The 288,358-nt window shown below is 44.5% G+C and overlaps 1 long non-coding RNA gene across 1 annotated transcript; it reads left to right on the plus strand.

Annotated features, from left to right (window-relative positions):
• Positions 1-16,491: 16,491 nt before the first annotated feature.
• Positions 16,492-210,560, plus strand: LOC144821742 (uncharacterized). The gene is made up of 4 exons (XR_013608416.1): positions 16,492-16,616; positions 57,153-57,215; positions 62,007-62,071; positions 209,972-210,560. It is a non-coding gene; the product is annotated as an uncharacterized LOC144821742 (long non-coding RNA).
• The last annotated feature ends 77,798 nt before the right edge of the window (positions 210,561-288,358 follow it).

Raw genomic sequence — 288,358 nt, forward strand, 5'->3', positions numbered from 1 at the left:
TGAAACTGCCGTGGATGTCGATGATCTTGCGGTGGAAGAAGGTGGCCAGTGAGTCGCACAGTTCTTGCGAGGGCGGGATGTCGTTGGTGCCAGAGCTGGGGTTGGAGAGTTCCTTGACGATGCTGAAGAGCACTTTGCAATCGTGTGCGTTGTTGTCCAGGCGGGCTTTGAAGGAGGATCTCTTGGTTGTTCTGATGAGTTGGTGGTGTTTGCGAATGGTGTCCTTGTGGGCAGCGTGGTTGTCTGACGTGCGGTCTTGGAGCCATTTTCTCTCTAGCATCCGGCATGTGTGTTTGGAGGTCTCGAGTTCTTCGGTGAACCAGGCGGCTTTCTTGCTGGAGTGGTTGATGGAGGGCTTCTTTAGCGGGGCGAGGATGTTGACGTAGTCTTCGATCCACTGTCTGAGGTTTTGGGTGGCAGTGTCTGGGTCGGTGGGGTCGGTTGGAAGGTCCAGGGTGAGGGTGGAGGTCAGTTGGTTCTCGGTGATTTTGTCCCAGCAGCGGCGAGGTAGCTGTTGAGTGTGGTGGTGCGTGGTTGCTTTCTTGAATGTGAAGTGGATGCAGTGGTGGTCGGTCCAGTGGAGTTTGGAGGTGTGGTTGAAGGTGACGTGGGTGCTTGTGGAGAAGAGAGGGTCGAGCGTGTGGCCGGCGACGTGGGTGGGTTCGGTGACGAGTGGTCGGAGGCCGAGGTTGGCGAGGTTGGCGATCAGGGTGGCGGAGTTGGTGTCGTTATTGTTCTCGAGGTGGTAGTTCAGGTCCCCGAGGAGGATGTAGTCCATGGAGGCGAGTGCGTGGGTGCTGGCGAGGTCGGCGATGGAGTCGCTGAACAGGGCCCGGGGTCCCGGAGGTCTGTAGATGAGTATTCCTCTGAGAGTGGTGTTGGGGTCGGTGTGGATCTGGAAGTGAAGGTGTTCGGCGGAGTTGAGAGAGACGTCTGCGAGGGTGTGGACCTGGAGTGTGGACTTGTGGACGATGGCTATTCCTCCTCCGATTCCGTTGATGCGATCCCTGCGGGTGATCATGTAGCCGTCTGGGATGGCTATGGCGATGTCTGGTGCCGAGGATTTATTCCACCAGGTCTCGGTCAGGAATGCTACGTCTGGGGCCGTTGTGTCGAGTAGGTCCCGGCGTGTTTGCGTGCGGAGCGGGTGTTAAGGATTATGCAGCGGAGGTGGTTGGGTCCGGTCCTTGGAGGCTTGGTGGTTCTGTCACAGGAGAAGCTGCAGTTGTGGCAGGAGAAGGGTCAGTGGGTGCGTTTCGGGGCAGCCTGGAAGCAGCGGCAGTCCCGGCCGGTGTTGAGAGCGAGGAGGGCGTTGGCATCGTATCAGAGTCTAGCGTTGTGCGGGGCGTGGGGTCCAGGGGTTCTGGCGCTGGGCACGGTCCAGGCGCAGACTGGCTTGCCTTTGGCTTTCCTTTGGCGCGCCCGCTGGGCGCGTCCACTGCGCTTCCGCGCGGCATCCTCCATAAAAGGAAGAAGTGGGAGGGAGGAGCAGCTGGGAAGCGGGAGCGCGGTGGCCTATGGGCGTTAAGGGACGGGACACAGAAGGCAAAGGGGGCAAGGCCGCAGGGGTGCAGCGGCAGGAAGCAGGGAGCGGGAGGTACAGAGGGCAAGGGGCGCTTAAGGGTCCAGAACCGAATAAAATACAAAAATAATAAAATAAGAGTACAGAAAATAAGTACAAAACAGTCACTAGACCACAAGCCCAAGAGCACACCAGCGGCGAACTCCCGGCTGCGGCAGCAGTGGGGCAGGAGTCACGGGTGCACATGAGGAGCCGTGCGGCGTGGGGAGCGACCTGACCTGCGAGCAGGGTCGAGGGTCACACGCACTGCCGCGCGACGTCCTCCATAAAAGGCCAAGTGAGAGGGAGGAGCAGGGCGGCCAATGGGCGTTGAGGGACGGAACGGGACACAGTAGGCAAAGGGGGCAGGGCCGCAGGAGTGCAGTGGCGGGAAGCGGGGAGCGGGGGGGGTACAGAGGGCAAGGGGCGCTTAAGGGTCCAGAACCGAATACAATACAAAAATAATAAAATAAGAGTATAGAAAATAAGTACAAAACAGTCACCAGGCCACAAGCACAGGAGCACAGGAGCACACCAGCGACGAACTCCCGGCAGTGGCAGCAGTGGGGCAGGAGTCTCGGGTGCACAGGAGGAGCCGTGCGGCCTGGGGAGCAACCTGACCTGCGAGCAGGGTCAAGGGTCATCTCCTTTACCATGGTATTTCTGCTTAACCGTGGTGTGAACCCATTTGTCTGCCTTCTTTCAAAATTCTTGGGGAGAGGTCGGATCAGAGTCCACCAGGTACTGGTGCAAAAGCTGGTTCTGACAAATATTAAGAATCTGCTCCCTTATAATAAAATTGTACAGTCATTGGTAGTCCTGTACCTTGCTTTCATGAAGCCAGCATTCCAGCGCCTTAATAGCACTGTCTACAACATCTACCCAGTCCTGGGTGTGTGCCTTCTGGGTGTCTCTGTACTTAATCCTATACTGCTCAGTAGTTAAATCAAACCCATCTATGAGAACACTCTGCAGAACTGAGTAATTGTCAGCATCCTCTTCTTTAACAGTGAGGAGCTTATGTCTTCCTTTGTTAGCAAAGGAGAGCCACCGGATAGCTGCCCACTGCTCTTGAGGGACTCTCTGAACTTTACAGGCCCTCTCCAAAGCAGTGATCCATTTATGGATGTCATCCTCCTCCTGGTAAGGAGGGACTATCTTATTCAGGTTCCTATGGTCAAAAGAGTTTCTCTAACCCCAGGGACACTGTTGCTGCCACCATGGGACTATAGTCCCAGTTTCTTCCTAGTTCTCTGGACTTCTAGGGACTCTTTGTCAAGTACAAAGTGATCTTGCCTGAGCCTAAGACTTGCTTTCTCAAGTTCAAGCAGTTGGTACTTCCTGTCAAAAGAGTTGTCCCACCTACTAGAAATGGAGGTCTCTATAGAATGCCCTGAAACACTGGATTCTTTAGAGGAGGCTCTAGACCTCCTTGGTCTACTCTGGACCCACCCAGGAGAAACAAAGGTAGACTCACTTCTCGGGGCACCCTCTGTGCCATTTGCACTATCCACAGGGGGGTCTTAGTACTCCAGGTAGGGGTTATGAGACTCCTCCTGGTCACGGTTAGAATTAGGATAAACAAGGGGTTCTCCTCCTGACCAATCTTCTGCCCTCTGCCTATCCACTCTGTCCTGTTCATCTAACCCACTAGCTTCCTGTAGGTCATCCAACAGTAAGAGCTCAAGGAGGCATTGAGTATTATGACCTTTCCCTGTCTTAAGCTTCCTAGAGGAACACAGGGCCCACAGTTCCTGGAACGTGAGGTCACTTTATGTGGATGGCAGAGACGCACTGGCATTTCCTTTACCAGACATACTAGGTGTAGTGAGGTGTGGCACCTACCTAACCTAGTGGAAGCTAAACTCTCCGAGGTTGGAGAAAGGGTAGTGCTAGACCCTTAACTACTCAACGCTAAGATCAGTAGAACTTATCTTGAATGTATATGTGCCTAGTATTAGTGATGGTTTTTCAATTAATCCACACCATGATTATCTGGTAAAACAATGCAGGCTTGAATCCCAACTGCTGCACACCAATGTGAGAGGCTGGCCTGGTATATGATGCCCAATTATGTAAATGGGAGCCCTGCACCAGTTCAGACAACTCTTATGGTGATTTTAGTGGTCTTAGACAACCTTAGAAAGCTCTCTAAGTGGTAGCTGTGGAGAGCAGCTTTCAGGCCTAGTCACAAAGGAGTGTAAAGCAGCTTGTTGTTTTACCAGAACATAATCTTATAGGTATAGATTAAATGAAAAAGTGTATTTATAAAAATATGTATTTATTATAAGACTCTCACTAACACATCCAGATACCTCCTACCCAGAGATATACACAATACACAGAAAACTTAACAATCAAAACAGGTAAGTAGCACAGAATACACAATGGTCACCAGCGGGGGACCAAACCATATATTAAATAGTGGTCTGCGAACCACAACTTAAGCCAAGACAATACTCAGAGGACATAGAAGTGCTTGGGACCCAAGGAACCACCAAAGGTCAGTATCTAGGAGCCCCATGGATGTCTTGTGCATTGTAGGAAGACTACCTTGTTCTCTGTACGAAACAATGCGGAAGTAACGGTTACAATTTTAAGGAAAGAGGACCCTTCCAAGTTGACTCAGAAGAAACCCCATGGAGGACAATAGGTTGGAGTGCAACCCTACCCATGGATACCCTAGGAACAAGGGTTTTCTGCACCAGGGAAGCCGGGTGCATAGGTGTGAACTGGCGTCAGAAACCGCTGTCAAACCCAATGGAGGACTTCAAGAAGATGCTGCTGCTGGGGAAGGTGAAAGTGTCAGTGAAACCCAAAGGGCTATGCAAGATGTGAAGAACCTTCAAGCAGAAGGGACAGAGTCTATGCCACTCAGGAGTGACCAGGAGGCACTGGAGACGACTACCCACTGATGTCTGGTGTTGCAGGAGAGCTGACCGTGACCTTGAAACTGCAGCTGTGTGGACCAGGTGATGCTGTGAGCCCTACATGAGCGGTCCCATGTCGAATGTCGAATGTTGAGAGGTCGGTGTCCGGCACGAGCACCATCAAGCCTTGGCAACTGCAACCAACAAGGAAGTTGAAGAACGTGTAATGTCGGGATCAGCAAGGTCCAGGAGACTTACCATAAGCAGGGGAGTCAGGGCAGGCCCCGAGAAATCAGGCGAGCCCAAAACAACTCAAAAGTGACCCACAAGAGGACCCAAAGGCCGGAGCCAATGGAGTCACAGAGGACCACGAGCAGCTAACCAAAGATGCAGGCCAACGGTGCAAGTGATGCAGTGAGGACAAAGACCTTGGTCACTGGAGATGCTTGAGGTTGGGGCTACTTGGAGCCCAAAGACCTTGGTGGATGGTAGCCAACAAGCTTTTGTAACTGTGATTAAATGTGGTGCACAGGGGTTTAGTTCCTGCGGCTCCAACAAGGGATACTGGCCTCAAACCAAGTGAGAGGACAGGCGTCAAAAGATGTGAAGAACCATGCCCTGTGTTGCTGAGCCTTTCAGAGTCAGTGGGAGCCCAGGATCAGTAGACCGGTCAGCTTAGTTGCGGTGCCTGCAAATGCAGAGAAGTGACTCCTTCACTTCAAGGGAGATTCCTTCAGGTGTCTTGGATGCCCACAGGCCTTGGAAGGGTTTCTATATGTATCATAGGCATGGGTGTTGGAGAAGACAAATAGGGTGAAGAGATCAGGAGCATTAGGAGCCTTCGCGGTTGCAGCCTTGATGCCCAGAGCAAAGTCCAGCAAAGTCCAGAGTGCCCAGATGGTCGAAGTTGAAGTGGTGACTGAATTGAATCAGGTCCCATGACGAATTTGGGGACCCACCCTCAGGAAGGCCCTAAAATACCCTAAGGAAAGGGTTGGGACGATTCAGGGGTCCCTCCCTCAGATGGGAGTGGACAAACGGGAGCATACTTCCCTGTCCTTTGTCCATTTGTATGCCAGAGCAGGTGCCAACGGCTCCCTGAACTGGTTTGAACTGGACTATGGATGGAGGGCACCAAATGTGCCCTGCACGCAGACTATGTGGCACTGGCAAGCCCTCCCATCCGGCCCCAATACACTAAACCCTGTCTGGGAGGTGGTCACACATCCCTGTGACAGGATGCCTACTGTTCTGCCTTCCCTGCTTGAGCTTGGCTCAGCAGGAGGAGGGCAGAATCATGTCTCTAGTCAGCAGCAGCCATGTTGTGCTGTCTGGGTGTAGAAGACTGGTACCTGGAGCAAGGAGGGCTTAACAGAGGGCCTTTACAGTGTTCATTACAACCAGTTCCAAGCTGGTCATTGTGTGATGACGCGGTGCCCCTCTATATGTTATATGGCTATTTCACTGACAACCCGGGAGAATGGACTGCGAAGGCTGTAGGGGTATCTTGCTCATGCAGGTGCACCCTCAGACTTAGAAATGACCACCCTGCCTTTAGGATTGTAAATATAGAAAACAATTGGTTCTGTTAGGTGATACAATTGCTGTGATTGCTGTATTCAATACACAGATTCCTTATTTTCAATAAAAGGAAAATAATTTTAGATAAAAACAGGTTTTAAGTGCAGTGACCCTAGATATGGGGAAACCTATATCTTTTGTATGTGGCGCTGGCACCAGCTTACACAGGCTGCAATGGCAGGCCAGTAGTGATAGTTTGTATGGTCTTCAATAGGTAGAATAATACATGCTTCAGCCTTTTTTTTTCAGTCCCTTAACGTAAAGCACCCCTGTAACATCCTCCCTAATGTTTGCCCCTCTATTGTGTAAATTGCTCCTTCCCCTCCCTCCCTTGCACTTTCCCCTTTTGACTCCCCGCCTACCATATGACCCTTGATTCTGTATAACCCTCTGATGTATTGTTTTTCCCATTTGACAACCATCTTTCTTGTATTACTCTATGAACCTGTAAAGCACTCTGATACCCTCACGGGTCAAGTTTGCATTCTATAAAACATTAAAATAAAATAAAATTAAATAAATGATGGACCCCTGGGGTACCTATGTCCTGGGTACCTTAGTATCATATACTAGGGACTGATATGTGTACTCCAGGATCCAATCTGGGATGCACCTAAGTACTTACATAGCAATTTAGGGAAGAAGCAGAGAGACTGGGGTCCTGATTAGCAAAAGTCCAGCCGACGAGTCAGAAACAGCATTACATCAAGCAAAAAGTGGGGGTAACCATAGAAACAGATCCTACTTTCCTACATCACCAAAGCACTTAAAAAAATATGATATATAAGCTTTACTGCGAATTTTCATGCCTCCTTCCCTGAGTAGCCAGCAGTAATTATCTGCCATTGTGGTTTTCTATTTCGGTAATGCATCTTTTCGCTACACATTTCGGAAGGTACAAATTCCAACAACCCACAGAGGAGGGGTATTGCATTGTCACCTTGCTAATAGTATTTTCACCATGCATCGCTAATATGAATTTGCCTCCTGATCACTAATAAAACACTCAGACAACATCCACAGCAAATTGACTATCAGACTTACCACCCCTAATCCTATCCACATGCAGTTCAACTCCTGACATGTACAACAAGCTGTTTTAGGAAAAGAGGCCCATCACCCTTCATCGAGCGGGAAAACATTTGCAGGAGATCCCTCCATTAAGCGCAAAAGCAGCAAACCCCACTGTTCTTGTGCTCTTCAAAAAGGGTCACGACTGATTTGCATATTGCTGGGTCTAAACTGGAGTGATATGGTGAACAATGGAACAATGGATTTAACCCGGATCGCTTGACTGGGGGTGAATGTTTGATTTATTCAGCATTCCATCCATCATTTGTTTGTGCAGCGTTTGTCTCCCTAAGTGGCATGGCTTAACCAGCCATGGGACCCCTGCTCGATGTGCCACTCAATTCAAGCTAGCCTGGCTGATGAGGAGTAATATTCCAAAACCGGATCCAGGATGCTTATTTCTGGTCCAGGGAGGACCTAGCCTGACAGTTCGGGGTGGACTGTTCCCATGGCGAGCAAGGTCAAGACTGATTTGTGTATGGCTGGGCGTAAATTGGAGTGGCATGGTGAGCAAAAGGACAATGAATTTAATCTAGATCTATTGACAGGGGGTAAATGATTGATTTATTCAGAATTTTGCCCATCATTTGGTTAGCATTTTTCACCCAAAGTGGAATAGGTATGCCTAGACGTGAGTCTCTTGCTCTCTGTGCCACTGAATTCAAGCTAGCCTGGCTGATGAGGGATGGAACTGCAAAACCTGTCCTAGGTTGCTTGTTTCTGGTCCAGGGAAGACCTGACCTGGCAGTTCGGGTTGTACTGCTCCCATGGGGAGCAATATCAGGACAGATTTGCACATGGCAGGGTGTCAGCTGGAGTGGAATGTGGTTGTGTAGCATTCTTCTGACCTATACCAATACGAAAGGGCATGAATGCACCATATTTACAAGATATAGGGCCAGATGTAGGTAGCCTAATACCGGTCGGTAACGGCCGAAAATCGGTAATTTTGGCCGTTACCGACCGGTATTTGGACATTGAGATGTAGCTTGCCCAAAATTCACAGATTCAGAAAAAATACTGAATCGGTAGATTACCGGCTCGGTAAATAATCCAATTCGGTAATATTACCGAATCGGTAAAATTACCGAATCAGAAAATATACTGAGTCGGTAAATGTTCCGAATCGGTAAAATTACCGAATCGGAAATTAAGAAACGGAAAAACCAACACCATCGAGATGTAGGTGAGCCATAAATTACCGAATTTCACCAAAATTCTGTATTTATGAATCGGTATTTAACATGGATTGAAAGCAGGTGGTAATCAGGTGCAGCCTATAAAAAAGGGCCCCAAAATGCAACACTGGAACCAGAATGGCGGCTTTCTACATCATAGCAAGATGGCTAAGGCTACAGGCAGCAGGTGAGAGGGAATGGATATGGGAGGAGCAGGTCTTCAGGCAGAGGATTACCCTCTTCCAATTGACAGAGCCAGAGATACTGCACCCCCAAACCATCATGGACCTGATCAGGGACCTGCACCCACTCCTGGACCACCCAAGACCAAGGGCCCACGCCATCCCACCCCATGTCCAGGTGCTCTGTAGCATACACCTCCTTGCATCTGGGAGCTACCAGAGTGTTGTTGCTCTGGTAGGTGGGGTGTCCCAGAGCTGCCTGTTGCGTTTTTTCAGAAAGTTCCTGGATGCCAGAATGGAGCATTACATCCACTTCCGAGACACTGATGCGGACTTGCTCAGGACCAAGACTGACTTTTACCTCATGGCAAATTTCCCACACGTGATTGGCTGCATTGATGGGACTCACATCCCCATTTGCCCCCCAGCTGCCACTGAGCACATATGCAGGAACAGGAAGTCATCACACACAATGAATGTACAAGCAATCTGTGATGCCAAGTACATTATCACCGATATAGTGGCCAGATACCCAGGAAGCACCCACGACTCATACATATTCCTAAACAGTGGGATCTATACACGCCTGACAGCGGGTGAATTCGGGGAAGGATACCTGCTAGGTAAATAAATGGGTGACACTCCCTTGATAGATAAAGCAGACGTATGTTAATGTGTGCCTCTGAGTAATATATCTTTTTTCTTTCACATTAGGGGATAGTGCATATGCACTCCGTTCCTTCGTCCTGACACCCTACCTCAACCCCACAACCCCCAGCCAGAGACGTTACAATGTGGCACATAAATCCACCCGGAACATCATTGAGGGCACCTTTGGGCTCCTGAAGAGCCGGTTCCGCTGCCTCCACAAAAGTGCGGGGGTACGGCAGTACTCACCTGTAACATGCTGTAAGATCATTGCAACCTGTGCAATGTTGCACAACCTCGCAACTAAGAGGGGCACATATGTGGAATTGGAGGACTAAGAAGACCATGACGATGAGCAGGCACTACCAGCAGCCAACACAGTAGGAGTACCAACACCCACAGACGGAAGACAGAGATGGGCAGAAATCACACACAACTACTTCTGAGTAAGTATAGAGACAAAGCACGTGTTGTACTTCAATGCATGTCGTTTATTTTGCACTACGTTGAAATGACATAAGCCACAAATGACACATACTAGTGTGCCTAGCACTACTGGGTGGACGGGGGTTACCTCACCCTCACATGTCCATCTGAATATGGCAGGCTCACTGCTTGCGCCCATGAACAGCCCCGCGTGATGCCTGAGGTTGGCTTAGTTCCAAGTCTGCTGTGCCAGCGCCGGCACTCTGGCGTCTGCTGCTCCTCCTTACTTCAGGGACAGGGGTGCTGCACCTGCTACTAGTGGTATCTGTGTCCCCGACACCTTCTGCTCCTGTGGTGGCTGACTGGTTTGTCAGCAGCACTTCCATTGCTGTAGTGACCATCCCCATCCCCCGTGTGAGATCAGTACAGCAGTGCACCAGCCCCTCCTGCATCGCAACTGAACGGCGACACATCAGTGAAGTCGCAAGTTGGCACATGCCCCTTGTCTGCTGGTGCGTTCGATGGCTCTCCCTGCACCTTTGTGCACGGTCCTCACGTAGATTCTCACAGAGTGTCATCACACACTGAGACATGTCCCTGACTCCATCTGCCATGTCCCTCATGCTGTCTGCCATTGATGCTATTCCCTTGTTCATGTCTGTGAAATTTGTGTTCAAAAGGCGCATTTGTCTGTGCACTGCACTTATACCTTTTGCCTGCAGGTGCTGCACCTTGACCATTGTGGTCTCAAGGCCTCGGAAGACATCCTCATCACGGCCACTGACGCTTGACTCCCGGACCCTACGACGTCTTGTTCCTCCGGATCGGCTGACAGGAGTGGATGTATGACCTGGTGCATTTCCTGCCATTGACTGTATTGACAATTGCAAAAAACACAGTTGATGGACAGAATGTAGAACAATGTCATACATTCACCCCAGTACAAGGATCTGGGCCTAAATCCATCTTTTTTTGCACTCCACACCACCCTGGGTTAGACACTGGCTATATGCAAATCAGCTCTGACCCTGTGCCTCATGGGAACAGTCCAGTCCGAACTACCAAGCCATGTCTTTCCCAGACCGGAATCAAGCATCCAAGGACCGGTTTCTGGCTATCAGCCTTCATCAGCCTGGATAGCTTGACTCCAGTGGTGTGGAGAGCCTGGGACTCACGTCTGAGCATACCCAGCCCACTCGGGGTGAACATTGCAAAAATCACAGTTGATGGACAGAATGTAGAACAATGTCAAACATTCACCCCAGTACAAGGATCTGGGCCTAAATCCATCTTTTTTTGCACTCCACACCACCCTGGGTTAGACACTGGCTATATGCAAATCAGCTCTGACCCTGTGCCTCATGGGAACAGTCCAGTCCGAACTACCAAGCCATGTCTTTCCCAGACCGGAATCAAGCATCCAAGGACCGGTTTCTGGCTATCAGCCTTCATCAGCCTGGATAGCTTGACTCCAGTGGTGTGGAGAGCCTGGGACTCACGTCTGAGCATACCCAGCCCACTCGGGGTGAAAATTGCAAAAAACACAGTTGATGGACAGAATGTAGAACAATGTCATACATTCACCCCAGTACAAGGATCTGGGCCTAAATCCATCGTTTCTTTGACTGTATTGACTCCTCACACTCCCTTTCCTCATCGGAGGATGTTTGTAGGATCCTTTGCGGGGGACCCTCATGCCTCACGGGCCTGCAGATGTCTGACACCTCTGTGTCTGCTGGTGTGTCTGGTTGTTGTGACTCATGTTGTGGTGAGTCAAGGAGCACTGGAGATGCTTCAAGTTGCATGGTGTCGTCTGCCTCTGGTGTGTCAGCTGCTTGTGTGCACGGTGCTGTAGGTCTTGCAGTGCTGGGCCCTGCATCCCTGCCTTCTTGCTCACTCCTATCCCTTTGGGGATTTGTCTTCTCCCTCACCTGCAGTGACTTGCGTGATGTCTCTCCTGTGGACAGATATGGACAGTGTCTTAGTGGTGCTTTCGCCGTGTAATTCACTATTAAATCACATTATTATATCACTATTTCCTGCTCTCCCATGTCTCTGATTGTATGGTGTGGCATGCCTGACAACATTTCATGTTGACTGCTCATATGGGTATTCTTATGACTACCACTCCCATAATGCATTGCAGGTGAATACTGAAGTAAGTACTGGATTTCCTCAACACATAGCCACATTGGGGGAGGGACACAGGCAGGGGGTGTGGGATGATGGACATGTCCCTTACCTTTCTTAGCTGCAGCTCGGGCTGAGCTGTCTGCATCACCAATCCCCACAACGCACTCTGGCTCCAGTGTGGATTCCACAAGCTCTTCCAGGTCCGTGAGAGCAGGTGCCTTGTTCTTCCCTCCACCTGTAGCATTGGCCTCCTTACTTCTTGCTGCCAGTTTTTTCTTAGTAATGATCCTTAGATCGTACCATCTCTTCTTGAGATCGTCCACTTCCCTGGTGGTAACTCCTATTGCGTTTACTTTGGTCTGGATCCCCAGCCAGGCGTTCCTCTTGACAGCCACTGGTACCTGCAGGGACTGCTTTCCAAAGATTTTTGGGTAGTGCTTGACGACCTCCTCCACCAGCACCTGAAGTTCACCAGTGCTGAACTTAATCTTCCTTTTCCTCTCTGCACCTTCCCTCTGAGAGTCTTGGGGATCGATTTGTTTGTCCTGCAGGGCTCTGCTTCACAACAGCCTGCCTCTGTGTAACTGCTCTCCCTTGTGATCAGGGTGGTTGTGGGGTGGTGTGGATGGACAGGATTGGTCAATTGCTCTGTTGGTTGGCTGAGGGGCGGGGTGGAGGCACGTGGCTGTTTGATACTTCAACTGCCTGATATTTTGTATCCCCGACTTGGTATTTACCGAATGTGTCACATTCTACAGCACACATGGACTGAGGAAAACGCCTCTCATGATTGTTTGTGTGCAGGAAGGTGTTACCTTCCTGCACAAAAACAATCATGCTAACAACACAGACACCCTTGCATCATGGTGGAAGAGTGCCTGCAGTGGCGCTCAGCTGCAAGCTGTGCCCCGGCACAGGCAAATAGGACAGGAATGCACTATGGGCCAGATGTAGGTAACTCATTTTTACCGACTCTAAAATACCGATTTTTACCGAATCGGTATTTTAGAAGAGGGAAATGAGATGTAGCTCAAAAATCGGTAAAAAATACCGATTCGGTAAAATTCGGAAACCCCGACTCGGTATGTACCGAATCGGTAAATACCGATTCGGTAGATTCAATGCATTCCTATGGGCCTCCGGGCCCATAGGATTGCATGTGAATTACCGAATCGGTATTTGCCGTATCGGTACATACCGAGTCGGGGTTTCCGAATTTTACCGAATCGGTATTTTTTACCGATTTTTGAGCTACATCTCATTTCCCTCTTCTAAAATACCGATTCGGTAAAAATCGGTATTTTAGAGTCTGTAAAAATGAGTTACCTACATCTGGCCCATAGTGCATTCCTGTCCTATTTGCCTGTGCCGGGGCACAGCTTGCAGCTGAGCGCCACTGCAGGCACTCTTCCACCATGATGCAAGGGTGTCTGTGTTGTTAGCATGATTGTTTTTGTGCAGGAAGGTAACACCTTCCTGCACACAAACAATCATGAGAGGCGTTTTCCTCAGTCCATGTGTGCTGTAGAATGTGACACATATGGAAAATGAAAAAATATGGAGAAATGTAAACATTTCTCCTCATTACACCTGCTCTAGGGAGGCAAAAGGTTTAGGCGCTGCCCTATGTTTACGAGATATTGTAAATCTGGGACAGCTTCAAAGTCCATGGGTGTTGTGTGGTTACACCGTCAGCAACACCCATGGAACATCTCGTTGACGCAGTGTAAGGCAAGGCAGAAACTTGCACTGCCTTGACTTACTCCATATCTACAAGCCCATGAAAAGCCAGTTAGGGTACCTTTATGTGGCCTTGTAGATATGGCTAAGCCCTGTGCGCCACCTGAGCGGCACAAAATGTGACGTGAGGCAAAAAGGGCATGCAAATAAGCCCCTTAATTGTCACATGTTTACTTTAGCACCTATTGTGCCATTCACAATGCTGACAAGGAAAACATGGATTCAGGCCTAGATGTGTAGTATGACATCTACAGCTCTTAAACCGAGAGACATATCAATTAAAATAAACCTTTTGACAGAGAGAAACCCTGCTTCTAAATATTAAGTAAGTGTTGGACGTGTCCCTTTTTGCAGGGTCATTCCATAACTTTTTGCCTTCCTCGTGTATTTTTTCTCACCTTTTGTTGCTGGTTTTGTGACTCTGGGCACATTACCACTGCTGATCAGTGCTAAAGTGCATGTGTTCTCTCATGTAAACTAGGTAAGATTGGTCTACACCTGTTTGGTATATTTAATTTACCTGTAAGTCTCTTGCACAGTGTGATCCCATAAATCCAGGGCCTGTAAATTAAATGCTACTAGTTGACTTGCAGTGCTGCTTGCGCCACCCACCCAAGTAGCCCTTCAAACTTCTCTCAGGCCTCTGCTAATGCATGACCTGCGTGCGCCATTTACTACTGCAGTGCCGTGGCATGCAAAGTGGTTGTCATCTCTGAAACTCCCCTTTTATTACATATAAGTCACCCCTAAGGTAGGCCCTAGCTAGCCCTATGATCAGGGTGCTCTGTAGGTAAAAGGTTGGACATGTGCCATAACTGTGTGGCATGTCCTGGTAGTGACAAACAGCCTATTTGGTTTCTCACTGCTATGAGACTGCCCTCACATAGGTTTGCATTGGGGATTAGTCAGAGAGAAATCCCTGGGTAAAACACTGTCGTGGAGATGCGCTGTGTTTTCGAACCCTATCAGTCTAGGCATTCATACATTCTATCTCCTGTAGATACAGGCCAATCACTCCCAATATTCGTAAATAGTTAATTTCCACACTAAAATTGAACGTTCACAATCTTTTTAATAAAAATTATAGAGTATACATAAAATGAGTTAAAATTTCAAAGAATGTTCTTTGAACAAATACAATAGAAAAACAGAATTTCATGAAAATTAATAAGTGATTGTTGTAAGCAAATAGACAAATACTGTACCATTTATCAAACTTAATACATCAAAAACACAAACATATTAAAAAACTAATATACAAGACAAAAGTATAAAAAACAACCCCCTATACACTATGGCCTTCAAATTCCTTCGCCACACTAGTTGTTTAGATCCAATGGTCCTCTCCTTGTATATCAATGGTACAGTCAATAGTATCATACATGTATGAATATCTATCGCTCCCCAGACCCTACTTGGATTCTACATATGAACATAAATGCGTCGACGCGTTTCGGTGCTGTGGACACTTGATGTTGTAGCACCTTCTTCAAGACTGCCGTTTCTTTGGGGTCACCGGCTTCAAAGACTAATGCTTTACACCCTCTCCATTCTGTGTAGGTAGACGCACACCCGCTGGTGTATATTTGGTCTATCTCCTCAGTTAGATGTTTTTCTCTTGGGGTGGAGTTCTTCCTTTTTTTTTAACTCTACCGCTTGAGGTTATGAGGGCCTTTCCAATTCCCTGTGTGTGTATGGAGACGTTTCCGCTCTTCTTTCCAAATCTGTATGTAAATCTTAAAATTACGTAAAATTTCTTATAGACGGGCATATATCAGCATAATTCCGTGCCGTAAGTGAACTTGATATGTTCTCAATTCCTTTGAAACCGCGATTCTGCCTCGTCCTTGTTCCTTCATTCCCTGAAATGTGCTTTAATGGTTATTTCTGACATGAGAGGGGTAGCGTGAGCATGTTTGGTGTGTTTGGAATAGTAGTGATAAATCCTGTGTTGTATATTTGTACTTCCTTCAATATGGCTATTGGTGTCAGTAGTCCCTTATTTCTGTTTTTTACCTTCCCAACCTCCTATAGTATCTGAGAGTGTTCTATCTTGTATTTGAAGGTTCCAGCCTTGGCAGTTGATGGTCTGGTCAGCTGTGAGGTTTACTGTTCTGCTGTACTAGCTTAATAAATCTAACTTAATAACCTGAAGACTTGTCCTGCTGCCTATTTAATCTACTTACAGCATTTTGGCGACATTCTGCGCTGACCAGACCAGAGGAGCAGACCAGAGAAGAAGAGCTGAAGAACAGCGCAGCATGAGCAAGACCTCACAACCAAGAACCCACCTGAATGCGGCCAGAAACAAGAAGGTAATCAACTGTAATCTTCAAAACGCAAGCAAGAAGTAACCAGCCGCAAGAAAAAAATCTATATGATAATGTGTCACCCTTCTGCTGCAAGAAATAAGGAATAAGAGAGTAGGAACTTGCTATATTTCAGAAACTAGAAACTTGCTGCATGAAAGAAGTTTTCAACCGCAATTGGAAGTAGAAACCAATAGAATCACAAAGTTAAAAAAAGAAGAAATCAGCCGCAAGTTATTAAAGCAAAATATATATAAATATACTGACAGAAAAGATAAGGAATAGAAAAGAAAGCTGTATCCATAGTAACGCGGCAATCAAGTTAAAGAAAAAAGAAACCTGCCAAATAATGCCACGAAGAAGAGATGCAAGTCTCTAAGCAAGCCTCTGGCATGAACAAGAGAAACGCTAATAAATCATCTCAGCAAATTGAAGGTCATTGAAGAGACAAGAGCTTCACTGCACTTAGCCCAGTCACTATCATCCAGAAGTCCCGATTTCCTGTTTTTAATCGCCAATAAGAACAGACCAGGTGAGCGATCTTACTTTACATCAACTTCCAACTGCCTTGCCATTTGTATGCAGAAAGATCCTTCTGCTGAGAGGTCATCTGTGCTCTGATAAAGTCTGAGAATCTTCGTGGGTCCTAGTGGAGAGACTGTGTCTTCTGTGTTCTAGCGTCTGTACTTTGTCAATATTACCAGCTTCTAGTTGGAGCTGAGAGTAACGTAAAAGCTTACGACATGAGGGCAACGTGAAACGTCACGACGCAACGCCAGTCAGCAGGAACAACGCAACACTGCCGACTGCCCAACACGAACGCGTAGTCCATCCCGCATCACCTTGGTGCTACACATAGTGCTCTACATTATTATTTAAGACTGCAGTTGGTAGACACTTTGCCAGGCAATATCGAGGTAAGAGAAGCGCAAGCGTTAACTATGGGATACACTACCAGCCGTTTTTATGACAGTTTGGAATGCGTGTGTATTTTGGGACAGATGCAGTTTTAGAAATGGTGTTAATGAGAAACTGTCAATCCAGCAATGCTGGCGACTCTCTGAGATAAAGAGCCTCCCTGTACACTCATCCACTAACTTTGTAATCTATGACTTGTCCCTGAAGGTGAAAACGTGAGGCATACACGATTTCGTTTTCATGGTATGCACTCAATAAAATGATTTTATGAGGAAAGGATCACATTTAATCATCAGAGAAGCTGAGTGCTGCATTCTCACCTGCAACGTAGTTTGCAACTTGTCTCTAAACTGGCATGTATACCAACTCAAAGTAAGCGTGCCTTCTCTTTCGCCATACTGCTGCCTTATGCCCAAGAAGATGTGCATTTGTGAGTTAGTTCTGGCTTGACAGTGAAGGAGCAATAATTAAACCGAGTCTTCATACGTTTTTCGCATACCAATGTATTCAGCTACAGTGCCACCTATTGGATTTTTGTAATTACAACAGAGACTGTGATTCCATAATTTAAGTGTTGTATTTAAGTGTTTATTCTGATTAGGGAAGTCGCATCAGTGTTATTCACAAGTTTCGCACACTGCGAGGGAAAGACTGAGAGCCACGTACATAGGTTATGTAAACACAGTGTCATTTTTACGGAATCACCACCTACTGTGCAAAAGGCATGTCAAAAGGCAATCCAAAGTGGTTATGAAAGACTTGCTGTCAACAGTGAAGCAGCAGCAGTGCAGTGTTGTGGAGCCAGTGCAACTCAGTACCACAACAGAGTCCTAAGACCTAGATGGAAAGTCCTGTGGTCTAAGGGGACAAAGGGCCCATATTGGTCAGTGGGTAAAGGTCGCGGTGGGCAAAAGTGCCAGAACCACGATGGAGAGCTGGAACAGAAAGTCCATAAAGGAGACAAAGGTCCCAGAGGAAAAAAGGAGCCCACAAAGGAGATAGGTCCCTGAAGAAGAAAGTGAACAAAGGTTCCAACCTGTCCAGAAGGAGACAACGGATGTCCCAGAATCAGTACGGGTAGTGGACAAAGGGAGTCACAGAACCAGAAGAACAAGGAACCGGGAGAGGACAATGGAAGTCCCAGGACCGGCAGAACTAGAAGGGGACAACGGATGTCCCAGAATCAGCAACGGGAGTGGACAAGGTGTGTCCCAGGACCGGGAGAGTTCACGACCAAGATTCGTGACGGACAAGAGCTCCAGAACAAGGAAACAAAGTTGCGACAACGTGGTTTTGAACCGGGATCAATGTTCCGCGATTTGAACCGGGCTTTATAGCCCACAGTACTGAGACCGTTTGTCCACAAAAGAAATAACATTTAAAGGTAACTCAGAGGCCTGAATCACAACTAGAGACCCACAACCAGAGAAAAAGAACCAGAACCGAGTCACCTGGTTCAGAATTTCATCTTGGACTGTAAGAGAAATGGCTTCAAACTTTTTCTACGGGAACATCCTTCCAGAACTTTTTGAGCTTTGGAGGCACTTGTTGAACTGTTCTATCTTCAACAATGAGCGGGAAGCCGCGAGGGACAAACACTGATCGGAGAAAGTAAACTATATATTTCCGTTTTTGCTGGCCACAATGACAGATTGTAGAGAGTAGACTGGGTCTGCATGTTTTGTCAATCGAAGGGGAGAAGGTGGTCATCATGATCTTCATCATCATTCTCATCGTGATCCTGTTCCTCTGCCTTCGTGATCTGGAAGTCCATGAGGTCGCTGACCTCCTACGTGTTATATGTTTTCTTCTTCGTGTTTTTCCATACCTTAACACTTACTATGTGTTTGAGTCTTCCATTTTTGTTTTATCTGTAAAGGGAGAAGATATGTTGTATATTTGTACTTCCTTCAATATGGCTACTTGGTGTCAGTAGTCCTTTATTTGTGTTTCTACCTTCCCAACCTCCCATAGTACCTGAGAGTGTTCTATCTTGTATGTGAAGGTTCCAGCCTTGGCAGTTGATGGTCTGGTCAGCTGTGAGGTTTACTGCTCTGCTGTACTAACTTAATAAATCTAACTTAATAACCTCAAGGCATGTCCTGCTGCCTACTTAATTTACTTACAACATCCTGCTTATTGGTGAAGCAGATTTGTCATTATTATTTGAGAAATGCTACTTGGGCATTTCTGTGTGATTATGTGTCTTTGTGCACTGCATAGATGTGCATTCACCGTCTGGTTTTGACTGACAGGAGAGAGGGGATGTGCATTCACTTTAGACAGTCAAAGGGGGGGGGGGGTAGAGGCATGTCCTGCCTTTCCTGGGTGACTCAGCCCTAGACTGAATAGATCATGGCTGAATTTAGAGTTGTGGGAGGAGTTTCCCTTGCACCTGAATAGACCTGTTCTGCATTTGGGGTGGTGGGAGGATTGTTCCTGCACCTGAATAGGGCTGTGCCTGCCTTCTACAATGCTGTCTCTGCCCCCGCTACTGTGCCTAGGGCCAGGGCTTGGAATTTAAATGGCGGTGTTGTGCACTTCTATACCATGTTTAAAATGCCACCCTGTCAGTGCTCTTCCTAATATCAGCTCCTTAATAGCAAAGGTATGAAAGTTAACCAAGATTTTCCTGGGAGCTTTCCTGTCAGGATGCTGCCTGAAGTGATCTCTATCCGCCCTCTGAATTTCCTTTTCGAGATCTATATCCAAACAGACGGGGGTGTTGGAAAAGGAGGTGGCCACACTCTCAGAAATAACACAAATACATACTACAGACATAGCAGCTCTCAAAGCCCAGAACAGAACGCTTCAGATGGATATCGAAAGATTGGAGATCCAGTCCAGAAGAAATAACTTAAAATTTCTGAAGATCCCAGAGGGCGCTGAGAAGGGGGATATCAAATCACTTGTATGTAAACTTCTTAGAGAAGGAGTATTAAAGGACAGACTGGATAGAGATCTCGAAAAAGAATTGTATCCTGCTTTTTTTTTTTTTTAAGATGCTTTCTCTTGCACTTCGTAAATTGAGAGGTGGGGGAGTCAGGGGCGTTTGGTGGTGGCATTTTCAGCAGTATGTGGCGACTTGAGAGCTGTATTAGATTGCCTGCTTACATATGTGTTTAGCTGGGGTTTCAGCGCATAATCGTTATCTGATGTTTCAAAATGTGGGGGGATTGGGTGGACTCTCACTGTAAGTTCCACTGCATTATTCAAGGCTGGCATTGGTTGAAGTGGCATCGTAGTTGCCTGCATTTGTGTTGGTGCAACTGGGTGTGGGTTGTGTGTAAGTGACACAGCCAGTTGGGAACCACTATACTATTGAAAATGGTATTAAAAACACCAACAGTATTGAAAACAATATTTCTTATGCTCAGAAATTATATTTTTGTCAATAACATTTGTGCATCATGATGTTTATGTGTCACAATATTTAATTTCTGATATTTCTGTCTCATGATATTTTTAACTCAATATTTTGTACAAACACCGATTACTAGTCCACACCACCTCCGCTAAGTAGGCCTTAGACTGCTCTGTTTCGCTACCCTGAGAGCGTCAAGTGCTACAATGGGGTGCTTGGATCCCAGTGATGAAGTAATATTGCACCTATTAATTGTGCAGGCTGTAAATAGCCGGGTTTCCTTACAGTAACACACTGTTGTGATGTTACCTTTGTGCTTCTCTCAGTCTCATATTTATGGCCTGAGTCACTAATGTAAAATTACACTTCTGTGTAGGTTTACTCTTTTTCACAAACTTTGATATAATACTAACTTTTTGACTGCTGAAATCCCGCAGTCGGGGCAGAGAACTCCACCCATAAAAGGATAGGCCTCTCTTATTAAATCAGAGCCTGTGAATAAAGAGTAAATTAACACAAAAGTGTAAGGTCACCTTTGTGAATCAGGCCCAGAAATATGAGACTCTGAATCCTGCCACTATGTTTAGTTCTGGGAGGTGTTTACTGTCAATATTTCAACTTCTTGTTATGTATTTTATTTGGCTTTCTCACACTTCTCCATCCTTACTTTCTTCCAAATTACTTGCTCTCATAGTTCTCTGCTGTTTCTCTTTTCTTATATTCTCTATCTTTGCTCAATTCCATAACTTTTGACCTCACCAGCCCCTTTTCTCTACAATCACTTTCCCAAAACTCATCTCTGTCTCATCTTGTTTCTTTCTTTCAATGCATTCTCCCTAGCTACCTCTCTCAACCAATACCTCGTTGCTCATTGGACAGAAAAGGTTTTTTTGTCAGCCAGAACACAGCTAATTTGGAATATAAGGAAGTCGCAAGTGCGATATTAGTCACACCGAAATATTATGTTGTATAACTTTTATAGCACATGAATACCCGTGGGTGTCTTGGAGCTAAGTTGGGTATTGTCGCGTAGCAGGAACAGGAAAAGGCTAGGCATTAAAAAGCCAAGTTTTAAAAAGTTTCCTAAAACTCAATAAAGTGGGAGCTGCTTTCATATTTACCCCTCATTTGAGGCACTTAAATCTGGGGCGAGGGATTATCAACATATTTTTTGATCGTGGGTCTCGATTGGGTATGTACCAGGAGAAGGAATGTTTAAGGTAGGTGGGACCTGAGTCATGTAAGTTAACAGGATGTAATTTGGGAAGATCAAGAATAAGTCTTGCTGCTGCATTTTGAAAGCTCTGTAATTCCCTTACGTACTCTTTTTGGAGCTTAACATACAGTCCCTCAAAGTTACAGTTATAGAGTTATATTCATCACAAGATCTATGTGAGCCAAATATTCTCTAAAAGTGAGTGCCGATTTTTAGAATGACTGCACAGGGTTAGCTTGGTCCATTTTATCTTGCAACACAGAATTTAAAATGGGTCCATGGTGGATGCGCACTGGGCATGCTGTTGGCACTCCAGTGGTGACTGTCTGCACCGTCAGTATCCCAGAAGCGGCCAGCACCAGCCACTATGCTCCTCTTTTGCAAAATTCCACAGTAAGCTTAAAATTCTTCCAGAGGAGCTTCTTGCCCGTAAAAAAACTACTCTTTATTCTTGCATACTCCCCCAGGGGCAAATACTCCTCTGGGAGTCTATTGTATCCCTCGCTGGTATTATAAATGTCAACATCTTTACCAATCATATTAAACCCCCCTTCAAAGGCCTTTTTGGGAATATACAGTTTCTACCAAAGCATGCAGTCTGCCTTCATGACCTGGATGTCAGCCCCCTCTAAACATCTCTTGGAAACCACTAATCCAGCAGGGTACAAGATTCAGAATCGTGACCATACCTCTGGCAGAGGTGGAGGTGTAGCACAACATTTTTGGTAGATGACCTAGTTGAGGCGAAAGCCAACTCCTAATGCCCAACAGTTCCTCGGGCCCTATTGACTTTTCGTCCCCCTGACCCAGCTAGGATTTTTTATATCTCTCTCAATGAAGCAGCACTGCATGTCTTAGTACTCTTTTCTCTTTGTATTATTCTCAGAGAATTTTAATATACATTGGGATTCCCCCTCTGATAGGGGCACTCTGAGCCTCATTGATATCATGGGCCCTCTTGGTTTCTTTCAATCAGCTACCTACCCCATGCATACATAGGGGTGCACTACTGGCCTGATTCTTTCCAATAACATTCTAAGCTTGTCCAACCCCATCCCTCTCCCATGGACTGATTATTATCTAATCCATTTTGGTTGGGATGTAATTTCACATGGAAGTCAGAAAACATCTGGTCTCATTAACAAACCTGGGGGCATATTAGCAAGGGTGATATTGCCTCTTTAGCAGGACTTTTTCCCGCGAAAGCGACAATATTTTTATCGCCCTATTAGCAAGCTGTTGCTAACAGAAGTTAGCGACAGCTTGTAGATGATAGCTGCAGGTTTGGGGCCCGCTTTGCATGTCAGCAATATTTATCACTAATGACATGCAAAGTGGGCGTACCCAACCTGTTAGCGACTGAAAGCAGTCGCTAACACAGCTATCGCCTAGTAGCACGGCAGGCGAATCAATAAAAAAACTCGCCAAACCCTAACGCCTGCTCAGACCATTTCTTAACCTATATATCCAATGGGAGGTGGATATTCAGGTTAAGTCCCCATTGGAGATGATGCCTGAATATCTCTGGATTTCCAGCGATATTCACGCATTGAGCCGCTATCGCCAGATATTTTATCGCTTTGGAGATAAATGTTAATAGCACGTTATCTCTGCGATAATAACCGGCGATAAAAAAAAATGTGCTAAGCACATTTAGCGATAATTATCGCTATTTGTTACTAATATGCCCCCTAGTCCCTTCTCCAGGATTTATCAGGATAGTCTGTTAACTTTGGAAGACAAAGCACCTAACTTGTTCAGCCCACTTGATTCAAACATTCAGGTCTTTGACAACTGGAATCATTCATCAGTGGAACAGCTAGATCCCCTCCCTAGACACACATCAGGCAAGGCAAACTCTTCCTGCCCTTGGTTTCATGAACCCCTCAGACAGGAAAAAAAAATCTGCTGAAGGCAGAAAGAACCTGGCACCGGCGCTTTAGGTTGGAAGACAAAATTGAATACAAGTTAGCACTCAAAATCTACAATACCTTAATCTTGACAAAAATCTGTATTCGGTTTATAAAACGATAAAAAATACAGATCAGTAACATGTCAAATATCAAATATCCATAGTTACATCAATCAGAACATTTTTCATTAAATTTGATACCATTAACTCAATAAAACTGTTAACATACAATAAAAACATTCAATTTTCAATATATACAATTTAAAGAGGGTAATATAAATTCCAAGGGAGGAATAGAGTACATTGGATGATGTACATTCCTACATGGGCTCGAGTACATAATGCAGTGCAAATTCTAAAGTGCAACATGCGTAAAATTCCTGAGCAATCAATCAATCAAGGCATTTATATAGCGCGCTACTCACCCGGAGGGTCTCAAGACGCTTGGGGGAGGTGGGGGGGTCTGTTACTGCTCGAACAGCCAGGTCTTGAGTTGCTTCCTGAAGGAGAGGTGATCTTGGGTCAGGCGTAGGTGGATGGGGAGGGAGTTCCACGTCTTGGTTGCCAGGTAGGAAAAGGATCTTCCTCCCATGGTGGTTCTTCGGATGCGTGGAACGGCGGCAAGGGCGTGGCTGGTTGATCGTAGCTGGCGGGTGGGGGTGTAGAAGGTCAGGCGGTTGTTGAGGTACCTGGGGCCCAGGTCGTGGAGGGCCATGTATGCGTGGATGAGGAGTCGGAATGTGATTCTCTTGTTGACGGGGAGCCAGTGCAGGTCTCTCAGATGTCTGGAGATGTGGCCGTGTCGGGGGATGTCCAGGATGAGACGTGCGGAGACGTTCTGTATGCGTTGGAGTCTTTTCTGTAGTTTGGCTGTGGTTCCGGTGTAGAGGGTGTTTCCATAGTCCAGTTGGCTGGTGACTAGTGCCTGGGTCACCGTCTTCCTGGTTTTGGTGGGGTTCCATCGGAAGATCTTTCGGAGCATGCGTAGGATGTTGAAACATGAAGAGGAGACGGCGTTGAGTTGTCTGGTCATCGAGAGGGAGGAGTCCAGGAGGAAACCCAGGTTGCGTGAGTGGTCCGTTGGTTTGGGTGCGCTACCTAGGGCGGGGGGCCACCAGGAGTCGTCCCAGGCAGAGGGTGATGATCCGAGGATGAGGACTTCCGTCTTGTCCGAGTTCAGCGGTTCAAACAAGCTCTATTTCCGAAGAAATGGTGAATAACTGCTCCTAAAGTTCATGTAATGATTAAAAAGGCCTCAAAACTAAATACTTTGTTACATTTAAAAACCATTTTTTGTTCTTACAAAGTTCACAGCAAACAAAAATCTACTAACACTAAACACAATTTTCTGAGCAGTGTCAGTTTTTAAGATTATTAACGCATCAATGTATGATCTGATTTCCAAGTCCTGGCATATGGGCTTAATCCATTTACTCCTCGGTTTATCGTACGCTGGACAAAAGAACAATATATGAAGGTCGTTCCCTGGTGTATTGTGTTGGCATAGACAGAAGTAATCATCATTGAGCTGCCCTTTGTCAAGGCCCCATTTCACTGTATTGGTAGACACTTGCAAAACACCATAGCGGAATTTCATGTATAAGGATTTCGCAAGTTGAGGATGGATTTCGTCCAAATATATCTCAAACAGTGGAAGGGGCTTTACCAAAAGAAATTGCTGTGTCAACCTACCAGTTGCCAAGCTATGGGAGCTAGTATTTCGAATGCAAGCCCACAATGAAACTTTTAATATTTCTTCGAATAGGGTGTCAATAGGGCTGGTGCTTCCCAAAAGTGATTAAACACTAATTTACAGAACCATTTACAGAACCTGTGGGCATATTACCAACGATTAGCGATATTAATTGCTAACTAGGCTTACCAACAAATGTTTTATCGCTAAGCATCGCCGGTAATTATTGCTGAGATAACGTGCTATTAGCAACGTTTATCTCCAAAGTGATACATTTTCCGGCGATAGTGTGAATATCACTGAGAATACAGCGATATTCACGCATTAGTGACAAAATGTTCTTAGCCATGTTATCCACCTCCCATTGGATAACATGGCTAAGAACTGGTCTGAGCAGGCGTTTTTGGAGATATTCGCGCTTAGCGCGATGATTTCCAACGCTACGCCTGCCTTGTTAATAGGCAATAGCGACGTTATCGACTGCTTTCAGTCGCTAACCGGTTGGGTACGCCCACTTTGCATGTCATTAGCGATAAACATCGCTGCCATGCAAAGCGGGCCCCAAACCGCTCGCTATCGCCTAAGAGCTGTCGCTAACATCAGTTAGCGACAGCTTGCTAATAGGGCGATAGAATTATCGCCGCTTGGCGGCCGAAAATGGCCCCCTTGGTAATATGCCCCCATGTTCGAACATGATTTACCCATTGAAAGCTGGTGGATTGGTCAAAACTTAGAATCTCCTCTAGGCTTTCTTTATATTTCGAGAGCTCTGGAGTGCTCCATAACTACACCCAGATTAGCAACGGTCTTAGGATGTCAATAAGCTTTAAGTTTAAATCAATGATAATTGGAATTATAGGTGTTCTTACAGGAAGGTGTAGTGGCATCCTAATAAACTTATTTTCATCCCCTGCAAACCTGTTCCTGGAAGTGACCCCCCAGAGCTCTGCACCATACAGAGCGGCCGCTTGTGCCCTATATTGTATACTTTGAGTGCAGGAGGTACTGCCTTACTAATGCTATTCTGGTGTTTTTTTTAATATGGGTGCAGAATTTTGAATTAGAGTAGACCTACATTTTTGTAAATGCAGGAACCAAGTCAATTTCATATCTATTGTGATCCCCCAGGAAATTACAATTTAGAACATATTCTAATCTCTGATCTAAAATAGTGATATTTTTCTTAAATGATTTGTGAAGTTTGACTGCCATGTATTTATTTTTGTTTAGAGTTAATTTCCTAGCCCTTTGTGGCACAAAAACTGCTAAATGAATCTAATAAATTTTGGAAGCCCTTTGGTGTTTGTGATAATAAAATGGTTTAATCTGCGAATAAAAGGGCTGGTATTGGCACCCCACCTTCCTTCGGAGAGTCATGCCTACATTCCAAAAAATAGTGGGTGCCAGTACACAGCCCTTTCCTACACCCAGCCTTATGGGGATTGCGGTAGTAAGTTCTCTCCTTGGTCCCCATCTAACCCTTGCATGATTGTCTTCATGTAATCTTATTAATTGCACGAGTAGTTCGTCGGGGACCCCTTGCTTTTTTAAAGTGCTCCATTGCGGGTCTCTAGGGATAAGGTCGAAGGGATATGTGGAAGGCGGCCTTCAAATAAAAAAAAGCTATATACAAGTGGCCTTTGTTTAAAATAGTGTATTTCCAACCAATGCAGAGAAGTCTAAAAACCTGATCAATTGTGCTCGTTTTAGATCTAAACCCAGCCTGGTATGGCTTTCCTAAAATTTACCTAGCAAAAATTTTTTGTAAGGTGTCGATGAGACTTATGGGGCGATAATTTGCCGGGTCTAAACAATCCCCCTTTTTAAAGTGGGAATAATTGCAGCGCCTTTCCACGGCTCTGGTAATGGGGCAACAGTCACCACAGCATTACAAAGGAGGTTAATATATGGCCCCCAAACAGTGTTTTCATGTTTCAGCAGATATTGGTATTTTGTTGTTCCCAGAGCCTTCCCAGGTTTGACCCCATTTATAGCTACCGTTGTCTCCTCAAGACTAAAATATCGGATAAGACTTTGACCTGGATTGGGAAAGACAGTTATGATTGGTGTGATTTCTTGTTGACTATTTGATGGGTCAGTGATAACCTCTGCATAGAATTTTGTGAAGTGGTTTATCCAAGTATCTGGATCGAAATAAAGGTCCAGGTTTCTTCTCCCCATTTTGATACCCTTGGCTACTAGTCTCCAAAAACCCACGTGGTCCTTAATTCTAGCTGCCAAAATCAATTCAGACCAGATGTTATCATCCCATTCCCTCTTTGTTTGGATGAGTAATCTTTTATAATTTCGCCTTTTAGCTCTTAGTGCCTCTATATTATTGGATTTTGCGGTCTGTGCTAGTCCCCTCTTTACTCTACGACACTCGCTGTTATACCACTGGTTGGTTGAAGTTGTGGTCTCAGTATTCCCTGCCTCATTTGCTCTAGGGGCTTTAGTCATTATCAATTTTAGTTTATCTGAGACAATTTGCTGAATGTACGTTACAGGGATCTCAAGTGGCCAGATCAACATAGAGATGCTTAACTTTAGAGAAGGTGTTATAAATTGAATTAAATTAACGGAAGCACGGAACAGCCACAGGAGCGCCCTAAAGGAACACCACCAGTGCATAAGAGACACAAAACGGACCTTCATAAGAGACAAAGTCCAGACCAACGCGACCAATGCCAAGGAACTGTTCAACATCATACAGCAGTTCGCCAAACCCCCCCAGTGAGACAATAGACATCACACCTTCCCAGGAACTCTGCGACATACTCAGCTCCCACTTCCATCTTAAGATAAAGGCCCTCTATGACAACTTCAGCGAACAGTCACCAGACGCCAGACACCACCCCCCTTGACACCGCCGCCAACAAGCCTATAATCATGACATGTAATCAGGCCACCGTCGAACTCACCACCTCTACGATGATGAAAACCTACTCAGGAACCCCAACGGACCCCTGTCCACCGCACATATTCCACAGGGCTGCCATCGCACCCAAACTAGGACGGACCCTTAACGCCTCCTTTAGATCTGGCGTCTTGCCAGACTACTGGAAGCAGGCGGAGGAAAGACCCCTCCTCAAGAAACCTACGGCCGACCCTATGGACCTAAAAAACGACTGGCCCATCTCTCTCCTCCCCTTCATAGCCAAAGTTACTGAGAGACTCGTAAACACCCAACTGACCACCTTCATCGAAGAGTAAACACCCAACTGACCACCTTCATTGAAGAGAATTCCATCCTGGGCACCTCCCAGTCTGTATTCCGCAGCAACCACAGCACGAGACCTCTCTTCTCGCAGCCACTGACGACATCCGCATGCTACTCGACCAGGGACACACCGTGGCCCTCATCCTACTAGATCTATCTGCAGCTTTCCAACACCATTTCACATCGCACGCTCACAGCCAGACTTCATGACGCAGGAATTCAAAGAACCGCCCTCAACTGGATCCAATCCTTCTTCTGTGGTCAAACCCAGAGGATCAAACTCCTTCATTTCTTCTCCAAACCCAACATCATCAACTGCAGTGTGCCCCGAGGTTCATCGCTCAGCCCCATGTTCTTCAAAATCTACATAGCCCCCCTCGCCGCCATAGTCATACAGAATGGGCTCAGCATAGTATCCTTCTCCCACAACACCCGGCTCATCCTCTCACTCACGAACAATCCCGAAGATACCAGACTCTGCTTCCATGAAGGAATGAAGAACGTTGCAGCATGGATGAAAGACAGCTGTCTGAAGCTCAACAAAGAGAAGACCGAGGTCCTCATCCTCAGACCCTGCAACTCCGCCAGGCACAACACCTGGTGGCACTCCTCCCTCGGGAACCCACCCATCCCGACAGACCATGCTCGAAACCTCGGCCTCATCCTCGACTCCTCCCTCTCCATGAACCGCCAGATCAATACCGCTTCAACTGCCTGCGCATCTGCCGCAAAACCTTCAAATGGACCCCCCGACAGCAGAAGGCCTGTTACCCACATGCTCATAACCAGCAGACTGGACTATGGCAACACCCTTTACACTGGAATCAACAGAACTCTTCTACACAAGCTGCAAACTATCCAAAACGCCACAGCGAGATTCTGGCTCCCCGTCGAGAAGAGGCTCACCGTCAACCTCCTCACCCATTCCTACAAATCCCTCAACAACATCAGACCTAAATACCTCAATGAGAGAGTTGCTTTCCATGTACCCAAGAGCAACCTCCGCTCTACCAACCTTGCCCTAGCAGAAGTCCCCCGCATCCGCAGAAATAGAGCAGGTGGGACAGCTTTCTCCTACATCGCAGCCAAGACCTGGAACAAGCTCCCTGTGAACATAAGATGCACACGTTCAGAAAGGACATCAAGACCTTGCTCTTCAACTGATCCAGAGCTGCTCCCCCCCAGTTCCTTGAGACCCTCACGTGTGAGCAGCTCGCTCTACAAACCCCCTGACTGATTGATTGATTGAATGTCATAGCCTCCAGTTTGCCCACTATTGATGGCCATTTCAGGGATCTAGGATTATTGCTAACTATTGGTTGTGTTGGGGTTGGCACATTATCTTTGGTTCTATTATTATTAAATTCAAAATGAGTGCCTATTACAGTTAGGGACAATGGAAGGTGATCACTATCAACTCTGATTTCAATTTCTAAATCACAGATATTTGGCCAGCTGTTAGTGGATACTAGTACATAATCGATGTTACTCTTGATGGACCCCCTTTTAAAAGTTGGGGCACTCAGTCCATTGGATGGCAGCCTGCCATTACATGGCCTTCGTCCCTGCCCAGCTATTAATCTAGTGAAATGAGATACTGCAACTGTGCAGGTGACAGGAGGACCGGCCTCCAGAGAAGGAATGTTATTTGCCATGTCCAAATCTGCAAAAATGCTATCCAGTTCCAGTTCTGGTTCAATTTTACGGTTGAAGTCTCCACCTACAATTACCATTGCCTTTGGATTCATTGTACTTAGAAACTCTTCAATCTGTTCAATCACTAGCAATTCTTTGCTGGTGGGACCTGGTCCGTTATAGGTGTTGAATATATATATTTCCTTCCTATCATAGGTTAATACCTTCATCCCAGGATAAAGATGGGATATCCAGCCTTGACGTTTTTGCATTTAAGGAATTTTTTATCCATGTTACTAATCCACCTGATGGTCTGCCTCCAAGTGAATGCTTGATTCCGGTCTGGGAAAGATATGGCTGTTGTAGTTCGGACTGGACTGTTCCCATGGGGGAACAGGGTCAGAGCTGATTTGCATAAAGCCATTATCTGACCCAGGGTGGTGTGGAGTGCAAAAAAACGATGGATTTGGGCCCAGATCCTTTGACTGGGGGAGTGTGTGACATTGATCCACATTCAGTCCATCACTTGTTGTTTTTTGCAATTGCCGCCCTAAGTGCGCTGGGGATGCCCAGACGTGGGTCCCAGGCACTCCACACCACTTGGAGTCAAGCTAGCCGGGCTGAAGAGAGGTGTTACCTCGAAACCGGTCCGGTCCTCGGATGCTTGATTCCGGTCTGGGAAAGATATGGCTGTTGTAGTTCGGACTGGACTGTTCCCATGGGGCAACAGGGTCAGAGCTGATTTGCATAAAGCCATTATCTGACCCAGGGTGGTGTGGAGTGCAAAAAAACGATGGATTTGGGCCCAGATCTTTTGACTGGGGGAGTGTGTGACATTGATCCACATTCAGTCCATCACTTGTTGTTTTTTCCAAGTGAAGGTATGGCATTAATACTGAAGGTTTTATAGTCGAGTTTGTGGGGGGGTTTGAGTAGCCAGGTCTCATGCAACAGGGAGATTTCGCTCAGGTTTTTTTTTTTTTTTTTTATAAATTTGTTTTATTGTTGCATCAAAGTAAACAGATACAGTAAAGATTATCAGCCGACTTGGCCTCAACATTCGGCCATGTGTGCAACATTTTTTGGGTTTATATAACTGGTGCAAATATACAGTTCCTCAATCAAGCCATGCCGGTCGTATAGCCATGTCTATTGGTCGGGAGACAGTGAACCAGCATAGCCAAGAGAACAGTGGACGGTAACATGTATGTAAGTCCCGGTCTCAAAGACGTTGGATCGGGGCCTGTACTGTCCATGAGCGGTGCTACCAGAGAACAGGGGGGAACAAAACCGTGGGAGGGAAGCGTGTGGGCGCTAGCAAGGTCAAAGTAGGGGGACACTAGTGACGGGCGTCAGGGGGGGGGGACCCAGTGGGTCAATCAGCCTGCGTTCCAGAGGGGCGAGCAGGTAGTCAGGAGCATGTCCTGGGGGGGGGTGGGAGACATCAGGCGGATACTATCGAACTTCACGGACTGGGAGGGGAAGGGGAGGGGTAGGTGGTTCACTCACTGTCAAGGACTGTCGGAAGCTGTGGAGGAGCATGGCCCATTCCATGGATATGGGAAATTTACGCGCACCCCTGGCTTCTTCCTCTCTGAGGGCATCCTCTTCCGCCGCCGCCCATTTACTGACCGCCCCCGTCCAGGCTGCTATAGGGGGACTCTCCGGGGATCGCCAGCGCATGGTGATGCATCTGTTCGCCAACAGGAGCGCTAAGGACACGAAGCGTCTATGCACTGGAACCTGCTTAGGGACATGAAAGATGCCTAGTGCGCTAGACTCCCAGGTGGATAACGTGGTGAGGCCTGTCAGTTCCGACAAGGTGTCATGTATCGCCCGCCAAAAGGAATGGAGGTCGGGGCAGCTCCAAAGCATATGGCGAAAATCCGCAGCAGGGGCGCAGCATCTGGGGCATAGGAAGGACGTGGAGGGATAGAATTTCTGTAAGCGCGCTGGGGTGAGGTATGCCCTGTGTAGGATATAGTATTGGATATTCTTAAAGCGGGCATTCCTAGAGACGCGTTTGGGGGCCTCCAGCGCCTTAGTCCACTCAGAGTCGTGCAGCGCGCGGCCTATGTCCTCCTCCCATGTAGTGCGCAAGGTCGTCAGGGGGGCTTGTGAGAGTTCTCGGATGGATTTGTACAACCAGGTGACCAAATGACGTCCCACCCCCATGCGTAGGATAGTGTGTATGACTGGATGCGTGTCTGGCTCGCCCGTACGAAGGTCGAAATGGGGTCGGAATCCATCAATCAGCTGTCGATATCTGAGGAATTGGCCCGGGGGGAGCCCATACTCAGCGGTCAGACGGTCAAGTGTTTTTAGCTGGCCTTCCTCAAAGAGCGACTCCAGATCCGTGATGCCACAGAGCGACCATCCGGCGAAGAACGGAGCCGTGAAGTAGGAGTCTTGCCTGGGGCTGCCTATCAGTGGTAAGAGCGGAGAGTACGGAGGTCTAGCGGGGGACATGCGGTGGATCCGCATCATGCACCGGCGCGCTATCGTCACTTGGAGGGGGTAAGTGCGCCGTGGCTTGGTGCCTGGGAGCAGTAGACGGGTGAGTTCCGGGGTCGCAATTCTATCGGTCGAAGTGACAGTTTCCTGAAGGTAACGGTCCGCCGTCCAGTACGACAGCCACTGGAGCTGCGCTGCAAGGAAATATGACTCGAAGGATGGAGCTCCGAGCCCGCCCAGCGTCGTGGGAAGTTGGAGGGTTTGCAGGGCGACCCGGTGTCGGCCCTCGCCCCAGATAAGGGTCCCTAGGAGGGAGTCAACGTCGCGGAAAAAAGATCTAGGCGGCACCACTGGCAAATTCGTAAAGTGGTATAGGAGCCGGGGAAGCATTATCATTTTAGCCAGTGCAATCCGACCTATTGGGGCTAGTGGGAGTTTATTCCAGAAGGCAACCGCCGGGCGTAGACTGGCGAGTGCTTTGCAGTGATTCCCTGCGAAGAGGTCCGCTGGGGAATGATACATGCGGACACCAAGGTATCGGGGGGCTTCCGTGGACCACGAGAGTTTATGTGTTCCGAGCTCGACCTCCCGGGGGGGCAGGCTCGGGTGTAAGGGGTAGACCGTGGATTTGTCCCAGTTCACCTGTAGTCCGGAGGCATTCGCGAATTCCTCCAGTGCTGCCCCAATAGCGGTCAGGTCCGCATCAATGTCTCGGACATATATGAGGAGATCATCCGCGTACATGGAGACACTGTGGGTGCTGTCCGCTAGCGGGATGCCCCATTCCGCGCCCTCCAGGCGTAGTCTTACCGCCAGCGGTTCGACCGCCAGTGCAAATAAAAGAGGCGACAGGGGGCACCCCTGCCGCGTGCCTCGCCGAACCTCGAACGCTGGTGATATACGTTTCCCGATGCGGACACGCGTAGTCAAATCAGTGTACAAGAGGCGCGTGTATGCTATAAGCGTCGGGCCAACATTAAGGCGTTGCAAGACCGAAAAGAGATAGGGCCAGGTGAGGGTATCAAATGCCTTCTCCAGGTCCATAATGAGACAGGCGGCGCGAGGAAATCTGCCACGCACTTGATCTTGTACATGGAAAACTCGGCGAAGGTTCTGGGAGGTGTTCCTTCCCGGAACAAAGCCGCATTGGTCGGGGTGGACCAGTGGGCGTATGACCTGTGCATAACGATCAGCTAGAATTTTCCCCAGAATTTTACAGTCGGCCGATAGGAGCGTGATGGGGCGGTACGATCCCATGTGGAGTGGATCTCTGTGGGGCTTAGGAAAGGTGACGATCACGGATTCCCGCAATGACTGGGGCAATCTCCCCAGATGAAGGGACGCCCCGAACACCCGCGACAAATGGGGGACCACTAGGGAAGAGAATGTCGAGTAATATTCCAGCGGGAAGCCATCCAGTCCTGGCGCTTTATTCCGGGACATGGCACGAATCGCCTGGGTAATGTCAGGGGGTTTGATCTTGGTGTCGAGGGTGCGCCTATCTGCATCCGATATTGTAGGTAGCGTCAGTGGGTTCAAAAAACCATCCACGGAAAATGGGGAACAGTGGGTCGGAGTCCCGTATACTTGTGTATAATGTCGCTGGAACGCCAGGAGGATCTCGGCTTGGGAGCGCACCAGCACTCCGTCTGGATTGATGATATCCGTGATCGGCTTGATTACGGTATCTTGCCTTGCCATCCAAGCCAGGAGCGCGCCAGTTTTGTCTCTGTCCTTATGCACCCTAGAGGCATAAGCTCTAAAATTGTACTTCCGGAGGTCAGCGCAGGCCGTCTGATATTCCGCCTTAGCCTTGGCAGTGAGCATGGCGTGCTCCTCTGAGTCGTCAGGCTGCCTAGTGAGTGCGGCCAGAGACCGCTCTGAGGTCTGGAGCATCCGTTCCAGGGTGCGGCGAACCCCGACTACCTGTTTGATGCATTCGCCCCTTGCCACCACTTTAAAAGCGTCCCATTCCACCAGTACTGACGATGCCGTGTCTGTGTTGTGTGTGAAGTAGTCTTGGATGCTGGACTTGTGTGCATCTCTGAACACTGGGTCCGTGAGGCAGTCTCTAGGGAGGCGCCAGGTAGGGACTGGCGGGCGCGGGGGGCGCCAGTTCAGCCGAATGACGTGGGCATCATGATCCGATAGGATCCGACCCAAGTACTCTGTAGATGCGATCTTAGGGAGGATCGGTGCAGAGCAAAGGAAACGGTCCAGACGGACCCTGAGGTTATGCGGGATCGAGTGGAAGGAGTAAACGCGGGCCAGCGGGTGTAAGTGTCGCCAAGCGTCGGTGAGTGTCCAGTGCGTGGTCCATGCCCTGAAGAGGTCTGCCTGTCGAGGGGCCGGGGAGTGTGTGGGGGGGGGATGCGAGCGATCCAGGGTGGGGTCTAGTGTACAGTTAAAGTCGCCTCCCAACACCCATGGAACTGTAGTGAACTGGGCTAGAACGCCTGTGAGGTGGTCCCAGAATTTGTCCTGATCTGTGTTGGGGGCATATATGCTTCCAAGGAGTATACCCTGGCCATCGAGCACCCCTTCTAAAAGTGCATACCTGCCCTCTCGATCTACCACCCGTCGAAGTTCCCGGAAGGGAGTGCCAGGCCTTACCCAAATTAAAGCGCCGCGCGCAAATGCTGAATAGTGTGTGGCACAGAGGATACCTCGCCATTTGACTTGTAGGCGGGCGAGTTCGGTGGCATTAATATGTGTCTCCTGTAGAAACGCTATATTGGCTGACATGCGCCTAATATATGAGTAAACCGAGTAGCGTTTACTGGGTGTGTGAAGGCCTCGTACATTCAGTGTAAGGACGTTAACGTCTGTGCATGAGACTGCCATACTTAGGGTGTCGTGAGTGGGAGAGGGAACCCCCTGCAGCCCCCGACGGCCGCCGGTGTGTATGTGACATACGTGTTCCTACGCGCCGAGCTTCCACAATCGTAGGGGAGGAACTAAGGGGAGTAACGATAAACAGAACTGTAGGTGGGAAACAGTCCCAATACTGAGGATATCTCACCGGGGGTGGCATATCCAAACTAGTGTCCCACTTGGGGAGAAATACAACGAATAACTGCGGGGGTGGCAGCGTGTGTCGCTGCTGGGCTTGTGCGCGGGCCAGGCTCTTGTAGGAGAAGCGTCTATCGCACGTTAGCGCTTACAAGCAAATGACAGACAGTCTAGGCTCCTAGACGTCGCGCAGCACAACAGAACACCTTGAGAAGGATATAACAGTAGGTAGTCCTTTCCTCAGGAGGAGGTGCCAAATCAGCTGGGCAGGGCAGCTCCCAAGGCGTGAGCCGCTACAAGGGGGGAGGAGATCGGTCCGATCCCGGACATAGTTCCATCACTGTCCCGGTCCTTCTCAGGGGTGAACAGGTGCGGTTGGCCTTCCAGATCTGATGTCGTGGGCGACGTATGTAGGCCGGTCACCGCTTTCAAGGCATCTCGTCGTTCTTGCATGATTTGTGCGAGGTCGGGTGAGCCCTTGGGGGGTGACTCCTGGTCTCTGGGGCGGCCCGATCGAGCACGGCTCGCACCTCGCCGTCTGGAACGCCGGAAGTCGTTATTGCGTGCTCTCTGGGGTCCGGGATTAGGGATGATTGGGCAGTGAAGCTCAGTCCAATCCAGCGCTTCCTCCGCCGTATTGAAGAAGAGGGCTTTCCCTTTGTGCAGCACTTTCAGGCGGGCCGGGAACAGTAGGGAGTACTGAAGGTCGTTGGCACGAAGGCGTCTTTTGACATCGAGATAGGTGGAGCGCTGATGCTGTACTTCTCGGGCGTAGTCCGGGAATACCATAACATGCTGGTCCTCCACCTGTAGGGGACCCACTGTCCGGGCCGCACGGAGCACCGCGTCGCGGTCTCGGAAGTGCAAAAATTTTGCCAGCATGGGTCGTGGTGGGAGGCCTGGTTTAGGTGCTCGGGCCGGGACCCTATGGGCCCTTTCAATGGAGAAGTACGCCGTCCTGTCTGCCTCCGGCGTGAAAGATTTGGTCCAGGATTCCATGTACGTCAGAGGGTCCGAGTTCTCAATCCCCTCCGGGAGACCTAGGACGCGAATGTTACATCTCCTTGAGCGTCCTTCTAAGTCCACCGTGCGTTCCTCAAGGGCCGCCACACGGTGTAGGACCTCCTTCAGTTCCGCCGTCTGTGATTTCACCGCAGGCTGTAGCTCGGTCGCGATCCGTTCTCCCTCCTTCACTCGATCCGCCAACTTGCGGTGGTCGTCGCGGATTAGACTAATGTCCGTCGTCAAAGCTCCCAGCCGCTCCTCCATCGATAGGCGGGATAACTCAATTGCCGCCAACACCTGATCTAATTTCGCCGACAGTGTAGGGTCGGTTTGCGACGCATGGGCCTGCGTCCACGTCCTCGTTTGCGGCATCCTCTCGGGGGCCGTCTCGGGGACCGCCGAGCATTTCGCGGCATTCGTTTTCCCCATGACAGATATGGGGGGGGGGCCCCGGCTCCTGTGTATATCGCGTTCAGCAGGCCGCCTCCCTTTGGTATGTTCAGATAGAAACTCAGCAGAGGATGAATACACGGGGGCGGTCACTGGGGGGCCCCACAGTTGGTCAGGACGTCCTTAGGAGCTCGCAGCCGCAGGGGGCAACTTTTCGGGTGCTGGGAGATGGGCAGGAAAAGGGGCACTGCCACCACAGTTCAGAGGCCAGAGGTCCTTCGGAGAGTAGGCGCCCCTGTTAGGGCCGGGTCCAATGCTCCCTCCTCTCCGGCGTGCAGCCCCGCTCCCCAGGCAACCCCGGGGGCCAAGGAACAGACGACCCGGGCCCAGGGAAGGTCTCAGACTAAGTGTCTACGCCTCAGGGTCAGTAGAGCTCCGCGTCCCTAGGGTGGTTCTCACTCCAGTCACGGTGCCACGACACCCATGGGCGCCATGTTAGAGTCAGGCACCTGGGTCCACCAGGCCACTCGAGGATTTAGGCGTGTTCCAGCACCCCCCCCCCCGAGCAGGGGCCAACATGGATCGCGACCGGACCCCAGAGGGGACAGGGGGGCCGCCGGATCACCGGCACCGCGGCTCGCGAGGGAAGGGGGGGAGGGGGGGTGCACACCTACCGCCTTCAGGAGGGATCGTGGTCAGCGGAGGGTCCAGCGCCACACAGGTGGGATCTCCGTTGGTGCTCCGCGGCGATGAGGTGGACAGATTAGGCTCCTGGACACGAAGAGGCGCCGACGCCATGGAACTGCGTGAATGCGGCCGCCATCTTGTGTGTCGAGATGGTGCAGATAAGAGCACCGGACCGAAAGTCCGAGGTCCAGCTGCTGCGCTCCCCACCGGGCACCGGCAATAGTCCTGTCTCGCGATGGTCGTCACTTCAGCGACAGAGTCTCAGAGGCGCTCCCGGTGGGCAAAGGGAGTTGCGCCCGCCATCTTGTGCGCTCAGCTCCGGGTGTAGAGAGGGACGGAGCAGTGGTTGCCGTGCGTCTGCAGATTCCCAGACGAAGGCAGAAGACGCCTCACTGCGGGTGAGTCGTTTAGTATTCGGTATAGGAAGGCTGAGGCTCCCGGCGATCATGGGAAATGGGCAAGATGCTAGCCCGATCGCGGAGCCTCAGCAGGACACAGCCGCCATCGTGGCTTGCCAAGCCACGCCCCCCCGAGATTTCGCTCAGGTTAATGTATTCCTGCCATTCTAGGTTTTTTAATTTTTGTTTCAGAGCTGCTGTGTCCATTGACAACAGTCTCAATTCAGATGGTTGAGTCGATGCACTTTGCGATTGAGGGTTTACTTGATCTAAATCCATCACTTTATCTCTTTCGTCTATATGACTATTGTTAGGGGAAGATTTTAGTGAAAATACTTTACAGATGGTAGAAGGTTCCTGACTTTGAAGCCAAAGATGCCATTCCCACCCAATCAATCGACTGCCTCTAGGTAGTTATCTGGAGTATTGAGGTTGCAAAGTAGTCTTTGGTTAGCAGAGTTAGGGTTACCCCCTCTTTGAGTGTTACTCGGGTTTTGTAATCTGAATCTTACTGGGCTACTGAAAATGTGGCCCTGTTCTCATACCAAGAGCAATTAGCCCATCTGCTATATCTTGTGTTTTTAGTGTAATGAGTATGGTATCATGGGGTGAGTTCCTGGTGGATAAACGCTCGACCTCTAGTAGGTCTGAGCGTATTACCGATAGTCAGTCGCATCTATGGCGAATCAAATGTATGACTTTATTTTTTAGCGACTCTTCATACTCCCTATAGGAGGAGAGATTAAGCTTAAGGATGTTGGTCATAAAGACTCTCCAACCAGTTTTTCAATAAATAGCTCTATTATGGCTACTCTCCACCTGGCTAATCGATGGGTCTCTAAAGTATGGTGCAGTATAAAGATCCTGCTCTCTGGTTCTGCTATCTCTTCCCATGTTATGCCAGTTAGGGACTCCATGTTCATTTGTTTTATTTTGAATATTTTGATGGACGGTGTCCCTGTGTGCTCCCCCTCTCCAATTGGTCCCGCACTCCGATCTGGTTCTACTAAAATTTTAAATTGTTCTATCTGTTCTATTTTCTTGTCTCTGACTTTCCTCATTGATCTTAAACAATGGGCCTGTTTTAATACCTTCTGCTTGTTTGGCGGCTCTTGGTTCCATCTGTTTTCCACCTACAGATCTTGGATCATTACATCTCTCCTTACTTATGGCTACAGGGTGGGTTGTGTTCAGTCCCTTTTCACAGTTTATATAGGGGATATGTGACATAACTGCCTTGGCTATTCCCTTTTGGCCGGTTAGATGTCCTATTATGTCTTTGAGATTGGCCACACTTTTAGATAGTGCATCTATTTTACATACCAGGTCGATTATCAATTGTGAATAACCATTAGTTGAGGGGCAATTAGCCAGAATTACATTCCCTTTTGACAAAGCATCTGTCTCACTGACTGGTTCATAGCTAGAGACAGAGTGAGGTGTTTGCATATTTGTTACAGAAGGTGGTGACGGGAGGTATGTAATCTCAGTATCTGTCCTGGATACACTACCTTAATCCATTCTACAAAGAACAGATTTTATCTCAGTTAACAAGTCAACTCAGATATTCAAGACTGCAAAAATAATTATTTACCCGCTGCATGTCATCATAGCATAGTGACCTCAGCCGAGTGGTGCAAACAGCTAGCTCTCTTCTTTAGGAAAAATATTGCAGATATTCAAAGTAGGTTGACCACAATAAATCTACCAGACATCTGCTCTCCCCCTCCTGATGACAACTACCGTGCACTCTCCTTCATTATTCCAATTTCGATAGAGGATTCAGGACTTTCCATTCTTAAACCGAAATCAGGCTCTGTGTCTGACCCGTGCCCCCAAAGCTATCTTTGCAAAGGAAGTTGATACCATCAATCCTGTATTGAGCCCCATTCTTAATAGATCTTTGATGTCTGGGATTGTGCCCTCCAGCTGGAAACATACCAACATTCTGCCTCTTTTGAAGAACCCAATGCAGACCCAAAGATTAATTACAGACCCATTAACCCTGTTGCCAAGTGTGTAAAAAATTGTGTAGAAGTTTGCAAGTCGGCAGCTTTCCAACTACCTTGAGTCCAATAGGCTCCTCCACCCTAGCCAGTCAGTATTCAGACCTAAATTTAGCATGGAAACTGCGCTCCTGGAAGGGTTTCAAGAGATAACATACACTTTAGATGCTGGCGGTAAGGCAGTTCGGGTCTTGTTAGAACTTTATGATGTTTTTGATATGGTACCACAATCTAGACTGCTTGCTTGTCTTTATGACATAGACTTTAGGGGCCGGCTCTAAAGTTTCCGGGATCCTTCCTTGAGGATAGATATCAAGAGGTCTGGCTGCAGCCTGTGTTGTCAAGTAAGAGTAGGGTCTCGGTGGGAGTGCCCCATGGCTCTTCTCTCAGCCCAAATATCTTAAATATCTACTTGACTCTTTTAGGTACACTAATTGAATCTTTCAGGGCCAAGATAGTCTCCTTCACCAATGACTCCCAGTTACTCTTCTCTTTTAAGAAGGATGAGCCAATCAAACAACTCAAATGCAACCCCAATAAGACTGAGATTTTCAGCTTAGGGAATAACTTTCTTTTTAAATTAAATGTCCACTGTCCAGACGAGGCTCCTCCACCTAATGCCCAGATAGCACTAGTAAAAAACCTGGGTGTGAAGATTGACAAAGAGCTGATCCTACACAGTCAAATTAACACAATGGTCAGGACATGCTTGGGTCTATTGCGTACTGCCAAAACATTCTTGAAAAACGTCTCCCTCTCTACAAGGATCACTGTTATTCTGGCCTTGGTGGTGTCTAGATTAAACTATGCCAATGTCCTCTATTCTGGACTTCCAAAAATATCTGCTGCAGAAATTACAAACGGTTCAGAACGCGGCAGTCCATCTGGCTGTTCGATTACCCAGGTGAGCTTCGATCTTGCCTCATCTGAAGAACCGATTTTGGAAAAGGGGGGTGGTGATGGACAGAGTTTCTGAATGATGCAGAATACTCTTACCAAGTCAAGAGATCATGGTTTTAATCCATCACCGTTTTTTAGCTCAATGCACCATCCCAGCTCAGAACCTGGCTATATGCAAATTAGTCTGTTCCTGTCCCAGTGCATGATGGGAACAGGGCAAACCAAACTACCAAGCCAATTCTTATACTGGTAAGGAAACAAGCTTCCGGGGACCGGTTTCTGGCATCACAGCCTTCTTCGGCCCGGCTTGCTTGAATCCTGATGGTGCAATGAGCAAGGGACTCACGTCTGAGCATACCCTCCCACACATAGTGTGGATAAACCGATTTTGGAAAAGGGGGGTGGTGATGGACAGAGTTTCTGAATGATGCAGAATACTCTTACCAAGTCAAGAGATCATGGTTTTAATCCATCACCGTTTTTTAGCTCAATGCACCATCCCAGCTCAGAACCTGGCTATATGCAAATTAGTCTGTTCCTGTCCCAGTGCATGATGGGAACAGGGCAAACCAAACTACCAAGCCAATTCTTATACTGGTAAGGAAACAAGCTTCCGGGGACCGGTTTCTGGCATCACAGCCTTCTTCGGCCCGGCTTGCTTGAATCCTGATGGTGCAATGAGCAAGGGACTCACGTCTGAGCATACCCTCCCACACATAGGGGCTCATTAGGATGGCGGACGGAAGAGCCACCGCGGCCCTGGAGTAGGCGGAAAAAGCCCTTTCCGTGTCCGCCAGCCGCGGATACTCCGTCCGCCATATCAGGATAGGAAAACGTGTCAAGTTTCCGTCCGCGACGGAAAAGGACGCACCGCCGCCGAACTACACACGACCACGTGGCGGACGGAACAATCCCGGAGGCCCCGCCGTACGTACTGACGTCTAAGACCGTCCCCCAAATCAAGATGGCGGAAACTCCACATAAAACCGCAGCGGAAAAACAACCTGACTGAACACGGCGGAATCCACACAGCGAACACAGGTGACATAGCAGAGATACCCACCGCAAGCTGACCACCACCATGGACCCAGCGCTACACGCTTTCCCGATGCTCTTCGCGATCCACCACGTCCTAGTCATGGCCCACTATGGACGACGACGCAGGTAAGGCACAAACCATTGGCTGTCTGGAGGGGAATACCAGCAAGGGACGTGACGTAGGGAGGGGGAGTGTCATGTTACCGAAACCACTGATGAGAAGCATATACGAATACACATTTGTAGTACGCAAGCAGGAATGACAACGACAGACCACGAGACTTGATAGACTACCTTTATTGTACAAAATAGGGGAATAATCACAGTGTATGCGTGAGCATGGGCAAAGTGGGCACCAGAGCAGCGACATCATAGGCAGGTAACGAGAGGGCAGTATGCAGTATCAGAGCATCAACAGGGCAATGCGCAGTACAGAGCAGGTACATCATAGGCAGGTAACGAGAGGGCAGTATGCAGTATCAGAGCATCAACAGGGCATTGTAGAGTACAGAGCAGGTACATCATAGGCAGGTAACGAGAGGGCAGAATGCAGTATCAGAGCATCAACAGGGCATTGTAGAGTACAGAGCAGGTACATCATAGGCAGGTAACGAGAGGGCAGTATGCAGTATCAGAGCATCAACAGGGCATTGTAGAGTACAGAGCAGGTACATCATAGGCAGGTAACGAGAGGGCAGAATGCAGTATCAGAGCACCAACAGGGCAGTGTGGCCAACAGAGCAGGTACATCAGAGGCAGGTAACGAGAGGGCAGAATGCAGTATCAGAGCATCAACAGGGCATTGTAGAGTACAGAGCAGGTACATCATAGGCAGGTAACGAGAGGGCAGTATGCAGTATCAGAGCATCAACAGGGCATTGTAGAGTACAGAGCAGGTACATCATAGGCAGGTAACGAGAGGGCAGAATGCAGTATCAGAGCACCAACAGGGCAGTGTGGCCAACAGAGCAGGTACATCAGAGGCAACATATGAGAGGGGCAAAGTGCATTAACAGTCCATTGCACAGAACAGCTCCATCAGAGGCAGCACGTGAGAGGGGCCAAGTGCATCAACAGTCCATTGCACAGAACAGCTCCATCAGAGGCAGCACGTGAGAGGGGCCAAGTGCATCAACAGTCCATTGCACAGAACAGCTCCATCAGAGGCAGCACGTGAGAGGGGCCAAGTGCATCAACAGTCCATTGCACAGAACAGCTCCATCAGAGGCAGCACGTGAGAGGGGCCAAGTGCATCAACAGTCCATTGCACAGAACAGCTCCATCAGAGGCAGCACGTGAGAGGGGCCAAGTGCATCAACAGTCCATTGCACAGAACAGCTCCATCAGAGGCAGCACGTGAGAGGGGCCAAGTGCATCAACAGTCCATTGCACAGAACAGCTCCATCAGAGGCAGCACGTGAGAGTGCAGAATGCAGTAACAGAGCATCAACAGGGCAATGCGCAGTACAGAGCAGGTACATCATAGGCAGGTAACGAGAGGGCAGTATGCAGTATCAGAGCATCAACAGGGCATTGTAGAGTACAGAGCAGGTACATCATAGGCTGCACAAGTACGTGTCCCTACCAACCCGTCACAGGAACCACAAGAGTGCCACGCAGTTCTCAATGGACACACCATGTGAAATAACATTTGAGTGAAGTGTTCAGCACCTCACATCACAGAATCAGGGGGACTGCGTGAACTACCTGCCTCGGACACACTGGCAGCACCAGCAACAGGAGTGTGAGACACAGCCACAGCCCGAGTGACACACACATGGGCCACGGACCCAGACACACTGGCAGCACCAGCAACAGGAGTGTGAGACACAGCCACAGCCCGAGTGACACACACATGGGCCACGGACCCAGACACACTGGCAGCACCAGCAACAGGAGTGTGAGACACAGCCACAGCCCGAGTGACACACACATGGGCCACGGACCCAGACACACTGGCAGCACCAGCAACAGGAGTGTGAGACACAGCCACAGCCCGAGTGACACACACATGGGCCACGGACCCAGACACACTGGCAGCACCAGCAACAGGAGTGTGAGACACAGCCACAGATGTAGTCACTGACACATGAGCCACTGACCCAGACAGACTGCCAGCACCAGAAACAGGAGTGTGCAACACAGCCACAGATCTTCTAACTGACACGTGAGCCATAGACCCAGATACACTGCCAGGACCTGCAACAGGAGAGGGCACAACTGACACTGTGCCACCATCTGATACATGAGAGTCAACTGCACCAGCGCCACTGTGACAACTGAAATGATGAGCCACAGGGCTGTATGGGCCTGGAGGCAGGGTGGGCCTGGGAGCTGGGGATAGCTGACCTAGAGCCAAATCGGGGTTGGCAGGTGTCAATGGTGTGTGTCTGCGTTTCTTAGGGATGTGTGTGTGCACCCTGGACAGGACAGGACTGCCAAGTGGTGGGGACGCCAAACAATCACCACCCACCATAGGTGGAGCATCTGCTGCCGGGGATCTGGTTTCTGGGGACGTGCTGGAGCCTGCTTGTCGTTTGCTCTGTGCCTGCCGCCTGGACTCGGAATCATGTGTAATGGGGGATGCAACAACAGGGGACACCCTCCTCTGCTTCTGACTGGCCTGGATGGGAGTGGAGGTATGGGGGGACTCCGCGGCGGAGACATCAGTTTGGCGTTTAGTAGAAAACATCAGCCTCAGTGCAGCCAGGGGTGAAGTATGCCTGTCCTTGATTGCGCCATTGTCCATGCTAGATGCCTTGTCCGTAGGATGTGCCTGATCCTTAGGTGGAGTGTTGTCTCTGGATGTAGCCTGTGCCCTGGTCGCCGCCCTGTTCCTGCCAGCAGACTTGTCGTCTGTGGTGCACCTGTCTCCAGTAGACACCGGCTCTCTGTGTGTGTCCCTGCCCTTGGGAGATGGACCTTGCTTTGCTGTGGGCCTGCCCTTGGGAGTCTCCCTGCTCTTAGGAGGTGCCTTTGTCTTGTCACTGTCCCTGGGAGTGTCCCTTTCCTCTGCTGTGGGCCTGCCCTTGGGAGTCTCCCTGCTCTTAGGAGGTGCCTTTGTCTTGTCACTGTCCCTGGGAGTGTCCCTTTCCTCTGCTGTGGGCCTGCCCTTGGGAGTCTCCCTGCTCTTAGGAGGTGCCTTTGTCTTGTCACTGTCCCTGGGAGTGTCCCTTTCCTCTGCTGTGGGCCTGCCCTTGGGAGTCTCCCTGCTCTTAGGAGGTGCCTTTGTCTTGTCACTGTCCCTGGGAGTGTCCCTTTCCTCTGCTGTGGGCCTGCCCTTGGGAGTCTCCCTGCTCTTAGGAGGTGCCTTTGTCTTGTCACTGTCCCTGGGAGTGTCCCTTTCCTCTGCTGTGGGCCTGCCCTTGGGAGTCTCCCTGCTCCTAGTAGGTGCCTTTGTCTTCTGACTGGCCTTGTCCAAGGTACAGTCCATGGACATGTGAGTATCCCTTGCCTTGGGAGTACCTTTTGTGTTGAATGCCTGTGTAGCTCCTGAAGGCATGTCCCCCAACAACACTTGCGGATCCTGTGTGTGTACTCCAGTGTATCTGACGTTGTCTAATTGAACAGATTTAGCTGATCTAGGGGATGGGGTCTGTGCCCTGCGTGCCCTGACGTGCTGTCTGACGCTGCTTCTAGTGCAATGACCTGTATTTGAGTCCTGCTCAGAATAATCACTACCCCCTGAGACATCCAGTGGTGTAGATGGGGAAACCGAAGTAGCACCCTGTTCATGCGACTGTACTATTGCAGACGACACACTGCTTGCCAATGACTGCACTGTCCTGTGTAGACCTGCAAGATCGCCATGCATCCCTTCCATGAAAGCCACCACCTGCCCCAACTTCCTATCATGGTCCTGGAAAGCATTTGTCATATTGGTCTGCCCCACACACAGCTGTCGCAGCAGATCAACGGCCTCAGCACACAGTGCATTTTGGCTCACCGTGGCAGGGGCAGCGGTGCCTGCACCGAACGCCACTCTGCTCCCCCTACTCCTCCGGCCACGAACAGTACATGGTGCAGTTTGTGGAAGTGTGGGCCCTGTGTGCTTACTTCCGACAGAAGGTGAAGAGTGCCCACTCCCAGTCTGTGACAACAGTGCAGGCTCACCAAGAGTGTCCGACGAGGAGGACGATGGTGTCTCCACATGCGAGTCCTCAGGGACGGTCCTGTCCCCCTCTCCGGCGCTGGCCTCCTCTGTGTCAGTCTGCGTGTGTGCGTAGTCTGAGCCGGACTCATTTCCTCGACTACTCTCTGCCGTCTGTGGCTGAGTGTCCTCTGTCATACCTGAAATGCACATAAAAGATGTGTGAGTCATGGGCAGACTGACGTACAGAAGGAACAGGATTGGCAAATTACATAGCTGACAAAGATTTTGTAGCCCTCATCCCGCACATGGCCCACCTCTACCAGTCATCCTCACATTTCCTGCCATGGGGCCATGGACCACTAGGGGATGTGCCTCAACACTCAACTACTAAGCAAGTGGCGTGTCAACATGGCGGACCTGGATGTCAAATGAGAACCACCCAATGGGACCAAAATGGCATCACAGACATACATACGCAACACGGAACTCAATAGTGTGTCTGTGCACCAATACATGCATAGCACTCACAGGTTTCCTACACAGACAGTTTGCTCACCGCTAGTTTGCTGTTGATCGGCACTCAGACGTTCGGCCAGTTCAGGATGCGTCACTGCAATGATACGGTGCATGAGAGGGGTCATGGAGCGTCGGGCCAGACGGGGCGTCCTTGGAATCAGGCCCAGTGTTACTTCCGCTACATTCTTGCTTAGCCTGGAAATGTCGTCCCAGCGTTTGTGGCAGTGTGTATGTCGTCTGTTGCACACCCCCAATGCCCGTACTTCCCGTGCTATGCTCCTCCACAGGTCCTTGCGAAGGTGCAGCTTGACCTACCATGATGGGAGACAAAAGGGTTTCAGTCAGTGGACAGGTGGTCTGTCACACACATGGGGGCAAGACGTAACTGTCAGCAGCCATGCACAATCAGGAACATATGTCTAGCCCACACTACACAGCTAAGATAGAAATAGGCCTGATTATTTGGCCCCCTCATGCACACCAACATGTCCCACACTGCACTTACCACCCGTCCTGGTGCGCCGTAGAGGCGTCCATAGTTGCGGAGTACACCGTCCACGAGGACATCAAGCTCCGCGGCGGTGAAGGGTCGAGACCGGATCTCTTTGCCTCTCGACATGGCAAGATCACGGAGTATGGCACTACAGCAGCAGTCGGTGGTCAGCTCAGCAGCAGCAGCAGGTCGAGGTGATGGTCACAGGCAGCAGTCGGTGGTCAGCTCAGCAGCAGCAGCAGGTCGAGGTGATGGTCACAGGCAGCAGGAGGTGGTCAGCTCAGCAGCAGCAGCAGGTCGAGGTGATGGTCACAGGCAGCAGTCGGTGGTCAGCTCAGCAGCAGCAGCAGGTCGAGGTGAACAGGCAGCACTGGTCCCCAGGGTAGGGAGTGTCATTTTGCCCAACACACATATATAGGGCCCTCAGCACGTGTCAGTGGCATACGTCGCCAGCAATTGGTCAGCCCTGGAAGCGTGATCGTGAGATGGGCCAATTACTGGCCCTGTTGTTGCGGTGCCCAGCTTCCGCTACTTGCGATTGGCCATATGCGGCCAGCGTCCCTCTTCCCATTGGCTGCATGTGCGGGGACCGTCACGGGCACACATCGGCAACCGCACGTGCAAGCCTCAGGCACGGATGCTTCAGTTGCAACAATGTTCTATCACTGGCGCCTCCATGGCGGTGCACGTACTCAGCGGGGGAGGTGCAGGCCTATACACCCTTTAGATGTACTCAATGGACATGCCAGTTCATGACCCCCCTTACAGTCACATTGCATCATCCACCGTACACCGGCCGGAGCGGCCGGGCCTAGGACGGCCGTGCCCGGCCATGTCCACACCCGCCGTGCCCGGCCATGTACACAACCGCCGTGCCCGGCCATGTACACAACCGCCCTGGCCGGCCATGAACACAACCGCCGTGCCCGGCCATGAACACAACCGCCGTGCCCGGCCATGTACACAACCGCCGTGCCCGCCATGCGGTTGTGTTCATGGCCGGGCACAGCGGTTGTGTTCATGGCCGGGCACGGCGGTTGTGTACATGGCCGGGCACGGCGGTTGTGTTCATGGCCGGGCACGGCGGTTGTGTACATGGCCGGGCACGGCGGTTGTGTACATGGCCGGGCACGGCGGTTGTGTTCATGGCCGGGCACGGCGGTTGTGTTCATGGCCGGCCACGGCGGTTGTGTACATGGCCGGGCACGGCGGGTGTGTTCATGGCCGGGCACGGCGGTTGTGTTCATGGCCGGCCACGGCGGTTGTGTACATGGCCGGGCACGGCGGTTGTGTTCATGGCCGGCCATGGCGGTTGTGTACATGGCCGGGCACGGCGGGTGTGGACATGGCCGGGCACGGCCGTCCTAGGCCCGGCCGCTCCGGCCGGTGTACGGTGGATGGTGCAATGTGACTGTAAGGGGGGTCATGAACTGGCATGTCCATTGAGTACATCTAAAGGGTGTATAGGCCTGCACCTCCCCCGCTGAGTACGTGCACCGCCATGGAGGCGCCAGTGATAGAACATTGTTGCAACTGAAGCATCCGTGCCTGAGGCTTGCACGTGCGGTTGCCGATGTGTACCCGTGACGGTCCCCGCACATGCAGCCAATGGGAAGAGGGACGCTGGCCGCGTCTGGCCTTTGGGAAGTAGCGGAAGTTGAGCACCGCCATGGCGGCGCCAATTATGTTATCTTGTCAGACGCTGCACCGTGATGTGTTGTGTGCAGTTGCGTCATGAGGGATGTGAGCGTGATAGGGAAAGGTCATATGTCATACAATGTAGCATGTGTGTCCATGCAATGCCCATCGTTGGGCACACAATGGGCAACAGATGTGCATTTGTACGTGTTGACGTCGGGTGTGACCCTACATACGTTCTTACATCTTCACAACTACACAGTACATCACGGCTGTGTGCCCAAATTATGCATCTGTTGTCTGTGTCTTGTTCTGGCGAGGTGACTACAGTGGTGGTGGTACACATGCATTCCGTGTATGTGTTTTGTACGTTGTGTCACCATGCATGTAATTACCGTATGTACATCATTCTTGGTGTTGGCATGTGTGCTTGATGACATGGCGTGTGTATAATTATCGTTTGTGTGCATGCAGTTGCATGTGTGTCTGTGATGTGGCTACTAAACATTAGGGTGCAGACTGAAGTATTGTCAGTAAGGTTCACATGTGATGGAGTTGTACACGTATGCGTCGTTTGCAAGTTGACCTAAGTTACATCTCTCTCCCACACAGGAGGGCTACAAATGTGCATCGGCCATACACTGTGCTGGAGGATATGGTTGACGAGGAGGTGATTCGGAAATTCCGGCTGGATCGACGTCGGTTGCTGGAGCTTGTGGCTCAATTGTCTCCTCATCTGCAGCCACGTAGGACGTATCCTGGGTCGATTACACCCACTGCAAAGGTCATGGCGGTACTCCATTTCTTTGCTACTGGCACATTTCAGTATACAGTTGGACATGCCGGGGGGATGTCACAGGCCATGTTCAGCACGGTTCTTCGGGATGTCTTAACAGCTATGATGCTGTACAAGGATGACTACATCCATTTCCCACGTCCGGAAGAGTTGCCAGCTGTCAAAGCTGATTTCTATGCCCTGGGCCACATACCTCACGTTGTGGGCTCAATTGATGGCACACACATCGCAATCATTCCACCACGGGCACGGGAACAAGTGTTCAGGAATCGCAAACATTTCCATTCGCTGAACGTGCAGGTGGTGTGCCTGGCAAACAACATCATCTCACATGTGTGTGCAAGATTTCCTGGATCTGCACATGACGCCCACATCATGCGGAGCAGCAATGTCCCACGACTCATGGCAAATCTGCGACCCGGTCAAGCGTGGCTTGTTGGTGAGTGTGCAGTGGGGACTCTTGTGATCTCTGTGTTGCATGGGGTACCCACCATATCTTGTTGTGATGTTTGTCTCTGTCATCCCCCTACATAGGCGACTCGGCTTACCCAAACCGGCCCTGGCTCCTCAGTCCCCTACGTAATCCGAGAACAGCGGGTGAAATGCGGTACAATGATGCACATGGAAGGACACGGAGAGTCATCGAACGTACCTTTGGACTGCTAAAGTCTCGGTTTCGGTGCCTCGATAAGACCGGAGGGGCCCTGCCTTACTCGCCAGGAAAAGTATGCAGGATCGTGATTGCCTGCTGCATGCTCCACAACCTGGCAGTACGCAATGACATAGAACTGCTGTTGGACCCTGAAGACGAAGGAGTTCCTCGGCCTCCCATCCCACCCATGTCGACTGATGAGGATAGTGGTGAGGAGGAAGGTGTGGACCAGAGGCGCCAGCTCATAGATCGCTACTTCCCTTGAATGTGAGTTACTACCTCTAGTGGCGGTTGACAATGCCTCATGTATGTTTGCTGGTGTTGTGTGGATGTGGGGTTAATCAGCTGGGTGTTCTTGTTTGTGATGGTTGCTTATGTGTGTCTTCATTTCTTTGGACATACAAGTCTCCATGATGTGTGTGCTCTCATCCCATGCTTTTGTGATGGTTGTCGTTTGTGTAATGTTGCTGTGCATTGTGTTGTGATGTGTGTGAATCTGTTTCCTGACGTGTGTTTGCTGTCTCTGATTTTCTCTAGGTCACTCCCGCAGCGCCATGATCATGTACGACTGTCATCCCTGAACCTGTTTACGTCTGTTTCTGAAGGCAATCATGTGAATAAACATGGAGGCAAAACATCATTGTGTGAGTAAGTGCTATTTATTTACAGGTTGTGCTTCTGTGCTGGTGAATATTTACAAGTAAGTGGGGTGGAGGGAGTTGGAGTTGAAGGTAATGGCAGATGAAATGTCCGTGCTGACACCACATTGGGGGGTGTCAGGGTAGTCCAGCAGACCAGTTGGAATGATGGTCTGTGGGACAGGATACTTAGCTGGGTGTATGTCTGGCACAGGCGGTGACATTGTCATGGTCGTCCCCTCTTGGAGCGTGTGGATGGCGCTCCAACACTGCTCTCAGCCACTTCCTGCCTCGGCCGGCCCCTCCGTCTCTGAGGTGGTACAGAGTCAGCTGGGAGGGCAGGTTGTTGAAGGGCCACATCCGTCGCCAGGGGCACAGGTGGTGGTGGCGGCGGTGGAGGCGGAGGTGACGGTGGCGGTGGAGGCGGAGGTGGCGGTGGAGGCGGAGGTGACGGTGGCGGTGGCGCTACGACACTTGGTGGAGGGGGGGGGGTTGTTCCGGGCAACCCATTCCCTCCACATCGTTGCCTGCTGGCCCATGATCTGCAACATCTGGCCAAGGATGCCACAGATTTCGCGCTGGATGTTGTTGTTGTCCACCGAGTCCTGGTGCGCACGATCTGCGTTTGCCTGGGACCGGTCGTATGACGCCTGGCACCTGGCAAGGGCTTGTAGGGACTGTGCCACTGGCTGGGGTAGCTGTCCTTCCTCTGCACGGCGGTGTGTGGCTCGCCTGATTGGCTGATGTCCCGTTGCCTGTGGCCCACTCACCCTGCTTGTGTGTGGGGCCGATGGACCAGCGTTGTGTGCTGGGTTATGCTGGGTGGCACCGGCAGGAGTGGTGGTGCTGGTGGTGCTGGTGGTACTGGTGGTACTGGTGGTACTGGTGGTGGTGGGGACTGTGCAGATCACAGAGACAGGTGTCGCTGGTGTGACACTTGCGACGTTGGTCGGTCCCGGGAGTCCCTGTGAGCCAGATGGCCCTGGCTGCGTGCTTGGTCCCGCTCCATCCTCCGCACCGGAGCTGCCTGTGTCCTCGTCAGCAGAGAGTCCTGTAGGTGTGGGAGGCGAGGCTGGCGGCCGGGTACTGGTTTCCCCAGTCAGTTGAGGATCACCTGAGGGACAAGATAGAGCTGGTCAGTGATGTGGACATTACATGGTTATGTAGATTTTTTGACATTTCTGTTTCCTGTCGCACACACCCCACCCTCCACCACCACCACCACCACCACCACCCTCCCCGTGAGCATGGGGGCCTGTTGGGAGTTGTAGTTTGGGCCTCTCACACACCCCAACCTCTACCACCACCACCACCCTCCCCGTGAGCATGGGGGCCTGTTGGGAGTTGTAGTTTGGGCCTCTCACACACCCCGCCCTCCACCACCACCACCACCACCTTCCCCGTGTGCATGGGGGCCTGTTGGGAGTTGTAGTTTGGGCCTCTCACACACCCCGCCCTCCACCACCACCACCACCACCCTCCCCGTGTGCATGGGGGCCTGTTGGGAGTTGTTGTTTGGGCCTCTCACACACCCCAACCTCCACCACCACCACCACCCTCCCCGTGAGCATGGGGGCCTGTTGGGAGTTGTAGTTTGGGCCTCTCACACACCCCGCCCTCCACCACCACCACCACCACCCTCCCCGTGTGCATGGGGGCCTGTTGGGAGTTGTAGTTTGGGCCTCTCACACACCCCGCCCTCCACCACCACCACCACCCACCCCGTGAGCATGGGGGCCTGTTGGGAGCCATGGACATGTTAGTGAGTTGGTGTCCAACCTGCATGGGTTGGGGCATAGGAGATGTTTCTTCTCAGTTGTGTTAGCCTGACCATGTCGTGCTGATCGTGGTGCTTGGTTTGTACTCACCAGTCTCTTCTCCTTCGTCAAGTCCGTCTAGGCTCTCTGGGTGTAGTATCACCAGCACCTTCTCCTCCCAATCGGTGTAGGGAATGGGCTCCGGGGGTGTGCCACCGCCAGTATGATTGGCTCGGGCAAAGTTTTTGGCTCGGATGCCCTTGACCCTGGTCTTCAGGTCATGCCACCGCCTCTGGATGTCATGCTTCGTCCTCGGCACAGTCCCCGAGGCATTCACCCGAGTGACGATCCTGTCCCACATGTGGTTCTTTTGCGCCACGGACGTCTGCTGGACTTGGGCCCCGAAGATGTGGGGCTCAACACGGAGTATTTCATCTACCATTACCCTCAACTCTGTCTCCGTGAATTTGTTTTTTTTTTTGGGTGCCATGGTGTGTGGTGCTCAGTGTGTGAGTTGAGTGAGTTGGGGGGTGCAGGTGTGTGGTGTGTGATGTGTAGGATTTGTGTGGTGGGTGTTTGTGTGGTGGGTGTGGTAGGGTGGTGGTTGTGTGTCTTCTATGTGAGTTTGCAGTATCTGGATTTTGGCCTCTTGCTAGCAGCAATGCTGTGATGCAAAGGATTGTGGTAGCGTGTGTGTCATTTTATAGTCGTGTCTCAATGGTTGTTGGCAGTCGGTGGTAGGTGGGCGTGTTGACTAGTGTGCATTATTGGATAATTGGGACGTGTCATGGCGGCTTGTGCTTGATGTTGGGGGGGGGGCCTTGTCAATGTTGGTATGTTTGCTTTGGACTAGCGGTAGGCTTCCTGACATTTGTTTGCCGCTAGGGATGTTGTGCGTGTTGGCCTTCCGCAGTGATGCTGTGGTTATCGTAGCATTCTTTCCGCCGCGGACGTGGATGGCTGTGAGTTCCGTGGACCGGGCGGATTAATCCTAATTGCGGCCACGGAGTATTCACAGGTATGGCGGTACATGTGTTATTTTCCGCGGTCATTTCCGTCCGCGGCAGTGGTTGTTCATTGGACTCCGTCTGCCGCGGACGGAGTTGGATGTGTTCTGTCCACCGCGGACGGTGTTGGTTATGATCCGTCCGCCGCGGTCGGAGTTTCGTGACATGAATATCCTAATCCCAAACGCGGAATCTCCACGGCGCGGCCGGGAGTAAAATTTCCCCCACCATGGCGGACAGTAGCCATTTCCGTCCGCCATCCTAATCGACCCCATAGTGTGGATAAACCGATTTTGGAAAAGGGGGGTGGTGATGGACAGAGTTTCTGAATGATGCAGAATACTCTTACCAAGTCAAGAGATCATGGTTTTAATCCATCACCGTTTTTTAGCTCAATGCACCATCCCAGCTCAGAACCTGGCTATATGCAAATTAGTCTGTTCCTGTCCCAGTGCATGATGGGAACAGGGCAAACCAAACTACCAAGCCAATTCTTATACTGGTAAGGAAACAAGCTTCCGGGGACCGGTTTCTGGCATCACAGCCTTCTTCGGCCCGGCTTGCTTGAATCCTGATGGTGCAATGAGCAAGGGACTCACGTCTGAGCATACCCTCCCACACATAGTGTGGATAAACCGATTTTGGAAAAGGGGGGTGGTGATGGACAGAGTTTCTGAATGATGCAGAATACTCTTACCAAGTCAAGAGATCATGGTTTTAATCCATCACCGTTTTTTAGCTCAATGCACCATCCCAGCTCAGAACCTGGCTATATGCAAATTAGTCTGTTCCTGTCCCAGTGCATGATGGGAACAGGGCAAACCAAACTACCAAGCCAATTCTTATACTGGTAAGGAAACAAGCTTCCGGGGACCGGTTTCTGGCATCACAGCCTTCTTCGGCCCGGCTTGCTTGAATCCTGATGGTGCAATGAGCAAGGGACTCACGTCTGAGCATACCCTCCCACACATAGTGTGGATAAACCGATTTTGGAAAAGGGGGGTGGTGATGGACAGAGTTTCTGAATGATGCAGAATACTCTTACCAAGTCAAGAGATCATGGTTTTAATCCATCACCGTTTTTTAGCTCAATGCACCATCCCAGCTCAGAACCTGGCTATATGCAAATTAGTCTGTTCCTGTCCCAGTGCATGATGGGAACAGGGCAAACCAAACTACCAAGCCAATTCTTATACTGGTAAGGAAACAAGCTTCCGGGGACCGGTTTCTGGCATCACAGCCTTCTTCGGCCCGGCTTGCTTGAATCCTGATGGTGCAATGAGCAAGGGACTCACGTCTGAGCATACCCTCCCACACATAGTGTGGATAAACCGATTTTGGAAAAGGGGGGTGGTGATGGACAGAGTTTCTGAATGATGCAGAATACTCTTACCAAGTCAAGAGATCATGGTTTTAATCCATCACCGTTTTTTAGCTCAATGCACCATCCCAGCTCAGAACCTGGCTATATGCAAATTAGTCTGTTCCTGTCCCAGTGCATGATGGGAACAGGGCAAACCAAACTACCAAGCCAATTCTTATACTGGTAAGGAAACAAGCTTCCGGGGACCGGTTTCTGGCATCACAGCCTTCTTCGGCCCGGCTTGCTTGAATCCTGATGGTGCAATGAGCAAGGGACTCACGTCTGAGCATACCCTCCCACACATAGTGTGGATAAACCGATTTTGGAAAAGGGGGGTGGTGATGGACAGAGTTTCTGACTGATGCAGAATACTCTTACCAAGTCAAGAGATCATGGTTTTAATCCATCACCGTTTTTTAGCTCAATGCACCATCCCAGCTCAGAACCTGGCTATATGCAAATTAGTCTGTTCCTGTCCCAGTGCATGATGGGAACAGGGCAAACCAAACTACCAAGCCAATTCTTATACTGGTAAGGAAACAAGCTTCCGGGGACCGGTTTCTGGCATCACAGCCTTCTTCGGCCCGGCTTGCTTGAATCCTGATGGTGCAATGAGCAAGGGACTCACGTCTGAGCATACCCTCCCACACATAGTGTGGATAAACCGATTTTGGAAAAGGGGGGTGGTGATGGACAGAGTTTCTGAATGATGCAGAATACTCTTACCAAGTCAAGAGATCATGGTTTTAATCCATCACCGTTTTTTAGCTCAATGCACCATCCCAGATCAGAACCTGGCTATATGCAAATTAGTCTGTTCCTGTCCCAGTGCATGATGGGAACAGGGCAAACCAAACTACCAAGCCAATTCTTATACTGGTAAGGAAACAAGCTTCCGGGGACCGGTTTCTGGCATCACAGCCTTCTTCGGCCCGGCTTGCTTGAATCCTGATGGTGCAATGAGCAAGGGACTCACGTCTGAGCATACCCTCCCACACATAGTGTGGATAAACCGATTTTGGAAAAGGGGGGTGGTGATGGACAGAGTTTCTGAATGATGCAGAATACTCTTACCAAGTCAAGAGATCATGGTTTTAATCCATCACCGTTTTTTAGCTCAATGCACCATCCCAGCTCAGAACCTGGCTATATGCAAATTAGTCTGTTCCTGTCCCAGTGCATGATGGGAACAGGGCAAACCAAACTACCAAGCCAATTCTTATACTGGTAAGGAAACAAGCTTCCGGGGACCGGTTTCTGGCATCACAGCCTTCTTCGGCCCGGCTTGCTTGAATCCTGATGGTGCAATGAGCAAGGGACTCACGTCTGAGCATACCCTCCCACACATAGTGTGGATAAACCGATTTTGGAAAAGGGGGGTGGTGTCTACATTAAACTATGCCAATGTCCTCTATTCTGGACTTCCAAAAATATCTGCTGCAGAAATTACAAACGGTTCAGAACGCGGCAGTCCATCTGGCTGTTCGATTACCCAGGTGAGCTTCGATCTTGCCTCATCTGAAGAACCTACACTGGCTTCCTGTTAAACAAAGAATCCAGTTTAAGATCTTGACTCTTATGCACAAGGCTTTGTACCAGTCCTGACCTGCATCTCTGTCCTCTAGGATTCAATTCTACTACCCCCTAAGAACTTTGTGCTCATCTTTTGCCCATTTTGCCAAAGTCCCAAGGGTTAAACAAACAAAAACAAGAGGCAGATCCTTCTCTCTCTAGGGTACTCAAGCTTAGAACAGCATGCCAGCTAAGATGTGCCAAATGGACACTGAATGACCCATCAGAAAGCAACTTAAAACCTGGCATTTTACGCTCTAATTCTGTCCTTTCGCATTCTCTTATTTTCTAAACTACTGCTGGGACACTCCCTGGAGTAGCGGTGCGCTCTAGAAACCCTGATATTCATTCATTCATTCAACTTTCTCCCAAAAGATGACTACCGAGGCTGATTAAGATTGTCGGAGTTCTGAATCATACTTAGTTTCTTGATTTCTGATGCAAGAAGAAGTATGTTCCTCTTTGCACCAGTATGTGGGGTCTACTGGATGAACAGGTGATGTTGGGGCAATTTTCCAATTTATCCATGAAACCAGCAGGATCATTTCCTATGTCATTACCCTGCCTGTCTGCTGTGGGAGATACATATTTCGGGAGGACCGTGTGATTTGGTAGCTTTGGGACCCAAAGAGACTAGAGAAGCTAGAGACGTGAACTAATCGGTTAGCAGAGGGCCTGCTTTCTTCTAATCTCTGTCTTGCAATGTACAGCAGAAGTACAAGAGACAAGTTATGTACCCAAGTAATGCAGTAGCCAGATGTCAAGCCACTATTACCTGGACACAAAAAAATCACTAAAGCAGAGGAAGCTCAATTGGCAGCCAGTATATATGAAAGTCTTCAAGTCCACTACTGAAAATGTGTGTACATTTATCAAAAGAATTTACTTTGCCTGCATGCACTCTCTTGGCCATTAAGGGGATGTAAGCTAGTGGCTGATCTGTAACTAGGTGTCAGTCTTTGTCTTCTAGGAACGAATCACAACTGTATATTGGTTATATTGCTGAATGTCTTTGTAAAGATAATATCTGTTTTGCCAACATTTTCAAACTTATATAGTCTTTTTAACTTCCATTTTTAGGCTTTGGATCTATGAATCAAAGGTTTCCCACCAAGGAATTCAGAACAAACTAAACAAGTGCTGGTAAGTCACTGGCATCTTTCTTTGTATAAGTGTCCGTCACCAATTTCCCTCAGGAGTGGCTGTCTATAGGTTTTGTGGCTTTCCATGCTAATACTGCCTCACAAAGGAATAACCTGATGCACTGATGAAAATTGATTTAACAGCTTTCCCAAACTACCCTAACACTCAGTGATGGGTTGGGTGAAATAAAAGACCAAAACATAAAATATATAACTTGCTAATGTTGTATCCTCCATACTCTTAATTATTATGCGAGGATTCTATCGGCCCGCCCCCCCCCACATTAAAAACTTTTCATGCACCTGGTCTAGCCATGTCTTTCCTGGAACGTGGCTGGTATGTCGGGCACTTCGACGTGGACCTCCATCATCTGGGCTCTCTTTAGCCTTGTTTGGTGCCACTCATCTTGGATCCAGCAGTTCTGGAAGATCTCTGGCAATCATTGATGTCTATAGGTCTTGCAAACTCACTAGCCCCCAAACTCTGCGCCCTCCTGTCTCCTCCTCCCATGGCGTCCCTAACACTTCCTCTTTAACTCCTATGACCACGGATTCCGGTTCAGGACAAAGGAAGATATCAGGATTTATTTTGTCCAGGACACGATTAAGTTCTGCCCGTTCCTTTTCCAAGCAAAGCAGTTTAGAAAAGACTGCATTCCTGATCCTGTGAGAAAACAAGATATAAGTCACTTGTGTTGGCAACCGATCAAGGAGACCACATTATACAGTCAGGTAAGGCCTTGGTATGCTCATATACCCCCTTCTTAGAATTTTCCGATTGGGGAAAAGGGGGAAACCGGAAAGGTAGTTTGTGTTACCTTGATCCTTGCTCTTCCTGTAGTTGACCTCAAAATGGTAAGGGTGAAGGGTAAGAAACCATCTCAATATCCTATCATTGTTTCCCTTTATCCGATACAACCAGGTAGGAGGGGCATGGTCAGTATACAATATGAAAGGTCTTCTTCCAATAATAGCATAGTTTTCCAACAGCTCCCTTGAGGGGAAGACATTCTTTTTCAATTGTGAAGTGGGCTTGTTCTTGAGAGAATCATTTCCTACTAATTCAGCAAACGGACCTCTCACAGCCCTCAGAATCCTTTAGGAAAAGAACAACTCAGATTCCAATGGCTGAAGCGTCAGTCTGCAATATAAAGGTTTTCTTTAAGTTGAGGGAAACCAGGACAGGGCCAGTGGTGAGCATTTCTGGAAAGTGGTAACGGCAGAATCGGAAGGATGTTTAAAGGCTTTAGGGGAGACATTTTTTTAGGAGATTAGTGAGTGCGGCTGACATTTCAGACTACTGGGGAATAGATCTCTGATAATACCCTAGGAGCCCCAAGAATTGCTCTCATATCTCTCTTCATCGTTGGACAGGGTGTATTTGCTATAGTTTTTACTTTTTCGCTCTGATTTTCAATTATATCTTTACCTAGAAGGTAGCCAAAGTATATCACTTTCTAGTGGGCTAATATGGGCTTCTTGGCATTTATATGCAGTAGAGCATGTTGTAGTTCAAAGAGAATGGCCTGCAGATGCTGTAAATTTTCTGTCCAGCTTTTATTGTAAACCACAATATAATCCAGATAGGCAGAAGATTACCCTTGATGATGTTGAAGCATGGTATTCATGATCCTCGGAAATTATGTAGCTGTTGCCCCATGAAGTCCTAAAGGTAATACGGTAAACTGATAGAATCCATCAGGAGAAACAAATTCTATCTTCTTTTGGTCCTTTTGTTCAAACGGAACTTGCCAATAACCTTTCATTACGTCAATTGTTGAAATAAATTGGACTTCTCCTTATTGTCCAATTAGTTTGTCTATCCTCGATAATGGATAGCTGTCTAGGTTGGAGACCTGGTTAACAGCCCTGAAATCTATGCAAAAACCAAAATTGAAGTCAGGTTTTAGCACCAGTGCGATTGGAGAACATCAATTGCTGGTTGAAAGTACTATTACACCCAGCTTCAGCATTTGTTGAATCTCAACTTGAAGGGCAGCTGAAATGCTAGAGTCTCTTTGTTTTATAACTATTCCTTCTTGAGTGGGAATTGAATGAACTGCAAGATAGGTTCATCCTGGTAAATTGGAAAAGATATTGGAAAATGACAAACTACCACAAGATTGTATTCAGGTTTCTTTTTTCTAATTCTGAAAGGGTCTGATTTGATATATAATTCCATTACTGGAATAATGATTTGTACTGTTCTGGGAGGAGAAACTAACAATTTTTATGAGGTTGATTTGATGTTTGTGGGATATCTGTAAGCGATAGCTAACATGAGCTTTTTCTGATTTTATAAAGGCTTTGCCAATCTGCTTTTATTTTAGCAGGTGAAGTGGGTAAGAGGACCAAAAGCGAATCACCTACATTATATACCCTCCATTTCTCACCCTTATCATAAAAATATTTCTGTTGACATTTCTCAAGGTTTTCTTGAGCCAAGGCCATAGGTTTCCCCAACCAGGACTTGAGCTGTTTGCAGAATCCAACAAGGTGTCAGCTTTTGTTTTCTGCATCCTTCTCCCACGCCTCTTTTGTGATTTCTAAAAGTGTGCGGTGAATGTCCGAAAAGGAGTTCAAATGGAGATGTCCCTAAACTGCTCTGTACTTGAACTCTGAGAACAAAAAAGGCGAGGGGCGGCAGTTGTTCCCAGTCCTTACTATTTACAAACAGCCTTTTTTAACATCAGTTTCAGATACCCATTATACCTTTCCACTAGGCCATCATTCTGAGGGTGGTATACTGAAGTTTTCAGATGTTTGATGTTACGTTGTTCACAAACTTCTTTTATCAAATCGGAAACAAAGTGTGCTCCCTGATTGGTAATTATTGCCTTTGAGAATCCCATAGGAGAAAAGACTTCTATGATATGTTGAGCAATAACTTTGGGGTTTGTGGCTTTTAGTGGTGTGGCTTCTAGAAATCGAGTAGCATAGTCTACAATGACTAAGACATATTGGAAGCCTTTTCTTGAATGTGGCAAAGGATGCGTTAAGTCCATCCCTATTCTCTTGATGGGTTTTCTAACTATAGGAAGAGGTTCTAGAGGAACCACTGGAGGTCCTTATGGGTTTTTTCTGGTAGATTTCAAAGGTCAGACAATATTGTTTGACTTGAGCGCATATGCCTGGCCAGTAAAAATGCAGCTAAATAGCCTGGCTGGTCTTTTCTGCCCCACAGTGACCGGCCAATAAATGAGGGTGGGCAAAAAATAGAACCTGGTCCCGGAATTCTAAAGGTACCAATAAATGTGGTTTGTCCTTTGCCAGGCTAATTGTATACAGTAATCACTTTTTGTTTATACATTCGAGATAAAGAGTATTGGGGTTATCCTAATTCATTTAGCTGCCTGTCAAGAATTTTGTAGGGAGCTGTCATTTAATTGGGCTGTTCAAAACCATTTGTCTAAACCCCTGGGTTCGGAAAAGGATAATCTGTTCTGAGGATAAACTCTTCAGGAAGGGTAGGAAGCATGCCGACTTCAACAAGCTTTTTTGACATGTGGGGTGGGTTAGAGTTAAATGGGTTACTGGATAGGTTTGCATATCTCCATGTCTTTATAGTTGTCTGGTATGATCTGGGAAAGGTGGAATAGATTAGCTCGGATATCTGAATGTTTACAACCTGAATCTAATAGAGCCTTTATCCAGTGGTCATTAACACATAAACGTATATAGTAAACAGTTCCCTTTTTTGTGTATATAAAATAGAAAGGGGGCATAGCAGATATCCATTGGTTCCTCTCCATTCTTTTCCATTCTATGTTAAATGGGTGCTATGGCCCCAGTCCTCACACTAGTAGCATTGTGGGCCTGGTGTAACCACACAGTCTGGTTGTCGATCCTATTCTTGGAGGTCTCTTAGGTTGTATGTGGTTTCTTCTCTCCTCTATAACTTGAAGGTGATGTCATCTCACTGGGTTCTCAATCTTAGAAGGGCCACTCCACGCATCAACATAGGAAAATGTGGTGGCCATCTTGACCAACTGTTTGAGGGTTAGACCAGCATGTTGTATTACCCACTTTAGTGAATTGAATGGTGAAGCTTCCAGATATTGTTCAGGATATATTTCCTCTTTGCTGGATTCCTGAAGTTTTTGTCACCTATCTGCAGCATCTTTCATTTTGTAGAACAAACATTTAGGGTGTGGGTCCGGTGCTTTCCTTTCTCTACGAAATTTGAGACTGTGAGTTTTGTCATCCTCCCCTAAGTGGTCCAAAATAATTTAATTTCATTACATAACTCGATGTACCATCCTTGATGGCTACCTGATAGGCCACCTACACTTTTCCTGTTAGTAAAGGGGCAAGATAAGTGTCATAGTTTAGCTGCCATTACACTGGCCCTTGTGGCACATTCAAAATTGGGAAAAGAGGATACAGTATCCGAACCAGATACAAATCTTTGTAAGAGGATTGTGGTTCATAGGGTAGATCGGTGACTGCCTTGAGTGACTCCAGTAGCCAGCTGCATTTGTCCTTCCGTCAATTTAGTTAGGATTTCCCCTAGGGCTCTACTGGCATTCGTAAAGATGGTGCGGTCAATTTCAATTTGGCTCATGTGCCTCTTGAGAGACCATTCTAATTTACTCTGTACTTCTTGCAACTGTTGGATGACATTTTCTATCTTGGCCAGTTGAGCCTATGCCCCCTATCTCCACCACTTTTCAGTCTCTGTCTAAAGGATCACAACTAAATATTGGTTATATTATTGAATTAATTTGTGAATATAATATTCAAGTTGACAAAATATGCAAGCTTATATAGTCTCTTTATCTTCTGCTTTTAGGCTTTGGATGCAGGAATCGGAGGTTCACTGCCAAGGACCTCAGAAGAAACAAAACAAAAGTGCTGGTAAGCCACTAGCCTCTTTTGATGTAAAAGTGTCCATCACCAATTTCCCCAGGAATGACTGTGCATAGTGTTTTGTGGCTTTGCATGCTAATACTGCCCCAAAAAGGAATAAGCTAAAGCTCCGGTTAAACTTGATTTAACAGCTAACCTAAACTCCCCTGACACTCAGTGATAGGTTGGGTAAAATAAAAGGGCAAAAAAGAAATATATAATTTGTTAACTTTGTATCATTAATACTCTTAAATATTGTGCTAGACTTATTCATGCACCTGGTCTAGTCATTTCCCTCCTGGAACATGTCTGGCACTTTGGGCACTTAGATGGAGACCTCCATCATTGGGTCTCTCTGTAGCCTCGTAAGGTGCCACTCACCTCGGTTCCAGCGGTTCGGGAAGACTCCATTCGTTCTTTGATGTCTCTTCATTATACAAGCTCTCAAGCCACCAGACTTCACGTCCTCCTGTCTCCTCATCTCGCAACGGCCCTGACGCTTACTATTTAACTTCTATGACCACGTCTTCTGGGTCAAGAGCCAGGATGATATTAGGATTTCTTTTGTTCAGGCTGTGGTTAGATTCTGCTCATCCCTTTTACAAGTAAAGCAGTTCAAAAGACCGCATTTGTGATCCTGCGAGGAAACAAGATGCATGTCACTCATGTTGGCAGCCGATCAAGGAGACTACGTCAGGTAAGTCATCGTTCTCCTCACACAGGGTTACAATTTTGACAGTTGCTATTTGCACAAAATGTATTTATTTCTGGGACTACCACTTTACATTCTTGTGCCTAAACCTAATTTATTAGGCATTGGCAAAGGCAATAGGTCTTACCTTTCATGCTGGACTCTACCACATCACATTTGCAAATGCTTCTTTTCCCCTAGATGGATGCCACGCATGTGTGTACATACATCAAGACCATTGTATAAAAGCATTTCCATTTTTTTTAATTCCAGAAAGTCCACTGTGCATGTTTGTGATGCCATTCAACAAGCACTGGCAAAGCCAAAATTATTTGTGGTGGAGGCAGCCAGTATCAAGCAGTATCAATATTCTATCAACAGTAGAGAAGTTACCACTGGGGGTTACCAAGACCCCTACAAAACCATTAAGGGCTACTGTTGTGTTTTGATATAGCCAGTGTAAGAAAGATTGTTATCAAATGGGGTGGATTTGAGCACACCATATGGAATAAGGCCACCAACATGTTAGGGTAAAACACAGTTTCAATCATTCAAAGCTGGGTTCATCTACTTGTGGCTATGACACAGACAGACAGGAATAACTTAGGAAAATTAGTAAAGAATCTAGCAGTAACAAAATGCGTTACATGACATGCTTGGCATAGTATTCACCCAAATATTTTGCCATAACCACTCCTTTTTGCTGAATTCATATTTTTTACTTTACGACTCTATGTACTTTGCTAAATAGTGCTAAAGTGCTTGTGATCTATCCCTAAAACATGTCAAAAATGGACTACACCTAATAGCACATTTAATTTACTAGTAATTAGTGCTTGAATTGGTTGGGATCTGAGGTGTACGATGTGCAAGCAATTTTTTGATTTTAGGAAAACAATTCCCATACTTTTGTGAAAAGATTACCATACCGGGAAGGTTAATTCAGAGAGATCAAATGCTTCAGCTGAAGTGTAAGGTAGGGAGTCTCTTGTGTTGTGAAACCGAGGGAGGGGCAGACAGCTAAACAAGCCTGCTTGCCAGGGTGCCTGTTGCCTGAAAGAAATGTAAATGTGCACAACTGGTTAGCCTGTTAATGCAAAGGCTACTTGGAAGCCGGTATTGGCTATAAATGAGAGAACCACTTGAAGCTTCCTGATAACAGATATATTCTTTTTGTAAGGAAGCTACCAGCTAAGCTGTGAAGTGGGTGCTCTTAAAAGGCAGTTATATAAAGAATTGCACTATGCACAGTCTGGGTTTTACTAAAATCTATATTTTTGAAGCACTTTTTTATCTTAAAATTGTTTGCTCATTGTGTAGTATCACACCTTATGCTGTGTGGGTAATGCAAGTATAAAATAGTGACTTGCATGTTTACAGTGCTTTCTCTCATAGACTGGGACCTCGTAGCACTAAATATATACAAGTCACTATACTCCACTGCACCAACCAGGATTCGACTCTGTAACTCTCTGATGCAGTGCAGGTTTTATAATGTTCAATAGTGCATCTCGCACTGATTAACATAACTTGCTGTATAATATTTTATATGTGGTTACTTGAAGGTGAAAGACCGACAAAAAGTTACAGAATATTTTGTATTTTATCCATGCCTTTGACCACACTCCTCACTTACCCCATCCCCATTGCATCACAGCATCATGGTTCCCTTACCTTTTTGAATGCACTTCGACTACTGCTTGTAGTCCATAGTAAAGGGGTACTATATGTATCCATGGCCTGTAAAGTACATGCTACTAGCAGGCCTGAAGCACTCATTGCCACTGTAGTCTGTACTGAAGTAATAAACTACCATTTCAACCTGGGAAATTAACTCCTTTGTGAGTCATAAACCGTCCTTTTTAAAAGTCCTTTTTAAAATTTTAAAATCAGCCCTGGAGTGGGCCATAAAAGCCCACAGGGCAGGGTATGTTGTATTGAAAAAGAAGGACATGTGGGTTTAAGTTTTACATGTCCTAGCAGTAAATAGCTCATAAAGTTATTTTTCACTGCTATAATGTCCATCTCTTACGCAGACTAACATTGGGTTACCTTATTACATTTAATAACTGATAGTTTTGGAATGGGAGCAGATAGAAATATGCTGTTTACAATCAAATGAATTGTAATTTAAAATCATCCTTGATGGTAAAGTCAGATTTTGAGTCACAGTTGTGAAAAGTCCCACTTTTCGAAAGTTGACATTTTCTTGTCGTAACCGTTTATGCCTTCTCCCAGTGTCCTAGGCCACATGACTGTGAATGGCTCTGCTGGTGGGGTTGGTCTTTTCCTTACAGACAGTAACATAAAAGATGACTAGGTGTGGGCAGGATGGGCCAACCTGCCATGATGGCTGAGGGCAGAGCTGTGCCTTGCAGCACTTACACTTCAAAGCGCTTGCTGCCAGAATTCACAAATTAACATGACACTAGTCTTTTGCCCCTCCCAGACGTCTCAAACCTTGACAGTGGAAAGGAATTAATACCAGAAGCAGATGTAGGGGTAGTATAGGGAATACCCCCACTTGAAAGGTTGGCACCATGTATAAATACTGGACTTCCAGAAACACTCTTCAGTACACTCCTGAACCTGTGGACAATACAGAAGAAGTACAGCATGCACCGCTACCCACAGAGTACTGCCCTTCTGCTACCAGAGGGCTGCATCAGCATGAGGAATGCCTTGCTGTCGGAGAAGGAAGACAGTACCTACTCTCTCTCTCCCAGGCTAACCTGAGTGACTACAATGGCCAATTTGCCAAACTATAGGGACACAACAAGCTCCAGAGGCCTCCTTTCAATTGCTCGGCAGACCTTTTGCATTGGACCTGCAAGTGGACCTGCCTGAGTCCAGCTGGGTCTGTTGGAGTGAGTTCCTTATTGTCAAGGGGTGCTGCTCCAAGTCCTGGAATCTTTGCTTGCATCAGTAGGGCTCCTGTGAAGTTATGGTCTCTTTTCAACCGCAAAAAGGGTGGTTCGAGCTCAGACTCTGCTGTCCATGACGACCGTCAATGTGATGCTCCATTAAACAAAACCCTTTGTGCTGCAGCAACCATCAGCAACAACTGGCAACACAAGATCTGCACCTCAAGCTACAGCAATCACAACCCGCAGTGGTAGTTATGTGAGCTCCAGCAGTAATTGTCTGCAATGCCTGACCGGATCTTCTGACTACAGTGAAGACTGTCCAGGACACCAGGCCTGCTCTTCACACTACAGCGACGACCGTCTGCAACACCACTCTCACTGCTCTTCATGGTTGTCTCCACCGTGAACTGAACCTACTGGAGGTACATTCAGACAAAGTATTCAGACAAAGTATAACTTTTTAAAAGTCACATTTCCTAATATTTATCAAAAATCCCCCTTCACAACTGAAATGAATTTGTGATAAACATTAAGAATAGTGTTTGAGTTATTCTAGTATCTTTCCCAAACCACAGATTGCAGAGTTAGGATTTTATGATAAACTCTGGATTTCCACATAGGACAGCTACTGCTCTTTTATAGTGAAAATAGCTTTTGGAGGATAGTCACCGTTGGTACATGCTAACACTGAAGTCTTGCATGCAACACTTTTAAATATAGATACCCTACTGTGTGGGTTACATAGAATACTTAGGAGTGACGTATTTCATATTTAAGATAAGGGTCTCTTCTTGTGGAAAAAAAGACTGTTTTGACAGGTTTTTCCACAGGTTTCAGAGCTTCAGAAGTTAGGCTATACAGGAATGCAGGGACACATGTTTTCCTTGTCATCCTAGTGGGTGGCATGACACAGGCTACAGTCCACATGAAACTTTTAACTTCCCATACCATTGGTGTACATATATTCGGGTCTTACTGTGAAGTTAAATAGGCCAATTAGGAGTTAGGCAATTTTACAATGGATCAGAGCACATACACAGGAGTCTGGACAGCAGTGCCGCAGTGTGCAAAGTTCAAATTCCAGAAGCATTGGCCCAAAAACATTTGGGGTGACTTTCTCAAAGCCAGACAAATTTTTGAATATATTTGGGTTCTTTTATGGTTCTTTGGAAGATGGTGAACATGCATTGCCATTGAACTCAATCAAAAACCTTATTGGAATGGAAAGAAACGGACAAGGTTTCACTCTATTGTTATCTTTCTTGTCATATTACATGCATAAGAACCCATAGATGAGTTCTTGAATATCTTCTGGGAAGGAAAACAACTTGATTCTTGTGAATAAGCTGCAGTGCATATTTCCTCAATGTGTTGTTTAGAACTTTCACCAGAACCTTTGCAGCATTATCTGTCTCTGCTTCTATGAAGACTTTGTGGAGTAGAGAGAGTTCAAGCAGAGCGTTTATTTAATAGAATTAAATTGGTAGCCCATCATCTCCTGGGTCTTTGTTATTAATTTACATTAATTTACTGGCTTCAGACATTTCATTCTCCTTAATGTTGTCTTTAAATGTATCCCTCATTAATGTATTTTATTTTGGAAGATGAAGGTCGGCTAAGAATTCCTGTTTCTGGTACAATGATTCACTAGGGTCTGAAGTGTAAGCAATAGAAAAGAAAGTTTAAAACTCTCAGTGGGCTGGTTCAGTGGTAAGGCTAGCAGACGGCCTGATTTTTACCCTTTCCGTGCCCATTTAGCATACTGACTAAATGCAAAACTAATTTCATGTTTTGTTGTTGCTCTTAGTCATCAAAGGAATGTTTCTGTTGGTATTCTGCTAAAAAACACTTGGTTTATATTTTCAGGGCATGTTGTTGTGTGGTAGTTAATTTCACTGCTGGGAAATCTTTCATTGGTGGACCCCTTATTCATGCATCACCAACTGCCCGAAGAGATGTCAGTGATGAGAATGCGTTTGAGTTTAGGTTGATGTGGTTTTTCAAGTAACCTTGGAGGTTCTTTTTTTGTTACGGGGTCCCTCATATTTCCAGGTAGACAGTATACATCTGTATGATGTGGAGTATATAGCTGAAGATCAAGGTCCATTTGAATCAGTGAATGATTGGATATACCATGATTAATAATAGGCCAGGGAAATAGTTTGGGGAGTATTGAACTTCAGTAATTAATGTGGGATTCTTTCCTGTGGATGAATGACGAGTAGGTGCATTGCCACTCAGTCGAATGTATCAAAAGCCATGTGTTTATGAGGGCACGGTCTGTCATGTTGGGGCCTATTATGATCTTGGGCGGACTTACTTCTGCCCAACACGATCTCAGAAATGGGACCGACTGACCTCCTGTCAGCGATCCCGGCCACCTCACTATGATGGGATCAAACACTGTTCGGTCACATACTCCCATTCCTCTATGGGAGCTTTTGTTACAGCCAGTTTTCGGCCATAACACAAGCTTCTATAGAGGACCAAACAGTGGGGTAACTGTACAAGCTCGTATCACCAGGGGAATGTCACTTTTTGTGACTTTTCTGTGGCGATAGGGGCTTAGCCTTATTTACAAGGCAGCTTTAAGCCACTTAACATTGCTTAACTTTGCCTTGTAAATAAGGCCCTCTTTCACGCTATGAAAGGGGAGGGCAATGGATGTTGCGGTGGCCGTTCCATTGCAACACCCATTGAGTTTTATGCTGCCCCCTATTTACAAGGGCAGCGTAAATAGGGGCAGAGCCAAAATTCAGACCAGAGAAAACCTGGTCTTAAGTTGGCGAAACGAGGAGAAGTTATGTATTTCTCCTCATCATTGCTTTTTCTATGTGTGCTGCCTTGTGCAGCTCACATGGAAAAAGCAAAAAGCCCTTTATTGTTTATGTTCAGGAAAGTCCCCCTTCCTGCACTCAAACAATCTTAGAAAAAAAAATGGTGACTTCCATGTGTGGTGCGTTAAGCAGCACACATAGAAATGACAAAATGGCATTTCAAAATTGTTTATGTACAGGAAGTGGGGCCTTCCTGTACATAACCAATCTTTCCCCTGCACGCAGACACCCTTGCTCTATGGGGCAAGGGTGCCTGTGTTGGTGCTACACTGCTAAGTGTAGTGCCAGCTCCGGGGGAAAGACAAGGTGGCACCATATTGTAAATATGGTGCAGCTTTGCTTTTCTGAAGTTGTGGAGTGAGGCATTAAGCCATGACGGCTGATGCCTCACTCTGCCACTTCTGTTGTACATATTCCCCAGTTTTTGGTCCCATCATAATGAGGCGGTTAGGATCGCCGTGTGGTAAATAAATAAATAATACCCTATTTTTGAATGAATAAATGAATAACAGATAGCTCAATAAATAAGAGTCAAGATTCGAGGTAGTAGGAGTTTTGCAGGTTTAATACAGCATAAGGACAGGAACAGGATGACCTGCACGGGAATAGGATGGCAGCTGCCGGGGACAGGATCGGGAATGACGGCGTCCAACTTTTAATAACAATACATGAGCATATATACATAACGCAAACACATAGCATTACATTGCAATAGGCGTAGCAGTGGGTGGAGCAATAGGCGTGACGCATAGCAGTCGTGAAAGATAAGGGTGAAAAGAGGTGTAACAGGGCGTATACATAGACATGTGATGCAAACGTAACAGATTATGTCATGAATGGGGCGGAAACCATGGAGGGGGCTACCTGAGGAGCCGGGACCTCTAACCTGATGGTGCGCGCAAACTGGCAATGACGTGTCACTAGGAGAAGCTGGGGGCTATGAACTCTGTGCTAGGAGCAGAGACTGAAGTCTGGAGAGTCAGGGCGACATGTACCTAAGCAGTATCTAGTATCTGATGTTTAGAGAACATGTTGATATAAACTAGAAGTCAGGAGGGGAAAGGCTAACTTGATTCTAAGACTGGACCATGCATTATTCTACATGTAGTGCGTGATGAAGAATATTAAATGACCATTAAATGCAGTATTTCTCTAACGTGGAGACGTGAAGGCTAGACAATGACGGAAACTATCGATGCGATTCAGTAGCTTTAGGAATGCAGAGAAGGAGGACTGAACTGATAACTGGAATCATAACATATTCTTGGCAGACTCAGAGGCAGAGCCAGGGTGAGCCGGGCACTGCGAGGCAGGAAGTAAGTGAAGGGTCGAGGATACAGGTGGGGGCTTTATCGCTCCTCAGCGAGGGTTCAGGAGACAGAAGCCGGATCTGGTGTCCGGGCCCTTTTGAGGCCTAGAAACGGGGACTTTTCAATAGAATAACGTGCACACTGAGAAGCGTGGCAACGTAGTTTTACATAGGCCTGATATTCGTAGTATTCACGAGAACTGGAACTGACATACTAGAGGTGGACACTACTGTAATTGCGTCTTGAATCGAACATGGGGAATACATATGCATATTTAATCATGCACACATAACATATGATGGATGACACGTAGGGACACAGAACATGGCAAAATTTACTTTTCCACATTCCCTCCTTGTCACTACGTTTCCATCAGGAAACATCAATATTCATGATACCATCTATCATTTCATACAGTATCATTTGTTCGTCTCGAATTATCCTGGAACGGGATTTAGAACGGGGCTTGGGACTAGGAATACATGATGTAGCACAAATGCCGCAAATCGCAGGGCCACATTGTATACAGAGGCAGCAGCTGAATATGATCGCTACTGCAATACCTAGAAAGGACAAGACTTTCCACCCCCAGGCGGAAATTATATTCCAGAACCAACCGGACCATGTCCAGGTGCCTGGATCTTGGTGTAACAGATGGGCAATTTTATGGAGTCTGGTTATAGCTGACGAGACGAGACGATTCTGTAAAACGACAAATCTCATAGCAGATTGCTCTTCGGTTAAGTTACCTAGAGCAGAGGCAGTCTCATTGACTACAGCTTCAAGGGTTCTGGTTAACCTACGGATTAGTTTACTATTCTGGATAGGTCCTATAAAGAAAAAGAAACCTCTGTTGAAATCTGTATACTGTTCTAGGGCAGTTTCAGTATAATCGACAATTAGGGACTCCCTTCTATGTCTAATGTGTACTAGATGTGTGTTTCTATGGTAATCAGGTGGGGCTAGGAAAACTGGTGGCAGTAGGAAGGCAATGTAACAGGTTCCCTCCCAATCGAGGGGCAGACGAACATATGCAGTTTGACCACAAATAAAATAAGAATGACGTGAAGCTTTGAAAACAGATTTCCCACTGTCACTATACTTGACAATAGTAGTACAATCACTATGTCCTACATGTACGGAACCATTATTTCGGACACATAATTCGCCTTTAACTGGTAGTACTGAAATAGCAGGTAAGTCTGGAGTAGTATCAGACTGAACATTCAGGACCATGAAATTCGAAGAATAATTACCTAAATTATACACTTCATTTTCTAGATCTAACCCGGTTCTGTGGGGGAGACCTTGCTTGTCTGGAAAACATGTGCTGTTAAGAAAAGACATATCTGTTGAGGATGACGTTAACGTGGACCATGCTCCACACGAACCATTATGTGAAAACGGATAAGGAAAGAGTGGCAGAACTCCCTTCGGTGTCTGGAAAGGGGGGAGTCGACCACATACCCAACAATTAGTGGCATTGCTGGTCTGGTGTGAATAATGTAACATGCGGATAAAAGAATTATTTCGCATAGCGAGGCGGTAAGAGAGTTCATGAGGAGGCAGATCACTAAACATATGCTCTACTGTAGCATTAGCAGACTTATTTACATGAAGAACTGGGAAATACAAGAAAAATGCATAACTGGTGCAGGAAATCATAATGCTGAGAAATAATATGAAACATAGAAAAACGATACATCGAATAGAGTTTTGACTAACTCTCTCACTATGGGGGTCTATTTTATACATGTCAGAAACAGTCTAACCGTTTCACCTAGGGGAGGACTTAGACAATCAAACTGGCTGACTTATTTTACTAGACCGGAGTTTCAACTTATACTCCTGCTGCGGAGTTTTCTCTAACAGGGGAGGGTTTGTAGCAATGTCTTTTGCGGGACAGTCCTTGAGGACAATATTTTGGCAATCCGTCAAATCCTGGGAAATGTTCTTTGAGACGGGTTTCAGTCCATAAAACTTTTTCACGTGCGAAAGGTGCACCCAGCCTTTGCGACCTTCCAACTTCACGGCTGTACGGGTGGCGAGGAGGACCTGTCGGGGCTCCTTCCAGCGTGGCTCCAGCGGACTTGAGCGGTCAAAATTGCGGACAAGGACCATGGATCCTGGAACGATTTCATGCGGTGCCACCTCGGTATTGTCTGGAAATGCGGCGGCAACCTGTGAACGACAAGAGTTGAGGGCAGACATCAAGGAAGCTAGGTAATCTGTCAGCATATTACTTGAAACATCGGTAATACTTCGGGGTCTAGGAGTACCCCACATGTTAGGGGGGCGGCCGAAAAACGACCTCATACGGGGACAGACCTGATCTGGAATGTGCGACCATGCGCATATAGAACAAGGCAACTGGCAGAGCTACTAGCCAGTCCACACCTTTCTCTTTACACACTTTAGCGATGCGGATTTTCAGGGTCTGGTTATGTCTCTCTACGAGACCGGCTGCTTCAGGATGGCGTACACAATGGAACTTCCACTGGTACCCTAACAAAAGGGAAACATGCTTCATCAACTCAGATGAGAATGGCTGGCCGTTGTCAGAATATACGACTCTAGGGAGTCCATAACGGGGGAAGAACTCACGAACCAACTGCTTGGCAGTGGTCGCGGCTGTGTAATCTGGAACTGGATATGCTTCTGTCCACCTGGACAAAGCGCATACAACTACAAGGACATACTTGAAACCTCGACATCGCTCCATCTGAATATAATCCATCTGGAGGACTTCAAAAGGGTGGTCAGGAGGCTGGAATCCACCTTGTTCCACCGGGACACTTTTACCTGGATTAAACTGACAACATATCATACAGGTACGGACTTTTTGCTTGGCTGCAGCTCGTAAATGCTTGTTGAACCAAATGTTCTGGATACTGTCTAACATAGCTTTTTCTCCTAAATGTGCTGGACTATGTGCGGTATTGATAATGACTTGAACCATAGAGTCGGGGAGAAACCATGTGGCTCTACCCTTCGTTAACCATCCTTGATCTGTCTGGACCCCTCCTTGTTCGGACCATTTCTTGATTTCATCGGGAGTAGCGTGTAACTGGATATCTATGACATCTTGAGTAGGGTCCTTAACTGTCATGCATGTAGTCGGATCTGGAGTGTGTGTTATGTTAACTGGAATGTCTGGAGTCTGTGCTGTAAGCTTGGCTGTGCGATCTGCTAGATCGTTACCTTGAGAAATAATGTCAGTAACTTTCGTATGTGCTTTGCGCTTCATGATAGCGATAGATGTCGGTAAATGTATGGCATCTAACAGAGCTTGAATAAGGAGACCATGCTGAATCTTGGTTCCATGAGAAGTCATGAAACCTCTCTCCTGCCAGAGCACTCCAAAGTCGTGTACGACTCCGAATGCGTAGCGTGAATCTGTGTAAACATTAACTTTCCGGTTCTTAGCGTGTAGGCAGGCTTGTGTCAGAGCAACTAGCTCTGCTGCTTGAGCGGACAGGGTGTCAATACGGTGTGTTTCAATAACTTCAGTGTCAGTAGTCACTGCATACGCGGCGACTAGTTCTCCTGTACTTGTTCTCATACATGAACCATCCACATAAAGTGTCAGGTCGGGGTCTGGTAACGGAGTATCTGTCAGATCTTGTCTTGGCTTTGTCGTAATGTTAACTACTTCCACACAGTCATGTGTGGCAGAATTCGAAGTAACTGATGGTAACAATGTAGCAGGATTTAAAATGTTGCAGCGTCTGATTTGTATGTGTGGCTGGAACAGTGTCAATTCATAACCTGTTAAACGTGCAATTGTCAAGTGCTGAGTCTGTGTTCGGTTTAAAAGAACTTCCACGGAGTGTGGAACTTGTACTGTCAAGGAATGTCCTAATACTATGGAATCACTTTGTCTGATAGCTAGTGCTGTGGCTGCAACTGACTTGAGGCACGCAGGCAGAGCCTGGGCTACAGGATCTAATGTGCTCGAAAAATAAGCACATGGCTTGTATTGTCCTGCTTGATCTTGTGTGAGAACAGATAATGCTGTACCTTCCCGTTCAGTTACGAAAAGTGTAAAAGGCTTACTGTAGTCCGGTGTAGCTAGGACTGGAGCTTGGCATAGGGCTTTCTTTAACTCATTGAAACTGAGTGTATGTTCAGATGTCCAAGGGAGGACAGTCGATACGGCTGCCTCCTGTGTCGTTAACTGTATCAATGGCTTGGCTAGAAATGCATACTGAGGAATCCATTGTCGGCAGTAAGAAGTGAGGCCGATAAAAGCACGTACCTCCTTCTGGGTCTTGGGCTGAGGAAGACTCGCTATTAACTGGATACGGTCTGGTGTCAACTGCCTACCCCTCTTGGACAGTAAGTGTCCTAAGTAGACCACTTGCTGGACACAGAATTGAAGCTTAGAAGGGGACACCTTGTGCCCCATCTCGGCTAGGAAATACAAGACTGTAAGGGATGCTCGCTCGCAAGCACGTTCAGAACGGGCTGTGACCAGTAGATCATCGACATACTGGAGCAGGGCAGTGTCAGTTGGCATGTGAATGTTGTCTAGTTGTCTCTTGAGTGCTTGACTGTAAATACTAGGACTTTCTGTGAAACCTTGAGGAGCTCGTGTGAACATATAGCTCCTTCCATGTAAACAGAATCCGAAAAGAAACTGGCTGTCTGGATGAATGGGGACACTGAAAAACGCGTTCTTGAGGTCTATGACAGTGAAAAATGAGGCTTCGGAATCAATGGCTGTCAACAGGGAAGAGATATCTGGGACAACTGGATACTGAGGAATAATACATTTATTAAGTTCTCGTAGGTCAATCACTAATCGATATACTGGGGGTGCATTTGGATCAGTACGTTTCATGACTGGAATGATCGGAGAATTGCATACATTGGAGTCAGTTTCTACAACTACTCCTTGAGCCATGAGCTCGTCAATAATTTTGGATAAGGCTGCTACAGCCTCAGGTGGCAATCTGTACTGTCTGATTCGTGGTAACACTACACCTGGCTTGAGAGTCACACGATGGGGTGTGATTTGCATGTAACCTACATCAGTTGGACCTTGCGCCCATAAATGCTGCGGAACATTAGACAATCTGGGATCAAAATCTCGTAATACATAGTGACCCTTAAAGTCACGTAGAAACAATCGTATTCCCTCTGGGGAACAGCATATAACTGCACCTAACTCTTTCAGTGTTTTAATGCCTAATAGGTTTTCTGGACATGACTTAGTAAGTAACAGATCAGTGGTACGGGACAATGGACCTACTTCTAGAGTAACTGGCTTTGAAATTTCATTTACGATAGGTTTTCCTGAAAATCCAAGGGAAACATTTCTTGAGCCTGAGAGCGGAGCCCCTGGAACTTCGGCGTGACTAATTGTGGTCCTACTTGCCCCTGTATCAATCAAAAACTTTCTGTCTTTCCCTAATACTTGACTGTGAACATAGGGACCTTCTTGATCTACAGGTATCTCGATGAGGGGCAAGCCTACCTCCCTCTCTAGGCTGTTTCATGAATACTGTTGGTACTCTGGATACTCAGACTGTGCATACTGGTACATCTGCTGTGTGACGTGCTGTGTTGCAGCGATAGGCTGCGGAGCTGTAACTGTCTGTGGCGCATTCTGTGGCTGAGGAATCTGTGAAACTTGTTCTTGTCTAGGCGGACGTGGTCTTTCTTTAGTCTTACCGGTAGCTATATTATGTTTCAGAACTGCACACTCATTTATAAAATGACCTGGCTGTTTACAATAATTGCAGTTCCCTTTAACGGGAGCTGCAGGATGACTGGCTTGATTTGGACCCCTCTTCTGACTGTCTTGAGGAACAGATTGTGCAACTAGTACTTTCATTTTCGTGTCTTTCATACGTTTTCTCTCGTGTTCTTGTTCTTCCCTGATTCTATTCTGGTGGTATTGGAGCATCTGCAACATCTGGGACGGGGTATTAGCTTGCCAGGTACTTTCGACTTTCAAAACTCGATTTTTAATTTGTGGGCTTGAATTCTCGACTAATTTAGTAACAAAAAGGTGAGGGTATGACTCACTACTTGTCTTGAGGCCACTGTTGATGCTAAAACATTTCTCAAATCTGGAATAAAAATCACTAATATCTTCGTCTTGTTTCTGTTTACAGGCTGAGATTGCATCCCAGTCTTCTTTTCTAGTTGTCAATAATCTAGGTAAAACTTGTATTAATAATTCTGGTAATTCTTTACATTTCGCTCCAAGACCGGTACCTGGTACTCGTGCCTTATCTTCAGCTTCTAGAACTGCCCAATCGATCTTTTTCTCTCCCACCTCCCATTCTTTTTCCTTGAGCTTTTCATACACCCCTGCGGGCAGCAGAACTTTTAACATTTTAATTATATCTGGATACGTGTATTCTCCCATACGGAGCATGTCTTTTAATTCTCGATGGAACCCTGCTGGATCTTTATCATGACAGGGGATTAATTTCTTCATCTCTAGGAGTTCCATCTTTGTAATCGGAGTGTAAACAAACACTCGTTCTAGTTCGCCACCCGTTCCTCTAACTGGGTGGACTTCTCGTAACGGATTCTGTCTCTCCATGTAAAATGGTTTACTTTCTGGGGGTGAGACATGAACAAAATGCGGGTTCAAAAACGTTCTATATTTGTGACGCTGTTCTAGAATGACACTAATTAAATCGGTACCCAAACCTTTCCATCTATACTGGAGTAACTCGTTCAGGATATCATGTAACGGGCCTGGATCAGAGTGCTGACCCTCATACAATGTAATGAGGTGCTGAATCATATACATACCCGCCAGTCGTTGCTCGGCTGGGGGCATTTTCAGAAACATTTGTGCCACTATTTCGTCTGGAAAAGTGGTAGAATCAGTAATCCATCGGACTGCTGATCGGACTAGTTCTTGTTCATGCATGGTACTCAAATCACTGTAACCGATTCGTGATTTCAGAATGTGATCGGTAGCTTGAAACACTTGTTCTAGAGAACCTTGTTCTGGTGCTGGATGATGAAAAATAGACTTGTGTTCTAGGCGTAAATGGCGATCTGGAAATCTAGATTTTCCTACATACGCTATTCTGTCGGGATTCTCGTCCTCTACCTCTTCAGTATCAGAGTTACTTTCTTTCTCGCTTACTTGTGCTGCTTTACGTTGATCGTGTAACCTTATTATTTCTTTACGAATTTTCTTGTACATACTGTCCATAGCACTGATAGTCTTGTGCTTACCCTCGGCTATACTATTACTCCACTTTGTCAGGGTTCTCATTTCGGCTTGATCTTTGGACGGGTAATCTTGTTCTCTTATTAGACAATTGATCAGAAACTTTAATATCATGAGCTGGGTCTCAGCTTTCCTTTGAGACATGGCATCACTAATACTTTCTGGATCTTCCCCTGTACGGATGAAACGATATATTCTGTCTAGATCTTCTTTCATATTCGGTAGGGTGACTAGATACTCGGCCACATTTCTTACGCGTAATGAATATAAAACCATATCATCCTCGCCTGGGACTGGGTCATAGCAGCATTCGGCAAGGGATTTTCTTATTTCTGCAACAGACTGATGTCTGGGCGTACGTTGTGACGCCTGCATATGTAATTCGGCTGTCGTTAAACGCTTATGTGGCGGCGGGGTTCGAGGAGGACCTCCTCCTGCGGCCCCTAAACTAGAATCATCAACTGATGCTTTTCGTCTTTGCACGGCAGGAAGTTGAAATGCGGGCTGGACCTGTATGGCGGGCTGGACCGGGGGTACCGTAACAGGTACTCCGGTGTCTGGAGGAGCGGGAAGTGCCTGATTTACAGGGACTGGCGGAGCGCGAACAGGATTTGCATATTCTGGGACTGTGTCGTCCAAATAGGACGAAATAAAAATATCAGCTGCGGTCTGTTTGTGACGTAACTTGGTCGGAACTAATGGTGGCGGGAAATTACTGGATGCCTCTGGGGTCGCTTTTGGCAAGCCCTCGGCAAGAAGAGGATACATACCCTTAATGAGGGCATTCCTCTGTCTGTCTGATTGTTCAGTTCTAACTCGTTCACCTATCTCGATTAATTCTTTTTCTTGTGCTCGTTCCAAGGATTCTCTACTTAATTCTGACTTTCTGATTTCTTTTTCGGTTCTTTTATGAGCTTCTTTGCGCCATAACTCGATGGCATCTTTCTGTGACTGTCTGGCTTTCTTTTTCCATAATGCCTCTTCTACTCGCATGATGCACTCGGCATCCCATGTACCCGATACGGGCCATCTATACTTTTCTTCTAACTGTTTGGTATACTCTACCCATAAATCTAGATACAGTATGGCGCTTATGCCATGCTTCTGATACATAAAATGACCTGGACTGTCCCTAGGCGGGACAGGAACTGCTGCTTCCAGCAGACCCTTTCTAGTTTTTAACTGGCGTAACTTAGAAAACAAGGGCATGACTGGACTGTAATCTAGACACAATACAATACACAATAAACACGATACTTATTCCCCATTCATACCACGACATTAAAATACATGAAGAACATTTAAAAATAATAGTTCGAACAGAATACTACCTGGAATACGGAACACAGAATACATGAATTTCCTCGAGAACAGAACTGACTGGAACAGAAACTAGGTGCACTGCTGAAACAGTACGAAACTTACCGGTCTCATAAAGAGACATGTCAGGACCCGCATCCACCGAAGTGGACACTTCGTTTGTGGGTCTGTGTACCACCAACCCACGGACCAGAGTCAATTAAATTGACCCTGTCTAGATACTACCCCAGTAATGGTACTCACCGGGCAGCAAGAACGGAAGGCCTCAGACTGGACTGGACCGCTTCGACGACGGACGACGAACTTCGGACTTCAGTTACGGGTGGACCTCCGGATACCTCGGACCTTGGACTCTCGGCTTGGGCTCTGGTCGGGACTCGCCGCGTTCCTCCACCGTCTCGTTTGGATGCTGGACCGCCTCCTCCGTCTCCTCCGTGGGCCTGAGGGATACTTGAAGCAGAAATATCTGCCGGTGCGCAGAAGAGTTCCGTCACGACTGCAGAGGGTCAGGGGGTCGGCGTGGCTTCACCGACGCGTGGGGAAAGGGCAAGTGCCTATTCGGGCGCCATTATGTGGTAAATAAATAAATAATACCCTATTTTTGAATGAATAAATGAATAACAGATAGCTCAATAAATAAGAGTCAAGATTCGAGGTAGTAGGAGTTTTGCAGGTTTAATACAGCATAAGGACAGGAACAGGATGACCTGCACGGGAATAGGATGGCAGCTGCCGGGGACAGGATCGGGAATGACGGCGTCCAACTTTTAATAACAATACATGAGCATATATACATAACGCAAACACATAGCATTACATTGCAATAGGCGTAGCAGTGGGTGGAGCAATAGGCGTGACGCATAGCAGTCGTGAAAGATAAGGGTGAAAAGAGGTGTAACAGGGCGTATACATAGACATGTGATGCAAACGTAACAGATTATGTCATGAATGGGGCGGAAACCATGGAGGGGGCTACCTGAGGAGCCGGGACCTCTAACCTGATGGTGCGCGCAAACTGGCAATGACGTGTCACTAGGAGAAGCTGGGGGCTATGAACTCTGTGCTAGGAGCAGAGACTGAAGTCTGGAGAGTCAGGGCGACATGTACCTAAGCAGTATCTAGTATCTGATGTTTAGAGAACATGTTGATATAAACTAGAAGTCAGGAGGGGAAAGGCTAACTTGATTCTAAGACTGGACCATGCATTATTCTACATGTAGTGCGTGATGAAGAATATTAAATGACCATTAAATGCAGTATTTCTCTAACGTGGAGACGTGAAGGCTAGACAATGACGGAAACTATCGATGCGATTCAGTAGCTTTAGGAATGCAGAGAAGGAGGACTGAACTGATAACTGGAATCATAACATATTCTTGGCAGACTCAGAGGCAGAGCCAGGGTGAGCCGGGCACTGCGAGGCAGGAAGTAAGTGAAGGGTCGAGGATACAGGTGGGGGCTTTATCGCTCCTCAGCGAGGGTTCAGGAGACAGAAGCCGGATCTGGTGTCCGGGCCCTTTTGAGGCCTAGAAACGGGGACTTTTCAATAGAATAACGTGCACACTGAGAAGCGTGGCAACGTAGTTTTACATAGGCCTGATATTCGTAGTATTCACGAGAACTGGAACTGACATACTAGAGGTGGACACTACTGTAATTGCGTCTTGAATCGAACATGGGGAATACATATGCATATTTAATCATGCACACATAACATATGATGGATGACACGTAGGGACACAGAAAATGGCAAAATTTACTTTTCCACAGCCGACTGGAGGTTGGTCGGTCCCGTTTCCTAGACCTCCACCCCAGATCGTAATAGGCCCCAAAAGGTCTATAAGCAAGCATCTTTCCACGTTGCGGAATTTATCATATACAGCCTGGTATTGGTCAGGAGTTACATTCCAATTACCTCTGTGCAAAGTTCATTGTGGTCAATGCATGGAATGGGTGTGAACAAGACAGAGAAAAATTACAGTTTATTCCTATTTGGGGCATATAAAGACCCTATTGCAATATGTGAAGTTTTTGTAGATAGGTTCCTAAGAACAAATTGTCCTGCTGGACACAAACACATTTTTATGCCAGAGTATGACCAGTCTTCATTTTCTGTATTTTGGACCGTGGCTCGAAAAAACCCTGCCACACAGTCTTCTTGGGGAACTGGTGGCAAAAAATATCTTTCTTTTTTGTTGCAAGATAAGTGAAATGATCTTTCTTTTTACAAAGCTGGTCAATTCAGTGAAATCTTTATTTGTGTCTGATGATCATCTTTATCTACTTCAAATCATTCATCAATGTCTCAAGCGTTTTTGTAGACATTTCTGTAAGACTTGGACCTGTGCTACATGACATGTGCCCTGTCAAGTCCTCTGAGAACTACATTTAGCATCTGGCATGTAGAAATGTCTGGCTTCATGAACTAAGCAGAATATGATTCACCTAGGCGATAGAAAAGGCTGAATTATTGTCAGGGCCAATTGAGTCTCATGTGTTCAGTAGGGCTACACATTCCCAGGGATTATGGGGCACATGCATCGTTGTAAATTGCATTCGCAAATGGTGTGAATCGCAAAATTCGGCCGTTTGCGAATGCAATTTCAACTTTTGAGATGCATCATCATTTTTGTACTTTTCGCAATTTAAGAAATAGCAAAATTGCGATTTCTTAAATTGCGAATGCATTTAAGGAATCTCAAATTGAGAATCCTTAACTGCAATGCATCAAACTTAAAAAATTATCCATTTCGCTAATAAGGGGAGCAAATTACCATGAAGTTGACCTTCATCGTAATTTGCGAAAACTTTGAAAAATGCACTAAAGTGCATTTTTTAAAGTTCCATTTTACACACACAAGCCCTTGGGGCATGTGTGTGTGCAAGATGTACTTATACGCAGATTTCAGGGGTGCAACAGGGTGTCCTCTGGACACCCCTGCACACTTGAAATTGCATTCTCAATTTGCGATTCTTTAATGGAGAATCGCGAATTGAGAATGTCTTCCCATTCATTCCTATGGGCCTCCAGGCCCATAGGAATGAATGGGGAGGTATTCCTTAATTGTGATTCTCAATTAGAGAATCGCAATTAAGGAATTTTAAGAAATCGCTATTTTTTTGCGATTTCTTGATGCATTGCAGATTGTAATTCCTTAATTGCGATTCCTTATTTTTCGCAATTAAGGAATCGCAAAAAGCAATATTGATGCATGTGCCCTATGTTTCTGAGGGGTTATATGGCCTTCTGCTGTTTATAATATGTTTAATGTGTTGTGTAGCACAGCTTTCAATCTTTCACAAAATGCTTCACTTTAAGTCAATTGTACTCTTCTTTGGAATCAAAGTTAATTCACCTGCATAGGTAGCGATTTTCATGGTCTGAATCGAGCGGGAGGAGCAATATAATATATACACAAGTTTGCCTCATTAAGAAAAAAAGATACCCTTCCAGAGGTGAAATGTATTTCAAGCCACAACAACACAAGAGAGGAAGATAACGGTGTCCTCAGCACAAAATGACATCAAGAACGGGCGCCGTTTCCAATTTAAGATGACTACCTGCCATGTTCAAGTAGACCAGCCTGACCATTAAGCTCTCATCTCTGTATATGTATATTTTTCAGAGCTGCAGGCAATTCTGCAGTTGGTAGTAATGTGTTAACACTGCTATGTTAGTCTCTCCATTTCTCTAGTTTGGAAAATAAGCAAGGCGCATCGTGGAGCGCATTCCAGTCATGGCCAAACTTCATCTCCTCTCCAGGATGTTTGCAAGATTTCACCCTAACTCAAATCACTGCATCCTTTCAATTTCCCTAGTCCATCTCTCTTTGGGATATTCTAATACTATCTGGAGGTTTTAATAACTATGCCCCCGAGAGTGCTTGGGCATGTTCTCCGCTACCAGCGACAGAACTAATCTGAAGGAGGTCAACCGTGTTTGCCTGCTCACCTGATAATGCCCATTTGCACGGAGAATAAAAAAATGGGTTAATTAAACATTGCCTGCATTTACATATGGTATTTTATGCATGACAAATGCAAGCAAGCATCGGCAAAGCAAACATTTTTTGGGTCTAAATGGCAGCGCCATTAGCTTTGCCAATGGTTTTAACTGAGTGCAAGCGAAAATGGTGTTTGGATAAAATATCTGATAAAAAATATTGTGCTGCAGAAATATCTAGACAAGAATATCTGGATTTCAAATATATCATGGCCAGGAATATTGAAGGTGAAAATGTTGTTTAAAATGTTATTTAAAATATCGATGTAAACATAGTGATGTAGTAAATATTGCTGGATATAATACAATTTTTTTGTGTTCAACGGTATACTATGTATTGTATTTTTATTCTATGTGTTTATATTTTTTTATATGTTTTCATTTTAGAATTGTTTTAATTTACTAAATGTTTGTAATTTGTAATTTTTAATTGTTTACATTTGTTTTTTTCTTTTTGAAATAAAAAATTGTAGTGGTATGTTGGGTTAATAGGAGATAAAAGGTGGGGAGATTTTTAAAAAAAATTTATTTTATTTTTTTATTTTAAGTTTATAATTTTCAAGATATGCAAGATTTTATATTAAGTGTAAAATGTATTTTATTATAATACATTTTTATTATAATTCTAAATTTAATGTGAAATATGATTTATTGTACAGTTTTTTGAAAGATAAATATTTATAGACATTTAACATATTTTTGTAAATTTTTATAAAGTATTATATTTTTCTTTGTTTTCATGTTTAAAATATAATTATTAAATTGTGTATATTAAATTATTATAATTGTATAAAAAATCAGTAAAATAACATTTTGGAAGAAAAACACAAAATATTCATTGTGATAGTGTAATAAAATAAAATAAAATGTAGTCCCTATTATGATGACAGTGGGACAGCCACCGACAAACCGCCAGTGGCGATCCCACTGTCTTAGGAATGAGGATTAGCGCCCGCCACATTAGGATAATTACAAAAAGGGGGTGGTGATGGACAGAGTATCTGAGTTAATCAGAACACTCCTACCCAGTCAACAGATCAGGGCTTGATCCATCACCGTTTTTTAGCTCACTGCACCATCCCAGTTCAGAACCTGGCTATATGCAAATTAGTCTGTCCCTGGCCCAGTGCATCATGGGAACAGGGCAGACCAAACTACCAAGCCAATTCTTCACTGGAAAGGAAACAAGCTTCTGGGGACCGGTTTCTGGCATTACAGCCGTCTTCGGCCCGGCTTGCTTGAATCCTGATGGTGCAATGAGCAAGGGACTCATGTCTGAGCATACCCTTCCACACTCATGGTGGCCAAAATAATTACAAAAAGGGGGTGGTGATGGACAGAGTATCTGAGTTAATCAGAACACTCCTACCCAGTCGACAGATCAGGGCTTGATCCATCACCGTTTTTTAGCTCACTGCACCATCCCAGTTCAGAACCTGGCTATATGCAAATTAGTCTGTCCCTGGCCCAGTGCATCATGGGAACAGGGCAGACCAAACTACCAAGCCAATTCTTCACTGGAAAGGAAACAAGCTTCCGGGGACCGGTTTCTGGCATTACAGCCGTCTTCGGCCCGGCTTGCTTGAATCCTGATGGTGCAATGAGCAAGGGACTCATGTCTGAGCATACCCTTCCACACTAATGGTGGCCAAAATAATTACAAAAAGGGGGTGGTGATGGACAGAGTATCTGAGTTAATCAGAACACTCCTACCCAGTCAACAGATCAGGGCTTGATCCATCACCGTTTTTTAGCTCACTGCACCATCCCAGTTCAGAACCTGGCTATATGCAAATTAGTCTGTCCCTGGCCCAGTGCATCATGGGAACAGGGCAGACCAAACTACCAAGCCAATTCTTCACTGGAAAGGAAACAAGCTTCCGGGGACCGGTTTCTGGCATTACAGCCGTCTTCGGCCCGGCTTGCTTGAATCCTGATGGTGAAATGAGCAAGGGACTCATGTCTGAGCATACCCTTCCACACTCATGGTGGCCAAAATAATTACAAAAAGGGGGTGGTGATGGACAGAGTATCTGAGTTAATCAGAACACTCCTACCCAGTCGACAGATCAGGGCTTGATCTATCACCGTTTTTTAGCTCACTGCACCATCCCAGTTCAGAACCTGGCTATATGCAAATTAGTCTGTCCCTGGCCCAGTGCATCATGGGAACAGGGCAGACCAAACTACCAAGCCAATTCTTCAATGGAAAGGAAACAAGCTTCCGGGGACCGGTTTCTGGCATTACAGCCGTCTTCGGCCCGGCTTGCTTGAATCCTGATGGTGCAATGAGCAAGGGACTCATGTCTGAGCATACCCTTCCACACTAATGGTGGCCAAAATAATTACAAAAAGGGGGTGGTGATGGACAGAGTATCTGTGTTAATCAGAACACTCCTACCCAGTCAACAGATCAGGGCTTGATCCATCACCGTTTTTTAGCTCACTGCACCATCCCAGTTCAGAACCTGGCTATATGCAAATTAGTCTGTCCCTGGCCCAGTGCATCATGGGAACAGGGCAGACCAAACTACCAAGCCAATTCTTCACTGGAAAGGAAACAAGCTTCCGGGGACCGGTTTCTGGCATTACAGCCGTCTTCGGCCCGGCTTGCTTGAATCCTGATGGTGCAATGAGCAAGGGACTCATGTCTGAGCATACCCTTCCACACTCATGGTGGCCAAAATAATTACAAAAAGGGGGTGGTGATGGACAGAGTATCTGAGTTAATCAGAACACTCCTACCCAGTCAACAGATCAGGGCTTGATCCATCACCGTTTTTTAGCTCACTGCACCATCCCAGTTCAGAACCTGACTATATGCAAATTAGTCTGTCCCTGGTCCACATTAGGATGGCGGGTGGATGGGTGGCAGCCGGAAAACACAACAGTTTCAGATCTGACTGACCGCTGTAGGCTCCACAATCCCTACAATGGTGGCTGCGGGTTGACGATGTTCCTACCCACCAGCTGTTTCATGGCACCTTACCCGCCATGAAAAGGCTGATGGAATGGGACATTTGGGGGCCCATAGCGGGCCCCCCTTTACCTCTGGCCATCAGCTTTGGGTGTTGGGGGGCACCTATGCTGCCCCCCTCTACATACTCCTGCAACATGTCTGATGTGTATTTTTTTACTGCAGCGTGTGCTGTCGTCCACCTGGAAGGCAGTCACATTGTAATACCTATGGTGGGACAGTCAACACCAAGTCAGGTGGTCCCATCCCTGATGTGATGGCAGTCAGACAAAAGTCCGACCACCATCATAATCCGGCCCTTAGTTATTTGAAACAAATGTAATTGTAGTTTTTTATAAATTCATGAATGGTATAAAATATTAATTGCAATTTTGGAAATGTTATCACTGAATATAAAATCTATTTTTTTAATTTTATATATAATTGTATTTTAAATGATTGTGTGATAATTAGTGCTCCCAGTTTTATGGTAGATTTTTTTACATTTCCATTTGAATTTATCCATATATATTTTTTGCTGGATTTATCTGCATTTATCCATATATTTTTGGGGTTTTTGTGAAAATATGAATCTGACACCTGTATATTTCCACATTTATTTAACTGATAAATATACACCCATTCTTAAATCTCTGCTAGGTTCCAATGATATGAACACCAACAGAAGATTTATTAATACACTCATATCAAAATATACAAATTTCTGTATCAACCTTCTAATGTTATTTTAACCATTTGTACTAAAATTCCTTTCTTTTTTATCACCTTCCCTGTCAATCCAAACTCTTTTAGACTGACAGTAATGGCAGACAATATTTAAAATCAGTCATAAAGCAACCCAATTTCCATTTTTATCCACAATTAAACATAAATACAGTCAGGAAAATAAATTATTTTCTGGCTATATTTAGCTGTAAAAATCCATAAAAGCAGAAAACAGGCAGGCTTAGTTATAATATATACATTTTGTCAAATTTATAGTTTATTAAAGTGTGATGATGTGTAGTATCAATTGTATTTTGTATTTTTAAAATATAATATTTTAGGTGAAAAGTTTTATTTTTAATTAGATTTTATAAATGTTCATTTTTATGTTTTTCACACCTTCCACAAGTTTATTTAGATTGGAGTGGGAATAGTAAATATTATCCCATTCGTGTCCACCACTTTCCCCAAGTTGGTTGAATTTGGTGTCGGAATAGTAGATGCCACCCCTTTAGAGCCAAACCCCTTCCTTGAGTTGGTTTATATTGGAGTGGAATAGTAAGTTTCACCCTTTTAGTGTCCAATACTTTCCCCAAATTGATTATGATTGGAGTGGAAATGGCAAATGCCATGACTGTAATGCTCAACACCTTTACTATGCTGGTTTCGATTGGATTGGGTTTGGTAAATATCATCCGTTCGTGTCAAACACCTTCCCTTAGTTGGTTTATAATGTAGTGAAAATAGTTTCACCCTTTTAGTTTCCAACACTTTCCCCAAACTGGTTTAGATTGGAGTGGAAATATTAAATGATACTCCTTTAGTGCCCAACATCTCCCCCAAGTTGGTTTCGAATTGAGTGGGAATAGTAAGTATCACCCTGTTAGAGCCAAACACCTTTCTTGAGTTAATTTATATTGGAGTGAAAATAGTAAGTTTCACCATTTTATTTCCCAACACTTTCCCCATATATGTTTAGATTGCAGTGTGAATATTAAATGATACTCCTTTAGTGCCCAACATCTTCCCCAAGTTGGTTTCAATTGGAGTAGGAATTGTAAATATCACCCCTGTAGTGTACAACAACTACCCCAAATTGCTTAAGATTGGAGTGGGAATGGTAAATGCCATGCCTTTAAAGCTCAACACCTTCCCCAGGCTTGTTTTGAATGGAGTGGGAATAGTAAATATCACCCTGTTAGAGTGTTAGAGCCAAACACCTTTCCTGAGTTGGTTTATATTGGAGAGGAAATAGTAAGTTTCACCCTTTTAGTGTCCAACACCTTCCCCAACGTGGGTCAGATAAGAGTGGGAATACCAAATGCCACCTGTTTAGTGTCCACTAAATTGGGAATAGTAAATGTCACCCCTTTAGTGTCAAAACACCTTTCCCAAGCGGGTTTAGATTGGAGTGGAAATAGTAAAGGTCACCATTTAAGGGCTACTTTTTGATGTCGGTCAGACATCTTCAGTTTTACTTTTGTACAATTGTAAATGTCACCTCTTCAGTGTCTAGTTTTCCCCAAATTTAGTAAAATAAAGTAACACATATTTTTGACACTTTATTTGTTGGCAATTTTAATTTATTGTATACTTTTATTTTTTGTGCAATAGATTTTTAAAATAGAAATATTAGCACTTATAAAGTGAAGTAAATAAAAAAAAATCCTTTTTTAATAAAATAAAACAAGAAATAAATCAGATTGTATACGTTATGTTACATTCACTATCATTTTTAAACATTTTGTAAAACATTTTTACTTACATTTTTCAAACATCATTTAACATATTTATAATTAGTATCTATTCAATATTTTACACTAATTTCATTTATACTTTACCATTTTTGGATCATTGTTTGACATGTTTACTATCTATAATCTGAGAGTGCGAGGGAGGGTGCCTGCACTGATATTTGCAGACGACACCTTGTTATTCTCAAAAACATCAATGGGCATACAGCGCACGCTCGATGGCTTTGCTAATTTTTGTAAGCTGCTAGGGCTGGAGATCAATCTAACTAAAACTAAATATATGGTCTTCAACCCCCCAAGCATGACTGGACCAAACCCTTCTCTAAATAGTACTCCTCTAGAAAGAGTAAAGATATTTGATTATCTGGGAATTACTCTGTCAGAGCATTTTGAATGGGGGCCCCAGCTGGCCAAAGCAAGACTCCGGCTAAGCCAGATAGAAGGTGGTATAATGAAGATGTACAGAAGTTCAGTTTATAAACCAGCAGCCCCCGTGATGGAAATTTATAAAACTCAAGCAAGGGGCTCCACATTATACAGGGTGGAGTTGTGAGGGCAATGCTCCACCTCTAACCTAACGAAGGTCGAGAACAATTTTGTGCGGCAGCTCATGGGCCTACTTCGTAGTACTCCTCTCATTTCCCTCCGTATGGACATGGGCATCAGGCCCCTTGACCAAGAGATTGCCCTGAGACCGCTAACATTTTGGAGGAGGCTATGGGTGACTCCGGAGTTGTCCATTTACAGGGCTGAGTTAAAGGAGCTCCTGACCTCATGTACTATTAAAAAAATCCCGTGGCTCCGTCACATAAGGGACCTAGCCACTAGGCTAGGTAAACCTGGCCTTTGGAGAACTCCTGAAGCTTCATGTGCCATGACATCTAGGCCAGAACAAGTCAAATGTTTCGGACAAATTAATTTAATGTCCCTAGAAGAAAGTGCCTCATGTGGTCGCACAACAGCGGAGCTTCTGTTAGTTAAAAATACATACAGCAAGGAACAGTTTCTGGACTTTATTCAACCCACACTGGCCAGGAAACTTTACGTACAATTTAGACTAGGGACACTCCTGTTACTAGCAATTACCAGCAAGTGGGTCAAAGAACAAAAGGGGGATTGCCCTGCATGTAATTATGAGATGGAGTCTGAAATACACGTCTTGTTCCTCTGCCCAGCCTATCGGTTGCCACGCAAGCGTTGGTTAATAGGACTCTGTAAGAACCTGGGCTTTGTGCGCTGTACAGAGGCCTACAGGGTTTTAACGTATGACACCCATCCAGAAATAGTCTTTATTGTATCCCGACTTTTAAATAGCATGTGGCACATCTGACGAGCTTTCCTAACACAGAACCACTGGGCAGTAGAAAAGGACTGAATTTAGATGGGTTCACTAATTATATGCATGCTTTGGGTGTAGTGCCGTAGTCCCATATTTTTTGTTGTGTATTAATCCTTGAGTGCACCTCCCCCCTAGTTGGCTGCTTTTATCTTTTTATAATCGGCTGATGATTGTATCATGAAGCGTTTTAACTTTCCTGTAGATTTTTAATTCATGTATGTCCACCGGATGACTTTTTTAATATATGAATTTGAGAAATCTGTAATTTTCATAACTACATATGTATTATACTTGTTTTATTGTGAACTGTACTTTGATGGTCCTATGGATCTGTTGATTTCTATGGAAGATAGCCATTTATTGGCCATTTTCTTTTTTACTGCTAGCTTCTATTTTGCAGTCAATTTGTGTTATTTTGGGTCTTATTTCCAGGAGTCAAGTCACGGTTAGGTGCTACTGTACGTCGGAACGGGTAAGTAATTTTTTAGGGATATTTTAAGGGTTTTGAGGGTAGGGGGATCTAGGATGGATGTTTAAAAATGGGTGTAGTGTTACTTAAGAATTTTTGGTATGTTTGTATGTTTTCCTTTTAGTGTTTTGCACTATGTTATTGTGTCACATATCTAAAATTGTATTATTAATGTATGATTATGTTGTTTTAAAATATGTTTAATGATTAAATGTTATATCTGTGCGCATTTCGAATTATAATGTTTTATACGAATGAGTGGTTAATGTTTCTTTGACAGGTTTATGTATACAAAGGATTTCGATGGGAATTTGGACTTTATATTTTTTTTAAAGGAAATCTGTTTATTATAAACCAATTGTTTTTAATTAGATTGGAGTGTTTTCTGTTTTTTAAAATGTTTTTGTGTTTTTTCAATGAAACCTACAGACTTTTTATTGTTTCGAGGGATTTTGAATATAATATTAATATTTTAGTGCTTTTGGGGGAGCATTTTGCTTTTGGTTTCTTCATTTTTTTAGTGAATAACTATTTTTGTTATGTGGCGATGATGGGAGATCTGCAGCTACAAAACAATGTTTTATATAATTTTTTGTTGTGGGTGGGAAAAGTGATATTGCATTTCTTCTTTATTATTATGTTGCATTTATTTTATAAATTGAATTCATTTTTCAGTTGCTTAGTATTAAATATAGTTTTTTAATGGTCAATATCTATATTTTGTTATACCATTGATCATTAATTTTTTGATTTTATATAATTCTTTCACTGATATAATAAAATATTCATATTATTAATAACAAAGTGTTCTTTGTTATGTTAGAGTTTATAGTAGTTTTTTGAGGTTTTTTATAGGTTAATATGTAATTTAGAGGATATATTTGACGTTTATTTTTAAGTAGTTTAGTTCTTTGTTATTTATGAAGATTGTGACTTAACATTATAGCATGTCGTACATTATTTTAGTTTGTTTGTTAATTTGAAGTCCAATTTGGGTAATAGATCACTCAATTCTCAGTTCTTTGTAGCTTTGTTCTTTTTGTAATGCTTCATCAAATTTGTGTAATGTCGGTTGAGTTATACTTGGTATGGATTGGAAGTCATGGTTCCATCTTTCCACTGTATTGTTTGTTTAGGCTTCCTGTGCCAGGGTGCTGTCAGAGACATTCCACCATGGTATCTTTAATTTGGGTTGGCGTCCGTGTCCTGACTGATGCAGTCTGCAAACCCAATTGTCTTTGAAAAAGTCCATTTGGGGACTAAGGGCCTCATTGTATTGGGGGTCGGGCTTATGTCCGAAAGCCATCATATCGGAGATGTGACTGCCCGACTGTCAGCAGTCCCGCCAATGGTATTATGATGCGACCACTTTCAAGGTGGTTGCAAAGTATATCTTTCGTATTGTGGTGTGCGCTTTGGGCAGCAACACACGCCGCAATACAAAAAATACACTTTTAGCCACACGGTGCAGAGAAATGGGGACCCCCTAAATTGACTGCCAGGAGAGAAGGGGGGCCCACTACAGGCCCCAAATATCCATTTCTGCCAGGTATACTGCCATGAAACAGCCGGCAGGGAGGGACATCATAATCCCTAAGGCAGGTAGGCACTATCACCATTGTAGGGATTCAAGTTCCCTCCGACAGTCCGACCCATCTACCCGCCATCCTAATGTGGCTTGCGGAAAACATGGTTACGATGGTGGTCTCACCATCATCTGAATTAGGACCTTAGTTTGCCTTCATTTTGTTGGTAGAAAGGGCTTTCTATTAGTAAGTTATAATGGTTGATTACCTCTTTGACAGGAAGGAAGTCTAGTGCTTTAATTGTTTTGGCTTTGAAGACAAATTGTATGTTACTGGATTATTCTACACCTAAGGTTTTCTTTATTACCTTGGTTGTCAGACCACTAGGCCGCAGCATCTGTGGTCGACAGAATGCCGCCAAATGCAGCATTTGGAGTTTATCACAGGGATGGCGGTGTGCTGGTGGTGGTCCTGTGGGGGCGGCATGCTTTGGATCACAGACAGAAGCTGAAGGAAATACCACCGCACTGCAGCACCTGCACTGTCGTGGGTACACAGTTGCTATGCACCATGTAGAGCATGGCACACAGTGCACACACAACAGTGCAGGCAAAGGGGGGCCCCAGCCTCAATGCCCAATGGGCTATTATAGCCAGGGGCCCCTTTCCTGCCTTACCGGCGACCTTTTCATGGTTGAGTCTCCGCAACGAAAATGTTGTCAGAAATGCAGGTCATGATTAGCATGGCGTAGCCAGCATCAGCACCACCACCATTCCTTGCCGCTTTCCCTACCGCTGCCACTGTGGGATCCAGGATCTTGGTGGCAGCGGCGGTAGTGTGGCGGGCCTAGTGCCATGGTCATATTCAGGTAGTCGTACCGCCACCGCCGGTACAGCAGTTTTGGTACCGCTGTAATCAGGCCCTTAGTGAAGATTTTTTGGAGGTGTCGCCATATACTTTGTGATTGTACCAGCCTTGTACGCCTGTGTGGGTGTATATTTTTAGTATTGTTTGAACCATTGCTTGTTCGAAGACTATAATTGTTTTTTGTGAGTAGTAGTTATTTTTTTGTTGTTTATATAGTTTAGAAGTTCGTAATAGGTACTGCTTTGTTTATTTGATAGAAACGCGTATATGAAAGGGATATTGGTTTTTGATACTCACCATCTATGGTATATATCAGAGTGAATTGCTTGGTACCCATTTTGAAAGTCTCATCCATCATCCATGTTTGGCATTGGGTAAGACTCATTAAGGGCCCGAATACGATGCAGGCAGGAAGGGCTCCGACAGTCGGTCAGAGCCCTCCTGCCCACATTGTAATCATCGATTGAGATTCCCTTCCCACTCAGCCATTTCGATGGGCTCGGTCAGAAAGGAATCCAAATTGTTATGTTTCATATAGGTACTCCAACATAGGCTCAGTTAGTCACCTAACCTCTTACCTATATTCTCACCTACCATAACACTACATAACGGATCTTGGGACTGACCTTTTACCTAGTCACGGTTCTGCTTACAGGACGTAGGGTTTTCCCTGAAAACAAGCCTCATTCATTATGCATCAGGATTCTTGCAAACTCAGCAGGACTACCATCTCCTGCATAATAACTATGTATAAGGGTCATTCCTTCTGTCATCCTAAGTCCGACATAACATAGCAAGGTAGAACCCCTGAGGGTACCATTTTAGGTATATAAACACCATATCATGCTGAGTTAGTCAGAGTAGAAAAGGACTTCCATGCTTACACACTTACGCGAGACGCTGAGGTTCCTGCAGGCAAACACTCCAGCTCACAGTGGTCTGTCCATCAAACAGACCAAGACGAGGTACCACAGTCTCTCACTTCAGGTAATGGGGTTAACTTTATCCTAGAAGGATTCTTGGCTTTACACCTACATCCATGTTATGTACCCTTAGGTACATCTAGTTAGGGTCGCATCGTAGAAGTACACATTTTACTGTCATGTATTTTATATTCCTTCCTGTATTCATTGTTTTAGCATGATGGTCGAAATCTACCATCCTTTTACTTTGTTACTGCTTTTAATCATTTATATCTGTTTCTGTCTAATTCTTGTTTCAGCACGCTTATTTTACACTAGAATGATGGTGGTTGAATAAATGCTTATTGGAAAACGTCCCTACCGTTTAATCTGTGTATCTCTCTGAGACAAAGTGAGCATGAGTGACTGAGCGAAAGGTGTTGCACTGTTTCCACAATCCTGAGGGATCAGGGTTATCATGTTCGATAACTGCCAAGAACTATTCTCTCCTTGGTAAGTGGGGATTTTAGTTTAGTTTAGTTTAGTTTATTTTTCGTAGTTAATTAAAACTATTCCAATAGTAACACTACAAAATCCATAAAACATCGTTGTTAAAATCAATTAAAAGCCAAAGATGGAATATTCATTACAGTTAAAAACACAGTTAGGTTGTGCTCGTTTAGAAAAATCAATAGATCGCTGGATGTTGAAATTTGTTTGTCTCAGATTATTTGTGTTCCAGCCCTGCTTGCCCATTTAACCGAGCAAATTGTCTCTGCTTATTACAAAAAAATATCCCTCTGCTGCTGCTAGACATTCTTGATGAGGTTCTCCTAAAGCCTTGTACCCATCTGGCAGTCTGCTTCGTGGTGGTGGACTTTGCCAAGCATTCTTTAATATTAGTGCCATTTTTTGTTCAGCCATCATAAGGAATTTTACCAGTCTGCAGTTTAGTTGAGTATTTACTGGGTTTAAGCAGGCAGCACTGCTTCCCTTCTAGTGTGGATTCCTTTCTGTTTGAAAGGTTCTTTTAGAAATTGTTTCCTTGCTTGGTGCAGTTCTTTTAATAGGCAAATTAAGTGAAGAATATTGTCATTCTTGATGTTGTACAGCCTGCAAGTATCTTGCCCTTTTATCCTCAGCCATGGTGGTAGATGCTGGGTGCATGGAAGGATCCCCAGTCTGTACCCCGGGAAATTCATTTTCATGACCCTGATTAAAGTATAGTTGTGGGGCGAGTGATTTATAGGAACTGAGGGTCATCCAGGCATGAGATCTTTTCGAGAAGCTTGCCTTGTCCTCCAATAAGGAGAATAGTTTTATGTTTTTCCAGACTAATTTTTTTTAATTGAGGTAGCCGAGTTGCACAACCCAAAGTACAGAGAGTTTGGTAGAGTCCAAGGCTAGCTGAAGATGGTTTCTTGCCTGGGAGAACTCCCTGTGTTGTATATCGTGCCACAACAAATAGTTAAGCGTGTTTGTAGTGGCACTTCTTATCTTGTACCAACAGATGATATATGCACCATACCTGACTAAGACTTGTTGTTGAAGGCCAAACTCCAGCCTTATTTGAGCAGGTGATGTATAGGATGTAAGACAGAACATTGTTCTGTAAGCTTTGACCAGTGTACTGTCCAACTCCTTAGCGTCTCTTCACTGCATTGCCTCGCTGGCGCTGCCATGAGTGATCAAGGGGAGAAGTTTGGCCTGAACTACCTTCAATAGCGGGGTCAAAGTTGGTCCCATCAATTGGTTTGCGAGATTTTTTATCGTCAGGGCAGTCAACAGACCTTTCCTTCTTATTTCCTCTTTTTGGGGCTAAAACGACCCTTCCTTGTCAAATATGACTCCTAGGTACTTATACTAACAAGCATGGTCAATTTTGGTGTCGCCAAGGAACCAGTTCTTCTGTGTGTTCTTTTTGCTATTTATTGACATTGTCTTTGTCTTGCTCAGGTTTATTTTTAAGTTATTTTCTGTTGTGTATTTCTGCATTTCAGTTAATAGGTGTCGAAGACCGACATAAGTATGACTGAGCAGAACTACATCGTCTGCGTACATGAGATTGGTTAAAGTTCTCCCTCTCATCCTTGGAGCGTGGGAGTTACAGGCGTCAAGCACATTTGGAAGGTCAGCCATTAATAAATTGAACAGGGTTGGCGCAAGCACACACCCCGTTTCAGTTCTTTTGTAGTTGGTACTTTCGAGGAAAGGTGGGTGCCACCGCCTAGTTTCACCTGCACCCAGGTGTTCGTGTGTAGAAGCATCAGCATGTTTAAGATGGTCTGTGGGATGCCCCATCGCGCCAGTTTCCCCCATAGTCTGCCTCTCTCCACATTGTCAAAGGTAGCACTGAAATCAATATAACACAGGTGTAAAGGTTACTTGGAGGCTTTTGCTGCATCAATTATTAATGAACTTGCAAGGATATGTGTAGATGAACTAGTCATTTTGCGGAAACCGGTCTGATTCAGCGGTATTATATGGTTCGTCTTGGCCCAGAGTGTGAGCTCCTCTAGTATGGTGCCTGCAAAATATTTTGCTTTGTAATCAATTAGAGCTGCTAGATGATAGTTGTTGGGCTCATCCTTGTCCCCTTTTTTGTGAATTGGGACTATTGTCGAGCCCTTCCAGGCTTTTGGTATTCTTTTTAGCAGCCTAATTTCCAGAAAGAGAGGTTGTAGGATATCCGCCCAATCGTTATTCTTCGCTTTGAACAGGGCAGGTGGTATGCCATTCAGTCCCGGGGCTCCTTCTTCCCTCCCTTTGGTGATCTGCTTTTGAATTAGAAGTGACAGCGGACGGTTCGCTACGCCCGATGGTTTGATTCCTGTGGCTGAATACTCCTGCTCCCTTATCTTGGATACGCTTGCTTCAGCTTGTCCCTCTGGAAGCCGCCTGTTTACCGTTTGTGCTCCTTCATTTTCTGTATGGTTGTTACAGTGGCTCGTAAGATATTTTATCCAGTTTGCTTCTGAGATGTGAGACCAATGCCCTTAAATTGTGGGCGCATAATCCAGTTCACAGTTTCCCAGAAACAGGCACTGTTGTTATGATTTGTGTTGTATAGGAGTTTTGCCCAGGTTTCGTTCTCGCAATCTCTCTTGATGTTCCATTTTAGTCTTTTTAGCGCTGCCCTTTGATAATTCAGGGGTGCTTGTGCATTGATGTTCCCTGGGGATCTTCTCAGCCTACACAGAATCAAGTTTATTGATCTTTTGAGTGACTTGAGCTGTACTCTCTGCTCTTTCTGTATTTTATTTTTTCCACATTTTTCCCAAAATTTGACTTTTGTGGCAGAATAGCTGTAAAATGTCCCCAGTGAGTGATTTGATCATCTGTGCTCAGAGTTTGCGAATTGAAGAGATTTATTGCAGCTTCAGCCTGCAAGTATGAGTTGTTCATTGTGCATTTGATCCTTTTTAGATCTAAGGTGTGAATAGGCCCCAGAGATATGTCTGGCCTGATTGAGATAGGTGCAGTAGCTATTAGTTGAGTTTCCTGAGGGCAGTGCTCACTGTCACCCTTGTCCCCCATTCTGAACCCGAAGATGTAAGGGAACAGCGCAAGGCTTGCAAAGGTGTAATCCAAAATAGAGCTTGTTGGTGTGGAATAGAAGGATTCGACTTGGGGAGAGTCTTCTGGAAATCTTCCGTTCAGTACGCGAAGATTATGATGTTCTAAGTCATCGAGGAAGCGGCTATTGTGGCTTTTCTTCTTTCCCTGCGATGGAGCGGATTGTGTAGGAATATTAAAGATTCACGTTAGAGCTGATACCTCCTCCTTTTCTGCCGAGCCGATGAGATTATAGTTTAAATCCCCTGTCAGGATGAACATTGGATTTTCCATCTCTGCTGCATACTCAGACAATAGGTTGGTGATTTTACTCGAGTCCTTTGCTTTACGTTTAGGATGAGTTGATTATACAAACCTCCATTTCTTCTTCGTCAAGGGTGATTCTGATTCTGGTTGCTAGTGTTGCACTTGGCATCGAGTCCATGAGGGTTGCTGAGGCTATGCTTGTTGTAGAAACATAGGTGATCAGCCCTCCTGAGCAATGGCCATTCCTACCGATCCTTGTTGCTGGTACGGCGAAACATGTGTACCCTCAATATGCTGTGGGTCCATGAGCCAAGTTTGTTGCAGCATGATTATATCGAAGGTGGTAACGTAGTTGAAAATTTCAGGGTCCTCTATTTTTGTTGCTAAGCCACTGATATTCCACGAGCATAAACTAAGGGAAGATTCCATTGCCCTGCTCTGAGCTCTATCTCGTAGGTTGCGTCAAACCTCCACTGTGTTCACAGTTATTGTGCGGGATAGTGTTTCCCTATTGGGACCTTGGTTGAGTAGGTGACTGCCTTAAACCATGTGTCTGGTCGGTCCCACTGGCTGCTGGTCTTCCCTGCATGACTCTAAGTACGCTGTTTGCGTTTACTTTATGTTTTGTTGATACAGGGCTTGCGGTGCACAGTAATGGAAATGGGTAGGTTGGTTTTTGTAGAAAGGCAATATCAATGCCCCAGTTTTGGAATACCCCCAGCTCAGCTAGGATTGTATCTGCAATTTTGCTTGTGGACCATGTTATCCTTGGTGCCTCTGGATTTTTTGGATTATTATAGGTATGAATTCCTGGCCTGGCAGTTCGGTCTTGACTATATCCATGGGGCACAGGGTCAAGACTGATTTGCATATGGCTGGGTCCAAACTGGGGTGGCATAGTGGGCAAAAGAACGATGGATTGAACCCAGATCGTTTGACTGGTGGAGAATGTTTGCATTGCCACCATTCCGTCCAACATTTATGTGCTGTAACACTTTTCGCCCTAAGTGGGATGGGTATGCCCAGATGTGGGTCCCTTGCTCACTGTGCCACTGGATTCAGGCTAGCCTGGCTGAAGAAGGAAGACATACGCTGAAACCGGTCCCAGGATGCTTGTTTCTGGTCCAGGGAGGTCCTGGCCTGGCAGTTCGGTCTGGACTGTTCCCATGGGGCACAGGGTCAAGACTGATTTGCATATGGCTGGGTCCAAACTGGGTTGGCAAACTGGGCAAAAAAACGATGGATTTAACCCATATCTTTTGACTGGGGGAGAATGTTTGCATTGTCAGCATTCCCAGACATGGGTCGCTTGCTCACTGTGCCACTAGATTCAAGCTTGCCTGGCTGAAGAAGCGTGAGATACCCTGAAACCTGTCCCAGGATGCTTGTTTCCGGTCCAGGGATGTCCTGGCCTGGCAGTTCGGTCTTGACTGTATCCATGAGGCACAGGGTCAAGACTGATTTGCATATGGCTGGGTCCAAACTGGGGTGGCGTAGTGGGCAAAAGAACGATGGATTGAATCCAGATCTTTTGACTGGGGGAACATGTTTGTTCATTGTCAGCATTCCGTCCATCATTTGTTTGCTGTAACACTTTTCGCCCTAAGTGGGATTGGTATGCCCAGACGTGGGTCCCTTGCTCACTGTGCCACAGTATTCTAGCTAGCCTGGCTGAAGAAGGGTGACATACCCTGAAACCGTTCCCAGGATGCTTGTTTCCGTCCAGGGAGGTCCAGGCCTGGCAGTTCGGTCTGGACTGTTCTCATGGGGTACTGGGTCAAGACTGATTTGCATATGGCTGGGTCCAAACTGGGGGGCGTAGTGGGCAAAAGAACGATGGATTTTACCCAGATCTATTGACTGCGGGAGAATGTTTCCATTGTCAGCATTCCGTCCATCATTTGTTTGCTGTAACACGTAAGAAATAGGAGAGCAATCAAAATAACGTATTTTTATACTGTGCTACAGATCACATTTCTATCATTTCTGAGCACTGTAAATTTCAAGTAGTAATAGTACACAATGTAAGGGTAGTAAGGCCAAAATTAAAGATAGTTTCGTAATGCAGTCCCAAGGTTTGAACTAAGGGATGAGACAACTAGGGCTGTGATTGAAAAAGGCTTTTTTATTAGTCTCTAGTCCTCCATAGGATTTAATCATCCTGAATCAGCTCTATGCTGCTAAAACTGATATATTCGCAAAGTGCATATTTGTTACGTCCTGAACAGAATTCATAAGTTATGCATGGCCCGTGGTTATGAAGCAGTACTCCGAGATTAGGGAGTCACTCACCACCATAATCTTTGTGTTCTCAGCATTTTATTTCAATTCATTGCAGACAATTGAGTAACTGATTTCATCATTCTCGGCCACATGCATCAAAGTGCCCATTTGCGATTTCTTAGTTGCGAAAATTAAGGAATCGCAATTAAGAAATCGCAAATTGGTATGCATTAAGAAATCGCAATTTTATTTGCGATTTCTTAATTTTCCTTAATTGCTATTCACAATTTGCGAATCGCAATTAAGGAATCCCTTCCCATTGATTCCTATGGGCCAAAAGGCCCATAGGAATGAATGGGAAGACAATCTCAATTTGCGATTAAAATTGCGATTTCAAGGGTGCACAGAGTGTCCAAAGGACACTCTGTTGCACCCCTGAAATCAATCTATGCACAACATGACAGTTTGAAAAATGCACAAAATTGCATTTTTCAAATTTTTCGCAAATTACCATGAGGTCCAACCTCATGGTAATTTTTTCCTCCTAATTGCGAATTCGCAATTTTTTTAAGTGTCATGCATTGCATTTAATGAATCGCAAATTGCGATTCCTTAAATGCAATTGCATTTTTAGAAATCGCAAAAAAATAGCGATTTCTTGTATTTTTTGTTAATGCATCCCAAATAGTGATTTAGGAATCGCAAACGGCCGAATTTTACGATTCGCACCGTTTGCGATTCCTAAATCACTTGATGCATGTGGCCGTCAGTCCTTTGATCTGAACACCCAGATGCGCTTGTCATTATCGTACCTTTAGGACTGAAATCTTTGAAACCAGGGTAGCTGTGACAGAGGCTGTATAATGATGAAGTGGCAGGATGAAAACACGGACCTCAGATTTAAATCACGACCGCCCTCTGAAACATTAACATGTAAGTATGGTAGGAAACTACCTCCTTAAGATGGGCTTTGGAAAAGGCTGCTGTTTCTGCTCTTACTACTTACTACTTACTACTTCAGTTTGTTGAAGGTGGACAGATAGGATTTCATGGACAGGGCAGCTGTACCAAATGCCTCTCATTGAAAAAGCAAAACTGTGCTTGATTTGTTGAATGAATTATGGTACTTATTGTATTGTTTAGTGTTTGAGACTCTAAATGTGTCCAGTTACAGAATTTGTTGATATTTTTTGATCATATATAATTAGTCAGGAAGACATTTTTCTTTAAAATGCAAATAGTATTTTACATGTACATCTAATTGTGTTGATGCATTCACGAAATCATAAATCTGTGGAACTGAAAGGCGTCTGTTGGATCATGTTGTTCAAACCTCCTTGGTGAGCTTTTATTATGATGATTTTATTTATACCGTTTGGGCTTGGAAGAGAAGTGAAATCGGTTTCCTAACTGGTTTTTTTTTTTTTTATTGCATTGAATACTTGCGTTGAAACCTTCAATGATAATCAAAGCAATGATAAAGAAACATGCATTATACGATTCCTAGGCAATGCCCAGAAATTTTCATTACCAGTTGCAAATCATCTGACCCTGTTTTAAAATACATGGTGCCAAATGTACTATTTACTGGTCGAAAAATAGTGGTCCCAATTTGCAACCAGTATTTTAACGTATTAGGTAGGTTGCAAATTGCAAAAATTATGTATCAACCCTCCTGGCCACAATCACAGGGATTGTGGCCTACAAGGGTCTGGAGGCATCGTGTCTGTAATTGATTTTCAATAGTGTATTCGTTTTTAAATGTAGCCCTTTAAGCAAACAGAACTGATTTCAAACAGAAAGTTTACTTTTTTTTAAAGTTTGTTTGAGAGTTGTCAGTAGTACCATTTTTATACATTCACAAAGGGGAAGGGAGCCCGAAGGAAAGACTCTGACAGCCCTTAGGATCAGGAGGTCATACATTAGTAGAAGGGACAGAAGCAGGGATGCCCTATTACTTACCAGTAATCTTTTTTTTCTTAAACCTTTTTATTAGTATCAATTGGTACATGACTTACAACTGAGTTCTTGTCGAGCAATAAGGTCCTACACTTAATTGTAGCGTAGTGCAGCATTACAACCATCATTATACATTTTTATTACATGTGTATCGTTATAAATTGTGTTTTCCCCCACTTTTTTCCTTTTAACTGTCTTTCACTGAGAAGTATCTTACCAGTAATCTTAATTAGTTCTAGTCCTGTTGTCCTTGTCCCATTGATGACATATGGAGAGAACCATCTCCCAGACAGAAAAAGAATCAAAGTAATCCTGGGACCCTATACCCCACCCCCTCCCAGAGGAAGTACATAACCAGTACTTACCCAAAATCTGTTCTGAACTACTAAGGCAGGAAGGCCAGTCATTTGGGAGGGAGGAGCATCATGAATGGGATGAGGACAAGGGGACCAGGAGTAATGAAGGCTGCCAATAAGTAATAGAGCATCACCTCCAGGTCGCACCTGTCCTCGTCCCAATCATGACATGTGTAGTGTACCAAAGCTAGAAACCCAGCCTTCAAAACTCCCAAATGACACCCAGGAAACCACACAGAAAGCAGCACCCAAAGTGCATTAAATGGAAGAAAAAAAACAGGGAGCAGCACACAGCCAGCAACACTCCCAACAAAAAGCGGCCCCATCACCCAAAACAAGCATGAGCTGAGAAAGGCGAACAAAAAAACTATGACAGGAAGCCCACACACCACCATATAACCACAGCGAAGGACACCCCATGCCACACAGCCCCAGAGGCAGCCATCCCTCTCAGGGAATGCCCTGCACCTCTGCCGGAGAATTAGCACCAGCCAGGGAATAAGCCAAAGTAAGCACCAGCAACCAACAGAAGGACAGCGAGAAGGCCCAGTCCATCACAGAAGAAGATCCAAAGAAACAAACTTGGCCACAGATGTAAGAAAGACCCAGAGCGGACAGAAAAACAGTAATGCCCTACAGGGACAAAACCACAGCACTGGAAGACCCAGGACCCAACACTTGAGCCAATAACACCAGCCCCTGAGACAAATGGAAATGAGAAGCCACCTATGGCACAAAGGAAGCATTCAACCAAGAACCACGCCATCCACAGAAAAATGACAAGTAGGGCACCCTGGCCACCAGAGCCCTCAACCCCCCAACCCACTGAGTGAAAGAGAGCGCCTCCAGAAAACCACCATGAAGGTGTCAAAAATAATGTTAACCAACACCAAAGGCTCGAAAGGAGGAAGATATCAGAGACGACAAGCTCAAAGGCTAATTCCCAAAAGTGAAACAGCAGCACCACCACCGAATGGGAAAGAGAGAAAATGTGAAATAACGATACCACCAGAACAGCCACAACTGCCCGAGCACCCCAACGGGCACGATAAGCCTGAAAGGCCTCCCACAGGGCCATCAAGGCTGGCATTGCCCAGCGCTCTTCAACTCTTCCCAGAGACACTACAGCAGAACTGACAGAGGGCAATCCAAAGGGACAACTGAAGAAACCCACACTAATGCTGAAAGTTCTCTTAAGAAAGCCCAGACCAGAGCAGATGGGAAGCAGGGAACCCAAAAAAGCCACACGCACCAACCAGGAAACTAAGATCAACATGACCAACATTGGGACCAACACCACAACCACTGGGCAGTCCCACAGCCGACTAGCCCAAAAAGGTGGTAAGGTCTCACTGCCTGGGCCAAGGCAAAGACCAAGAGGACCAGCCAAGGAATGGACAACAGAGCCACATTCCATATGCCTTCACAAGAACAGTGCTTAGAAAATCAGTTAACATGCGCACAAGGAGAAAAAACAACAAATTCCAAAAATGACAAATCCAGGTAGGGAGGAAGCACCGACCAAGTAGCAAACCCCCACCAACCTGATGTGTATAGCCACGAGAGACTGCAGATGTCTCCACCGCCACTGAAAAGACCCAGGGGAGTATCAGGCCCCAAAAATCACACAGTGTACACCAAATGGTCCATGACAAGAATGTGCAGCACAGACCATCAGCGCACACACAAAATGATTGCCAACGTATCAGACCTGGAGAATGAGATCCAGAACAGTTGAACCCAAGATGGAGGCACTCACAAAGATTTCAGGTGAAACAACCGGAAAAATCATCTGACGAATCCACAGACGCCTCCACCTCGGCCCCAGAAAGGAAGTATTCCCAATGAGCGCTTTAACCCCAGCAGCCTGAAGACCCACAAGTAGTCCCAGGCAGCCAGAAGCCGACACCCCCACCTAGACAGGAAAAGAGACTGGGACTGCCAGTGGCCAGAACACAGCGAAGTACAAAACCTCACAAGAAAAAACCCAAACCAAGACTAGGCAATGTCACCCTCAAGGGACACACCACAAGCCCCTGAACTGAACTGGACCGGGACCCAAAAACCAGAGAGGACTAAGGGCAGAGTGAGGCAAATCTCAAGTCCACGAGATCAGGGGAACACAAAGACCAAACCGGATCTGCAGGAAAGACCCAGCACACAAATACCACCCACCAAGGACAACACCCCATCCACTACCCTGGGAGTTGACGCAATGTAGATAAGCAGCCTCTCGAGAAAGACAGTGTCAGAGCTGGTAAAATATCGTTAAGTTCCTCAGGAGCAGTACCTTCAAGAAGTCCACCTTCCAGCAGCTTTGACTGAAGCTTAATTGCACTGAATATCAAAGTGTCTAGATGGGGGAAAGGAATTTGGGAATGCTACTGCAGGGAGGGAGACCTGGAATGAGACGTTGTCTTCAATTAGTCTTTTCCTGATCTACCATAAAACTGGAACTCTACCAACATGAGTTACATAACAAAAGCGGACCTGTAAAGGAAAGCAAGTTACATATGGAACAGTAGTCACTCTCATAAACTTCTCCACGAAGGCATGGAATTGCTTTTCCTAATAAACCTAAAAAAATATAATAATACCAAGTATATGGGTATCATTTGCATTTGACAATGTTAAGAATCACATTATTAATTCCAACACACGTTTTATAAAGCACAATAAGTTTCTTATGCGAATACCACAAAAGAGCATTTCAACCTGGAATGCGAAAGTCAACTATGCACCTACTCAAAAAAGCGCTACAGCGCTATGTGTCAATTTTCGATATTCAAAAGCTCAAGAAAGTGCTTCAGCGCGATAACTCAATGTTTAAATGTTCAAATGCTCAAGATAGCGCTTCAGTGCGATGTGTCAATGTTCAAATATTCAAATGCTGAAGAAAGCACTTCAGCACTATGTGCCACTGTTTATATTCAGATGCTCAAGAAAGTGCTTCAGCGTTATGTGCCAATGTTCCAATATTCAAATACTCAAAAAGCTCTTCAGTGCGATGTGCCCATGTTCAAATATAATATTCAAATGCTCAAGGTAGCACTGCCTTACATCGTTACGAAACTCCTTACTGCAACCGGGGATCTGCTGCTGCTCATGATCAGAGTTCTCAATAACCAGCAAGGAGAACAGGGAGTGACCCCCATTTAAAGGGCTTCTTCAGAAGTTTCTAGCAGTCAGTTCTCAGATAAACTACTGGAACTGAGAAGGGACAATAAACTCTGGGCAGCAACCTTGGCAACAAGCATTGGCACAAACAAGGGATGGGGCAAACAACAAGCACAGGTAAAAACAATAAACAGGCACTGGCAAAAACAAATAGGAAATTATAAAAGACACATCAGAGGAAGGCAGAGTGGCAGAATCATGACAATCCACCCCATCAAAAACGCTTACACTCCCTTTCACGTAGGAGCCTCCAGATGCTGTCTGTGAAATTGTTGTATCAAACGTGGCGCATGAATAGCATCACTTGGTTCCCAAGAGTCTTCAACCGGACCATAGCCTTTCCAAGAAAGAAGATACCACAGTTTTCCTTTTATGTGCTTACTCTCTTTTATGCTGTTTACTTCATATTCCTCATGATCTCCTATAAGGAGAGGCGGCGGACGTGTTCTTTGTTTGGTCTTAGCTGGTTTCAACAGTGTAGAATGAAACAGGATAGATTTTCATGGACCTTGGTAGTTTCAGTTTAAATGTTACTGGATTAATGCCTTTTTCAATCTCAAAAGGACCAATACATTGTGGATGAAATGTATATCTCTTTTTAAATTGAAAATGTCTTGTAGAAAGCCAGACAAAATCTCCAGTCTTGTATTGTGGTCCTGGTTTTCTCTTTTTGTCAGCAAATCTTGTATATTATGCTTTTGCTTTTCATTGTAAATGTTTCATGATGTTAACCATTTCTTGTAACCTAGAATTATTAGTATTAGTTTGAGGCTGTGCTGACAGTAGTGGAGTGTAATGTGGGTGACAGCCATGATTTGCGAAGAATGGTGACATATTGGTTGAAGCATGTTTTAAAATATTGTACACAAATTCTGCCTCCCAGCGGAGATTCACCCAAGGGCCTTGGGTTTAAATAAATAGCATCGTAAATATTGCTTAAGGGTCTGGTTCACCCGCTCTGTTTGGCCATCCAATTTGGGATTTCAACTTGTGGATAGATTTATTTTTATTTGTAACTGGCTGTACCCGGCCATACGTTGTTGTGGCTCAGACTGGGTAAATGGAAGAGAAAGAAAAGTGTAAGCGCACATATCTAATATGTTTAATTAAACAATGCTTGTGGGTATACATTATATTAATGTGACTATGCTTGTGGGTATACAATATGTTTTTGTGACTATTGTCTCTATACGTCCCTTGTAGTTGTTGTGCAGCAAGCAATTCAATAGGGTATGTTCGGCCTTTTGTTTAAAAACACGCACGTATTCGAATACTACATTGTGTATATATAAACACGCGCTAATGTTGCAAAGTGAACGAACCCCTCCCCCCTCCCTTCACCCACTTCCCGGTCTGCCTTCCCGGTCTGCCATCCTGACACCAAAATCCATCCTAATGTATGTAGATTATTGTCTCGATGCGTCCATTCTTAATGTTGCAAAGTGACCCAACTCCTCCCCCCTCCCTCCACCCACTTACCGGTCTGCCATCCTGATACCAACTGCCCATCTTAATATATGTAGACTATTGTCTCTAAGCGTCCCTTGTAGTTGTTGCGCAGCAAGCAAATCAATAGAGTCTGTTCAACCTTTCTATTTAAAACGCACATGTATTGGACACACGCGTATTCGAATCCAATGTTGTGTAGATATAAACGTGCGCTAATGTTGCAAAGTGAACCAACTCCTCCCCCCTCCCTCTACCCACTTCCCGGTCTGCCATCCTGGTCTGTCATCCTGACATCAACTGTCCATCCTAATATATGTAGACTATTGTCTCTATGCGTCCTTTGTTAATGTTGCAAAGTGACCCAACTCCTCCTTCCCCCCTCCCTCCCTCCACCCACTTCCGGGTCTGCTATCCTGACACCAACTGTCCATCCTAGTATATGTAGGCTATTGTCTCAATGCGTCCATTGTAGTTGATGCACAGCAACCAAATCGATGGGGTCTGTTCGGCCTTTCTATTAAAAACACGCACGTATTGGACACAGTCATATTCAAATCCAACGTTGTGTATATATAAACACGTGTTTAATCGAATCCCATGTTGTGTAAAAATTTCAAAGCAATCGGTGAAGAACTTTCGGAGATTTAAGATTTTGAACAAACGAACATTGACATTTTTATGTGTCTGTTCGGGCTTTCGGTTAAAAACACTCGCGTATTCGAATCCAACATTGTGTCAAAATTTCAAAGCAATTGGTGAAGAACTTTCGGAGATTTGAACAAACAAAAATTTACATTTTTATTTATATAGATGATTCGCACCAATATTTCCTAACTTTTGATGTAAATTGTGCACCTCGAACAGAGGTTATAGATCGAGGCAAGCCATGTAATCTTACAACATTTTGAGCAAGTCAGTAATGAAGTCCATGGATATATCTTATAGACGCATTTGGAGTAGGAAGAGGCTGAAGTAATCCATTTTTGGCACCATGATCTACTTTAGCTTGAGCACAAACATCACAGAGGTTTACATATTGGATAACACCTTGTCTCCATGTAGGCCTCCAGAAATGTCTTTGGACAAGCTCTTGAGTCTTTGCTACCCCTGGATGTCCTGTTAATGGTTTTGTGTGACACCATTGCAGGACTTGCCTTTGTAATGGGTTTGATGGAATGTATAAGAATGTCTTTTGGAATGGAAAACCTTGAATGATTGTTCTATTATCCTTTTTGTGGCCACAATAGAACCTGGGTTACCGGCATACTGTTTCGTATGTTTTGGAAAAATTGCTCAGACATTGTAACTCCAATAAGTAGGAATTATGGATGGTGGAGTAATTACCTGTTTTGCTTTTTCCTCTGATGCTTCACATTGAGATAAGGCATCTGCTTTATTTTTATGTTGCGAGGTCTGAAAGTTATAATAAAGTTGAATTCTGCAAAGAATCAAGTCCAATGCTACTGGCGAGGCATCAAAGCTCTTTAAAGGCGAGACAAATACCTAATGATTCTTTCTCTGCCACTGCATTGTTGGTATCAGCAAACAAAAATTTATAGAAATGCTATGGGATTTAGTTGTGTATCCCGTTCATCTTTTTGAGAAAGGATTTCTCCAATGGCACTATTAGAAGCATCTACTTCAATAAAAAAGGCTGATTGATGTCTGGATGGCTTAAAACAGGGGCCGTAGTGAATGCTGTTTTTAGATTTTGAAAGTCCATTGAAATGAAACATGCTTTATTAACAGTTTTGTTAACACCTAAATATTGTTGGATATCCTTTACCGAAGTTGGTTCTGGCCAATCTAAAATTGCATGCACTTTTTTGGGTTTCATTGTGATTCAGTGAGGTGATAGTATAAAACCTAAAAATTCTACTTTGTAAGTGTGAAATTCGCACTTTGATAATTTGCAAAAAAGGCCATGTTGGCACAGGGTGTTTAATGCAAGTTTTACATGTTTTTCATGTTCCGAGATAGATTGGGAATATAACAAATCATCAATGTAGGCAATGACAAACCTGTCAAGAAATTCTCGTCAGACATCATTAATGAAAAATTGAAAAAGCCGCAGGGGCGTTGCATAAACCGGATTGCATTACGCAATATTCAAACAAGTCAAACGAGTTCAAAAAGCGGTCTTCCACTCGTCTCCAGCTCGAACACCTACAAGGTGGTATGCTACTCTTAGATCCAACTTGGTGTAAATAGTTGCAGGTCTCACTTGGTCCAAAAGAACGGGAATAAGGGGAAGATACCTATTTTTAATTGTGATGTTATTCAACACACAATAATCTATGCACACGCATAATTCCCCATTACTTTTGGGCACAAAGAACAGAGGAGAAGCTGCTGGAGACTTCGAGGGTCGTATGAAACCATTCTTTAAAGATTTGTCTAAGATGTTGCTTTTCCTGCTTGGTAAGTGCGTAGATTCTAATACAGGGATATTTGGCACCTGGTACGAGATCTATTTCACAATCATAAGCTCTGTGAGGTGGAAGGATATCAGCACTTTGTTCGCAGAACACGTCTTGGAGATCTTCATATATTGAAGGTAATTATATATCTTGCTCTGCTCTGCAGCTGTAGCAATATAATGAGCAGTTGTTTTACTATGTTCTTGCAATGAGGTTTTGGACATAGTTTCTTGTGAATGTAAACATTCCTGTTGACACCAATCTGATTGGAAAGTAATACTTCTTTTAGCCCAGTCTATAGTAGGTTTATGATCTGTCAACCAAGGCACCCCGAGGATGACACCAAATTGAGGGGCATTTATGATATCAAAAGATAATTCTTCCACATGAATTTGGTCTTGAATAAAACATGTCATGGTTGTTTTAAGGGTAGAATGCGTAATTAATCCAGATGTTTATTGTTTGTCATCTACCGCATAAACCATTTCTGGTTTCTGTTTTGCTAAACTTGGTATTCCAAGTTCTACTACGACAATTACGTTTTTTGAATCTTGATACTAAATGAGGAACAGAAATTTGTAATGTGTTAGCAACTGATTGTTCAGGAGATAGGGATTTGTTACTCGAGGAAGTCTCCTGACTATTCCTCGAGTAGTCTAGTTTCCCAACTTGACCATTTTTGTGTTTGGTTTTGCTAGGCAGTCTTAGATGAAATGTCCTTTTTTATCGCAGTATAGACATAAACCTTGTTTCCTACAAGGCTCTTTTTCTTCAGATGTCATAGGTTTTCGTGTTCCCCTGAATTCCATAGGTTCACTAGTATCTTGTGATACAACAGGTGTTTTTGCTCTGAATTGAATTGAAGGTCTAAATTCTAAACGTTTCTTGTCTCCTTTACGATCTGATACTCAATGATCTAACCGAAGACTATTAAGTCTTCGCATGTTCTTGGTTGAGGATCTATTGGGGCTATTAAATCCTTTAGTTCATCTTGTAGACCTTGATAACATAAAGCGTCTCTTTTATCTTCAGGCCAATTTGTTTCCACTATTAAACAATTAAATTGAGTTCAATAATTGACCAAATCTTTATTTCCTTGTTTTAGTTCTAAAAGTTCACGATCAGCTGAACCTGTAATTGTTTGTTGGTCAAACACTTTTTCAAATTCCGATTTAAAACAAGACCAACTGTAAAGCAATGGGTCATCCAGTTGTAAAAGAGGAACGTCCCACATTGCAGCATTCTCGCTTAAATAAGAAATCAAGGCAATTCTAGATTGAGCATCAGGGTAAGAAGTAGGCTTTACTATAACATGTAATTGTACTTGAGTTAAGAAGGTTTTAAATGTATGTGGTTCCCCTGCAAATATCTCCGGAGGTGCCAAAGGGACTGTCTTTGGAACCGTCACAGATACTGTAGATGTAGTAGAACCAATAGCAGCAGCTACATCTGGGGAACGAGATGGCACTATTTGTGTTTGTAACTGAGTTTCCCAACATGGAACACAAGTCCTCCAAGGTGGCCATCCTGAAGATACTACTCAGGAGGAACCTAAGTCATGGGCTGGTTATTCTGTCAGAACTGTTAAATTTCATTGGGTTCCTCAGGAGCAGTACCTTCAAGAAGCCCACCTTCCAGCAGCCTTGACTCAAGCTTAATTGCTCTGAGTATCAAAGAGGCTAGAAGTGGGGAAGGGATTTGGGAAAGGTACTGCGGGGAGGGAGACCTGGAATGAGACATTGTGTACGCCTTTTCCTTATATACCATGTGAACTCTGGAACTCTAGCTACATGGGTTACATAACAAAAGCATACCTGTACAGGAAAGCAGGTTACATATAGAACAGTAGTCACTCTCATAAACTTCTCCACAAAGGATTGGAATTGCTGTTCCTAATAAACGTCAACAAATATAATGATACCAAGTATATGAGTATGATGTGCATTTGACACTGTTAAGAATCACAGTGTTAATTCCAACACACGTTTTATAAAGCATATTAAGTTTCTTTTGCGAATACCACAAAATAGCATTTCAACCTGTAATGCGAAAGTCAACTATGCACATACTCAAAAAAGCGCTACAGCACTATGTGCCAATGTTTGTTATTCAAAAGCTCAAGAAAGCGCTTCAGCACGATGTGTCAATGTTCACATTTTCAAATGCTCAAGAAACCGATTCAGCGCTATATACCACTGTTCATATTCAAATGCTAAAGAAAGCGCTTCAGCGTGATGTGCCACTGTTGAAATATTCAAATGCTCAAGAAAGCGATTCAGCATTATGTGCCACTGTTCAAATGTTCAAATGCTCAAGAAAGCGCTTCAGCGTGACTTGCCAATTTTCAAATATTCAAATGCTCCGAAAAATGAGTGCTCAAATTAAATTACACATGAGAGTCAATTAAATAGCCAAAAGTAGCATGTTGCTCCTATCACGCTGCTATCGTGTAAAATAGAAAGACCCTACCTGATTGTAGTTAGCAAAGGATCAGCAAGATCAGCAACCTGCATCAGCAACCTGCCTTACGTCGTCAAAGAACTCCTCACTGCAACCGGAGATCTGCTGCTGCTCACGATCAGAGTTCTCAATAACCAGCAAAGAGAACAGGGTGTGGCCCCTTTTTAAAGGGCTTCTCCAGAAGTTTCAAGAAGTCAATCCTCAGATAAACTACTGGAACTGAGAAGGGACATTAAACGCTGGGCAGCAGCCGTGGCAATAAGCATTGGCACACACAAGGGATAGTGCAAACAACAAGCACTGGTAAAACAGTAAATAAGCACTGGCAAAAACAAGTAGGGAATTATAAAAGACACATTATAGGAAGGCAGAGTGGCAGAATCATGACAGACAAACCCAGAGGTGGACGGAGATGAGTCACACACTGAAAACAGCGACCATCCACAGCACACCATTGACCTATCAGCAAGGACAAGGGCAATGGGTTACAGGTCCATCCAGCCCAAACCTTAAAGGATGAAACCTCCCAAACAAACAACAAGCTGACCAAAGGGCCTGTAGGGCAAAGAGAAACACAAAGGAACCACCTCAATCGAGTTCTAGCGCCAGCCTCAGAAGGGCCAGCAACAAAATGACACAGCCGGCGCAGAGCAAATGGAGACTCTGCCTACCACAGGCCCCAGAGCCCCAGGCCAAACACTGACAAGAAAACTGCTACCACACAACTAGCCATCCATAAGAAGGCACCATGAAGGACAATCAAAGCGGCCAAGAAGTGAAGAACCAAGACCCCACCCATCCACCCCAAACAATGTACTCGACCACAAGGACAGGGGTGCCAGAAAGCACAAAAGACAAGTGTGTGGGCAACAACCCAATGCTGCTGATGTCCATAGAGTTACCCAAAAACCAAGCTGACTAAGCCAATGACCAGCCATTAGAAACAGGAGGATGAACCCTTAGCCAGCCACCAAAAAGCTCGCCACCAAGACAGGAAGGTCAAAATTCAGCCCAGGAGAACAAGCAACAGCACGCAGCACCCAGGTCAGCAACGCAAGAAAAAGAAAAATCAGGGAACCACAGGATGGTGCTCAGCAGACAACACTCAACCCAGCAGCAGGGCCACAATCAACCATCTCAGTAAATAAAGGAACAGCAGTAGATGGCCCCGGCTATTCCCAAAAGGCCGGAAGGATAAGAACCTCCACCAAATGGCTGACACAACTCCCCCCAGAAATGGTAGCAAGTAGGCCCCTTACATGACAGCCCCCAGTCATGGAAGCGAGCGGCACATGGGCACCAGACAACCACTCCCCAGTAATTCTTCAACCTCTAGAGGGAGAGAGAAACTCACACCATAACCAGCCTCAACCAAGGCCACATAGGTAACATGCCTCAGAAAGCAGACTGGAAACCTGGGCTGAAGCTGGGCATGACGTCATGAAGAAGAAGGGAAGCATGAACACACAAGTGGCAAACACCCAAAAGGTAATCCTCAAGGTACAAATGCCCACAAAGGCCAGGACCATATGACCCCTGGGAGGCAAGCCCCCCCCAATTAAGGATGCACCTATAACCTGGTGACGTGCAGAGAATGGACAGGCAACTTGGAAGGCTCAGCATATCCCAAAAAGAGTACAAACATGTACAGTGAGACAACAGAAAACAGAGGCAGGAGACAAAGCCCCTTGAACCAGATTGGAATCCCAGCTCAACCCATTGAGCAAATAGAGGATCTGTTAGAGAGACATCCCATAAACCGTACCCACTCTGTCACAGCAACTGCTGGGCAACTGAAGCCCCTATGGGAAAAAGGCACCAAAGCAAAAAGTGACCCCAAGCCCTGAACTCAGCCTGTGACCCATCCCCCAGTAGACACGATGACTCGGTACCCTACTGGCCGACACCCTTGCCCACTGGAATGCCAGCCAGGCAGTGAAAGAATGGCCCCTCAAACAAATACAAGAAAACAGAACCTAAACGGAGCAGACACCAGTCCTGCATCATAGACAAAGTGAAGGTCCCCAATGTGAGAGTAAAAACACCGCAATGCGGTACTTACCCCAGAGCCCAGCAGACTCACAAACACTTGAAAATGACCCCTCAAGCCAGCCGAGGCCTGGGACCCAGTCTTCCATCTTCACAGGCAGCCAGGCACCTCATGAGCACACCCAGGGTCCGCTCCACTGGACCAAAACATGGCAACGCAACGCATCTTCCACCTGGCCCAGCCACCAGGAAGATGCACGTCTGGAACTGTCCTGCAGACACACTCACCAGCCGCAAAGGCCATCTGTCAACAGGGAGGCTGGGAGGCATACAGAAGCACCGTCGTGGGGATCCTAGCAGTCAGACGGGCACAACATGGGGAAAAGAATACCATGGACAATCACCACTCCTGCTCATTAGGGGCAGCTCCCAGTACACCCTGTCTCATTCTGTCAGCAGACAGAAAAAAGAACAGAACATATGCTGGGTGAGTATTCATTAAGTACTCCCGGTGGGAGGGGGTATAATATAGGTTCCCAACATGCCTTTTGTTCTTTGTGCTATTTGGGAGATGGTTTTCTCCATATGTCATAAGTGGGACAAGGACAGGAGGGACCTGGAGGTAACAACTCTTCTTCTCGTTGATCATCACAAGAAGAGGCAGGAGCTTTAAATGGAGTCAAATACGTTTGTTTAGAGGATGTTTCACTGATTCTGGACCATATCTGGCGGAAATCTGGGTTTCCTTCTGGTAGAACTACTGGAGGATTCAGCCAGAATATTTAATGCAACAGACCTTTGAGGCCATCCACTCGCGTATTTGGGAAAATCAAGATTCTTATTTGGAAGAATGAAAAGGCATATTCACACTTTGAAAACTGATTCCATGTTTGACGCTTTTAAGGCTTATTCCATAGGATTGTACCTCAAAAGACTCAGTGGTTAAGAAATTCAAAAGTTAGAGGCCATACAAGAGTAATAAACTATCAATATGATAAGAGTATGTACATAAGCAGCATGTGCTGTCCATGTCCTGGCCATATACTACTCAGTCCCTGTGATCCAGCGGTAATTTTCACAGTAATTTCACAAGGCAAAACCTCATTACCTCTAGTTTACCGCTTAAAGGAGATGGACATTGGCCACCGTTTATCACCTTCAGGAGACTTTACATTAACATAAACAAATCAAATTCAAATAATATTTAAGCCAATAAACAGAGTTGTGAGTGTTTTTAAAGGGTTTTATTTTCTAGTCAAAAGTTAAGTTTATCTGATTCTTTATTCATTAATCAATTTTCAATCAGGTTACAGAATTAAAAATAGGATAAATCAAATTAATACAGAACATGTTACAGATTGAATACAAGGCATTCCATAAAGAAAGGGAATGAGGCATCAAATGTCAGTCAGAATTATTTAAAGAGTTCAGGAAAATATAATTCAAGAGTGAGTTTTGCAAGGCTAATCAATAATTAATAATTGTCAAAATGTGGGTCAGGTGAGCCTTCTTCAGGACCTAGAGTGAAAAAGAATGTAAAAGTGATAGAAACCCAGAACTATTAAAATATTGAATCTGGTTATTTAAGATAATTTTAAGTTTTCTTTATCACAACAACAACCCCTTTATTACTGATCACTCCTGTTCTAACCAGGGATACACCTCCGGGTGGAGGAAGCATTAGCACTAACCTAATGATGATGCAGTCAAGTTTTTAAAGAGTAAGGCGGAGAACCAAGATATACAGCCACCACCAGCCTCTGTACGTGAGTGAGGGTTTTTTATCGGTACACAGTACGAAAACTCCATAAAACCCTGGTTATGCAGGACAAGTTATCCATTCCCCATTTGATTTTTTCTTATATGACTAAGGAAGCTGAATGGATCACAGTTTCTTCTTTCTCCCTCCATTGATTTAACATAGCTTAATGCTTAGAACAATATACATAACATGTATCAGTGTGTCAGTTCATGTAGTTTGTTCTGCGCATGCGTCTTTCATTCAGCATACTGATAACAATTGTCAGCCATGCTGGATTCATATCTATCACCAGGGGGACACAGTTCCTAACGGGCAGGTGCAAAAAGTCACCAAGCCCTCAAAGAAGAAAAAACAGAGAGTAAAAGAAATCCTAGATTGGGGACCCACTCAGGTGACTGGAAGACCACTCTTTGTCCTCTGTTGCCCTCACACACCCCGAAGGGTGTCATGCTTCATCATCGGGCGGTTGCTCCTCGTAGGGCCGGCGCTGCAATTCCCTATGGGCCCCCCGAAGGGTCACTTTAGCAGAGATCTTTTCAGGACCGCCGGATGGTGCATGTGGGTGTGTGGGGAGTGGGTTCTTTACGGAGGGTTAGAAAAGTGTGTGCTAGTTAGTGAAAAAATATATATAGTGGGTCATCACGCAGCTAATTTTATTAGATGTACCCTTAGCAAGATTTGGACTGCTAAAAACTGTAACCCTGGAGGCACACTATGCCCTGGGGTCATGGGTCATAGGTCAACATGTTTCGCGCCTCTTTCGCCTATAAGAGGTCGTTGGCGTTTCATCAGGACCAAATTGTTCAAATTTAAGTGCACGTGAAAGTTGGTGAAACAAAATAAAAACCCTCAATGTCGATCTGGGCAAAAGCCTGTGCCCCTCTCAATGTGGTCACAGGTCAATGATGAAAAGGTAGCTCCAGGTCTTGTATCTAGGAGAAAGAAAAAGGAGAGTAAACGAAATCCTAGATTGGTGACCCACTCAGGTGACTGGAAGACCACTCTTTGTCCTCTGTTGCCCTCACACACCCCGAAGGGTGTCATGCTTCATCATCGGGCGGTTGCTCCTCGTAGGGCCGGCGCTGCAAATCCCTATGGGCCCCCCGAAGGGTCACTTTAGCGGAGATCTTTTCAGGACCGCCGGATGGTGCATGTGGGTGTGTGGGGAGTGGGGGAGTAAAAGAAATCCTAGATTGGGGACCCACTCAGGTGATTGGAAGACCACTCTTTGTCCTCTGTTGCCCTCACACACCCCGAAGGGTGTCATGCTTCATCATCGGGCGGTTGCTCCTCGTAGGGCCGGCGCTGCAATTCCCTACGGGCCCCCCGAAGGGTCACTTTAGCGGAGATCTTTTCAGGACCGCCGGATGGTGCATGTGGGTGTGTGGGGAGTGCTGGATTCATAGGCAGCCATTTTGTTGTGGGCCCAAAATGTATACTAAGGTAAAACAAACAGAATAGAATATAAATTTATGAAGTAAAACCCATTATGTTCACCTCTCACATACTAATACCCTATATTAATTTTTACCTAGCGAAAACTATTCATTTAAAGCAGCTTTTCTATTATTAGTGCACAACATGCAAAATGTGCAATGCACAACAAAGCATAAACTAGTGCAAATTTCCAAGCGCAAACAGTTCATACATGCTCATAGGAAATGCTCTAATGTTTTAGATGGCTTTTCATGCAAAATGCATTGCCCCACATGTAGTGTTGGTGCATGGTTGATTAATTAATACATATTATATATGAAAGATGTGTGCTTTGCACTTTTCACTCCATTTTATTAAATGAAGCAAGCTTTGTGTTATAGCCCAAGTATTACATTTATATGTAATCAGCTTAGGTCCTTCTAGCTGCTCAACCAGAGTGAGAGATGGTAACGGAATGCTGGTGTGACAGTGATGAATGGAATGCCTGGGTCCCTGTGTGGATGAGTGGTGACAGTTGAGATGGGCTGAGCAGCTACGCAGGCTGCTCCTGCTGGGGCTGGTGTAGGAGATGTAGGAGCTGGTACATGACTAGTACCTGACTAGAGCTGGCTGGACAGAGATTGATACTACCCTGACCTGGAACCAATAAAGAAGACTTGAAATGTACAACATGGTTTCCGGTGTCTCTATGTGCAGGGTACAACATTTATTTTGGCGACGAGGATGGGATGCAACTAAATTAAATAGACGTGTGCAGCAGGTGCCAGTTGACAGGAACCACCATCGCTTGCCACAAGAGTAAAATCAATACTTCCTTAAAAAGTGAGATGTGTGAATGTGAACTCCCATACCAAATGAGCAAAACTCCAAAGTAGTGCTGGCATTCACCACAGCTGCCAATTAAACCAATCCTAATTGTGAACAGCCCCAAGCACATTCTCGTTCTGTACGTGAATTAGGCTTGCTTAATTTGAATTACATTTTAACTTCTCAATTTGAACAGAAACTGCAGCAGATAGTGGTGATTTCCAGAACAATGGCAAACACAGTACTTGTGCACGAATACATTGTTTGTGACTTAATAATTTATTTCTCATTTTGAAATGTCTTAATAATTTTTATGAGGGAGGATAGGGGATATTGATGCACATTTTATGTGTTGTGTTTTGCCCATCATTTCTTGATTTGCATTGTTCACACTCTTGTGATGTTTTGCTTTTAGTTGCATCCCTGAGTTATGAACATTACCGACTTCTTGTGTTTAGTTTTATCATTTGGTATTGTTAATTTCTGTTTCTATTTAAAGGAAAGGGATAATGTTATATCCTAAGTATTAAATGTATATGTAATCAGCCTAGGTCCTCCTAACTTCTCAGCCAGAGTGAGAGATGGTAACGGAATGCTGGTGTGACTGTGTTGAATGGAATGCCTGGGTGCCTGTGTGGATGAGTGGTGACAGTTGGAGATGGGCTGAGCAACTAGGCAGGTTGCTCCTGGTGGGGCTGGTGTAGGAGATGAAGGAGCTGGTACATGGCTAGTACCTGACTAGAGCTGGCTGAACAGAGATTGATACTACCCTGACCTGGAACCAATAAAGAAGACTTGAAATGTACAAAATGGTTTCCAGTGTCTCTATGTGCAGGGTACAACACTTTGTTTAAACCGAACTGTAACTGATAAAAGCTTGCAACATGCCTTCATGAAGGGATGGAAACAGATGAATACAGGTCTTTTCATTGAAAGGAAATGGGAGGAACCGGAGAGCAAACATTCCTCTGTTATCTCCAAGGCTAAAGGCCGCAGTAGGCCTGTCACTGAGCTGTGTATGTCAGCCTTTTCTACACTGTGAAATGCATGTTAATTCAGCACAATTATAACTTTCAAAATCCCAAACACATTTCCTAAATTAGATGTACATTCTATAGTGAGGTGCAATATTATATATATATATATATATATATATATCTATATATATTTATATATATATATATATATATAGATAGATAGATAGATAGATAGATAGATAGATAGAGATATATATATATATATATATATATATATATATATATATATATATATATATATATATCTCTATCTCTCTATTACCTACTGGCGGTCGCCAGTTGGTATATATAGTTAGGATTGTTTTCCATAGGGAAATCGCAACATTCTATTTGGAATAACTTTGCTGCCGGTTGAGCAATCAGGCTGAATTGTTCAGCAACTTTGCCTCGCGGCTCTCCGCTCCTTCCCTGAAAGTGTGAGGGGAATTCGTCAAGCGGGGACTGAGATAAAAGGGGGGTCCCAAAATGTGTTTTCCCCATGTTAATTTCCATAGGGCGGTCTGTCGCAGTTTTAGCTCGAACGGCTGAATGGATTTGCATCAAACTTGGCAAAATTGTAGGGACTGGTAGCCCGATGTGCCTTTGCTATGTCTCAAGATATGTGCTCCAGTGGATTTTGAGTAATTTAGATTCAAAAAAATTTATATATCTGTAAGCGCGCCCCGGTACGCGTACCGGGGAGCGCTCCGGGCGCGCCACGCGACTTGCGCACGGCAAGCTGATTGGTTCTCGGGTGTCTGTAAACATTCGAAACAGTCAGCAGCGGCCGCCATCTTGTGTCTCGGTTGGATTGAGATACAAGAGGTGGCAAAAATCAAAGGGGGAAATGAGCAAAAGGGGGCAGGGTACACCCCCCCGACCCCCTAGGTTTGATGTGGGGGCCATAAAAGGGTCCCGTGGGACAAAAAAAAAAAGAAATTTCGATTTTCGCGGGGGGAGCGCCCGGTACAGGCACCGGGGAGCGTACCAGGGAGCGTACTTAGGTGAAAAATAGTGAAAATATTAGTGTAAAAGAATCATTTTGAGTGATTACAGGTAGGGTAGCTCTGAAAAGAGCTTTTGGGTTCTGTGGCTGTTTTAGGTACCTACAAGTGTGTCCCACACACACCCACATGCACACAACCCCCCACCCACACACCCACACACTCCCCACACACACTTCACACATGCACACTTCCACCCACACCCCCACATCGACACCTTACACATCCACAGCCACACCCACATCCCACACACCCACACTCAAACACACACCTCACCCCCTTTCCACCACACACACACACACATGCACATACACACAAATATCCCACAGACACACCCCACACATCCCACACACACATCTCCCCCCAACACACACAGAGACAACTCACAGACATATCCACACATTTCATACATACATACACACCCTAAACACATAAATCCCACACCCACACACACCCCACACACCCACACCCACACACACACCTTACATACCAATATCCCCACCCACATCCATATACCCCACACACCTATACACCTCATCCCCCCTAGACACACAGACACACACATACACACCTCACAGACACCCCCTGCACATCCCCCACACACACCTCCCCCACGTCTATACATGGGGAAAACTAAGTGAAACACTAAAATAATAATTTAAAGTGCTTAGAGGTAGGGTATCTCTGAATAGAGTTGTTGTGTTGTAAGTACCAACATGTAGGTACCAATGCTGAGTCTTAAAGTCAATGTACACTGTCTCCTCTGTAGATAATGTGCATGTTGTTACAGAAGTTATTGTGGTATATGGAATCCATACCATAGTCTGTCAGGAAAGCAGAAACAGATCCTTTAAGTACTCCCTGAGAAGACATACGGGATCATGGGTAGTCTACCCTGCTCCCTTATGATGTTTTAAAATTGCACAGTATATTGTAAGTTTTACTTTATACTATAATATAAACATAATTATTTTGGTAGTACTTCATGAATTAGATATAAAAATGAATAATGTCTCAAACAATTTTTAATTATTAAATAAAAATGTATTGGTCAGAATTTTCATAGTTCAATAAAACTTCCAGCATTACATCATCTGGAATCTCCTCAAACATGCATGTTTCTATGTCTTGTAAACATTCAATAAATTGTTCATCCAAAGACTGATCCATAAAATCTTCATCCAAAAAATCTTCATTTAGAATCTCCTCAGATGTAATCTCGAAGGAAATATTGATATTTTCTTGCTTCCCTTCCATTTTTTTGCTGTAAATTGCATAAAAAATAACTATATCAGTAGATTTAGGGCAGTGTTGTGTTTAAGTTAAGACAGGTAGTTCTGTTTTTTTAACAGTTAAGTTAACTTTGGGTAGTGTATGGTAACAGGCAGGAAGTAGAAATAAAAAAAAGTGCCTGTGAAGAAGCGTAAGTAAATTCATATTTATAGCAGAGAAGCCTAAGTCAATCAATAAATATAACAGAGGAGCCTATCTCTATCTACAACTATAGCAGAGGGACAGTAAATAATTATCAGAAAACGTTTTTACAAATTAACTTAAAGTGCCCCTTACAAATTATCAACTTACTTTAGAGAGAGGTGGAGAAGAAAAAATGCGAAAATCCTTTCAAGATGTACCTCAGGTAGTTGTAGTCAAAATGGCCGTGTTTCCCTCTCATTTTTCATTTATATTCATGTACATAACCAATCAAATGTCAGGAAAAAAAAATAGAAAATGAAAGTAACATTGTCAATTCTAACACTTCAGATGTGTTTTTGTTATGTAATTTACCTCAGGATATTTAGACAGGGCTACAGGCCAAATGGCTGAATTGAATGTCTATTCTATATTTGGTGAACTTTTCTACAGAGGTTTTTATGTAAATTAACTTTTAAAAAATGTTGGGAGCGCTCACCGGTGCGCGCCCCGGTACGTGCCCCGGTACGCGTACCTGCAGCGCTACGGGAGTCCTCCATTTTGTGTTTCGGTAGATTTCAGACAGAAAATGGAGGACAAACAACATTGGGAATGGGTATAAGGGGGCATCGTAGGCACTGCTTGACCCTCTAGGTTTTCTGAGGGGGTCTTAGGAGGCCGAAATAGGCAAACAAGAAAAAAAAGGTTTTTATTTTTAGCGGGGGGAGCGCCCGGTACGCGCACCGGTGCGCGTACCGGGGAGCGTACTATAGTGAAAAATAGTGAAAAACGTTAGAAAAAGATAATCATTTGGAGTGATCAGAGATAGGGTAGCCCTGAAAAGGGCTTTTGGGTTCTGTGGCTGATTTAGTTACCTTCAAGTAGGTACCAATGCACAGTCTTAAATTCAGGAGGAATATTCTATTCCCTTCATCTGAGAAGTGCACACCATCTTCTCTGTAAATATCTTGCATGTTGTAACGCAAGTTGTTGTTGTATATTGAACCCATTCCATAGTCTCTCATGTAAGCAGAAACAGATTTATTCACATGTTTCCGTGCTTTTTCAAATGTGGACAAAATTGGTTGGACCACTTCCATTTCTGCCTTTGGCATATATTGGAATATACCAAGGCAGTTTGTGGAAAAAGTGCCATCAATTGCTCAAAGGTGTCCTTTAAAAGCATTTCCAGACCTACCCCAGTCAAAGTGCCCAAGTCATTTCCTCCACAGTGCACAATTAACAGGTCAGGGTGTGGCAAATGCAAAAAGGTTTTCACCAATGGAATCAATTGGTGACATTTTAATCCTCTGTGGCCAATCCATTTTATGTTCACGTTTTGATAAATCAAGGTTGTGTAAATTTCTGGTACTAGCATACCTTTGAGCCCAGTGGATATAGCTATGTCCAATAATCCAGACAGAATACATGGTCAGAGGAGATTCTGGTGCAGTTAGATGAAGTGTGGAAAAGAAATGGCAGTTGGAATAATAGGAGTTTGCAAAAAAAAAACCTGTGGAGTTTCAGTGCTCTTGAATTACAAGCAATGATTGGTAGAATGAGATAGGTGAAAACTGAAAGTTAGGGTGCATGGTTGTGTTCTGTGTAAGAAGTAATTTGAATGGTTAAAAAAAAGTTAAAGTCCACTGCACTCTTAGACACAAGCTTCACCAACTACGCTCCCCAGGAAAACCCAAAAAAGTACCTTTTTGCTCCATATTTAAAAATTGATGCATGTAGGTAGATGCGTCACTTTTTAAACCTCTGCGCCACATTATAATCAAAAATGTAAAAACCAATCATTTTCTCCAAAATCGTTTTTGACATCACATTTAGGAAACACAGCACAGATCCTATTTACAATCATCTGCGTCACAGCAGGGATAAGACTGAGGCAAAATCTTGCACGTGCCTCACAACAGGAATAAGACTGAGGCAAACGCTTTCTCATGGAGCTTCACAATTTTATAAAATACAATTTTATATAACTATATAACTCAATATTTTCTTGGGAAGTATAGGTGGTGAAGCCTGTGTATAAGAGTGCAGTGGAGTTAGACATAGGTCTGATCTTCTTTGTAGTTGTGGACAGAGCGGTCTTCCACTATATTTTTCAATACAGTCCTCACCTTTTGTGCACCACTGGAGAATCCTCACCTGATCTGAAACCCTGTATTGATCGTTTGCTTTTTGTCATTGCTTTGTTGTTTGGTAATAGTGGACTATAATGTGCTACTGTTTTTCTTTAACACAGATTGAAATCGTTATTTGAAGAAAAAGCAAAGATGCCCACAAAGGAAAGGACAAAGAAACAACGTAACCGGGAAAAATCAAAAACAGCAACGGAATTACAGCATTCTTCCACAACAGATACTTCAAAAAACAGGAACAAAGCTTCTGGTAAGACAACTAAGTCTTTTTTACGCAACATATGTACATTCAGAAAAAATAATGGACACCATGTAGAAAAAGAAAATGAGAGAGTAAAATTGAAAAGGAAGGAGAGAACTTCAAAGAATCCTAAAACTGGAGCAGGAGAGAATAATATGTATAGGAATAGAAGGCAGAATCAGTTTAGAGACATTCGTAGACGAATGTTTCGCAATAGGGTGGTTTTAAATTTGTTAAAAAACATTAGGAAAGGTAAACAGAGAGCTGCTTTTTATAAGAAAAAGAAAAGTGTAGAGAAGATTGTTGATCAGGCTTTTGAAGTTAAGAAACAATTATTTATTTTAATAATCAATAGAATTAGGACACTTAACAAGACAATTGATGTTTTCAAATCAAACAGTAGATGGAAAAGAGTAATTAATCGGACTAATTTTTGTAAAGTTTTTTCTGGAGAATGGATGCACAGTTCAGTTGTGAGCCATTTTTTAATGAGGAGAGTTACTTCCAGGAGAATGATTTAGTGCATGCAGTTGACACCAGTGGTCGAGCGTATGAAGTGAAAGACGGTTGTCCGATTGAAAAAGAGAAACTTGTGCCTAGAGAACCAGAAGAGGTGTTATCTGATGGAGTTTTAGGGAGACGTACTAAGGGTCCAGTGTACACTTGGAAGTGTAGTAGTATTTGTAGTGTGCGACAGGAATCAATTGATTTGTTTTGTAATTTCTTACGTACATATAGTAAGAAAAGTCTAAAGCAGAAAATGAAGTTGTTGCAAGACTTAGATCCTTGCAGAGTGAGAGGAATCACAGGTTTGCAAGGCCATTCACTGGCTTGTCTTTCTAGAAAAGTCTGTCAGTGTTTTTCATCAGTTTAGGATGTTAGCAGTGCATCATACCAAAATGAGGAAATTAGTGAGAATGTTGTATTATGCAAAAAGTCCAGCACTTAAGCTTAAACAATTAAACAGTGCTCTTTTGCATGGAACAGAATTAGATGTGAAGAAGATTTGTGAAGAAATTGAGATTTGTTATTTTCGTGAGCAAGAGGACAGTGTAGAAATTGAGACAGCAATTCAAGGTAATGTGGAAGACAATGTACAGATTTTAAATACAGAAAAGTTTGAGAAGGAAATTACCAGGTTTAAGGTGAAATCAAGTGAAAGGCCGAATTTTACTTGTGTGTGTTGTCGACGGACTCAGATTCAGACTAGGTTAGTTGATTTATATGCAAAAAGTGAAAAGATGGATAATTATGAGTGGAAAGATTTAGCAACTTATTTGTGGGTGGAGAATTCTTTTGATTTGAGTTCTGATCAGCGTATTTGTAAATATTGTTATGACAAATTAAATCAAAACAGAATGCCTGCTAGAGCTGTTCATAATAATCTGGAGTTGATAGACATTCCCCATGAATTGATAGATTTAAATACATATGAGTCTATTTTTATTCAATGTGTCCATCCTTTTCAGGCAATTGTTCGCATGGAGCCTAAGATAGGGAAATTGCCTGCTACAGATTTGCAGAGAGGATTAAAGGGAAGAGTTGTTTATTTGCCCCTAGATTTGAAAAAAAATATTGATACAATTGGTATAGAAAAAGTAGAAGAGGAACCTTTAGGTATTCTAGTTAATGGGGTTCCAACAAAGAGTAAAAAAATCTGTCAAGATTTAGTGGATGTTAGGAAAGTCAAAAAGGCAACGTTGTATTTAGTCAAAAACAATGAGTACTACAAAGATGTATGTGTTGCAGCAGAGGAAACAGCTACAGATGAAGACAGTGATTGTTCAGGCGGCCAAATTGAAAAAGTTAATGTGTCTAGAAGTGAAGAAATATATGAACATTATACTGTTCATCCTTTACATTCCAAAGAAGTAATGGGGAATGCAATTGACTTGTTTCAAATGAAAACAGCAAAAGGAAGTCCCATTAGTGTATGGGAAGAAAGTTTGGAAGCTCATTGTTTTCCACAGCTATTTCCAACAGGTCGAGGTGGACGATATGATGATCGACCACTTCAAATTCCTGCATCTGAATATCGAACTGTAAGATTATATGCTGAAGATGCAAGGTTTCGTCAATGCATTCCCTATTTGTTTCATCTACTGTATGAAACTGACTTGTCTGGGCTTTCTTATGTAGTAAACCATATTCTGAAAAGTGGAGCACATCTACAAAATGTTTCGGCGAGGGACTTTATGGAGAAAGTGAATCTGCAAGATAATATTTTAGAATCTCATGTCAGCGTGGTACAAATGAGTATTGGTACCGTCGCCATGGGGAATTGAAATGTATGCTAAGAAACTTAGGAACTCCTACATGGTTCCTCACTCTTAGCTGTGCCGAGTATGCATGGGAGGACTTACTTCAATTTCTACGAGAGGCCAATGCTAATATACAAAATATAGAATTCAAAACACCTGGAGAACTGTGCTCTTTGGATCCAGTGAATGTATGCAGATATTTTAATCATAGATTTGAAGCTATGATGTCTTTTATTACCAACAAAAAAAATCCTCCCCTTGGAGAGGTTTTGGATTTCTTTTGGAGAAAGGAGTATCAAGCGAGAGGTGCTCCTCACATACATATGTTGTTGTGGATTAAAGATGCACCCAAATTTGGAACAGATTCGGATGAGACAGTGATGAGTTTCATTGAAGAGTATTCAACATGTGCTGTTCCGAAAACTACGGAAGAAAACAGTTTAAGGCAACAAGTTTTACGCTTTCAATCCCATCGTTGTGGAAAGTACTGTCGTCGAAAATTCAGAAACAAGGACAAGTTCTCCACAAAATGTCGTTTCAGCTTTCCACAACCAGTGATTTTTAAAGGAAGGGTAAATAATTTGATGTCTTCTCTGCGACATACTGTGACAAGGAAATCACAAAAAAATACATACAATTTAAAAAGAAACGAAGAGTCCAAGTACATCAACGACTACAACCCAGTGATTTTGTCCATGTGGAATGCTAACATGGATATTCAATTCGTTGCTGACAACTCTATTCCTGTGGCTCGATATGTGACGTCTTACATCACAAAAAAAGAAAAGACAGAACTAAAGGAAATGTGGGAGGACATTTCACATGAAAAGAGTCTAAGCAAGAAATTATACAGTTACAGTCTGAAGATGTTGTCGCATCGAGAAATTGGAGCGTATGAATGTTCTGATCGATTGTCGTCAGCAAGTCTCTATGCCAAATCTAGAACCATCATTTGGGTGAGTCTAGGTCTTGCTGCAACACGAAATCGAGTTTTGAAATCTGTACAAGAAATAGAGTATTTGGCGGAGAAAGAACCAGAAAGTACAGATATTTTTAAGACAAACATGTTGGATACATACTATCGAAATAGAAGTCATCACCTTGAGAACTCGTCTCTATGAAGTGCTGCAGAGATATATTTATAAGAGGAACATCAGAGAAGATATCAATAATGGAATATATGGAGTCATTGGATTTGAAGGATGTCTAGTGAAACAGAAAAAAGGTCATTTGATTAATCATCGCAAATTGAGTTGTGATAATCCAGATAAAAGAGAATATTATTATTTGGCTCTTTTGCAACTGTTTAAACCATGTTGTGAAGAAGAGGAACTTCTTGGAGATTTTCTCTGGTATGAAGACTCCTTTAATGCAACGAAGGATACCATAGAATGTCCTGTTTTTCCAAATTATCTGCAAATGTTGAATGAAGAAATAGAGCAAGAAGCGACAATTGCTGCAGAGATTGCGAGAGACAGTTCTCAAGGTAGTCAGAGTTCTGCTTCATTGAGTCAGGATCCACTAGGAGGACCAATTATCCAAAATGAAGCTGCTACTGCCATGGTTGAGGTGGAAAGAGCTATGGAACAAGGTCAAGATGATGAAGTTAACTTAGAAGATTTGGTGAAACAACTAAACCTTGAGCAGAAACAGATATATGACGAAGTCACAGATCAGATTGAACATGGATTCAGTCATGAGAAAAAAGAGTGCTCATGTACATCATTTAAGCCTGTCCAACTGTACGTGAGTGGAGAAGCGGGAACTGGAAAAAGTTTTCTGATTAAAGCCATTGCAACTTATCTGCAGAAAAGGACTGAATCACCGCTGTCTTGTGTTGTTACTGCTCCAACTGGGCTGGCAGCACATAACATTAAAGGGATTACTTTACATTGTTTACTGATGCTGCCAGTGGAGCATGATAACAAATTGGAGTATCACAAGCTATCAGGAGATGCATGTTCCGAAGTTTCGAGAGTCTTGAAGAAAATGAAACTTCTTATCATTGATGAAGTAAGCATGGTGTCAAATATCATGCTTGCTTTTGTGCATTTGAGAATGCAAGAAATTCTTAGAACAGACTATGATGTCTTATTTGGTGGAAAACATATTATTGTTTTTGGAGATCTTCTGCAGTTGACTCCAGTGAAAGGACAACCTGTGTTCAAAATGCTCACACATGAAGATACCAGGAAGTGCTTAGGGAGCATCGGAAACGTTAATATATGGTTAAACTTTAAATATGCAGAACTGCTTCAAAATATGCGGCAGGCAAATGATGAAGATTATAAAAATATTCTAAAAGATGTAAGGATCGGAAAAGTAAGTCAGCAAGGGAAAGAAGCTTTACATGCACGATTAATTTCAAATTTGTACCCAAATGAAAACATTCTTCCAGAGAACATATTTAAGAAAATTAACGAGAAGAAATCTGGCATATGTTTGTTGCCAACTCTGAAAGAATGTTCCATGTTCAACAACAAAATGTTACAGTTAGAAAATGAAGAGATAGTGAAACTGGAAGCTATTGATAAAATAGAGCATATGGGAGCAACAATTATTTTGTCTGAAAATTTGAAATCAAAATTGGATTCATTAGAGAAGACTATATCTAAAACTGCTGGTTTTGAATAGACTCTGAATGTGTGTTTGAATTGTCGTGTCATTTTAAGAAGGAATTTAAATGTTGAAAGAGGTCTAGTAAATGGAGCAATGGGTTATGTTGTTGGTTTTCTGAATTGCAAAAATAGAGATGGAATTGAAATTTTAAAAATTAAATTTGATGACATTGATGAAATAGAACAAATGTGTCGTTGTTCAGCTAGATTTTTGCTCGTGAAAGACTTATATGTTCGCCGAAAACAGTTTCCTATTTGTTTGGCATATGCGGTGACAATTCATAAGTCTCAAGGTTTAAGTGTAGATAGCGCTTTGGTGAACATTGGAAGTTCTGTGTTTAAAGAGGGTATGGCATATGTGGCATTATCACGAGTCAGAACTTTAGCAGGATTGTACTTGATTGAGTGTGATGAAACAAAGATTTGTGCAGATTTAGATTGTGTAAAAGAATACAATAGGTTAAGAAGAGAGTATGCTCCACATTTGCCTCAATATCCTTTGATTGAAAAACGTGTGGTAGGCCGAAAAAGAAGAAATGAGAGTAATTGCAGTGAGGTATCAGCAAAAAGGCATAAAGTAGATAAAAGTGTAATTGTAAAGAGAAACAAAAAGGATTCTGTTGAAGATGTTGTTGGATTTCAGTTTGAAAACAGTTCTGGTGTCAACTGCTATGCTAATGTAGTAGTTAATGTTGTTTTTTTTCTTCAAAATTTACAAAGACAGATTGTTGAAAATCGGGAACAAACATTGTGCTGTTTATTGAATTCTGTGTTAGAGAAATGTAGTAGTGATAGAGCTAAAATAGAAAGTGTTTCAGAAATTAGAAATCTTCTAGATATATGTTCAGGTCAAAATCAATTTTCACAGAATATTCAGCAGGATTGTCAGGAATTTTTAATGTATATGTTTGATGTATTACAAGATGAAGGAGTAGATATAAAAAATCTATTTGGCCTTTCTTATCAATGGCAACATGACTGTGATAACTGTGCTTCATCAAGTACTACTAGAATAGACTCTGAAAGGTTTATATATTTAACTTTACCAGACTGCAAATCAGTGTCTTTCAATAATCTAGTTAAAGCAGCGGATCACAATATGGTGTGTACCCAATGTAAGTCTGCAATGCTGTCCACATTATTTCTACAAAATTATGGTCACTATGTTATTTTAATGTTCCAACGATGTAGACCTGATGGAACTAAATTGACAACTTCTATTAAAAATGTTGTGGCTTCTCAGTTATCGATATCAGGAAGAACTTTTGCAACTGTAGATATTATTTTTCATGACGGTCCTTCTACAACATCAGGGCATTAAACATGCTATTTAAAAACTTCTAAAGGTTGGACCCAATGTAACGACAATCGTTTGACTTTCAAACAACGTTTGCCTTTTGGCTTTATAAATTCATATCTAGTGTTTTTACAGCCAAAATTTAGGTAAAGGTAATTGGCCTATGAAGACGGGAGGAGTACTCATATATACTCATACATCTGACACTATTTGGCCAAATGGAAAGGTGCAAGAATGAGTAAAGAGTCATGACTGAAAAAAAGGAGTATATTACAATTTTGAAAATATTTCAGATGTTCTTGGAGCTTTTCTTGTAGAAAGTCGATGAAATGGAGTTCTAAGTGAACAGCAAAATACATGTAACGAGAAAAGGACCTCCATGATATACTATTTGGCCTCAAGGAAAAGTAAGTCAATCAAAGATTAGCGTACATTTGTCGTTTGTCAGTATGTAAGGTTTTTTTTAAAACACAATCTTTTAGATTGTGGTTTTGTTTCCCGCTGTCATATGATGAGTAATTTGAACTCACTGCTTTAAGTGAAATTCAATATATTCTGAGAACAGCAAAAATAAACTATGTAACATGTTGTAGAAATTATTCTATACTTTGGATTGTGTAAATTAAATTGTATTCCCATTCTCTGACATCCACTCTCCCTCGCTTATCTTTGTTTGCTTCTTACTTTTGACCTCTTCTCTCTATTTTTCGTTCACTACTTCTCTGTGCTCAGTGCCTCACTCTACTTGTGTTATTTTCACTTGTGTTTATCTACCTTCTATCACTTCTTTTACAACAACTTCACTGCTCCTCTCTCGTCGTTCTTCATCCCATTTCTTTTACTCTGGTTCCGTTACTATCCATCATTTCCTTTCTTTCAATGTCCTTCTCTTTACTTTCATCACCAAATTATTTTTTCTCAGTAGCATTGTTTTGGTCGTGTTCTCCTCGCTTTCCTTTTTTTTGCTCACTTACTTTTTTTCTTTTCTCACTTATTGTACTCCACCTCACTCTGTTTTTCTCTTAGTGTGTCTACCTTATAACTTCCTCAGTCCATTTCCTTAAATTGTTGTATATTATTCTGTCTCCCTTCATCCTTTCACTCTATGACTGTTCTTCACTTACTCTCAGTTATCTTCTATTCCTCATTCTTCTAAATGCATCATTAATTAGACTGTTTTCTGTCTCAGTCATTATCTTTTTACTTACTTGTGTTTCCTGATTTAGTTTTGCTAACTCACATTGTTTTAGTATCTTTCTTACCTTCAGTTCATTTCTCTGTACTTCTCTCTCTTTTTCTTAGTGAATCTATATGCCTTACTCATTGTAATTTGCTCTCCTTCTATTTCTTTTTCCCTTTTTTTGTCCTTCTACCTTAGTTTATTTCCCTTTCTGTGTTCTTCACTCTCACTTTATTTCTAAATAGAGTATTATGATGATTTTAGCTATTCATTTGTATCTTTTAATTTAAAATACATATTTTACTAATTATAACTTATATTTTTTTCTCTCTTTCACAGATACCAACTGTAGTAAAAAAATTATAGTTACATTTATTATATGGTAAGTATGACTAAAAAAATGTAGTTTGTTATCACCCTTTACTTTAAGGTCACTAACATTTTCTCAATCTACCTCACTCCTGTGTTTTTACTCTGCTTCTCTCACTTATTTTTATTCTCCATGTTTACTCCCCTTTCATTATTTACCCTCTCATATTCAACTTCTTTTGATCCCTATTCTTTACTTCACTTACCCTCTGTTCCCTTCCTTTGCCTATTTACTCATTCTCTTTTTCTTAATTATTTACCTTACTCCTACACATATACCTCATCCCCCTCCCAACACATACCTACACCTGTAATATACACCCCACACACACACCACACCTACACATCATACACACAAAAAAAAACTCCCACACACACTCCTCAAAAACACACACACATTCCATACACACACATACATCGAACACATATACCCCCCACACTCATATACTTCTCACACATATTTCACACACCCTCATCTCTACCCACACCAAAACACTCCACACAACCACAGACACACCTTACACACCCACACTTTGACCTACACCCACTAACTCCCTGTAAGTCACACACACTGCATTACTTATCTTTTTTTGCTGTTGTACTCAAGCCCATTCAGGTACTGTTCCCTTTACTCTCTTTGTCACTCACCATGTGTTATCCTAATTCAATATTTCTCCCTCTATCACCCCTCTTTACTTTTACTATGGGTAGCGCACCGGGGAGCGTAACAAGGGGAAAACAAAGAGAAACAGTAAAATAATATTTTAGAGTGCTTTGAGGTAGGGTAGCTGTTGTGTTGTGTGGGTGATTGACTTACTGCACTCCTTCCACTCCTTTTCTCAGTACCTCTGTTCTCACAGTTCTTCATTCCCGTTCACTCAGTCCGTCTATCTTACTGTAATTGTCTCTGTCTCTTCACTCTTTCACTACTTATTCATTATGCTTTCTCCCTGAAGTTCAAGCACACTACGCTATTTACATTTCTTTGCTGCTTCAATTATTCCCTTTCTGTTACTTCTTCTTTTCTTCTTTTAGTTTTTTCTCTCTGTCAATCCACATGTTTTAACTTTATTCGATGTTATCCATCTTATTTCATCCCTCTTTAGTTATGCACACTACTTTTTTCTCTCTCTCCCTTACCAGTGTTATTTAAATCTGGTTCCGTTATTACCTTTTATTTGTACATCATTTTTTCTCTTTCCTTTTACTCTTTACAGCCACTCACATTCTTCATGTGCCTCTGCTTTAGTATTCTTCTTCTCTCTTTCTTTGTTTCACAGCCTTATATTTTTTACATTTTCTCTCTTACACTTTGTTATATCTTTTACACTGTTTTACTATGTATTACACAGTACATCTGTGTTGCTCTCTCTTGCTGTCTGTCTCTTAACATTACTCTCTCTTTCTCTTTCTCTTATGCTCTCCTTCTCTTGTTTTTTTTTCTTGGTTTTTTTTGCGCTAACGGGGCGCTCACCGGTGCGCGTACCGGGAAGCGCACCCATGAGAAAAATGAAGTCAAGAGTGCTAAAAATTTTAGTAATTTTTTAAAAATGGGAGGTAGTTCTGAAAGGAACTTTTTTTTAATGTTTTTGTTGTTTTATATATTTTTTTATTTTTCTGAACATTTTTTTTTTGTTGTATTTTTTGAACAATTTTATGTTTTTTTGGTTTTTTTGGGGGGAACAACGAAAAACAGGCATTAGAAAGGGCTCAACAGGAGCAAAAAAAAAATTCATTTATTGGGGCGTTTTGAGCAGTTGTGGTTTTCAAATGCTCTATTTATCAAATTGATACTTATATTCGCACATGAAAGTAGGTCACCACAATAAAGGCACACTATCTTCATGTGCACAAAATTCTGTTGGATATTTGGGACCGTCTCCCTCGCCTCTGGTCCCGATAGAGATACCTGTGCCGATGTACTGGCCACAGCAGTTGGTGGGTTATCTCGGAGGTGACGCATCTCTGCAATGCTGTAATTGAGTGGATGCCACCTCTGCATATGGCGGTGCATAGTATAGTTACCATAACTATACTTTTTATCTGTACCTCTAGACAAAACATCTTTACAAATGAGGCATGTCACATGTCGGGCATTAACCTTTTTTTGGCCTTGAGGGTATGAATAAAATTGCCAAATAAAACTGTCTTTGTGGTGGGATTTCCGGGGCTCTTCAGGCAAGAACTGCCTCCGCTCTACTTCCTCTTCCTCTTCCTCTGGGTTTGGAAGGAACTGCGCAGGTTGTCCTTCCTTCCTAGGTGGTTGTGGTGGGGGTGGGGGTCCACCAGCTGCAGCTACTACAGATGCCATTATTTCAACAAGGAGAAACAGGTCTTCCTCTCACAAAGATGAAAGTCAGAGTGAGGAAAGAAGGAGGGGTTTTCATCATTTGGAAAAAAAAAGTTCTAAACCAATGAAAAGTGTTATTTACAGGTCACATGACCTGTTATGCTTACGTTACGCGTCCCGCTCTGCGCCCGGAGCGCTTCCGGTCTGCTGCGCTTCGCGCCTCGTTCGCGCACTGGAGCACTTCCGAGTGCGCGAACGCGGCGCATCAGAAGACGCATTACACGGCAACGCGATACGTCGCGCTTACGCGACGCGTCGCTATGTTGTTCTCGAACGCGGCAGTTGTGCAAACGGTACGTTTCCCAGTACGCGGACCGGGTCGCGGCATAAAAATGAGCTAACGGGAAGCTACCTGGTGCGCGGACCGGTAGCAAAACTAAAAAAACAAAAAAATATATATATATACATAAAAAAATTATATTAAATACATATAAAATATATTTTTCTCTTAAAAGAAGAATACATTTAACAGCTTTTAATATTTGCTATTATAAAACCATTGAAATTCACTGAAAAAACCATAGGTTATAGACCATATATAGTTAGGAATTAGCATTTACAAAACCTTGAAAATTCACTGAAAAAACCATAGGTTATAGACCATATATAGTTAGGAATTAGCATTTATAAAACCTTATTTTACTCACACAAAACCATTGAAATTCGCATATATAGTTAGTTGCACTAACTATATATTTCGCGCACCCGCAATCCACTGCTGATGACGTCACATATTACATCATTCATGACATGGTCAGTGACATCACTGATGACATCACTGATGACATCTCAAATGACATCACTGATGACATCACTGATGACATCTCATTTGACATGACTGATCACATCACTGATGACATCATTCATGTGATAATACGATGAACTTCTTCAGACTCTAATATAACCTTATATACACTCAGTGTAAACAGACACTCACAGACTGTCACTCATCCATGGAGTTACTCACACACCTAGTCAGTCATGCAAAGAATCAATCACACCTCCATTTCCTCAACTATACAGTTATACACACCTTACTTATTCAAACAGATACTAACACATATTTACTCTCTTATACAATCCCTGATACAATTTCATAATGATCCATACAGCCACTCACACATTCACTGGCTCTTATGCACAGTTATTTATATATGTCAACTCTCACATATACTGTGTTTTACATATGTCTTTACTTTGACATGTAGCACTGAGATATCCATTCACTCACCAATACACTCATGCACACAGTCAACCGCCCATACAGCTGTTCCCACATGCACTTTTGAACCCATACATCTAGTGAATCAACTGCTCACACATCTATGCACAGAGTCATACACCTCTCAACCACCCACACACACACTCAGTCTCCCATACAAATACTTGGGCAACTAATCAATAACCCATATAGTTACTCATATAGCTACTGATCAACACATGCAGCAGTTTACAGAACAACAGACATAATGATGCACAAATTAAGACAGTTTAGTCAGTAACCCATGCACTCAGTGAGACATATTTAATCACTCACTCATACAGTCAGTCATGCACCTACTAAATCCTTCATCCAGACACTTCTACATCCACTCATTCTTCAATATGTAAGACATATTTAAATTTTACAGAAACATAAAATCACTGGATGTTGTTTTCAATGATGTCATCAGTGATGTCATTTGAGATGTCATCAGTGATGTCATCAGTGATGTCATCAGTGATGTCACTGACCATGTCATGATTGATGTAATATGTGACGTCATCAGCAGTGGATTGCGGGTGCGTGAAATATATAGTTAGTGCAACTAACTATATATGCGAATTTCAATGGTTTTGTGTGAGTAAAATAAGGTTTTATAAATGCTAATTCCTAACTATATATGGTCTATAACCTATGGTTTTTTCAGTGAATTTTCAAGGTTTTGTAAATGCTAATTCCTAACTATATATGGTCTATAACCTATGGTTTTTTCAGTGAATATATATATAAAACTTACAAATAAACACAATTAAACACCGATGAATAATTAATTAAGCATGGTTTTACATGATTTCTTTTGCAGGCCTCTTTCATGTTTTTCACTTTGCATGCACCAAAAGTGCCACTTTTAAAAAGCATCTCATGTCTCATGTGTTTGCACCTGCGCCGAGCATTTGTCTGAATGAAGGTGAAATCTGAGCTACATCACCTGGATAGGGAACTTGACATTCTAGCGAGCAATGCAAAAAGGCAAAAATTCCTCTGAGCTTTTAGACAAAATGTAACAAGTCAGTTTTTAATTTGATGGAGCATGTGATGGTTTAAAAGCTACTGACATACTTTCCTCTGGGATTGAATGTCATGCCATTTTCAGTGATGAAGGTATTAGGACACCAGCTTTATGAAATGGTAGCAAAAGCATTCAAATACAGAAAACAAGCCTTTGTTTTGATCCATCATCGGCAACTGAGGAGTCCTATAATTATCAGTCAGATCCAAGAAAAATGAGTACCAAAAAGGGTGCAGAGAAGTGTCAGAAAAACATTAACCCTGACCTTTGGATCCAACTGGATTCATGCACTCTCCCACCCATTACCACAACCGCTACTGACCACACAGGATATGTGAAACTGTTAGTAGAAGTGAGGAAAGAAGAATGGGATTAAAGAGAAAATAGAGATACTGGATATCACTCTCTTCCTCTTCACTCTGATGACAGTGGACAGCTCTAAATTAGAATGGATTGGAATGGATAGCAATAGGGAAAGAGTCATAGGCCTCCTCAATAAACTTCAACAGCACAAGGAGATGCCTTTAACACAGCTCACTGTAACCAACTCTCTCTCTTAGTATAAAGCTGGCTTCCTTGAAACAATATATAAAAGACCATTGAAATGCTGACTAAACTCTCTATTTAGCTGAAAGAGAAGTACCTCTGATTTCATATATTGCACACTTTCAGAAATTATTAGGTTGTTTTCTGGGAAACCTTGGTAAAAATGGAACTTAAATTAACATTTGTTAATGCTCTGTAATTCTTGTTTTGATGTCACATATATATCTTTCTTAACATCAATTATTAGTTAGAACATATTATACATTCATAACAATAAGAATGGTCCAGTAGCAATGGACTGCTTTCTATTCCTCTAAAAAACAGATCAGGTTCATAAGACTGATAGGTTCCCAAAGTCTTTGGCTTAAAACCTCAAAAAAGTTCAAAGTTTGTTTTGCTAACAATATTAGTTCAAAATTGATTTTTTTTCTCAAACAAATTAGTTCAATGTTTGCATTCCTACTGAACCTCTCATTTTCACATTTCCCATCTACATTTCCAAAGACTACTTTATCTTCAGAAAACTCAGTAGTAAATGTTCCTCATAAACAAATCACAAAGTCATAAAGGACTACAGCAACATACCAACTCGATAATCTAGCGATGACCGCATGAAGCTGGAGGAAATGTAGTCCCAGTAATGTAGATGAATAAGACATCTGCGAAAAATGGAAGAGGTCGGGATTTCAGGAACTTGGGGGCTTATTTACAAGCTTTTTGCGCCACTTTTGCGTCACTTGTCCCATGTTAAAAGTGACGCAAAAGTGGCGCAAGGGGCTTTTAAATAAGCCCCTTGAAGTTTACAGATGAGATGCAATTGCAAAGCATCCTGCTATATGGTGCTGACACTCTGCATGCACTGCTAGTCTTTCCTTATAATCTGTAAATTCATACAGGTTTTGAGGACAGTACACCTGTATTTGCTGAAACATAAACTGCAAGTCCTGCTTCCTGATCCACTTCCTGATGGGAAGAAGTCAAACGAAAGAGCTCAGGCTCCATGTCAAAAGATGTAAGCCCTCCTAACCAGCAGAGTGAGTGATGGATCTCCAATATCCTTTGCAGGTTGTATACAAAGCATTGTGAAGGCTTGGGAAGAATATGTCACAGTCTTCTGGTGTCTGGATCTGATCTGAAGGGTTTATGGTACAGATGTTTACTCCACTCCTTCAGAGTAGAGTCATGTCCCTACACCATGCACCAAAGAACAAGATCAAAGCAGATGCTTTGAGATCAAGCATTTCATCCATAATGTTAAAGAACCCAGTGGTTTCAGTACCCCTCAAAGAGGAAGGTGTGGTGTTTCTCAACGAAATGAATACAGGGGCCAGTTATGGTTAGGTGGGTTTAATGCACCTCAACCACACACAGACAGCAACCAACTGCCGAGTGTGGAACTTTTACCAAGCGCATAATACAGAAGTTCTAAGAGAGCGTCATAAGGAACGGTATGCAACATTCTACATGTGAAATGAAGGGAAAAGGAGAAAGATGCATATCATGACATAACATCACACATCTCCCCCTTTAACAAAAAGAACAACAAGAAATAAAATAAACATAGTCTTTCATATAGGCAGGAACCAAAAACATAAGAAGCACATATAGGCAGGAACCAAAAACATAAGAAGCATATTAGACATAGCCTTTCATACAGGAACCAAAAACATAAGAAGCATATTAGACATAGCCTTTCATATAAGCAGGAAGTCTGCGCACTCTTGCACTTCTTTTTTTGAGAAGTTCAGAAGTACCAGATGAATAGGATGTAGAGGGTAACATATTCATTAACTCACTTAGTGAGGGGTCTTCTCTTTATCGTGTAACGCAGACTTGTCGCAATTAACCACCACAATGTGACTCTTGTTCCAAATTCTCCCATCACTGGTTTTTATAGCATTTTTGAAATCTTTAACAACAGGTTATACATTGGTATATTTGGACCAAGGTCTAGTGCAAACCGGAGCTCTGACTTTCACCAGATCACCAACATTCACCTTAGGAAACTGAGCATTTTTTTATCATCAAAATAACATTTTCTATCATACTGTTTGTCAATCTCTCTTTTCCTCCAATCTCCTACTTTATTGTCAACAAAACCCTTGTTAAGCTTCATCCAACGAGGGCACAAGACAGAATTGGGAATCCTACCCTTGAACAACTCAAAGGGAGACTTTCCAGTGGTCAAATGAGGCGACAGACGATAAGCAGTGATCCTGTCTTGGAGCATAACTTTCCAATTGAGGCCATTAACCCTCACGAGTTGAATGCTTTCCTTCAAAGTTTTGTTGACTCTCTCTATAGCCCCATTTGTTTCTGGGTGATATACAGCACACCATTTATGAACTATCCCTCTGTCACATAAAAAACTTTGAAAAACACTAGAGCAAAACTGTGGTCCATTATCAGACAGGATACTGTTGGGGAAGCTCTCTCTTTTGAATATATCATCTAAAAATTTGATTTTGCAATCTGTGGATATCTCCCTAACTGCGCCGACTTCTATCCATCTAGAATATAAGTCCAAGACAACAATGAGATACGGGTATCACTGACACCATGCAGGGACCCCACAATACCAATTGAAATTTCATCCCAGGGATGCTTGGGCAGCTTTCTACAGACCATGGGAGATTGTCTTGTCTTAAGGATATTATCACTTGCGCAACACTCCATGCACTCACAAACCATTCTTTCTATGTCCAGATCCATTCCTGGCCACCAGAACTGTTGTCTCAATAATTCTTTTGTTTTGACTATTCCAAGATGACCGCAATGCGCAAAGTCAAGCAGTCTTTTCCATACACCATGAGGAGGAACCAGCTTGTTTCCTCTAGCTAAAAGTCCATCCACAACAGAGAGTTCATTAGAAACAAGAGACCAAGGTTTTTCAAGTTTACACGTGTTGCACAACATCTGTATGGCCTTCTTAAGTTCAGCATCCTTCTCAATTTCACTCTTCCACTCAGTCTCATTCACAGCACCTTCTGTAATTTCACACACTTTGACAACTTCATCATCATTAAGAAGTACATACATTTTCTATGACCAACCTTGACAAACAATCAGCGGACTTGTTGGCTACTCGAGGAACATAATCCACAACAAAATTAAATTCCTGTAAAGAAATTATCCACCTCTTTATTCTGGAAGAAATGGAATCCAGACCTTTCGAGCAAGAGATTCCTTCTCAATAACTGAGTAATTAAACTCAGAACCTCTGAGACATCTGGAAGCACACGCAATCCAACAATCCTTTTGATGCTTTCTCTGAAAAAGAATGGCACCTAGGCCCGTGTCACTGGCATCTGTCATGATGAAAGTTGGATCCAAAGGATCAAACGCCTGAAGAGAAGAGACCATCCCTAATTCAACTTTAAAGTTAACAAACTCCTCTCTACAACCAGCTGACCATTGAATACCACAGTTCTTCACAGTGAGTTTCTGCAAATTGTGAGTCTTCTTGGCATAATCCGGTATGAACTTACTATAAAATTCGACCATGCCACGAAAGGAGAGAAGCTCATCCTTATTAATAGGTTCAGCTATGCTGACTATGGAATCAACAAGTTCTTTCTTAGCAAACACCCCTACACCTGTGATTCTGTGACCCAGATAATTAACCTCCTCTACACCAAATTTGCATTTGTCTTTTCTCAAAGACAAACCTGCATCTCTCAGACGCTCCAAGACCGCAGACACACAGGCATTATGTTTCTTCATGGAGCATCCAAAGATAAGTAGATCTTCTTGGTAACACTTAACACCACAGAGTCCTTTAAGAACTCTAGACATAATACGCTGGAACGCAGAAGCACCTGAAATAAGCCCAAATGGCATTCTGAGAAACTTGTAAGTGCCCATAGGAGTGACAAATGCAGTCAGCTCCTGAGAGGAAACATCCAATTCGACTTGATGGTATGCTGACGCTAAATCAAGGGTCGTAAAGTATTTAGCGCCAACTAACGTGCTAACCATTTCATCTATGTTGGGCAGGGGAAACATCAACTATTATTTCCTTATTTAAAGCGCGCAAGTCAATACATAAGCGAATATCGCCATTGGCCTTTTTAGCGACAACAATGGGAGCCAACCACTGTGTGGCCTCTACAGAATCTATAATCCCCAATTTGATCAACTTATCAATTTCTTTTCCTACATTTGGCTGTTCATTTAAGGGAATCCTTCTAACTTTGGCCACAACAGGCACTGCTCCCTCCCTTAGTTTAATCTTGTGCTTTTAACCCGTGAGACACCCAAGTTTGTCCCTAAACACATCCTCAAATTGTGCTGCAAACATAGAGGGTAAATCCTTCACTTCCTGAACTTCCATTTGTGGGGAGGCATTGGGATTGAGACGTACACCAAGGAGACGTTGGTGTGACCAACTTAGAAGAGCGTCTCCATGTTTTTCCACATACATTTTCTCTCTAATCATTTACCACCTAGAGAAATATTAGCCAAAAAAATCCTGCAATTTCAATGGGAATACCCCCATACCCCAAGGGATTTACTCAAGTTTGACTTGTTCCTTAAAAATGTCTTCACCTAACATAGTTAAATGTGAACAAGAATCAAATTTGAAGTTAATTGAAACTCCCTCAATATCTGCAAGATGTGATGGGTGATCTGTATTACCATTGCTAACTTGAAATGTCACAACTTTCACTTCTGGTTGAGTCTTATCAGACACTTGTTTAGCTCTACTGATTTTGTTCTTACAGCATTTGGCAAAGTGACCCTTGCGCCCACAGAGACTACACACAACACATAGAGCAGGGCAGAAAGAAGCATTAGCTAAATGCCCCAAACGACCACATCTAAAACAAGTTGGTTTACCCACATGAGAAGTGCTGTTAGCATAACTGCTAGAGACAGGACTACTCTTAACTTTCTCTAAAGAGTATTTTTTTTGTACTTGACATACCATTTCTTCAACCTTTTTCTCTTCTGTAGTTGCCTTGCTTTTATCTTCGCTAAGTTCTTCCACGCACTTTGTCATGTGCTCAACTTGTTTCGCAATAGTCAAAACCTCATCTAAAGGATGTTCATCCTAGAACCAGAGTTCTTTCCTAATATCATCATGAGCACACTTAAGAACAAATTGATCCCTGATCCTTTCCTCTAACGCTGGACAAAATTTGCAAGAGGAAGCAAGTTTTCTCAAAGCCGAAACACAAACTCTTCCACTGACTCATCTTTCTTCTGACCTCTCAGACCAAAATGGTACCATTCCATTATGGTGCTTAAGCGAGGAAGATAGTGTTGATCCAATTGGAGAATGCAGATTTCATATTCATTTAAGTTCCTTTGTTCAGACGCACTCAAATCTGGAAGGTGTTCCAGAACTTCCTGACCTTCTCCCCCCAGACAATGTAGTAATAATGAATGCTTACGTTCTGCACTCAGATTAGTCCCACAAACTCTGGCATAATTTATGAAAATCTTTTTCCACTTTTGCCATTTAATATTGGGTTCCCCTGGACTCGATAGAAAGAAAGGTGGTTGTGTTACATTTTGCATGTTGCAATTTTTACCTTAACAATCTTAACCACTCAACCCAAATTTTTAACTTATTTCTCCTTTTTAAAAAAAAATAAACAACCAACCCCTAAATACAATAGGAAGCTGGAATAATGCTTATACACAGTAAAGGAATAAAACTAGCACACATCAGCAAATAACTCTTAACATAAACACAGCCTTTGCCATGCAGAACTGTGCCACATGTGAAATGAAGGACTATTTCACAAAGTAGTGCTGACAGATGGAGGCAAAGGTAATGGAAGATCCAATTAAGTTAAAAAAAACAGTTGCAGAATTCGGATAGCATCAATGACAAATTCCAAAATAAAACAAAACATACATGAAGCGTGAACATCGCTGTAATAATAAACTTTTTTCTAGTTCCTATCTTGAAAGAAGTTTCATGAATGGAAGCCAACAGCAGAGAAACTCACACATCAGAATATAACACCACTTTGTAGGATGAAATCACATCAGGAGCCGTCAGTTGTGCAACCGAAGAGAACGAAACTGACTCTGCGAGTCCATAAATTAGAAGATTCCCGACTCTCAAAATGGAGTCACGCTACAACATGTGATGCTGTCACACAAATTAACCAAGCCTCCTTTTGATGACTGTCACTCTTTGCATTTCTGCGTAGCACGCTGGGAATGCCAGGAATGCACTTGTATTGTTCTTGCTCATCCGGGTCGTTTTGTGACATCACTGACCCACACCAAGTAACGCAAAGATGTTCTGAAAGGGCTGGAAGAGCTGTCGATCACCAACGTATGAATCACGGAGGCACACCGACACACCACGCGCACCCCCCCTTTCCTCTTCACCGTGAGTATAATGTTAGCTTTTCACACAGCCTCTTCTCGCACAACCACTCACAAGTAGAACTGCCGCAGGAGAAATCCAATTTCTCTAAATTCCGTTTCTGCCACTGGAGGGGAATACTGGACATTTTGCCTCTCTGTGTGTTGAGGTGAACTGCCCGCTCGTCACCATGAAAATGTGGTGTTTCTCAACTAAATGAATACAGGAGCCAGTAACGGTTAGGTGGGTTTAATGCACCTCATCCACACACAGACAGCAACCAACTGCCGAGTGTGGAACTTTTACCAAGCACCTAATACAGAAGTTCTAAGAGAGCGTCATAAGGAATGGTATGCAACATTCTACAAGTGAAATGAAGGGAAAAGGAGAAAGATGCATATCATGACATAACATCACAGAAGGTGAACAACTGTACTCCATTTTATTCCTCCTGGAAAAATCTAGTAATGGTTTCTCTCAAGTGTTGGATTTAAACAGAGTGACTTCTTTGCTAAAGAAGGTGCACTTCAAGATGGATTGCCTATAGATAATCATTCCGTTGATTTACCCAGAAGAGTTTCTGGTATGTTTTATCTCCATGATGCTTATGCACAAATTCCAATATACCAGTGTCATCAAAGGTTTCTCAAGTTTGCTAGTAGTAAAATACTTTTTATAATTCTGAACTGCCCCTCACGGCTGGAATTAGCTCCAAGAGTGTTTACCAAGACTCTGTATCTTCTAGTAGTTTTCTTTCACAATCAAGAGTTTCTTCTTTATCGATATTTAGATGACTGGATAATCCAGTTCCAATAAAGAAACCAGAAGTTCTGAAGTTGCAAAAAACGATTTGGTTCCTAGGAAACATGGACTTCTGATCATTTCAATAAAAATCTTGATACAGCAAATCATGTGGAGTTCATTGGCGCCAGAAAGCGGGCAGGATAGGAAATATTCAGAAGAAAGTGTATTCTTTTCTCAAGCAGGACAATTCCAGTGCACTTTCTTGTGACTCTGGCAATAGTTCACTGGTCACATGTCAATAGGGAATGGTGTTTGTCCATGTGCAACATATTTGGAAACTTGTTTCATAAATTTTCAGCAAAACCATTAAGATGAAGTCAATGGCACAAATGGAGCTTAACTGGTGTTTGAAACCCCGTCATCTGTGACCAAGAAAACCTCTTTTATCAGCTTCTCTTCAAATCATTACAACAAATGTCAGTGATGTGAAATGAGGAGCATTTCTGGGGTCCAGATCTCTTCAGGCCTATCTGCCTTCCAGAAACCTAAATCACTCTTCAAATTGAAGGGATTTAGATTTAATCAGGAATTCTTTGCAGGGGTTGCAATCCTAGTGGTGGGGCTCAGCTGTGGTTATCAGAGCATAAAATGTCACTACCAAGTCATATATCAAAATACAGAGGGACTCACTCTACGAGTCTGCCAGACATTTCCAACATGATCTTCCAATTAGCTGAACAGCATTTGTTATCCCTCAGAGAAATTCACATCAATGGGTTTAACAAAGTAACAACAGGCAACCTCAGTTGAGTTTCTCCATCAGTCTAATGCTATTGCTTCAATCAGTAGGTTTTCAGGACAATTTGCAAAACATAGGGAGTTCCATTCTTGAACAGTTTACAGATCAGACTCTCTTACTCCTCGGCTTTGTCGCCAATTTAATGATGTGGGAGTTTGTGGGATATATGCCATGTCCTGTCCCTGGCCAAAAAGTCTCCTTAATGATTCCCTACCTTTTACACAGATTCCGATGGGGAAGAAGAAAGACTCAGTGATACTAATTGTCCAAGCTTCAGCCTACCCATACTGGTTAATGAGGGGACTAGAGTGGGTGTTTCCAACCTTTAGTTATGCCCTACACTTCTTCATCCAGTCTCGTCTGATCATGCTTCACCTCCAATTGTTAGATTTAAGGTTGAAAGAATAGGCTTACAGAATAAAGATGTAACAAGGGAATTAGCAGTTGCAGGTCAGAACTTTTGAATGGAGCTGAAGCGCCCTGAGACCTAACGGTGATTTGTGCGATTCTTTGACTTTGACTTTGACTTAGGGTTCCCTCAGCTATGAGGTCAAATGAAAGAGATAGTCTTGGGCAATTGGAAAGTCTGAAAGAAAGTTGTACACAGGTGTTACATAATTTTCATGTCAGGTTTTGCATTCATTTGCATTCATTGATGCTGACATGTCAATGCTAGCCAGCTACGTCGCGGCTGTTATTTGGGTATTCCTCATTTTAGTAATGACTGGAATGAAAAGCACACGAGGAGTTAAAGTTTTAATTAGCCATCAGTAATTCAATCGCTCCGAGTCTGCTCTTCTTTGTTCCAGTCCTTAGAAATGTGGGCTTGCTACGCTTTCTAGGATGGCTTGGTGAGTGTCAGGATGGCTGTTTAACTCTTTTGCCCATCTATGATAAGGTGAAGCATTTTTAGAAGCAGTTTGAAGTAGAAATAGAGGGGGTGGTACCTGCCCAGGTACCTGTCCATGGAGGAGGTCCAGTCTCATAGTAGTGATAAATGGAATATTGAAGAAAGAATTCAGGGAAATTGAATTTCTGATAAGTAATTATAACAAAAAGTCACAAAATCCTGGCAAATGCCAAAGCAGCCTCAAGAAATATTACAGTAAATACAGAGGAATATTAAATAAGGCAATGTTTACATACTGTATGATTCAATAATTTAAAATCCAGTGTATTATGTTTGTTGGGTGAAGGAACCATGTCTTATTTTGTCTTTAAGAAAATACTTCAAAATGATGCACACATGAAGGGGTGATAAATACTGGTCTAGCGAGAAGGAAGTATGTAAGGGCAGTCGAGCTAGCCAAACGCAATTGGGAAGAAGACCACTGGCAGGAACTCAAAGCCGCCTCTCTATTAAAAGATTCTGCAGTATTCTGGGAATTACCTAATAAAGGTAGCCGAGAGGGTTCTGATCCGATTCCAAACCATATTGCGGAACATGAATGGCATGCCCATTTCCTTGCCCTGTATTGCGATGCCGATAAAACTACGGCAGGGTCTAACGGATCCTTCCCAGTAACAGTCGGGGACCCTAGTCCAGACTACCTGATAGAGGGGGCTAATTTAGACGAGATCTTTGAGCTCAATGAGGTTTCATCTGCCATAACTGGGCTAGCGGCAGGAAAGGCGGCGGGTCCTGATGGCCTTCCTGGCGATCTACTCTTGCGCGAAGTTAAAGTGTGGGCAGACTTTATCCTCCTCATAATGAAGAGGCCACCCCGTCCCGGACTCTTGGAAAGGGGCAGAGGTGGTCACGATATACAAAAAGGGTAACAGGGAGGATCCTGCCAACTACAGGCCCATTAGTCTAATTGACGTAATACAAAAAGTGGTTGGCAGGGTCCTCCTAACAAGAATAAGGTCGTAGATGGACGAAGCTAATGTCCTTTTGCATTTTCAGGCAGGTTTCAGGAAGAAAGTAGGGACGATTGATCAAGTGTTCAGATTCGGCACCCTACACTGGAAAGTGGTATCCATTGGGAAGGGTAGCCTATATCTGGCTTTTATCGATCTTAAGACCGCATTCGATCTGGTCCCTCGGGCCAAGCTATGGCAAGTCTTTCATGACCTAGGGATTCCCCCCATGATTCTTGACTTTACTAAGCGTCTCCATGAGGGGAATTACGCCAGAATTAGGTGGGGTAATCAAGGCCAGTTAACGGGAAGGGTGGCAGTGAATAGGGGGTGCGCCAGGGTTGTGTTTTGGCCTCAACCTTGTTCTCTCTCTTTGTAAATGGGGTGGTGGACCATTTGAGAGAGGTTCCATCTGAAGCCCCAACCCTGGCCGGGGAGAAAACCCCCACCCTCCTATTTGCAGATGATACGTTACTGGTCTCAAAAACACCCCCAGGCCTACAAAAACTGTTAGATAGGTTTAGCCTTTTCTGTAATTTACGGGGCCTAACGATCAATACTGATAAAACGAAATTGATGATACTCCTCCCTTCCAATCGCTTTAAGAATAGTATCAAGCTGAACGGTACCCCCTTGGAAACTGTAGAGTCTTTTGATTATTTGGGGATTAGGATGAATAATCGAATGAAATGGAATACTCATTTAGCCAAAATGCTCCTTAATCATAGAAGGGTAGCGGGAGCCATTTTAAGAGAACAGCAACTCTCATCTAGTAGACCAGTAGGCCCAGCTCTCGTGGTCTATGAGGGCAAGGCACTCCCCTCGGCTCTCTACGGGTCAGAGTTATGGGGATTTGAGGATGTTTGTGAGCTGGAGAGATCTGTGAATACGTTTTTTAGGGGCCTGGTATCTCTGCCTCTCTCCACCCCTTTGACTCCGCTCCGTAGAGACCTGGGAAGGCAGTCCTTTACAAACATTGCTAGATTACGTCCCTTATTGTTCTGGGTGCGCCTAAGAAGAACCCCCAAACTGGCAAACTATGAGGCCACACTGAGCGAGATCATCAATCTAGACTCAGGGAACAAGATCAAGTGGATCTGAAAAATTAAAACAGTTGGTAAAAGAAATTGAGTTCGGAGAAGCTTGGGTAACCCAGACCGCGCCGGCCAAGCAACTCATTAAGAAGGCATACTGGGAATGGGTGAAAGGGGTGGAGGCACGAAAACCCAACTGGGGGACCCTCACTAAACAGTTTTTAGAACATCATCCAGCTGCTAAATTTGAGCACTATCTTGATTTTATACAATCTCCCCGCAATAGATTGTTGTACATGAAGTTCAGGCTAGGAATACTCCCACTCAACGACATGGTAGTGGGTTGGCGGAATCTATGCTTGGCCTCTGTGAGCTGCCCAGGGTGCCAAGCACCATCAGAATCGCTTCCCCATTTCCTCTTCGCATGCCCCGCTTATAGGGCCGCAAGGAGGAAATGGTTGAAACCTACATGTAAAAACCTTGTGTTTACTGACTACAGGGCAGCACTACGCACGTTTAAATCTGATACTTCCTCCCTTAGCACGATCTGTGCGGTAGCAAAATACTTGGGCAACGCCTGGCTGATACATTCAAAGATGGTAAAACATAGTAAGAGCTAGCGTCTTCAGGCCCCAAATGCTGTTTATATGCCAACTGTAAATGAAATCGTTTTTATTGTACATAGTGTAAAAATTTCTTTTAATGGATTTTTAGATGATTTTTATTTTGTTAATTGTTGTATGAATTTATCTGTTAATTGTTGTATGAATTGCTGCATTCCTATTCCAAAAATATCTTGTTCATGCTTTTATGATATTTTATATCGAATAAAGTAAATACAACAAGTAATGGACTTTGTGCAAATTGTGAAATGTGGTTAATGTGTTCGATTACTACATTTTCAGCCACCTCCAATTAATTGAGACACTTGTATTGGAAGTATAAAGAATGATCCTTATTTTCATTGGGGAGCGCAGATATTTGCTGTTTTTAAATGAATCTTTGGATCTACAGGAGTCTTTGAAAAAGGAGTTGACTGTTTTGTTGGTTCTTTAAGTGAAAAACATCAGTTTAACATGGACTAATATCTCACCACTTTGCACAATGGGAAAATAGCACATTAGGGAACTTTAACATTTGTGAAAAAATATACAATCATTTTGTGTTACGACGTAAAAACTGTGCTCCCTGATGTACATGTGCACACACACACACACACACACACACACACACACACACACAAAATCCTGAACAATTATTCTAACTTTCACACCTCTCATTTATAAGGGCAGAGCTCGCATACACCACTAGGACATCTGTGCTGAGGGTGTGCAGGAACTTCACTGAAAACATCAACTTGTTCATGTTGCCCTTTAAAATTACCTATGCTGCGAAGAATGTTGCTTTTATTTTAGCATTTAATTAAGTATTCTTTCTGTATGTTATGATGAGGCTGCTCAGATGCTTCACTGATAGCACATACATCCTCATACGGCCCCTCGAAATTGACCATTGCCTAAATTATTTTGCTTATTGCAAGAACTAGGATTATTAATTGGAGTGGGTGCCTACCCACCTCAAGGAATGATCACTAAATTAGCCCAAGCTCAACCTACTGGTATCTATGGCAAAGAGCAGACAGGCTTAATTATAGGGCAATGTGCAAAGTATTTGTACACTACCAAAACAGTAATGCAGTCATTTTCATTTCATTTCATGAAGCTTTATTCGGTACATATAAAATGACCATAAAAGCACAAAAATACATACATTATATAGCAAATACAGCAGGTTACAGACAGGGAAACAACCAAAGTATAACTAACATAATGATTTAAAAACACATTGATTGGTTAAAAACGTAGCAGTAAAAAAACAGATATCGACGTATTGTAGATTAAAAACTTAACTCATGGCCTGATTTACTGTACATACACCATATTTAAAACAAATTGGTTTTAAATATGCAATACGAAAATTTGTGTACAGTTTACAGATCAAAAGAAAGTGCAGAGTGCTCTATTTGGATACGCCATCACACATACATGGCCCCTGCGGGTGTTTCTTAAGAGTTGGAAGTGCCACTAAGTGATGAGCTATACCAAGCCTCAGTCTGGTCAGCACGTACTTATGGGTTGGCCTAGTCATCAAAACTAAATAGATGGGGAAACCTTCAACAATGGTATAATTATTGTAAAACATGACAGTAGATAAAGATCCGCTGGCAACAGCCCGTTTCCTTGCAGCAAAGGCCAAATAATTAATTTTCATCTCTTGTTTAGATATTAACAATGCTGCACTAGGGTCAACCAAGATGTTTAAGTTAAATATCTCTGAAAAACATCTGACGACATAATTTAACCAGGGAATTTTTAGAAATGTATCCAACGAGAGACAATCCTCGATGATCGATCTAGTAAAGGATTTTTCTTCCTGAGGCCAAATTGAACGCCAGATCATAAGTGGCCTCAGGGATAATTGATCAATCAGAAAATTAATGTCCAATTCTCGGTGGATTAGCTCAGTGGAAGTAGAGGATGGTAACGACAGAAGCTGTTTAAAAAAGGTATTTTCCTCCAGCTGCAAAGTGTGTGCACAATTGTGTCCCCAGACACCCGCCCCATATAGTGCGATACTAACACACCTGGCTTGGTAAATCTTGAGCGTGTCCCTGGTACGTCGGTCCCCAACCTTCGCTGCACACCTAAAAACACCGTGGGCATTTTTTGCCATTTTAATACAGATATTTTTTAATTCGTTAAACCACTTTCCATCTTTAGAGATGGTAATACCTAGGGAGCAAAAAGTCTCTACTTGGTGCACCTTTTCTTTATCAATAAAAAAGGAATTTAAGAATGTACTTTTGGTCCCACATGTCATAGTATAAGTTTTCCCCTTATTAATAATCACTTTCCTGTCCTTAATAAAGGTAGAAAAACTATCAATCCGGCGCTGTAATCCTATCGGTGTTCTAGAGAGCAGGACAACGTCATCGGCGTATAATAATACCCACAGTAATGAAGTCAAAACACAACACAGCACCCAAAAAATCCAAATGGAATGGAATGAGGATTTGTAAAGCGCGATGGCTACCCAAAGGCGTCCCAGCGCTGTAGACAAACTGGGGGGTTGTGCTATAGGGAAGGGAGTGCGGGAGGCAGAGGAGCGGGTTAAGTGTGGGATTTAATAAATAGCCAAGTTTTTAAGAGGGAGGGAGCCGGGGATATGAATCCTTAAAGTTTAAATCAAAAAGAGCTTCAAAAAGCACTAAGCACCAGAGCATATCAACTGGTTGCAGTAGACCTAGGTACAATTTAAGGCCAACCACAATGGAGCATGGATGAGATACACACAGAGGTTTGACGCTGTCAAGGGTTTTACCTTGGGACTTAGTTTCATAAACAGAGGTGGAAGAAGAAATCCAGCGAGAAATAGCCCATCTCTTCAGGACCCTAGGAACAGAAGTTGGGATCAGGACACACTTAGGCAGAGGCAAATATCAGGATCCAAGTCAGGTCCAGTTTCAAATGGCCAGCTGGGAGTTGCAGGAAAGGCCTTTTGTAGCTTGTTGTATCCCGTTAGCCAAACAAAAGGTCAGCAAATTGGCCTAGGAGGCCACTTCATTGCCCTGGGTAAAACAGGGAGGAGATGAAGTCCTTCAGGACTCTTCTCAGGTCACAGACAGAAAGTGTCCACTCCTCTTAATTTCTTCCTCCAGTCCAGTAGGGTTCTGAGGATGGTGCCAATGGATGCCACATTTATTCCTAGCACTAGCCTGTGGGTGGCATTGACTCCTGCCCCCTCTCTAACCAATGGGGTAAAAGTCCCCACATGCAACCCTGCCAACTTTTACAGCAGTTCCTGTCAAGCCATCCCACCGGTCCCCTCACTCAATTTAAAACGGTGAAACTCTTTTTTCCCCTTCTGCTGAACCTGTGTGCCCATCCAGACGGGTATCCATGTAAATGAGCAGCCCCGCCTTTGTGGTCACTCCAAACCACTTCTAGGGACAGCTTTTGTTCAACTTGGTGAACAAAGAAAGGGGGTTGCCCAAGTTTCAGCTAACATTTGCTTTTGACAGGGAAGGCCTCTTTAGAAGTAAATGAAGTTCCTGATTTCATACCAACTGGCCTTCCTGGCAGGGAAAAAAATACCTCCACATACCCAAGCATTTGTCTCTACTATGGGAGCAGTTCCACACCTCATTCAGGGCAATTCACCAGCCGAGTGACAGTTGGATGATCAGTGTAAATTAGCACTTAATTTCAGGTCGGGAAAATGTACCCATCTAAAAATTACTTTTCTTTAATATTTATTAAAAAAATCCAACTTCACCATTGGGTTCAGCTTTCAATATTAAAAAGACTGTTGGATCAGTTTTCTAGATGTCCCTACCCTGCAATAGCCTGTCCCAGTGTTTCTGTGCGGGTTGACCAACCTTCTTATAGTGAAAATACCTTTTGGGTGCTGTAGTGTCTTGCATTTTTGCTTAGCCAGTCTTGTTTTCCTGTGGGATGTTATCATTCATGTGATGTCTTGGAATGCTAGGATACTGGACTCTAGGAGTTGGGAGCTGGGCTGAGCAAGTAACATACTGCTCCTGGTGGGGTCTCGACTTATGATTCTAACTTCATCTTGCAATAAACATCTAAACCTACTACTTCGTCTGATTCCAGATTTATACCCCATCACTACAATTCTGGCAACAATCTGGGTGAACATCCGCCTGCTACATCATGGACCTTCTAACCAAAGTAACTACAAGATAATGAACTTCCTTTTCATCCTTCTACGAATTCATATGCTTAGTGGCACCCTGCGAGCCCCACCAGTGACCATTCCACCGGACGCCCACATCCCTTAAGTGCCAGTCCCTGCTGTAATTTGCCTACACGCTTCTCCTAAAATCCGTGGAGAATTCTTCTGTCTTTCTTCCTGCTGTAACCTGCTTCCTATCTGCTTTGAGGTTTATCTCTCCTGCTGCCTTGAAAGTGATGTCATTGCAGATATGTCTAACATTTTTCCTGCCCTGCTGTCTTAAAAAAAAGAAATCCTGCCTCCTACATGTTCCAGGTCCCTGTTTTACTATAAGACTTCAAAACCAGTGAGAGAGAGCTGAAACCGGAGAAAGAGGACGAGATCCGGTCAGTACTTCACAAGTTTTGACATGACAAGAGGCCATTTGAGAAGCTCTAGAGCCGTATTGTTTTGTCAATTTCACACTTACAATTTAAACGGTGCTCTAGGAATTTCAAGAAACGGAACTGTATGAATATGCTGCCATCTTCTGGTGGTTGGTTTACATTTTTTTGCCTACATTTTCATTTTATAATGAAATACGTTTCGCCGAGCACCTTATCTGCCTTTGTCAATTACCGTTATTTGCATCTGACATTTGAACACGGCGTGAGGCATCCTCTTTCCTCGAGGTGAAGTTGCGTGGTCTACCTGTATCAAAGGATCTCCCCTGTGTGACGTACCTCTTCGGCGTCACCTCAACTCCTTAGTAATTGTAGGATCGTGCTCCTGCCCAGAGCCACACTGCACTACGACCTTCAATGTGCTGCTATTTTGCGTCTACAGGCACCATCTATTCACAATTGTCTCTGGAATACCTTCATAGCGTCCTTTGCCAAACACGGGTTTATTGACAACAATGTTTCTGCCAACCAAGCTCTTCAAGACCAGCAGCCTTCCGGTTCACATCATGAGAAACTTTGAGTTGTTATCTGAGGTATGGTGACTTTCTCCATAACTTCTGCACATATGGGGAAGCCGACTCTTCGTGGTATTCCTTCCTTGCCAATTTACTTTTCTTCCTATCCTAGGTCATTGCAGCATTTTGGCATCTTCCAAAATCGGAAATCTTCAACAAGGTACTTTATTTTTCCGTCTTGCAACCCACTTGTTTCCTAGCTTTTGCTGTTATCAGACTACGGTGTCTACTACATTTATTTTAGTTTTTTGTTTTTGAGACATTTACTTTGTGATACTTCAATTTTATTTCCGGTTGGTGGTAGTAAAATATTTTATTGTGATGACACAAAGAACATACTGTATTTGCAAATTTATTCTCTACAGTTTGCAGTTTTCATTGTTTTCCTATATCCCTGCTGTGAGTTCCTTTGCACTGATTCACACAGCTTTTCCTGTTCTCTTTCTACATTTTTACCTTGATGGACAACGGTGACCACTTTTATTACCTTAATTCAATAATTTTCCTTCTACAGTGCTACACCTTGTGTGAGGATTTACCCACCGAGTTCTGTTTCACTACACTTGATTTGTGTTATGTTGTACAATTCTACCTGAATGTATTTGGTTTATGCTGTTTTACTGTGCCCTTGATTATTTCAAATATTTTTTCCAAACATTTTTCATATTTTCCTTCTTATTTTTCATGATGCACTTCGTTTCCTTTTAAGGTTAAACTGTTCAAACTACTTGATGTCATTTTCCGTTTCTCTATAAATTTGGTGGGCAGCGCTCTTGATTTTTCCAAATGTTTTTTCAAACATTTTTCATATTTTCCTTTGTATTTTTCATGATTCACTTCATTTCCTTTGCAGGTTAAACTGTTCAAACTACTTGATGTAATTTTCCGTGTCTCTACAAATTTTGTGGGTGGATTTCATTATCTGCATTTTTCGTGCTTTATACTTTATGTTGCTGATGTCAGTTTTCATGGTTCTGTGCATGGAACCTGTTCCTATGATTCTTCTTCAAAAGTTCTGTATGATTTTTCTTAAACAGTTCTGTATGATTCTTCTTCCAATTTTCTACCAGTTTCTCTTTCACCTTGCGCAAGGGTTTCTTTCGAGAAATTTCACTGGCAATTGAGGTTTTCCGTTTTTTTCAAATTGTTCGTCCTCCTGTTCGGTGTAGTTTTTTGACCTTTCTTCCTGCTTTCATTCTTGGAGATTCTTGTTGTTTTCTCCTGTTAGGAGTATTTTTTTTGTATTTTGTTGGTGTTTCTCTTCTTTGCCTTCCGTTCGTCGGTTCTCTTCTTCATACCAGTCTGGCCAATTGGTGTGTTTTGCTGTAACCTTGAACGTGTTGTTTAATTCTCTATTGTCCTTGAAAGAGAAGATGTTGTGTCTTCTTTCCTTCATCCTTGTTTTACTTCTCTTACCATTGCTCTGTTTTTCGTATTGTGCGTCACATCTTTTTCACATTTTGTAATTATTCACCTCATGTAATTAGTGTTCTCTTCTCTTCTTATTCTTGCTGTACTTGTTATTGCTCTTCCTATTCATTTCATTCTATTCCATGTATTTATTGTTGTCTTATCATTTTATTTTTGGTGTTCCTGCTTTGTAGTTTTTCTTCATGTTCCTTCCTCATCGTCCACTCTGTTTCTATTGTTATATTATACTTTGCATTTTTGAAAGTGGAAGATGTGTAGTGTCTTGCATTTCTGCTTAGCCAGTCTAGTTATCCTGTGGAATGTTATCATTAATGTGATGTCTTGGAATGTTGGGATACTGGACTCTAGGAGTCAGTTGAGAGCTGGGCTGAGCAAGTGCATACTGCTCCTGGTGGGGTTTCGACTTATTCTTCTAACTTCATCTTGGAATAAACTTCTAAACCTACTACTTTGTCTGATTCCTGATTCTTACCCCATCACTACAGGTGCTAGCCACATTAAGGACATGTTAACATTACATTTCTACATGTCCTACTTTTAAATACCATGCACCCTGTATTGTGGGCTACCAGTCTATATAATAATGTTGTATTAATATTAAAAAGGAAGCTTTTGATTTTTCAAAGGGATTTATATAATAGGTTGAATTGTAGTTCTTACACTGCTACAGCCACGCTACAATTGTAGGCCTAAAGTCATGTTTGGAATGCCACTGTTATTAATTGAACAATAGGTGATAAAGTCTACTACTGGCATTTACCTTCCAGGCTCTGGGTACACTTTGTTCCATATACTGGGGAACTATAGTACATTCAATACACCAATTATGAGTAGGCCAATTTGACCATGTTTAAAGGGGGAGCACAGTCACTTTACTACTTGTTAGCAAAGGTAAAGTGAACAGAGTGATAAAGCGAGCAAAACAGACAGTGCAAAAATCTGTGGTCATTTCTTACACTGGGAATCCCTTCCGTGCTGATTGCAAAATATGTGGCGTTGCCTAGACAAAATTAAAATGCATTAATATTGTCTTTTAAATTCCGGAAAACGTGCCCAAGCACTTTGATTAATGGGGTTGCAGACACCTTAGGGTCTTCATACAATTATTTTACCACATTCATTGTACAATTGCAGAATATCGAGTATTACATTGCTTAATAATTCATTTTGTAAAAGAAAAAAAGTGGGTGGCTCAGGAACCTTTATTGAACTTCTAACTGTGTTGATTGTAGGTGTACTAAGGCCCTGTTGTGGATTTGTCTTTAGCACCTAAAAAGCGTTACTTCCTGCAAATTAAAAACACATGCAATAAAGGTGATGTCATGGCCACTCGAAATTCCTTTCCGCAGATATGACCAGAATAGATGGTGGAGCCCAAATGATAGCCCATCAATCTTTTTTGAAGTTTGAAGGGACTTACATCTAAGAAAACGAAGCACATATCTTTGTGGATTAGAACTCTTACCTAGTAGAAACTGATCTAGTACACACGCCACTTGAATATTTACAAGGGGCGAAATTTATAAAGCATAGCTCGATAACATGAGTCTGTTTTAATCAAATAATCGGAATTAGGAGACTAACTTAGCACTGGGCAGTTTGTAAAGGGTTAAGTCTGCATCCTTGAAAATTAGAAATTGGAAAATATTAAAAGTAAAACTATGTATTTTACCATTTATAGTTTGCTATGAGGCTTTTACTTGCATTTTGTAAACATTTCATAATTTATGTTTCCCAGTGGTTCAGACAGCACTTTCCAACCTATTCTCTATTCTGAAAGTCGTTGCTTTTGATCACGTTAAGAGCCAGAACATTCTTAACAATTTATATTTTACCAAGATTCAAACAGCTGAGTTTGTATTCTAGCCAGCAGCTAATTAAAAAACGTTTGCTTATAAATCCTAGGTGGAGACAGAGATGAAGCACCATTCGTGACTACCTGTGCATTCCTTTTAATGAAAGAGCGTCTTTTTTCGAGATGTTGGTTGCCATTATGCATGTAAATAGTTAACACTTATCACATTAATTATGAATTAATGTGAATTTAAAGATTAACGATGTTATTCGTTGGTGATATGTGGCAATGTGACCAGCATTATTAACACTTGCTTTTAATCTTGGTAAGTTAAACAGTATAATGTTTATGCAACATGTTAAATTTAATTGTATAAAAATAGGAAACGTAATTAGTTTGCTGAATGGTAGATTTAGGATGTTATTCGTCGCTATTAATGACACTATTTAGAATAGGACTTTTATATGTGCAAGACAGCAAAGGGTTGGGAAAGCCAGTTGTAGGATATTTGGGTACCTGGGTACAAAGGCATACCTCTTTTATTCGCATATGTAATAACATCCCAGTAAGGAATGTCAGAAAATACATCACAAAAAATGACATCGTTTACCAGTTCATGCACTTTGTAACACTAACCTGACTTTACAAATATAAACTAGTGATATCAGTAAAGTGGACAACTCAAATATATTAACTATCCTAATTAAAATAATATAAATACATACCTTCCACAACTCAGAGTCTCACACTTTGCTTTCAACATATCACGCTTTATATGATGGTCTGGGGCTTACTGTTAGTCAGCGCAAAGATACCCTTCTGGGTGAACGTGTGCTTTATAAATACACGTTGTCATAAGTGCTGAGGTCCCGAAGCAAATGGGTGGGCACAAATTGACGGCGTGCACCCAGCTACCGTATCATGGTGCCTTCAGTTTTTCGGACTGGTGGAACCAGGCTGTAGCAGAGCTAACACACCATTCTATGAGGATTACAAAGTAATCTGGGACGTACCACGACCTCCTCCACTAAACACTTTGGCTTAGATTTACAGAGCCCTTGTGTGGCCATTGCGTCACTCAAGGCGGCAAAAGGCCAAGCAAGGGCATCAGTGAGATTTACAAAGCTAGTCAAAGCCACCTTGCGAGGCTCTGCGTGACTCATTACATCTGGAGTAACATAAGGCAGCACAAGATGCTGCCTTGTATTATACTGCTCTGCGAAGGTGTTATATGTGTGGAGTGTGGACGTTCCTGTGCAACTATGGATTTGAGGCAATCCCAGATCTACAAAGGTTTGTAAACCTGGACTTTTGTGTGAAATCACAATGCCTCCCATAGGATGGCGTTCATGCCGAAGACGTTTTAAAGCATGGGCAAAGTGGGCAATTGTCCAGGGACACCATTTTCCAAATATTACTGGAAAAGTTAGTTGACCAGTTGAATTTCCTGCCGGAATAATGGTGCTCATGAAACACGCTTCCTTTTTTTAATCTAACATACAAACAAAAACATGGGTACACATGTACTATTACTTCAAGTAACACAGAGCAGCAACCCAAAGTTTCTGTGCTGCACTGCATGAAAAGGAGAACGCAGAGCAGCATCACATCTTCAAAGTTATGGTGCTGCTGTTCTCATACTAAGCCGTGGCACTGGCACAAAATATGGCTGCCTTGAACCATGCACACACCTTTTGATGAGGGACAGTCAAGGAGTCTGCGTGTGTCTTCTATCAGTTTTGTTTTGGCAGGGTAGTCTTCCGGTACTAAACACTATTGTAAGAAGCTGGCTCTCTGTATAGTGTACTAAAACAAAGTACACTGTGCAGAATCTTTTAGGTCCCCAATTGGTTTACAGAGGCTAAAGTATATAATACTAATGCAATCTTTTGTGGTGGTGTAGGCGAGCAGTTAGGCTTTCAAAGGGTATTGCTAACCATTTGTTGTACTTACAGGGGCAATAAATGAGACACACACTCAAAGAATACATTCAAGACCAATTTATAAACATATCACTTCTTTTTGTATATATTTCAAACTTAATAACTTCATTTTAAGGTAAGCACAGTTTTCAACAAATGTATTCCTATGGAATGAAGAAAGATAGGTACAGTTGGTTTTCAGGGATTGACCTTCTGGAATTGGAGTAGTAGTGGGCCAAGGTTAAATAAATCCAAGACCAGGGCTGGAAGGTTCAGTGCAGAGGGGATTGGTTGGCTGGGCTGGGTGCGCTAAGATGCAGCTCGTGGTCAGGGACAAACAGCTGGAAGTGGAGAAATCAAGACAGATGGGCTACTCTCGAAGTGGGTCTCTGAGATGCTGATGTGCCTCGATGGCTGCTTAGTCCTGGTGCTCTGAGAGTCAGGACTGGACACTCATGATCAGTGTTTGGTGCAGGGTGTCTGGTACCTCGGGGGTTGGTGCTGCATGGCTCTGGTTGGTCCTGGTGTCTCACAGTTGGTGGGGCGACAGATCTGACCTTCCAGAGCTTGAGTACTATCTCATGGTCATATGAGGCATCAGTCAGGCCAGGGAGCTGCAAGGCGGTTGACTATACTCTGGTTGTCGTTGCCTGCGGACTGTAGGGGAGTAGCTCTTCTACTTAAAGGGAGACTTCCAGTGTTTGTTGAAGTGCTGGCAGGCTACCCAATGCTTTGGTAGTTCTCCAGCTCGAAGGACTAGTCACTCTGTTGTGACTGTCGAGAGAGGGCTGAGAACAACATGGTTTCTTGACAAAGTCCAAAGTTCTTCTGTAGTTCTCGCCAGGCAGTGCCTCTTCTTCCCCTATTGATCCATCAAATCGGAGTTCTTGGTTTCAGGGGTGCCACCTAAATACTCAATTTAGGGATGTTAAGGGGAGTACCAGGTGGTAGCCACTGGGCTACCTACCTATAGGGTGACTACACCCTCTACATGACCACTTCCTGTGGGAAGTGAGCTTATAACCTTGACCCTGATAGGCTAATTGTCTCTAAAACAAAATGGAGGATTCTGAAAAGTGGGGTCCACATCAACTGGCCCGCCCTAGGTGTGGTGATGGCTCAATGTAGGCAACGTCCTAATCAGCTAATTTTTCTACCTTTCTTGCTGCCAAAAAAGTGGGGTCAGGTCAGGGGGTGGTCACCTCCACTCTCCTGGAGTGTCCATCCTGCATGGATGAGGTGTGAACACCTCTGCCTTTAGCAGGCTTTGTTCCTGGCCTCCAAAAGAGTTGGCTCTAAAATCAGGAGTTCAGAAATCTGTCTATGGTGTCTTGCTGGTTGAGACTAATCATTCAAAACAATAGTGATCAATAGGTTTCAGGGGGCAACTCTAAGGTGCCCCCGGAGTGCATTTATTAATAAATCCAGCACTGGCATCAGTGTGAGTTTTTTAAGATGAGGTGTTTGGTACCAAACACCTTGGGGTACAGTGAAGCCATCGTGTGGCTGGGGAACTCGTAATCACGAGTGTCCAGCCCATGTACTTGTTATAGCTTCCCTGCGCACTCGTAATATCTAAGGGTGAACTTAGATATCATCGCGGCAGACCCACTCAAGCAGATAAGCCCACACGTGGGTATACTGCCCCTGGCCTTTGGGCAGTAAGGCTGGCCATGGTGGTGACTTATCAATACACATGCAGTGCTTGGCTGGCATGGCACATAGGAATGTGTGCCATGTTGACTCTTTGAGTTTATCTGCACCAAGATATACAGGCTGCAGTGGCAGTTAGTGTAAGCTTAGTGAGCATGGTTCGTGTTCGTACTGCAGCCCTCTCTGACCTTTCTTTATGCCCAATGCCCTAGGTACAAGGGGTATCACTTACTAGCGACTTACATGGAGCATAAAGGCTTTGCAAAATTGTGGAACAATTGTACGGTTTAGGGAAAGAACACTGGTGCAGGGGATTTGGTTAGCAGGCACCCAGCACATTTTCAGTCAAAGTTGCACCTGATACCAGGCAAAAAGTGTGTGGGGGGGTCCTGCAACAAAGTTGGCTTGGGCAACTGATGCTTGTCTCCTCCTAGAATATTTATGTAATTTGACATATTTAACCCACTTGACATTCACTCGATGGAATAATGTAAGCCACCACATTTATTTTTCTAATTAGCACTTATGCCTACAGTTGCAAAACGTATCAGAACAAAATATTGTTTGACTGAATTTTTTTCTGGGTCTATAGACCATGATAACTTAAACACCGGGGGCCAGATTCACAAAAGTAATCTGAGACAAAATCCTAACTTTACTACTTTCTGTATTCACAAATGCCCTTTAGCAGTAGTAAAGTTAGATTCACAAAAGTAATATGAGACAAAATCCCAACTTTACGACTTTCGGTGTTGACACAAGGCATTTAGTAGTGGTAAAGTTAGATTCCTAACTTTACTACTACTAAATGACACTTTTGTTGTTGCCACTGCTCTTTGGGGTACGCCAAGCCCCAGAATCCTCAGCTCTCCCTATAGAGAGGAGTTTGCATCCGTGCCCTTTAAAAAGCGCCCACCACCACTGCAGCGCGGGAAGCTGTTTTGTTACTGCCGTTGCTCATTTGGGGAATCCAAGCCCCCGAATCCTCTGTGCTCCCTGGAGGAATGAGCTCACATCTTTGCACTTTAAAAAGCTTCCACCATCACAGCAGCGCGGGATGCTGTTTTGTTGCTGCCACTGCTCGTTGGGGGACTCCAAGCCCCAGAATCCACTGATCTCCCTGGTTTGTCCGATTGCTTTGACGCTCCTGACTTGCTTACATAGTCACTGGGGCAACCAATCGTTGACTTTGGCATCTGGGGATTTGCTGTGGGCCTGTTGGGGTCAACTTTTGTAGCTTTTTGCATTTAAAGTTATATTTATTATATCATCTTACTGAATACAAAAGTAATAAAGTTAGGATTTTTCTCAGTTTAGGAGTAGTAAAGTTAGGAATCCTAACTTTACTACTACTAAATGCCTTTTGTGAATACCGAAAGTTGTAAAGTTAGGATTTTGTCTCAAATTACTTTTTGAATCGGGCCCCAGGATATCAAGATCATATGTCTCCTCCTCTTTTTTTTAGGAGCAAAGCGAAAACTTCTTGATGAAAAAAACCCAATAAAACAGAAAGCATCTTCTTCAAATACACGTGTCAGCCAAAACCCACACAAAGCAGACAACGTCTATTCCATAAGTATGTGCCTCCCCAGGAAGCGCAGCAGACGCAGCGGACGAGCGCAGCGGGCACGCCGATTGCGCGCCGAAGGCGCGCCTAAGGAAAGCCCGTCTGCGCCCGTCCGCGACCGACCGAGACCAGAGGCCACTCACCCTGCCTCTCCCATTCAATACTCCCACTCGCAACTCACTGCTTATCAAGGCAAGTGGACTCTACCTGCTACTACCTTAGCTCGCATCTCCAATCTTGGACTAAAAACTTCACATAATTCAGTCCATACCAACACCCTATCCACGTCCCTAAATAACAGCTTCTTAAATCTGCTTCCAGCTGCCCTCCCCCCCACAACAATAACTGCTATGTACTTAAATACAAGATCGGCAGTAAAACACCAGCTCGATCTTTTCACCCTACTTGAATCCCATAAACCCGATTTATTATTTCTGACCGAGACCTGGTTCTCGGACAGCTCTCTTCCCTCCCTGCTAGCGATACTCCCCCCGACCTATTATGCCATTCGAGCCGACCGCTCCTCTGGCAGGCCTGGTGGAGGGGTCGCCCTGATCGCTCGTAGGGAATTCACTTTTCACCCTCTGGTCTCCCCCTCCATGGGAACTTCAGACTGTTTAGTGGTGCGCTCCCTGTCTTTTATTCCCCCCCTCACTTGTGTCCTCGTGTACCGACCCCCGTCCTCCCCCCAAACGTTCCTCCCCAGTTTTCAAGATCTAATGGCGACTCTGATGGTTAACCACTCTTCCATCATAGTCCTGGGAGACTTTAACTTCTGGCCCTCCGACCCTGCGGAATGCGCAACGTCCAAAGAGTTCTCAGACTCCCTTCAGTCGCTCAACTTTACATCAGTCGTCAATATTCCCACACACAGGCTGGGACACATCCTGGACCAAATCTGGCAACGTGATTGCCCGGTCATTTCTCTCTCTATTTCCCCGTGTCCATGGTCAGATCATTCACTGATCACCTTTTCCCTATCCCCTCTTCCACCACCTAAGCCCGCTCCCGCGAGAAATGTCTGGGCGCGCTCATGGAACCGCGTCGATGTCGAAGCTCTATCGACTTCCCTTGCTCTTTCCACCCCCGATCTGACCGCGCTGCCTTCATCTGGTCAGGTAGAAGCCATCACCAACTGGCTGCGGGCCGGGTGCGATACTATCGCTCCTCTAAAACGCATCGCAACCAAACGCCCTAAAGATGCAAACCGATGGTTCTCAGACGACCTAAAGATCCAAAAACTCACTCTTCGCCAAGCTGAACGACAATGGAGACGGAACTATTGCCCTATTGCTAAAACCCGGTATATTGAACTTCTCACTCAATATAAGAAAGCCATACTAGTCACAAAAAAAACTTATTTCTCCTCCAAAATCCAACTTGCAGAGAACCGGCCAAGAGAAATTTTCTCTATCATCCAAGACCTTGCCTTCTCCGACAGAGCCTCACTCAAACCATCACCTTCTCAACCACTATGCGACTCCCTTAATCACTTCTTCCTAGACAAAACCAGCAAAATCAAAATTAAAATTCCTCCTCCATCCCCGGCTTTCACTGATCCCCGTCGTCTGCCAGCTACTGCACATCTGGACTCTATTCCCCCCCTTTCGACCGATTCATTTCTCTCCATACTTCCGTTGGTCAAGTCCGGCTCCCCACTGGACCCCTGCCCTGCCTACATTCTAAAGCAGATCTACACCTACTGCCCCTCACCACCTTTAGTGCTCCTCAACAGCTCGCTGGCTCAGGGCATCGTTACCCCTGCTCTCAAATTGGCAGTGATCGTTCCGATCCAAAAAAAACCTGGAGCGGATCCTTCCGACCCAGCCAACTACCGCCCCATCTCCCTTTTGCCTTTTCTGGCAAAGGTATTGGAACGACACGTGGTAAAAACCCTGAGCGAGTTCGTGGAGAGTCATGGCGTTTTGGCCTCAAGACAGGCCGGCTTCCGCCCAGCCCACTCAACTGAGTCCGTTATAACATCGGTTTTGGATAACCTCCGACAAGGAATGGATACCAATCAACATCAGGCCCTGATCCTCTTAGATCTTTCCGCCGCATTCGACACGGTGGACCATACCATCTTACTGTCACGTGTCGAGGCGGCGGGAATCGGAGGAACAACCCTACTATGGTTATCCTCTTTCTTGAGCGGCCGGACTCAGGCGGTTCGCCTGGGAGAGTTCTCTGCGGAATTTCAACCCATCCAGTGCGGTGTCCCCCAGGGTTCCTCTTTATCCCCCCTCTTATTTAACCTTTACATTGCCCCCCTCATTTTTGCGTTACAGCAACTGGAAGTCTCTGTGTACAACTACGCAGATGATCTCCAGCTTATTTTTCCCCTTTCCTTTTCCCCCGAGTCCATGTCCAATGTTCAGTCCATCATGACTTTCATCCAGGACTGGATGAATTTCAACCACCTGAAACTCAACCCCGATAAAACGGAGTTGGTGTTGACAGGTGGTTGCTCCAGTCCCTGGTCCTCCTCTTTCTGGCCCCCCTCATTAGGTCCCCCACCCACTCCTGTCTCTTCAGTTAAAACCCTTGGATTCAAAATCAATAACCAGCTCTCCCTTCATTCCCAAGTCTCTGCTGTGGTTTCCTCTGCCTTCCTCTCTCTTAGGACGATTCGCAGAGTTTCACGATTCTTCGCCCCTGATGCGCTCAAACTAATTCTCCTGGCCATGGTAACATCCCGTCTAGACTATGGCAATGCCCTCTACCAGGGCATGCCCGACTACCTTATGAGGCGCCTCCAACTGGTTCAAAACCAGGCCGCTCGGCTGGTTTTTAACCTCTCTAAATCACATCATGTAACTCCCCTCCTCTTCTCCCTGCACTGGCTCCCTGTCCGGCAGCGCGTCCTATTTAAGCTTGGCTGCACCATTTTTAAAGCCCGGACAGGTTCTGCCCCTTCCTTCATCAACTCGGCCATTCAAACTTACACCCCCTCACGAGACCTCCGATCCTCTTCCCACCACCTTCTTGTGGTTCCCCGCTTCAAACGCAGGAAAAGTGGGGAGGTTCCAAGTTTGCTACCGCGGGTCCAGCCTTTTGGAACTCTCTCCCAATGTCTCTCAGATCCTGTACCCAGTACCCCCTCTTTCGTAGAGACCTTAAGACCTTCCTCTTCACCCAAGCCTTCCCATCTTGAATGCTCACCTCTCCCCCCTCTCCTACCCGCCGAGTAGCAGTTGCCAGTTAAGCGCCAAGAAACCGCCAGGTGTACGAGCGCTATATAAATCCCTTCAAATTCAAAATTCAAATTCAACGTTAGTATAGTACTATGTTTTCAATACCATTTGCTTCTGTGACATTAATGCAATCTACATTACCACTCATTCTAGTGATGGCAATTCTATTTTTTGAGCAATGCTTGCTGGTACTATTAGGGAAACTATACAGCAAAACAAGTAGATCTTGTGCTACATGAATTACTGGCCTTTCTAAAAAAAACTCCTAACAATGGATTTCATAGGCAAAACTGCCACACTTAGAAGAATCCTTAGGTACCCTGTTGAAAATAGGCATCTTGAACCCAGGGTATTCTTGTGGGATGACCTCTAAAAATAGAAAGCAAGCCTCACCTCCTTCATGACATGTCAGAATAAGCAAACTAAAGTCTGAAAAAACCAACATAAAGGGATTATTGGAAGAAAACAAAAGGAAAACTGTGGGATGTCCCACTATGGCCAATCTGAATTCACAATTTTTTTTGTCATTTCACAACATATATTTAAATATCATGCGAGAAACCTGGTGAAATGTAGTAGTATACACCATTGTTTCTGACCCCTGACAATTAATCTTCCTGGAAGTCACGGCACTTACAAGGGTGCTATGGAATATGTCATGCTGTCATGGTTGGATATTCCTGCAATCACAAGTTGTGGAAGACCCACACCAGATTTAATAACTTCCTCCAAAGGTTATATGAACCACACCTTGGTTGGCCATACTAGAGCCACCAACATGAGTGAGACCCTGTCCTGTACTAAGGCTCTGACAATCAATACACAAATATGATTAAAATTGAATAAAGTGAACCAGAGATGTGAATTTCAAGGCAAAAGCAGCTATCAAATGTAAAATGTCAATTTAAAGTCTGGGTTCACAGCTAACTAGGATCAAGCCTATGTGGAGGTGGAAAAAATTATTATTCAGAGTTTAGCGGGTAGGTTACTCCATCACAAGCATGAGAGAAATCCTTTTCATCTTATTCCAAGAGCATTATGCCCTATGGCGCTTGTAATAAGGTGGATGGGATGTCTGTCATGTTTTGGGATGGTATAACTCTTCTACCAAACTCTAAATCAAGCTCTAAGTCTCACTTTTATCCAGAAGCACTCAAGTCCTCTGGGTAGGCTTCTCGTTATTATATTTTTCTGCATCTAGGGTTCCAGCAGGGTTTTTTTCTTTAGTAATTAGCTGAAGCTTCTTGAAGTCAGGAGCTCTGCTTTTTGTGCCCCTTGATCAGGTTAACGAGATGCCAAGCACTAGACCCTTTGAAAGCAGTTCCAGTCCTTTATTAGGATCAGTGGTAATTGGAGACACAGGAATGACAAAATTAGGCGACAGATACAACAGGAAAAGATCAGGAAGAAGCACCTGGGGTACAAGGGTGTCAGATGAGCCTTGCAAATCATAGTCATAAACGCCCCAATCAAAGTTAAGCAATAGAGAAAGGTGGGCGTTTTTGGGTGAGTTTAAGAACTGTCAATTACATCAATGAGTTAACTCACAACTGCTTAAATGTATGGCTGTCCACTTCATAGTGTCACCCACTCCTCGACTACAACTTTATTGCTTCTTCTTGTTTCCTCTTCCAATGCATGTAGTCTACCATGTTGGTCTTTATCGTTCTCCATTTGATGTCTAGCATAACTCCCTGCAATATGAGTCCACCTAGCTGGCATATTCAGTGTGTGTCTCCTTACTTAACATTCCACTGGCCTCATATCTGTCACCCCTTGCCTTATCTTCTTTCCAGTCCTCAATCTCTCCTGGTGGTCACATAGTTACTCCTTGGCCCATTAAAGGCAACCCTGTACTGAGAGCCTGATCATTCTGGACTGGGCCTGGGCATAGAGGGAGTGGTATACTGCCTTGTATCAACAATCTCTTATTAGATGGCTATGAGAGGAATTGTGTGAGTACTATTCTTGTCTCAAGAGTCATAAATACCTGTGAGGCTGGTACCCATCCACTAAGAGGCTTCCGGTGTTTCTTTTCTTTAACTCTCACCTCCAACTCCAATTTTACACAACAGAAAGCATAGACTTTGAATCCAACTAAATTATCATTTAACACTTGAATCTCATGCTTGGGTATCAGCAGGAGTCTTTAGAGTCTTCTTTTGTCCAGCAGGGCATTCTCCCCAGATGTAGGAATGTTGCGAGGAGGTGCTTATAATGTGTCAGTTATATCCGATACACTACCCAGTCATGTGGAGTTTTTCTTACACAATCCTGTCTATTTTCTCACATTCTTCCCACCTTCTTTTGCAGCACTTGCTCTGTTCTTCAATTCACAGTAAAGGTTCCAATAGAGCAAACTGCAAACAATAACCTCTTTTTCCCATCAAAAGGATCCCCTGCACTCCCTTATTGACTCTCTGTCAAGGCTATACATTAGTTATTCCTCCAACTAGACCTGGAACCAGAGAGCCTAACAGACCCCAGAGAATGAAAGGGAGCAAATCCTTTCATCCCAGAAGGCTGTGTTCTGTTCTGCCCCTTGTCCATCTCCCAGATGGCTAATCCCTTTTAAAATGGCAGTTGTTGACAATAGCCCTGTCCTCTTAGGCCCAGAGGTCAAGCCTTTGTCCTCTAATAACATGATTGTTAACTCCAGTCAGGAATGTGGATTGCCTACTGGAGGTGAGATGAGGCAGCGTTGGAACGTTACATGCCCATCTAAGTTATAATTAAGACTGACTTCACCATTAAATTACATTTTTAAAACACAGTGGAAAATATATGTGAATCATTTAACTAGCATTGTATCTGGTGAATATAGATATTAAGGCCCAGGTTTACTTAATTCTCATGTTTCGCAGCACAGCAGTCCAAAATGCTGTGCATAGTTGCAAGAGAAGTAGAGAGATGGAGAGCACCATATTTACAGAGATGTGGCTCTCTGCCCCCATCTCCCTAGCGCCAGTGCAGTAATTTGCTGTTGAGCGCCATGCACACACCTTTGCACGATAGTGCATGGGTGTCTGCGTGAGTCTAGTATAGGCTTTGTAGTGGAAGGATACTCTTCCAGTCTGAAATACCATGCTTAGGCTAGCTTTAAAACTTTTCCCACCTAGTTTGTCTGCTGTTAAGTGCAGCATACATACAAAGTCGGAAAAAAAAGGAAAAATAAAAGCATTTTTCAGTCATAGCGCTTATTTGAAATGGGCATTATTTTTTTAATGGAAAACCCTGTTTACTTTTTTTAGTAAACAAGGTTTTGTGTCAAAACCATGGGTGGTTGTTCTACATCGGAACTCCAAAAATCATTTCTAAATCAGCATCACCTTTCCCTGAAACCTCCGAACACACATTTATTCTCCAGTGGGGCCCATAACACTGCACACTTTCTCTGATCATTTAACTCGATCTCAAGGATTGGTGAAACACAAAGGAGTAATGCTGTAACATTTGGCGGAGTGTCTAAACCTATTTAACCAGCTATTATTTACACCTATAGTTTTATACGTTTTACCATGGTTTAACAAACATGAATTTTATTCAGACACACCACCATAGTGGCAATGGATCTGCTAGAAAGAAAATCAGGCGTAGGGAAAATTACAAGACCAGCTTTAATATTCCATTTTCCTAATTTCATTAAAAGAAACAGAAACATTTTAACATTTTAATATGTCTGACATTTAGGCTTTAATTAATTATTTATTCAGTAAAACTTAAACTTTATTTCAGAATGATCATTTTATTCTTCGAAATCTTATTGGCCTCCCTAAAAGCACACCCATGAAGCCTCTGTGTTGTGAGTTAGGTAGGAAAGCCATTTCGGACATGGCTAGATTAAGACCCATTTTATATTGGCGGCGTATCTGGGTCACCCCGAACTCGCTCATTACGCAAGGGGCTTTCTGGTTGTAATCAACTGCGACAAGTTCCATAAGATAGGCTGGTTGGGGGACTTGAGTAGAATGCTAGGGAATCTAGGCATGAATGAGTTATGGGAGAAACCAGAGGAGGCCCAGTTCCCGACAAAAGCAACCATAAAATCAAAGTATTGGGAAATGGTAGAATGCCGGAACTGGAATGATGCAGACCCTTCTATCCTGGATGGACTATTTCTGTAAGTAAAAGCTTCCCCTTCCCTTGAGCCCTACTGGGACATTATAACCAAACCCCAGGACAGAAAGCTATACTTCCAGCTCAGAGTGGGGTCTCTCCCAATTAGATCACTAACCGGAAGATGGGTAGAGGGTAATTCTCATGTCTGCCCAGCCTGTAAAACCAGTACTGAGACCATTGCCCATTTACTCTTTGTGTGCGGGGCTTACTCAGTCCCTCGACGTGTCTGGCTGAGGGCTATGTGCGAACAGCTAGGCACGAGAGAGAGTGTTGTGGCCCTAAGGATTATCTGCACTAGTTCTTTGCCAATCATTGCTGTGGCAGTTGCTAAATTCTTAGGTTGGGCATGGGCTATCAGAAGGAAATCTCTTGTACAATAGTAGGATTGATGAAATGAACTTAGGCCATTGTCTGCTCTCCCAGCTAATGAGAACCCGGTCTTTTTCTTGTGCTTATACTGGCTAAATAACTGTATGAATTTTAGGTTTTACTGATGAATTTTAACACTACTGATGTCATGATGCTTTATTATTTTAAAAAATGTTCTTGAGTTGTAAATATGTTTTAAAAACTTGTTAGTGTGGATGTAATGTTTTTAAATGTTTTATGCTTTTATGAGTTTTTTACCTCGAATAAAGCTAATTTGACTGACTGACTTGACTGATCATTTTATTCAGAGCTCAGAAATTAGTCATTTATTTAGAAATCAGTTAAAATTTTAGCACAGAATAGATAGTTCCAAATTCATTCTCTCCTAACATCCCTAACTAACACCCCCATCTTATCCTTCAGTTCTGCAAAGAAAACAAGAAATAAATCAAAGTATCTTACGATATGCAATCCGACAGCACTTCGAGAGGAAATCGAAAAAGCGACACCCTCTAAGCAAAATCAGGGGGTTTTATACACTAATTTCCTAACCTAATCTAGCTAAAAAGTATCTAACATCCCCAATTCGGATTCTGATTGGACTATTTGGGATGGGTGAGCATCTCCTCACCATTACAACATCATATTCACGGTGAATCAGCAAAATCATAAAGGGGTATTGTTTAGGACAGTCTTTGGCCTGGTCACTTCCTTGACTTGCAACGTCACATTACTTTTCCACGTTTAGAACACTCGACTGTCCATATTTTGGCAACCATCCTGACTTCCAGGGCAAGGTAGCCTCGAACTTCCCATCCGAGTACAGGCAGCTCACTCTCACTGGCAGGCTTTGGGCACGCATGCACAGTCCAGCACTTGCTCGCAGTTAACCAGAGCAACCATGTTTTTCTTTTGTAACTATCATAGAAACAAACACAAATTCATGTTAAATATGGAACTAGGGGCCAGATGTAGGTAATTCATATTTACCGACTCTTAAATACCGAGGGGGAGATGCAGGTATTACAGATTCTGTAAATACCGAATCGTTAAGATTCGGTATTTACCGAATCTGTAAATACCCAATCGGTAATGCCCATTGATTCCTATGGGCCTTGAAGCCCATAGGAATCAATGGGCAATACCGATTCTGTAATTACAGAATCGGTAAATACCGAATTTTGAAAGGGTGCAGGGGGTGTCACTTTGACACCCTCTGGCACCCCAAAAATAGGCATGTGCGCCATGTGGCACACAGACATGCCCTAAGGGCATGTCTGTCTGTCACATGGCTAGGTGTGCATGCACACATGTGCATGCACACCTGAATTCGGTATTTTAACACCCAATTGGATTGGCTGGTAAAATACCGAATCTGAAAGGCCTGCGGCACTCAAAGATGTGCTACCTACATGTGTTTTTACAGAATCGGTATTTTTACCGAGTCTGTATTTACCGATTCGGTAATTTTACCAAATCTGTGAATACAGATTTGGTAAAATACCGATTCTGTAAAGCATGCTCCTACATTAGAAAACCCTAATACCGGTCGGAAACGGCCGAAATCGGCAGCTTCCGACCGGTATTAGGGCTCCTGCAACGGGCCCTAAAGCCCTTCTGTTTACCTCCCACCATACTAATGTTTCGCTATTAGTTATTACCTAGCAGGTAAGCCACATAAATGCGTCTTCTACTTACATATCCGATGACTTTTCAGCACAATAATGTGTACAATAAGCACATTCATGCTGCGTTTATTTATATTTAAGCTGTGCATTAGTTCACATCACAATAACGATACAAATTAGTTCATTATATTGCTTCATGCAAGCAAAATTAGTATTCCCATGTGTTCATGTATGTGCATCTTATACTATTGTTGATTAATTCACCACAACACACCATTAGTAAATGTTACCGTTATGGAACATTGACTTCACAAGGGGTACACAATTTTGTTTTGCCACCTTGCTCCATCAATTCCCTCATCTGGTGATTTTATCACCAAACATCTCTCAAAATTTTGGAAAATTTAGCAGAACATATTTCGAATTCTTCATTTTAGTATCATTTAAACTCTAGTATCTTTCTCCTTTGAATCCTTGAAAATCTTCTCTCTGATTTCTTCCATTTCTATTTTATTCTTTTCTCTTTCCCTTGCATTTCGTTCTTGATTTGTTCTCTTTATCGCCTTTCTAAAATCTCTCCTACCTTTACATATGCAGCATAATCTTATCATGAAAATCACAATCACTAAAATCGTTATTGGAATTAGTATTTTATCTATAATTGAACTACCTATTTCTTGGAACCAATGCTTAATTGTTGAGAAACATTTACCTAACTTTTCAAGAACACCTTCAACCTCCAGTGGTTCAATTTCTTTATGTAAATCTGTTATATTTATAACGTACTTTTCAAGATTCTGACTTTTATCTGGAATGTAAGTACAGCAATGTTGCACTTTTAAAATTTCACAGACTCCTCCCTCTTTTGCTAAAATTATATCAAGGGCAAGTCGATTTGCATTACCATAGCTCTCATAGCAACCATTTCAGTGTTAACCATCAGGAATCCTCCTGCGGTGTCTGTTGACAATCGATCAACTATTGTGGACAATTTTCTGATTCTATATGCATTAAATTAAATTCCCACTGCTGGTATCAGTGCTCCGAAGACATCATCTATTATTTCCATCACACTCTCTCTTCTTTTTCTACTTAAGACTTTACCTATCTCATGCTTTCCATTAGTACCTCTATCTACATGGAAAGTTTTTAAGAAAGACCAATCCCACATAACAGGGCCCGTACCAATTATCTGGTAACCTATAGTAAGCTCTATTCCTACAAATAAAATATATTCCCAGAAAAACAGGATCATCTCCTCCTTTAAATCCCCAACCCCCTATAATTCTATAGGTGTCTTTACATTGACTTGCAGACACCAAATAATTATCATACATAGAATTTTCACTTCTAATACAACATTTCCCTAACATTGGAGTATCTATGTTTATAGCCACATTCACATTTTTGTCATCAAGGTTCTCATCTTCAAATGTCCAATATTTGGACTTTGCATGTTTTACTTTCTCACTTCGTTTGTAAGCAGTCCTTCTTTCATCAACCATATTCAGAAATGCTTTCTCTTCAATTCTCATTTTACATGTCAAATTATTTTTTAAAGCATATTCATGTGTCAGCTCATCTAACTCTAAGAAATACTCTCCCATCTCTTTTGCAGGTTTCTATCTGTTCAATGCACTGTAAATTTTTAATTTTGCAAAACTTTCATCTACATTAAAATAATGATATTCCAATTTCCCAGTCTGATAAAACAAGCTTACAATTACACTACATGTCACTCCATATGTGAGAGGAAGGTGGTGATAGGTCACCCCTTCTGACACTGATGCTGGCAATTTTACACAAACATAACAATCATCAACATTCATTGTTTTAATATACTCAAGTAATAACTTTGAAAATGTATTTTTTGTGTAATTACTAATTGAACTATCTTCATGCACCTCTGGTTTATTCACATGAGTCTCATGAACTTTTTCTTTCCCACTTGGCCTATTTAAAATCACATTTGGTTTCAATTTCGTCAAATTATCTTGGAAAGGAATAACAATAGCTAACATCACCCATAATATTATCAACAATCCCATGCATATTGAGCAACATCTACACCATCTTCTAAAAATAGAACATTTCGTTTTGTGGTTACTGATTGCCATATTTCTCTAACACAATTTCTTCGACCTTATGTCACCTACAAGTTGTACACCACTCAATTCACTAACAAGTTTTCCACGACCTTGTGTCAGTTCTATTCTAAATTATACTATAATTAGTTTTTCACACAAGTTTTCTTTGACCTTATGTCAATTCCGACCTCTCCTACATTTACAATATCCGTCTCACAGGACTTCAGAATTTTTACTTATTATCATATACTTTGAGCAACTATCTCTTTTCTCCTAAGTTGACTTCTTTACTCACTTTTCCCAATCGTCTTTGGGTTGTACAGGTTTTCTTGACTGCTATTAACCTCAACAATTGGTGTTAGGATGATGTACATCCACTCAGGTGATTTATACCTCTGGTTCGGACGGCTTACTCTTTTTGGCCTTTGAATAATCTCTATTTTCTTTCCCAGTGTTTCTTTATGGCAAGTGATCTCATTCACTTGCTCTTCTGGCTCTTTTGTTTTGTTCACTATTTTAAATCTCAATCCACCAGTTTCTTTAGGCCAATTGTCTCCTTTGCAGACTTTGTTAGTCTTTGGTTCTATTGTGTTACGCTCCACTCTCCAAGCTCTTTTTCTTGGGCTTTTTCTTAATGGAGTTTCATCTGCACTGTCATCAGTTTCACTTTCAGTATCTTCAACTGTATCATTGATTATGATGTTCACAATGTCTTTGTCTTCATCAGATTCAGCTTTCTTTTCTGTTACTCTGTTAGGAACACCTTCATAACTGGTACTTGGAATCTCATCCTTATCATGAGTTACTTCCTCTTCTCCAGTCTCAGGATTTCCGTTCCTGCTTTCAGAGTTTTCAGATTGCTCTTCAGTTTTCTCCTCTTTAACAACTTTGTCTTCACCTTCTTTTGCGTCTTTACTGGTGTCTGTCTTTACCAATTCTTGATCTTCAGATTGATCTTCAGAATCTGGTATTTCCACAACTTCCCTTTCACCTTCACCTTCAGACACAGAACTGGCTTCTGATACTTCCAAATGTCGACGTTCTTGTCGATCTTCAGTATCTGGAGTTTTTTCTGGTTCAGCTTCAGAATCAGAGTCAGTTGTACTTTCAGCGTTGTATGGGTATTCAGGTACAGGCACATGAATGGTGTGGCTCGCATGCACCCACCTCTTCAATCCAGCACACTTAACTGCAGTAGTACTGACCAAGATAACCTGACGTGGTTTCTGCGACCGAGGTACCAAGCAATTTCTCCTGCGATGCACTTTCACTCGAACCCAGTCTCCAGGTACTAGATCATGAGTTGTATTTTTCTCTTTGGAATTTGACTCAGTTCCCACCTGGTGGATTGTATAAAATACTGAAAGAGTTTACTACCCCGCAGGTGAAGCAATCAGTATTTACCCCACCCTGGAGTGGGTCAACTCACTGGCAACCTATTTCGACAATAACATTAAGTAGATTTATTCTACGTTTGCACCCCCCAGACCTGAGTCAACCTTAGTCGGAGATATATCCACCCTGAACCCTTTAAGTCCAGAACCCACTGAATATCCGTCTCTTACGGAATTTGAGCCCACCACGTCAGCTGAAGTGCTAGAAGCCATGGGGAAAGTTAAATCGGGTTCTCCCACCGATCTGTTGGCCCCGCGAAAGTGCAATAAGATATTCCCGCTGCTGGCCAGCTCTCTTACCAACATCTTCAATACTTCCTTTGAGCTTGCTTCAATACAAAGCAGCTGGAAGATGGCCCTGGTAAAACCTATTCTCAAAAAGCCCACGAGTGATCCCTCAATTATATCCAACTACAGGCCTATTTCCCTACTGCCCTATCTTGGGAAAGTACTGGAACATCTAGTCAATAAGCGCATCTCCACGTTCATTGAAGCGCATGCGCTTCTAGATCCCTCGCAGTCAGGGTTTCGTGCCGCCCACGGCACGGAAACTGCAGTTATGGAGATAGTGGACAATATTCGACTCACCCTAGACAGAGGCGAGTCTGCAATCCTGATCTTATTGGACCTGTCGGCGGCCTTTGACACCATTTCCCACAGCATTCTTAACCACCGGCTGTGGGAGATTGGTGTCAGAGGCAATGCACTTGCCTGGTTTGAGAACTATCTTGGGGACCGGCATACTTACATCAAGGTCAATACCTTGACGTCCAGCAAGACCCCGCTCTCAGTAGGGGTTCCACAGGGGTCTATTTTAAGTCCCATGTTATTTAGGGCCAGATGTAGGAGCCATTTACCGACCGGTAACGGCCGATTTCGGCCGTTACCGACCGGTAAATGGGTTTTTGGTATGTAGGGGGCATATTTTACAGATTCGGTAAATTTACCGAATCGGTAAATTTAAAGAATCGGTAAAATACAGAATCGGTATTTTTACCGATTTGGAATCTTTCATATGTAGGTGGGACTCAAAGCCATTACAGATTCGGTATTTTATCACCCAATCCAATTGGGTGGTAAAATACCGAATCCAGGTGTGCATGCACATGTGTGCATGCACACCTGTGCCATGTGACAGACAGACATGCCCTTAGGGCATGTCTGTCTGCCACATGGCACACATGACAGTGTTTGGGGTGCTAGAGGGTGTCAAAGTGACACCCCCTGCACCCTTGCAAAAATCGGTATTTACCGATTCGGTAATTACCGAATCGGTATTTCCCATTGATTCCTATGGGCTTCACAGCCCATAGGAATCAATAGGAAATACCGAATCTGTAATTACAGAATCGGTAAATACCGAATTTTACCGATTCGGTATTTACAGAATCTGTAATACCTACATCTCCCCCCTTCATATTTACCGACTCTTAAATACCGAATCGGTAAAATTCGGTATTTAAGGGTCGGTAAATATGAATTACCTACATCTGGCCCTTAATGTTTACCTCACCCCATTGGCCAATATTATAAAATCACATGCCTTTTCCACTGTGTCCTATGCGAACGATACTCAGGTGCTCATCACCTCTAACCTTGATTTCCTGGAAGCTCATACCAGATTTAAACAGTGCATGGTCAATATTGGCGAATGGATAAGTGAAAACAAACTCCAACTAAACTATAGCAAAACTGAAATTATGCTATTTGGCAAGGCAAAGACAATCTGGTCACAGGACTGGTGGCCCATAGAGTTAGGTCTCTGCCCAGAACTCAAAGAAGTGGTTCGTGATTTGGGAATCATGATCGACTGTGCTGTCTCTATGAAAGCACCTGTCAACCAAGTATCAGGCGTCTGCTATGGATTACTGCAGAAACTGCGAAAATATTTAAATGGCTTCCTCTTGAGTCCAGAAAGCCTCTGGTCCAAGGATTGATCGTTAGCCGTTTAGATTACGGAAAATGCAATATTCACTACCATCACTGAGGGACTGTTGTCTAAGCTTCAAACCCTCCAGAACGCCTCCGCTCGACTGGTACTGGGCATGCCCCCCAGGTCCCCCTCCTTACCCAGCCTTAGAGAGCTACACTGGCTACCTGTGCGCCAAAGATGCCAATTTAAAATTCTTAGTCTTACGTACAAACTCCTCCATGGCATTGGGCCCTCCTACCTAGCGAAGAAACTGGTCTGGTACAAACGCTCCAGAGCTTTAAGGTCTAGGTCTAAATCCCTCTTAGTTCAGCCTCGGGCGCGGACTTCGCGAAATGGATGTCGGTCTTTCTCATTCATGGCCCCTCAACTCTGGAATAAGCTGCCTCCTCATCTTCTTTCTCTTACCGATCACCAGGCCTTTCGTAAGAGCCTGAAAACCTGGCTCTTTCCTAAGTAATCCCTCAACCCATACACACGAGGATGCTCTCTCTTTCTCTTCTGCCAAGCGCCTTGAGACCTTTTTGGTGAACTGTTGCGCTATATAAGGGCATTTGACTTATGACTTATGGCTTATGGAGCACAGAAGTTACCACATCACACAGATTTTTGCAGTAATCCAGTATGATGTCATCATTAATTGTTAACAACTTATCAACAGGTACATAGGCCTGCCTCATCACCCTGCCCATCAAAATCTCATGATCAGCATTCCGAATAGGTGTTCCTGCAGAGGTCAAATAACCTCTTTGGGACCAAAGCTGTCCATAATCATGAACAACCCCGTAACCATATTGACTATCAGTCACTATGGTTACTTTCACCTCTTTTCCCAATTCGCATGCTCGTATCAATGCAATCAGTTCAGCCACTTGAGCAGAATGAATTCCTTTCAGACAAGATGCTTCCAACACTTCTGCCACAGTACAGACGGCATAAGCAGCACTTAGAATACCACTCTCCGTCCTCAAGCATGATCCATCCACAAACATTACAAAATCCGATTCAGGTAAAGGTTGAATTGAATTGAAAATAATTTGTATTGCGCAGAACAATAACCCGAAGGTATCAAGGCGCCTAGCAAAAGGTCAGGAAGGACCAAGAGGGGAGACATGAACTTAAACATAAGCTAGCTTGAAGAGAAAGGTCTTTAAGGCACTGCGAAAAATCTGTAGGGATGGAAGGGATCTCAGATCCAAAGGAAGTTCATTCCACCACTTGGGAGCCAGGGTGGAAAAGGCCCTACCACCCCACCTGGCTTTCCGTACCCGGGGAGCTGCAAGAAGCAGCTTCCCGGAGGAACGCAGGTTTCTAGGGGGAACATAGTGGGAGATAATGGATCCAATTCCGGTATCGCTCTTTTTAGCAATGGCTCTGTAGGTCATACTCAGGACCTTAAACCGAATACGTAGTTCCACCGGCAACCAGTGCAGAGTTTTCCTGGCTGCCGTGGCTGAGGAGCGCCTAGGGATATCCAGTACAAATCTGGCTACGGCATTTTGGACCACCTGCAAGCGCTGCAGCTGTCCTTTGTTGAGTCCTGCATACAGCGCATTGCAATAGTCCAAACGCGAGCCGATGAGGGCGACTGCTATTTGTTTTCTTGCCTGGAGGGAAAGAAATTTCCTAACCCTACGGAGAGTATGAATCAAGCCCCAGCAAGTGGAGACAGTTCTGCTCACCTGGTTGCCTAGGTCAAGGGCAGGATCCATTATCACCCCGAGATTTTTAGCAGAGGAGGTGGGGGAGGGACAAGTACCAAGGGAGTCAGGCCACCAGTTGGCTGACCAGATGTTTTCTTTTCCCCCAAACACCATCACCTCAGTTTTCTCCCCATTCAATTTCAGAGAGTTCAGAACCATCCACCTGCCGACCGCCTCCATACAAGATCTAAATTTGGAGGCGATTGGTTCATCTGAATGGGGTAGAGAAACGAGGATTTGAGTGTCGTCTGCATACGAGACTACCTCCATCCCGAAAGATCTTATAAGTTTGGCCAGTGGGGTAACATAGATATTAAAAAGGGTCGGGCTGAGAGCCGACCCTTGAGGAACCCCACATAGCACCGGACGGGATGGAGATAGAAACTCCCCAAGTTTGACTCTTTGTTCCCTCCCTGTAAGAAAGGAGGTCAAGAGATCAAGAGCTGCGTTCTTCACCCCCACCTCCCTCAGCCGGGATGTAAGTACCGAGGGGGAGAGGGTGTCGAAAGCCGCCGTTAAATCTAGCAGGACCAGGAGGGATGTCTGGCCCACATCTACTGATGTACGGATCTTGTCAAGTACGATGGTGAGGGCTGACTCAGTACTAAATTCCTTCCTGAATCCATGCTGAGAGGAGTCTAAGCATCCAGAGCTTTCGACAAAGGCGGCGAGATGTTTGTTAAGATGAGTCTCGAGCATCTTGGCAGGAGCGGGGAGCAGGGAGATAGGCCGGAAGTTTTTTAGAACCCCCGGATCCAGGGAAGCCTTTTTCAGCAGGGGTTTCACTACTGCCTTCTTCCACTCTGCAGGGAAGACACCATCTCTAATGGCAAGATTCATTATCTCCACCAAAGGGGGCAGGAGGGTTTCCCTACATTGTTTAATGACCTTCAGCGGGCAGGAGTCCAAAGGAGATCCGGACTTAATCTTGGCTAACAGAAGCTCAAGATCTTGTACGGTCAGCGAGGGGAAGGTGTCTAGGGTGCAAGGAGTGGGGATTTCGGTGATGGTTAGACTCATCTCCACACCAGGTGTAGGTGCCCTGAGGGCGGCTCTTTGTTCCTCCAGGGCTAAGTAAATGTCCTGGATCTTAGAATGAAAAAAGGAGGCAATCTTCTCACAGAGGTCCTGTGAGGGGATGACGGGGTCAGGGACTTGCAGTCTAACCAAGGAGTCAACAGTTTTAAAAAGTTCCTTCGGAGAAGAAAGCGAGGAGGTCACTGTCACAAAGTATTGTTGTTTAGCTTGCAAGATTTCCGCCTTGTATTTTTTAACCAGAAGTCGGTGCGCATCCTTATTTTTAAAATCCCAGCTGGCATGCCATAGTCTCTCCATTCTCCTCACTTCTTGCCTAAGAAGCCTAAGGGAGTTAGAAAACCAGGGGGCAGAGGGTCTCTTTCTAGCGCGGCGTCGGGGTTGTTCTGGGGCCAGTTGATTCAAGGCCTCAGTCGTGACCTGGTCAAAATGGGCGGCTGCAGTCTGAACGCTGCATGGGCCAGAGATGGCAAGGTTTGCAGCCCAGGGCACGAAGGAGTTGCTGTTGATATTCCTAAAATTCCTCGTCGTCTCTATAGTGTGATTTGCTGGTATAGGGGGCTTTACCCTATGATGATTCAGAAGAAAAGGGACCACCAGATGGTCAGACCAGGAAAGATGAATCGGATCCTTGGTAATCAGACGAGGATCATTGGAGAAGATGCCATCTAGGGTGTGTCCTGCACGGTGAGTAGCTCCCATGACAAGTTGCATAAGCCCGCAAGATTGTAAAGCCTCCGTAAGACAGGAGGTGTCAGAGAGGTCGTGTCGTTCTAGGTGGTAATTGAAGTCACCCATAATGGAGAAATTATCTAGACCAAAGTAGGGTTCAAGAGATTGGAGAAGGTGGTACGTGAATTGAGTTCTCGAGCCGGGGGGACGGTAGATAAGAATGCCGTTAAAGAAGGGGCGTTGTTCTTCCTTTATTGAGAAGTGAAAAGCTTGAAAACTATCAGGGAAATCAGTCAGAGGCACAGTGTGGCATTGAAGATGATCCTTGTAAAGGATCGCTATCCCCCCTCCCACTCGTCTCTGCCTATCGAGTCTGGCCAGACAGTAACCTTCCGGAACAGCCTCTATTAGATCGGGGTCAGAGGAGTCCTTAGCCCAAGTTTCTGTCACAAACACTACAGTAGGCGTTCTGTCCAATACCATCTCCTTGAACATAACCCTGTTCTTGATCAACGAACGGGCATTAATTAAGATACCCTCTACTTCTACTAGATTGGAGGTGGGAGAAGTGGAGGGTTTAGAGGTAGGGTGGATGGGAACGGGATTGGAAAGTCTTGGAGAGAGGTAGCAGCCGCAGCGGGGAGGGAACAGAAAAGCGTCCGGATCGTAGGTATGATGACAGCGTTTGTTCCTAGGTTTAAGGGCCAGCATTTCACGCAGAGAATAGCTACAGGCGGGGGATGACATTTTGTCCGAGTCCAGAGCCCAGCCGTCCAGCGCGTCCTTGGCGCGGACGGGCGCAGACGGGCTGACTCAGGCGAGACTCCGGCGCAGCGACGGCGCCCCCGCTAACGCGACCGCTAGCGCGGTAGAACACTGATTCCTTATATGTGGTAGACTAGAGCGCTCCCACCACTCTAGCCCCCACTCAAGATGGCCGCCGAGTGCAGAAAAGCCTGAGCCCGGTTTGAAGCTCTAACGGCAGCTAGCGCCGTGATAGATGGGCGAAAATGCGTGCAAGTGTATCAGAGGTATGCTGAGTGCATTTGCAACATGAAAATCACACAATTTAAAAATTTGCTAAAAATCACAGAAAACGATCCGTTTTGCTCACGGAGCGCTAAATACAATGCACATGCTCTGTGCTTCACCAAAATCAATTCAGACTGGTAGAAGGGATAGATCTCGCGAGCGCTGCTTCAGGGCTCCTTATATGTGGTAGACTAGAGCGCTCCCACCACTCTAGCCCCCACTCAAGATGGCCGCCGAGTGCAGAAAAGCCTGAGCCCGGTTTGAAGCTCTAACGGCAGCTAGCGCCGTGATAGATGGGCGAAAATGCGTGCAAGTGTATCAGAGGTATGCTGAGTGCATTTGCAACATGAAAATCACACAATTTAAAAATTTGCTAAAAATCACAGAAAACGATCCGTTTTGCTCACGGAGCGCTAAATACAATGCACATGCTCTGTGCTTCACCAAAATCAATTCAGACTGGTAGAAGGGATAGATCTCGCGAGCGCTGCTTCAGGGCTCCTTATATGTGGTAGACTAGAGCGCTCCCACCACTCTAGCCCCCACTCAAGATGGCCGCCGAGTGCAGAAAAGCCTGAGCCCGGTTTGAAGCTCTAACGGCAGCTAGCGCCGTGATAGATGGGCGAAAATGCGTGCAAGTGTATCAGAGGTATGCTGAGTGCATTTGCAACATGAAAATCACACAATTTAAAAATTTGCTAAAAATCACAGAAAACGATCCGTTTTGCTCACGGAGCGCTAAATACAATGCACATGCTCTGTGCTTCACCAAAATCAATTCAGACTGGTAGAAGGGATAGATCATAGGTTCATCTCTGATATCTGGTCTGGGTTTTGTGCAGTATTCAAGGACATCTAAACATTTGTGATCAAGCTCACCTTTCACTTCTGCATCAATGGTGTCAGGTAACAATGTTGAAGGATTAACATACACACATCTGGTAATGGTCACATTCTCAGCTCCCAAAATTATTTTCTCATATCAAGTCACTCTGCTGTTGGTTATGTACTGTGTTTTGGCTCTAGTGAGGAGAATCTCCACAGAATGAGGTACATACACCCTCACAGGAAATCCCATCAGTATTCTTTCACTTTGCTCCAAACTTACACTAGTAGCTGCTACTGATTTCAGACATTTTTGCTACAGGGTCCAAAACAGCTGAGAAATACGCAATTGGTTTTCTCAATTTTCCATGTCTCTGAACCAATACTGACAATGCACATCCTTCTCGCTCACTGCAGTACAGTTCAAATTCCTTCTCATAATCAGGCATTCCCAAAGCTGGTGCTTCACATAGTTTCGTTTTCAGCTGTTCAAATGCTTCCATCTCTGTTTTGGTCAGAACAATGGGGTCTCTGATATCTGCTTTTGACAATCTCTGTAATGGTTTTGCAATCAATGAAAATCCACTAATCCACTGTCTACAATAACCTACCATTCCCAAGAACATTCTCACCTGTCTTTGAGTTTTAGGTGGCTGCATTCCTTGTATCATTTTGATTCTTTCTTTTGTGACTTGTCTGATTCCTTTAGCAATCTTGTGACCTAAATATTGTACTTCATTTTGACAAAACTGCAATTTTGATGGAGACACTTTATGTCCCTCCTCTGCCAAATGATTCAATAATGCTACGGTGTCAGTTACACACGCATCCTTTGTTTTCGATGCAATCAAAAGATCATAAATGTATTGCACTAATAAAGACTCTCCAGGCATGCTCAAGTTTTCTAATGATTTCTTTAGTAGCTGATTAAAAATCGATGGACTCTCAGTGTACCCTTGCGGAATTCTACACCATGCTAGGATACGATTTTGGAATCGGAACGCAAAAATTGGTTGGCTTTCTGAAAGCAATGGAACAGTAAAGAACGCATTGCACAAGTCAATCACAGTGTACCATTCTGCATCATGAGGAATTTGGTACAGGATCACTGCTGGATTCGGAACAATCGGACAACATGGAACAACAATTTTGTTAACCTTTCTAAGGTCTTGCACAATTCTAAATGTTCCGTTGGGCTTTTTCAATCCCATAATTGGTGAATTACAAGGACTGCTTTCTATTTCTCTCAGTATTCCCTGCTCAATAATTTTGTCAATCACTGGAGTTATTCCTTCAATTACTTCTGTAGTCCTTTTATACTGAGGTATATTTTGGTAACTCACACCTTCTTTTACTGTGACTTTTACAGGATCAACACCTTTCATCAATCCTATATCTTTTCCAGTGAAATCCCATACTCCTTCTTTCACTGCCTCTTTCAATTCAACAGGAATCTTTTCTCTATCAAAAAACAGGAAATAGCATATCCTGCTCTGCCTCAATCATAAGCATTGTCATTTTATACAGACTATCTTCATCTGGAGTTTGCAATTCTATGCCATCCGGTGAACAATATATGGCACAATTCATCTTGCACAGTATATCCCTTCCTAACAAATTAACAGGACTACTATCGCATACCACAAATCGATGCATATCTTTGAAGGTTCCAATTTCTATTTCAACTGGTTTTGTCAATGGAGTTTTTATCTGTCTATTAGCTACACCTACAACTTGAATGGTCTCTCCCGAGAGAGGAAGATTTTGAACTTCCACTGATCTAACAGTAGAACGGGTAGCACCAGTGTCCACTAGGAAAGTTATTTCTACATTATTCACCTTTCCCCTCACAAATGGACCTGACTGATCTACCTCAAGAGTGACTCCAAGCACACACTCTTCTTCCTCTCTCAGGCACCGTCAGAAACTTTCATCCGGCTCACTGCCATCCTCCTCTTGTAACCAATACTGAGGACACGCATTCACTCTTTGCGGTCTTTTTACCTGTTCACCTCCGCTGAATCCTGTCTCTACACTGTTTCTCTGCTGGTTTACATTGTATGGCAGTGGCGGTTGTGGCACCTGACTTTGCTGATTTGCTATTTGTTGTTGTTACGGTTGCTGTTGATTTACCTCAAACTGCACCTGCGGATTCAATGATGTATTTTCCCCATTAAGTCTTGGCGTACATTTACACTCTTTCTTCCAATGCCCTAACTTGCCGCAATTGAAACATGGAAATTTCTTTTTCTACTCATCAATATTCCCTACTAATTTAGGTTTACCTTTAAAACTACGTTGATTCCCTGTATTCTTACTCTCCATTTGCGCCACTTGTTGTTCCGCTACCTTCACTTGTGCCCACATGGCTTTCTCTTTCAGCTTTTTCTGTTTTGCATCAATTTCCTCACTGCAATATTTTGCCTGTCTCAGTACTTTGTCTACTGAGCTTGACTGCCATCCCATCATGCTGTGTCTAATCATGTCTGAAATTTCTGGTTTCAAACCATATACAAATCTGTATATAAAGTGGCTCCTGTCCTTTTCATTCAGCTCCTCATAACCGCTATACTGTTTGAAAACTAACAGCAATCTTTCATAGAATGAATGTACAGTTTCTTTTGGCTCTTGGGTGGTCCTGTCTATTTTCACGGAATCAGTTTCCTTTGGAGGTATTTTATTTTTCAGCCATACTATCACTTGTTCATACTTTCGCATTACATCTGGTGATGGGGCTCCTGTTACTTTATCTCTGGGATACTCTTCCCTTGGCCAATCCACAGATATTTTACATTCTGTCCATAAATCTGCTGGTAGCACTATGTCAAATAATCCATCTTAATCAATCCACAAAACTTTTGACACTTTTACAAATATCTCTACCTGTCGATACCATTCCACTGGTTTCTCTCTCAATCTAGGAAAATCATTTGTAAATGACAATATATCTTGTCTGCTCCAAGGAACATGTACATATCCTCCTCCAGGTATCTCTCTCATGGGAAACTCAGTTGTCACTGTCTCTTTTTCCCTGATTGGAAAAGCTAATGTGGATTTATCACTATTTTCTTCTTTCTTCTTTGCCCACTTAACCCTCCATTTACTTACTTCTGCTCATTTTTGTAACATCACAATCTAATCTTTTATTTGTGCTAACCTCCCAGCAGTATTCATGTTCTCAATGTCTCTTTCTGCAAAATCTACTCGATATGTTTTCTGCAATGATTTTATTTTTGAAAATTCTATTCCATATTCACTTGCCAATTCTTCCAACTGATCATACATCGTTTTGGCCTTCCATGTTATGCTTTTACACAAAAACATGAGCTCATCATCCTGATACGTTTTTAGTCTGTCTGTTCCAATAGTTCCAATAATTAATTCTTCCATGTCTACTTTTAGTTTTGCCACATCCAGTACTTTTGATTCCTGCTCTTTTAATTTTAAAGTTTTAATCCAATCACTCAATTCTTTATCTGATGGTCCTACAAGTGTTTGCGTTAGATCTATTTTATCTACACTTCACTCTGGGGTTGCAGAGTCAGATTCTGCTCCTGTCGGGTATCTGCATAATGAACTTTGATTAAAAGTAAAATCAGGTGGATTCACATTTATATTCTGCCTTATTTCCGACAAATCAGGATAAATATTCTCTTTTACTTTTTGCAGACTTTGTTGCAATGGAATGGTTAAGCTTGGCTCTTTTATACTGGTACTACAGGTCCTATTGTCACTGGGACAGTTACTGCTTCCATATTCTTTGTAAGATTTTGGATCAATTCATGTGCAGAACGTTCATAATAATAAATATCTGGCTGTACATCATTTCGCCTTTCAGCACTTAGCACAGTTTTATGCGAGTCATTACTTTGTATAGGAGTACCCGAAATTCGAGCTTCTCCTACCGGTGTACTTGGGATATATCTTGTTTCTATTCTTTCAGGGAATTCTCGGAAATTTGATCGTTGTCTTGGAGTTTCACTAACTCTCTCATCTGCTATTGGAGCATTCGGGGTATCCATAAGGACCTGGTTGATATGGTGGCGGTCTCCTATTTAATATTTCCTCCAATACAGCATCCTCTGATTCACTTTCACCATAACTTTGGTTCCCTATCACCACATTCTTTTTTTTTTCTGTCCCAAGTGGGCTCACAAGGAACATTTTAGAATTTAATTATTAATATACATATAAAAATATGTTTTCCTACATGACAATTATATTTTCCCCTTTTCTGTGTCACTGCAATAGATTTAAACTGCAACCCAGCAAGAGCACAGTGGGGTTAGTGGCAGCCATACATTTGTGTCATGTGTGGGGGTAGTGTAAATACTTACTGCAGCGCTCATATGATATTTAACCTGCCTGCCATTGGTGCATTTTCGGCCCATCTACCATGGCCTTACACTAAAGTTAAAGAACCAGGTAAATCCAACTCACAAACACACTCAATAATATGAGGCACTAGCTTCACGCAACAATTGGAAGCCTTTTCAAAACTACATATAACATAATACGAACTCAACAGATGTTAGTCATAATTCTGTACATTAAATTCTATATAGTACTTTTATGCATAACCCTAGCTAATTTCCTTAGCAACCACTACTTTGCTACCAAGATATAACTGCTACAGCGGAACTCCAAAAATCATTTCTAAATCAGCATCACCTTTCCCTGAAATCTCCGAACACACATTTATTATCCAGTGGGGCTCATAACACTACACACTTTCTCTGATCATTTAACTCGATCTCAAGGATTGGTGAAACACAAAGGAGTAATGCTGTAACATTTGGCGGAGTGTCTAAACCTATTTAACCAGCTATTATTTACACCTATAGTTTTATACGATTTACCATGGTTTAACAAACATGAATTTTATTCAGACACACCACCATAGTGGCAATGGATCTGCTAGAAAGAAAATCAGGCGTAGGAAAAATTACAAGACCAGCTTTAATATTCTATTTTCCTAATTTTATTAAAAGCAACATTTTAATATGTCTGACATTTAGGCTTTAATTAATTCTTTATTCAGTAAAACTTAAACTTTATTTCAGAATGATCATTTTATTCAGAGCTCAGAAAATAGTAATTTATTTAGAAATCAGTTAAAAGTTTAGCAAAGAATAGATAGTTCCAAATTCATTCTCTCCTAACATCCCTAACTAACGCCCTCATCTTATCCTTCAGCCCTGCAAAGAAAACATGAAATAAATCAAAGTATCTTACATCCAGGAATCGATCTGCAATCCGACAGCACTTCGAGAGGAAATCGAAAAAGCGACACCCTCTAACCAAAATCAGGGGTTTTTATACACTAATTTCCTAACTTAATCTATCTAGAAAGTATCTAACATCACCAATTCGGATTCTGATTGGACAATTTGGGATGGGTGAGCATCTCCTCACCATTACAACATCATATTCACGGTGAAGTAGCAAAATCATAAAGGGGTATTGTTTAGGACAGTCTTTGGCCTGGTCACTTCCTTGACTTGCAACGTCGCATTACTTTCCCACGTTCAGAACACTCGACTGTCTATATTTTGGCAACCATCCTGACTGCCAGGGCAAGGTAGCCTTGAACTTCCCATCCGAGTACAGGCAGCTCACTCTCGCTGGCAGGCTTTGGGCACGCATGCGCAGTCCAGCACTTGCTCGCAGTTAACCAGAGCAACCATGTTTTTGTAGGCCTCAGAGGCCACTTTTGGAACTATCATAGAAACAAACACAAATTCATGTTAAATATGGAACTAAAGTCCTTCTGTTTACCTCCCACCATTCTAATGTTTCCCTATCAGTTATTACCTAGCAGGTAAGCCACATAAATGTGTCTTCTACTTACATATCCGATGACTTTTCAGCACAATAACGTGTACAATAAGCACATTCATGCTGCGTTTATTTATATTTAAGCTGTGCATTAGTTCACATCACAATAACGATACAAATTAGTTAATTATATTGCTTCATGCAAGCAAAATTAGTATTCCCACGTGTTCATGTATGTGCATCCTATACTATTGTTGATAATTCACCACAACACACCATTAGTAAATGTTAACGTTATGGAACATTGACTTCACAAGGGGTACACAAAATTTTGTTTTGCCACCTTGCTCCATCAGTTGCTGCACCACTCATGAAACGCCCCATTGGTGCTAAGTAATGCAAAGCAGTGCTATGCATTGCTTTGCATTACGTTCAAGTGATTATCTGAAAGTAAATTGAGAAACAAAGATTTTTCATCAATTTGCGTCACATTTGTGACACAAACATGATGCAAAATCTTAGCAAATATAACCCTAAAGATTTTATTATATGACCTCCATCGTGAAAAAAGCATTTTGATGTTTAGCCACTCTTATAGCACACTATTCTAAATATAAAGTGTGACACTTTTTTATATAATAAGCAACCAGCCCAAGTGGGCTCACAAGGAACATTTTAGAATTTAATTATTAATATACATATAAAAATATGTTATGATATTTAACCTTCCTGCCATTGGTGCATTTTCTGCTCATCTACCATGGCCCTACACTAAATTTAAAGAACCAGGTAAATCCAACTCACAAACACACTCAATAATTCATTCATACAGCTTTTGTGTAATTTCCACTTCCATATTCTCCCACAGGGGAGATTAATGCCTTGACAAATTGTTTAGACTTTTTAAATTGCAGTGTATAAAGCTCTTCTCAATGGCATTTTAAAGCTCCGGTCATCTTCCTCATAAACTATACATTGGCTGTACATGTAAAGGCTATACTTTACCAAGTAAGACAACTCTGTGCATCTGTGTTATTGGGGTACACAATTTATATCTGTGATTTGCTTAGTAGGTTAATGGAAGAATATGTGAAAGGATGGATGAATGGTTGAGTGTTTGGCTGCAAACAATAAGTGGCTATGGTTACCCTTGGTATTGTTATTAATACTGGTATTCCTCTTAGGGCCTTATTACGATGTCAGGCGGACCGCCACTGACAGGCCATCTGTGGCCGCCTATGCAGCAGACAGGCCATCGGTCCGACCACCACATTACAATGCAGCTGGTCGGACCGCAGAGGTGGGGGAAAGACCGCCCCCTTTGACAGAATCATCTGATCTGGAAGGGGTGACAGTAGGAGTCATAGTCCTGACAAGAGGCAGTGCCGAGGTAGGCACTGCCGTTGGGATTATGATGCCCCTTTCAGACAGCCTTTTCATGGCTGCACCACTGCCATTATGAGGCTGCCGGAAAGGGACTTTGTGGGCCTCATACACAGACACCGTCCCTCGTGGTCAACTGCAAAATGCTCCAGGGGGAATATAATGGCCCCCAACGCACATCCATGCACTGTGTGGCATGCACTGTATGGATGTGCACAAAGTGCTCATTTACACAACAGCTTGTGCTACGGCCCTATTCCAGGGCCACAGCAAGAGCCACTGTGTTAAAGAGCACTTTTACGACCGCCACCTTGGTGGTCATATCATAATTCGGCGGTCAGACTGCCGCCTGCTTGTCAGGAATGAACAGTCAAAGCACTTTCATTACAAAAGGGCCAGACCTATTAGCTTCTCAAGTGCTTCTCTCAAAAATGATCCCTTTTCTTTAAGCATTTAAAACATACTCAAACTAATTCAAACACATAATCAAAAGTAAGCCTGGGCAGTGAACTTCGCTCCGTTCAAGTACTTTGCAGAATTTTCTGCACTTCGCACTCCGTGTAGAACGCTGAGGGCAGAAAAATCTGCTTCGCGATGTGCAGCGGAGTTGTTCCCCCCTCGTGATCGCAAACGGTACGTTCGCCAGTGTGAGCTGCCGCTCGGCTAGACTTTCTACCCGAGCAGCAGGAATACCAGCACAAAGTGCAGTTCTTTTTTAAGTAACTTTCTTTTGAGGCTACCTGTGGTGGCTGTGGAGCACTGGGAGGAGTCTGGGAGGAGGCGGCAGTGTGGCTCAGCTGGAGCCGCCACGCTGCAGCAAAAATCGACTTCCCGCGGGAAGGCAGCAGGGAGCTCTTTGTTTGCTCATCCAGCCTGGCAAGCCCGGGGAGCAACGAGGAAAACACTTCACGATTACAAGGTGATACCGGGAGGTCCATACATATGAGTCCGATAAGGAGGAGGGGGGAGAGAACCTCAGGAACTGTGTGGTGATTTGGAGGTGAACTCTGACCTGAGTGACCTGAAAGCTTTTCCTTGTGTGGCTCTAGAGAAAAAAGGGACGCAGAATTGTCTTTAAAGTCCAGAGGAAGAGATAAATAGGTACACTTTGCGAAATAGAGGGGTTTGGGGGAAAGAGGTACTGGAGAGTTCGTTATCTAAAAAATCTTACATTAGGGCTCAAACAATAACCTCTGTCTCTCTAGACCAATTAGACCAATTAAAACAGGCAGTTCCCTATGTTAAGCAACCAAAAGTGGTAAAAGTGATCAGAAAGGTGATAGAAGCTACTAAAACTCAGTTTAGCGCAAAGAAAGTGTTAAAGAAGGAATCGGGGAAAATAAAAGTCACGCCCTCACTCCGCTCATTCTATAAAGTGAAAGAACAGGCAGAGTCTAGTACAGCTTCTTCCCAGTTGGAGAATAGAAAAATAAAAGGTAGGATGGCTTCTGGTTCTGGCTCTAAGAAACCTTCATCTAACCAGCTTCTACTAAAGAACAGATATGACCCCCTACTCAGCATTGAGGAAAACAATACCGCCTCCCCAGTAGATAATATTGATAGTCATAACTCATTAAATGTCTCTGAGCAATTAACAGCTACAGCCACCCTCTTACCAGTTAGCAAAGAGTTGATCTCGGCAGAGCTCGAAAATACAATGGCGGTAATGCTAATAGAGTTAAGAGAGAGGTTTGCAACATCCGAGCTCAATCAACAAAAATACAAGGGTATTGTGAGACTATGGAGGAAAAAAAGCAACAGTCTTGTAGATAGGTTAGGGGAGATGGAAATGAAACAAAATGAGTTTTCAAACAAAGTGGCTATAAATCAAGAAGAGATTTTGAAACTGAAGAAAAGTGAAAGAGACCATAGGGACAAGCTGGAGACTTTAGATAACAACGCCAGAAGAAACAACATTAGAATTTTAAATGTCCCTGAGGGAAAGGAAGGAGGTGATATTAAGACCTTCGTGATTACCCTTTTAAAAGACTACAACTGGAGCTTAGAGTCTGATATTATAGAGCAAGATGTCCAGAGAGTCCATTGTGATGCTTTTGTCGCATGCCCTGGGAGAAAAACAGTGATGAGGATTTTGGTTAACTTTAAAACATACTCACTAAAAGAAACTATTCTTGCGGCAGCTCTAAAAGTTAGTACGTACAAGAAGGATGACTGGTCCTTCCGAATTTGATCTGATGTTTCACAAGAGACTTTGGACAGGCAGTGGGAATTAGGAAAATACATTCAAGACTTAAGAGATTTAGGCGCCACTGCAAGTATATGCTTCTCTGCCACTTAAAGGTCATGAGGAATAGTAAAATGTATACTTTCAGAGACCCAGATGATGTAAAAACCTTTATTGAGCAGATTGGGTCTCAACCATAACAGTGGGAAATAGTCAGCCCAAAGGGGCGAGAGAGCTCATAGGAGGTGCCAATATACCTCGTGTTACTAGGGAGGGTTCCCCAGGGAGGGAGGGCTGGGTCACTTGTAAAAATATAAAGACAAATTTAAGATACATTGGGTGGGGGAACATATGGGAGAAAATCAACAAAAATGTTTTTGTCCTACAATGTTCGATCCAGATTTTCTGGTTTTTCTTTTATTCCTTTGGTGTTTTTGTGTATAGGGGTTATCATTTCTTAAGGAGAGCTGAATACTAAATGTTAATATTAGGAGACAGCAAAAAGGCCACTTCAAATAACTCATGGCAGCTCTAGATAATATTAGCTCTTTAAGAGTTTTGAAATGGAATGTGAAAAGCCTGAGAGTGACTCAAAGGAGTAATAAAATATTGGAATACTTGAAGATGAGGGAGGCGGATGTTATATTTATTCAAGAATCTCATCTATTAAAAGAGGAATGGTTTGATATTCTTAAATCTCAAACCTGGATAGAGCACTGTATTTGTACACCGCAAACAATGACAGTTTAAGGGGTAGCTATAATTTTTTTTAAATCAGCTCAATGCTCTACTACTGAAGTCAAGGTCGACCCCCAAGGTAGGTGGGTGATTGTTAGGGCAAGAGCTCAGGGCACATGGTTAATTTTTGTATCATATCATGGCCCTAATCTGGAGGATCCTCTCCCTCTCCCTCTCTGCACAATAATGCTTCATCTACTTGAATTCAATGACACAATCATTATGGGAGGTGATTTTAATGTTACTCTTGATTCAGATGAAGATACCACCTAAAAAAAAACTCAAAATGGCAACTTGGAAAATGAGAACCGCACTGAAATCATTAATCCAGGATTTCGGCCTAGTCGATATATGGAGTCTAAAAAACACAAGAAGTGGGTGGAGTGTGCCTAGTAACTCTATAAGGGATTTTACATTTCATAATAAAAAGCATGGGCACCGATCTAGGATGGATTTTTCTTGACATCAAGTAGCATCAGTAAGTTGGTCAAGAAAATTACCCATGTACTGAAACACCTATCAGACCACTCGGCAATCGTTTTACAGTTTAACGTTATTGGTTATTGGTAAATCTCTAGAGTTTCGTTGGACATTAAATCGATCTCTCCTTCTTGAATCTTCAATATTTAAGAATGGATAAAACAGACAAATTCGTTTTTTCTCTTTAATCTCGATACGGCTCCCATAAATAAGGTTTGGGACACATATAAAGCATATCTTTGAGGTGTCCTAATTGGCCAAAATGCCAGGGAAAACAGGAATAGGAAAAGAGAACTTACCTCTTTAGAAGATTAGATAAAAGAAATTCAAGAAGACTTGGCCCAAACCTTAGATGTTAATATAAAACCTTTAATAGAAGCAGATCAAAACTAGCGGATTATTTAGAACTCAGGGTGAAAAAGAGATGGGAAGCATGTAGACTAGTCAACTACGAATATGGGGAGGGGAGCGGCAAGCTTTTGGCTTGGAAGGCTAAAAGAGATCGAACCAGGAATAACATCAAGGACCTGAAAATCAAGTCACGGTGATATCATCACTGAAGATAGCGCCATTAAGCAGGAATTTGTCCGGTTTTTCCAGGATTTCTACACAGAGGACTGCTGCTTTTTTAAGTGATATAGATCTCCCGTTGTTAAGTAGTGAAAATAGAGAGGAATTATCGGCGCCTATAACAGTGGAAGAATTCCATAGCTCAATCAAGAAGTTGAAAAGGGTAAGACTGCTGGCCTTGATGCTATTCCTAATGAGCTGTATGCTTTGCTTTTATTTGGTGCAGCAGTCACGTAAAGCCCCAACTGAGCTTTGTATATTTGCGGCCGTCCTGCTGCAGGGAGAGCACCACTTTGAAGAAATGGGGGCCACGAGGCTCCTAATTATGAGGGGCTTTGTATGTGGTTGCCGGTGCTTATTCAGAGTTTTAATTGGAGAAATCAGCGCAACCATCGGAGGATTTAATTATGAGCTTCACCTCCCAGCAGCCAACGTGAACTCTTATTCAAGGTGTCTAATCAGGGCTCATGATAGTATTTAAATGCATGGGAAAGTGTGGTGTTACTGCGCTCTGTCCTACAATCAGCCTCTGAAGAATGACAAATTCGAAATGTATCAGGGTGCAGTCCGCTGCTTTTAATTACTGGCTTTACGTGACTGCTGCACCAAATAAAGGCTTATGGGGAAAGCTCCTGGTGTCTGAGGGCTGCCTAACCTGTTGGACAACCCCCACTGAGCTTTGTATATTTGCGGCCGTCCATCGCAGGGAGAGCACCACTCTGAATAAACGAGGGCCACAAGGCTCATAATTATTAGGGGCTTTGTATGTGGGATGCACAGGATGGATTTGAGCAGTCACAGTTGCCGGTGCTCATTCAGAGTTTTATTTACAGAAATCAGCCCAACCATCGGAGGATTTAATTATGAACTTCACCTCCCAGCAGCCAACATGAACTCTTATTCAAGGTGTCCAATCAGGACTCACGATAGCATTTAAACACATTGGAAGGTGTGGCGTTAGGGCGCTCTGTCCTACAATCACCCTCTGAAAAAGAAGAAATTCTAAATGCATCAGGGTGCAGTCCGCTGCTTTTAATTACTGGCTTTACGTGACTGCTGCACCAAATAAAAGCTTTTGGGGAAAGCTCCTGGCGTCTGAGTGCTGCCTAACTTGTTGGACAAACCCCACTGAGCTTTGTATATTTGCGGCTGTCCTGCCACAGGGAGAGCACCACTCTGAAGAAACGGGGGCCATGAGGCTCCTAATTATGAGGGGTTTTGTATGTGAGACGCACAGGATGGATTTGAGCAGTCATGGTTGCCGGTGCTCATTCAGAGTTTTAATTGCAGAAATCAGCGCAACCATCGGAGGATTTAATTATGAACTTCACCTCCCAGCAGCCAACGTGAACTCTTATTCAAGGTGTTCAATCAGGACTCACAATAGCATTTAAACACGTGGGAAGGTGTAGCGTTACTGCGCTATATCCTACAATTACCCCCTGAAGAAGAAGAAATTGGAAATACATCAGGGTGCGGACCACTGCTTTTAATAACTGCCTTTACGTGACTGCTGGTCCAAATAAAAGCCTATGGGTAAACCTCCTGGTGTCTGAGTGCTGCCTAAGCTGTTGGACAACCCAAGTGAGCTTTGTTTGTATGTGCATATATATGTATATATTGTGTGTTTGAAAATAGTGTTACTAAACAGGATGTAGTATCTCCCTGGATTACTATAATTAAAATATGTATTCATGTTTTCAATGGCATGTGATTGTTGCCTCTTTTAAGCACGATATTGAACTATAGGACCTTGTCCCTACTATAGGAGAATTTATAGTCCCCTATTACAAAAAGATTAATAGATATCGATCCCTCCTTACCACTTTGTGTACTTACAAGTGTTGTATTTCTTACCCAGGTAGAGGAGGGTAATTTGAGTAAACCCCCACAAATTTTATAACACAATTCAAAATAGCATCACCCAGGAGTCACTGCTCACATCTCCTCTCATGCCATGGCCTTGCACACCAAACTTCAAAGCGGAGCTCCCTCCTGTGTTGGCCCCACGGACCTTTGTTTCTTCCCTTGTTCAGTGGCCTTGGGTTGGCCTATCCCTGGTACAGTATGACAGCTTTTTGACTGATGCAGATCCTTCATCCCTACCCCTTTCCTCCTAAGGAGTTGAGAGAAGTACTGTTAATTGCTCACTTTGTGCGGGCCAGCCTTTGTTTCTTCTGTTGTAGAGATTGTAAATAACTTGGCAGAGCAGGGTGACAAAATGCCTGGGTTCTGATCCTGAACTGATCCTGAACTGAGCCAGAAAAAATGACAGTGCTGGATGACCCATAAGGTCTGCAGATATCCACTTGGAACTCTTGTATCTGGTTTTGGTGTACATGTTCGACCATATTTTAAATCTATGAAGTCAGTTGACAGGGCCATTCCCTTACCCATTGTGTATTTTTCAATCAGGGTTTGCAAGGCGGTAATATTATCTAATGTGTCGCTATGCTTACGAAACCCTGCTTGCTCTGCCGGCAAAAGATTATCTCCAAAAGCCCTATCTTGAAGATGGACAAGGATACTTTTATCGAACAAATGTCCGGGCGCATCTAACAGTGCAATTTGCCTAAAGCTGGCAATGGACGTTCTTGGACCCTTTTTATATAATGGAACCACAATACTTCCTGTCCAAGAATATAGAATAATCACATATGTGTAGCAATAAGAAAATGCCGGGCTAGGAATTGAGCCCATGCAGAGCTATCTTGTTTAATTACAGCTATTGGAAAAACATCAGGGCCCATCGCACCTGAATACCTTGCCCCTTTAATGAAGCACTTTATTTCTTTACAAGAAGGGGAGCCATAGTCACTCCCCACATGGATCTCCCTAGATACCTCAAAAGTACACCTGGCCATTGTATTCGGAGCATAGAATGGTGAGATGAATTGGGTCCACTCTATATCAGATATTAAAATGGCTTTTGCCTTACCTCTACTGCCACAATATTTAGCTATTTTGGCCCAGAATTTGAGCAAGTCACCAGACCGAGCGACCTCTCTTAGTTTAGTCCAGGTGGAGTCCTCCACCTTTCTTTGTTCCGACACCTTATTTCTCCTTCTTATCTGCTTTAATCTACTAATTTCCCTTTGCCTAATCAGAGAGGATTGTCTAAATTGTTCCCTTACTAGGGTATTTATCTCTTGATTTAACTTTTTTACCACCTCTAAAATAACTGTGGGTTGCTCTGGCCCAATTTTTATTTTCACAGGATCTAAATAAAAGAAGGTTTTTTTCAAGCCATGAAATAGGACCACACCTCACCTTTTCATCTAGCCTCCCTAGGCATATAATGGTTTTGTTCGACCAAACAGTACGCCCATTTGTTTCCTTATATGTAATACTATCGTCTCTAGAATTTCAGGGTTCTAAAGACTTGAGCTCCAAACTGACTTCTACTGATAAAATACTAAGATCACTCAAGTTTGTCCCCAGTACCTTAAATTGGGAGCAGGCATAAAAAAAACAGGTAAGATACTACCATGTAATCAATAAGTGACTGCCCCGAGAGGCATGGAAAGTAAGGGAGGCTGGGGAATCCTTTAGGAATCTCCCATTTAAAATAACAAGATCGTTCATTCTCAAGCAGTGCAAAAAATGCAATCCTTGCTTATCTGACCTGATATTGTCAGGCAACATTAGCTCAGGGATGGTCCATGCATCCTCCAGTTCCTGGTCACTGTAAACCAGGGAGGAACAGTTAGAGATTTTTGCATTAAAATCTCCCACCACCAATATCATTGTACTTTCTTCTATTTAAGGACAAAAGAGAAAATGGATTCAACTAGAGAATTGGACACTCTCCCAAAGGGAATATATACATTTACCAGTAACAGGGATGGGTACTGACTAATCCTCTAGCTAAGCCACCACTTGCATGACCCTTGCACAGCAGAAAACAAACAAAATATAAAAATTAAAATCTGCACAGCACCATCTTTCCTGTAGACAGGTTAGAGTTGGGGTTTCCTAGCCCAGGAATGTTCCAGGGCAAAACTTTTTTCAGAGAGCTACGTCCGCAGCATAGGGATTTTTTTCACTTCTTTGGAAGCAAACCCAACTCTACTGGTCCACATTCTCCCCTCCTCTATGGTCCGTGATGCTTTGAGCCACTGGTCCCACCATGTTATTGACTCCTTTCCCTGAAGTACTACCAACCGAGATTTTGATATATTTCAGACTTACAGCCCCCTTAGTGTTGGGAAACGTTCCACTAATGTCCTAGAAATCCTCCCAATGGGACGCACATCGGACAAAACTGTCTCCTTAAATGGAAAAACATCAATCCTATTTTTTCTAAAAAGATATACATTAGCCAATACTGACATTGCAATTATTTCAGAGCTAAATGTTACTCTGGCAAGTGGGAGATCACTTCTTGGTTCTAAAAATACCCGCTCCCCAATCTCAGAACTTCGATTTCACATACTAGCTGCAGAAGAACATTTCTATTAAAGGGGCCCAATTCTCTGTCAAATAGTGACACAAAGACCAAGGTATTTACTACTTGTCCTGGCCTTTGTACAACAGGTACCCTATCACTCAGCCTTGATTCGGGCAATGGCTCTGGCATTTGTACTATAGGGGAAGTAAAGGTAGGTCCTCCCACATGCATCCTCCCATGGTTGGGATATAACCGTACAGCAAGAGTATCCCCACCAGTGGGGTTTGAGTGGAAGCTATCCCCAACCTACCCTACCTCTGACAAAGCATCGTATGTCTTTACTACAGTGTTCTGCGAGTCTGGGTTTATCTTTGTTTTATGAAGTACAAATCCTGATTTGTCAATATTTCATGGTTCTCCCATTTAAAGCACAAATCCCACCCCCACCACTATGTCCCATTACCCACAACACCTTGTGCCCTTCTTCTGGTCCTAAACTCCTCTCAAGAGGTTCATCTTTCAGAATAATAGGTGTTGGGAGAGGATTTACCTCTGGGTACTCAGGATTCTGGCAAGCCGGGGACCCAATGGGCTGGGACTAACTACCTTTCTGCAGCAAGAAGGAATCAATGGGCTCCTCGAATAGAGTTGTAAACTGTAGCTTCTTCCCCTTCCATATTTTAGGCCATTAGCTTCTACCTGAGGGGCACCCTCTCCAAGGGGAACATCCTCTAACTCAACCTTAGGTTGTCTAATGACTGAGGCAACAGTTGGTAAAACTGTATAGCACAACTTCCTGGTGTTCCCCTTTTTAAGAATAGAGTAAACTGATGGGCTATTATTAGGTACTAATGCATTTGTATTTTCCTCTATGATGATGTGCAGGTGATACCCCGATTCGTGACCTTCTGGGTTGCTACAAGACAATTTAACATGCATAGAGCTATCTCTGGGCTGCACTGAGGAAGTAACACTCAGACCTTCCCACTTCCCCACCTAAGTCACTATGTCAACCCCCTTTATACTGGTCCGACTCGTCTGAGTTTTCACATCATTACATTTTCCTGCCTTTCTTAGACAAGAACCAGCAGAATTAAGTTGCTGCATCCCCTGTAAAATCGTAGATAAAACACCCAACACATGATTAGAATTGGCAGTGGATTTCTCAAGCTGGTAGTGCTCTACAACTTTTAAGGGGCTAGTTATAGTAGCCAAGATCATATGTTCTATTTTAGCCACAGATTCAGTTGGCGAATTTACATCAACAGGGACAATTGCCTCATGCTTAGCCTTGTCATTATCCAAGTCCATGTCAATTTCCGATTCCAATACGGTCTTTCCGACTTCTGACAATAAATCACTTTAATACGCTTCCATTTACATTACATTTCTGGATGTTCCAGCTGCTGATGTTTAAATACAATCATCAGTGGCCTGAATTTAAGGGATTGGTTCAGGAGAATTCAATTTGGAGAACTTTGAGAACTTGGGGTGATGCGAGACTGTCGACTCAGGGAGAACAGTACATATTCTTGTTATGTCAGCATCAACAGCACCTGGAGCCATTCCTGATTCCTTATTCCTTAGCGATGAATTCCTCAAACCCTTCCTGAGGAATGCGATCTCAGGTGGGACAGGCAGGCTCCGAGCTTCTTTTGCCTGATGGTCATTATCATTGTTGGAGAACTAGAGTGGTTAGAAGTAACCCCTGGAAAGCCAGGAAAAGATCCTTGCGATTCTGTGAGGGATCCTGAGGATGTAATTAAGCGACCAGAGCGCAAACAACTAGAGGGCATTTTATTGACTAACAAAAGATGATGCTCCTTTTAGCAGGAACATCTTTCTTGCTTTCCTTCTTGATTTATTAATTCAGGGCTATCTGGAGTAAGCTGTAGGGGTGGTTAGTTATCAAGTTCCTTTTGGCAATGGACTGCCTCTACAGACTGCAGCTACGGAAGTGGGGCACGAGCACGCAGTTCTAACCAATGCGCAAATGAGGGTACATTGATTGTGGCTTTAAAAGTATGTCAATTGCTGCCGGGCTTGCTGGACTGTAGGTCTGTGTGAGGACTGTGCGATGGAAGGGGTGATGGCCAAAGCTAGGTAGCTCTCCCAACTCTAGAAGTCACATCCAGACATAGCTGGCCCACCTCCGTGGAGCAGAGGTCCACCCATGCTGCAAAAGCTAACCACCAGCTACTGTGGCGGCTGAACAACCCCTATTTATTTATTTATTTTTCCTCTTCTCCTGGGGCCTCAGTCAGACAAGAAACTACTGCCAGCATGCCCCAACTGTTCAAGCTGCCAATTCTAGCACTTGGCCGGTTCATTGGAAAAGGGGAGGTAAGGACACTTGAGGCTCTGAGGCTTGAGGGTCTGAGGTGCTTATCTGCGAAGGGCGGGGCTAGCTGGAACCAGGCAGATAGGAGGTCACGGGGGCACTCTCCCCAGGAGCCCAGCTTAGGGATACAAACCTATTCTAGGGGAGTGAATTAAGCTCTCCTCGCTCTTCTCGCTCCCCCTCACTGAGACCCCTGCCTCACCGTCACCATTTACATCAGCGTTGAGCGTCAAGGCTTAAAGTTCGAGGCTCCAGCACTCCTGCTGCAATGCAATATCGGGGCCCGCAACTGCTCTGTGCACCTGTTGAAATCACAGCTGAGGTTGGCGGTCGGCAGCCAGGGCTTGGCTAGGCTCGGGCGTTTTCTTCGGTATGAGCATGGCCTGAGCTTGACCTCAGCTGCAGAACGGAGCAGCAGCAGTGCAACGCGGCTCAGGCTCCCAGCTTCTGGCTTTCGACTTCCTGCTCCTCACCACCACAATGTCAAATTCTATCTGAATGCTTTCACTGGTGTAACCCTCGTGATGTGGTTTATATTGTCTGGTATCCCTGTGACCTGATTAATATAGGTCAAACAAAACAAAAGGTTATTATATGTTTTTAATTTTTTTTATTAAGCCAGTAAACCATTACAAAGAAAAAGACAAGGTAAAAAAGAAACTCAAGGCATGACAGGATATGAAAACATGCAGTATCAAAGCACAGTAAGTGAAAAAAAAGTACATAGGGGGCTACACAACATCATAAAACAAATTATTGCTGGATACACTATTATAACCCGTATATATATGTATATGGATGATGTCCCCTTTGGGAGCCCCAACCTCCTGTACATTATTTAAATCCAGATTTGTCCTTCACATGCTTACAATCCAGCATACTTCCCATGAGGCTGTAAATGAAAATGATTGAAGATTAAAGAAGAAGGATAGAATCTTTCCCAGCCGAACAGGACTTAGCTCAGATCTTTTGTTATTGGCGAAATAAATTTTGTTAGAGCCCCCCAAATCTCCCCACCCAGTTTACGTTTACGGGGGCTTTTAACAGCATACAAACTAATCTCAAGTTTACAGATGGCGAATAACCTTCCTCTCCACATCTCAAACGTAGGGGGTTCTTTCTGGCGCCACAATGAAGCTATACACTGTCTTGCCACTGCGACTGCAATATATATTAAGTATCTATATATATACATTCCATGTGTGGGCACTTCATCCTCTATAACCCCCAGCAACATAACTATATGTGCCCCTGTAACTTCAATTAAAAAAGTCTGCATCCTATCTATCAACAATTTCAAATCTGGACATGTAGCGAACATGTGAACTATATCTGCCTGTTCACCTCCCACATCGAGTGCATTTATCCTCATTTACTCCACCTCCACCCCATCGCGCAATTTTAGCCGGTGTATAATATAAATTGAACATGATTTTGTATAGTTGCATTTTCCAATTTGAGGATATTAGGAGTTTCTCGGCTAGGGAGCTAGATTCTTGTAAAATATTACCTTCCCCCAACACTCCATTTAGCATTATGTGCCTTAACATCATCTTTTTGTAGATCAATAAATGCTTGATATATATTCCCGATTTTTCCCCGAGCCATCACGATTTCTAAAAGATTACTTTTCTCAGCTAGACATAAGATGTCCCTCCTTCTACTCAAAAAGTCCCGGATCTGCAGGTATTTAAAAAGATCAGATTTAGGAAGATCATATTTAGCCATCAATGAAGCATATGTCTTAACACTATTGCTATCTACCAGCCGGCCAAAGGTTGTAATTCCTTTGCTTGTCCATCTATTCATAATACCATCTAGAAAAATAGGTGGCAGTAGTGCTGCTGCATCCGTGGCTGTATAGTAGTTTATCTTGCCAATATTTAGCTGTCTCTTTATTTGGCGCCAGGCCTTGTAAGCGGCCTGAAGCACCTTGAAGTGAGTCTGCTTATAATGGTTGGGCTCGATAATTTAAAAAAAGGTTCTTTCTGTCCTTGCGCCAAGTAATAACTGGTATATATGAGGCACATCCCCTGGACTTTCACCGTTAGTTCCAACCAATAGAATTCCAATGTGCTGTAATAAACATGCCAATAATAAAATTGGAACTTTGGTACTGCCCATCCCCCTCTATCCCATGGCAGGGTCATACATTTTGTTGCTTGCCCGGGCTTCCCCTGTGCCCGTTGAAAACGATTGCAGATAGATTGTAACCTCTGCATTTGTTTCCTAGTAATCTCAAGTGGTACTGCCCTAAAGAAGTAAAGGACATTTGGAAGCACTTTCATTTTAAGCACATTGCATCTTCCCAGCAATGACATATGTAGACTTTCCATCCTATCCAAATCTTTTTTGATCTTCCTAAGAAGAGGTTCCCAATTAATTTTAACCAATTGTATCTAGGCAAGCATTCAGACGTATTCCCAAATATGAAGCCTCCTTTAAAAGTCTCTGATCCCTGAATTTTGTTTGATCAGTACAGATTACCTGTGTCTTGGCTAGATTTCATTTAGAGCCTGCACTCCACCCAAATAATGCTGCCAAATGTTCAGTCTGCTCCAGTGTAATAGCAGGGTCCGGTGAAACTATTGCAATATCATCTGCATATGCATATATATCAACCCGTTCCAGCCTAGGGCTTAATAGTTGTTCATACAGTCTTTGTTCCAGCAGGTATAGGAACGGGTTGAAATATATCGCAAATAGCCGGGGGGAGCAGGGGCATCCTTGTCGGGTGCCTCTTGAGTTAGTTAACAAATTTGATTCTAGCCCTAGTGTACATATTGGTGCCTTTGGGGATCTATACATCGTCCTAATTGCCTGAATAAACCCTGCACCAACACCATGCCACCTCAGTGTAGCCCATACAAAATTCCCATGAGAATCAAACGCCTTTTCCGCGTCCTAAATTATCACCCCGCATGGCATCTTACGTGTATTGGCAATATCTAGCAATGTTGTTACTCTGCTTATATGGTTGACTCTGTCTCTACCTGGTATAAACCTGTGCTGGTGAACTGAAACCAAGGCCTTGATAACCTGAGATAGACGTGCCGCTAAAATCTTTGCGTACATTTTACAGTCGCAATTTATGAGGGATATTGTTCTAAATTACCAAATGTGGGAGGTTTATCTTTTTTTAAAAAACACAATAATACTTGCTTCATCCCAGGATGCCTGAGCAGCCCCTTTTTGTGCCTCCCAACAGACCGCAAGCATATCTGCCTGAATTTCTGGTAGCAGTAGCAGAAATATATTTCTAGTGGCAGTCTATCAGGACCTGCAGCTTTTCCCAAAGCCAGTGAGCCCACAGCATCTGTCAACTCCTGCATTGATATTTGTTTCCTCTAATGCCCTCGTATCTTCTTCATCCAGGATTATCCTATGGGGGTCCTTATGTAACTCCTCCTGACCACCTATGGTATAAACACCCTCGGAATACAGCTTGTAAAATGTTCTAAACACTTCTAGAATACCCTCTGGTGTTGCTACTGTATTCCCTGCCAAATCCTCAAAAGCCACTATAGAGTTCTTGACCTCCTTACATCTGATCTTTTTCGCAAGGCATCTGCCTGTTGTTTCCCCAAACTCATAGCAATCTTTCCTGAAAAGATGGTATTTTTTGGTAATATCTTTAGCCCATTCCTTGTTAATCTTAGACTTGCCCCAAGCCACTTTTGTTTGTGCCTGTGTAATGTCTGCCTTATCACCCACTGCCTCGATTAATCTACATTCTGAGTGGCGTAAATCCTCATATAATTGCATCTAGTGTTGTCTTAATTGTTTCTGCATGTGTAAGTCAAAACTAAGTATCTCCCCCCTGAGTCTTGCTTTCATTGCATCCCAAACCGTACCTAGTTCAGTAGAGCCGCGATTTATGTCCAAAAATTCTGTCACCCATTTATGAATGTGGGTAACAAACTCCTCATTTAATAATAGTTTTTTTATCAAAAGAGAATGTACTTCTAGGTCGCATTAAGCCATACATTACAAGTTTCAGCATAACTGGATTATGATCCGAGGTTATACGAGGAAAGATCCATATTTGTGCATCTTTTAGCAGCGTTTTAGTTATAAAAAAGTAGTCTAATCTGGTCAACTTTTGGTGGGGGCACGAGTAGTGCATATACCCAGGTTCAGGATGGTTTAACCTAGGCCATACATCAACTAGTCCATGTTCATGGAGTAGCTGTTATAGAGCTTTATGTACTTTGGGTTTCTTGCCAACATACTTATCTCCCCCGGGCTCTTTAATGATATATTCAAGTTGAATAATAAAATCGCCAGTCAAAATCACAGGAGCTGCCCAAATAGCTAATTCCATATTGAGATATTCAATAACTTGCTTCTCATCGTGATTGGAGCCGTATACAGAACATATTGTGCCGTTCTTATTAGCTATAATACATTCCATCATGGCCCATCGCCCATATTTATCTGCAAAAGTTTTGGTCGTTTTTAAAAGACCCTTTTTGGACAGTATAGCAACCCCACGAGTAGTAGTCCCTTGTGTGGTGCACACCTGCATCTCCAAACCAAGCTCTCTCAGATGCTTATGTTTGTTCCAAAGGATATGTGTCTCTTGGCTACAAACTATATCGGGTGACATATTCCTTATTTCGCGGGCTACTCTTTGCCATTTCCCCCTATCTTTGAGGCCCGCACATTAAATGTACACATTGTTAGACCTGCCATTTATCCTGGTTTGGGCCAACATATAACATTGCCTGCCTTTTTTGGCTGCCTCTTTCTCTTTCGTTCTCTCCTTCATGAATCCAAAAATGGCTACTGTCTTTTTTTTTTACAATTTTTACCCCCACACACACATACCCCTGGCAGCCACTCTCCTCCCCGTAGAGCACAGCGACTTTACCCCCTCCCCTGTTCTGCCTCCCCTGCCAATGGAAGGCACCACCCCTTGAAGGCTAATAGACCCCACGGTCTACAGTGATGGAGAGCCTCGCTGCCACACCCGTGTACCCCCGATGCATTCTACCTTTGTCTCACCCATATGAAAACACCCTTTAAACATTATAGTGAACATTTCATAGACATACAGATCAAAGCTATTTCACACTCAATTATCTTGGGGAAACAATACAAGCATATTATTACTTATACTATCTGCAGCTGAGAATCATTATATATATTCTTTCCCTAGTGCTTAATCTCTTGCAGATACTCTTTTACCTTCAACTCAGAGGAGAAAAATCTTGTTTTATCTTTATAGATAAATTCTACTTTGGCAGGAGCTAAAAGAAATGCTTGAGCCCCCTTCTGAAAAGACGCAATTAGTTGTCTATGTTGCCATCGCTTTTCCACAGTAGTGGGGCAAAAATCTGGGCGAACGAAGAATTCAACACCTGCCGCTATCCGCTGTCTATCTGGCCGGGCGAAGTCAAATAGTGCCTGTCTAGCCAGGTAATTAGAGAGACATATCAATGTAGCTCTAGGTCTTGTGTTAGCCTGATTATGCTTTACTTGAAACGGGAATCTGTGAGCCCGCTGTTTCACAGTGTCCCATGGCCATTGGACTAGCTCAGAAAATGCCTTGGTGAAAAGTTTAACAATGAAATTGCGGGGATCTGCCCCCTCAACCCCTTCAAGTATACCAAGAATTCTTTGATTATCCGGCCGTAGGCGGCTTTCCATGTCCTCGATCTTCCAGGATAAGTCGTCCCTTTGCGTTGTTAGTGCCTCAGTTGTTGTCCTCTGTGCCACCATCTCGTCCTCTAAGGTGGAAATACGGGTCTCTGCTTCCGCTATCCTCTCTCCAATTTCTGAACATGTTTTGGTCATCCGTCGAACTGAGTTCTGTCATTTTCTGCACGCACCTTGACTTTTTAGGCTCTCTGCCCGACTTTCTTCCCTATGGGCCATCATCGTTTTGTATATGAGTGTTAAGGAAATATCTCCAGAATGCTCTACTGCATTCTGTTGCTCTTGTCCGCCTGCTAAGTGCCCATTACTGTAACCACCACCAGCCCTTCCCGTGGAATGTTGGCCTGGATCTGCTTGACCACTAGCCCGATCTGATATATGTGGAGCTGGTTTCTTACGCATTGTCCTGGTGGTATATATTCTATCATTTTTTCTCAGGGTTTCTTCTTCCAGGTATATGCTGCTGGTCTCACTCCAGTGTCTATTTGATAGATTGAGGAGATCCTCGGATACCTGGAGGGATTCATCCCCCGAAGGGCTAGAGTGGTCTGACAATGAGAAGAAGGGACCCTCTATATCTGGCTCCTGCATATTGGCCACCTCACTCGCTGACCCATCGTTAGAACCACCTCTCTGCTCCTGGGGTAGTCCACCATCAGCTGCTGTCACCACTTCCACTTCCAGGCCACCTGTTTTTTCTGGGTCTCCCATTATTGCCGGAATCCGCTGTGCTTGCATCTGGGGGTATGCTCTGTCTATTTGTTACACCATCAGAGAGACCCTGGGATCTCCTCTTCTCACCTCCCATTGGTTTGGTCACTCTTTGTACTGTGGCCCCACCTTGCACCTCGCTCACCTCAGCAGAGTTTTCCAATGTCTCTGTCTCCTCAGCGGTGTCTTGCCTCTGCTTCCCCCCTTGCTTCATCGCAAGAAATATTGCAGGAGTGATTTTCTTTTTCATAGACATACAGATCAAAGCTATTTCACACTCAATTATCTTGGGGAAACAATACAAGCATATTATTACTTATACTATCTGCATCTGAGAATCATTATATATATTCTTTCCCTAGTGCTTAATCTCTTGCAGATACTCTTTTACCTTCAACTCAGAGGAGAAAAATCTTGTTGTATCCTTATAGATAAATTCTAATTTGGCAGGAGCTAAAAGAAATGCTTGAGCCCCCTTCTGAAAAGGCGCAATTAGTTGTCTAAGTTGCCATCGCTTTTCCAAAGTAGTGGGGCAAAAATCAGGGCGAACGAAGAATTCAACACCTGTCGCTTTCCGCTGTCTATCTGGCCTGGCGAAGTCAAATAGTGCCTGTCTAGCCAGGTAATTAGAGAGACATATCAATGTAGCTCTAGGTCTTGTGTTAGCCTGATTATGATTTACTTGAAAGGGGAATCTGTGAGCCCGCTGTTTCACAGTCTCCCATGGCAATTGGACTAGCTCAGAAAATGCCTTGGTGAAAAGTTTAACAATGAAATTGTGGGGATCTGCCCCCTCAACCCCTTCGGGTATACCAAGAATTCTTCGATTATTCGGCCGTAGGCGGCTTTCCATGTCCTCGATCTTCCAGGATAAGTCGTCCCTTTGCGTTGTTAGTGCCTCAGTTGTCGTCCTCTGTGCCACCATCTCGTCCTCTAAGGTGGAAATACGGGTCTCTGCTTCCGCTATCCTCTCTCTAATTTCTTAACATGTTTTGGTCATCCGTCGAACTGAGTTCTGTCATTTTCTGCACGCACCTTGACTTTTTAGGCTCTCTGCCCGACTTTCTTCCCTATGGGCCATCATCGTTTTGTATATGAGTGTTAAGGAAATATCTCCAGAATGCTCTACTGCGTTCAGTTGCTCTTGTCCGCCTGCTAAGTGCCCATTACTGTAACCACCACCAGCCCTTCCCGTGGAATGTTGGCCTGGATCTGCTTGACCACTAGGCCGATCTGATATATGTGGAGCTGGTTTCTTACGTATTGTCCTGGTGGTATATATTCTATCATTGTTTCTCAGGATTTCTTCTTCTAGGTATATGCTGCTGGTCTCACTCCAGTGTCTACTTGATAGATTGAGGAGATCCTCGGATACCTGGAGGGATTCATCCCCCGAAGGGCTAGAGTGGTCTGACAATGAGAAGGAGGGACCCCCTATATCTGCATATTCGCCGCCTCACTCGCTGACCCATCGTTAGAACCACCTCTCTGCTCCTGGGGTAGTCCACCATCAGCTGCTGTCACCACTTCCACTTCCAAGCCACCTGGTTTTTCTGGGTCTCCCATTATTGCCGGAATCTGCTGTGCTTGCATCTGGGGGTATGCTCTGTCTATTTCTTACACCATCAGAGAGACCCTGGGATCTCCTCCTCTCACCTCCCATTGTTTTGGTCACTCTTTGTACTGTGGCCCCACCTTGCACCTCGCTCACCTCAGCAGAGTTTTCCAATGTCTCTGTCCCCTCAGCGGTGTCTTGCCTCTGCTTCCCCCCTTGCTTCGTCGCACAAAATATTGCAGGAGTGATTTTCTTTTGGCCTTTCAGCATTGTATACTAAACTGTCTTTTGTAGCCTTGTTGTTTATTTTGGTCGTTTTGGTCGTCTTCCACGGCTTTGCTTGGTAACGCCGCATTTCTCCTAAATTTGCGCGTCTTCCCTGCTCTCGAATTGTTCGGCGTCATCCTTTCTCGAATTTCAGCCAAGCGAGGGGTATAGCCACACAGCACCAGAAACCGCCTCAGGACCCCCAGACACCGCGGGACCGGAGCCAGAGCAATCGCGGAGAACAGGTTACAGAATGACGCCTCGAGGTAAGGAGAGCCCACAGCATTCCACAGTATTCGAGCACACAAAAGGTTAAAAGTTGCATTTTGCGACATCGAAGCCAAATAAAATGTGCAGTGACAGGAGCACCACTAGTTGAACATTTTCAGCTTCTATAACACACAGCAGAGAGAATACACCGGCAAGTTATTGAACAAGTGAAAATTGGCCTCAGATGTGGATATAAATCGAATTTGCTGTCTCGCAAAGAATTACAATGGATTGAGAAATTGAACTCAAACACACATGGACTCAACACAGTTGAAGACTGGAGACAGTCATCTGATAAGAATTTTTTCAGTACTGCATATAAGCTTATTTATTCCTTATCTCACACTGACTACTGTTGTTTATATTATAATGCTGTTCTAATTTACAGTAATGTCTGTTATCCATGTGTTACGTGTTTTAGAAATATGTTAACGGCATTTGTTTCAAACTACTGGCAATAGGTTTGTCCGTCATTCAAGAATTTTTCTATTTACTTTGAAATCCACTCAGGTAATGTAAACTACTACTTTTGCCATAGTATCCTCAATTTTTGGACTGATACTACACTTTCTATCATGGTTTGAGAAGCCCACCTCTGCGTTAGTTTATTTTAATGTTTTTTTTGGGTGGCTCCACTGGTTTCACAAGTCGCATCACAGACTCTATTCATAGAACACTGGCGCACGCAAATGCTGACAGCCTCTGATACAGTCATCATCTACCCCGCGTGTCTGAATACCATAACCTATTCACTGGATGGTATAATGCTTTTATTTTTGGCCTTTCCCGTTTTTTCGTAGGATGCAAGATTTTTCTAAAGAAGCACATTTCGCAATTGCAGATTCTTTTGGGCTACCTGCAACTGATTGTTTGATGGTGCTCAACATCAGCCCTTATTGATTTTGAGTTTGCGCTGGGTGAGTCCACCACTCTTCTCAGTCAATTAAGGAGTATGCAGCTAGTTTGATACAAACAAGCCTATCAATTGAGCCCGTAGTTATTTTGTTCATTCCTTTTTTCACAATCATTCATTATCATCTTCATGTTATGAAGCAAAATGTTGCTTCCCCTTATTGTTGTTGGTTTCAGACTCACTCAAAGCCACTTCTCTATTTGCTAGAATCAACTTTAAAGTATCCAGACGTTGGCAGGCTCAAGTTGCTAAAAACAACCTGTATTGATTTATTGTTTTAAACTGGTGTTTCCCCATCTCTAATCCTTTGCAGAGACATTTCGACACATTTTATTAACAGAAAAAGTAAATTATTTTGGATTATTTTTCCTTTCTTAGGCCACTACCATGGTTTGGTCCTGTTGATGACAATGTTTTAAAATTATTTGACTAGAATCAAAACGTCAACCATCACACTACCGGACTAATATCAATAATGATAATGTACACACTCTACTCTCAAACGGTGTTGTGTTGTTATGATTTATGGGGCATATTAGTAAGAACTTCATTAAAATTATCGCTGTTTTAGAAGCAGGAAACTGCCGATAAAACGGCGATAATGGGCTTGCTAATATGCGTTATAGAATTCCAATAGAAGACCAGCTTAGATGTGCAGGACATCTGACCTGGGCTTCTATTGGAATTATAAACTGCGATCTCAGCCTGGCAAAATAAACCATTTGCCAGCCCTTACCCTCCTTTTTTAAGACATATCTCACCACCTCCTGTAGGCTCCAAGCAGCCTATAGGGCAGGATGCAGTGTGTTTAAAAGGCTGCAGATGTACGTTTAACTTTTACATGTCATGGTGGTGATAAACTCTTACGTTTGTTTTTTACTACTTCAATGCCTGTTTCTCCCATAGGATACCATTGGGTTGCTTTATTGCATTTAATAAATGCTAACTTTCAATGAGGAGCAGGTGGGAATATTGAGTTTGGTGTCTAAAGAATTGTATTTTAAAACCACCTTTAATGATGAAGTCAGATTTTAAGCCACAATTAAAAAAAATTGCACATTTAAAAAGTTGGAATTTTCTGTCCAAACATTTGGTGCATTAAGCCTGTATGCTGGGTCACATGATTAGATCTAGCTGGCAGTTGGTCTTTGTGTATTGCTCCCAGACAGTGAGACAAAAGGTGAATAGGTGTTGGCAGGGTGGGCTATTTCTGGCTTGATAGATGGCAGAGCTGTCTCCTACGACACTTGCAAATCACAAAGGCTCTGACTCAGCACACTCGCAAAGGGGTTGACACTGTTCTTCAGTGCTCCCCAGACATGCTGGGCCAAGGACAAGAAGGCAAGAAGTTCCAAACAAGTCTGGAGGTGAAAACTTCCAGAACCTTCTCCTACTTCAAAACTTGCACCAGATAAACATATTGGACCCTCAAAGCCATCTCTTCAGTACACCGCTGGATCTGTGGAAGATTCAAAAGGGCTGCTGTTCTGCTCTGCAGCAAGAAAGGCTTCTACTCTACTGCTTCTAGATAATATTTCCACTTACATATTTAAATTGGCATGTCTGCAGTTCTACTAATTGAATTTTTGTTGTGTTGGTCTCAAACAGTGTATTCAAGTTTACTCAATTTTTCTTAATTGGTGTGGGATTTTTAATTTTTTGTGTTTTCACTTCACATTTGTGTGCTCCATAAATACTTTAAACATTGCCTCTAAGTTAAGCATTACTGCTTTGTGCCAGGCAACAAGAGTGTAAGCACAGGTTAATTTGGAGTTTGATTGTGTTTCACAAGGAGAAGAATTGTGGTTGTTGCTTGAGTAGGTTTTCACCCCCTCAAACAGTAGCTCAATTTCCTACACCGACCCCTGACCCCTAAACTCCTCGTTTGGTTCATTTGAACCACTGGATCTAATAACAGAAAATCTGGCCTGGGCCGTACATATATCTAGTTTGGTATATAAAGTTGGCATCTGGTTCTGTAATTAGTAATGATATAAAATATCATCAAAGAGGGGATTGATGGAGCAAGGTTTTGTACGTACAGAAACTTGCTTTTAGTCAGCCCTCTCGAAATAACATATAACTAATTGATCAACATGTTTTGTTTACTAATATTTGCATTACACAACATATTTAGTATCTAGGGGAAGCTTTCCTATGTGCTTTTACTAACAGTAACCAGAGTTTCCTAAAATGACCGCCAAAAACGCCGGAACCTTTCTGCGCATGCGTCTGCCACATCTACATGGTGTGATACATCTCTGCTTTGGTATGAATTTCTTGCAGCTGCGCACTAGTGCCAAGATGGCCGCTTCATGTCTCACACATTTAAGCGCCTGCTATTGCTTCAACTAAACTTCGTTCATTCTGCTTAACTATTAATGCTCTAGAATAAATAATTATGGACTTAGAGTAGAGATAAGTGTTGTACAGTGCATTCATTTATATCTGTATTCTAATATGTTTTTCTTTGTTATTAGCTCGTATTTGGGCCTGGAGGGTGACACAAACTCCAAATTGAAACAGCTGCGTCTGCACAGATGTTCCCAGAAAACCCTGAAATCACTGTCATTGAATGGCTGCCAATACTCATCTTACCCACAATGTTCCTGGGAAACTGATCACTTGACCTCAGGAGAGGAAGAAATATGAACTGTAACAAATGCAATGTATACCAATTGCAACCAATATTGCTGGGTGGAATAAAGTACATGGGAAAATAAATTGTGGGCGGGAATTTGATCAATATAATTCAATGAAAAATTACCTCATTTTAGTATGGTGTGATGACCTCTCCTCGTCTTTCTGACCAATCACTGAAGGGGAACACATAGATTTGCAACATTTAGGGATGGTACATTGCCCTGGAAATGGTATAACCAAGGTAGACTTAGTTAGAGAAATTGTCGGACTTGTCCGATTATCTGACCTGTCACTGACCCAATGCACGCTATAGGAGATTGAGAGCAGAGGTGCTGGCAGAGCACTCTGTAAGAAGAATCGAGGTGTTACTGAGGGAGAATTATCGATTACCCAGTCGTGGTACTTAGCTTCCGGAGAGAGAGGGGTGTGACGCTGGCGTTGCACTAGTGGCGGTTACCTGTCTTGATCTGCACCTGTCCTGTCCCGTTGGCACCTGATTAGTCAGGAGCCCTTTTCTTTGCCCCAGCCCGTGGCCAGGGTTGGTCCTCGTACCATTCTAGGTCAATATAATCCATGTGGTTTGTCCTTGTGCTGTTTGCCTTTCTCACCCTTCCCAGGTACCAATGTCTAAAGGTGTTACTATAATTTCTTACAAACTTAACATCCTATTGATTATCTTCTTACTTGTAAAATGTATGGTCACTATATTGTGGCTACTGACTCAGAAAACCTTGCATTGATAAAGTGTTTAAAACTTCTCCAGAGTCTGTAATTATTTCAAGAAAGGAAAATATTAAATTGCTACCTATTATTCTAACTCCCTTTTCGATCCCTAGAACTTATAGCATAGGTGACAAAGGTTTGGTAAGTCATGGTGTATAGGTATAAGTCCTAAGAAATTAAAATCCTGATAGGCAGGAAATAGAAGCAGAATTACCGGTTGAAAGGTGTGAATGTTTATGGGCCCAGCTGAGTATGATTTATTGAGCTGGTGATCCCACACGCCATCAGTATTTATTCTGATAGCGCAGAGGATGGTTAGGGTTTAGTTAAAGATAGGTAATTAGTTACGTATTGATTATTGATTTTTATGTACTAACCAAAACCCATTTGTATTGTTATTTGTTGTTTGGAAATCCCGGGATATTGAATAGCGGGTGGTAAATGGATGCTTCACTGTAATTGATTTATGCCATGCCTTCTTTTCCATTCCATTGCATCCAGATAGCAAGCTTTTATTTTCGTTCAAATTTGACAAGCATGTTTACATCTGGAATCGTGTTCCACAAGAGTACACGGAAAGCCCATCCATCTTTAATCAGATTTTGAAAAAGTGTCTTGAATCACTAGTGCTGACCGGACAATCTGTTCTGGTGCAGTATATCGATGATCTATTATTAGCATTGAGAACCAGAGATGACTGCATGATTGGTTCCATTGCATTATTGAACCATTTAGCAAAGAGTGGACATAAAGTGTCCCCAGAAAAATTGCAATACTGTACAACCTCTGTCAAGTATCTGGGACACCAGATAGAAAGAGGGGTCAGAAGAGTGACATCTGAGAGAATCAAAATAATTCAGAACATGAAACTACCCCAAACTGAGAAAGAAATCAGAATGTTTATCGGAGTTGTAGGTTACTGCAGGCAGTGGATTGTGGGATTTGCAGTGTTAGCTAAACCTTTGATTCAGCTGAAAAAGAAATGGGCAAAAGATCCAGACAAATGGGATGATGAAAGCATGACTGCTTTCTTAAAATTACCCAACTGCCTGTGTGAAGCTCCAGCTTTAGGGATGCCTGATTATTCAAAAGAGTTTGCACTATTTTGTGACACAAGAGACAATTGTGCTCTCTCAGTTCTAACCCAGACCCATGGGTTAATGCGAAGTCCTGTGGCATATTTTCTGCCACATTGGACCCAGTGGCATCAGCACTGCCAGGCTGTCTAAAATTGGTAGCTGCAACTTGCATGAGTCTTGAGCAAATTGAATCCATTGTCATGGGGCACCCTGAAACAGTATATGTTGTCCCACATGCAGTTATGATTCTGTTAACTAGAACATGTACTCAGTATTTAACGCCTAATCAAATGACTAAATATGAAAGAATCATTCTTGGTTCAGAGAACGTGACAATAGTCAGGTGTACTATTCTAAATCCGGGAACCCTGTTACCAAATTCACACTTTGAAGAAGTAAGGGAAGAAGTTGAACATGACTGTATCGACCTCACTGAATTCAGTACTAAACCTCGCACAGACATACAAGAAGAACCTTTAAAAGACCCAGAACATGAGCTATTTGTAGATGGCTTGTGTATGCGCTATGAGGAACGAGGACTAAGCGCTGCTTATGCTGTGTGTACATTATCTGGTATAGTTAAAGCATCCTATTTACCAGGAGTTAAGTGTGCACAAGTATTTGAATTGATTGCTTTAATAAAAGCTTGCACAATTGGGAAAAATTGGAGAGTAACCATTCAAACTGATAGCCAGTATGGTTACGGGGGTGTGCATGACTTTGGTCAACTATGGATGCAAAGGGAGTTCATGACTTTTTCAGGAACCCCTATTAAAAATGAACAGTTTGTGAAAGAATTACTTGAAGCAATTCAATTGCCTAAAGAATTGTCAGTGGTCAGGTGTGCTGCTCACCAATCTGGAAATTACAAAGTGACAGTTGGTAACCGTTATGCTGACCAAGTGGCCCAACATTGTGCCCGATAAAGAATGGCAGTAAACAAGAAAATCGATGCATGTGGAATCAGCTGCCAACTTATGCTGTTGAGAGGAGTAAATACATGGGAGGAAATGAGAGATTTGCAAAGCGAAGCAGAACCCAAAGAAAAGGAAGACTGGGAGAAAATAGGGTGTCAGATAAGACCTGAAGATGGTGTGATAGTGTACCTAGATGGGAGACCAGTATTACCTGATTGTATGCTTCCACCAATGGCCAGGATGTACCAAGGCGACTCACACATAGGCAGATATGCTATGATAAGGTTGTTCAGACAGGATTGGTTTAATGCGAAGTTCAGGAACATAGCCAGAGATGCTTAAGTTGTCAGCGAATGAACCCCGGTAAGAAAACTGTGGTTTGTCCCGGGTTTATTGGGAAGGCAGAAGGCCTATTTATCATACAGGCAGAAACGTCAACGGTATTAAGCCCTGGATGAGGTCAGATAGAGAGGATACCTGGTGAGTATGATTTATTGAGCTGGTGATCCTGGCCGCCATCAATGGTATAATCAGGGAAACTCGTACTGATTCAATTAAGCTACTGAACTTGAAATCAAGGAAACCACTTGTTCAGGGTCAAATAATTAGTCGTCTTGACTATGGAAACGCTCTGATGGCCTCCATCAATTAAGAGCTATTTACCAGACTCCAGGTGTTGCAGAACACCGCTGCCTGATTGGTGTTAAATCTACCATCGAGGTCTACATCTGTACTCAGTTTAAAAGCTCTACATTAGCTCCCTATTAGGAAACAAGTTTATTTCAAGGTTATCTGCCGTGTACATAAGACCATATATGGAAATGGGCTAAGCTACCTGGCCAAAAAACTTAACTGGTATTCATGTAACCGGAATCTTAGGTCAGGAAATAAACATCTTCTCAGCCCTCTCAGATTCAGCACCACCAGGAATGGTGGCAGATCTTTTTCTCATTTAGCTCCCCTCTTCTGGAATGAGCTTCCAATGCAACTTTTTATGATCACTAATCACAAACAGTTCTGGAAGAAGCTTAAAACCTGGTTCTTTTGATTGCTTTAACTCCATCTGTTTGCCGTCAATCTTCACCTTCATTTGTATTAGCTATATGCTTTGAGACCCCTCCTGGTGATATGTGCACTCAACAAAACCTTATAAGATAACTACAGTGCATGTATGATTAATCCAAAGAGGAAAAGGATGGAATGGGCATGTTTACAGAATTGCATTTTTGACAAGGGCAATAACTGTTTGCATGGAGACAGAAGTATACAGCTGTATTGTACGATTGATGTATTGTACTGTGCAATCCATTTCTTCAGAGAGAAGAAGACTTTTGTGTAGGCGTTAACACTTATCTTTCTCCTACCTCACATGTGATTTTTAAGGAAAAGGGGCTAAGGATTAAACAAAAATGAAGAGTGCATCAATTCGTCTAGCAGCATTTCACCCATCTATCTCTGTGTCCTGTTGCCACTTGTCCCTCTATTTGTCCTGATTGTTTATTGTCTCCCTTTCTCTGTGTTGTTAAGGAATGAATGTGTGTTTTTATGTTTGTTTTCTGTGTATGCAAATCTCTCTGTACTTGGATTGTACATCCCCCTACTTCTGCCTCCTATACTGTCATACTCCCTGCTTTCTTTTTCTGCTTCACGTTCGCCAACCAGACTGCTTGTTACAGCAACATTTTCGGGAAGATACTTCCATTTATAAGGTCTTGTCATTCCCACTCTTATTTCCTCCTTCCCACTCTTCTGTTTCCCAAAGCATTTTGCATCAGGATTAGAATATTTTAATGCCATATTCAATGAACTAAAATAAGATAAAACATCTTTTGGTCTGTTTAAAGAAGTTATTTAATGTTTAGTGCGGTTTCTGCAGAGTTTAATGTCAGCGAGTCTTCTGTAGGTGTGTTTGCATTGGCATCCTTAGGCATTTTGTTCAGTCGACATATGTGCATTCAGGTGTGATCTATGTGTGAGTGATGTGTGCTGCCTCGAATAATGTACATCCAACTGGTGTTGTTAAGCCCTCATTACAAGTGGTTTCTTTATTTTGATGGTGCCGGTAACAGCAGATAGCAGCCCTATTGAAATTATGAGATCTGGAGGGCACAGACCTCAGATATGTTATTGTCGTTCACAATGAGGTTTTGGCTGCTGAATGCATCCGAAATCTAAGATTGGAAATCCGGGAAGATATCAAGAACTACCGTGTGACATGTACCTGGAACCTAATAATTCCTTATTTCTAAGGGAACTCGCAGACACAACGTGTACACCCCAAATAACAGAGCTAACTGAAGTGATAACTCTGAGGAGGTTTACAAAACAGTTGGGGCCCCATTAGGATGGGGGGTGGATCGCCCCTGCCAGGCTGGCGGTAGACACCGCCGGTCCGGCGGGGGCGATCCGCCCGCCAGCCATGCAGCAATGACCCCCACCATATTACAATGGCTGGGGATCCGCAGCGGACTGAAAGTCTGCCACTTTTCGACGGGGCGGAACAGGGTTCAATTTGGTGGGGTGTCTGTTAGACACTGCCTGCCATATTACAATTGGGGCGGAAATATGCCTTTAAGTGGCGGCATTGCCGCCACAGAAAGGCATGCAGGGATTGCTTGCAGGGGCCCGTTGCGGGCCCCCAGGTACTCTGGGGGTTGGGGGTTGCACATGGGGGGTACCTATGGTACCCCCATGCGTTTCAATGTACAACGTGGCAGGCACCGCGTGGTGCCTGTCATGTTGTTCATTGAAAGGTACAACCTGCCTCTGTGGCATTGCAGAGGACGGTGCTTTCAGCCCCGCCCGCAGCAATGTTACTAATGCGCCATACGCCGCCAATGTGGAGGGCGCATCCTAACTGGGAGTGCGGGACCGCCGCACCCTCAGTGGGTAGTCCCGTTTCCTGGGGTAATGGCGAGCGGACAAAGTCCGCCCACCATACTAATGAATCCCATAGTATTTATGGATGGGCCATTTGTAATCAGGGCCTAGGTGGTGAAGACGCCAAAAGAGCAATTTTTTTTCTAACAGTAATATTTTACAGAAATTATATATTCATAACATTTGAATATTAGTTGCCTAAGGCAATCTGTCACTGCTTTGGTCAAACTGCTGGGTGCACTTTCCTTTTGGTGTACACCCTACAGTGACCTCAACTATAATTCTTTCTGTTTCCCCTTCCTTCAACTACTGTTAGAGGGGCGCCGGTAATTCCGGCTTTGCAGGAATAACAGCGACCATGAATTTATCATTATTACTGTGATGATTCTCCCTTTTTTCCTTGGTGTTTCTAATGCAAAATTTTGCATGCGTCCATAAAAGCTCATGATTAAGATAGGGCTGGCACCACCTGTTACTGAGCCCATAGGAAATATTTTTTACTCCCTGCCAATCGGCTGTCACAGTGAAGTATTCAATAATTATGATAGTGGAAGTTCATGGTTTAGAGGATTTTTGGGTATTTTGATATATGTTCATATTTAATGAAAATACATATATCCATACAAATGAGCACATTTTTCATTTGATGCTGTCTTAGTTGCTGAGGCAACCTGTTGAATTTATGCTTGACATGTTGAAAGTATTTACACAATTAATGGTGTTTGCTACTTTATACAGCTGGAGTGCTGGCTCTGCACACCCTGTGCAATGTTGTAATTTCAAAGGTCAGGTGCTGAAAAGAAAAACGCAGCCTGTCATCTTTCAAGGTAGACATAAATGGCTGTGTTGAAGAGTACATTGGCTGTAAAGCAGCCAGAGCTCTAACGCTGTAATTATTATAATTAACTGATGAAACAATTGGTATTACAAGTTGCACGGCTAATATTATGGAGAAGCTTTAGGAATATTTTTTTTTTATCCAAGTCCATAAAATGTGTCCAGCTTATAAATCTGTCAGCTATTATCTCAATGTAATGGTGCTCGACGGCAATGTAGACATAATTTTGATTTCCTAAGAAACACTCCTTTCTTATCATTTTAATCACATTAAAAAATCTTCCTAAAGACGAGAAGGAGCTGGTTGAACAGGACTATTATTTGAGATAAAAGGTAATGAGATAGATTAGATTAAACCAATGTTTACTTGGTTTGCCATCTCTACAGTAACAGGCTTTGATTATTTTTGTGCCATTAATTGCAGTTGGTGGACACTCATTTTTCGGGAGCAGGCTGTATTTTTCCTCATTTGACCTTGACCCAGAGCAAGGAAAAGAAAGGCAGCAATTGGTGAAATTAGACGAACAACACTTATAGTAAAAATTGGATAAACAGAGAAATCAGGAAAGAAAAGAGCAATAGATTGAGATAAAGAGAAGGACGTACAATGTAACATTCAGTTGGGAACAGCTAGATATTTGGAGTTTGTGCTCTCTGAGCTCAGATTTTAAAAACACATTTTAGGAAAGTTGTTTTTAAATTGTGTATTTGAAAATGGCACTTTTAGAAATTCAGCATTTTTTTGTTTAACCATCCTGTGGCTCTACCTGCCTGTCGAATCAACATCTGGTTTAGACTGATAGGGGCCTGCTTGTGCATTCACTCTAGACTATAACACAAAAAGAGTGGAGGAGTGCTCTGCATATCCTGATGGCCCATTACCAGGCTGATTGGCCTTCCTGAGCTAGAGTGGTCGGAGAAGCTGTCACCTGCACTTTAACAGGAATGTGCCTGGCCTCTCACAGAGCTTTCTCCACCCCCTGGAGTGTGTCCGAACCAAGACCAAGCAAGACAAGAACTTGTGCAGTACAAAGACAATCCTTTGAACCATGCCTACTTCAGAGGCCGTAAGGGGTATAAGTATTGGACCTAAGACCCTAGACTTTTAGAATACTTCTGGATCTAGAAGAGCCTCTGCCATGGAGAAGAGCTGTAAGGATGAGTACTGCCCCTTTGTAGTGTGTTGGTTTGCTGGGTTGGCCTGCAGTTGCTGGACTTTGCTGTGTATTCTGCTTGTGAAGCTTCTCCAAGGGCTTGTGTATGTGCTTGCCTCCTGTTAAGAAGTCTCAGGGCCATCAAAGGCTTAAACTGCATCTTCTCTGAAGGCCACTGCTGGGAGTTCTGACCTCCAAGTGGTGCCAATTTCACTTCTGGGCCCTTGGAGTTGTTTCCTGCTACAAAAAGCTACAAACCGCTGCAAAATCGACACTACACCCTTCCAGCGCCTGTTTTCTGATGCAGCACTGCCGTGCAGGATACATTTCCCTGCACCGCCGCCATCTGGCCAGAGAAATCGACTCAGCACCTGCCAGCGGCCTGAAGAACTGCCGTGGGCCAAGTTCAGCACACCGGCCTCTGACGTCCGAAACACAGCATTTACTCCGATGCAGGCCCTGCCAAGCTGCTGAGAAGATCGATGCATCTTTGGACCATGGCTAAAGAAATTGATGCAGCACCTGGTTCGCCACCTTTGCATCAACTCCAGAGCGTCCGGCTTGCCATGCATCGCACCATTGCATAAATACAACTTCGACGATGGGCTCATTAAGATACCGAGGCTGCGTGTCCGGGAAATCAACACATCATCTCCCCCGGCAGTAAGAAACTGAAATATCACCCCTCCTTGCAAGTGCCAAGAGTGGAGTGATAGGCAAGGCTCAGATTCAACATTTCCCTGTCTTAAGCACCCCTTTTGAGCAGATGGGCAATGACATTGTGGGGCCTCTGTACCCCAAGACAGCCCTGGGCAACAGGTTTAGCCTGGTCTTGGTGGACCATGCCACCTGGTACGCGGACACTATACCTCTGAAAATAATGACAGCGTCCGTGGTGGGCCGGACATTGATGGGCATCTTTTTCAGCATGGTTTCCCTAAAGAGATGGTATCGACCGGAGTATCAACTTCATATCCACCTATACGAAGTCTCTGTGGGAGCAGTGTGGTGTAACCTACATGTTCACCACTCCTTACCACCCCCAAGGTAATGGGTTGGTTGAGAGATTCAACCGTGCCCTGATAGGCATGATTATCGGTCTAACTGACTCCATGAGGCATACATGGGATGTCCTCTTGCAATACATTCTCTTTGCTTACAGAGAGGTACAGCAGAAGGGATTGGGATTTAGCTCCATTGAGCTGCTGTATGGGCACCCTGTGAGGGGACCTCTGAGTCTGGTGAACAAGAGCTAGGAGGAAGCTCGTAGGAAGCCCCCCAGAATGTATTTAGCTATATGCCGCCTTCGTAAATCAGACTGCATGCTTCAGGAAGCTCACTCAGGTGAACATAGAAGTCAGCCAGGAAGATATGAAACAATGATATGATCAAAATATCACTCTGGTTCCATTTCAGTCTAGCCAGAAAGTGTGGGCCATGGCCCTATAGAGAGGCATGCTCTCTAAAACAAGTGGACTGTGCCTTTTGAGGTGGTGAACTTGCAGACTCCCAGGAACCCTTTGAGGGCCCTGCATGTGAAATGCCTCAAAGCTCATTATTATGAGGTCCGAAGTGACTAACGTCCTGGCTATATATAATGGAATGGAGGGGAAGAGTGAGCCTCTTCCTGACCTCCTGTCTGCCAGAGAGAAAGATGGGTGTGTGGAGGGTGTGAACCTCTCCCAACACTGTCCTTGGAAGAGCAGAGTGATGATTGCCAGTTACTGGGACAGTTTTCCTATCTGTTTTCCTTTACCTCAGGAGTGACCCAATGGTGTACCCACAATGTGGAAACTGGGGATAGTCCACCTGTAAAGCACAAAACTTACTGGTTGACAGACTAGGTCAAGGCCAGCATCAAGGTAGAGGTTTTCAAGATGCTAGCATTAGGGGTGATAGAGACTCTCAGCAGTCTTTGGGCCAACCCGGTGCTCTTGATCCCAAAGGTTGCTGCAGTCAGTGCCATACGTGAACTGTGGTTCAGTGTGGACTACCCGGGACTCACTACTGTCACTAAGGCTGATGCTCACCCCATCTCCGGAGCTGATGAGTGCATAGATCGACTAGGAGCTGCCAAGTTCCTCGGAACATTTGACTTGATATCTGTGTTCTTGCAGATTGCCTTGACAAACAGACACAAAGAGAGGTCCGCATTCTTAAAGCCAAAGGGACACTTCCAGTTCTGTGTGATGCCCTTTTGTTTGAAGAACACCCCAGCATCCTTCCAGAGGTTTGTCAACCAGGTTTTGGCTGGGCTGGAGGATTTAAGCGCTGCTTACCTTGATGACAGTGCAGTGTTCAGTTCCCATTGGGAGGATCACTTGCATCACCTCTGGGAAGTGTAGAAGTCTTGGCAAAAGGCAAGCCGCAGTATCAAGACCAGTAATTGCCAGATAGGGCAGAAGTCTGTGGTGTACTTGAGGCACTAGGTAGGAAGCGGCCATGTGGCACCCCTACAACTAAACATTGATACCATTCTGGCTTGGAAGCCCCCCAAAACCCAGGTGGAGATGAGAGCCTTCTTATGTCTCACCGATGACTACAGGAGCTTTGTCAAGGGGTATGGCACAATTGCTGCTCCCTTGACTGAGCCGACTTCCAGGAAGCAGCCCAGGAAAGTGATCTTGACTGAGGCTTGTCTGACTATTTTTGGTGGCCTGAAGGCTGCCATGTGCATGGTGCACATGCTTAAGGCACCCTGCTTCTCCAAGGAATTCATCATGCAGACAGACACTTCAGAATATGGTGTGTGGGCAATTTCTAGTACAGATAAACGAAGAGGGCCTAGACCAACCTGAAAGCTTCATTAGCAGGAGATTACTTCCCCAGAAACAGAGGTAGAGAGCAATTGATAGATACGATTTTGCTGTGGTCAGGGTGTTGAAGTTAGTTAAGATCCTACATGTGACAGGCCACAGGCCCCTCAGATGGTTAATACATATGAGGGGTGGGAATCCAAAACTGTTGGGGTGATCCATTTTCCTACAGGGGATGGACTTTATGGTGGAACACAAAAATGCCTAATTCAAAGGCCAAAAGGTGTATAAGTATTGGACATAAGATCCCAGATGTTTATAATACATCGGGATCAAGAGGAGCAACTCCCAAGGACAAGAGCTGAAGAGCTGTAAGGAGGAGTACTGCCCCTTTGCTGTGTGTTGCTTTGCTGGGTTGTCCTGCAGATGCTGCTTCTGCTTTGGAGAGGAGAAGGACTTACCTTTGCTGTGTACCCTTAATGTGAAGTTGTTCCACACCCCCCCTGCCGCTCCTCCTCACCTGCTGCCAGACGCCGAAGCCGAGCCTACGCCCCAGCTGCCGCAGGGCCGCCCCAGCGCCCCAGCCGCCGCAGGGCCGCCAGCCGAGCCCCCAGCTTTTACCGCCACAGTTTTTCCCGCCGTAGCAGCCCCGAACACGCCCCCCAGCCTGCCGATTGGTCCCCGCGCTACCCGCCCCCCAGCAGACCCTCCCTCACTGCTCCCTTCTTAAGGGGACCCACTCCACTCTCCAGGAGCGACCACTGCGCCCACGGCCTGGTCGCCCCCACACCCCCCCTGCCGCTCCTCCTCACCTGCTGCCAGACGCCGAAGCCGAGCCTACGCCCCAGCCGCCGCAGGGCCGCCCCAGCCGCCGCAGGGCCGCCAGCCGAGCCCCCAGCTTTTACCGCCACAGTTTTTCCCGCCGTAGCAGCCCCGAACACGCCCCCCAGCCTGCCGATTGGTCCCCGCGCTACCCGCCCCCCAGCGGACCCTCCCTCACCGCTCCCTTCTTAAGGGGACCCACTCCACTCTCCAGGAGCGACCACTGCGCCCACGGCCTGGTCGCCCCCACACCCCCCCTGCCGCTCCTCCTCACCTGCTGCCAGACGCCGAAGCCGAGCCTACGCCCCAGCCGCCGCAGGGCCGCCCCAGCGCCCCAGCCGCCGCAGGGCCGCCAGCCGAGCCCCCAGCTTTTACCGCCACAGTTTTTCCCGCCGTAGCAGCCCCGAACACGCACCCCCAGCCTGCCGATTGGTCCCCGCGCTACCCGCCCCCCAGCGGACCCTCCCTCACCGCTCCCTTCTTATGACGCCCCCAGAGCGACCGCGCAGCGGACGCGCGCAGCGGGAGCACCGATTGAGCGCCGAAGGTGCGCCAAAGGTAAGCCCGTCTACGCCCGTCCGCGCCTGGACCACGCCCAGCGCCAGGACCCCTGGCCCCCGCAGACCCCAGCCCACCCGCCGTACGTACGACGCCGCCACCCTCATCGCACTCAACGCCGGCCGAACCCCTGGTTGCTACCGAGCCACCCCGAGACGCACCCACGGACCCTTCATCTGCCAGTCCTGCAAGTTCTCCTGCATCCGGACCTGCACTGCACCAGCGTCCACCGAGCAGAACACCAGCAGCAACAACCTGAAGTGCATCCTGCTCAACACCCGCTCAGTCCACAGACACGCCGTCGAGCTCTGGAACCTGCTCGACACCACAGACCCAGACGTCGCCTTCCTCACGGAAACCTGGATGAACGCCTCCTCAGCGCCCGTCATCGCCATCGCCATCCCGGACGGCTACAAGATCACCCGGAGAGACCGCGTCAACCAGACAGGAGGAGGCATCGCCATCATTCACAGGAACACCATCCGCATCACGACCAACACCGACGACACCATCGCACCCGCCGAACACCTGCACTTCCAGATCCACATCAACCCCAAGACCACCCTCAGAGGCACCCTCATCTACAGACCCCCGGGACCACGCACACAATTCAGCGAAGACATCGCCGACTTCATCAGCCCACACGCCCTCCTCTCCGCCGACTACATCCTTCTCGGGGACCTCAACTTCCACCTGGAGAACAACGACGACCGCAACACCACCACCCTGCTGGAAAACCTCGCAAACCTGGGACTCAAGCAGCTGGTGACCACCCCCACCCACCTTGCCGGACACACACTCGACGCCGTCTTCTCATCCAGCAAAGACATCGCCTTCAGCCACGCCACAGGACTCCACTGGACGGACCACAGCTGCGTCCACTTCACCTTCAGAAGAACGACGATCCACCACCACCAGCAACAGGTTGCCCGAAGAAGCTGTAACAAGATCACAGCCGACCAGCTCGCCGCTTCCCTGAGTCAGCACCCTCCCGCCAGCTCAGCGAACCCCAGCCAGGCCGCCGACAACCTCACGAAGTGGATCAGCAACTGCGCGGACGAACTCGCCCCTCTGAGGACCCCGCCCAGCAGACCCGGCAGCAAGAAAGTCCCAAGGTTCTCCGACGAAATCAAGAGCTCCAAGAAGAACTGCCGAGCCCTCGAGAAAGTCTGGAGAAGGGAACCAACACCGGACAACAGGACCACCCTCAAGCTTGCCACCCGGAAGCACCACCAACTGATCCGTGCCACCAAGAAAACTGCATTCAAGGACCGGCTGGACAACAACGCACACAACTGCAAGGAACTCTTCAACATCGTGAAAGAGCTCTCCAACCCCAACGCCGGAAACAACGACATCACCCCATCGCAAGACCTCTGCAACTCCCTCGCCTCCTACTTCCACAACAAGATCGCGGACAAACAGCTTCAGCATTCAACCATCGCACACAACGACCGCAGCAACGCCGCCCACCACCACCCTCCGCGCCTGGACTCCGATCAGCACCGATGACACCATCCGCATGATGAACTCCATCCACTCCGGATCTCCAACCGACCCCTGCCCTCACCACGTCTTCAACAAGGCCGACACCGTCATCGCACCCCACCTGCGAGACATCATCAACACCTCCTTCGACACCGCCACCTTCCCGGAGAGCTGGAAGCACGCCGAACTCAGCGCTCTACTAAAGAAACCAACAGCGGACCCCACCGAACTCAAGAATTACCGCCCCATCTCGCTCCTCCCGTTTCCAGCCAAAGTCATCGAGAAGACCGTCAACAAACAGCTGGCTGCCTTCCTCGAGACGAATGGATCCCTCGACCCCTCACAGTCTGGCTTCCGAGCTAACCACAGCACCGAGACCGCCCTCATCGCTGCCACCGATGACATCCGAGCCCTGATGGACAACGGAGAAACAGCGGCCCTCATCCTCCTAGACCTCTCCGCGGCATTCGACACTGTCTGCCACCGCACCCTAGTGCAGCGCCTCAGCAACGTCGGAATTCAGGAGAAGGCACTGGAATGGATCGTCTCCTTCCTCGACGGAAGAACACAGAGAGTCCGTCTACCACCGTACAAGTCAGAGGCCACCGAAGTCATCTGCGGTGTCCCTCAAGGATCCTCGCTGAGCCCCACCCTCTTCAACGTCTACATGAGCCCCCTCGCGCCCATCGCACGCCAACACAACCTGAACATCATCTCCTACGCCGATGACACCCAGCTGATCCTCTCCCTGACCAACAACCCCGCCGCTGCCAGAGCCAACCTTCACGAAGGGATGAAAGATGTAGCCGAGTGGATGACGACCAGCCGCCTGAAACTGAACTCAGACAAGACGGAAGTCCTCATCCTGGGCTCCTCGCCCTCCGCCTGGGACGACTCCTGGTGGCCCCCCGCCCTGGGCACCGCACCCACTCCGACAGACCACGCATGCAACCTGGGCTTCATCCTGGACTCCTCCCTCTCCATGACCAGACAAGTCAACGCCGTCTCCTCGTCATGCTTCAACATCCTGCGCATGCTACGGAAGATCTTCCGGTGGATCCCCATCGAGACCAGGAAGACGGTCACCCAGGCCCTCGTAACCAGCCGACTGGACTACGGCAACGCCCTCTACGCCGGAACCACCGCCAAGCTCCAGAAGAGACTCCAGCGGATCCAGAACGCCTCAGCCAGACTCATCCTCGACATCCCCCGATGCAGCCACATCTCCGGACATCTGAGAGACCTGCACTGGCTCCCCGTCAACAAAAGGATCACCTTCCGTCTCCTCACCCACGCACACAAAGCCCTACACGATCAAGGCCCGAGCTACCTCAACAACCGCATCAACTTCTACGCTCCCAAACGCCACCTCCGATCAGCCAGCCACGCCCTCGCCGCCGTCCCCCGCATCCGAAGAACGACAACAGGAGGAAGTCCTTCTCCCACCTGGCCGCCAAGACCTGGAACTCCCTCCCGACCGACCTGCGCCTGACCCAAGACCACCTCTCCTTCAGGAAGAAGCTCAAGACCTGGCTGTTCGAGCAGTAGCAGCACCCCCCCCCCCAAGCGCCTTGAGACCCTCCGGGTAGGTAGTGCGCTCTATAAATGTCCTTGATTGATTGATTGATTGATTCCAAGGGTTTGTGTATGCTTGCCTCTTGTTAAGAAGTCTCAAGGTCATCAAAGACTTCATCTGCTGCTTCCCTGAACCACACTGCTGGGAGTTCTGATCTGCCAAGTGGTGCCACTTCCAATTCTGGGCCCTTGGAGGTGTTCCCTGCTACAAAAAGCTGCAAAACCCTGCAAAATCATTGCTTCGCCCTAACAGCGTCTGTTTTTATGATGCAGCACTGCCATGCAGGAGAAAGTTCCATGCACCACCACCGTGCAGCCAAAGAAATCCACACAGCACCTTCCCCCAGCCCAAAGAACCACGCATCCCGAGTTCAGTGCACTGGTCTCCAAAGTCCAAGACCACTGCACTGACTCCGACGCAGGCCCTGCCGAACGTCTAAAAAGATCTACCCATCGTAGGACCGCGGCTGACGAAATCAGTGCAGCGCCTCGTACACCATCACATCAACTCTAGTGCATCTGGATTTTCATGCATCCCACCAGTGTGCCAAGTCTACATTGACGCTGGGCTTCAATAAGGAACCAAGGCCGCGTGTCAGGAGAATCAACACATCATCTCCCCTAGTAAGAAACTGACGCATCACCTCTCTTCATAGTAAGAAACTGATGCATCACCTCCTCTCCAGTAAGAAACCGATGCATCACCTCCCCTGGAGCAGGAACCAATGGATCACCTTCCCTGTGAGCAAGGAACCAATGCATCTTCTTCCCTGCGTGTAAGGAGCCAACGCTTTCCAGAGCCTCCGCTCCCCTGTGCCTGTTTTCGCCTGGTGTTTTTTTATGCATCCCAGGTGCTTTGTACAAAAAGTGATGCATCCATAGCTTTTTAAGGACTGAACTGTTTTAAAATATTTTAAAAGTGACATTTTGACTTATGTATATTACATTTTTGTCGTTATGGTCTTGTTTGGTCCTGTTTGGTAGAGATATAAAGTAAGTTACTCATTGCCTCTGATATAGGCCTGAATGTTCGTGCCAATCTACCAAGAGGGTGATCAGGGGCTATCTTAGGTGTGTAAGCCCTTTATCCTGATTAGACGCAAGTGTCGATACTTGGACAGGGTGTAACACTAAATGTTGTACAAAAAGAGTCCATATCTAGCTTGCATAGAAAGACAGGCTCAGGTGCTAATCATTTTTATGGGGGACTACTTTCATTGCTTATAAATTTAGAGGAAAAACCTATTTTAATTTACTTAGGAGACAGTAGGAGTAACTGCACTCCAAACTTGACATGTGCAGACTGGAATCAGTTGTCTTCATTCAGGAAACGTAGACATTCATGTGTGCACAGAAATACCATATGGAAATCTTGTTTTCAAAGTGAAAAGACTTAATCTCAAATATGAACTGGTAATTGAGTTGCACATGTGTTGACATAAAGTACAGCAGATATTTTGTCTAAGATACAGAGATATAGATTCCCAGATGAATAGGGGTCCACCTAAATACAGGCTTTAATGTGCTTGTAGATGGAAAAGAATAAGTGGGTCTAAAAGAAAAAAGGAAAATATCATCTTTTAGCGCCTTTGCTCACTCCGAAGTCAGTGAGAAGAATAAAATCACAGAGCGTTCCAAGGTTTAACCCCTTCGCTGCTAGGCCTTTTCCCCTCCTGTGCTAAGCCTTTTTTGGGCGATTTGGGGTAGTGCGCGCTTAGGCCCCTATAACTTTTTGACCACATAAGGTATCCACGCCAAATTTGCGTCCTTTTCTTCCAACATCATGTGGATTCTAAAGGTGCCCAGGGTTTGTAGATTCCCTTGGAGGGGTCCCAGAAATTAAGCAAAATACAGTGAAATTTTAGTTTTTATCAGAAAAATGGGAAAAACGGGCTGCAAATGAAAGCCTCTGGGGTTTTCCCTGCAAATATTATCAAAAAAGGGTTTGTGGGGCTGAAATATCTATGTTTTCAGCTTTTAGGGAATGACAGTCTTTATTCAGAGAGCCAACATTTTTCACACAGTTTTGGCATTTTTCTGGGACATAGCCTATTTTTGCTATTTTTAGAGCTTTCAACCTCCTTCCAGTTAATGGTAGAAATGAGTTTGAAAGCAATAATGGATCCTGGACAGCTATACATTTTTAAAAAGTAGACACAATTCTAAATTCAGAAAGGGGTCATTTGTCTAAATTCATGAAGGTTTCCTTATAGAAACTAACATTTAAATATTGGAATAATTGAAAAGTAGTTGAAAGAAACAGCCTTTTGTCTCAACGTTTTCACCTATAACTTCTTGTAATTTTGACAGCTCTTTGAAAGCAATATACCGTTACATCTTTGTGACATTCCTGGTTGTGGGGATATATAGGACTCTTAGTTTCACTAAGAACCCGACGAACCCAGAGCCAAAAACTGAGCAGCAACTTTCAATGGTATTTTATTATTTACTGGGTATAGAGCACTTATTCTTGGAAAATGTATACATGGAAAAATCGGTATGAAAGACACCTATGCATTTCTGAATTGGGTACAAATTATAGAGTTTAGAAACAGTATATATTTCTACATTTTCATAATTGGGAATACTCATACTTGCATTTGAATTATTGGTCATTTTTCAAAATGTTTTTTTTTTACACAATGTCTTTCATTGGGAAGGGAGAAATGCATCAAAACTCAATAGGCAATAACAGTTGATTTACAAATCTGAATTACCCTAAGTCTCCCGATAAAAACGGTACCTCACTTGTGTGGGTCGGCCTTGTGCTTGCGACAGGAAACGCCGCAAAATGCAACGTGGTCACACCTCAATTTTGCAGTTAAAAATTGCCAATTTTTTGGCAAAGTGTCTAGCTATAGTTTGTGCACCCTAGCTCTGCCGGCACCTAGGGAAACCTAGCAAACCTATACATTTTTGAAAAGTAGACACCCAGGGGATTTCAGGGTGGGGTGACTCGACTGCCTCCCACCAGGTTCTGTTACCCAGAATCCCTTGTAAAGCTAAACAATTGACAAAAAAACACATTTTCCTCACATTTCTGTGGTGGAAAGTGCTGGAATCTGCGTGGATCAACAAATTTCCACCCACCCCGTTTTCCCATAGGTCTCCCAAAAACAAATGGTACCTCACTTGCCTGGGTATGCCTAGTGCCTTCGACAGGAAACGGTGCTAAACGCAACGTGGTCGCACCTCAATTTCGCAGTCAATACTGGTCCTTTTTTGGCTAAGGGCCTACCTGTAGTTTTTGCACCCTAGCTCTGCCGTCACCTATAGAAACATAGAAAACCTATACATTTTTGAAAAGTAGACACCCAGGGGAGTTTAGGATGGGGTGACTCAACTTCCTCCTACCAGGTTCTGTTACCCAGAATCCCTTGCAAAGTTAACAAATTGTCACAAAAAAAAATTTCCTCACATTTCTGTGGTGGAAAGTTCTGGAATCTGTGTGAATCAACAAATTTCCACCCACCCCGTGTTCCCCCAGGTCTCCCAAAAAAAATGGTACCTCACTTGCCTGGGTCTGCCTATTGCCTGCGACAGGAAACAGCGCAAAACGCAATGTGTACGCTCCGCAATCTCGCAGTGAAAACGGGCCCTTTTTTGGTAAAGTGTCTACCTTTTGTTTTTGAACCGTAGCTCGGTCGGCCCCTAGGGAAACTTAGCAAACCTATACTTTTTTTAAAACTAGACACCCAGGGGAATTCAGGATGGGGTGACTCACCTGCCTCCCACCAGGTTCTGTTACCCAGAATCCCTTGCAAACCTAAGAAATGGACAAAACAAAACGCATTTTCCTCACATTTCTGTGGTGGAAAGTTCTGAAATCTGCGTGGATCAACAAATTTCCACCCACCCCGTGTTCCCCCAGGTCTCCCGAAAAAAATGCTACCTCACTTGCCTGGGTCTGCCTACTGCCTGCGACAGGAAACAGCGCAAAACGCAACGTGTTCGCACCGCAATTTCGCAGTGAAAACAGTCCCTTTTTTGGTAAAGTGTCTACCTTTTGTTTTTGAACCGTAGCTCGGCTGGCCCCTAGGGAAACCTAGCAAACCTATACATTTTTGAAAACTATACACCCAGGGGAATTTAGGATAGGGTGACTCAACTGCCTCCCACCATGTTCGGTTACCCAGAATCCCTTGCAAAGCTAACAAATTGTAAAATAAAACGCATTTTCCTCACATTTCTGTGGTGGAAAGTTCTGGAATCTGCGTGAATCAACAAATTTCGAACCACCCCGTGTTCCCCCAGGTTTCCCAAAAAAAATGGTACCTCACTTGCCTGGGTCTGCCTAGTGCCTGTGACAGGAAACAGCGCAAAACGCAATGTGTTCGCACCGCAATCTCGCAGTGAAAATGGGCCCTTTTTTGGCAAAGTGTCTACCTTTTGTTTTTGAACCGTAGCTCGGCCGGACCCTAGGGAAACCTAGCAAACCTATACATTTTTAGAAACTAGACACCCAGGGGAGTTCAGGATGGGGTGACTCAATTGCCTCCCACCAGGTTCTGTTACCCAGAATCCCTTGCAAACCTAAAAAATGGCCAAAAAAACACATTTTCCTCACATTTCTGTGGTGGAAAGTTCGGGAATCTGCGTGGATCAACAAATTTCCACCCGCCCCGTGTTCCACTAGGTCTCCCCAAAAAAATGGTACCTCACTTGCCTGGTTCTGCCTAGTGCCTGCGACAGGAAACAGCGCAAAACGCAATGTGTACGCTCCGCAATCTCGCAGTCAAAACGGGCCCTTTTTTGGTAAAGTGTCTACCTTTTGTTTTTGAACCGTAGCTCGGCCGGCCCCTAGGGAAACTTAGCAAACCTATACATTTTTTAAAACTAGACACCCAGGGGAATTCAGGATGGGGTGACTCACCTGCCTCCCACCAGGTTCTGTTACCCAGAATCCCTTGCAAACCTAAAAAATGGACAAAACAAAACGCATTTTCCTCACATTTCTGTGGTGGAAAGTTCTGGAATCTGCGTGGATCAACAAATTTCCACCCACCCCGTGTTCCCCCAGGTCTCCCGAAAAAAATGCTACCTCACTTGCCTGGGTCTGCCTACTGCCTGCGACAGGAAACAGCGCAAAACGCAACATGTTCGCACCGCAATTTCGCAGTGAAAACAGTCCCTTTTTTGGTAAAGTGTCTACCTTTTGTTTTTGAACCGTAGCTCGGCTGGCCCCTAGGGAAACCTAGCAAACCTATAAATTTTTGAAAACTAGACACCCAGGGGAATTTAGGATAGGGTGACTCAACTGCCTCCCACCATGTTCGGTTACCCAGAATCCCTTGCAAAGCTAACAAATTGTAAAAAAAAAACGCATTTTCCTCACATTTCTGTGGTGGAAAGTTCTGGAATCTGCGTGAATCAACAAATTTCGAACCACCCCGTGTTCCCCCAGGTTTCCCCAAAAAAATGGTACCTCACTTGCCTGGGTCTGCCTAGTGCCTGTGACAGGAAACAGCGCAAAACGCAATGTGTTCGCACCGCAATCTCGCAGTGAAAATGGGCCCTTTTTTGGCAAAGTGTCTACCTTTTGTTTTTGAACCGTAGCTCGGCCGGCCCCTAGGGAAACCTAGCAAACCTATACATTTTTAGAAACTAGACACCCAGGGGAATTCAGGATGGGGTGACTCAACCGCCTCCCACCAGGTTCTGTTACCCAGAATCCCTTGCAAACCTAAAAAATGGACAAACAAAATGCATTTTCCTCACATTTCTGTGGTGGAAAGTTCTGGAATCTACGTGGATCAACAAATTTCCACGCACCCCGTGTTTCCCCAGGTCTCCCGAAAAAAATGCTACCTCACTTGCCTGGGTCTGCCTAGTGCCTGCGACAGGAAACAGCGCAAAACGCAACGTGTTCGCACCGCAATTTCGCAGTGAAAACAGGCCCTTTTTTGGTAAAGTGCCTACCTTTTGTTTTTGAACCGTAGCTCGGCTGGCCCCTAGGGAAACCTAGCAAACCTATACATTTTTGAAAACTAGACACCCAGGGGAATTCAGGATGGGGTGACTCAACTGCCTCCCACCAGGTTCTGTTACCCAGAATCCCTTGCAAACCTAGAAAATGGACAAAAAAAATGCATTTTCCTCACAGTTCAGTGGTGGAAAGTTCTGGAATCTACGTGGATCAACAAAATTTCCACCCACCCCGTGTTCCCCCAGGTCTTCCGAAAAAAATGCTACCTCACTTGCCTGGGTCTGCCTAGTGCCTGCGAAAGGAAACAGCGCAAAAATGCAACGTGTTTGCACTGCAATTTCGCAGTGAAAACGGGCCCTTTTTTGGTAAAGTGTCTACCTTTTGTTTTTGAACCGTAGCTCGGCCGGCCCCTAGGGAAATCTAGCAAACCTATACATTTTTGAAAACTAGACACCCAGGGAAATTCAGGATGGGGTGACTCAACTGCCTCCCACCAGGTTCTGTTACCCAGAATCCCTTGCAAACCTAAACAATTTACAAAAAAAATGCATTTTCCTCACAATTCTGTGGTGGAAAGTTCTGGAATCTGCGTGGATCAACAAATTTCCACCCACCCCGGGTTTCCCCCGATCTCCCAAAAAAACATGCTACCTCACTTGCCTGGGTCTGCCTCATGCCTGCGACAGGAAACAGCGCAAAACGCAACGTGTTCGCACCGCAATTTCGCAGTGAAAACAGGCCCTTTTTTGGTAAAGTGTCTACCTTTTGTTTTTGAACCGTAGCTCGGCTGGCCCCTAGGGAAACCTAGCAAACCTATACATTTTTGAAAACTAGACTCCCAGGGGAATTCAGGATGGGGTGACTCAACTGCCTCCCACCATGTTCTGTTACCCAGAATCCCTTGCAAAGCTAACAAATTGTCAAAATAAAATGCATTTTCCTCACATTTCTGTGGTGGAAAGTTCTGGAATCTGCGTGAATCAACAAATTTCCACCCACCCCGTGTTCCCCCAGGTCTCCCAAAAAAAAGGTACCTCACTTGCCTGGGTCTGCCTAGTGCCTGCGACAGGAAACAGCGCAAAACGCAATGTGTTCGCACCGCAATCTCGCAGTGAAAACGGGCCCTTTTTTGTCAAAGTGTCTACCTTTTGTTTTTGAACCGTAGCTCGGCTGGCCCCTAGGGAAATCAGCAAACCTATACATTTTTGAAAACTAGATACCCAGGGGAATTCAGGATGGGGGGACTCAACTGCCTCCCACCAGGTTCTGTTACCCAGAATCCCTTGCAAACCTAATAAATGGACAAAAAAAACAAATTTTTCTCACATTTCTGTGGTGGAAAGTTCTGGAATCTGTGTGGATCAACAAATTTCCACCCACCCCGTATTTCCCTAGGTCTCCTGAAAAAAATGGTACCTCACTTGCCTGGTTCTGCCTAGTGCCTGTGACAGGAAACAGCGCAAAAAGGCAACTTGTTTGCACCGCAATTTCGCAGTGAAAACGGGCCCTTTTTTGGTAAAGTGTCTACCTTTTGTTTTTGAACTGTAGCTTGGCCGGCCCCTGGGGAAGCCTAGCAAACCTATACATTTTTGAAAACTAGACATCCAGGGGAATTCAGGATGGGGTGACTCAACTGCCTTCCACCAGGTTCTGTTACCCAGAATCCCTTGCAAACCTAAAACATTGACTAAAAAACACATTTTCCTCACATTTCTGTGGTGGAAAGTTCTGGAATCTGCGTGGATCAACAAATTTCCACCCACCCCAGGTTCCCCCAGGTCTCCCGCAAAAAATGCTACCTCACTTGCCTTGGTTTGCCCAGTGCCTCCGACAGGAAACAGCGCAAAACGCAACGTGTTCGCACCACAATTTCGCAGTGAAAACAGGCCCTTTTTTGGTAAAGTGTCTACCTTTTGTTTTTGAACCGTAGCTCGGCTGGCCCCTAGGGAAACCTAGCAAACCTATACATTTTTGAAAACTAGACACCCAGGGGAATTCAGGATGGGGTGACTCAACTGCCTCCCACCAGGTTCTGTTACCCAGAATCCCTTGCAAACCTAAAAAATGGACAAAAAACAAATTTTCCTCACATTTCTGTGGTGGAAAGTTCTGAAATCTGCGTGGATCAACACATTTCTACCCACCCCGTGTTCCCCTAGGTCTACCGAAAAAAATGGTACCTCACTTGCCTGGTTCTGCCTAGTGCCTGCGATAGGAAACAGCGCAATAAGGCAACTTGTTTGCACCGCAATTTCGCAGTGAAAACTGGCCCTTTTTTGGTAAAGTGTCTACCTTTTGTTTTTGAACCGTAGCTTGTCCGGCCTCTAGGGAAACCTCACAAACCTATACATTTGTGAAAACTAGACACCCAGGGGAATTCAGGATGGGGTGACTCAACTGCCTCCCACCAGGTTCTGTTACCCAGAATCCCTTGCAAACCTAAAACATTGACAAACAAAACGCATTTTCCTCACATTTCTGTGGTGGAAAGTTCTGGAATCTGCGTGGATCAACAAATTTCCACCCACCCCAGGTTCCTCCAGGTCTTCCGCAAAAAATTGTACCTCGCTTGCCTGGGTAGGCATAGTGCCTGCGACAGGAAACAGCGCAAAACGCAATGTGTTTGCACTGCAATTTCGCAATGAAAACGGGCCCTTTTTTGGCAAAGTCTCTACCTTTTGTTTTTGAACCGTAGCTCGGCCGGCCCCTAGGGAAACCTAGAAAACCTATACATTTTTAAAAACAAGACACCCTGGGGAATTCAGGATGGGGTGACTCAACTGCCTCCCACCAGGTTCTGTTACCCAGAATCCCTTGCAAACCTAAGAAATGGACAAAAAAAGCATTTTCCTCACATTTCTGTGGTGGAAAGTTCTGGAATCTGCGTGGATCAACAAATTTCCACCCACCCCGTGTTCCCCCAGGTATCCCGAAAAAAATGGTACCTCACTTGCGTGGGTAGGCATAGTGGCTGCAACAGGAAAAGGCCCAAATCGTACGGTGGAGAATTTAAAATAACCTATAGCAAAATTACCTTCTTTTTGGGGGGGGGCACCTGAGTTTTTGTCCCGGGGCTCGGCGGCAAACTTGTGAAACTTCCAAACCCAAACAGTGCTGAAAACTAGACACCTGGGCAGTCCAGGGAAGTATGGCATGCGTGGGTCCCCCAATGTTTTCCTACCCAGAATTCCTTGCATACTTTAAATTTAGGTACAAAAATCACTTTTCCAAACTTTTGCGTGGGATCTCCGTGCCGGCACAAATGTCCTACCACTCAGCGTTCCCCTTGTTCTCCTGAGTAAAATGATACCTCACTTGTGTGGGTGGGCCAAAGCAGAACAGGTCAAAAATGTATTTTTAAGAAATTGTAGCATTCAGGATTGACAAATTAAGCACAGAGAATTCAACTGTTTTGGGGTCATCCTAGTCACAGGCCTTTGGCCCACCCACACAAGTGAGGTATCATTTTACTCGGGAGATCAAGGGGAACGCTGGGTGGTAAGACATTTGTGCCGGCACGGAGATCCCACGCAAAGATGTTTGGAAAAGTGTTTTTTAACCTAAATTTATGGTTTGCAGGGATTTCTGGGTAGGAAAACATTGGGGGACCCACGCATGCCATACCTCCCTGGACTCCCCCGGGTATCTAGTTTCCAGAACTGTTTGGGTTTGGTAGTTTCCAAAGATGCCCGCCGGGCCCCGTGCCAAAAGCTCAGGTCACCCCCCCAAAAAATAAGGTCGTTTTGCTAAAGGTAATTTTTAAGTCTCCACCGTACGAATTGGGCCTTTTCCTGTTGCAGCCACTATGCCTACCCACGCAAGTGAGGTACCATTTTTATCGGGAGACCTGGGGGAACGCTGGGTGGGAGGAAATTTGTGTGAGTCCTGTGATGCCACGCTTTCCCACACAAAAAAGTGTGAAAAAACTGATTTTTTCAGCTAAAATTGAGGTTTGCAAGCGATTCTGGGTAAAGGAACGGTGGAGGATCCACGAAAGCCATACCTCCTTGGAAGCCCCTGGGTGTCTGCTTTTGAGAAATGTATGGGTTTGGTAGGTTTACCTAGATGGCCGTCTAGCACTGGGCCAAAAACCCAGGTAACCCCCCTTGCAAAAGCTGGTGGTTTTCACATAGGCAATTGCCTGTGACTAGGATGACCCCAAAACAGTTGAATTCTCTGTGCTTAGTTTGTCAATCCTGAATGCTACAATTTCTTAAAAATACATTTTTGGCCTGTTCTGCTTTGGCCCACCCACACAAGTGAGGTATCATTTTACTCGGGAGAACAAGGGGAACGCTGGGTGGTAGGACATTTGTGCTGGCACGGAGATCCCACGCAAAAAAGTTTGGAAAAGTGATTTTTTTACCTAAGTTTAAAGTATGCAAGGAATTATGGGTAGGAAAACATTGGGGGACCCACGCATGCCATACCTCCCTGGACTCCCCTGGGTGTCTAGTTTTCAGAACTGTTTGGGTTTGGTAGTTTCACAAGTTTGCCGCCGAGCCCCGGGCCAAAAACTCTGGTGCCCCCCCCAAAAAGAAGGTAATTTTGCTATAGGTTATTTTAAATTCTCCACCGTACGATTTGGGCCTTTTCTTGTTGCAGCCACTATGCCTACCCACGCAAGTGAGGTACCATTTTTTTCAGGAGACCTGGGGGAACGCGGGGTGGGTAGAAATTTGTTGATCCACACAGATTCCAGAACTTTCCACCACAGAAATGTGAGGAAAATGCTTTTTTTTGTCCATTTTTTGGGTTTGCAAGGGATTCTGGGTAAACGAACCCGGTGGGAGGCAGTTGAGTCACCCCATCCTGAGTTACCCTGGGTGTCTACTTTTCAAAAATGTATAGGTTTGCTAGGTTTCTCTAGGTGCCGGCAGAGCTAGGGTTCAAAAACGAAAGGTAGGCACTTTGACACAAAAGGGCCCGTTTTCACTGCGAAAATTCCAGTGCGACCACGTTGCGTTTTGCACTGTTTCCTGTCGCAGGCACTAGACAGACCCAGGCAAGTGAGGTACCATTTTTTTCATGAGACCTGGGGGAACGCGGGGTGAGTGGAAATTTGTGTGAGCCCAGTGATGCCACACTTTTAAACACATTACTGTTTGAAAAAAATAAATTATTTCAGCTACATTTAAAGATTGCTAGTGATTCTGAGAAAAGGAACGTTGGAGGAACCATGCAAGCCATACGCCCTTGAAAGCCCCCAGATGTCTAACTTCCAAAAATGTGTGGGTATGCTAGGTTTCCCTAGATGACAACCGAGGAAGGAGTGAAAAACCCATGTGACCCCCCCTAGCTAAACCCATTAGTTTTGACAAAATTAGTTGTTTACTTGTGCAGCGTGACAATTTGGGCGCAATATTGCAAGGAAAATATGACGGACATTGAGAGTTTTGCAGGATATTGTGAATGCAATTAATTGTTAGAATTCACCAGAGAGACATCACCATGTATATACACAGCTAAGCTCTCGCAACTACAATAAGGTATCACATAAACAGTACAATGACTGATGAGTATCAAAGAAACTGAAGCAGATTCTTTAGTGTGTTCTTAGTCACAGCAAGAAGATGGTTTATTCTCTCCAGACTTGAGGAATGTCATACAAAGCCGACACGTGTTTCGTCGTGTACAGTTGAGTCAACACGACTCTTCAGGGCTTAGGGCTCAGCTCAATCGTATTAATCGAAAATAAGTCTGGACTTTATGTTCATGTTCTCGGGTACCCGGGAGACGACGACCGGGAACTACAGGAGGAGGGATACCTTACCTCGGCGCACCGCCACATAGGAAACGCACCCGTTTCTTGCGTTTCTTACCTTTTGTTTGTTTTGTTTTTGAACTGTAGCTTGGCCGGCCCCTGGGGAAGCCTAGCAAACCTATACATTTTTGAAAACTAGACATCCAGGGGAATTCAGGATGGGGTGACTCAACTGCCTTCCACCAGGTTCTGTTACCCAGAATCCCTTGCAAACCTAAAACATTGACTAAAAAACACATTTTCCTCACATTTCTGTGGTGGAAAGTTCTGGAATCTGCGTGGATCAACAAATTTCCACCCACCCCAGGTTCCCCCAGGTCTCCCGCAAAAAATGCTACCTCACTTGCCTTGGTTTGCCTAGTGCCTCCGACAGGAAACAGCGCAAAACGCAACGTGTTCGCACCACAATTTCGCAGTGAAAACAGGCCCTTTTTTGGTAAAGTGTCTACCTTTTGTTTTTGAACCGTAGCTCGGCTGTCCCCTAGGGAAACCTAGCAAACCTATACATTTGTGAAAACTAGACACCCAGGGGAATTCAGGATGGGGTGACTCAACTGCCTCCCACCAGGTTCTGTTACCCAGAATCCCTTGCAAACCTAAAACATTGACAAAAAAAACACATTTTTCTCACATTTCTGTGGTGGAAAGTTCTGGAATCTGTGTGGATCAACAAATTTCCACCCACCCCGTATTTCCCTAGGTCTCCTGAAAAAAATGGTACCTCACTTGCCTGGTTCTGCCTAGTGCCTGTGACAGGAAACAGCGCAAAAAGGCAACTTGTTTGCACCGCAATTTCGCAGTGAAAACGGGCCCTTTTTTGGTAAAGTGTCTACCTTTTGTTTTTGAACTGTAGCTTGGCCGGCCCCTGGGGAAGCCTAGCAAACCTATACATTTTTGAAAACTAGACATCCAGGGGAATTCAGGATGGGGTGACTCAACTGCCTCCCACCAGGTTCTGTTACCCAGAATCCCTTGCAAACCTAAAAAATGGACAAAAAACAAATTTTCCTCACATTTCTGTGGTGGAAAGTTCTGAAATCTGCGTGGATCAACACATTTCTACCCACCCCGTGTTCCCCTAGGTCTACCGAAAAAAATGGTACCTCACTTGCCTTGGTTTGCCTAGTGCCTCCGACAGGAAACAGCGCAAAACGCAACGTGTTCGCACCACAATTTCGCAGTGAAAACAGGCCCTTTTTTGGTAAAGTGTCTACCTTTTGTTTTTGAACCGTAGCTCGGCTGGCCCCTAGGGAAACCTAGCAAACCTATACATTTTTGAAAACTAGACACCCAGGGGAATTCAGGATGGGGTGACTCAACTGCCTCCCACCAGGTTCTGTTACCCAGAATCCCTTGCAAACCTAAAAAATGGACAAAAAACAAATTTTCCTCACATTTCTGTGGTGGAAAGTTCTGAAATCTGCGTGGATCAACACATTTCTACCCACCCCGTGTTCCCCTAGGTCTACCGAAAAAAATGGTACCTCACTTGCCTGGTTCTGCCTAGTGCCTGCGATAGGAAACAGCGCAATAAGGCAACTTGTTTGCACCGCAATTTCGCAGTGAAAACTGGCCCTTTTTTGGTAAAGTGTCTACCTTTTGTTTTTGAACCGTAGCTTGTCCGGCCTCTAGGGAAACCTCACAAACCTATACATTTGTGAAAACTAGACACCCAGGGGAATTCAGGATGGGGTGACTCAACTGCCTCCCACCAGGTTCTGTTACCCAGAATCCCTTGCAAACCTAAAACATTGACAAACAAAACGCATTTTCCTCACATTTCTGTGGTGGAAAGTTCTGGAATCTGCGTGGATCAACAAATTTCCACCCACCCCAGGTTCCTCCAGGTCTTCCGCAAAAAATTGTACCTCGCTTGCCTGGGTAGGCATAGTGCCTGCGACAGGAAACAGCGCAAAACGCAATGTGTTTGCACTGCAATTTCGCAATGAAAACGGGCCCTTTTTTGGCAAAGTCTCTACCTTTTGTTTTTGAACCGTAGCTCGGCCGGCCGCTAGGGAAACCTAGAAAACCTGTACATTTTTAAAAACAAGACACCCTGGGGAATTCAGGATGGGGTGACTCAACTGCCTCCCACCAGGTTCTGTTACCCAGAATCCCTTGCAAACCTAAGAAATGGACAAAAAAAGCATTTTCCTCACATTTCTGTGGTGGAAAGTTCTGGAATCTGCGTGGATCAACAAATTTCCACCCACCCCGTGTTCCCCCAGGTATCCCGAAAAAAATGGTACCTCACTTGCGTGGGTAGGCATAGTGGCTGCAACAGGAAAAGGCCCAAATCGTACGGTGGAGAATTTAAAATAACCTATAGCAAAATTACCTTCTTTTTGGGGGGGGGCACCTGAGTTTTTGTCCCGGGGCTCGGCGGCAAACTTGTGAAACTTCCAAACCCAAACAGTGCTGAAAACTAGACACCTGGGCAGTCCAGGGAAGTATGGCATGCGTGGGTCCCCCAATGTTTTCCTACCCAGAATTCCTTGCATACTTTAAATTTAGGTACAAAAATCACTTTTCCAAACTTTTGCGTGGGATCTCCGTGCCGGCACAAATGTCCTACCACCCAGCGTTCCCCTTGTTCTCCTGAGTAAAATGATACCTCACTTGTGTGGGTGGGCCAAAGCAGAACAGGTCAAAAATGTATTTTTAAGAAATTGTAGCATTCAGGATTGACAAATTAAGCACAGAGAATTCAACTGTTTTGGGGTCATCCTAGTCACAGGCCTTTGGCCCACCCACACAAGTGAGGTATCATTTTACTCGGGAGATCAAGGGGAACGCTGGGTGGTAAGACATTTGTGCCGGCACGGAGATCCCACGCAAAGATGTTTGGAAAAGTGTTTTTTAACCTAAATTTATGGTTTGCAGGGATTTCTGGGTAGGAAAACATTGGGGGACCCACGCATGCCATACCTCCCTGGACTCCCCCGGGTATCTAGTTTCCAGAACTGTTTGGGTTTGGTAGTTTCCAAAGATGCCCGCCGGGCCCCGTGCCAAAAGCTCAGGTCACCCCCCCAAAAAATAAGGTCGTTTTGCTAAAGGTAATTTTTAAGTCTCCACCGTACGAATTGGGCCTTTTTCTGTTGCAGCCACTATGCCTACCCACGCAAGTGAGGTACCATTTTTATCGGGAGACCTGGGGGAATGCTGGGTGGGAGGAAATTTGTGTGAGTCCTGTGATGCCACGCTTTCCCACACAAAAAAGTGTGAAAAAACTGATTTTTTCAGCTAAAATTGAGGTTTGCAAGCGATTCTGGGTAAAGGAACGGTGGAGGATCCACGAAAGCCATACCTCCTTGGAAGCCCCTGGGTGTCTGCTTTTGAGAAATGTATGGGTTTGGTAGGTTTACCTAGATGGCCGTCTAGCACTGGGCCAAAAACCCAGGTAACCCCCCTTGCAAAAGCTGGTGGTTTTCACATAGGCAATTGCCTGTGACTAGGATGACCCCAAAACAGTTGAATTCTCTGTGCTTAGTTTGTCAATCCTGAATGCTACAATTTCTTAAAAATACATTTTTGGCCTGTTCTGCTTTGGCCCACCCACACAAGTGAGGTATCATTTTACTCGGGAGAACAAGGGGAACGCTGGGTGGTAGGACATTTGTGCTGGCACGGAGATCCCACGCAAAAAAGTTTGGAAAAGTGATTTTTTTACCTAAGTTTAAAGTATGCAAGGAATTATGGGTAGGAAAACATTGGGGGACCCACGCATGCCATACCTCCCTGGACTCCCCTGGGTGTCTAGTTTTCAGAACTGTTTGGGTTTGGTAGTTTCACAAGTTTGCCGCCGAGCCCCGGGCCAAAAACTCTGGTGCCCCCCCCAAAAAGAAGGTAATTTTGCTATAGGTTATTTTAAATTCTCCACCGTACGATTTGGGCCTTTTCTTGTTGCAGCCACTATGCCTACCCACGCAAGTGAGGTACCATTTTTTTCAGGAGACCTGGGGGAACGCGGGGTGGGTAGAAATTTGTTGATCCACACAGATTCCAGAACTTTCCACCACAGAAATGTGAGGAAAATGCTTTTTTTTGTCCATTTTTTGGGTTTGCAAGGGATTCTGGGTAAACGAACCCGGTGGGAGGCAGTTGAGTCACCCCATCCTGAGTTACCCTGGGTGTCTACTTTTCAAAAATGTATAGGTTTGCTAGGTTTCTCTAGGTGCCGGCAGAGCTAGGGTTCAAAAACGAAAGGTAGGCACTTTGACACAAAAGGGCCCGTTTTCACTGCGAAAATTCCAGTGCGACCACGTTGCGTTTTGCACTGTTTCCTGTCGCAGGCACTAGACAGACCCAGGCAAGTGAGGTACCATTTTTTTCATGAGACCTGGGGGAACGCGGGGTGAGTGGAAATTTGTGTGAGCCCAGTGATGTCACACTTTTAAACACATTACTGTTTGAAAAAAATAAATTATTTCAGCTACATTTAAAGATTGCTAGTGATTCTGAGAAAAGGAACGTTGGAGGAACCATGCAAGCCATACGCCCTTGAAAGCCCCCAGATGTCTAACTTCCAAAAATGTGTGGGTATGCTAGGTTTCCCTAGATGACAACCGAGGAAGGAGTGAAAAACCCATGTGACCCCCCCTAGCTAAACCCATTAGTTTTGACAAAATTAGTTGTTTACTTGTGCAGCGTGACAATTTGGGCGCAATATTGCAAGGAAAATATGACGGACATTGAGAGTTTTGCAGGATATTGTGAATGCAATTAATTGTTAGAATTCACCAGAGAGACATCACCATGTATATACACAGCTAAGCTCTCGCAACTACAATAAGGTATCACATAAACAGTACAATGACTGATGAGTATCAAAGAAACTGAAGCAGATTCTTTAGTGTGTTCTTAGTCACAGCAAGAAGATGGTTTATTCTCTCCAGACTTGAGGAATGTCATACAAAGCCGACACGTGTTTCGTCGTGTACAGTTGAGTCAACACGACTCTTCAGGGCTTAGGGCTCAGCTCAATCGTATTAATCGAAAATAAGTCTGGACTTTATGTTCATGTTCTCGGGTACCCGAGAGACGACGACCGGGAACTACAGGAGGAGGGATACCTTACCACGGCGCACCGCCACATAGGAAACGCACCCGTTTCTTGCGTTTCTTACCTTTTGTTTGTTTTGTTTTTGAACTGTAGCTTGGCCGGCCCCTGGGGAAGCCTAGCAAACCTATACATTTTTGAAAACCAGACATCCAGGGGAATTCAGGATGGGGTGACTCAACTGCCTTCCACCAGGTTCTGTTACCCAGAATCCCTTGCAAACCTAAAACATTGACTAAAAAACACATTTTCCTCACATTTCTGTGGTGGAAAGTTCTGGAATCTGCGTGGATCAACAAATTTCCACCCACCCCAGGTTCCCCCAGGTCTCCCGCAAAAAATGCTACCTCACTTGCCTTGGTTTGCCTAGTGCCTCCGACAGGAAACAGCGCAAAACGCAACGTGTTCGCACCACAATTTCGCAGTGAAAACAGGCCCTTTTTTGGTAAAGTGTCTACCTTTTGTTTTTGAACCGTAGCTCGGCTGTCCCCTAGGGAAACCTAGCAAACCTATACATTTTTGAAAACTAGACACCCAGGGGAATTCAGGATGGGGTGACTCAACTGCCTCCCACCAGGTTCTGTTACCCAGAATCCCTTGCAAACCTAAAAAATGGACAAAAAACAAATTTTCCTCACATTTCTGTGGTGGAAAGTTCTGAAATCTGCGTGGATCAACACATTTCTACCCACCCCGTGTTCCCCTAGGTCTACCGAAAAAAATGTTACCTCACTTGCCTGGTTCTGCCTAGTGCCTGCGATAGGAAACAGCGCAATAAGGCAACTTGTTTGCACCGCAATTTCGCAGTGAAAACTGGCCCTTTTTTGGTAAAGTGTCTACCTTTTGTTTTTGAACCGTAGCTTGTCCGGCCTCTAGGGAAACCTCACAAACCTATACATTTGTGAAAACTAGACACCCAGGGGAATTCAGGATGGGGTGACTCAACTGCCTCCCACCAGGTTCTGTTACCCAGAATCCCTTGCAAACCTAAAACATTGACAAACAAAACGCATTTTCCTCACATTTCTGTGGTGGAAAGTTCTGGAATCTGCGTGGATCAACAAATTTCCACCCACCCCAGGTTCCTCCAGGTCTTCCGCAAAAAATTGTACCTCGCTTGCCTGGGTAGGCATAGTGCCTGCGACAGGAAACAGCGCAAAACGCAATGTGTTTGCACTGCAATTTCGCAATGAAAACGGGCCCTTTTTTGGCAAAGTCTCTACCTTTTGTTTTTGAACCGTAGCTCGGCCGGCCCCTAGGGAAACCTAGAAAACCTATACATTTTTAAAAACAAGACACCCTGGGGAATTCAGGATGGGGTGACTCAACTGCCTCCCACCAGGTTCTGTTACCCAGAATCCCTTGCAAACCTAAGAAATGGACAAAAAAAGCATTTTCCTCACATTTCTGTGGTGGAAAGTTCTGGAATCTGCGTGGATCAACAAATTTCCACCCACCCCGTGTTCCCCCAGGTATCCCGAAAAAAATGGTACCTCACTTGCGTGGGTAGGCATAGTGGCTGCAACAGGAAAAGGTCCAAATCGTACGGTGGAGAATTTAAAATAACCTATAGCAAAATTACCTTCTTTTTTGGGGGGGGGGGCACCTGAGTTTTTGTCCCGGGGCTCGGCGGCAAACTTGTGAAACTTCCAAACCCAAACAGTGCTGAAAACTAGACACCTGGGCAGTCCAGGGAAGTATGGCATGCGTGGGTCCCCCAATGTTTTCCTACCCAGAATTCCTTGCATACTTTAAATTTAGGTACAAAAATCACTTTTCCAAACTTTTGCGTGGGATCTCCGTGCCGGCACAAATGTCCTACCACCCAGCGTTCCCCTTGTTCTCCTGAGTAAAATGATACCTCACTTGTGTGGGTGAGCCAAAGCAGAACAGGTCAAAAATGTATTTTTAAGAAATTGTAGCATTCAGGATTGACAAATTAAGCACAGAGAATTCAACTGTTTTGGGGTCATCCTAGTCACAGGCCTTTGGCCCACCCACACAAGTGAGGTATCATTTTACTCGGGAGATCAAGGGGAACGCTGGGTGGTAAGACATTTGTGCCGGCACGGAGATCCCACGCAAAGATGTTTGGAAAAGTGTTTTTTAACCTAAATTTATGGTTTGCAGGGATTTCTGGGTAGGAAAACATTGGGGGACCCACGCATGCCATACCTCCCTGGACTCCCCCGGGTATCTAGTTTCCAGAACTGTTTGGGTTTGGTAGTTTCCAAAGATGCCCGCCGGGCCCCGTGCCAAAAGCTCAGGTCACCCCCCCAAAAAATAAGGTCGTTTTGCTAAAGGTAATTTTTAAGTCTCCACCGTACGAATTGGGCCTTTTCCTGTTGCAGCCACTATGCCTACCCACGCAAGTGAGGTACCATTTTTATCGGGAGACCTGGGGGAACGCTGGGTGGGAGGAAATTTGTGTGAGTCCTGTGATGCCACGCTTTCCCACACAAAAAAGTGTGAAAAAACTGATTTTTTCAGCTAAAATTGAGGTTTGCAAGCGATTCTGGGTAAAGGAACGGTGGAGGATCCACGAAAGCCATACCTCCTTGGAAGCCCCTGGGTGTCTGCTTTTGAGAAATGTATGGGTTTGGTAGGTTTACCTAGATGGCCGTCTAGCACTGGGCCAAAAACCCAGGTAACCCCCCTTGCAAAAGCTGGTGGTTTTCACATAGGCAATTGCCTGTGACTAGGATGACCCCAAAACAGTTGAATTCTCTGTGCTTAGTTTGTCAATCCTGAATGCTACAATTTCTTAAAAATACATTTTTGGCATGTTCTGCTTTGGCCCACCCACACAAGTGAGGTATCATTTTACTCGGGAGAACAAGGGGAACGCTGGGTGGTAGGACATTTGTGCTGGCACGGAGATCCCACGCAAAAAAGTTTGGAAAAGTGATTTTTTTACCTAAGTTTAAAGTATGCAAGGAATTATGGGTAGGAAAACATTGGGGGACCCACGCATGCCATACCTCCCTGGACTCCCCTGGGTGTCTAGTTTTCAGAACTGTTTGGGTTTGGTAGTTTCACAAGTTTGCCGCCGAGCCCCGGGCCAAAAACTCTGGTGCCCCCCCCAAAAAGAAGGTAATTTTGCTATAGGTTATTTTAAATTCTCCACCGTACGATTTGGGCCTTTTCTTGTTGCAGCCACTATGCCTACCCACGCAAGTGAGGTACCATTTTTTTCAGGAGACCTGGGGGAACGCGGGGTGGGTAGAAATTTGTTGATCCACACAGATTCCAGAACTTTCCACCACAGAAATGTGAGGAAAATGCTTTTTTTTGTCCATTTTTTGGGTTTGCAAGGGATTCTGGGTAAACGAACCCGGTGGGAGGCAGTTGAGTCACCCCATCCTGAGTTACCCTGGGTGTCTACTTTTCAAAAATGTATAGGTTTGCTAGGTTTCTCTAGGTGCCGGCAGAGCTAGGGTTCAAAAACGAAAGGTAGGCACTTTGACACAAAAGGGCCCGTTTTCACTGCGAAAATTCCAGTGCGACCACGTTGCGTTTTGCACTGTTTCCTGTCGCAGGCACTAGACAGACCCAGGCAAGTGAGGTACCATTTTTTTCATGAGACCTGGGGGAACGCGGGGTGAGTGGAAATTTGTGTGAGCCCAGTGATGCCACACTTTTAAACACATTACTGTTTGAAAAAAATAAATTATTTCAGCTACATTTAAAGATTGCTAGTGATTCTGAGAAAAGGAACGTTGGAGGAACCATGCAAGCCATACGCCCTTGAAAGCCCCCAGATGTCTAACTTCCAAAAATGTGTGGGTATGCTAGGTTTCCCTAGATGACAACCGAGGAAGGAGTGAAAAACCCATGTGACCCCCCCTAGCTAAACCCATTAGTTTTGACAAAATTAGTTGTTTACTTGTGCAGCGTGACAATTTGGGCGCAATATTGCAAGGAAAATATGACGGACATTGAGAGTTTTGCAGGATATTGTGAATGCAATTAATTGTTAGAATTCACCAGAGAGACATCACCATGTATATACACAGCTAAGCTCTCGCAACTACAATAAGGTATCACATAAACAGTACAATGACTGATGAGTATCAAAGAAACAGAAGCAGATTCCTTAGTGTGTTCTTAGTCACAGCAAGAAGATGGTTTATTCTCTCCAGACTTGAGGAATGTCATACAAAGCCGACACGTGTTTCGTCGTGTACAGTTGAGTCAACACGACTCTTCAGGGCTTAGGGCTCAGCTCAATCGTATTAATCGAAAATAAGTCTGGACTTTATGTTCATGTTCTCGGGTACCCGAGAGACGACGACCGGGAACTACAGGAGGAGGGATACCTTACCACGGCGCACCGCCACATAGGAAACGCACCCGTTTCTTGCGAGCCTTTCTATGGATGGATCCCCTCCCGGCTACCACCTGATACACACCAGTATTCAGAGTGCTTACACTCGAAGATTTTCTCCTAACCAATAAGGCAGAACACAAAGGGAAGAAAAAAAGTGTTTTTTACGTGACTCTTTCGAATATACCCTTCCTAATTAGTCACTAACGGAGAAACTAGTGTCTCTCTCCTATCTACCTATTTAGAACATGAACATAAAGTCCAGACTTATTTTCGATTAATACGATTGAGCTGAGCCCTAAGCCCTGAAGAGTCGTGTTGACTCAACTGTACACGACGAAACACGTGTCGGCTTTGTATGACATTCCTCAAGTCTGGAGAGAATAAACCATCTTCTTGCTGTGACTAAGAACACACTAAAGAATCTGCTTCTGTTTCTTTGATACTCATCAGTCATTGTACTGTTTATGTGATACCTTATTGTAGTTGCGAGAGCTTAGCTGTGTATATATGTTTAGTCTTCTGACTATTTCAGACGGTTAAGGGTGTTTTTCCGCCTGCTCTTCACGCACTACACACAAACCATTCACATCACACACTGTAACGTAAAAACTGAAGCAGTGCGCCCTAGAGATCTGAATTTCCTAAAAAACCCTTTCCGACATCACCATGTAGTCCCATGGGTTTTTAAGAAAATCTATAATTGGCAGGTTATTCGTAAGTGGAATGTGCACCTTGACACAGAGACTAAGAGAAAAAAGATCCCTACACAGCCATCTATTCCTCAAACACACACACATACTGGTTGGATTTGGCACGAGGACGAGTGATGGTTCAGTATATTTAATTTTATTAACAAGAGATTTCACAAAAATGAAATGTACTGTCAATTACATGGACAAAAAAACTGAACCAATGACTCGCAGCTCGTGAGCTGTAAAGCCACTTCAAGGCACCAACCGCTTTACAGGCCATTCACACACCTTTCATACCTGACACACAGAGGAGCATTCACACCACCAGGCACAAAAGCAACACATCACAACATTTACAAAAAAAGTGACAAGGTGCGTCCTGCTTCAAAAAAGAAAAACAGAAAAAAAACCTACACAGACATCAAGTATTCAAGCACACCCACATACTGGTTGGATTTGGCACGAGGGTGAGTGATGGTTCAATATATACCATTGTATTAGCAAGTGATTTCACAAAAAATGAAATACACTGTTAATAATGGAAAGGACAAGAAACTGAACCATTGACTCATAGCTGGTGAGCTGTAAAGCCACGACAAGGCACCAACCGCTTTACAGGCCATTCATACACCTTTCATACATGTGACACTTACAAAACATTCACACCGCCAGCTGCGGACCCATCACATTACTACACTTCCACCAGCAGACAACGCCAATCAAGGGCACATCACTTTCACACGCCCACATTCCTGACACAGCAACTACCCAAAATCATGGATTACATGGAGTGGCGCTCAACTAGCACTGTGTGTAGTAACCAGCATTAAGTCACTTCCCACACACTGCCAGCCAAGCACCAGTCCACGCACACCACCAGCCAAGAACCAGACCACACACACCGCCAGTCAAGCACCAGACGACGCACACCGCCAGCCAAGTACCAGTCCACACACACACCGCCAGGAAAGCACCAGTCCACAGACACCGCCAGCCAAGCACCAGTCCAGGCACACCACCAGCCAAGCACCAATCCAAACACAACACCAGGCAAGCGCAAGAGCACGCACACCGCCAACCAAACACCAGACCACACACACCGCCAGTCAAGCACCAGTCCACACACACTGCCAGGACAGCACCACTCCACACACACAGCCAGCTAAGCACCAGTCCAGGCACACCACCAGCCAAGCACCAATCCAAACACACCAACAGGCAAGCGCAAGACCATGCACACCGCCAACCAAACACCAGACGACACACACCACCAGCCAAACACCAGTCCACACAAACCACCAGGCAAGCACCACTCCACACACACCGCCAGCCAAGCTCCAGCCCAGGCACACCACCAGCCAAGCACCAATCTCAACACACCACCAGGCAAGCGCAAGACCACGCACACCGCCAACCAAACAGACCACGCACACTGCCAGCCAAGCACCAGTCCACAGACACCGCCAGACAAACACCAGTCCACAGACACCGCCAGCCAAGCGCCAAACCATGCACATCGTCAGACAATTGGCACTACACGCAAACCAACATAATACTTTAGTTTTTTTCAAAACAAATGAAAAACAAAAACAAATTGCAAATTGATACACATCTACTAACACAACAACTAAATCTAAAGACACTACACAAATACCAACTTTGAAACTGAACAATAAGTTTTAAAGAATAAAGACCTACCAGTTCACTTTACCACTCATGAAGGCTCCCAAAAATTATTTTGCGTGTGGTAGAGTCTAAAACAAGCAGGTACACACAGCCCAGGGTTTGAAGGGCAGACGGGGCAGTACATACGAACCTCCTTCCACAAACTTCTTCGCCAACAGACTCTACATCTCCGACTGGGAAAGTCTTTTGAGGTTGTAGGAGGAATTTGATCAGGAAAGTGGCGATCTTTCAATCTGGCAACATCCTCCACCACTCCAACTCTAGGAACACTTGCCTGTTTTACTAAAACAAGGCTGCCTATTACAGACTCCTGAAACTTTACAAAAGTCATTGTTGACTGGGGACAAGATTTCTGGAACGCAACAAAAGCATTAAAGGTTGCCAAGTGGAAAAGATGGATAGCCAACTTCTTGTACCAAATGTAAGCCTTACGAAGAGCAGCATACGGGTCCAACCTCTGATCTACTCTGTCAACACCACCCATGTGCCTTTTATAGTCCATTATGCACACAGGTTTGCATGCTTTTGCAACCTGACCCCGAACAGTCACTGGTTCAGTGCTTTCATCATGTATGGAAGTCAACATGTAGACATCTCTCCTGTCTGAAAACTTCACAGCTGGAAGCTCCTCACAACGCAATGCACTGCACTGTCCCCGAGCAGGCTTTTGACAAACAAGTTCTTTTGGGAAACCTTTACGGTTTGAACGGATTGTGCCACAAGCAACAGTGTCCACTTTGGCCAATTCCCTGAACAACCGCACACCAGTGTAGAAGTTATCTACATATAAATGATGGCCTTTGTTAAAAAATCCACAACCAAGTTCCCACACAATTTTCTCAGTCACTCAAAAAGTCAACGGACAACAAGGGGGGTTAATCCTGGATTCCTTACCGGTGTACACCCTGAAATTAGAGACATATTCAGTCTGACTGTCACACAGCATATAAAGCTTCATTCCATAGCGTGCCCTCTTACTAGGAATGTATTGCCGAAATACCAAGCGGCCCTTGAACAACAGCAAAGACTCATCCACTGCAATTTCTTTCCCAGGATAAAAGATCTCAGGAAATCGATCAACGAAATGATCAATGACAGGCCAAATCTTGACGGTCACAATCAGGGTGATCTCGTGCCAAAGCAGAACTATTGTCAACAAAATGCATCATCCGAAGCAGAAGCAAATACCTATCATGACTCATGACTGCCGGAAAAATAGCTGTTGCCATCAAGGGACTAGTAGACCAATATGAAGCCATTGATGGTTTCCTAAGCAAGCCCATCAAAAAAGTTAAAAGCAAAAACTTTTTCATCTCCTCCAAATTTGTGGGAGTCCACCGGCTAGCTCTAGCATGGGGCTTAAGGCTGGCACTGTTCACCCTCAAAAAATGTTCTGCATACAAATTAGTCTGCTCTACAATCTCAGCCAAAAACACATCATCCATAAACAACTTGAAAAAATCTATTGGCAAAAAGTTTTCAGTGTTCACCCTACACCCTGGAACACCAGTAAATTCAGGCAATGCCGGCTGCACCACACCTGGTGCAACCCAGAGGTCAGAAGTTTCAACGTCAAGTCTTGCAGCCGCAGGCTGCCGACCAGCTGCCTCTTGTCTCACTACACCAACTGGAAGTCTAGCAGCCCCAGGCTGCAGCCCAGATGCCTCTTGCCGCACTATTGGCACAGCAATGTCCTCCGCAACCACAGGCACTTCATCCACACCAAAAGTAGCTTCATCAGCACTCAGAGTATCTTCATCATCAGATGAAGCCATGTGTAGAGAAAACTCACTACCTGAATCTTCACCTCCCACCTCTGGCTCAGAATCAGAGTCAGTCTCTGGACCATGATCAGAGGAAGAACCAAAAAGCATTCCAACAACTTGCTGAGCAGTAATCCGGCGGCTAGCCATTATCCTTACAAATAAAGGAGTCTGCACAAACAACTCAACAACCCCAACACTGGGCAAAGTAAGTAAAAAAATGTAAGCCTTTATCACAAATATCTATATATTGAAAAAATATACAATTCGCATACAAGAGACAGCTACACTCACCAGTACCTACTCTGCAAAGACACAGCAAATAGCCAACGATATCCCACTAGAAAGAAGAAAAAAAACTTACATCTACAGAAGTACACATCAAGAACAAATGCAAAACATGTTTTACAATCACAAAAGAAACCAAACATACTCGTATTATTACACACTTTGCAAAAAAACCAATTACATTACAATTGAACAAAAAAAGTCTCTTACCAAACGCATGCAACTACAGAAACAGCAGGACAACAGAACCACCAGTAACCAAATAAAGACACTAATCATATTTTTGAAAACAAATGGGCCCAAGGAAGCGACCCTTGGCCAAGGGGTCGCTTCCTATAAAGAAAACAAAAATCCCTGGAGTCTAATGGCTCTTTTCTCCCCCCCTGTGTCCAGAAACGGTAAAAAAAAACAGCCGATCTGCCCCCAGGGGGAGCAGAACAGTCTAAAATATTTATGTTGCCCCCTGGAAGTGACCCTTGCCCAAGGGGTCGCTTCCTACATAAAAAAAACAATCCCTGGTGTCTAGTGGGCTAATCTACCCCCCCTGGGTCCAGATTCGGCCCAAAAAGCGGCCGATCTGCCCCCAGAGGGGGCAGAAAGGTCTAAAAAATATATATAGCCCCCTGGAAGCGACCCTTGCCCAAGGGGTCGCTTCCTTTATAAAAAAGAACAGTCCCTGGTGTCTAGTGGGCTTTTCCACCCACCCCTGGGTCCAAATGAGGCCCAAAAAACAGCCGAACTGCCCCCAGGGGGGGCAGAAAAGTCTAAAAAAAAATGATGGCCCCTAGGAAACGACCCTTACCCAAGGGGTCGCTTCCTTCATAAATAAAATGGTATCCCTGGTGTCTAATGGGCTTTTCTGCCCCCCCGGGTCAAGATTCGGCCCAAAAAACGGCCGCAGAAAAGTAAAAAAAAAATGGGGGCCCCTAGGAAGCGACCCTTACCCAAGGGGTCGCTTCCTTTGTAAATTAAAAGCAATCCCTGGGGTCTAGTGGGTTTTTCTGCCCCCCCCCCCCCCGGGTGCAGATCGGCCAAAAAAACGGCCGATCTGCCCCAGTGGGGGGCAGAAAAGTCTGTAAAACAAAATGCCACCAAAAGGAAGCGACCTTTGCCCAAGGGGTCGCTTCCTAAACAAAATTGAGGTGATAGAAACAATCCCTTGTGTCTAGTGGGGAATTCCTGGTGCACGATCGCGACGCTGTGCGCGATCGTGCACCAGGAATGCCATGCATTGGGACATCATGCATGGCATTCCTGCATGCATGGCATGCCATGCGGTGGATCCCCACCGAGACCAGGAAGACGGTCACCCAGGCCCTCGTCACCAGCCGACTTGACTACGGCAACGCCCTCTACGCCGGAACCACCGCCAAGCTCCAGAAGAAACTCCAGCGGATCCAGAACGCCTCAGCAAGACTTATCCTCGACACCACCCGACACAGCCATATCTCCGGACACTTGAGAGACCTGCACTGGCTCCCGGTCAACAAGAGAATCACCTTCCGTCTCCTCACCCACGCTCACAAAACCCTACACAACCAAGGTCCAAGATACCTCAACAGCCGCCTCAACTTCTACACTCCCACCCGCCAGCTTCGGTCGACCAGCCACGCCCTCGCCGCCATCCCCCGCATCCGAAGAGCCACAACAGGAGGAAGGTCCTTCTCCTACCTGGCCGCCAAGACCTGGAATGCCCTCCCGACCCACCTCCGCCTGACCCAAGACCACCTCGCCTTCAGGAAGCAGCTCAAGACCTGGCTATTCGAACAGTAGCGGACCCCCCCTCCCCAGCGCCTTGAGACCCTCCGGGTGAGTAGTGCGCTATATAAATGTTCTGATTGATTGATCAGGGGAGAGGAAACACTGTTTTCTCCCCCCTGATGCCTCAAGGCACCGTGTAACGGGCCCCCGGAGCGGTTCCGTCATCAGCACAGCCCAACTGACGCTGCTGACGGAACCGCTCCGTCATCAGCGTCGAAGGGGTTAAAAGTTAAAAGTTGCACATGTGATTTCTCTCTGTATTTTTAACAATAAACTATTTGAATATGCATTTATTACAGCACTATATTTATTAGTGGACAATTAGATGTACACTTGAGATTGAGTAATTAAAGAGGAACTCATTTCAGTTTCTTCTTTCATATTTTCATGCTACGTTTTCAAAAAATGTAGATGCAGATTACATTTAAATTCAACATTTGTTTTTCATGGACTAAGGGGCGCTTTTTGGATGAAATAAATTCTATGAACTGAAATAAGCCCAACATTTGTGACCCACAAAACTGTTACATGCAAACTCTCGAATTTTGGTGTCACCAGTTAAATAATTTGCAAATATTTGACACCTAGGTGATTTATGGATTTCTGCAAGAAGGACTAAGGGAAACACATTGGAAATAATCCATGGGGCCTATTTACAAAGGCAAATTTACATGTGAGTACATCGACATATGTAAAGTTACTCTTACACTCTTTCGTAAATGTACCACTTTTGACTATTCTTCATTATTTCTGACTGTACATTTACTGCAAACCTAATGTCTCAATTACCTGAAAAAGAGGTTAGAGCCAATGGACTTCTCATAACTTTCCACACATAGGCAGAGCGTAGATTTCCCTACGGAAAAATATAAAGCGCATTTGAAAAGTGTAATGAAACTCCCATGAAAATGAGTAAAAATATTTTATGTTATATATTAATTTTGTCATGTTATAAATTTATTATAAAATGTACAATAAAATTAAAATGCTAAGGCACTATTACCTTAATTTTCAAATTAAGGGGCCAAATATGATGTAGGTAGGAAAGCCTCCGAACGCTAGTCAAAGACTTCCCGACGACTTGGTCGGTTTGCTGTCCGACCGACTGATTTCGATGTTGGAGGTCAGAGTCTTCCTGTTGGTCGGAACTGTAATCCCCTATGGACGGTTTTTCCGCCATTGGGATTACAATGTCTGTTTCTCACAGCCTTTCTGTGCCGACCTTTCTGACGTGGAAAGGCTGTCGGAAAGCAACTTTGGGGGATCCTAGCAGGGCCCCCTTGCCTCCGCGGTCTGTGGTCGAGGGTTGGCCCTGCACTGTGTGGCAGGCACCATGGGGTGCCAGCCACAGGGTGCAGGGTTTTACACACATCCCCGTTTCTCTATAGGAGCCTGTATTATGACCAGTTTATGGCTGTGACACAAGCTCCCATAGGGAACAGTGGGAATCCAACCGAACAGTGTTTGGTTGCATTTCTGACTGACATCGTAATACGCCCCTTAATGTTTGATTTATTTAAAAATATTAACTTAAATTAAACATGTTATTAAGAAAAAATTCCATCTATGTTAAAATGTTTATATTTACTTATGTATTCAAAATGACAAACATTTATGTATTAAATAAATACAGTTTCATTATTTAAAAAAATCAAGTTACATTTATGTATTAATTTTAAAATGTATTCAAATATTGTTGCATGCCATTAAATCATATGAAAATGTAACCTGGCAATAATATAATTGCAGTAATATAAAAATATTGCTTTTTGAATGATGTATTAATGTTGTATATAATATCACGTTTTAAAATATTGTCTGTAATATTGTATGCAATCATTTTAACATTATTTATTCTGTATGATTTTTTTAAATATATAATTAAATGATAAATGCGCTTGATGTTTAGAATAGTTTCACATTAAATGACTATTTCAAATAACGGAATTGAATTTCACATTATTTTCTACTGGGTTTTATTTTAAGTCCCTAGTTCCATTATTTTCTACAAGAAGGTGTTAAAATGAAAGTGGTTACCATAGGTGGTACTGGACTTACTCTAGCTCTGAGCTGGAATAATTTACCACTGTTTTGGATACCCTTATGTTTGCAGTAACTGTAGAAGTGCAGTTTGTGAAAAACAATGAGCTTACTCATTTGTGGATGGATGCATGTGCCTCTCTAACACCCTCCCTAGAGGTCCCCATACTTCTCCTTACTCCTCCGTAAAGAACTCCCATTTACTAGGCATGTCCCCTTTTCCAGCTTGTGCCCCTGGTTCCTCCTACATTAACTACTAAGGGCCTTATTACAAATTTGGTGGTCCATGAACTGCCGTACCCACTGTCGCACTCCGACCACCGAGAGCCCGGCAGTCCGACGGCCATATTACGAGATGGGCAGATTGCATTTGAGAAGACCGCGGTTGAACCGTCGACAACTCCACCACAACCCAGATCGCTGGAGTCGCGGTCGGGAGAAAGTTGCTGCTATAGGGTGGTAAAGGGGAGTTTCACCGCTGTCCATATTATAAGTTGGGTTCTCAATGAGCTGACCGAGGCGGTGGGATAGCCAGCTTCAAGTCGGTGGAAACGGAGGCTTTAGGGTATTTACTTACTCCTTTCCTGATCTTTTGGTCAGAATTCAACGTGGATCGCTTTCTTCAATTCCCCCATTCACAGCAGCATCTTCCCCACGAGGATTATGGCCCTGTTTGCAGCGATATTCAGGTGAGTCATTTTGGGACCATATACCATTTGTCTGGACTGTCCACATATAGGCTAGACTCCAGCAATGGGTAACTGGTATTTTTCCACATATATCATGCATATATGTGCATCCGGCACATATGCAGTCAAAATCCTGACACAGGCAATGATACACATGGAAAAGAAATCACCAACACCGCAAGATCTCTGCAGCCACACTGCGGTACCGTGGTAAACTGGTACTATGTTGGTTGAAAGACTGCTGGCGCTGCAGTCTTCTAGAGACTGCAGCCATGGTGTTCATGTGGTTGGACTGCCAAGCTCATAATAAGGGCCTAAGTATTAAATAAGTATGGGCCAAAAATCCTTTCCGCTCGCGAAATTTGCAGATTTTTGGCAATTTCGCGATCCGCAAATCTCGCAAAATTGCCGCAAAATTCGCAAAGTCGCTCGCGGGCGGATTTTTTTTTTTTGATGGCCAGCCTAACTCAAGGGATCAAAGTTACAGGCACACACGGTCACTGGAGGCAAATCTTCTGGCCCTTTACACAGCTGCAGTGTAGGAAAACTATACATTTACCCAACGAGGTAGCACTTACTGATTAGCCAGTAGAAAGTACTCCAGTTGAGTAGAGGTATTGCACAAAATGTTGGCATCTTCGTGGATAACTATGCAGGGCAGGATTCATTCTGGCACGAGGCTCCTGTCACAAAAATTAAACCTCAACAGGAAGCACTTACAGATATAAATAAAGCAGGTGCCCGAGTTGAAGCTCAAATTCAGTAACGTTTTAATCAGCCCAAAACCTTAGTGAGCACGGTCGAGGCTGGGCAAGTGTGCTTTAACCCCATATCTGCTGTCGAAAATTAGCTGTAATACTTGAGGGAGGTCTTTGAATCCATGAGTTTCTCTAGCGCAAACCCCGTGTAGTTCCTGTGACCAGGAGGCTGCTTTCTCCTGACCTGCTTCCCTGCTCGCTCTCTGACCCTTTATACACAGGAGGCATCTTGACACGCATAGAAGCCCCGCCCATTTGGCCCCGTACCACATACTAGCGGTATCAAACGTCTTCCCGCCCTTTCCCAACTATGATGGACAGCTCACTCAAGGACCCTTGGCGCCTTTTGGCTCGGTGTCAAAGTTACAGGCACACATGGTCAGTGGAGACAAATCATCTGGCCATTTATGCAGCTGCAGTGTAGGAAAAGCACTATACATTTACCCAAAGAGGTATCACTTACTGGATTAGCCAGTAGTAAGTACTCCAGTGCAAATCGCAAAACAATCCGCAAATTCGTGGGAAAATTTGCGAACTTGTGGATTTTTTTGCGATTTCGCGCGAATTTGTGGACCACAGATCCACAAAATTTGCCCATACTAAGTATCAAACTTACATGTGTGAGGATCTCCCTATTGGAAAAAAATTGTAGAGGTGCAGGTAAAGATTTACATTTTTAGGCTTGTGAATACTTGTGGTATCATTGTAGTGCTACTAAGCACACTACAAAATGCACTTTGTGGATGGTAGACAGGGCTTTGCCCCCAGAAATTACACCTCTTTGAGGCAGGAATTTAAAAGAGAAAAGTTATTTTTTTCTTAAATTTTTCTATCTTTGTATGTGTACTGCACTGTACAGTACATTTCCACAGAGGGACACATTTTAATGCTTATCTAGGCATTGCATTTTGCACTAGAAGAATACCTTCTAGTACGAAACCTACTAGGGACCTCACCCTGGCAGAGGTTCCCCGCATTTGCAGAAACAGAACAGGTGCGAGAGCCTTCTCTTACATTCCAACCAAGACTTGGAACGAGCTCCCCGTGAACATCAGACTCTCCCTAACCCTGCACACTTTCAGGAAGTACCTCAAGACCAGGCTCTTCGACTGATCCGGGGCTGCCCCCCCAGCGCCATAAGACCCTCATGGGTGAGTAGTGCGCTTTATAAAGCCCTGATTGATTGACTGCTATAAAAAAAACACACATTCTTGCACTATTGGGCAAGTATGTGTGTGTAGTAGAAGGCAGGTTCAAAGACACCAGTGCAGTGGGAGAAAGAAACAGTGCCATTTGTTTTAGATACAGTGACCTCTTCTCACCTAATTTCTCAGTGCTCATCTTTTCTTTTCGTAGGTAGTTCCTATGTTCTATTTCATACAAATGCAATAGTTTATTTTTATCATGACGAATATACATTTTGCAACCCAGAGTATTTTGGCCGAGCTCTGGCTCCGACAAAAGCTGTAACAGTAGAACGCTCAATAGTTAGCTGGTTGTGCCAATGGTATCTAAATATTTTTGATGGGGTTTTTTTTCAACCATTTTTTTTAGTAATGCTATTTTATTGCAGATTGTCGCTTTTAAACTCCCTCTCTCTGTACTTCATACAATCTTTATTTTGCTTATATCCCATTCTCTCATACATATTTATAGCTTCTTATTGTAGTAGTCTATACTACATGTCATTACTAATGCACCTCACTTTTTAGAAAAACTTTTTACAGCTTGCTACTACAAACAGATCAAAGGCTCTGATCACCTTACCGGTGAAGATGAGGCATCACAGTGGCATATTGGGACATGTTCAACTTCCTGCCTTTCTTCCTCTTCTTTACTCGACAATTATCTCACAAGCGACGGCGGTGCTTTCTGGAAGATGAAACATGTGTGCTGCTTGTGGAAACTTCAGCTTTAGACCTCTGCTCCACACAATCACAACACCGTGAAGCAGCAGTGACAGCACTGACTCTCCCGCATGTTCACGCTGTGAACATCTAGCTTCTCTGCCTGTCATACCCATACTAGTAATTTTAATTTAAACATCATAGCTGCATCACTTGCCAGAATAAAATATTCTACATGGTATTTTTAATATTCACGCCAAACGATGGATATATATTTCCGTCTAAAGTTTGAAGTGCAACAACAACGCGATTAGTCTTTGTTGTATAAATTGGCTTCAAAACAACAAAAGGTATTTAAATAATCGGATCAAATCTTATAAAAAACAATATTCATTTACTTGTGAGCTGCAGCAAGTTGACAAAGCTTCAGACAGTGTTGCATGAAAAGCGGAGCGAGAACAGATGGTCAATTCGCAGATTTGAAGGATGGTGTCTGTTCACTGTCTGATTAGCTGGCTTGCACCCTACAAAATAAATGAGAGAGAAGTGAGAGGGATGGCAATGAACTGCTTTCATAGGAAGGCCACATCACATTTTGAAACTTGTGAAGCACACACTGGAGAGTCATACAATCACACATTAAATAACGTCTTCTTGTAAACAGTAGCTTACTAATTTACAAATTAAGTATTTCAAAAAAGGCTGACTGTGTGCTACAATATTGTGAAAAGCGACATTCAAAACTGGAGCAATTGATATATTTAGAATACGAAAGCAAACAGGGATGCATAGGTAAAACTGTGCCGTCTGTGTTAACAGAGATCTTGAGTGTAGAGGTTTGGCCTACCGAGGCAAGCATACGTGTCTTCAAAGCTGTAACAGCTTTAGAAGAATTTCAACGAATGTTGTAGGAATTTATTAAAATGATGGTAAAATGTGCGGTACTAAGTATTTTTAGACTTGCACTGCTTCTTGAACCAAAACCATCCAGTAGAAAGTCATGCCTTTAATCCCGTAAGTGGTTGTCTCCTCTGCCCAAGCCCTACCAGTTCTAAGCACTTTTTATGTTTGGGGCACTTAGCGCTTAAGTATTGAGAACTTTAATTTGCAGAAACCATATCCAGGCCAACTTTGCATTTCCTTTTTACACATGTTGAGGTTTTTAAAGGCACCCAGGGTTTATGGATTTCTCTGGAGGGGACAGAGAAAATTGCCAAAATGTAGGAAAAAAATGATGGGTTTGTTGAAACATGACAAAACTGTGCTTTGCAAATAAAGTCAAAGTCAGAGGAACTTATTGAGCGCACATATCACCAGAAAGGTCTCATGGCGCTTGCAGAAACTCCAATGGACTGATGGTCATATCCAGACAGCGTTATTACTGATCAAATAGCCACGTCTTTAATTCCTTCCGAAATATTTTGTTATCTGCAATGGAGGCAAGATGAGATGGAAGCTTGTTCCAGAGGTAGGGGGGAAGAAAAGAGAAAGATCCTCCACCGTTTTGTACAGTGTGGACTCACAGTGGGGTAAGAAGACATTTTTAACTGGATCTTACTGGCTGGTATTTTTTGAGCTTTTTCGCTAAATAACCGGGCCCGGTACCATATATGATCTGATGGGTGAGGCATAGGATTTTAAAATGGCCTCTCTTTCTTACCAGAAACCAGTGGAGGAACCTCAGACTGGTGATTGAGGGGGATCTGGTGGAAGATTTAGGATAAGTCTGGCAGCAGTGCTCTGCTGGATCTGCAATTTGGAAAAGAGATCTTCATTTAAGGAAGCTAGTAAGGCATTCCCATAGTCCAGACGAATTACAATTAGACCCTGTACAAGAGGTTTCCTGGCTTCAATAGGTAACATTTGAAGATTTTACGTAGTTTCCACAGGATCTCATAACAGGTGACCAGCACAAGATTTACATGATTTTTCATGGACAGCTTGTTGTCAATAGTTATACCAAGATTACGGACTGCTTGTTTTTGGGATGGGCATGGGCCCAATGCCTGGGGCCACTAATTGATAGACCAATGATTTTTGGCCCTGCCATACAGAATGATCTCTGTATTGCTACAGTTGAGCTGCAGTTTGTTATTGCCCATCCAGTTGTTAATATGGATCATACCGTTTTTAAACCAGATCATTTTGTCTGTAAGGTCAAGACCGGACGTAATCAATAGCTGTGTGTCATCAGCATATGACACGGCCTCAAAACCATAGGATCTGATTATCCTGGCCAGAGGTGTTAGATAGAGGTTGAAAAGCATAGGGCTCAGGATTGATACCTGGGGAACTCCTATGCTTACTGGCCTACTGCATGATTGATCTAAAGGGGGGTTATACCCAAGAAATCCACATGGGACCTGGGTGCTATATGGTGTAGAGAAGAAGGGTCCCAGTGGAACTTTGTGCGTTTGCTTGAATTTATTGTAGAAAAATCAAATTAAATAACAAACAATGTCAATTAATCACAATGAATGAACCATATCACTTGGTAAATAAAAGTGCCCCAAGAAAGGAAAGGGAAGTGGGATAGCGTGATGCTGTGAAGGAAAGAACGGTGAGGAAATAAGGTTGGTGACAACTTAAATATTGCGAAATTAATTCGAAATGAAATACACTTTCATGGCTTCGGATCCCTGAGCCAAAGAAACAGGGGATCGTAGCATATCCCAAAGATTTTTTTAAAAATATTCCCGTTGACACAAAAGTCTTCGAATTAAATGCGGGAGTGTCAACTGAACAAGAGATGGAGGTAGCCGTCGACGTTTCGACCCCACGCTACATTTGTAGGCGTGTATATTGCCTTACATCGGGGTCTTCATCAGGACAGGGTAAGCAACAAGGGAGCACTACAATATCTGAAAATGTAAAATAATATAGTATAAATTGAATGGCCAACAATCAATGGCACGTTACCGTAGTGAGCGGTAGAAACATTACTAATACTATTACCATGGTTATATAGAGGCAAAACATTGCAATTATTATGAATAATGCATTATGAACAAAGCGAGAAAAATCAAAGCTTTAGTGCATTACTGAACCTTTCAAATAATTTATACAACCCATAGTTAATATCTTGCCTTTAAGCGTATATGAGCTGACACACATAAACACAGGGTTCCTGACTCGGCCAGGGGAAACCAAATCGTCCAATCAGAATTATATAATTCCATAGGGTCAAGGAGTCTATCCAATGAGTGACAATTGGGCATCAGTAAGATCGGCTAGAATTGCATGAAGTGGATAAGACACTCTAATCACGGAGGACTCAAATCACTGACAGAATTAGAACAACGTTAAAACCAAGGAGAACATACCTGCTCGGTTCGAGCAAGTGACATGGCTGTGTCCACATTAGTCCCGTAGATTGAGCATGCTGGATCTGTAATAATTGCAATGTTTTGCCTCTATATAACCATGGTAATAGTATTAGTAATGTTTCTACCGCTCACTACGGTAACGTGCCATTGATTGTTGGCCATTCAATTTATACTATATTATTTTACATTTTCAGATATTGTAGTGCTCCCTTGTTGCTTACCCTGTCCTGATGAAGACCCCGATGTAAGGCAATATACACGCCTACAAATGTAGCGTGGGGTCGAAACGTCGACGGCTACCTCCATCTCTTGTTCAGTTGACACTCCCGCATTTAATTCGAAGACTTTTGTGTCAACGGGAATATTTTTTAAAAAATCTTTGGGATATGCTACGATCCCCTGTTTCTTTGGCTCAGGGATCCGAAGCCATGAAAGTGTATTTCATTTCGAATTAATTTTGCAATATTTAAGTTGTCACCAACCTTATTTCCTCACCGTTCTTTCCTTCACAGCATCACGCTATCCCACTTCCCTTTCCTTTCTTGGGGCACTTTTATTTACCAAGTGATATGGTTCATTCATTGTGATTAATTGACATTGTTTGTTATTTAATTTGATTTTTCTACAATAAATTCAAGCAAACGCACAAAGTTCCACTGGGACCCTTCTTCTCTACACGGCCTACTGCATGAGGCAAGGGTATCTATATGTACAGTGGTTTAACGGTCCTTTAGGTAGTTTTTGAACCAGTCCAGGACTTTCCCCTGACTTCCACCTTCCAGAGCCGCTGTTATAAAATGCAGTGGGAGATGGTGTTGAAAGCAGCTGACAGGTCCAAAAGAACCAGCATAGCTGATTCTTTTTTATCCAGGGCCAGCCTGATGTTATCCACCATCTCTACTACTGCTGTTTTGGTGCTATGTGCCAAACAAAACCCTGATTGCGATGAATCAAGAAGTCCATGGTATTCCAGATGGGCGGTAAGTTATTTATTTACCAAGGATTTTAGCTCCTTCCCGAAATAAGCCAGCAGCGAGATGGGACGGTAATTGGCTGGTACCCTGGGATCTGCAGTTGGCTTTTTCAAAATGGGCTTAACTTGAGCTGTTTTCCATCTGGTCGGGACCATAGCTTGGTCTAATGACATATTAAAAATCTCTGTTAGATCTGTTATTAACAAAGGTGGTAATTTCGTGAAAAGATGAGGTGGGAGAGGGTCTGCTGGAGAGCCTGAGTTAATCGTTGCTACACCTTCTGATACTTGTTCACAGGTCACAGCTTTAAATTCTGCCAGAAGAGGCAACAAGGGATGGCTATTAACGACTGGGTGAAGATCAGCGTTATTAATGTTGTCTTGAGGGAAGGATCTATATATAACTTTGACCTTTTCATCAAAGAAGGAGGAAACTGTATAGACCCATTCTTGTGTGGGGGGAAGGGTGCGCTGGTCAGCATGGGGGTAGTAAACTCCTTAAAAAATAAGTGGTTGCTTTTAAGTATGCTCTGCTAACATTGACTTATTTCCCTTCTTTCAGGAACAGGCAGTCTTGTAAAAAAGATATACATTTTCTCTGCAGTATTTGTGTTAATCAATATGTCATATTTTATGGTTTATCCCTACTTGTAGCTTGTGGAGGAAAGAGGTATCACCCCTCCGTCAAGTCAACCCTCTGGGCTGATTTGGTAAATTGTACATTCATGAAAAGTAGGAAATATGAAATTCAGCAAAGGTTTATTGGTGTAGATCGCGGATGGATTTCATACAAACTAAAATCAAAAATTAATGAAATTATGTCGGGAAAAAAACAGAACTAGGTGGGATTGTTTTCATCTGTATTTTTTGCCCTAATGGCTGATCTATAAAAGTAATGCACAATTACATCTGTGTGACTCTTCCAGTTGTAGAGGGATGTAGAGTGTTTGTGGATTTCCAAAAACACAGAGTGCCCAGAGTCAGGCTGAAACTTATGATGCTTTTTCATTGTGCACCAACCATTAGTCAATTAAAAAATGTATATGCTCACTCACAAAATAAGGGTATGAGGAAAAGCGATGCAGTTTTTAAATGAGCACAAGAATACAAGTTTAGAAACAGTGGTTATTTCTTAAACTCTGAATTTGGAATACCCTATAAAATCACATGATTCAGCGGGTGTTTCACAAAATATGACCTTTCTTGCACATTATAACAAATGTTCTTTCATCCTGTGCTTCCAAACTTCTCTCCAAAAACCCCATTTGTGTTTGAGCCTATCACCTAGACAGGAAAGGACCTACATGCAACATGTTGCAATCATCATAACTTTGGGCCGATTAGGATGGCGGATGCATGCATGACCGCTGGGCTGGAGGCAGCCGAAAATGCACCTCATCGTCCTCCAGTAGTGGGCTTTCCGTCCACCATATTAGGAAGGGGAACTGGGTGCATTTACCGTCTGCCACGTAAAAACGTGAATGGCCGCGGGAACACACCAGACACCACAGCGGACGGAGCCAATCCAGGCTTACCGCCGTGTGGAATGACGTCCCGACCGTCCGCAATATTACGATGTCGCAAACAAACCAGAACACCGCAGAGGAAACACCTCCATCTCATAGACGGCGGAAGCACCACAACGGAGAGGGAAAACATTGCCACCGCACGGACCCGACCGCCATGGACCCAGCCCTACACACCTTCCCGGCCCTGTTCCTACTTCACTACCAGCAAGTCATGCACCGTCGTGGACGCCGCCGCAGGTACGCAAGCATGCAATACACACATACCACGCCACAGCATGCATGAACACTGGTACCTGTCCACACCAGACACCCTGGTGGGGACAGGAACACACACAAGCACACCCACACCATTCCCACCTCAGCACAATCACCCCCGCATCAGGCACACGCTGCCCACGCAACACCACAGCCAGCCCACGGACATCGCACCGTAGCGGCGCACACGCCAGAACCTGTGTCCAAGATACCAGCCAGGCAGACAGGTAGGCATCGCCTGTCCATTCAGCCCACAGGGCCTCCACCCACCACACACACAGAAGGCACACCACACACACAAGCAGACATACAGGAGCATCAACAAGTCCCCCAGCCCCCCTCCCAGGCAGCTGCACATAGGCCATCCCCCCCCTCCCCGAACCAGCTGGACATGCACAGAATGTTGATGTGAACATGAACACAAGACACCCAACCACAGAGCAATGGCAACACAATCACCAAAAGGCACCCCACATCGATGCCAAGTACACTCTGTACAATCACAAATACAACACACACACCACACATGAACATCAACCACCACAAACACACCACCAGACCATACACAAGCCACCAATACCCACAGCCAGACACACATATCAGAAGCCAGCTGCAATGGAGAGCATGCACACAGATACTAAAAAGCTAAGGGGACACTCAAGAAAAGGCATAGGGCTAACACAAAGCATGTCTCCAGCACATACAAGAGAAGCAACACAGCACAACACCCCAGTCTAGCAAACAACACCTGGATGGCACAGTAAGCAATGCAAACCACAGTGAACTGTGTGCAACAACAACTCTGGGTGACAAGAAGGCAAGCCTTGCAGAGACACAAGAAGCAAAGGAAGTGCACAAAGTCAAATGCAGACAATCAGAAGGATGCACATTAGGCCAATGCAAGCCAAAATACACTTACAGCACTTCATGCATGACAAGTAGTGGGAGAAAATAAACAGATGCACAACCACACATCACAGGGACACAAAAAGTACCTCCACAACACTAAGCAGCACTACTTGCATAAAAGGCCAAGTCTGATAGAGTTAGAAATCATATTATAGAAATAGAAGATATACATACCAACTCTATAATAAGTGGGTAGAAGGAGATGGGAGAAATCTTCCATGCCTTTTTTGAGGATTTATATAAGAACGATAGTGACTCTGACTTTCTATCTATACAAGATTGGCTGCGTCTAATTCAGCTACCTGCTCTCTCCATTACCCATCGGGAAAGTTTGGAGACAGAAATAACGTATCAAGAAGTTAAGAAAGATCTTCTTGCTGGTAAAAAGGGTAAAGCTGCAGGACCAGATGGCCTTCCTGCTGAAGTCTATAATATACTGGATGATATAATCATCCCCTTACTGGTAGAAATGTTTAATAAAATCTTGAGGGAGGGAGCTCAGCCTCCTATTACATAGGGGGAAGCAAATATCACTCTAATTTTAAAACCGGGTAAACCTCCTACTAAATGTGTGTCATACAGGCCAATATCCTTGTTGAACTCCGATTACAAGGTATTTTCAAAGATATTGGCGGATAGACTAGGAGTTGTGGTAGGTGGGCTCCTACATACGGATCATAAGGGCTTTGTAAAAGGCAGAAATTTGTGTGATCTGACTTATGATTTTATTGGAGCAATAGACTTTGCGTCTACTTTTTCTCTCCCGTTGGCGGCTATGACATTGGATGCAACTAAAGCATTCAATAGAGTGAACTGGAAATATCCCATAGCAGTATTAGAGAAGTTAAACTTTGGGCCAAAATTTTGCAAGACAATCTGCCGTATTTATAATGAGCCCTCAGCTAGGTTGGTGGTGAATGGTAAAACTACCAGACCATTTAAAATTAGAAGGGGAACCAGACAGGGCTGCCCCCTCTCCCCACTTCTTTTTGATCTTTATATAGAGCCATTCGCTCAGCTGCTCAGGGAGGAGCCAGATATTATACCCTTTAGAAGTGTCTCGTGGGAGAGGAAGGTGGCATTATATGCCGATGACATTCTTATTCTCTCATCTGATCTGGAAACCTCTTTTCCACGGGTCATCGAACTAGCGAGGGACTTTTGCCAGATTTCCGGGTACGACATCAATGCTGATAAAACCGAGCTCATGTCATGGAACCTACCGAGATGCCGATATCAAACCAAAAAAGAATTACGTTACTTGGGGATTAAGATTGTCCCAGAAATAGATAGAATTGCAAAGGTTAATCTTGCTAATATCACGAAAGAATGTCAAGAACTTATGAAATCCTGGTCTTATCTTCCACTATCTATTCTGGGCAGAGTACATTTAATAAAAATGACAATTTTGCCAAAAGTAACGTTTTTATTTAACACTATTCCGTTAAATTTTGAGAAACCATTAATAGATAAATTACAGCGTTCTATCAATTCTTTTGTTTGGGTTGCCAAGGCTGTTAGAATATCGTGGGGAAAGCTCAGACGTAGAAGGGAAAAAGGGGGGCTGGCTCTTCCAGATATTCAATACTATGCCTGGACTTTTCAGCTTACACACTCCAGGATGCTGTTAAAATCCCCAGATATGTCGGGGAAAGGTAAAATGTTTTTAGCTATGCTAGAGCAGCTTGGGCTAACATCTGAAGGTTTCTTGTTTAAGTTTGGGGACAAAAAGTTTTTTAAGAAAGTTAGATTGAAAGTCCTAAGTGGCTTAGCTCAGATGTGGGCTAGGATTAAAAAAACTAATAGGCCTTGAATATTATTCAAGGTTGGCCTCCATGTGGGATAGTCCAGGTACTCCTGCTTGCCTAAAAGATCAGCTAGCAGTCCCTTTAAAAACTGCGGGTCTAATAGTATGGGGGGACCTTGAGGTTGATGGATCTCTCTTACCCTGGGCCACGTTGAGTGATAAGGTGGAGGGAGGGCTATTAAAGTTTAAGTACTTACAGTTATTAAGCTGGTGCCAGAGTTTGAGGGGTTCGTTGGGACGGGGGGATCCCCTGAAAGACCATCTGACTAGTAGGCCTGTACTTAAGAAGGAGATATCTTTCTTCTATTGGGCTATTGAGGAGACCAATGATGGCGAGTTTAAGTTAGCTGAAGAATTATGGGGGGGACACTATTTTGGAGGTAGATTTGGAGGACTTGTGGAAGATCTCTTATAATATGCTTTTTTCAGTCAGAAAGCCAGCTTGGCTGAGGAGAAATCGCTATTTTACAACACATAGGGCTTACTATTCCCCAGCCAGGCTTTCAAAATTTTCAAAGGGCCTTCCGGTAAGATGTAAAAAATGCAACTTAGAAAGCGCATCGGATGTGCATATGTTTTGGGAGTGCACGTCTCTGTTGAAATTTTGGAAAGAAGTTGGAGATTGTCAATCTTCTATTTTGAGACGTACGATACAAATCTCGCTGGAACTTGTCATCTTCGGTATATTTAGCGATATACTTGGTCCCGATAGAGACTTTTTATTTTATTCCATCTTGCTGGCCCGGCGGGAAATATGTAGGAGATGGACCGAGTCATCACCCCCAAAACAAGCAGAGTGGTTATCCTCAGTATACAAAACTTCCAAAATGGATCTGGCCCGACTGAAGAATTCTAAGAAATGTGCCATTTGGAGGAGTCTGTTGAGTTGGACTTAGGTTTTTTTTTTTTGTTGTGCCATGATTAGGCCTCAGGCAAACTCTCAGACTGTCAAGTGATCTGCTTCAGTCCAAAATTATGGAGAGAGTACAACCACCCTCCCCTTAACAACGGGAGGGCAGCAACTGGAGTGAGGTCGGTTGGAGCCACTGGCAGGCTGTAGACGAAGGGCAGAATAGATCTCTATGCAGCCTACTTCTCAAATTTGAGTAGCTATGGTACCCTTCTGAGCTTTGGTCGGCTGAGGTCAGAGGCGAATGAGGATAAAAAAAAGGTAAAAAAAACAAAAAACACTAAGCAGCACGCAGACAACATCACATCCTGGAAGGGTAGTAGTGCCACTGTAGACATGCAGACAGCCAGCAATACACTTACACAAGCAAAACTCAGGAACACACAGGTGCCAACAACATCAACAGAGCCCAGTGCAGCAACAACAGTTGGACTGCATACAGCCTACAAGCATTGCAAACCAGGACAAGAACCTGACATAAGAGCAAAGGGACAAAGGACCCACTGGCACATTGGCCCCGTGCACAGTCCTGCAACACAAACATAGTGGAATAGATTAACTGATGGTGAGGCACACACACTGGCAAGCTAAGGGGATAGGACACACAACACACAAGTGAACTGTAACTCAGAACCGAACAGGTCAACAGTGCACCACACACAAATAGAAGGAGCAGCAACACACAAAGGGGATGATGCACATACCAAGAAACAGGATAGAATGAACACATATCACACATACCATACTGGAGAACAAACACACAAAGGTGACATCAGTGAGAGACAACACACCCCCACCATGTCAATGGAATAGAATAGGGCTGCACACTGAACACACACTGTGAGCAGACACATATCCCATCAACAACACAGACTTTCCTGTCACGCATCCTGCATACTCACAGTTGCCAGCAACACCAAGTAGGTGGACCACAGGACTGCAACGAAACCAGAACACACTGCACTACCAGAACACCCACATGTGCACCCAAGCACAAGACACACAATGCAAACAGAGTGGCACATGGTACCTGGCTCATGTACTGCATAGCTGCCAAATGTAGGAGCATACACACCACCACCACAAAGTCATCCCCTCACGTCCCATCCCATCACAATTGCACACATACAACTTAGCACATGTGGCTAGGAAGGCAGGCCATCACCAGAAGAGCATACATCCACATTGTTGTACACACATCAACAACCATCACACATACATGATGGACCCAGGACTGGCTGCCTGTCTATGCTGGGGTTAGAATCCCCACCTTGATAGCAACAACATCAGCTATTGACACATGTACAAATAGGGAGAATATGCAAACTGTAGTTGGACTAAAAGATCCCTCTGAGTCCACATGCCTCTGTCACAGAGACAAGACAAATTATATTGCCTGTTACAGCAGAAAACAAATAAAGGCCATTGGTCATGTGAAAGTGGTAGACAGGGAATGTTGTAAATTACAAGAAATCCACAATGCAAGTACACAACAAGCATGGACACTGACAAAGTACACAACATGAGTAACTGCCTTTATTAAAAATCACAAAGATAGCACTCTGATGTACCCAGGAGCCAGCCCAGTGGCCAGTACACGAGAAGCTGCACAACCAAGGGGCAAGAAGCAGCATAATTCCAACCAGGGCAATGAGAGAGTGCAGAGCATGTCCATGAGAAGCTGCGCAACCAAGGGGCAAGAAGCAGCACAGTTCCAACCAGGGCAATGAGAGAGTGCAGAGCATGTCCATGAGAAGCTGCACAGCCAAGGGGCAAGATGCAGCACAGTTCCCACAGAGCCAGTGGGCAGAACAGAGCAGGTACATCTGAGGCAGCACAAGTCAGTGGCACATTGCATCATACCTCAACAGGGCCAGTGGCCAGAACAGAAGCAGGTACATCTGAGGCAGCACAAGTCAGTGGCACATTGCATCATAACTCAAACAGGGCCAGTGGCCAGAACAGAGCAGGTACATCTGAGGCAGCACAAGTCAGTGGCACATTGCATCATAACTCAAACAGGGCCTGTGGCCAGAACAGAAGCATGTACATCTGAGGCAGCACAAGTCAGTGGCACATTGCATCATAACTCAAACAGGGCCAGTGGCCAGAACAGAGCAGATACATCTGAGAGAGCACAAGTGAGGGGCACATTGCATCATAACTCAAACAGGGCCAGTGGCCAGAACAGAGCAGGTACATCTGAGGCAGCACAAGTGAGGGGCATATTGCATTATAACTCAAACAGGGCCAGTGGCCAGAACAGAGCAGGTACATTTGAGGCAGCACAAGTCAGTGGCACATTGCATCATAACTCAAACAGGGCCAGGGGCCAGAACAGAGCAGGTACATCTGAGGCAGCACAGGGAAATGCGGTGCATATACACTGCCATGGACAACAACACAGCCAGGGTGCCTACAATGGACAGTCCAGCCAGCAATGTGAAAGAGATGTGTGTGAGGGGGACTTAAACTCACACCAGAGAATCAGGTGGACTGTGTACTATCGGACGTGCAGACGCACTGGCAGCACCTGACATAGGAGACTGAACCACAGACACAGCGCTAGCATCTGATACAGGAGAGATAGCTCCATACACAGTGACAGTACCTGATACAGGAGAGTGAACAACAGACACCATGCAAGTATCTTCTACATGAGAGTAAACCACAGATACTGTCCTAGTATCGGAGACAGTGGAGTGAACAACAGACACAGTGCTAGTATCTAATACATGTGAGTGAACAACAGACACAGTGGCAGTACCTGATACAGGAGAGCGAACAACAGACACAGTGCTAGTATCTTACAGCTGAGAGTGGACAACAGACACAGTGCCAGTATCTGACACATGAGAGTGAACTGCAGCTGAGGTAGTGACATCACTGTACTGATGACCCACTGGGCTGTATGGTCCAGGAGGCTGGGTGGCACTGGGAGCTGGAGCCAGTTGTACAGGAGAGACAGTATGAGGCTCAGTTCTTTGCGGTGTGTGTCTACGCTTTTTGGGATCTGTAAGCTCGGTCTGGACTTGACAGGATTGGGAAGTGGTGCTGGCTCCACAGACACACTTCCCATCAAAGGTGGATCATGTGCTGGTGGTGGTCTGCTCTCTGGGGAAGTACTGGACCCTGCTGAACGCTTTCTCTGGCCCTGCCTCCTGCCCTCAAACACCTGTGTAACAGGGGACTCCACAACACTGTACTCCTTCCTCTGCTTCACAGGGGTGGTGGTGGGAGTCGAGGTATGGGGTGAATCGATCTCTGAGACATGTATCTTATGATCCCTCACCAACACCATTTCCAGGGGAGGCATGGCTGATGGCTGTATGTCCTCGGTGGATGTCTTGTCCCTGGGAGGTGCCTTGTTCTTGGGAGATGCCATGTCCTTGGGAGGTGCCTTGTCTCTGGCCGGTGCCTTGTTCTTGGGAGATGCCTTGTCCTTGGGAGGTGCCTTGTCTCTAGCCGGTGCCTTGTTCTTGGGAGATGCCTTGTCCTTGGGAGGTGCCTTGTCCTTGGGAGGTGCCTTGTTCCTGGGAGGTGCCTTGTTCTTGGGAGATGCCTTGTCCTTGGGAGGTGCCTTGTCCTTGGGAGGTGCCTTGTCCCTGGGAGATGCCTTGTCCCTGGGAGTGGTCATGGATGGGGACGCCTGAGTGCCCTGTGTCTTATCTGAGGGGCAGCTTACGTCGTGCCCTGCGCTGCCTCTAGCTTTCCCAGAGGATGGTGTCTGTGGCTTGTGTTGCTTTGCCTGCTGCTTGTGTTGTCTCTGTGTGCCATATCCAGAGTGTGAGGCAGGATCGGAGAGGTCACGCTCCTCTGTTACAGCCTGTGGTGTGGACGCAGGGACAGAAGCTGAACTTTGGGCATGTGACAGCTGAATGGCTGCCGTCACTTTCGAGGACAAGGACTGGACAGTCCTGTGTATACCAGCCACATCCCCATGCACCCCCTCCATGAAAGCTACCACCTGGCCCAACTTCCTGCCGTAGTCCAGGAATGCATTTAGCATGTTAGTCTGACCCACACACAGCTGGCGCAGCAGGTCAACTCCCTCAGCACTGAGGGCAGTTTGGCAGACAGGGCCAGTTGCTGCTGTGTGTGGACCAAAGGACACTCTGCGTCTCCGACTCTGGCGAGCACGGGCAGTACTTGTTGCAGTTTGCGGGAGGGTGGGCCCTGTACGCTGTGTGCCAGTTGAGGGGGTCGATTTCCCACTCCCTGTGTCACCTAACAATGAAGACTCACTGCCGCTGTCGGATGACGAGGATGTTGGTGTCTCAACACGTGAGTCCTCATGGACACTACTGACACCCTCTAAGATGCTGCTCACATCTGTCTCAGTCGTATCCTGTCTTACATCAGAGCACGATGCATTGTCATAAACTGCCTCTGTTGTCTGTCTGACACTGCCCTTGTCCAATTCTGAAAGAGAGAGAGATGTGGGTACATGTAAGTGCCAGAGTCACAAACTTCATAGGCAAGTTGCGGACAGACGTGGAAGTCCAAACAACATATCGTACACAGCCTGTGCATCCACAACCTCCATCACCTATCCTCATTAGCACAAATTGCCTGTACATGTGAAACATGTGCGTCAAACATCCATGGCACGTCAATGCGGACCACTATGCAGGTGATGCTATGAGGCCACAGATCTGATTGCCAAGTACAGGGCCAGACACAGGAATGCACCATGTATGTCTTGCTGGTGGAAAACCATGACAACTACACACAACACAGAGTTCACTCACAAGCAATTGAAGCACACTGCCAACATCACAGAGGCAAGTACTGGCTCTGACCTGCAACCTATGTGGTCACTCATTAAGAAAATGAGCCCATCCTGTAGACTCACCCCCAGATTCCTGCTGTTCCTCCCTCAAACGTGCAGCCAGATCAGGATGTGTCACTGCTAGGATGCGTGCCATCAGTGGGGTCATGGTGCGGTGTGCCAACCTGTCAGCACGTGGAATCACCCCCAGTGTCATCTCCACCACGTTCCTGCTGAGCCTGGAGATGTTGTCCCACCGCTTGTGGCAGTGTGTATGTCGCCTGTTGCACATCCCCACGGCACGCACCTCGTGTGCTATGGCCCTCCATATGCCCTTACGCTGGTGAAGTTTGAGCTACGGATTTGGGAGGTAAGAGGAAGACATGTTAGTGTACATTAGTCAGTGAACACAGGCACACTGTACATGTGAAGCACATAAACATAGCAGGGGAACAGCAGATATGGCTGGCAGGTACATATGCCATGAGACTTAGAGAAAAGGCATGAGAGGCACACACAAACTAGATAGCTGGGATGGGGAGTGGAACAGCACATGTACCAGCATACACATACCTTCTTGATGCCCATGGGTGAATCATATTTCATATCATTGTAGCAAATCAGCCTGTGAGTGAACCAGACAAACCCCACAATGCCCAGGCAGGGCTGGAGCAGACCTACATTGCCCTCAAATGCATACCACCGAACGACATGGCCCTGGTGAAAAGGGATCTGTGCCATGGCCCCAACGTGGAGGGACATGGACATGCAATTCCCACACCACCCCCACTAATTGTCACATGCACACAACAGACCTGAGTCAGCCCACTAATTACTAGCCTTCATATGGCATGTGCTCTGCAAAACTGCGTGCCACACCATCTCAAAGTGCGGACTGTGAATCATGAGGAACTGGGTACACATCAAATCACCATGCACACAGCATGCCCAACTGTGTCCCACACAGCCCCCCAGCATGCCCAGACAGCAGCTGCACAGAGTAAGTGGTGCACCCCATGCCCCCTCATTTACATCACACTACACTTACTAGCACTCCAGCAGCACCTGATTCTGTAGGGAGCAGGCAGCAGCAGGAATAGGTGATGGGTGCAGGCAGCAGTGGCTGGAAGCAGTGGAGATGTGGTGCTCACTCCCACACATATATAGGGCCCAGAGGTAATATCAGTGGTACAGGGCAGCTGCAATTGGTGTCCCAGGTCTGGTGTCCCAGGTCTGCCTTATTCATTTTAGATTGGGTCAAAATATAATCTTATTTTTTAGATTCTGTTGACCTGATAGCAAAGCCACAGAAAGGAGGTGCATAATTGAGAAAGCTCATCGGCAGATCCAAACACTAGTATTTGGTGAGTATAGTATGGAGACACTATGAGTATCCGCTGCAATGATTTGTCTTGCCTTTGTCCTTTGATATATATCTCATTATCAACTAAGGGCAGGCTTGTATTTTCCCAACAGGAGATCCAATAATATACAAGTTTTTAAAGATTTTACCACTATACGGTGGTTCCTCCGTGCAATTAGAAAACGTGGAGGCACAATCAAAAGGTAAATGGTCTATTCACAATACCAAAGTCACCCAGTAATCGACAATAGTAAAATCCAGTCGCTAAGGGACCTGGAGCTATAATATATTATTTTATACTCTTTATAGTTTCCCAGTGTGTCGTAATCATCAAAAGCGAATCCACACTAAGAGAATAAAGTTTGAAGATACGGATTAGACTCGAATCTATAAATACACTACAGGTATCAGACTTCTTTGATTAATAATAACAAGGTATAAGGTTTAATAAAACAAGAACTGTGGGGCACTAGAATCTGTCTTAGGCAACATGTGGATACTATAAATTACGAAAAGTTAGCCTTAAGGGGATGTAAAACTGTTCAAAAGAAAAAAAGTAAGCCAACTGCAGTTGTGATAAATGTGAAATGTGAAACGGTACTAAATTCCTGTTGTTTAACTTATAGATTCTGTGAAATATATGTTTGTCCTGATGAAGGTGCAAAGATTGAAAGCCACCGAAACGCCGCGTCGACTTGTTCTGTATATTGAATTGTTTTGATTTTCTTTTAACATATGAATTGGATATCTCAACCCTTTTACACAATAGGTTGTTTTAGTTGTTTTTAATTATTTTTAGATTGTAACCCATTTGGGAGGTCCAAATAAATCACGAATTGATTTTCTATCCCGCTGTTTATGCTGATTATTTGATTATATCTGAGTGTTTAGTGCTTACTGCTATTGGCTCACTGCTATTTCCGCCCCTAATAGATTCTGTGTAAGAAAACCCCTTTGGGACTATTTCCCTCAGCTATTCGAGGCTGCTCCAAAAACACAGGGATTCTCTTTGTCAATCTTAACTCCCCCTCCCTGACATCCGTCACCAGGGGATCCTCCATTTGTTTGAAACTTTCTACGTACAGCTTGTAAGCTGGGAGGTTCACTCTTCCATTATCTACATGGTCCAAAAGCGTTCCTAATTGACAATGGACGCCCTTAAAACTTATGGTTTTTCAGAAGAGGAGTTTAACAAAATCGTAAACGGTACCTCAAAAAACTTTACATCAGTCACTAGTACTAACAATGACGATGATAAATGGCGGGAGCTCTGGAACAACAAAAAGAAATTTGTCCGTACAGAGCTACACGCAGACTTCCTAATTGATTACCTAAAGAAAGGCATAATACCAAATGGCCTGCAAATCAAAAACGAACCAGGAGTCTTTATACGCCATCCCAAATTCATAGAAAATTGGACCCTAATTGCCAACAGGTGTAGCAGGGATTGGATGTTACTTATAATTGAAACCGCTAACACCATCCTGATAGTAGAAAGAAAAGAAATAGATGATTTAGAAGCCAAACTAGATAGCAATGCATATGAAGATGCAAAGAAAAAACTAGAGGAAATCCAAAGGGATGTGACAGGATACAGGGACTTTCTCTATGGGAAAAAACTAACTAAATTAAACAAAGATATCGCTAATTACAATACGGAGGTAATCTACCCTTACACACAAAAAGATTACTTCGATCGCCCTAGAGAAAACTTTCACAATAGGAACAACTGGCAACAACCACGCAGAACATATCCTAAAAAAAGAGTAGGGTTCAGTGACTCCTCATACACGAGTACAGACTCGGATAATGATTCCAGAACAGACAAAAATAAGGAGAGAGAAGCCAGCTCTACCCCAGCTCGTGAATCCCTACCTTTTTTAGGACAACGGGGGCGGGGGAATTATCAACACCAACAGAGAGGGACTGGAAGAGGGAAATTTTACCCTCAACCTCAACAGCAGAGGCGTTACTACACACGGAGCCAACCCAAGTGGGACTAAACCAGAAAGCTGCCATTATAAACCTCTCAGACATTACCCTCACCACAGCAGAAAAGACAGTTTTAGAAAAAGGATTAGGATTTGCCATCAATACTAATGTTGATAAGTACAACTTGGAAAGAGACCTTCAAGGGTTTTTTAGAAAAATAAGACTTCATGAGTTTTTTAAAGACAAACCTCCAAGAGAGGGCCCCAGTAATAAGTCTGGACTAAAACCAAAATCAGACTGGACCCCCAATATATCCATGGTAAACAAGCAGGTAGATCTTTTTGAAAGAGCAGTAGAGAGTAATATTGCTGACTTACTAACTCATCCACTAAAAGGACCCAGCAATATGAACAGGGAAGAAAGATCAGCTCTAAAGAACCTGGAAAATAATCATAACCTAACGATTAAACCAGGCGATAAGGGAGGTAGCATAGTACTCATGCAAACTGAGGAATATAACAACAAAATGCTCCTCCTCCTAAACAACCCTGATCATTATTGTAAATCAAACAGGTCAGAGTGGAAAGCATTGATCCAGAGGGTGAACACCCTTCTTGATTATGCGAAGGAAGATGAAATCATCTGTATGGACGAATATAAATTCCTTAAAAACGAGAATCCGGTCATCCCTGCCCTATACGGGCTCCCCAAGGTTCACAAGGATATAACTAACCCCCCCATGCGGCCCATCGTGTCTAGCATTAACTCCATAACTGAACCTTTAAGTAAATATATAGATAGATTTCTTCAACCTATTGTTAAGAACCAGAAAGCTTACATAAAAGACACCACCCACATGATTGACAAAATAGAAGGTATAGCATATAATCCCTCAACCCAATGGCTGGTCACTTTAGATATAGAGGCCCTCTATACAAATATCCCACAAGATGACACCATCAAAATGTTAGAGGGCCTACTTACAATAGGTGATGAGGACCTTAATGACCATTCAACATTCATTATAGACTGTGCAGAAATTATTTTAAAAAATAATATTTTTTTATTCAGAATGATCTCTTCAAGCAAATCAAAGGGACCAGCATGGGCGCAACCTGTGCGCCGAGTCTGGCCTGTCTTTACGTGGCAGCATTCTAAGAGAAACACATATATAATGACATGGCACCCTTCAGTGAAAACATAACATGTTGGTCGAGATACATCGACGACGTGTTTTTCATCTGGAGCGGAACGGAGGAGACTTTGATCGAATTCATTACATGGTTAAACCTAGGTGATCAGAATTTGAGATTTACCTCGAATTACAACAAAGAGACCATTGAATTTCTCGATATTAAAATTAGAGTAGAGAACGAAGCCCTAGGTGTTGATCTCTATACGAAACCATCAGACAGAAACACCCTACTGCATTACAAAAGTAATCACCCGAGGAGCCAAAAGGATAATATACCTTTTGGACAATTTTTAAGAATAAGACGTAATTGCAGTAACATTAAGGACTTCGAGAAACATGCCAGTACCCTATCAGAGAAACTCAAAAACCGAGGATATCCCAGAGGCTTAATTAAAAAAGCATACAAACGCGCAAGATACTATAATAGAGAAGCGCTGTTTGAAAAAGATAAACAGAAGTCAGATAAATGCAAAGATCAACTAATTTTTGTGACCAACTACAGTGTGGCCAGCAATAAAATAAAGAACATCATCAACCGCAACTGGTCCCTTTTAAATGACAAACAGGGTACAAAAATTCCTAAACCAATGTTTAGCTTTCGCAGAAATAAGACGATTAAGAACTGCCTGGTACATACCTTTAAAGAGATCAAATCAGAACCCTGTCCTACTATCCAAAAAACACCTTTGCCAACAGGAAACTTTGCGTGCAATATGTGCTCCAACTGTGAATCCCAAATAAAAGGGAATACGATCTCGCACAATGGAATAAATCACAAAGTGAAAAGTTTTATAAATTGTAGGACCAAAAACATGATCTACATGATTAAATGTCCATGTAATAAAGTTTACATTGGAGAAACTGCCAGGGAGATTAGAACACGAATAACGGAACACAAATCCGCAATTCGTACGAAGAAAAAAACTGCCCCCCTAGTGGAACATTGGCTGACCCAGAACCACAGCCTTAATGATTTGAAATGGTGTGGAGTGGAAGCAATTACCCAAAACGAAAGAGGGGGTGACACCACCATAAAAAGAAAGAAAAGGGAACAATTTTACATGTCTTTATTTAATTCCTTTAGAACCGGATTAAACAACAGAGAAGAGTGGGAGAGACTTATTTTATAGAATCCTAGAGACGTATATCTCAGACTAGGAGGGTTATATGGACGACACAAATCAGGAACTTGTATTCCCTCAGTATTCAAGACAAATGGACGCTGCCTTGCGATAGTGTCTTTACTAAAATGCTGTATATTACATGTATAACAAGCACCGAGTAGGTGAAACTACTGAAGTCCCCTCTGAATTGCTGCAAGTGAATATATCCATATTAGAAATTGCAATAGATTGTTTTCATGAACATTAAAATCATTTGATGCCCACATATGGTGTATTATAGGTAAGCAATATATATATTGATTTGTTAATGAGGACGATATTTGCCTATTCAATAGATATATGAGTGTGTAAATATGTTTGGGCAATGAAAAAATGTATTCAAACAAACTTATTTTGGCATATGTTTTCTTATTGAAATTAATTTATGGCTGCAATTGTTTACATCCATATTAGAAAGTGTAACATATTGTCTGCGTGAAGATTAAAATTATTTGAGGCCCGCATATGGTGTACTATAGGGAAACAATACACATTTCCTCGTTAGCATCACGAAAAACGATACTTGCCTATTCAAAATATTTTCCCATTATAGATATATGAGTGTTTTAATATATGTGGGCAATGTGATAAAATGTATTCAAACAAACTCAAAGGTCAGATGTTATCTTAGTTAAACCAAAAACGATAGTGCTACCGATGAGGTCGCTCCACAATCAGGCATATGACGCTATAGCCCCTTTTCCATTTTTAGCTTCCCAATCCAAAATGGCCGCGGAATACATACTTTTTCCGAAATATCTAAATATTCTAAACAAACACAAAAAGAAAGTGGGTGGAAGGAGCTTTCGCACTAAGTATTAATATAAATGCGGTATGAGACGATATCGGCACAGTATTGAAAGAATCATAGAATTGCCGATAACACCCGCAAACTACTTCCGGGATTATAGTTCGAACGATTCAAGAATTAGCGGCCAAATATAATTTTAACAATATATGATGAGTCTATGCAGGGGCATAACAGCTGAATATCAACTGGATTCCCAAATCTATGAGACTCTGACCGCAACTAAACATTTAAGAAAATAAAGCCGTTTTTGAACTTCCGGGTTATACTGAGTAGAGCTAGCATAAAAACACAGCTAGGATGAGTGCCTATTACCCTTTGAATCCAGACGAAGGCGGACGCACGGAGGAACAGGGAGGCCGACCACGAAATTAAAGGTATGGGCTATCACGGGGGCTTGCTCTAACAGGGGCCATGACAACCATCTTTGCCAGAATGGTGCCCAGTTGTAATAATAAACGGGGAGTTTAAATCCACAAAGGGCTCACCTTGATTGCAATGTAAACGCTGTCCTATTTGGGTCTAACTATTTAAAGAATGGGCTGTAAATGAGGTCAGTGCAATAAATTTGGTGGTATATTGTCAGTCCTCAGTAAATGTGACGTGTGGCAATGTTGATAAGATATCTCTCAATTGGTCCATAGCAAGGGTGGAGCTAAACACAAGCCCTTTGACAGTCTAATGAAAAATAAGGAAAGAATTTCCAGAAATAACCCTGAATATAGACATTAGAGAAAATCAAAGTTGAGCCAAATATTTGGATCATTAAAACTATCATTTTAGATTGGGTCAAAATATAATCTTATTTTTTAGATTCTGTTGACCTGATAGCAAAGCCACAGAAAGGAGGTGCATAATTGAGAAAGCACATCGGCAGATCCAAACACTAGTATTTGGTGAGTATAGTATGGAGACACTATGAGTATCCGCTGCAATGATTTGTCTTGCCTTTGTCCTTTGATATATATCTCATTATCAACTAAGGGCAGGCTTGTATTTTCCCAACAGGAGATCCAATAATATACAAGTTTTTAAAGATTTTACCACTATACGGTGGTTCCTCCGTGCAATTAGAAAACGTGGAGGCACAATCAAAAGGTAAATGGTCTATTCACAATACCAAAGTCACCCAGTAATCGACAATAGTAAAATCCAGTCGCTAAGGGACCTGGAGCTATAATATATTATTTTATACTCTTTATAGTTTCCCAGTGTGTCGTAATCATCAAAAGCGAATCCACACTAAGAGAATAAAGTTTGAAGATACGGATTAGACTCGAATCTATAAATACACTACAGGTATCAGACTTCTTTGATTAATAATAACAAGGTATAAGGTTTAATAAAACAAGAACTGTGGGGCACTAGAATCTGTCTTAGGCAACATGTGGATACTATAAATTACGAAAAGTTAGCCTTAAGGGGATGTAAAACTGTTCAAAAGAAAAAAAGTAAGCCAACTGCAGTTGTGATAAATGTGAAATGTGAAACGGTACTAAATTCCTGTTGTTTAACTTATAGATTCTGTGAAATATATGTTTGTCCTGATGAAGGTGCAAAGATTGAAAGCCACCGAAACGCCGCGTCGACTTGTTCTGTATATTGAATTGTTTTGATTTTCTTTTAACATATGAATTGGATATCTCAACCCTTTTACACAATAGGTTGTTTTAGTTGTTTTTAATTATTTTTAGATTGTAACCCATTTGGGAGGTCCAAATAAATCACAAATTGATTTTCTATCCCGCTGTTTATGCTGATTATTTGATTATATCTGAGTGTTTAGTGCTTACTGCTATTGGCTCACTGCTATTTCCGCCCCTAATAGATTCTGTGTAAGAAAACCCCTTTGGGACTATTTCCCTCAGCTATTCGAGGCTGCTCCAAAAACACAGGGATTCTCTTTGTCAATCTTAACTCCCCCTCCCTGACATCCGTCACCAGGGGATCCTCCATTTGTTTGAAACTGCCTTATTCAAAACTCTCCAATGACTGGCCCCGCGGTGGCAGTGCACGCCTTCCGCGATTTTCAAACTTGCAATCAGCAACCGCGATGGCTGTTCCCATTGGCTGTAAAATCAGGTGCCATGGTGGTGACACCCACGGCGCGGTCATGCGCGCGCTAAGGCGATGGTGCATCTTTCTAATGCATCCAGTATCCGGCACCGCGGGGGCAGGGCAGGCTTTCAGCAACATTTGTATCTACATTGTGAAATGGCAGTTGGTACGTTCCGCCATGCACATAGCGGTACCCACCGCCGTTCCCTGGCGGTGAGTGACCGCCCATGCCCATTCAGTCTAGGGTCCCGCCAGGCACCTAGCGGTACACACCGCCGTTCCCCGGTTGGTGAGTGACTGACCGCCGGGGAAAGGCGGTGGGTACCGCTATCTGCATGGATGGACATACCACCTGCCATTTCACAATGTAGATTCAAATGTTGTGGAAAGCGTGCCCCACCCCCGCGGTATGCGTGAACCTCCATCGCGGTGCCGGACACTGGATGCATTTGAATGATGCACCCTAGCGGCAGCGCACGCATGACCGCGCCGGTGTGTCCCCGCCATGGCACCCTATTCAACAGCCAATGTGAACCGCCATCGTGGAGGCTAAATGCAAGTTTTGAATTTGCGGCAGGCGTGCACTGCCAGCGCAAGGCCAATAACTGCATGTACAGGCACACATTCAGTGTTGGCAAGGGGATATGGGTGGCAGAGCAGGTACATGGTACCTGTCAACAAATCATGCTGTGGTGAACGGCGCTGTTCAAGGGTGTCCATTGGCCACCATGATCATGCAACAGGACAGAGTAAACATTGCAAGTTTCCCACCTAGGTCCGTGCTGAGTGCACATGCCAGGCCAGTGCACATCAGTGACAATGTTGTGATGTGGTGGCTCACATGTGACATGGGTTGTTGGTTAACATTTACACAGTTCAGTGTTCCCAATGACCTGCAGATTGTGCTCCGTGTGAGTATGTGCTTGGTCTGCTCAACAACATGTGATGATGTGATGGATGCACTTTGATTTTGTTGCTGTGTGATGTATGCTTGATGGATTGCCCTCACATGTGTCCATGCCTAGCCTATGCAAGTCTAGTCAGAGGTGCCTGACCTCATGGACTGTATATTTATGTATTGGCATGGTGCAGCACCTAGATTGGGGCCTGTGGGGACGCAGTTCCATACTTGAGGTGTATGTTGCACAATCAGGGCTGTCTGTGCTACATGGGGAAACGTGCCTTTGTGCATACACATGGCCGTGATGTCATTGTGGGGAAGTCAATGTGTGGCAAGTTTACAGGTGTGCCATTGTTGTGTGCCAGGGCCAACCCACATGTAGTCTGTGGTACCATCACTGGTGATGTCAGTCATTGTTGTTGCTGTGTCTGTCATGATCACAAATGTGGTACAGCTGTGCTGTGTTTACAATTGACATGTGCTCCCCTCCTAGGAGGGCTCCGAATGTGCACCGTCCATACTCTGTGCTGGAGGACATGGTGGCCGACGAGGTGATACACAGATTCTGCTTGGACCGTCTCACATTGCAGATCCTGGTTGCCCAACTGGAGCCCCACCTGCAGCCACGGAGGGCATATCCCGGTGCAATAACACCAACGGCCAAGGTGATGGCGGCACTTCACTTCTTCGCTACTGGCACATTCCAGAACACGGTTGGTATAGCAGGGTGGATGTCACAACCCATGTTTAGTGTGGTACTGCGTGATGTCCTGGCTAGGATGCTGTTTAAGGATGAAGATATCAATTTTCCACGGGCAGCGGAATTGCCAGCTGTGAAGGGTGATTTCTATGTTCTGGGTCGGATTCCACATGTGGTGGGTGCCATTGATGGCACACATATTGGTCTGGTTCCACCACAGGCACGGGAACACATTTATCGTAATCGGAAGCATTATCACTCCATCAATGTGCAAGTGGTGTGCCAGGGGGATCAGATCATCTCGCATGTGTGTGCCAGATTTCCAGGCTCTGCACATGACTCCTACATCCTGCGGAGCAGCATTGTGCCCCAACTGATGGCAAATCTGCATCCGGAACGTGCCTGGCTTGTTGGTGAGTTGGAAGTGTTAACCACTGTGTTGTATGTGTGCCCTGCTGACCCCACCACAGTGGTAATGTTGGATGTGCCTGTCCACCTCTCCCTTAGGTGACTCTGGGTATCCGAACCACCCATGGTTGTTGAGCCCAATACGGAATCCCACTACCCCAGGCGAACAGCGATATAATGTGGCACATGGCTAGACACGTCGGGTGGTGGCGCACATCGGGCTGCTGAAGTCAAGGTTCCGCTGCCTGGACAAGACCGGAGAGGCCCTGCCTTACTCACCCGCAAAGGTCTGCAAAATCATGGTCGCCTGCTGCATGCTCCACAACCTGGCCCTGCGCAAGGGGATCCCCCTGATCCTGGACCCTGCAGACCAACAAGTGGCTCCGCATGCTATCCCGCCCGTGTCCAATGATGATGATAGTGGAGAGGAGGAAGGTGTGGACCAGAGACTTCAGCTCATTGAGCGCTACTTCCCTTGAAGGTGGGTGTCAACGTATGGTGTTGACATGGTATGCGGGAGGGGTGGTTGGTGATGTTGTCTGGATGTGGGATGTGAGTGCTACCTGTAGTTGGCTCCGTGCTGGATGCCAATGTGTGTATGACATGGTAGTCATGCACGGCTCAAGAATGGGTATGTTGTGACTGGTGCAAATTGTGGAGCGGGTAGATAGCACGGCCATGAAGTGCGGTGTGGTGTGATGGCTGTGATGCAGTCTCCTGTCATGTGTATGTTGTTTTCTTGTTCTCCCTAGGTCGCTTCATATTCACCGTGCGTACAGACAGGCATTGCTCCTTGGACATGGTAACGTTTACATCATTGTACACCCTGTGATAAAAACATGAAGTACACACGGACATGAGTGTTCAAGGGTGTTTATTTACAATGGTGGCAGTGTTGGGGGTGTGCATATTTACAAGATGGGGGGTGGGGATCAGCAAGTTGAAAGTCATGATGGATGAGAACATCGTGTAGAACCCACATTGTTGTGCGAACCCAGTACAACAGATATATGCCATGGCCTGGCGGTGTGGGGGAGGATAGTCAGCAGAGTGAATCACAGGCTCAGGGTGTGGTGAAGTCAGCGTTGGCTCCTCGTCTGGCAGCTGGCTGGTGCTTTGCCACTGGTTTCACCTGGCTGTTTCCTCAGATGTCCCCTCTGTATTATGGTCGGAGGGGGGGCTGCTGTGGGGGCAGCTTGCTCGGGGGACACATCCCTCTCTGTGGCCTTAGGGGATGTTTGTGGAATTACATCCTGCAGGCCACTTGGGGGAGGGGGAGGTGGTATAGGGCCTGCAGGCTGGTCCCTCCGAGCCACTGCTTGCTGCCCCATGAGGTCCACCAGTTGTGCCATCCGGTTGTCGATGGACCTCAACAGCTGCCAGTGCTCCAGTGCGTCTTGGCGTGCCTGTGCATGCTCATATGCCTCCAGGACCCTGTTGATGGCATCCAGGACCTCAGCACCATGATTGGGTGGGTTTTGTTGCCCACCTATCCTTGCACCTGTCCGTGACCTGTTGCCTCACCTGGGTCCTAGCCCGGACACTCTCCCTGCTCTCCTGGGATGTGGAGGGGGTTTCATTGTCCAATGGGTCTGGGAGAGTGGCACAGGGAAGACTTGTTGCAGTGGTGGTGGTGGTGGTGGTGGTGGTAGCGGCAGTACAGGTCCCGACGGCATGGTCCACTGTTGGTGTTGTGGTCAAGGTGGTGGTGACAGCAATATCCTGGGACCGTGAAGGCACTGGCGACAGTGGTGTACCAGCTTCGTCCACAGCATCCGAGGCGTCAAGGTCATCTGCACTGGAGAGTCCATGGTCTGAGGGGGGTGCCTGGTGTTGCAGGTTGCTGACATTTCCTGCCAGTTCACGATCACCTGTTGTACAAAGGTTAGAGAGTCATTGATGTGAACTGCACAGGTTGGTTGTTGTGACGATTGGGATGTCAAGTCATGCAGCACAAGATTGACAAACTCATCACATTGTTGTGGTACACAGTCCTGGGCATCATGAGGGGGTAGGGTGGCATACGCCACTTGGCTAGGTGTCATACTCTGGTGCTTTACTATGGGGCACCTAGGTATTGTTTGATTACGTGGTCATGTCCTCATTGTTGATGTGGCAATACAACGTGAACATGGCCATGTGTACAAACGGTTCGGAAAACTCTGGCTTACTTTTGTATATGGGGGAGTTGTTGTCATCTGATGCATGTCTGGCTTATTTCATGTTGTAGGCCTCCATAGAGTTCTGTGCCATGCTTCAATGGCGCATGCTGGGGCCTGGTATCCGTGCACACATGGCCATCGATGGTGGCTGTATGTCCTGTTAGACATGGTGCACTGACCTTCTACTACATGTGTTCTGTGTGCTGCCACTAGCCACTATTTCCCAGATGGCATTTCCATGTACTCGGATGTGTGCAGAGGTAACATGGCTAGTGGATGTGTTCCACATTCAAATAGTGGTGGCTCCTTATGTGATCCAATGGTTCTTGGTTGTACACAGAAATATGCGGTCTGCAGGGACTGTGTACTTACCTGTTTAAGGGTTGTTTTCTGGTTTTGATCCTGACACTTCTAGGATGGTGCGTGGTACTTCTTGCTTCAGTGTTGCAGGTCAAGGGGGCCTGTTGGGAGTTGTAGTGCTGGCCCCTCAACCAGGTATACCCCTCCCTGTAAAGATGGCTACCTACCTGTTAGTTTGGTGAGGGGGGTTACATTGCTAGCACATGGTGGAGGGACTCCATCTTGCTCAGCTGTGGGTCAAGGAGGCATGTTGGGAGTTGTAGTGCTGGCCCCTCAACCAGGTACACCCCTCCCTGTGAAGATGGCTACCTACCTGTACGTTTGGTGAGGGGGGTTGCATTGCTAGCACATGGTGGAGTGACTCCATCTTGCTCAGCTGTGGGTCAAGGGGGCCTGTTGGGAGTTGTAGTGCTGGCCCCTCAACCAGGTACACCCCTCCCTGTGAAGATGGCTACCTACCTGTAAGTTTGGTGAGGGGGGTTGCATTGCTAGCACATGGTGGAGGGACTCCATCTTGCTCAGCTGTTGGTCAAGGGGACCTGTTGGGAGTTGTAGTGCTGGCCCCTCAACCAGGTACACCCCTTCCTGTAAAGATGGCTACCTACCTGTAAGTTTGGTGAGGGGGGTTGCATTGCTAGCACATGGTGGAGGGACTCCATCTTGCTCAGCTGTGGGTCAAGGTGGCCTGTTGGGAGTTGTAGTGCTGGCCCCTCAACCAGGTACACCCCTCCCTGTGAAAATGGCTACCTACCTGTACGTTTGGTGAGGGGGGGGTTGCATTGCTAGCACATGGTGGAGGGACTCCTTCGTGCTCAGCTGTGGGTCAAGGGGGCCTGTTGAGAGTTGTAGTGCTGGCCCCTCAACCAGGTACACCCCTCCCTGTGAAGATGACTACCTACCTGTAAGTTTGGTGAGGTGGGTTGAATTGCTAGCACATGGTTGAGGGACTTCATTTTGCTCAGCTGTGGGTCAAGGGGGCCTGTTGGGAGTTGTAGTGCTGGCCCCTCAACAGGTACACCCATCCCTGTGAAGATGGCTACCTACCTGTAAGTTTGGTGAGGGGGGTTGCATTGCTAGCACATGGTGGAGGGACTCCATCTTGCTCAGCTGTGGGTCAAGCGGGCCTGTTGGAATTTGAGTGTTAGCTGCTTAGCCACATTTGACCCTGGAAATGGTGGTTGCTCCGTTTGTGGGTAATAATAGTGGATGCATTTTAGCCCTGGCATTCACACATTTGGATGACTGTGTGCTCCACATGCATGGTGTGGGACCTACTTGGAGTATCTTAGCAGTTGTGCAAGGCAGTACTTGGCATTGTGATTGTGGGCATTAGGTTGTACTTACCAGCCTCCAATTTCTCAGCTATTCCTTCCAGGCTCTCCGGGTGCAGTATTGCAAGCACCTTCTCCTCCCATTCACTGTAGGGTATTGGCTGAATGGGAGTGCCAGCACCAGTACGCTCGGCCTGCTCACGGTTCTTGGCTCTGATTGACTTCACCTTTGCCTTGAGGTCGTGCCACCACCTCTGGATGTCTCTTTTGGTGCTTGGCATGGTCCCTGATGCGTTCACTCTGGTGACTATCCTTTCCCACATTCTGGTTTTGTTAGCCAGTGTGGTCTGTTGTACAAGGGTTCCAAACAGGTTGGGTTCTACACGTATAATCTCATCCACCATTTCTTTCAGCTCCCTCTCTGTGAATTTAGGCTGTTTCTTGTGGGCTATGGTGTGTGCTGTGCAGGGTGTTGGGGGTGCAGGTGTGTGGTTTGTTGGGATGGTGTTGTGGTGGATGGTGAGGTGTGTGTGTTGATGTGCAGGTTGTTGTATGGCTATTGGTGTATGTGGTGCTGTGCTCTGCCGTGTGCCTCTTCCTCTCAGTTCTCCTGTGATGCAAAGGATTGTGGGGATGGGAGGAGCTCCTTTTATATTCTTCTTTGTGGCTGTGTCCCAATGGTATCTTGCAGTCATGTTGTGGGTGTGGACCCTTGCCTGTCATGTTTTCCACCATGGGGGGTGTTTTTGATGTGGGTTATTGGGGGAGGGGAGAGTTCATGGTCGGTTTGGGTCCTGATTTGCTGGATTGAATGGTACCTTGCTGCCGCCATTTTTTTTGTGGTATGACCGCCGCGGTGGATTAGCTTTGGCCCTTCCGCTGATACTTACATTTGTCGATGTTATTTTCCGCTACGGTCGTGGAGAGTTATTCTTTACTTTGCCCTGGCGGTGTTATCCTAATCATGCGGCCGGTCACTCCGCTGCACTGTCGGCGGTTTGGCCTGTTAAAGCGGCCACTCCGTCCTCGGCGGTCGGTTTTTCAATGATTCCGTCCGCGGTCGGCGGTCTTTGGAGACATCCGTCCGCCGCGATTGGGTTTTCTATGGTTCCGTCTGCGATCGGCGGTCTTTGGAGACATCCGTCCACCACGGTCGGGTTTTGCTGGAGGGGAATCCTAATAGCACCGCTGGTTTCCCCATGGTGCGGTCGGACGGTCATTTCCCGTGAGACTGGCGGACGGGACGCTTTCCGTCCGCCATCCTAATCGGCCCCTTTGTTCGGTTATTACAAACCATTCAAGTGCACAAAATATGATAAAACAGTATTATATACCAAGCAGTAGCGGCTCTTCAAGGGAGTGCTGCAGGGCGGTGAGGCAGGGGGAGGGCCAAGGTAGGGGGTAATAAACTCCAGAATGCGGCCAAACGGATTTGTGTATATAAATAAATAAATAAAATTAATTACATTGCGCGCGCTGAAATGCCAAATTGGCGATGCAGTGTGCAATGTAATTGTATTTATTTATTTATTTACTCAACTCCATTTGGCCGCTTTCCGGGTGTTTATTACCCCCCAGCCTGCCCCTCCTCCACCCTGCCCTACCACCCCACAGCACTCCCTCGATGAGCCGCCGCTGATGCCAAATACAATTAATAAAAAACAGATATAGAAATAAAACAGCAGGATCTCTCAACAAAGCCACAAAACCTCTAAGACGAAGAAGCCCTTCTCCACTTTTATATCCAGTTTTAAAACAAGTTAAAGATACAGTATGAAGCTAAAACATTATAAAACCAAAGATAAGTAAACCATGTGATATTTAGGTGCCACCTAATACTGACAGTGTGCAAGAATACATGGAAGCTAAAGTGCAAATACATGTGCAAATGATCAGGAAAGTGCAACCTTGATGAATTTATGAGTTACTTTAAGAGACTTGTCCTCTTATACCATGCACCCTGTAGGTAATTCACTACAGCACGCGCAGCAAGTGGGTCTTGTCCTTGCCAAAAAGCCAATAGGGCAGATG

The sequence above is a fragment of the Lissotriton helveticus genome, chromosome 2_2 (genome assembly GCF_964261635.1).
Source record: "Lissotriton helveticus chromosome 2_2, aLisHel1.1, whole genome shotgun sequence".
Taxonomy (NCBI): domain Eukaryota; kingdom Metazoa; phylum Chordata; class Amphibia; order Caudata; family Salamandridae; genus Lissotriton; species Lissotriton helveticus.